Raw genomic sequence first — 262,925 nt, forward strand, 5'->3', positions numbered from 1 at the left:
CCATCCAGAATCTTCCTCATCCACACCTGGATGCATCTAAAATCTGATTTCAGCTGTTTGTTGGTTAAAAAAAACTTTATTTTCTGTCTGCTGGTCAGGAACATCTGCAGCTCCTGAGATCTTCAGCGACTCCATCGACACATTTCACCGGTTTGTCCTTCATCTCCAGACCAGAGTTATACCTACAGCTGTGCCCCCTACCCATAATGCAATGTGCCAGAAATACTATATATTACACAAAACCATTCATTAAAGCTGAATCTGTAAAAAAATAAAAAATATACATCTTTCAACTTTTTTTGTTAAATTCAAACACTCAACAGAACACCTCCCACCATTTTACTACAGCAGCCTAGAAGGGACAATCCAAACCAGGGATGGGGATCTTCCGGTTCATCTCGATTAGATGTGCTGCATCTTTTTCCCTGTGGAACGACGACTGCTTTCCCAGTGGAAACGTGTAACATGGATCCTCATATCTGGTTCGTCTATTGGTCGATGCAGGATCAGAGTAAAACACGGAACCGCATCAGATCCCAGCGGTCCTGGGTTGATCAGATTTCTACCAGAACTTTTATCCAGTTCTTCATCCCGCCCTCCCGCCTATCATCCCACACACGTGTTTGTTTTGGTTGTGTTTACCCACAATGCCCTTCGCTGTAGTCCACTTCCTGTATTTGGTTCACTTGAAGCAGACCAAAATCCTGTTTCTAGGCAGACCAGAGTCCACTTCTCTGATCCACATCAGAGTTAATTCATTCCCATCAGCACTAGTTACCACGGTAACTCAGCCGGACAGTTAGCCTGGTCCAGATCAGACAGGTTTGTCAGCAATAGTTACCATGGTAACTCGGTGGGACTCACTTAAGTCGCAATGACAGACCAGAACTCTCACTTTGATGTTCCAGAGTTCTAGAAATAAGCGAGACGTTCTCTTCATCCTGCTTCATGGACAACCCGTCTGGAACCTATAATAAATCATAATATATAACAACTGATACTCTAAAAATATATATTACATATATTAAACTCAGAATATGTTTCACAGAGGTCATTTCTCCTCCTCCAGGTTTGTTTCCTGTTAGAACTACTTCTTCTACTGAATCATAACCAGTAACACAAACAGCTTATACTGCCCCCTCTGGTGAACTGAGGTTATTCATGGAAAGGAACTGACGTGAATATTCATTTAACCTAAATTATTTTGTTTTAGCTCCAGTTATAAAAATTAATGATTTATTTGAGATAAATGGAGAAACTATTGAATTCGGATTAAATTTGAACTTTCTGCTAGCTTTCAGGATCTCTGCATTTGATGTTATGTTCAGAAACTCGCTGAGAAACTCGGAAGAAAGTTGGATTTTCTACAACTGCGTGTCTCCTGGTGAATTATGGACGGGATTAAAGTTGGACTCGGCTCCGGTGTGAAAAGGTGGCTCGTGCGACTGAGGTGACAGCCGTCGTTTGTGTAAAAATGTAAGCGTTTTGAATCCAGCTGCTGATGCCGATCCTGGATCTCTGCGTCTCTGAATCAAGTTCGGCGCGCAGTGACAGCCACTAAAGTGAAAGCGCGTGCAGTGATCCAAACCAGGGTGATTACGTTTAAAATGGATGAGCCGAATTAAAGTCTGTCCAACAATAAACAAAATGTATGGTTGTTTTTTGTTTCCGTCTCTTTCCGGACCAGATCTAGCACAGTGACGTTAAACGCCCCGTTTTATGAACATAATTCGGCGAGGAGGAGCGCAGCCTCGTACCTTCGCTGTGACCTGCTTCCAGGACTGAAACGCCTCGTACGCGGCGTCCACCGCCTGCTTGGCCTCCGTGGGGCCGAAGTCCGACACCTGGGCTATCTCCTGCCCGGTGGCCGGGTCCAGGACGGGGAAGACCGAGGCTGCGGAGACCCAGCGGCCGTTCACGTAGCCCTGCGTCCGGAGCAGCGGAGCAGATACATCCAGGTTGTAGTATCTGCGCATGGCGGAGGGAAAGCCGGGTAGCACCAGCCGGAGGAAGCAGCGGGTCCGGTGCAGACAGACCGCGGACATACCGGGACCAGGGTCAACTCAGAGCGGAGCGACAGAAGCTAAGACCCCCCGCAGTTCAGTTTTTACCGGCCTGCAGGACGCTTTGGTCACGTGACGTGACTTAGCACTTCAGCGCGTTGCTTCCGCTCCGGAGCGACGACGAACACAGAAAACCCGAAGATCCGGTTCTGTTTATGTTATTTTTTTTATTAATATTATTTATTTATTATTAAATACAAAAGTTAACAAGAACAAATAAAACAACAAGAGATACATGAAAGAATTTGTAAACATCAATGTGAACTGCACAAAGCCTTCATCACACAAATACAAATCAATAGAATAAATAAAAAATAGAAATAATAATTAACATAATCTGAATTCAGTCCTCAGACTGTAGCAGATTTTTCAGCCTGGGTCTTTCACCCTGTTTACACCTGGCACACACACACACACACACACACACACACACACACACACACACACACACACACACACCTGACAAGTCCTGCAAAGATGTGGCTGCAGAGGGAGGTGGTTCTTCATTTTGGCCAGTGGGAGCTGCTCCAAAATATTTCAGAAGAGCCCTGAATTTACATTTAAGATACAAAATGTACGTTAGATCACACTTAACATGCATCAGTTACCCAATTAAAATAAACCATAATAATACACAAATTTTTATCATTTGTTAACATCCTATTAACTAAGCATAACACACTACAAATTATTTTAAAAACTTTATTACATAAAGCTACAAATTGTCATGTCAGTGTATTTTGACACGAATGTTATATAAGTTATTAAGTTAGCATAGACCCACGTACAGCATTAAAACTTCCAGTCCTGGTGTTTACCAACCTCTCGGACTAACAGGTCCGTGTCAACTTGCACTTGTTGTGTTGCAAACACAAACTAGAATATTGGTGAAATTAACTGCATGACTTCATGCCTCAAGTTTTAATAGTTGCTTAAGTAAAGTTAAAAACCAAATACAGTCTTTTCTGTGGTTAAATAGCAACATAACAGCAAGAGGCTTTTCTTCTAACACACACACAACCTGTATACATGACACACACACACAACCTGTATACATGACACACACACAACCTGTATACATGACACACACACACAACCTGTATACATGACACACACACACAACCTGTATACATGACACACACACAACCTGTATACATGACACACACACAACCTGTATACATGACACACACACAACCTGTATACATGACACACACACACAACCTGTATACATGACACACACACAACCTGTATACATGACACACACACAACCTGTATACATGACACACACACACAACCTGTATACATGATACACACACACAACCTGTATACATGACACACACACACAACCTGTATACATGACACACACACACAACCTGTATACATGACACACACACAACCTGTATACATGACACACACACAACCTGTATACATGACACACACACACAACCTGTATACATGACACACACACAACCTGTATACATGACACACACACAACCTGTATACATGACACACACACAACCTGTATACATGACACACACAACCTGTATACATGATACACACACACAACCTGTATACATGACACACACACAACCTGTATACATGATACACACAACCTGTATACATGACACACACACAACCTGTATACATGACACACACACAACCTGTATACATGACACACACACACAACCTGTATACATGACACACACACAACCTGTATACATGACACACACACACACAACCTGTATACATGATACACACACACAACCTGTATACATGATACACACACACAACCTGTATACATGATACACACACACAACCTGTATACATGATACACACACACAACCTGTATACATGACACACACACACAACCTCTATACATGATACACACACAACCTGTATACATGACACACACACACAACCTGTATACATGACACACACACACAACCTGTATACATGATACACACACAACCTGTATACATGACACACACACACAACCTCTATACATGACACACACACAACCTGTATACATGACACACACACACAACCTGTATACATGACACACACAACCTGTATACATGACACACACACAACCTGTATACATGACACACACACAACCTGTATACATGACACACACACACAACCTCTATACATGACACACACACACAACCTGTATACATGACACACACACACAACCTGTATACATGATACACACACACAACCTGTATACATGACACACACACACACAACCTGTATACATGACACACACACACACAACCTGTATACATGATACACACACAACCTGTATACATGATACACACACACAACCTGTATACATGACACACACAACCTGTATACATGACACACACACACAACCTCTATACATGACACACACACACAACCTGTATACATGACACACACACACAACCTGTATACATGATACACACACACAACCTGTATACATGACACACACACACAACCTGTATACATGACACACACACACACAACCTGTATACATGATACACACACAACCTCTATACATGATACACACACACAACCTGTATACATGACACACACAACCTGTATACATGACACACACACAACCTGTATACATGACACACACAACCTGTATACATGACACACACACAACCTGTATACATGACACACACACACAACCTCTATACATGATACACACACACAACCTGTATACATGACACACACAACCTGTATACATGACACACACAACCTGTATACATGACACACACACAACCTGTATACATGACACACACACACAACCTGTATACATGACACACACACACACAACCTGTATACATGATACACACACACAACCTGTATACATGACACACACACACAACCTCTATACATGATACACACACACAACCTGTATACATGACACACACAACCTGTATACATGACACACACAACCTGTATACATGACACACACACAACCTGTATACATGACACACACACACAACCTGTATACATGATACACACACACAACCTGTATACATGACACACACACACCAACCTGTATACATGATACACACACACAACCTGTATACATGACACACACACACAACCTGTATACATGATACACACACACAACCTCTATACATGACACACACACACAACCTGTATACATGACACACACAACCTGTATACATGATACACACAACCTGTATACATGACACACACACACACAACCTGTATACATGACACACACACACACAACCTGTATACATGATACACACACACAACCTGTATACATGACACACACACAACCTGTATACATGATACACACACACACAACCTGTATACATGATACACACACACAACCTGTATACATGACACACACACAACCTGTATACATGATACACACACACAACCTGTATACATGACACACACACACAACCTCTATACATGATACACACACAACCTGTATACATGACACACACACACAACCTGTATACATGACACACACACACAACCTGTATACATGATACACACACACAACCTGTATACATGACACACACACACAACCTGTATACATGATACACACACAACCTGTATACATGACACACACACACAACCTGTATACATGACACACACACACAACCTGTATACATGATACACACACACAACCTGTATACATGACACACACACACAACCTGTATACATGATACACACACAACCTGTATACATGACACACACACACAACCTGTATACATGATACACACACACAACCTGTATACATGACACACACACAACCTGTATACATGATACACACACACAACCTGTATACATGACACACACACACAACCTCTATACATGATACACACACAACCTGTATACATGACACACACACACAACCTGTATACATGACACACACACACAACCTGTATACATGATACACACACACAACCTGTATACATGACACACACACACAACCTGTATACATGACACACACACACAACCTGTATACATGATACACACACAACCTGTATACATGACACACACACACAACCTCTATACATGACACACACAACCTGTATACATGATACACACACACAACCTGTATACATGACACACACACACACAACCTGTATACATGATACACACACACAACCTGTATACATGATACACACACACAACCTGTATACATGATACACACACACAACCTGTATACATGATACACACACACAACCTGTATACATGACACACACACACAACCTCTATACATGATACACACACAACCTGTATACATGACACACACACACACAACCTGTATACATGACACACACACACAACCTGTATACATGATACACACACAACCTGTATACATGACACACACACACAACCTCTATACATGATACACACACACAACCTCTATACATGACACACACACACAACCTGTATACATGACACACACAACCTGTATACATGACACACACACAACCTGTATACATGACACACACACAACCTGTATACATGACACACACACACAACCTCTATACATGACACACACACACAACCTGTATACATGACACACACACACAACCTGTATACATGATACACACACACAACCTGTATACATGACACACACACACACAACCTGTATACATGACACACACACACACAACCTGTATACATGATACACACACAACCTGTATACATGATACACACACACAACCTGTATACATGACACACACAACCTGTATACATGACACACACACACAACCTCTATACATGACACACACACACAACCTGTATACATGACACACACACACAACCTGTATACATGATACACACACACAACCTGTATACATGACACACACACACACAACCTGTATACATGACACACACACACACAACCTGTATACATGATACACACACAACCTCTATACATGATACACACACACAACCTGTATACATGACACACACAACCTGTATACATGACACACACACAACCTGTATACATGACACACACAACCTGTATACATGACACACACACAACCTGTATACATGACACACACACACAACCTCTATACATGATACACACACACAACCTGTATACATGACACACACAACCTGTATACATGACACACACAACCTGTATACATGACACACACACAACCTGTATACATGACACACACACACAACCTGTATACATGACACACACAACCTGTATACATGATACACACACACAACCTGTATACATGACACACACACACAACCTCTATACATGATACACACACACAACCTGTATACATGACACACACAACCTGTATACATGACACACACAACCTGTATACATGACACACACACAACCTGTATACATGACACACACACACAACCTGTATACATGATACACACACACAACCTGTATACATGACACACACACACACAACCTGTATACATGACACACACACACACAACCTGTATACATGATACACACACACAACCTGTATACATGACACACACACACAACCTGTATACATGATACACACACACAACCTCTATACATGACACACACACACAACCTGTATACATGATACACACAACCTGTATACATGACACACACAACCTGTATACATGATACACACACACAACCTGTATACATGACACACACACACACAACCTGTATACATGACACACACACACACAACCTGTATACATGATACACACACACAACCTGTATACATGACACACACACAACCTGTATACATGATACACACACACAACCTGTATACATGACACACACACAACCTGTATACATGATACACACACACAACCTGTATACATGACACACACACACAACCTCTATACATGATACACACACAACCTGTATACATGACACACACACACAACCTGTATACATGACACACACACACAACCTGTATACATGATACACACACAACCTGTATACATGACACACACACACAACCTCTATACATGACACACACACAACCTGTATACATGACACACACACACAACCTGTATACATGATACACACACACAACCTGTATACATGACACACACACACAACCTCTATACATGATACACACACAACCTGTATACATGACACACACACAACCTGTATACATGACACACACACACAACCTGTATACATGACACACACACAACCTGTATACATGATACACACACAACCTGTATACATGACACACACAACCTGTATACATGATACACACACACAACCTGTATACATGACACACACACAACCTGTATACATGACACACACACAACCTGTATACATGATACACACAACCTGTATACATGACACACACAACCTGTATACATGATACACACACACAACCTGTATACATGACACACACACACACAACCTGTATACATGATACACACACACAAACTGTATACATGACACACACACACAACCTCTATACATGACACACACACACAACCTGTATACATGATACACACACAACCTGTATACATGACACACACACACAACCTCTATACATGACACACACACAACCTGTATACATGACACACACACACAACCTGTATACATGACACACACACAACCTGTATACATGATACACACACACAACCTGTATACATGACACACACACACACAACCTGTATACATGATACACACACAACCTGTATACATGATACACACACACAACCTGTATACATGATACACACACACAACCTGTATACATGACACACACACACAACCTGTATACATGACACACACACAACCTGTATACATGATACACACACACAACCTGTATACATGACACACACACACACAACCTGTATACATGATACACACACACAACCTGTATACATGACACACACACACACAACCTGTATACATGATACACACACACAACCTGTATACATGACACACACACACAACCTGTATACATGACACACACACACAACCTGTATACATGATACACACACACAACCTGTATACATGACACACACACACAACCTGTATACATGACACACACACACAACCTGTATACATGACACACACACACACAACCTGTATACATGATACACACACAACCTGTATACATGACACACACACACAACCTCTATACATGACACACACACAACCTGTATACATGACACACACACACACAACCTGTATACATGATACACACACAACCTGTATACATGACACACACACACAACCTGTATACATGATACACACAACCTGTATACATGATACACACACAACCTGTATACATGACACACACACACAACCTCTATACATGACACACACACAACCTGTATACATGATACACACACACAACCTGTATACATGACACACACAACCTGTATACATGACACACACACACAACCTGTATACATGATACACACACACAACCTGTATACATGATACACACACAACCTGTATACATGACACACACACACAACCTGTATACATGACACACACACAACCTGTATACATGACACACACACACAACCTCTATACATGATACACACACACAACCTGTATACATGACACACACAACCTGTATACATGACACACACAACCTGTATACATGACACACACACAACCTGTATACATGACACACACACACAACCTGTATACATGACACACACAACCTGTATACATGATACACACACACAACCTGTATACATGACACACACACACAACCTCTATACATGATACACACACACAACCTGTATACATGACACACACAACCTGTATACATGACACACACAACCTGTATACATGACACACACACAACCTGTATACATGACACACACACACAACCTGTATACATGATACACACACACAACCTGTATACATGACACACACACACACAACCTGTATACATGATACACACACACAACCTGTATACATGACACACACACACAACCTGTATACATGATACACACACACAACCTCTATACATGACACACACACACAACCTGTATACATGACACACACACACAACCTGTATACATGATACACACAACCTGTATACATGACACACACAACCTGTATACATGACACACACACACACAACCTGTATACATGATACACACACACAACCTGTATACATGATACACACACACAACCTGTATACATGACACACACACACACAACCTGTATACATGACACACACACACACAACCTGTATACATGATACACACACACAACCTGTATACATGACACACACACAACCTGTATACATGATACACACACACACAACCTGTATACATGATACACACACACAACCTGTATACATGACACACACACAACCTGTATACATGATACACACACACAACCTGTATACATGACACACACACACAACCTCTATACATGATACACACACACAACCTGTATACATGACACACACACACAACCTGTATACATGACACACACACACAACCTGTATACATGATACACACACAACCTGTATACATGACACACACACACAACCTCTATACATGACACACACACAACCTGTATACATGACACACACACACAACCTGTATACATGATACACACACACAACCTGTATACATGACACACACACACAACCTCTATACATGATACACACACAACCTGTATACATGACACACACACAACCTGTATACATGACACACACACACAACCTGTATACATGAGACACACACAACCTGTATACATGATACACACAACCTGTATACATGACACACACAACCTGTATACATGATACACACACACAACCTGTATACATGACACACACACACACAACCTGTATACATGATACACACACACAACCTGTATACATGACACACACACAACCTGTATACATGATACACACACACAAACTGTATACATGACACACACACACAACCTCTATACATGACACACACACACAACCTGTATACATGATACACACACAACCTGTATACATGACACACACACACAACCTCTATACATGACACACACACAACCTGTATACATGACACACACACACAACCTGTATACATGACACACACACAACCTGTATACATGATACACACACACAACCTGTATACATGACACACACACACACAACCTGTATACATGATACACACACAACCTGTATACATGATACACACACACAACCTGTATACATGATACACACACACAACCTGTATACATGATACACACACACAACCTGTATACATGACACACACACACAACCTGTATACATGACACACACACAACCTGTATACATGATACACACACACAACCTGTATACATGACACACACACACACAACCTGTATACATGATACACACACACAACCTGTATACATGACACACACACACACAACCTGTATACATGATACACACACACAACCTGTATACATGACACACACACACAACCTGTATACATGACACACACACACAACCTGTATACATGATACACACACACAACCTGTATACATGACACACACACACACAACCTGTATACATGACACACACACACACAACCTGTATACATGATACACACACAACCTGTATACATGACACACACACACAACCTGTATACATGATACACACAACCTGTATACATGATACACACACAACCTGTATACATGACACACACACACAACCTCTATACATGACACACACACAACCTGTATACATGATACACACACACAACCTGTATACATGACACACACAACCTGTATACATGACACACACACACAACCTGTATACATGATACACACACACAACCTGTATACATGATACACACACAACCTGTATACATGACACACACACACAACCTCTATACATGACACACACACAACCTGTATACATGACACACACACACAACCTGTGTAAGTGTATACATTTTTTTTTAAAATTATTATTATTATTATTTTTGTTTTTTTTAGGGCGCCCGTGCGCCCCAAACAGACTGCGCCCTGGGCGGTCGCCCACCTTGCCCATAGCAAAAACCGTCCCTGTGGGGTCCCACATACAGGACATTTACACAACTTAAAGTTGTAAACCAGGAGGGTCAAACTCATTTTAATAAAGTCTGGTCTCCAGTACAATAACAACATGATAACCTACAAATAATGTTTCACCACAAATGTGCATCATCCAGATGTTTCTATTAATTATACTTTCAGAAAACATGATTAACCTGAAATTTCTGGAGAAAATCATGTTTTTATGGCTATTTTGCTTCATTTACATCATTTATTTTACAGCATTTGTATGAATTTAGTATATATATATCTCTCTCTCTATATATACATGTTCTCCAGGATCTCGTGTTCCTTCTTCCTGATATTTCCATGGTTGGGGATGCTACATCCATCACTACGGCTTTCCTTTGCTGCTTATCCATCATCACAATGTCCGCTTGGTTGGCCACCACCATGTAGTCGGTCTGCGTCTGGAAGTCCCACAGGATCTTCATCCTCTCATTCTCCACCATCTTGGGAGGTGTTTCCCATTGTGACCGAGGGGTCTCCAGTCCATATTCTGTCAGATGTTTCTGGACACTATACGGCTACCTGGTTATGGCGTTCCATGTATTCTTTGCCTGCCAGTATCTGGTCCCCTGCTGTGAGGTGCTGGATTGTTTCAGGGGCCTCTTTGCACAGCCTGCACCTGGAGTCCTGGCTGGTGTGGTAGACCTGGGGTCCTGGCTGGTGTGGTAGACCTGGAGTCCTGTCTGGTGTGGTAGACCTGGGGTCCTGTCTGGTGTGGTAGACCTGGGGTCCTGTCTGGTGTGGTAGACCTGGAGTCCTGGCTGGTGTGGTAGACCTGGGGTCCTGTCTGGTGTGGTAGACCTGGAGTCCTGGCTGATGTGGTAGACCTGGAGTCCTGTCTGGAGTCCTGGCTGGTGTGGTAGACCTGGAGTCCTGGCTGATGTGGTAGACCTGGAGTCCTGGCTGGTGTGGTAGACCTGGAGTCCTGTCTGATGTGGTAGACCTGGAGTCCTGTCTGGTGTGGTAGACCTGGAGTCCTGTCTGGAGTCCTGGCTGGTATGGTAGACCTGGAGTCCTGGCTGATGTGGTAGACCTGGAGTCCTGTCTGGAGTCCTGGCTGGTGTGGTAGACCTGGGGTCCTGTCTGGTGTGGTAGACCTGGAGTCCTGGCTGGTGTGGTAGACCTGGAGTCCTGGCTGATGTGGTAGACCTGGAGTCCTGGCTGGTGTGGTAGACCTGGAGTCCTGTCTGATGTGGTAGACCTGGAGTCCTGTCTGGTGTGGTAGACCTGGAGTCCTGTCTGGAGTCCTGGCTGGTGTGGTAGACCTGGAGTCCTGGCTGATGTGGTAGACCTGGAGTCCTGTCTGGAGTCCTGGCTGGTGTTGTAGACCTGGAGTCCTGTCTGATGTGGTAGACCTGGAGTCATGGCTGATGTGGTAGACCTGGAGTCCTGTCTGGAGTCCTGGCTGGTGTGGTAGACCTGGAGTCCTGGCTGATGTGGTAGACCTGGAGTCCTGTCTGGAGTCCTGGCTGGTGTGGTAGACCTGGAGTCCTGTCTGATGTGGTAGACCTGGAGTCCTGGCTGATGTGGTAGACCTGGAGTCCTGTCTGGAGTCCTGTCTGTTGTGGTAGACCTGGAGTCCTGGCTGATGTGGTAGACCAGGAGTCCTGGCTGGTGTGGTAGACCTGGAGTCCTGGCTGATGTGGTAGACCCGGAGTCCTGGCTGGTGTAGTAGACCTGGAGTCCTGTCTGGTGTGGTAGACCTGGAGTCCTGTCTGGTGTGGTAGACCTGGATTCTTGCCTGGTGTGGTAGACCTGGAGTCCTGTCTGGTGTGGTAGACCTGGAGTCCTGTCTGGTGTGGTAGACCTGGATTCTTGCCTGGTGTGGTAGACCTGGATTCTTGCCTGGTGTGGTAGACCTGGAGTCCTGTCTGGTGTGGTAGACCTGGAGTCCTGTCTGGAGTCCTGTCTGTTGTGGTAGACCTGGAGTCCTGGCTGATGTGGTAGACCAGGAGTCCTGGCTGGTGTGGTAGACCTGGAGTCCTGGCTGATGTGGTAGACCCGGAGTCCTGGCTGGTGTAGTAGACCTGGAGTCCTGTCTGGTGTGGTAGACCTGGAGTCCTGTCTGGTGTGGTAGACCTGGATTCTTGCCTGGTGTGGTAGACCTGGGGTCCTGTCTGGTGTGGTAGACCTGGGGTCCTGTCTGGTGTGGTAGACCTGGAGTCCTGGCTGGTGTGGTAGACCTGGGGTCCTGTCTGGTGTGGTAGACCTGGAGTCCTGGCTGATGTGGTAGACCTGGAGTCCTGTCTGGAGTCCTGGCTGGTGTGGTAGACCTGGAGTCCTGGCTGATGTGGTAGACCTGGAGTCCTGGCTGGTGTGGTAGACCTGGAGTCCTGTCTGATGTGGTAGACCTGGAGTCCTGTCTGGTGTGGTAGACCTGGAGTCCTGTCTGGAGTCCTGGCTGGTATGGTAGACCTGGAGTCCTGGCTGATGTGGTAGACCTGGAGTCCTGTCTGGAGTCCTGGCTGGTGTGGTAGACCTGGGGTCCTGTCTGGTGTGGTAGACCTGGAGTCCTGGCTGGTGTGGTAGACCTGGAGTCCTGGCTGATGTGGTAGACCTGGAGTCCTGGCTGGTGTGGTAGACCTGGAGTCCTGTCTGATGTGGTAGACCTGGAGTCCTGTCTGGTGTGGTAGACCTGGAGTCCTGTCTGGAGTCCTGGCTGGTGTGGTAGACCTGGAGTCCTGGCTGATGTGGTAGACCTGGAGTCCTGTCTGGAGTCCTGGCTGGTGTTGTAGACCTGGAGTCCTGTCTGATGTGGTAGACCTGGAGTCATGGCTGATGTGGTAGACCTGGAGTCCTGTCTGGAGTCCTGGCTGGTGTGGTAGACCTGGAGTCCTGGCTGATGTGGTAGACCTGGAGTCCTGTCTGGAGTCCTGGCTGGTGTGGTAGACCTGGAGTCCTGTCTGATGTGGTAGACCTGGAGTCCTGGCTGATGTGGTAGACCTGGAGTCCTGTCTGGAGTCCTGTCTGTTGTGGTAGACCTGGAGTCCTGGCTGATGTGGTAGACCAGGAGTCCTGGCTGGTGTGGTAGACCTGGAGTCCTGGCTGATGTGGTAGACCCGGAGTCCTGGCTGGTGTGGTAGACCTGGAGTCCTGTCTGGTGTGGTAGACCTGGAGTCCTGTCTGGTGTGGTAGACCTGGATTCTTGCCTGGTGTGGTAGACCTGGAGTCCTGTCTGGTGTGGTAGACCTGGAGTCCTGTCTGGTGTGGTCCTTCAGTCCAGCCCTCTCTAGCATCGGTAGAACTTGTTCATATCCACCACTTCATGAGTGCAGGAAGGCAGCAGCGTTAAGGACCTTGTCTATGGACTCAACTGGAAGGTGTTAATATTTGTCTCATTGTAAAAGTCTGTCAGATGGAAAATGGACAGAGCTTCACCAATCTGAGACAAACTGGATCTAAAACTGTGGAACAAATTCAGAAAAATGTTCCTCAGACTTTAAAGATCCTCCATCTACAGTGTAGAATATCAGAAGATTCAGAGAATCAGGAGGAATCTCTGTGTGCTTGGGACAAGGCTGGATGCTGGTGATCTTCTGCATTAAAAGCAGACATGATTCTCTACTGGAAACCACTGCATGGACTCAGGAAGACTTCCAGAAACCACTGTCTGTGAACACAGTTCACCCTGAAATCCACACATGCAGGTTAAAGCTCCGTCATGCAGAGAAGAAGCCAGATGTGAACAGGATCCAGAACCAGCTTCTTCCGTCTTCTCTGGACCAAAGCTCATTTAAAATGGTCTGAGACAAAGTGGAAACCAGGATGAAGATGTGAACTAGTTTGTGGAAAGCATGGACGGCGTGTCCCGCAGACTAAAGAGGACAGGGAGCATCCAGCTTGTTATCAGTGGACAGGTGAAAAGCTGCATCTCTGATGGGATGGGGCTGCATTAGTGCCTATGGCGTGGGCAGCTTCCACATCTGTGAAGCTCCATCAATGCTGAAAAGTACATGGAGGTTTTAGAGCAACATCTGCTCCCATCCAGACAACGTCTCTTTCAGGGAAGGCCTTGCAACAACCCATCAGAACCATCAGCGTCTGGCTCGGTGACGTCACGTGACGTCAGGAAAGTGAAACTTAAGGAAACAGAAACGGAGCAGCCGAAGGAGCCGCGAGATGCGCGTGACACCAGAGCGAAGATGGGAGTTCAAGGGCTCGCTTCCTTCATGGAGACCCACGGGAGGATTTACCTGGACGTCCAGTTCCGGAAGAGCCGGCTGGTGATTGATGGGTCCAACCTGGTCCACCAGCTGTACTTCAGCTCAGGTGAGTCGTCACACCTGCAGCTCTGCTCCCGGTTATTGATCATCAATAACTCCTCACTCAGGCTGCAGGTTCATCACAGATTCATCAAGTTTTAAGTGGATTAGAACCAGACTTTAATCAGTTCGATTGAACTGGACTGTTTATAAAGTTTACTGATAAGTTTCTGTAAATAAAGCTGAACTGAAGAGAAGATGAAAATCACGTTTAAATAATATGAGAAGGGAAATTCTTCTGTTTGTCTTTATCAGCATTTTAATCGGTTCTTAATAAATAAAGTTGCTTGGCTGCGTTTCTGGAAGTGAAACAGCTGTTTGATAAACCTGAACGTCACGAGCGTCTGATCAGGTCTAAACATGGGACATCTGTGATGGGTCCTCCAGGACAACTTAATAAAATAATAAAAAAAAGCTCTTTCGGCCTTTGATAGGAACCAGTACAGAAACATGGCGCCTGTTTCCAGCCACAACTTTTAATTCTATTTGTTCATTTATTATTTCTTGCTGTATTTTCTACATTTTTCTTCCAGTGATGTTTGTGGTGTAATTTTGTTTTGCTGGTGTTCTCCTGTTCCTGTTGGCCAGGTCAGCATTGTAAATGAGAACAGGTTCTCAGCTGACTCACCTGGTTATATAAACAGAAACATCAGTTTATGACTCACATCTGGGTGTGGAACTCATCTTAGTCCAGGTTCTGGCCTCCAGCTGGACTGGACTATAGAATAACAGCATAATAACATAGACATCGTGTTTTAGTACTAAGAAGTAAATTATCCACATGTTTTCATCTTCTATCCTTTCAGAAAACGTGATGAACAACCTGAAATATCTGCAGAAAAATAAACAGTATTTAGCCCCAGTAATTTATTTCTCTTTGTCTTATTTATTTAATTATTATTTTTATTATATATTAATGTAAATATTTTAAATATTTTTTATTTTCAAATGTCGTTATTTTTATTTATACAATATTATGTGATTTAGTTATTTTTAAAAAATACTTCCCATATAAAAGTATTTTTATAACTTTATTTGCATTTATTTACTGCTGGAATGCAATTATTAAAAACAACAACAACAACAACAATAATAATAATAATAATAACAAAAATAATAATAATAATAATAATAATAATAATAATAATAACAAAAATAATAATAATAATAATAATAATAATAATAATAATAATAACAAAAAAAAAAAAAAATAATAATAATAATAATAATAATAATAACAAAAATAATAATAATAATAATAACAATAATAATAATAATAATATTAAATAAATTGCCTTTTTAGCTGCTCAGGCATGTTTGGGAGAAATTGGCTCAACATCGCCATCTATCGTAGCAGGCCTGTAACTGCACCTAATCAGTTCAACATATTCTACATGCCAGATGGACAAACTGTCCTCTTGGACCCATGGCCGACACCTGACAGGAAGTCGGCCATGTTGCCCGGCTGGAATGTAGAAACTTCACCTTTCATGAATACGGATGAGGTGCAGTGATGGAGCCGGCACAGTAGGTGGTGCTGTCGAGTCAGCTGTGTTTCCACAGAGAGGGGTATTAAAAATACCGCATAAGTCAGAGAGGAAGTTCTGGTCCCGGTCGGCCCAGTTACAGTCCACGTGACAGCCTGTGTGTTTGTCAGGTCTGGACCAGAACCATGGCGGGGAGTATGCTGCCTTTGAGGAGCTGACGGAGAGCTTCATCACAGCCCTCAGAACCTGCGGTATCGCTCCGTACGTGGTTCTGGACGGTGGTTCAGACAGCTCAGACAAGAAACTGGAAACGGTGACGAAGCGGGCCCAGGATCGGATCCAGAGAGCCCACCGAGCTGCGGTGAGCGGCAGTCAGGAGGGAATCTTACCGCTGCTGGCCCGGAGGGTCTTCAAACAGACGTTGGCCCGGCTGGAGGTTCCAGTGGCCCAGTGCTTCATGGAGGCCGACCAGGAGATCGCCGCACTGGCCAGTGAATGGCAGTGCCCCGTTCTTTCCAACGACAGCGACTTCTACATCTTCGACCTGCCGGCTGGGTTCCTGCCCATCTCTCACTTCCGGTGGAGGGATGTGAACCGGGCCGGGTCCCAGAGCTACATCCCCTGTAAGAGATACTACTCCTCCAGCTTCTGCGTCTTCTTCGGGATCCAGCAGCGGCTCCTGCCCACCTTCGCCGCCTTGGCTGGGAACGACTACGTGAAGCTGGGGGGGATCAGCTGGACCCAGTTTGTCCCAGTGGACATCAAAGCACCGAACCGCCTGGACGGGCTGCTGCGCTGGATCAAGAAGTTCCAGCTGCGCGAGGAGGCGGTGGAGGCGGCGCTGCAGCTGATTGGTCCACTCGGCAAGACGAGCCAGAAGAAGATTCTGCAGAAGCTGCTACTGGGGGAGGAAGAGTATCATCTTCATCCCAGCTGTCTGAAGAGGTTCTTCATTCACGGGGCGGCACCGCCATTCCCAGCAGCCCAGGAGGTGAGGACATCTTTCCAGGAAGCTGTTCTGGTTCTGGTTCTGAGTGGGTGATTTTCTCCTGCAGGGTCTTGTCCCGGACTGGACTCTGCTGCCTCTGACCCAGGCCTGTCTCAGCGGAAACATCCTGGATGTGCTGCAGCTGCAGAGGATGAACCTCAGGACTGCGGTGGAGCACGAAGACCTGCTCAGCTTCAACCTGACCTCCCGGCCGGTCCGCCAGGTGATGTACGGGCTGCTGCTGGGTGGGGGGACGTCGCTCCAGGTGCAGGAGCGAGACAGAGAGGGTCTCCAGGTGAAATTCATCCACGTCAGACCCTCCTTCACCAGGCTCACCAGGAGGCTCAAAATCAGCTCGCTGTATGAGGTGAAGGTCTCATCCTGAACCATCACAGATCCGCTTCGTAGACCCGGTGGAGTAAATAAAGATTTAACCTGTTTCCTCCGGCTGCATGCTGGTCCAGGTGGAGGTCGCAGAGCGTCTGCAGGTTTTACTGGAAGCTCTGGGGGTGAAGGAGGACTCTCTGAGCCTCCTTCCTCCTGAGCTAAAACTCCCAGTGGCCGTCACCTGCTACTGGATGCAGAGAGCTCAGCCTCCTCCAGACCTGAAGCTGCTGAAGGCCCTGCTGCTGGGGATGAGCACCGGAGACCTGCCGAGACCCACAACAGGTAAACACAGCACCCAGGTGAAATATAGGGCCGGATCCGGTCATAAACCGGATCAAATCAGGGTGTAAACCAGGATCAGGTGGTAAACCGGACAGGATCACCTTATAATGAAGGAGACTGAGGAGGTAATGACCAGAAACCGGACCGGATCAGATAATAAACAGAACCGATCAGCGAACTCATCCAAGAACTTTTTACTGGCAGTCGTTTCTCTACTAAAAGTTCTAAAAGCAAACTCGTTACCAGGTGGTGTCCACTCGTTTATCTTTATTTAATCCTTCCAGTTTGGCTCAAAACTGGAACAAAGATGCACCAGCAGCAGGAGACGGGAGGGGATGATGCTACTACCAGGTAATAGACAGGACTACATCATCTACGCCGTCAGAAGCAGCTCTGACCTCTGAAGCTCATGGTGGTTTCTGGATCTCATGTTTCAGCTTTTCCTGTGAGCTCATTAACACGACAACACGTATGTCTGTGTGCAGAGAATCAGCCCTGCAGTCAGAAGCCGGATGTGGGCGTGACTCATGCGATCAACCAATGGCAGGGCTGCCTGGGTGACAGCATCCACCTCAACCAGCTGCTGAGCTTCCCTCTTCCTGAGCCCGACGTCGCCCGGTGAGACGTCAGGAGCTGCTTGTCAACATGTCTGAGGTTGTATATCATGAACCAATCAGGACCTGTGGTTCTTCAGTTTGTATCAGGGGACGCTGGTCCACCAGCTGGTCCACCGGATGGGGGCGGATCAAAAACCGAAGGCCTTTCTGAAGAGCAACAGGACCAACCCGAAGCAGTACAACACCATGCTGTCCATCGTCCGTCAGTTCTTGGCTCACAAGGCACCGCCGGTGGTCTCCGAGAAGCAGCAGAGAGCCCTCCAACCTTCGGATGACCTGTCCGCCAACTTGCAGCAGCTCTTCCTGCTTCACCATGACAACGAGATGGAGATGGAGGTCCGGAGCGCGCTCCGAGCGCAGGAGGAGCAGCAGCTGGAGGAGCAGCTGATGCTGAGAACCCGATACCGAACCAAAGAGAGGAGCAACAGATGTAAGAATCCCCAACTGGCTCGGAAGGAGGAGAGTCGGGGGTGGGGCCTCCTCTGATGGAGGATGTACCTAACCACCTGGTGAGCCAGGGGAGCCGGCTTCTGCTCAGGGATGACCTCTGGTTTGAACCCGTTTTAAATGGTTTTAAATCTGTTTTAGTTTCACTCTTCTCTCTGTTTTATGTCATTTCTGTCGTCATTTGTAAATGAATCGAGTTAAACACAGTTTCCAGAAAAGTGCAGCAACAATGTAAATGTGTAATAAATGTTCGTTGTTCAGGAAGATGTGAGACGTCAGAGTATTTCCTCATTTAGATGTGAGTTCAGCTCTGGATTCCTTAAAACCTGATCTATGTGATGTCATAGATCCTTCTCTGTCATCCAGGTAAGGACCGGACCAGGTCACAGACAGGACGGGAGACCATAATAAACCGGGTCAGGTCTTTCTCTGGCTTCAAGTCAAATGTCATTTATAGAGCCCTTTTCATGCACAGAGCAAACAAAGTGCTTTACATAAAAACCAATTCTGCATGTTAAAAACTAAATTTAAAGCCTTCACACACCTTCTGAATCTGGCTGCCCATTTATTACAGGGTGCATTTTAAAATTCTGGTTTTTACCTATCAAGCCCTACATGACCAGGCACCTGAATACATCAGGGATCTCCTACAGCTCTACGGGCCCAGCAGGTCCCTGAGATCGAGTCATCAAGATCTGCTGGTTGTTAAACCGACATGGCTGAAAACTAAGGGTGACAGAGTCTTTGCAGCAGTGGCCCCTGTCCTCTGGAACTCCTTCCTCTAAGCCTGAGATCTGTGGACTCCATGATCTCTTTTAAAAAGCAGCTAAAAACACATCTTTTTAAACTTGCTTTTACTTAGTTTTATTTTTATTTTTTTTTTACTTAGTTTTATTTATTTTTATTATCTCTGTATTACTGTTATTCAGTGTTTTATCTTATTGTGAAGCACTTTGTGATTTTATCTTGAAAGGTGCTATATAAATAAACATTTACTTACTTACTTACAAAGTTCTGGCTTTTGGATCTCCAGAAAATTCATCCAAAGCTGTGAAAGCTTTGACATCTGAGTGCTCTGCTGCATTCCAGCAACTTCTCAACAACAGCCAAGTGCTTGTGTCCAGGTCTGCTCGATTATGGCAAAAATGATAATCATGAATATTTAGACTGAAATTGAAATCATTTAACACAATTATTCACTTTAATAATGTGAATTTTTATCCATCCATCCATCCATCCATCCATCCATCCACCCATCCACCCATCCATGGGAAAAAAGAGTCTGGATACATTTTGTTTTCATGTTGAAATCCGTGTCAGTGAGACTTAGTGTGAGATCTATATGTGGCTTTATGGAGCAGCTTGACTACAGGTCCGTAGCGGTGGTGAAACATTGGATGTAGCCACCCTCATCATTCAGGGTAGGAGAGACTCTCCACTGACATGGAGACGACAAGTCTCGATGAGTTTATTAAATCCCAGGTTGTTCACTGTGTTAACTAAGCACTGGTCTTTGAATGATAATGGAAATGACGGAATGATGATGGAATGATGGAATGATGATGGAATGATGGAATGATGATGGAATGATGATGGAAATGATGGAATGATGATGGAATGATGGAATGATGATGGAATGATGGAATGATGATGGAATGATGATGGAAATGATGGAATGATGATGGAATGATGGAATGATGATGGAATGATGGAATGATGATGGAATGATGATGGAAATGACGGAATGATGATGGAATGATGGAATGATGATGGAATGATGATGGAAATGACGGAATGATGATGGAATGATGGAATGATGATGGAATGATGGAATGATGATGGAATGATGATGGAAATGATGGAATAATGATGGAATGATAGAATGATGATGGAATGATGGAATGATGATGGAATGATGATGGAATGATGATGGAAATGATGGAATGATGATGGAATGATGATGGAATGATGATGGAAATGATGGAATGATGATGGAATGATGATGGAAATGACGGAATGATGATGGAATGATGGAATGATGATGGAATGATGATGGAAATGATGGAATAATGATGGAATGATGGAATGATGATGGAATGATGGAATGATGATGGAAATGATGGAATGATGATGGAAATGACGGAATGATGATGGAATGATGATGGAAATGACGGAATGATGATGGAATGATGATGGAAATGATGGAATGATGATGGAAATGACGGAATGATGATGGAAATGATGGAATAATGATGGAATGATGGAATGATGATGGAATGATGGAATGATGATGGAATGATGGAATGATGATGGAAATGACGGAATGATGATGGAATGATGATGGAAATGATGATGGAAATGATGGAATGATGATGGAATGATGATGGAAATGATGGAATGATGATGGAATGATGGAATGATGATGGAATGATGGAATGATGATGGAATGATGATGGAAATGATGGAATGATGATGGAATGATGGAATGATGATGGAATGATGATGGAAATGACGGAATGATGATGGAATGATGGAATGATGATGGAATGATAATGGAAATGACGGAATGATGATGGAATGATGGAATGATGATGGAATGATGATGGAAATGACGGAATGATGATGGAATGATGGAATGATGATGGAATGATGGAATGATGATGGAATGATGATGGAAATGATGGAATAATGATGGAATGATAGAATGATGATGGAATGATGGAATGATGATGGAATGATGATGGAATGATGATGGAAATGATGGAATGATGATGGAATGATGATGGAATGATGATGGAAATGATGGAATGATGATGGAATGATGATGGAAATGACGGAATGATGATGGAATGATGGAATGATGATGGAATGATGATGGAAATGATGGAATAATGATGGAATGATGGAATGATGATGGAATGATGGAATGATGATGGAAATGATGGAATGATGATGGAAATGACGGAATGATGATGGAATGATGATGGAAATGATGGAATGATGATGGAAATGACGGAATGATGATGGAAATGATGGAATAATGATGGAATGATGGAATGATGATGGAATGATGGAATGATGATGGAAATGACGGAATGATGATGGAATGATGATGGAAATGATGATGGAAATGATGGAATGATGATGGAATGATGATGGAAATGATGATGGAAATGACGGAATGATGATGGAATGATGATGGAAATGATGGAATGATGATGGAATGATGATGGAAATGATGGAATGATGATGGAATGATGATGGAAATGATGATGGAAATGACGGAATGATGATGGAATGATGATGGAAATGATGATGGAAATGACGGAATGATGATGGAATGATGATGGAAATGATGATGGAAATGATGGAATGATGATGGAATGATGCTGGAATGATGATGGAATGATGCTGGAATGATGATGGAATGATGGAATGATGATGGAATGATAATGGAAATGACGGAATGATGATGGAATGATGGAATGATGATGGAATGATGATGGAAATGACGGAATGATGATGGAATGATGGAATGATGATGGAATGATGGAATGATGATGGAATGATGATGGAAATGATGGAATGATGATGGAATGATGGAATGATGATGGAATGATGGAATGATGATGGAATGATGATGGAAATGACGGAATGATGATGGAATGATGGAATGATGATGGAATGATGGAATGATGATGGAATGATGGAATGATGATGGAATGATGATGGAATGATGATGGAATGATGGAATGATGATGGAATGATGGAATGATGATGGAATGATGATGGAAATGACGGAATGATGATGGAATGATGATGGAAATGACGGAATGATGATGGAAATGATGGAATGATGATGGAATGATGGAATGATGATGGAATGATGATGGAAATGACGGAATGATGATGGAATGATGGAATGATGATGGAATGATGATGGAATGATGGAATGATGATGGAATGATGGAATGATGATGGAATGATGATGGAATGATGGAATGATGATGGAATGATGGAATGATGATGGAATGATGATGGAAATGACGGAATGATGATGGAATGATGATGGAAATGACGGAATGATGATGGAATGATGGAATGATGATGGAATGATGATGGAAATGATGGAATGATGATGGAATGATGGAATGATGATGGAATGATGGAATGATGATGGAATGATGATGGAAATGACGGAATGATGATGGAATGATGGAATGATGATGGAATGATGGAATGATGATGGAATGATGATGGAAATGACGGAATGATGATGGAATGATGGAATGATGATGGAATGATGGAATGATGATGGAAATGACGGAATGATGATGGAATGATGGAATGATGATGGAATGATGGAATGATGATGGAATGATGGAATGATGATGGAATGATGATGGAATGATGATGGAAATGACGGAATGATGATGGAATGATGGAATGATGATGGAATGATGGAATGATGATGGAATGATGATGGAATGATGCTGGAAATGATGGAATGATGATGGAAATGATGGAATGATGATGGAATGATGGAATGATGATGGAATGATGATGGAAATGACGGAATGATGATGGAATGATGGAATGATGATGGAAATGACGGAATGATGATGGAATGATGATGGAATGATGCTGGAAATGACGGAATGATGATGGAAATGATGGAATGATGATGGAATGATGGAATGATGATGGAATGATGATGGAAATGACGGAATGATGATGGAAATGATGGAATAATGATGGAATGATAGAATGATGATGGAATGATGGAATGATGATGGAATGATGATGGAATGATGATGGAAATGATGGAATGATGATGGAATGATGGAATGATGATGGAATGATGATGGAAATGACGGAATGATGATGGAATGATGGAATGATGATGGAATGATGGAATGATGATGGAATGATGGAATGATGATGGAAATGATGGAATAATGATGGAATGATAGAATGATGATGGAATGATGGAATGATGATGGAATGATGATGGAATGATGATGGAAATGATGGAATGATGATGGAATGATGATGGAATGATGATGGAAATGATGGAATGATGATGGAATGATGATGGAAATGACGGAATGATGATGGAATGATGGAATGATGATGGAATGATGATGGAATGATGGAATGATGATGGAATGATGGAATGATGATGGAAATGATGGAATGATGATGGAAATGACGGAATGATGATGGAATGATGATGGAAATGACGGAATGATGATGGAATGATGATGGAAATGATGGAATGATGATGGAAATGACGGAATGATGATGGAAATGATGGAATAATGATGGAATGATGGAATGATGATGGAATGATGGAATGATGATGGAATGATGGAATGATGATGGAAATGACGGAATGATGATGGAATGATGATGGAAATGATGATGGAAATGATGGAATGATGATGGAATGATGATGGAATGATGATGGAAATGATGGAATGATGATGGAATGATGATGGAAATGATGATGGAAATGACGGAATGATGATGGAATGATGATGGAAATGATGATGGAAATGATGGAATGATGATGGAATGATGATGGAAATGATGGAATGATGATGGAATGATGATGGAAATGATGATGGAATGATGATGGAAATGATGATGGAATGATGATGGAATGATGATGGAAATGATGATGGAAATGATGGAATGATGATGGAATGATGATGGAAATGATGATGGAAATGATGGAATGATGATGGAATGATGATGGAAATGATGGAATGATGATGGAATGATGATGGAAATGATGATGGAAATGACGGAATGATGATGGAATGATGATGGAAATGATGATGGAAATGACGGAATGATGATGGAATGATGATGGAATGATGCTGGAATGATGATGGAAATGATGATGGAAATGACGGAATGATGATGGAATGATGATGGAAATGATGATGGAAATGACGGAATGATGATGGAATGATGATGGAAATGATGATGGAAATGACGGAATGATGATGGAATGATGATGGAAATGATGATGGAAATGATGGAATGATGATGGAATGATGCTGGAATGATGATGGAATGATGCTGGAATGATGATGGAATGATGATGGAAATGACGGAATGATGATGGAATGATGATGGAAATGATGATGGAAATGACGGAATGATGATGGAATGATGATGGAAATGATGATGGAAATGACGGAATGATGATGGAATGATGATGGAAATGATGATGGAAATGATGGAATGATGATGGAATGATGATGGAAATGATGGAATGATGATGGAATGATGCTGGAATGATGGAATGATGATGGAAATGATGGAATGATGGAGTGATGATGGAATGATGATGAAATGATGGAATGATGATGGAATGATGGAATGATGATGGAATGATGATGGAATGATGATGGAAATGATGGAATGATGGAATGATGATGGAATGATGATGGAATGATGGAATGATGATGGAAATGATGGAATGATAATGGAATGATGATGGAAATGATGGAATGATGATGGAAATGACGGAATGATGATGGAATGATGATGGAAATGACGGAATGATGATGGAATGATGATGGAATGATGATGGAAATGATGGAATGATGATGGAAATGATGGAATGATGATGGAATGATGGAATGATGATGGAATGATGGAATGATGATGGAATGATGATGGAAATGACGGAATGATGATGGAATGATGATGGAATGATGATGGAAATGACGGAATGATGATGGAATGATGGAATGATGATGGAATGATGGAATGATGATGGAATGATGATGGAAATGATGGAATGATGATGGAATGATGGAATGATGATGGAATGATGATGGAAATGACGGAATGATGATGGAATGATGATGGAAATGATGGAATGATGATGGAATGATGGAATGATGCTGGAATGATGGAATGATGATGGAATGATGGAATGATGGAATGATGATGGAATGATGGAATGATGATGTAATGATGATGGAATGATGCTGGAATGATGGAATGATGATGGAAATGAGTGAATGATGGAATGATGATGGAATGATGATGGAATGATGATGGAATGATGGAATGATGATGGAAATGATGGAATGATGATGGAATGATGATGGAAATGATGGAATGATGATGGAAATGACGGAATGATGATGGAATGATGATGGAAATGACGGAATGATGATGGAATGATGATGGAAATGACGGAATGATGATGGAATGATGGAATGATTATGGAAATGATGGAATGATGATGGAATGATGGAATGATTATGGAAATGATGGAATGATGATGGAATGATGATGAATGATGATGGAAATGATGGAATGATGATGGAATGATGATGGAATGATGATGGAAATGATGGAATGATGATGGAATGATGATGGAATGATGCTGGAATGATGGAATGATGGAATGATGGAATGATGATGGAATGATGGAATGATGGAGTGATGCTGGGAATGATGGAATGATGGAATGATTATGGAAATGATGGAATGATGATGGAATGATGGAATGATTATGGAAATGATGGAATGATGATGGAATGATGATGAATGATGATGGAAATGATGGAATGATGATGGAATGATGATGGGAATGATGGAATGATGATGGAATGATGATGGAATGATGATGGAATGATGATGGAAATGATGGAATGATGATGGAAATGATGGAATGATGATGGAATGATGGAATGATGATGGAATGATGGAATGATGATGGAATGATGATGGAAATGACGGAATGATGATGGAATGATGATGGAAATGACGGAATGATGATGGAATGATGATGGAAATGATGGAATGATGATGGAATGATGGAATGATGATGGAATGATGGAATGATGATGGAATGATGATGGAATGATGATGGAATGATGGAATGATGATGGAAATGATGGAATGATGATGGAATGATGATGGAAATGATGGAATGATGATGGAAATGACGGAATGATGATGGAATGATGATGGAAATGACGGAATGATGATGGAATGATGGAATGATTATGGAAATGATGGAATGATGATGGAATGATGATGAATGATGATGGAAATGATGGAATGATGATGGAATGATGATGGAATGATGATGAATGATGATGGAAATGATGGAATGATGATGGAATGATGATGGAATGATGCTGGAATGATGGAATGATGGAGTGATGCTGGGAATGATGGAATGATGGAATGATGATGGAATGATGGAATGATTATGGAAATGATGGAATGATGATGGAATGATGATGAATGATGATGGAAATGATGGAATGATGATGGAATGATGGAATGATTATGGAAATGATGGAATGATGATGGAATGATGATGAATGATGATGGAAATGATGGAATGATGATGGAATGATGATGGAATGATGATGGGAATGATGGAATGATGATGGAATGATGATGGAATGATGATGGAAATGATGATGGAATGATGATGGAATGATGATGGAAATGATGGAATGATGATGGAATGATGCTGGATTGATGGAATGATGCTGGAATGATGGAATGATGGAGTGATGCTGGGAATGATGGAATGATGCTGGGAATGATGGAATGATGCTGGGAATGATGTTGGGAATTATGGCTCCAACAGTTTTCGCATGATAAAATTCCAGCATCCATGTGGACGTTCTGCTGGCTTCCGTCCTCCAGCTTCTTCTCGTCTGTTTTCTGTGAGCATTTTTCTTGAATTTTTTTTAATAGTCTGACATCAGACTGAAAATTTCTTCCTTTTTTAAAAAGGGGACAGAGATCTTTTCCTTGAAGCTGAATTATCATAACTCAATAATCCTGAAGCCTTGAACACATCATAGTGAGATGGCTGGTGGGTGGGGCGTTTCCTGTAATCAGAGTTAAAGAGTTCCAGCTGGTCTGGAGGGGCTGCGGAGGAAGGACTGGTGAATGCCACCAGAGTTTGGGAAAGAGTTTGAATGAGCCACCTGGTGTGAAACCAGTTCAGTTTGTTTTCAGAATCCCACCTTTTTAAACAAAAACCTGAACTACAACAACACTGACTGGAGTCGCTGCTGGAGGCCCAGAACTGGACTGTAGAGCCCTGCCGGACTGCCGGAGCACCAACAAGCAGGTCAGACACATCATTGACTCCTTTAGTGATGGGCGGGTGAAGCCTTGATGCTTTTTTATCAGCTTGGTTCAGTCAGGACAAAGCTTCCCAAAGCTCCTTTTCTCCTTCGGCGCCATCTACTGGACAGAAGAGTTATGATGGTATGAGGTGGTTTGTGCAGATCTTTAAACTGTACTGAATAAATCTTCTTTCCATGATGTCAGTAAATATTTGTAGTGCTTATTTAAATCTTTATTTTCTAAAATGACAACAGTTACCAGAAACCGAAACAATAAAATAAGCGATGAGAGCCATGAAACTAGAACAATGATGTGAAGAACAGGTGAGGTTAAGTCACTTTCTCCTGTGAACTGAGGGAACAGCGTCTCCGGCCTTACAAATCACTCTTTCATGTGGCAGATGATGGTGGCGAGCTCTGAGCCGCTTTCCGAACCAGTTTAAGTCACCCTGGTGGGCTCTGCTGCATCGCAACACCGTGGACCTACAAAACTTTTTCATGTTGTAGAAAAAACAAACACTGAACACTCTATTACACATTTCATCTTTATTATCTGTTTCCTGATGAAACATCTAACTTTGAGGAGCTCAGTGAAGTTTGGGTTCACTGGTTCATCATCCTGCGGGACCCCAGGTGGCAGTTATCCAGGAGGACGTTGTAGTTGGGGCCGCCGGCCTTCACAAAGTCTGAAACGGTTTTGGTACCCTGGAAGTCTCTGGTGCTGATCGGCTGCAGACAGAAACAGGCTGGATCTGACTCTCAGGAACTTTAATGGTTAATAGAAAAACGTTTCTGAGCTCATCACAAACTAAATCTTCTATCGATGGAAAATCAGTTTGTATTTCCTTGAATTCACAGCAGAAAAAGAACCACAATCAGTCTCATCGTCTTAAATGTTTAAAATGTTGTGATTATTGAGAGGTTTATTATACATAATGAAGCACGGGCCCGGCGAGCCCGGGTGTGTTCATGAATCAGCTGTATGGCACTGAAGACTGGTGCAACCCACACTAGAGCTCTAATCGGGCTTTAAAACTTAGGCCCGACAAGGCCCGAGCCCGACAGATTTCACCCGAGCCCGAGCCCGACATTTTGATAGAGAGTTTTTTAAAAGCCCGAACCTGTTTACAGCCCGACATTATTCAAATGTGCACTGCATGCATGCACACAACTTTTTTGCCTTTTGTCAATAATGAGTCAGTCATACATTTTAACATAATTTATTCATGACTAACATAAAGCTGAAAAACAAAAGTCCTCCGTTAACATCGTTATATCAACCAGGCGTCCAGCAGCACCGAACACCCTTTCACTGCTGCTGCTACTGGCCGGGATGCATAGTACTAATCTGGCTAATTTTGCAAGTTTCGGGTAGGACAGTTTGTTGATCTTCCACCAGTCAAGAACACCCATTTCATTTTCCATGACAGCCGTTTCAGTGTAGCGAGTGCCCTCGTCATCTTCCCAGTCAGCTTGCTGTACATTTTCCCACTCTGCAAAATTCGCTCTTTTTGCGGGAGGAGTGAGTTCAACTCTGGAGGTGGAGGGCTCTGGGTCTCGACTCTCCACATCTGGTGCACATGCAGCCATGGCTTGCAGAAGAGTGCGGGCCTGAACATGTACGGCATTTCTGTCTGAGTGTGACAACATTCTTAGCTGGTTAAATTTTGGCCAGAGGAATGTTGTGATCTTGTGGATGTCGTGTATTATCACTTTACGCGTGAGCCACTCTTCGTGCCGTTTACGCACGACGGCTTGTTGGGGGGAGTCCAGGGCATTGGGCTGACAGTGGCGTTTCAGTTTCTCCCACCAGAGACACACACGATTAAGTGTTGGATACTTGTCTCCCTCAAGTTCCCTCTGTACTTCATAGAAAGGCTTCAAAAAGTCTATCAAAAAGCCCAGTGTGTCCGGTGCTATTTTTTCAATGCGCGCGCTCTCCCCTCGCGCCTCCAGTTTTTCGAGGAGCTCGTGATAAATGGCCTGTATAGAACTCAGCGTGAGGTACACTGTACTGAACCGAGTGTCGCTCATTTGCAGCAATGTTGTTGACAACTGCACAGCCAGTCCAGACTGTTTAACGTACCTCACTAACGATTTAGCTCCAGAAATGGTTTCTCCTATGTCTGGAGCACCGTCGGCTTTGGATAACTCGGCAATGTCGAGTCCATGGCGCAGTACTGTATTAATGACATGGTCAATGCAGTCCAATCGCTGGTATGGCCGCAGAGCTAATTTAATATTTGCCCCCTCATCGGTCACCCATAGAATTTTGCTGAGAGAGGAGGCATCAAGGCCAAACTTTGTCACCAGTAGTTTCAATATTTCCCGTCTGATATTTTCTCCAGTCTTTGCTTCTTCCAAAGGGAACATAGTTGTCAGGGTTTTATTCACCAGCTTCATATCCTCAGTTATGAAATGGCACGTGATTGTCAAATAACTAATTTTCCGATAATCCTCTGTCCACATGTCTGTGGTCATTGCTACTGTGCCATCCTTCAACAAAGACTTAAGATTCTGTACTAAAGCTTCTCTCTTTTCCTCTGCCATGTCAGTGCACATCTTTGCAATTGTCACGTCACAGGGAATAAGAGTTTACTGGTACTCTCCCATATGCAGCCCCGACATTTATTAGCTCTTGCGTCAGCTCTTCAAACCCCTGTCCATTTACGATATTAAAAGGCCTAATGTCTTTACAGCAAAAGCCGACACACTTCTCTGTCAGCGTTTGTTTCACCTTTGCAGGGAAGGGTTTTGATGCTGTAACAAACGATGTGCTTTTATGTTGATCCTGGACACTGGCAGGTGTTGAACAGCTTCGGTCAATGTGCCTTTTCAGCGATGAATTCCCTGTCGTTTTGCTGTCGTATTTCGACAGAATGTCGCATCTTTTGCATTTCACATAACCCACTGGCTCATTACTGTCGTTATACACATGGTCAAAACTTTTCCACACCTCAGACTTTGCTTTCGCTGCAGGTGGAATCAAAACATAATTGCCAGAGGCTAAATTCCGTTTCACCTCCTCAGCATCCATTTCCGCATCTCCCTCACGCTAATCGAAACTCATCACCTGACCACTCATTTACCGCGCAAGCCCGAGTCCGACCTGAGCCCATTGAAAATGAGAGAAATTAAGCCCGAACCCGACACAACCCGTCGGGTCCCGTCGGGTCCCCACGGGTTCGGGCAAAGATCTTGAGCTCTAACCCACACACTCAACCCTGCTGCTCATGCTACACATACATTTTTCTTCCAGATGTTCCAGCAGCATCAGATTTATTGTTACAACAAAGAAATAATCCAGCAAACATGCATTTACTGACTTTTTCTGCTAAATTTAGATCGCATGGACTGAGAACGAGCCACCAGGGGGCAGTGTTTCTCTGGGTTCGTGGTTTGAGGATGAAAACGTGTTTGACATGAAATAAGCTCATTTTAATGTGATGGTTCTTGTTAAAGCTTTTCTGAACTCTACTGTTTAAAGGTGAATTTTTTTTATCTTTTTCTGTGATTATAAATCTATTTTCGTGGAATTTAGTGCAACAAGCCTGTTTTTCCTCTGTTGAGGATAATCTGAGTGTGCTGCAGGTCTGAAATGTAAAAAGGTGCATGAAATGAAACTGTCTGCAGCTCACCTCCCAGGCCGAGCTCATGTGTTGAGCATCCGTCACCACCGTCTGGGAGGAAATTCCGTATCCATCTCCTTTATGGATGAGCCACTGGGATCCATCACCCAGCGTCACTCTACAGAACATCAGGATTAACTTCCAGGTTAGACGCTAGCTGAGCAGGTGAAATACAACAGGTCAATCCATTTTATTTAAAATCAGTCCTCAAAATAACACCTGCTGCTTCTAGAAAATGGCTCTAGATTCTTGATCACCCGAGCCCCCGTGGGCTTGTTAAGAAAAAAAAAAAAACTTCCAGTGTTTAGGAAAGCCGCTTGGAAAAGCTAAATGAAAGAAAAAGGCAGAATTTGTGTTGATCCACACAATCTGTTGTTTTCAGCTGGATCAACGTCATCCAGCATCACTCAGAAAGAAGCAGCTGCAATGAATCATGGGACAGAACGGTGACCTTCCTTTCATCAAGGATGCTCCCATGTCTCCTAAAGGAGATGATGAAGGAAGCTTTGCTGCTCCCATCGCAGTAACTTTGTTCAGTTTAATATGATTTTTGATTAAACTGATCTTTAAATATTTAACTGCATCAGAAACTCATAATTGTTGTCGGTCTTGAGGTAACTTATGTGGTAAAAAAGTCTTGATGAACAATGAAAGATTAATTACAAAATTTCTGGCGTCAAAAATGGATCTGCAGAATCGGTGAGGTCGCTAAGCCATGACGAGAGTCCCACTGACCATTCGTACCAGTGGCCTTAAAGGTTCACAGATGAAAACATTGCTTACATTACGCCTGGCGCCATCCCTGAAGCCTCTGGTGCTGTTCCCTGTGGTGATGATAGCTTTACAAGGTTCATGTGATGGGTCTGCTGCAGCTGAGTACGTCTATGTGATCATACATGATGCTAATAATTACATGCAGCCTCAGCAAAAAGTCTATATTGGCACAACACAAGGTTTTCATAAGATGTGAGTGTAGCACAGTGGAGGTCCACCAGGAGGTCCACCAAGAGGTCCACCAGAGGCGGGCTCCACCAGGAGGTCCACCAGAGGCGGGCTCCACCAGGAGATCCACAGGAGGTCCACCAGAGGCGGGCTCCACCAGGAAGTCCACCAGAGGCGGGCTCCACCAGGAGGTCCACCAGGAGGTCCACCAGAGGCAGGCTCCACCAGGAGGTCCACCAGGAGGTCCACCAGAGGCGGGCTCCACCAGGAGGTCCACCAGAGGCGGGCTCCACCAGGAAGTCCGCCAGAGGCGGGCTCCACCAGAGGCGGGCTCCACCAGGAAGTCCGCCAGAGGCGGGCTCCACCAGAGGCGGGCTCCACCAGGAGGTCCACCAGAGGCGGGCTCCACCAGGAGGTCCACCAGGAAGTCCACCAGAGGCGGGCTCCACAGGAGGTCCACCAGAGGCATTTTCACCTTTACTATTGCTGTTCTTAAGGTGAGTACTTTTCTAATTAATTCATAGGAAGATCTGTTAAAACTGGGTTATAAATTTTAATTTATGGGATGATCTGCTCACTTCGTTTCATGTCATGATGACATGAGGAACACGGGTTGTTGGGAAACTCGGCTGAGACTTACTGACCGAACTCCAGAGTGACTGAACGGTCCAACAGCAGATGGATTACTTCCTTTTGGCCTCCTCATCCTCTCAGCGTTGTACACCTGAGAGTTGTAGAGATCTGTCAGCCTCTGACCTGACAGGTCGAAGCTGTGGCTGCGTTGGCCTCCTATCAAAGGAAAAATACTCCAGCACTCATTCAACACCCTAGTTTGGTGGTTTTAAACAGACCTTACCACTAGATGAGGTCTCCATGGAAACAGCCATCAGAGTCAGAACTGCTGCACAGAGGAAGCATCTGGAAAACACCATGATGGGTTCAGTTTGCTTTCTTCTCAGTCTCAGGATGTTTAGGTGAGGTTTTATAGTCCTGAAACTCCCACGCATGACGTTTACCCAGAGCGCTGCAGAGTTCCACACAGCCCAAAGTAAACAGAAGATTTCCAAACATCAGCAGGTGACAGCAGGACGCTGAACCCAGAATGAGAGCAAAAACATGCTGAATAGACATTTCTGACTTAGTTTTATTGACCAGCATGTGTCAGTTGTAGTTCCTCTCATGTCCACTAGGTGCTGCTCCTGCTCAGAAATATAACATCAGAAAAAATAATCTGCTTATGATGTGCAGCTGATGTGGACACTGGTGGTGTCAGATCAGGAAAAAAAAGAAAAAAAAAAATCATCAGCCTTTGAGTTTTCTTTTCCAGGCTGTTTGTAGATGATGAAAGGAGGCACCAGCTTCAACTCCAGCCTCCTGGCTCACCTTCCTTTCACTTACAGCAAACCCAGTTATGCAATCATGCATCTCTGACCTGCATGAAGAAAGGTTTTCTAGGTTCACCTCTGATTAGGAAAACCTGGAGCGTTCTGCAGTGTGACCAGATTACAGAGCAGCTTAAAGCTCATGTTCGACTGGATGATGTAAAAAGATGTTTGCTGCCAAAGCAAAGAAACATCTGTTCACTGTCAGGGACCAGATTCACTCTACAAACACTAGGAGGACAAAGATCATTATTATTGTCACATGATCTGAGTAAACCCACCGTCCTCTTCATCAGCTCCACATGTTCTACTTCCTGTTGGTACCAGTATCCAACCAACTAATCACATGGCAGCATGGAGACGTAGTGAAGACGACCTGCTGAAGTTCAAGCTGAGCATCAGAATGAGGAAGAAAGAGGATTTAAGAGACTCTGAACGTGGTTGTTGGTCTGAGTATTTACTGGGATTTGCACCCACAACCATCTCCAGGGTTTCCAGAGATGGTCTGAAGAAGAGAAAATATCCAGAGCAGCAGTTTTCTGGACCAGGAAGCAGCAGAAGACACACCGGGTTCCTCCTGCCAGCTAAGAACAGGAAACTGAGGCTACAATTCACACACACTCACCAACACTGGACAATAGAAGATGGAGAAACGTTGCTGGTCTGATGAGTCTCCATTTCAGCTCCACATTCAGATGCTCGGCTCAGAATCTGCTGGAAACATCCCTTTTATTAAATATTAGATATTAGTCCTGTTACATATAAACCAGTTAAATGAGTTCAGTCCTTGGGCAAGACACCTCACCCTCCTTCCCTCCAGTGTCTGCATCGCTGGTGAATGAATGTGGATGAATGTTTGGTGGTGGTCGGAGAGGCCGTAGGCGTGGATCGGTGGCGGTCGGAGAGGCCGTAGGCGTGGATTGGTGGCGGTCGGAGAGGCCGTAGGCGTGGATCGGCCGTAGGCGTGGATCGGTGGTGGTCGGAGAGGCCGTAGGCGGTCGGAGAGGCCGTAGGCGTGGATCGGTGGTGGTCGGAGAGGCCGTAGGCGTGGATCGGTGGTGGTCGGAGAGGCCGTAGGCGTGGATCGGTGGTGGTCGGAGAGGCTGTAGGCGTGGATCGGTGGTGTTCGGAGAGGCAGTAGGCGTGGATCGGTGGCGGTCGGAGAGGCCGTAGGCGTGGATTGGTGGCGGTCGGAGAGGCCGTAGGCGGTCGGAGAGGCCGTAGGCGTGGATCGGTGGTGGTTGGAGAGGCCGTAGGCGTGGATCGGTGGTGGTCGGAGAGGCCGTAGGCGTGGATCGGTGGTGTTCGGAGAGGCAGTAGGCGTGGATCGGTGGTGGTCGGAGAGGCCGTAGGCTTGGATCGGTGGTGTTCGGAGAGGCAGTAGGCGTGGATCGGTGGTGGTCGGAGAGGCCGTAGGCGTGGATCGGTGGTGTTCGGAGAGGCAGTAGGCGTGGATCGGTGGTGGTCGGAGAGGCCGTAGGCGTGGATCGGTGGTGTTCGGAGAGGCAGTAGGCGTGGATCGGTGGCGGTCGGAGAGGCCGTAGGCGTGGATCGGTGGCGGTCGGAGAGGCCGTAGGCGTGGATCGGTGGTGGTCGGAGAGGCCGTAGGCGGTCGGAGAGGCCGTAGGCGTGGATCGGTGGTGGTTGGAGAGGCCGTAGGCGTGGATCGATGGTGTTCGGAGAGGCAGTAGGCGTGGATCGGTGGTGGTCGGAGAGGCCGTAGGCGTGGATCGGTGGCGGTCGGAGAGGCAGTAGGAGTGGATCGGTGGCGGTCGGAGAGGCCGTAGGCGTGGATCGGTGGCGGTCGGAGAGGCCGTAGGAGTGGATCTGCGGCGGTCGGAGAGGCCGTGGGCGTGGATCTGCGGTGGTCGGAGAGGCCGTGGGCGTGGATCGGCTGCCACGTTTCCGTCATTCTGCCCCGGTGCAGCTGTGGCTACACAAGCAGCTTAGCGTCACCAGGTATGAGTGCGGAGTGGATGAATGATGGATACGATGTAAAGAGCTATATAAATCTAATCCATTATCATTATACAGTAGTAGATAAATGCGTCCGAGTCATTTTCATGGAAGAAATAGACCTAATGTGTGAGACCTGGCTGGGAAAAGTCAGTGAGACCTTTGTAAACATGACACTGGAGAAGTCTGGAATTTCCACTGGGAATGTGAGAACTCCTGCTGGACCTGGCTGATCAGGGTTTGATATGAACATCTGTAAATGCATGCTTACTGGCTCACTGTTCCAGGATGCTGGCGCTGGACATGTGCTTTCTCCAGAATTTCTTAGGAACTGCTGGCATTCCATCCTCCTCTGAGCTCCAGCTGAAACCAGTGCCAGGCCCAATCACATTCCTCCATAGAAAGTCCTTCCTCCATGCTGGCACAGGCTTAGCGTTTCCTCCAAAATTCTGCCGAAGTGGAGCAGAAACATCTGTTTTCATTTGCCACAGCTCGGTATGTTGGATGAAAGAGAATGGTTTTGTTTCTGGGTTTATAGCTTGTTGGAAACCGTCTATCAGACCGGAGTGTGGTCTGCGTTCCCAGGAAGTTATTTATTCCTCGTCCTGTCCAGCGTCCTGACATGCAGAACGGTGGTCAGGGAGGAATCTTGATGACTTACCTGCTCTTGATACTTTAAATCCTTTTTATTGTTTGTGTTTTAATTGTTGCTCTGCTGTAAACTGAGGCATCATGGAGCAGGGTGAGAGAGGGCTGGAGCGAAGTCACACGTCTTCTCTACAATGACATCATATCCTGTCCATCTGTTGTAACAGGAGGTCAACCAGCCAATGTAGACCAGAATGTGTGGTGAACCAGTTCTTGGTCTCATGTTTGTTTCTGATTGATCAGGTCCTGAAAGAGAGATTCCCTCCCAGTTTTCCAGTCTAACAGGATGTTCTGGTCGAAGGTCTGGTCTGGAGCGGCGGATGGTTCCAGACATCGGGAACCGGACCAGTTCCTGATATCCACTGTTATTGGCTGTTTTTTTTTTTCTTTTCATGTTCTGATTTGTAGATGTGAACTTTTATTTAGTTTTATTTTAGGAGGTGTCTGATCGTGGGGTGCTAGAGGACTGGCTGTGGAACAAACCACCTACAGGCACAGATCTGTAACCTGAACATTTCCTGATTAGTTAAAATGAATCATGAGCGTTAAACTGCCTCAGCTGCAGGATTTCTACTGCAGGACTCTGGGGATGAAGCCAGGGGAGGGTTCGATGGCTGGGTCCTCCCCCTTCTCACCCTGGTCTCCCTTCAAATTGTCTGGAAGTTAATCCTGCAGCTCTGAGCATGAAGGACTTGTGTTTCGGTGCAGACGCCGTTGATGGAGCAGCAGAACTGTGAGTGACAGAACTTTTCTTCCCTCTTGTGCAGAGAATGAAGAGAAATGTGGGTGTTAATGATGAAACACCTTCAGGTTCAGGTATTTCTTTAGCCAAAGCAAATGCTCCTTTCTGTTTATTCAGGAGCCATAAAACCAGCTGAGTGTACAGTAGGGACGGAAAGTATTCACTACTCTTAATTTAGAGCCATTTGCTTGAATCACTAAAGTAGATTTTTCCTCAGTAATTCACACAGTTTGACAGAAAAACTGATTTGTAGACATTTTTGTAATAAATCTACTGGTTATAAGGTAAACCTAACCTAGTTGTTAGTAATACTAATCATAAATAAGCTGAATGAACGTTGGGGAGCAGATTTCCTACATGCTGTTAACACATTAGAATATTCACTGAATGAAACCTGGAACCTTTACCTTTAGTAAGAGAAGAAAATACACAATACTTTTTAAAAGTACTTTTGTTTTGATTTGTATTTGCTTGATCAAAAATGTAAGTTTAAATTGAGTTTGAGAAATATGTAAAAATATCTAAAATGTTAATTTTCCAGTAATTGAAGGTAGAATGTCACATTTTCTCTACTCACTAATAAAGACTTTAGTTTTAGTCCTTCAGGAAGCTTCTTTCCTGCGTTTGCTGCTCCATAATAAGCCAGTTAACACCGGCCACTTTCAGCTGAGGAGAAATGTCTGAGCTTTCTCTGTTTTCTTGCAGAGAGAAGGAACAGCAAGTTTAGCCATGTTGGCAGCATCAGCATGTCTCCTCAGCCTCGTCTCAGCAGCCTGCTTCTTTGGCATCGCTGCTCAGAAAACAGGTGAGTTTGAATACAACAGGTAACAATCAGAGTTATTATCATTATGCTTTGTACAACGAGTTTGGGAAGGATCTGCTTTTTCAGTGCAGTCAATTTAAAAAAGAAGATAAAGTGTAAAAAAGATCAAATTTTACAGTTAAAAAAAGAAGTGAAATTAAAAAAATGTTTTGCTCCAGTAAAAATGTACAGAATGTAAATTTTAACAATAGGAAAAATAAAAGATGCATTACACCAGAAGAGAATATAAAAAAATGGTAGTAATACCAGTAAGGCTCCAATAAGGCAGCGTCGAGGAGGAAGAGGAGTAGTAGTAGTAGTAGTAGTAGTAGTATTTTTTATTCAGTCATCACACACAATACAATAAATATAAACATTCTAGACAATATAAACTAGTTAACAGTCCTAACATTAGGTAGTAACTGAAGCATAATACTTATATATGTCTGTCCTACTGTCTTTTCAATTTAAGCTTCCCTCCAAGAATAACATAATAAAATAAAAAGCATTCACCATTGTAACCCTCAGAAACAGCTTTATAAACCATTCTTTTAAAAACCAAAAGCGATTTACACTCTCTAACATTTTTATTAGCATTGTTCCATAATTTAACCCCAACAATAGAAATACATCTTCTTTCTTTTAATCCCTTTTTGTACAATAAATTTACAAACATCTCTGAAATCATATTTGTACTCCTGTATTAAAAAAAAACAACCTTTGTACGCCGTCGGGGAGTGACTTTGTTTTAGCTCTAAACATGATTTGCATTATTTTATAATTTACCAAATCCTTAAATTTTATAAACATCAGATTAGTGTGATCATAGTAACTATTAATAATACTTATAGCTCGTTTTTCTAGTATGACTATTGAATTTATAGTCATTTAAAAGTCGACCCCCACAATTCCACACAATAAGATATATAAGGAAGTATAAGTGAACAATATATTATATGCAAGGCCTTATAGTTTAATATATCAGTAGATTTATAGAGGATTGCTTCTGACTTTGAAATCTTTCCTTTAATATAATCAATATGTTTTTTCCATGTTAATTTATCATCAATCACAAACCCTAAAACTTTTATCTCAAAAACTCTTTCAATTTCAACATCACAGATTTTTAATTTAATTTCCCATCAATTCCTTTTTGATTATCAAAAACCATGAATTTAGTTTTCTTAATATTGAGAGACAATTTATTAACATCAAACCAAGTTTTGAGTATTTCTAGCTTCCTCTCAATAGCATACAAAAGTTCCTTTAAATTTTTCCCAGAGCAAAATAAGTTTGTATCATCTGCGAACATAACAAATTTGAACCTTTCAGTAACATTGCAGACATCATTAATATATAATAAGAAAAGTTTTGGACCAATCACCGATCCCTGGGTTACCCCACAGGTAACCTTCCTAAATCCTGACACAGTCTCATTAATTTGCACACATTGCTGTCTATTATCCAAGTAACTTTCCAGCCAAGAGTAAGCTATACCTCTTATTCCATACTTCTCCAATTTTCTCAATAATTGGCTGTGATCTATAGTATCAAAAGCCTTCTGTAGGTCAATAAAAACACCAATAGAACGCTCATCATTTTCTACTGCCTTTGTTTCTTCTGCCATCTCCATTACTGCATATGTAGTAGTTCTATTTTCCCTAAATCCATACCAGTGTTCACTCAATAATTCATATTTACCAATGTTAAGATCCAATTGTTTTACAAATAATTTCTCTAATATTTTTGAAAATTGAGGAAGAAGGGACACCGGTCTATAATTATCCATTTTTAAATATTGGTATTATCTTTGCTAATTTCATATTATTTGGAAAAACACCTCTTTGAAAAGACAGATTACATATATAAGTCAAAGGTCTTACAATTTAATCAATTACTTCTTTAATAATTACCATGTCAATGGAAATTATATCAGTTGATGTTTTGTTTTGAAATTTTCTTACATTTTCAATTATATCAGTTTCATGTACTCCATAAAGGAACATAGAACTGATATTACCATTAGTCATATTTTCAAACAAATCTTTTTTATCATCAGGCACATCAATTTTGTTCACCAAAGTAGTTCCAATACCCACAAAACAGTCATTGAACTCATCCACAATACTTTTTATGTTGTCCACTGTAGCATCAGAGCTGTTTAAAAAATAACTTAGAAATTCTGACTTACAAGATCTATTCCGAATTATGATTAATTACTTTCCACGTCCTTTGTATGTTATTGCAATATTGCTTCTTCTGTAATCTCATAATGGAAATCAATTTATTCTTATATATCTTATATTTTCCTTCACTTTCACTGGTTCTCAATTGTAAATATTTCTTATAGAGTAAATTTTTCTTTTTGCAAACTTTTTGTCATCCATGGCTTTCCTTTGTATTTATCCTTCATCCAGCACTTTCTAATAGGACAATGTTTGTTATATAGCTCTAAGAATGTAAACAAAAATTCATCATCAACAAACACCTTGTCACAATTGTCTTGGTTGACACGCCTCTGCAGCATTGCGTGGACATCGGGGACAGTTCCCCTGGACTGGCAGACTGGGGTGGTGGTCCCCCTCTTCAAAAAGGGGGACCGGAGGGTGTGCGCCAACTACAGGGGGATCACACTCCTCAGCCTCCCTGGTAAGGTCTATTCAGGGGTGCTGGAGAGGAGGGTCCGTCGGATAGCCGCACGTCAAATTGAGGAGTAGTGGTGTGGTTTTTGTCCCGGTCTTGGAACAGTGGACCAGCTCTACACTCTCTTCAGGGTCTTGGAGGGGGCATGGGAGTTTGCCCAACCAATCTGCATGTGCTTTGTGGACTTGGAGAAGGCATTCTACCATGCCCCCAGGGACTCCTGTGGGGGGTAGTCCGGGAGTATGGAGGGCCGGACCCCCTTGTACGAGCTGTCCGGTGCCAGAGCTTGGTCCACATCAGAGTAATTTCTGGTGCGGGTTGGACTCCTCCAAGGCTGCTCTTTGTCACCGATTCTGTTCATAACTTTTATGGACAGAATTTCTAAGCGCAGCTGAGCTGTTTAGGGTATCCGGTTCGGTGGCCTCAGGATTGGGTCTCTGCTCTTTGCGGATGATGTGGTTCTGTTGGCTTCATTAGGCCGTGATTGTCAGCTCTCACTGGAGCGATTCGCAGCTGAGTGTGAAGCGGCTGGGATGAGAATCAGCACCTCCAAGTCTGAGACCATGGTCCTCAGCCAGAAAAGGGTGGAGTGCTTTCTCTGGGTCCTGCCCCAAGTGGAGGAGTTCACGTATCTTAGGTCCCTCAAGTGAGGGAAGGATGGACAGGCAGATTGGTGCAGCGTCTGCAGTGATGCAGACTCTGCATCAGGCTGTCGTGATGAAGAGGGAGGTGAGCCAAAAGGGAAAGCTATCAATTTACTGGTTAGTCTACGTTCTTACCCTCACCTATGATCACGAGCTGTGTATAGTGAGCGAAAGAACAAGATCGCGAATACAAGCGGCCGAAATGAGTTTTCTTCGCAGGGTGGCCGGGCTCTCCCTCAGAGATAGGGTGAGAAGCTCTGTGACCTGGGATGGGCTCAGCATAGAAGAGCCAGATGAGGTGGCTCGAGCAGCTGATCAGGATGCCTCCTGGACGCCTCCCTGGTGATGTGTTCTGGGTACGTCCCACCAGAAAGAGGCCCTGGGGAAGACCCAGGACATTCTGGACGGACTACATCTCTCGGCTGGCCTGGCAACGCCTCGGTATCCCCCTGGATGAGCTGGTGAATGTGGCCGGGGAGAGGGAAGTCTGGGTTTCCCTGCTTAGGCAGCTGCCCCCGCGACCCGACTCCGGATAAGCGGCAGATAATGGATGGATGGATGGATGGATGGATGGGTTATGAACTCATTTAAATGCTGCTCTGAAGACCATTTTATGTGTTCTGCATCTTCTTTATTGTATTCTGTGTGTTCCATGTCTTAACTCCTTGAAGAAGTCTCAGTAGTCCAGGGGATGTCCTGGTGAAATAAAGGTTAAATAACTGTTTCTTTTTCCCCATTCAGTTTCCCCCGAGTGTGAAAATGCCACTCTGGGTGACATTGTCTTCCTTATCGATGACTCCACCAACATCAGCCCAGAGAACTTTCAGGAAGTGCGCACATTTCTCCTAAACATCATTAAGAGTCTCGATATTGGTCCACAAAAAGTCCGGGTTGGCTTGGCACAGCACAGTGATGATGTCCGGAGGGAGTTCCTGCTGAAGGAACATATGGACCACAAGTCCTTGTTGGCTGCAGTGGAACAAATTCCATACCTTGAAGGTGGGAATGCCAAACCATTAACAGGCAATGCCATTGATCGGATCCGGGAAGAGTTCTTCAGGGAAGAGGCTGGGAGCAGAGCCAACCAGAAGGTGCCCCAGATTGCTGTGGTCATAACTGGTGGAGAATCCGGGGATGAAGTGGAAACCCCTGCCCAGCGTCTGCGGCAGCATGGAGTCGTGGTGTTTGGTGTTGGGGTGGGAAGATACAGCCAGACACAGCTGGAAACCATCGCTAACCGGCCCCCTGAGCATTTCCTCAACACCACGGAGAACTTCCAGGATTTGAGTGATCTGACCAACAGCCTGCTGATGTCAGTGTGCATCTCCATGGAGGAGAAGAGGGAAGGTAAAAGGAGTCATTCAATCTGCCAGATACAACCAATTAATACATTTCTACCAGAGTTTAAAATGCACAACCTGTGGTTTCTGAAGGGTACACAGATTCTCCTTATTTCCCTTCAAAGTTACATAAATTATATTTCCTGTCAGGATTTGACAAAAAGTGTTTGGTCAATAGAAATAATCTGAGTTTTCTTCAGATGGTTTGCCTCTTTCTCCCATATCTACTTATGAATCACCTTAGATTTGTTATGAAGTTCTCAATAAGTTTTTAATGGAAGCGCTCCATTGGATTCACAAATTATTTTTTAGATTGGTGAATGCTAATCTCTGGTAAATTAAAAGGATGGACCATTTCTCTAATTTAGTGGTGGAATTCAACCAGTGAGCAGAAAGTTCTGTGTGTGTCTGAAAAGACTGGTTTATACTGGGATTAAAAGCTCCAGCTGCTACAGACTGGGTTAAATATTAATTGTTGAGTTTTCGCTTTTGTAAGTCGCTTTGGATAAAAGCGTCTGCTAAATGACTCTAGAATAAGAAGAGAATAAGAATGAGTTTTAATGGTCAAACTCTTTGTCTGGAAAATTGTGCCTCCTTTATGCTAATTTTACGTACAGAAATGGGTATGTTCTTTTTAAATGTCACCGTCTACTTGCTCCAATGCATCCTTTACTTATTTAGATAAATATCCACTAGAGGGCAGTGCAGAGTTCAGAGTTTACCACTAAGGAATCTCTGTGTTGCAATTTCGCTCTTGGATTATTAAAATATTTTTTATTTATTCATTGATTTAATGTAATTTGTGCATATTTAGCATAGAGCATGTATGAGGCTTTGGAAGGATATGACTAATTGTAAGAAAGTTGTACTGTAAGTCGCTTTGGAGAAAAGCGTCTCCTAAAAATTGACTAATATAAAATGAATTAACTTTTTTTTCTGTCCTCTTTCAGCTTTGGCCAACAAGTTTGCAGATATTTTCTTCCTGGTGGATAATGGATTAACTCCCCCACAATTTAAACTGTTTAAGAATGAGCTTAGAAGGCTGGTAAATCAGACAGAAGCTGGAATGTCAGGATACCGTTTTGGTTTAGCTCAGTATGGTCAAGACATCAAGGTTGAATTTGATCTGAATTCTCACCAAACCAAGAAGCAGATTCTGAAAGCCGTTGAGAATGTAAAACAACAGCTACAGACTAACCGACCACGAAACCTGGGCAACGCTCTGAAGCATGCTGCTCGCAACTTTTTCACCATTGAGAAGGGGGGGCGTGCACAGCAAGGCGCCGAGCAGTTCCTGGTCATTGTTATAGGAAAAACATCAGACGATCGTGTTGTTCAGCCAGCTAAAGCGGTTAAATCCACAGGAGTAACTGTTGTAGGGGTGAGTCAAAGTGTGTCACAAAAAGACCTGCAGCGCTTTGCCAGTTGGGGATTTACACACAACACTCTGAAAGTAACCGAGCTCAAGGATATGCTCACCACCAAGAAAGAGGAAACGGTGACTGAAGGTGAGAATGTTTGACTTTTACCATCATGATGACATTAGACAACAGAAGAAACTATAGCTTAGCATCCTTAATAAAGCCAATCCAAGAAAAAATGGGAAGAACTGGAAAAAAAAAAAAAAATCTGAAGTCTTTATTTCAATCTAACAAAATAAAAAACTAAACTAATTTTACAGTTATACAGTTTATTATTGTGTGATATGTCAAAATTATTGTTAAAAGGGTAAAATTTCCAGGTAATCACCTTTTCATCATCATGTCATGATGCATCATCTGCCTACCCAACTTCTGCAACGCCCATGGTTGTCACAGTTCTGCTAAAGATCATAGATTTAGTTTAGCTTGTTTTTGGGGTTAAAAACAAAATCAGAAACACATGTTGAATTATAATGAAACTAATTTGCAGTGCAGATGGAGCAAAGCTGAGAGAGGAAGTGTAGATGATAATATCAACTTACAGGTGGATATGAACGATACCTGTGGTTTGGGTTGTATGTAGCATCATGTGACCAATTTATACAAGCAAACACTCCAAAGTGCTTTACACAAACCAATAAAATATAAAAACACAGGGACCTCACACACAGGTACAACATAAATGCTCCAATATGGAAACTGTACTCGGCCAAAGGCCAAGGCAAACAAAAGTGTCTTAAGCATAAATTTAAAAGCAGACTGTTTCCCTGTAAGTGTGCATTCTGCAAAGTGTTTCACAGAGTAGAAGCCACAACTGTAAATACTCGGCATCCTCTAGTTTTTAAGTCAGATGGAGCAACCTCCATCTGAAGGCGGTCCTTCTGACTGGCTGAACGAAGTTTCTGGAGGGCTGATGCAGTACAATGAGATCAGACGGGGACTCTGGGGCCCATCTAGACACTTAAAAACAAATAAAAAAATCTTAAAATCAATCCCGTACTTGACTGAAAGCTAGTGGAGTAAAAAAAAAGCACCAGTTATGTCCTCACATCTCTTCCTAGTGAGGAGACAGGTGGCTGCATATTGAACACACTGCAGGCGGTGAAACTCCGACTGTTCAATTCCCACGTACAGGAAGTTACAATAGTCAAAGGAAGAAGAAATAAAAAGCATGAATGACTTTTTCAAGGTGTCTAGATGAGGCTTGATTTTGGTAATAAGTTTTAGCTGGAAGACGCTAGACTTAACCACCGAGCTGACCTGTTGGTCCAGCTTAAAAGCACCATCTATAATCACACCAACATTCCTGGCATGGGATCCTCTGTGAGGTGCTAGTGGCCCAGGCCCAAAGGAATTAGCAAGGACGTAATCCAGCTCAAGGCAACCAAACAAGATAACTTCCATTTTGTTCTCATTTAATTTTAAGAAATTTAAGTCCATGTTTTAATGTCAGTCATGCAATTTAGCACAGCCTGAAAGGAGTCTTTGGAAGGCCCCTTTAGTGGCAGACCTGGACGTCATCAGCAAAGCAATGTAAGGCAATACCATGCTTCCTAATTATCAACCCCAGGGGCAGCACATAAAGAGAGAACAAAAGCGGACCCAAAACTGACCCCTAGGGGACCCTGCAGGTCAGAGGGGCCACTGAGGAACAAAACTGCCCCGTTTGAACAGAGATGGATCGGTCTGTGTGGTAGGACTCAAGCCACTTTAAGGCAGTGCCTTTTAAGCCAGGACAGTGGTCTCTGGTTACTAGCCCACCAAAGCTGCTGATTTGGTTCATTCCTGTTTCCTGGTGGATTGTATGGTATGCCCCTGCCTCTAACTGTTCACCATGATCTTTGACTGTTGTTTTCAGTGTCTCTATGCTAGTTGTTAGTCTTGCCGTGTTAATGGCCAGCCCATTTCATTACACATAACTTAATTTCTGAACTTGTGTTTTTTGTATGAATGGAATACTCAGTCTGTTACCAACATCTGGTAAACAAATATGTATTTTACATGCTGTATTTATGGGGAAATTACTATCTAATGAACTGCAAATACCTAATCTTGTCTGTATCCAATGCAATTCCTCTTTTAGACTCTCATGAATTTAAGTGTGCTGGTCTGATTGCTAAACTGAATTCTTAATAACTGATTACACTCTCTCTCTGCAGATTGCAAAGGGGCCAACATTGCAGACATTGTGTTTGTTGTAGATGAGTCAAAAAGCATTGGAAAGGAGAACTTCCGGCTGATACGATTTTTCCTGCACTCAGTTGTCAGCAGTCTTAATGTCAGTCATGCTACAGTCAGAGTGGGCATAGTTACCTACAGCAACACCCCTATAGTACAGGCCTACCTCAAAGATTATAAGGACAAGGCGGGAATCCTGCAGTTCATCAACGATCTCTCTTACCGTGGAGGTCGCAGAACCAACGCTGGAGCTGCCTTAAACGACACTCGGAATAAAATCTTCCAAGAGGAACAGGGCAGCAGGAAGGGTGTCCAGAAGGTTGCCATAGTGATTACTGATGGAAAATCCCATGATGATGTGAAGGAAGCAGCAATCGCTCTCCGTCGGATGGGTGTAACTATTTACGCTGTAGGAATAAAAAATGACAACAGAAACAAGCTGGAGATGATGGCCTCTCACCCACCCAGGCATCATGTTTTTAATGTGAGCAGTTTTGACTTGTTGAAACCCCTGAAGGAAAACCTGCAGAAGAGCCTGTGTAACAACATCATTAAGAAGTCAATCCCCAAGAAAGACGTCAAGGAAGGTTTGAACTTTTCTGATAAATGTCTTTGGATGCATAATTATCGACTGTGTAATGCAGGGTTTTCAAATTCTGAGACTGTTAGCTTTCTCTCTGAGGGCACCTTTACACTGGCGCAGACCGATACATGCACCAAATCCACTTCCATGGTTAGTTCGGTTTGTTTGGAACTATGGTCTGCTAGAAAACTGGGGGTCTCGGTTCAATTACCAGTGAGCTCTGGTGTGGTTCACTGGCAGTGTGAAAGCAAACAGAGAAGCCAGTGGAGCAGAGACAGGATGATTTAGGTGACATAGAGCAACATGGTTGATATGGCCGGATCAGGTTTGAACACCAAAGTAAAGGCAAGGCAAGTTTATTTGTGAAGCACATTTCATTTAGAAGACAATTCAAAGTGCTTTACATTAAACATTAAAAGCATCACAGCGGGGTGCAGGTAGCAGTAAAAACAAACTTTAAAAGAAATTAAATCAAAACAGAAAGAAAAAAGCTCAAATAAAACAGATAAAAGCAAGAAATAAAGTTCCAGTGTGGGAAATTAACAGCTGTTTTGATGAAAGGTAGGAAATAGAAAAGTTTTAACTCTGGTGTAAAACTGCTGAGTCAGCAGACCTGCAGGTTTCTGGGAGTTTGTTCCACATGTGAGGAGCATAAAAGCTGAACGCTGCCTCTCCACGTTTAGTTCTGACTCTGGGAACAGAAAGTAGACCTGACCCTGATGGCCTGAGGGATCTGGTTGCTTCATAACCAACCAGAAGATCCTGAATGGATTCTGGTCCTAAACCATTCAGGTCTTTGTAAACTGACAGCAGGAAGCCAGTGTAAAGATCTGAGGACTGGAGGTCTAGGATCTACATTCCTGGTCTTAGTGAGGACTGGAGTTCTAGGATCTACTTTCCTGGTCTTAGTGAGGACTGGAGTTCTAGGATCTACTTTACTGGTCTTAGTGAGGACTGGAGTTCTAGGATCTACTTTACTGGTCTTAGTGAGGACTGGAGTTCTAGGATCTACTTTCCTGGTCTTAGTGAGGACTGGAGTTCTAGGATCTACTTTACTGGTCTTAGTGAGGACTGGAGTTCTAGGATCTACTTTCCTGGTCTTAGTGAGGACTGGAGTTCTAGGATCTACTTTACTGGTCTTAGTGAGGACTGGAGTTCTAGGATCTACTTTCCTGGTCTTAGTGAGGACTGGAGTTCTAGGATCTACTTTCTTGGTCTTAGTGAGGACTGGAGTTCTAGGATCTACTTTCCTGGTCTTAGTGAGGACTGGAGTTCTAGGATCTACTTTTCTGGTCTTAGTGAGGACTGGAGTTCTAGGATCTACTTTTCTGGTCTTAGTGAGGACTGGAGTTCTAGGATCTACTTTCCTGATCTTAGTGAGGACTGGAGTTCTAGGATCTACTTTCCTGGTCCTAGTGAGGACTGGAGTTCTAGGATCTGCTTCCCCGGTCTTAGTGAGGACTAGAGTTCTAGGATCTACTTTTCTGGTCTTAGTGAGGACTGGAGTTCTAGGATCTACTTTCCTGGTCTTAGTGAGGACTGGAGGTCTAGGATCTACTTTCCTGGTCTTAGTGAGGACTGGAGGTCTAGGATCTACTTTCCTGGTCCTAGTGAGGACTGGAGTTCTACGATCTACTTTCCTGGTCCTAGTGAGGACTGGAGTTGTAGGATCTGCTTCCCCGGTCTTAGTGAGGACTAGAGTTCTAGGATCTACTTTCCTGGTCCTAGTGAGGACTGGAGTTCTAGGATCTGCTTCCCCGGTCTTAGTGAGGACTAGAGTTCTAGGATCTACTTTTCTGGTCTTAGTGAGGACTGGAGGTCTAGGATCTACTTTCCTGGTCTTAGTGAGGACTGGAGTTCTACGATCTACTTTCCTGGTCCTAGTGAGGACTGGAGTTCTACGATCTACTTTCCTGGTCCTAGTGAGGACTGGAGTTGTAGGATCTGCTTCCCCGGTCTTAGTGAGGACTAGAGTTCTAGGATCTACTTTTCTGGTCTTAGTGAGGACTGGAGTTCTAGGATCTACTTTCCTGGTCTTAGTGAGGACTGGAGGTCTAGGATCTACTTTCCTGGTCCTAGTGAGGACTGGAGTTCTAGGATTTATGTTTCTGGTCTTAGTGAGGACTGGAGCAGCAGCGTTCTGGACTAACTGCAGGTGTCTGATGGACTTTTTATCAGTCATTTAATCCTCCAGATGTTCTTTAAGTGATAACAGGCTGACTTCACAGCTGTCTTAATATAACTGCTAAAATCCAGGTCTGAGTCCAGGACCACTCCCAGGTCTGAGTCCAGGACCACTCCCAGGTCTGAGTCCAGGACTAATCCCAGGTTTCTGGCTTGGTTGGTAGTTTTGAATTTTGCTGTTTGAAGCTGAGAACTGACTTTTAATTTTTCTTCTTTGGCTCCAAAAACTATTATTTCAGTTTAGGCTTCATGTAACTGAAGGAAGGTCTGACCCATCCGATCTTTAATCTGATCCATGCAGGTGATCAGAGTCTGGATCGGACTGTAGTCTCCTGGTGAGATGGTTATGTAGACCTGAACTAGAGCATCTCAGTGCTGTGGTGTGGCTGAAAACCTGACTGGTCGACATCAGAACAGGTATTTAGTGTCCGGACGATGTGTAGCTGTTGAAAGAGGTTTTTCTAGAACCTGACTAAGAAAGGGGACGTTTGATATCGGCCTGGAGCTGCTCATGAGGGACGAGTCCAGGTTTTTCTTTTTCAGTAGAGGCTAGATGACGGCTGTTTTTAGGGTCTGAGGGAAGACGTCTGAAAGAAGGGGACGTGTTTACAACCTGGAAAATATCTAAGGCCATGCATCCTGAAACATTCTTAAAAACCCGGTTGGCAGGACGTCAAGACAGCAAGTGGTGGTTTTCAGATGGACAAGGATCTCATCCAGGTCTTTAGGACTGACTGGAGAAAAGTGTGTCCTGGTGTTCATGTCTCTGAGTGGACACAGGGACATATGTCCTCCCCTGGCATGGAAGCACTGACTGACTGCCTGGTTTTCTGGATGTAGTCGGTAAAAAAAAAGAAGCAAACTCATTCCAGGCCCGGTTGGATAGAAGTTCTGGGTTACTGACCCGGGAGGATCAGTTAGCCTGTTAACAGTAACGAACAAGGCAAAAAGTGTGTCTCAATCCGTGCAGGTACGTGAGTGAACTGACTGCAGAGCGTCGTGCGTACTAAGCTCTACCTTCGGTAGTGATGCTGTCGTGGGTCAGTGCGACCCAGACGCACCACTGACGCTCTGAACTTACCGGTAGGGACGTTCCAGCGTTTGACGGCGATTCTTCTGCTGCTTTAATTTACAGAATGAACTTTCAACTCTTGATTTTACTTTTTGTTTACTCCTTAACCCCACCTGTAAACTTTACCGCATCCAACTCTGACACAGGACCCTCCTCCTATTGGCTGTACATGAGTTAGAACGTATACTTATTTATTATAAGTTAAATCTACTCCTACATACTGCCTGATTGCAGCGTCGCTCTGTTAATATCCGTCCAACTAAGTTCTTCCAAAATCCAAAATAATGTTCACGTGTGTTTGCATGTCATCATACTTTATACTATTAAACGCCTTTAAAGGCCTCATTAGTGAAACAAAGGACCGTGGCCTCCACTGTTTTAATCCACCTCAGTAGATGACAATAGAAACCATCAGCACACGTTCACGTGTCTGCACGTCTCCTCCATACCTGTTAGTATAAAGTGTAATTTAAAACACAAGTAAAACCGCTTTTAAACATGCAAAGACTGACTGGATGAAAGTACTTTACATCATGTACATGTGTTCTCACTGGTGTTTCCACTGATACCGTTCACGTCTGTAACAGGAAACGGTTCTACTACAAATCATGGTTTCAAATATGAAACGCAGTAATGAAGAGGCTGAAACTTTTTATTAAAACATTTCTCTCTTGCCGCCTCCTCGTCTCCACAGCAGCGTCCTAGCTCCAGGCGGTAAATGCCTCAGTGCCACTGCTGGCTCGGTGGTTTGATGCCACAGTGACCTACGGTGAACACACACTGGCAGTTTATATAAAAACAAACATGTTTATATGAACTTTACGGGTACTTTGCAGACTCTTATCTAAAGTGATGTACAATCAGCTGCGGCTTAGTCAGCGGTGCCATGGAAACGAACCTGTTCTCTAACCAGCCGTGTATGAACGTTTACGTTTTGTTTACGTCACAGACCCCGCAGTGCAGAATCTGGAGGTCCAGCAACGATGAATGAACATACAGAACCTATAGCATCATCATTTCTAACACTTATAGCCCATCTACGTCCAGGAAACCGGCTAAAAAACTGCTAACATTTACGCTGCTAACTGTACTGCAGCCGTTGATCCATAACTGGTCAGGGACAGAAGATCTGCAGCATGCTGCCACTTATATTAGAATTATGATGGAATAACTTCATACTTACATCTGTACTAAACAGCCTCCACCTGCATCGGTACTGCTGAGTCGTTGGCCGCCATTATTCAGCTCTGGAAAACTGGTCCCTCCCCTTCCGCTACGTCAGCAAGATGGTGTCCGTTTAGTGGGCGTAGTGTTCGCTTTGTGACATGCTGGTAGTGGTAAGGCAACAAAAGATATTTAGAGAAAAGAGGGTGACAACGCCAGCTGGGGAGTTAAATCCCCAGTTAACCCAAAACTAAAAGGTCCAAAATAAAATGCACCAGGGCAGATGGATAACGGCGCCCCGCAGTCCCCCCAATATGCGCTACACCTTCCGCCCATCAGGGAGAGAGGCGCTAAGGGAAAACCCACTCCAGTTTCACACTAGATTTTTGGCCGAGTTTAGGGCAGCTTCCGGGTACTTTCAGTGCACCAAGTTCATGCTGAAATTTCAGTGCGCCTAAATATAGTGCTGAAAGTATAGAAGTGCACGGACTAAGACACACCCACGAGCATTGTTGTTCTTAGCAATGATGTCAGAAAGATGTGTCATGGAACAGCAAACTGGACCACAGTAAGTCGGAACTGAGGATTTGGTAAAACGGTTTTTATTGCAACGGTGAGAATATTTCCAGGGGAGTCGAGTCTGGTTCCACAGTCAGCTAGCCTGTGAGGGTAGGAGAACCAAGATGAGAATCCAGCGAGATCAGACGGGAATGTGCAAGATAATTTGCTCATGTACCAGCAGAGGGGATTGGAGCCGGCCGGGTGGTTTTCAGGAACCGAGATGGCAGCAATGGGGCTCCGCCGGGGCTGTGGAAACTGCTGGACCAAAAACAGTGAGTTGGTTTTGATAGTTACAAGAGCTGAATATCCAGACTGAATTAATTCTCCAGAAAGATCCAGGTAATCCTCCAGATTTTCCAGATGGGGGAGAGGCAGGTTCCGTAATCCAAATTCAAATCCAGGAGACAGTCAAAGGGTTAGAGTATCAGCAGAATCAAAAGACAGACGGAGTTACCAGACGGGGCAGGCAGAGTCAGGATATCCAGGTCCAAAACAGATTACTGACAGCAGTTCACAACGTCATCAGAAACGCTGCTCAGTGTTTAGGTGGCCTGTATATGTCAAGGACCACCACACGAGAGGGGAGGGCATCTGGAGAGAGACAAAGTTTTTCTAAGATATCTGCTGCGTTGGAGGGAGTCATTAAAGCAAACAGCCCCTCCTCCATCTTTCTGATGTGATCTAGCTCCACCCACAGAGCTGAAGTCTGGAGGGGTCGCTTCTACAAGAACAAGCATCATTTTCTCTGTCTGACCCACTTTCTGGTAAAAACTAGACATTAACTTTGTGCTTTGTAATAAAATCATTGATTAAAATGTTTTTCCAGCCAAAGATCTGACATTTAGCAAAGCTAGCTTCAGAGTGCTAAAAACATTACCTGTCCAGGTGTTGTTCTGGGCAGGCTGAGGCTGATGAGGAAAGAACACAAGTTAAGTGTTGATAAATGTATAGAACGTACTGGGTGAATCTGTCTTTTCTGAACCTTTATCAGTCTTTTTGTTGCCTATTAAAACAGGGATAAAGGAAACTACTTGCACGTCAGCCTTGGCTCATCCTGGAGAGTCATGAGTACCCACATAGCTGCAGCCTGGACCAGCACAGATCCATCAGATGCTGGTTGTTATCAGGCTGGAGACAGATGAGGAGTTTGGTTCTGTCCTGGAGGGAGGGGAGGTGGGCGCTGGGGCTGGGACGACTGGGTCAGAGCTCGCTGGGGAACTGGTGGGGGAGGATAAAGTAGGATGTTTTGGGGCTGGGGCATGGGGTCGGTTTGGTTGCCATAGTGACCAACTCCTTCATCCGGGAGGTGAAGTCCAGGAGGGGTGGGGAGGATGGGGAGAGGGGGGGTGACCTGGATGGGGGGTGGTGAGATGAATGGAGAAACCAGAAATCAGACTACAGAAATGTAATGTTGCGCAGTTGTTTACTTGTGGTGAAGAAGATTTGGTTTTTCTTCCTGGTTAATCATCTAGCCAAATTCTCTGCTTTCTTCTTGGTCAGTTGTCATTTTGGAAGATATCTTCCTCTAGTGAGTAGATGTTGTAACTGCATAATGTCTAGATGGTTTGGGCCACTTCAGTAAAGTTCAGTGTGAAAGAAAAACAAATAAAAAAAAAAGACGGGACATTTTTCAGAATTCTGTAGCAACTGAACCGAGTCCCCCCGACTATCCTGGTGTGAATGAGCCTTCAGGTAGAGATTAGGAAAAAAGACACCACAGCAGATGCATATACTGTAGAATCATGCCTTAAACCTTAAATTTCCTTAGAACCAAACTCTTGATTTACATCCCAACCCTTTAAGTCATTCTTGTGGTGAGATATGCCACATTTCCTTACCTCCCCTGAAACTGTTTGGAGTCTCCCTGGAGAGGCCGTCGCTACACTGAAAACCTCTCATCAGATATTTTATGAAGCGGCAATGCTAAATGAACATCAAGTTAAGAAAGCAGCATTTAAATAGCTTTAGTCTTGGTTCTAGAGAGATAGTTTCTCCATATAACTAACATTTCAGTGTTTAAATGTTAATTTTTAACCTTTCTTTGAAATGTCTAAAATGTGTTTTTTCCCCCTTCTCCAGCATGTAAACAAAAAGATGAAGCAGACATCTACTTTCTCATGGATGACTCAGGAAGCATTAGTACCTTGGACTTCAATGACATGAAGAAATTCGTTATTGAGTTCCTTAACATCTTCCATATTGGGCCGCATCATGTTCGTGTTGGGGTTGTGAAATACTCCGATTCACCTACTCTGGTATTCGACCTGATGGCACACTCAAACGCTAAGGACATGGAAAAAGCTGTGGAGAGAATCACACATGCAGGAGGAGGGACAAACACTGGGAGGGCACTGCTATTCATGGAATTTTTATTGAAGAAGGCAGCAGAAACTCGTCAAGTCCCAAAGTACCTGGTCGTCATCACAGATGGAGAGTCATACGATCAAGTCAAAGGTCCAGCAGAAACATTGAGGCTGCAGGGCGTCACCATCTTAGCCATTGGAGTAGAGAATTACAATGAAGCCCAGTTACATGAGATTGCTGGTGATTCCAAGAGGACATTCCACGTCAGTAACTTTGATGCCTTGAAATCCATCAATAATGACATCTTCACCGAAATCTGTGCTGCAGCAGGTGAGAAAACTGGAGGCTCAAAGTTTCATATCAGCATCATGGCAGCCAAAGTAAAACTGGAATTTATTTATTATTACACTGACATGTTTCATTACCATGTTTCTCTGTTTATTAAACCGTTTTTTGGCCTTGCTGGTCGGTTGGCATACTTCTAAGATTACATCAAGCGACCAAAAAGTCAGAAGTATTTTTTTATTTAATAAATCGGAGACGATGCCTCATAATGTCACAACACTGCAGATTAACATCACTAGCTTGATAGAAGACGCCGTTAACATTTACTAACGACCAATCCCATATCGCTCATTCCACCACCTGACTCCACCTCTTCATTTTGCATTGGTATGATGCTCCCTGGTTTTAATGATCAGTGAGCAAGGGCCATTAACCAATCATATACTCCCAAAGGTCCCTAGCAAAGGGCTGGATTACAATTACTCCTAGATCCTTATTTGAAAACAAGCAACAAACGTCTGGAAAACAGAATTGTATTGGGCCAAGGAGAGGGATTGGGAGTTATGAACTTTAACCACCTTCTGTTTAGTTAAAAACAAATGCCCTAACTTTTTTCCTTTATATATACCTGGTATAGCTCAGACATCTGTGTTCAGCGAGTGATGATGTATTGCCCCAGCCCAAACTATGATACGACCACCACCGTGTTTCACAGGAAGGAGAAGGTTCCTGTGCCTCCAGTCCTTCATACCTCCTAAAATATTTTCTCCAGCAGGGGCTGGTCCTTGTGACGTTTAGGAAACTGTTGAAATGCAGCACTGTTTTTCTTGGGAGTAGTTTTTACTAATTGCAAGCCAGTGAACCACAACAAGTTCATATGTATTATAAATTGTGCGTATTTATTCTGTGTTATTCTCCCGTTTCAATCAGCTTCGATTCAAATTCCTACAAAAGTAGGGAAATTAATCGAAAATAAGTCTGTGTAAAAAAAAAAATGCAATAGGGTCCTTTTATGTCGGTGACTTTGGAAGCTGCAGTTTCACTTTGGTTCTTGAAGTTATATGTTTGGTCAGAAATGGGACCAATCATCTTGTAATTGATTATCCTGACCCCAATACACGAGGAACACAGGACTAACATTGTTTTTTTTTCTGTCTCCACAGTTTGTAAAGATGTACGCAGCGACATTTTCTTCTTAACTGACAGCTCTGAGAGCATCTCAGAGGAAGACTTCATAAAAATGAAATCATTCATGAAATTGGTTATTAGCAAGTCCCCGATTGGGCGAAATGCAGTTCAAGTTGGCGTCATGCAGTTCAGCACCAATCAGAAACTGGAGTTTGACCTCAACAAATACCGCAGCAAAGAAGATATTATGAAAGCCATCGATGACATGGAGCAGATGAATGAGGACAGCCAACCTGAGAAAGCCATCACTCAAGTCTCAAAGTATTTTAAGCAAATCCCATGGAGGGCGTTCTGATCTGAGGCAGGTGCTGGTGCTAATAACAGACAATCGGGTAAATGATGTGGTCTGGGGCCCAGCTAAAGCACTGAGGGCCAGTGGAGTGGTGATCTACACAGTTGGAGTGATGGAGGCCATCATCCACCAGCTGGTGCAGATCAGTGGTACATTTGAGCAAACGTTTATTCAGGTAGACTTTGATGCACTGCAAGAAGAAGCTAGCCCGCTGGCCTTGGCGCTCTGTGATCCACAAAGAGGTAAGACTAGCAACAAACCTTCAGTAATAAACAGTAATGCATTCCTCTAAAACTTTATTTTAAGCCAAAGAGCTTTTTGTTACCAGTCTTTCTCTCATGTATTCACCAGAATGTAAGAAGACAAAAAAAGCTGATATTATCTTCCTGGTGGACAGCTCTGGAAGCATATTGCCAGACCAGTTTATAAGCATGCAAGTATTTATGGACTCGATTGTGAACCTGACCACAGTGGGCCGGGAGCAGACTCGCTTCGGGATCATTCTCTACTCAGATGAACCAGAATCCAAATTTAAACTAAAGGACTCTGAATCCAGGCAGCAAGTTCATCAAGTAATATCCGATTTGGTGAAAAAGGATGGAAACACCTACACAGACAAGGCTTTGAACTACTCCTTACAGTTCTTCAATGATGAACACGGCGGCCGAAGGAAACACAGAGTACCTCAGGTCCTCATGGTGATCACAGACGGAGCTGCTACTGACCGTCACAACCTGAAGAAGCTGTCTGATGCACTGCGGAGTAACCAGATTAGTGTCTTCAGCATCGGGGTGAAGAATGCTTCCAGTGACGAGCTAAAGGTCATAGCTGGTGAAGACGAATTGAAAGTTTTCTTCGTGGATGACTTTAAGAAACTAGAGACTCTGTCCGAGAAGATTTCTCCCATCTTCTGCAACTATACTAAACCAAGTAAGAGTGAATCAATAGTTCTGGCATAAACAAGTCTTAGTTTTAGAAAAAAATCTCAGAGAATTCTAACACCAAACTGATATTTGTAGACCAATAAATCAGCAAAAATTAACGTTGCATGTCGGCAGGAAAACCTGGTCACACAAATGTCTCTAGCAAAATGATATGTACCTGTAAATATACAAATCTAAAGTCATGTAAAGAGAGTACAGTTAATCTTAACATTTTGACTATTGGGAAATGATGAAAATCATCCTCATCTGGTCTTAAATTTCAGTAACTCCAACTTCAGATAATCAGCATCATCATGACAGACTGCACTGCCTCATAATTTACTGAACAGAAACTAAAAGTCAGAATCAGAGTGATGGTTCAGCAGCTTGTAGAAGCTCCTCCAGCAGGAGGTTTTCTGCATGTTATCAGTCTCTATCATGGCGGTGGAGAAATTCTCTTGTTAATTCATCATAATTTGCCTTTTGGTACTTTCACAAATTTGTCCATATTTTTGCTAGCAGTGCAAAGTTTGAATAATGCAAAGTTTTATTTAGCCTAAACCAAATGACAACTATGACTGTGTCTGTTTCTGAGCGACTCGGCAGGCAGAAAATATCTCTGTCATAGCAAAGCCAGCAAGCAGGCTCTGTTGTCGTAGCAACAGCAACAAACAGGTTCTATTGTGTGTGTAACATTATCTGACAGCCCCTCCGTCACACTCATTAGCTCATGTTTGGTCACCACAATTACACAAGTGCTCTGTCTTTGTATGATGCATGATACATGTAGGCTATGTATATCTCGGCGGGCAGTGGCTGCATTGGCATCCATCAAAACGTCTCAAGAAATTGTCCAATTTTAAATATTTTTAAAAACTAATTATTATCCAAGGATTCATTAATACATCATCTCCCAATCTGCAGTCAAATAACTCTTCAATATGCAATATAACTGTCCTTTAGGGCTTTTATTTGTTAGCCACTCATTGGTTTCTTTATAAACCTGGGTTTCATTTTCATCAGTAAGTACTCGTTGGCTATTAGTTAATTCCTCATTTCTTCGTTCCTTTAGAAACTAAACCATATTTTGTGTATCTTGTTGCTGGGAGAGCTGCTTTGATCAGGCTGCATCTTTCACCTCTAAGATGATTCAGTATTTATCTAATTTAGACACACTGGATTCAGTCTGATACAGTTTGTAATAACATCCACAGATCTACCACGATGTCTCACCAGCTGGATGTTCACATGCTTAATGTCTTCCAATACTGTGCAGACTTTTGTCCAATGCACCTTCTATCCCACAACAATCAGATAATTTCCCGATGGAATCACATCTCCAACCCAAATATCAGATTCCAGTTTGGATCAGCTAGTCTTTTCACTCCAAGTTAAGACGCATATCCAAGCTCCAAGCTGTTTACGTGTCAGGAAACGGAGAAATTAATAGTTAATCCTGCTTTATGTTGCACATAAAAACTGTTCTGCTGGAACTTTACAGCATTATACATCTCTGAGCACAGTTTTTCATTACTAACGTGGTTTTTGTCTTTTTCTTCAGCTCATTGTGAAAAGTCAGACATAGTCTTTCTGCTGGATCATTCCAGCAGCATCAACGCAGAAAATATAACAAACTATGACACCATATTGAACTTCGTGGCTGAAGTGGTGGGAAAATTTGAGATCAGTCCGGAGTGGGTGCGTATCGGACTCGCGCAGTTCAGTAATAACCCTACACATGAGTTTTATCTCAACGACTACAAAAGCACGAAGGAGGTAGTTGAACGCATCCGCAAACTGAAATACAAAGGTGGAGACACTCACCTCGGGAAGGCCTTGGAGCACATGAAGAATTACTTTACGGAATCAAGAGGAAGTCGCAGCGGCATCCCCAAGACACTGCTGGTAATCTCAGATGGCGATTCACACGATGATGTGGAAGATGTAGCTGATGAGCTAAGGAAAATGGGTATAGATATTTTTGCCATTGGTATTGGAGGTATCAACATCTTAAGGCTTCTGCAGACCACTGGCACCCCAGAGAGAATCTTTCATGTTGAAAACTTTAACGGCCTTAAAAGTATCGCAAAAAAGACTTATGATGAGCTCTGCAAAAAAGACGATGATGAGTCTGCTGATGATCCCTCTGGTAGGTGGTAAAGCTGAACTTTTCCCACATTCCTCTGTGACTGCCTGAAGTAAAGAAAATCTCCTTTTCCATTAGACTGCAACATTGACATCGCTGTGGGATTTGATATTTCTACAACCAAAACTCCCAGTGTACCATTAATGAAGTACGTGCCTCGGCTGGAGGAGGTGGTTCGTTATGTTTCTGGGATTCAGGACGCCTGCTGCACCTCTCCCATTCAGACCAAAATCGCCTTCCACGTTGGACCCGTCCATAGTCGGTCCTCATATGAGACAAACTTTGAGGCGTACGATGAGGAAGTGATGAAAAAAGTCTTAACCACATCGTGGTCGCAGCCGTCTTTCTTCGACTCTGCTCTGATTAACTTCTTCAAGGAAAAATTCAAAAACAAGTCAACAGCTAGAGTCAAGGTGAGAATGAGTCCTTGTTTTCACTGATTTATCTCAGGATGCTTACTCACGCTACAGCTGCTGCGTTGGACACATGCTAACAAACCACAGCGTTGTTTTGCAGCTACTTCATCATGAAGCGCAGGAGATCATGAAAGTTCAACCTGCTGGTCCTTGATTTAAGAGTCTCAATAAAGGATGTCACAATTATCCGATTATTATTAGAGAAATCATCACGATTATTCTGCCTGGATTAATTTCCCTTCCCTATAAATGTGTAAAGTCCCATGAACACTCCTAATAGGTCTTTAGGTTTTATCTATTTATATCTTCAGATGTCAAGTAACAAGATAACAGAACAAAAACGTAAATTGCATCTCAGTCCCCTCTGCTGTGTAAAGAATAAATAAATCCTACATGGTAACTCTGGGTTTCTCAGAGAAAACAGGTTAAAAGGCTACAGGACCTCGGCCTGGACCTGGGAGGCTTCTTCCTGGAAACTACATCATAAAAATTAGGGGTGGGAATCTTTTCAGGCACAAAAGCTTTTGTTCACGGTTCAGATGCCCCGATTCGATAAATATAAAACTCCATAATTAAATTATTATTGATTAAATATTATTATCTCTTTTGTGACTAAAACTACATTCTGAATGGAAACATGTAATGTGGTCAGGGTACTGTTCTTGAAGTGAACTGAGATCTTTGCAGGTGGACCAGAGTTTGCTTCATTGATCTGGATCAGTTTGATCACACCTCCCCAACAAAGCAAACTTTCTGAACAAAGAAAACTAGGATTAGAGTCAGAAGGAACGTTCACACCAGCCTTTCTGATTTGAATCCTCTTCCGTTTGCTCGGAAAGTCCGCTTGGTTTGGGTAATGGTGAATGTGGTCTACATAAAAACCGGGGATCTCCTGGTTAGAATCAGGGAGGCAAACTCTGGTCTGGCTGATAACCGGGGATCCCCTGGTTCAGACCAAAGAAGCGAATTCTGGTCCGGTTTCAAACCAATGAGCCCCTGGTTCAGACCAAAGAAGCGAATTCTGGTCCGGTTTCAAACCGATGAGCTCCTGGTTCGGACCAAAGAAAGCAAACCGAAGGAGGTGGCGGCATTTTCATGATCCCACACAGAAAGTCTGAATATTGAGGATCTTTAGGACTAATTAATGGCGGCGTTTTATACTGTTTTTGTGAGATCAAGTCACCGTGACGACCCGGGTCTCATGCAGCTTGTCTTTTTTATTAGGTGCTGCTGATCTTCTCAGACGGACTCGACGAGGAGGTGATGAAGCTGGAGCAGGAGTCCGAGCTGCTGCGACGCTCTGGTAAAACTGACGTCTCTTCTACTTTACCTCCTTCATGCCTCTGGCTGCTGTCAGAAGCTGCGTTTCCATTAAAGTATTTCGCAAAATAAAAGTGATATTTCTAACATTTCAATAAAGTGCAGTTCTGTTTGGCAGGTGTTTCCATTGAACGGTGTTCAGCTTATTAGCCGTTTTCTCCTGAAATCTCGTCCCACGAGTCCCCGCTTTGAGAATGACAGAGATTTCTAAATCTTTGTAAAACTGCATTTCACCGGTTTTGCTGTCAAGGATTATGGTTATATTTTTTCTTTAATTATTTGTAAAAAGATTTCCGTCTCCTCCTGCGTCTACTCAGGCTGCGCCATGTCTATTTGAAGCGAACTGGTCACGTGACCCGCTACGTCACGTCCGGTGAAGCATAAATGCAAGAAAAGTGTTTCCATGACACTTTTACGATAAACTTCTATATCGACACGTCTGAAAAAACCACCTCATGAGAGCGTAAAAACTTTAGTGATATTTGAGAGTTTTTATTAAATATCGTTTGTTATATAATTATATATTTCTGGGGTTAATGGAAACGCACCTACCTTCACTCTTCCTCTGTTCTTCACCCTAAAACAAGACCTCAGCTGTGCACACACACAAATTACAGTATGTTTTTGTGTAAAAGCCTCTCTGTAGACCAGAAAGCTCTCTGAATGAAGACCAGAAAAAGAGCAGACTTCTCTGTAAATATTTAAAACCACAATTAACTTGCTTTTAATTGACTTTTTTTTATTGTTGTAGGCCTTCAGCTAAATGCTTCCACATTTTCTGTGTTTATTTGTTTCTGTGGGTTTTGTAAGTGGGTGTGATTCATTGATCTACAAGAAGCTCAGCTTGTAATTATAACCAATATACACCAGTTTAGAGAGTGTAAGTCATACTGATGTTATTACAGACATAATGAAATGTTAAAATCATGCATGTGAACAACCAGCATACCAAACCCTAACATCCTAAAACGTATTTTCTCACAACGTGTTGCAACAGGACTCGTTCACACTTCATACAATGCAGAACCAAACCAGTCCATCACTCCTGAATGTGGAACTGGTTTCTGGTCTGGAACACATCATTTATGTGGCATCTCATGGTGGAAACTGATTGTTCTGTAAATATTTGTTCCAAAACCACCTGGGACGTTGCTGCATTTTGATGTAAATAGTTGTTAAAAAGTTTGCGCTTTGGTAAATTTGTACATTAATTTTTATTAATTCTAAGTTATAGAAATGGTTAAACATGTTCGTGGTTTAAAAAAAAAAATTGATGTATTGGTGTGATTTTAGGTCCAGTAACTTAATACAGAGATATCTGTAAAATCACATGTGAAGCTAATAATTAAACACAATTCTGCTAATTTTAGTCTTGAAACTGGACAATTTCAGACCTCATTTTTAAAAAACATCTTTTTAAATGGCTGATCAGCAGAAAATGAAAGATGGCAGCAGATCACCTTCTTCTGAACAGATTCAGTAGAATCAGTGTCTTTAATAACGTCTAACAGACACAATAAACGTTTCAGTATCTTTCCTGAGTCGATTTCTCCACCAGTTAAAATGTTCACTTTGAGCCTTCATCCAGTTAGTCTGGTTAGTGAACCCCGACTTCAACATTTGAATTTCTTTGTGTTTCTACTCTGCAGGGGTCGACACTCTGCTGACCGTGGCTCTGCAAGGTGCCAACCCCTCTCAGCTGCAGATGGTGGAGTTTGGTCGAGGTTTCAGCCACCATCTTCACATCCGCATCGGGATGCCGAGCCTCGATGGCGTCGTCCGCCAACAGATCGTGAGTCATTCATGTTGCTGACTGCAGATGAAAAGCAACGTCCAGACATAAAATGTGACAGCTTGTATGGCTATGTGATGCTGCATATATTTTGGGATCAATCCAATACCAAATAAATTCATGGCAAGTATCGTCAGTACTGATACCGACACGATGCAATCAACTTATATAATAATAATAATATAATTAAATTATAAAAAACAAAACTAATAAACCAGGACAATCAAGTTTATTATTGTTTCTCAAAGTCAATGAAGCTTTTCCACAAATCATTCTTAACAATACTTTAGTTCTTAAGTCCTACTTAGGATTTTTTCGGAAGGTTGTGTTATTCATGAAAATGTTTGTATCTTGGATTTGTTTTTAGCTGAGAACAAATTATACAAGAACTCTTACGAACGTCTGAGTGCTGACAGTTTAAACGTTTGTGTGGTTGTTGTCGATCAGTTCATTTAAATATGAGAATAAAACTACAGTTGTGTCTTTGTCCGATTTTTTTTGGTAAATTACAAAACATTTAGTTATTTTAAGATAAATAAGGAGCTATCGCAGATTGTGTCCTAACATTATGATTCCCTTTACCATGACATTTATAGACATATAAAAACATTGAGGGACATCTAGAGATATATATAGACATCTAGATACGTTTATAGACATCTAGGGACATGTAGAGACATACAAAGACATCTAGGGATATCTAGAGATGTATAAAGACATTTATGGCCATCTAGAGACTTTTAGGGACACATCTAGAGAAATATAAAGATGTCTAGGGACATCTAGAGACATATAAAGACATCTAGGGACATCTAGAGACATCTAGGGACATCTAGGACCATCTAGAGACATCTATAGACTTCTAGGGTCATCTATAGACCTCTAGGAACATTCAGAGACATGTATAGACATCTAGGGACATCTAGGACCATCTAGAGACATCTATAGACCTCTAGGACCATCTAGAGACATCTATAGACATCTAGGAACATCTATAGACCTCTAGGAACATTCAGAGACATGTATAGACATCTAGGGACATCTAGGACCATCTAGAGACATCTATAGACATCTAGGACCATCTAGAGACATCTATAGACTTCTAGGGACATCTAGGGACATCTAGAGACATCTATAGACATCTAGGGACACCTATAGACATCTAGAGACCTCAGAGAGTGGATCCCCATGGTCATAAATGTTGTTTTATTATGTCTGAATAAACTACAATAAAAGAGAGAAGAAATGTTTTTCTTATCAAAATAATTTCTAAGCGTTAATGTTGGACCTAAAATACACCTTCAGTCTGGGTTTATGAACCTGGGCCTAATTCTTTAATATCTTCTTACAAATCTTCTTAAATTTGTTCTTAAGTTGTACTTAAAGCAGTTTTGTTTATATAAAAACCATCAGATTAACATGTTTACAGACTGTAAAACTGCATCTGTATACTCCCGCTTCCTCCCTCCACCCAAAGACATGCATGTTGGTCTCTCTAAATTCTCCTTAGAAGTAAGAGTGAATGGTTGTTTCTCTGCGTGGTCCTGCAATGGACTGGTGACCTGTGCAGGTGTTCCTGCCTCTCACCTGCTAATTGCTGGGATAGACTCCAGTTTTCCTGCAAACGAATAATATAATATAATATAAAATAATATAATATAATATAATTTAATATAATTTAATATAATATAATATAATTTAATATAATTTAATATAATATAATTTAATATAATATAATATAATATAATATAATATATTTTAAAATAATATAATATAATATAATTTAATATAATTTAATATAATATAATACAATACAATACAATACAATATAATTTAATATAATTTAATATAATATAATACAATACAATACAATTTAATATAATTTAATATAATTTAATATAATATATTTTAAAATAATTTAATATAATTTAATATAACTTAATATAATATAATACAATACAATACAATATAATTTAATATAATTTAATATAATATAATATAATATAATATAATACAATACAATTTAATATAATTTAATATAATTTAATATAATATATTTTAAAATAATATAATATAATTTAATATAATTTAATATAATTTAATATAATATAATATAATATTTCCAGTCAATGTTGAAGGTTCTGAGCTGGATATAAAAATCATTGAAGCAAAGCAAAGGAAATGTTCAGCATGATGAAGAGGTGTGGGCTGAATTGTTATGAGGCTGGAAAGTCCTGGAAAACTCAGGAAATTTAAAATGTTTTGTGTGTATTTCATATGATACCTTGTTTTATCTAAAACTGGACTGACAGTTTCCTCCTTCCTGCAGAGAGCTGTGGCAAACAGAGTTTGCTGCAACGTTACGTGTGAATGCACAGGACCTGAAGGCAACCGTGGTCTTCATGGACTACCTGGGACAAAGGTGACACTTTTAAAGTGATGTTTTAAGTCAGGAAGGACGTGGTTGGAGCTTCAGACATCAGCCTTTCAGCTGCTTTGTGTTTCATTAACAGGGTCCATCTGGAATGAAGGGTCAGCAGGGCTTTGCAGGAGATGAAGGAGTCCCTGTAAGTCACTCTCCAGTCAGTTTATCAGCACATGATGTTTCAGAGCAGATTCGGTATGGAGAGGATGGAAGTAGGTGGAGGAGTGGAAGTAATGAGATTACTACCGTGTCATGCTGATGGACATTTTTACAACAAATGGATGTTTGAAATGCTGTTAGCCAAACCTGTGGGACCTTCTGTCTTCCTGCAGGGGAGACGTGGGAATCCTGGACCCAGCGGACTTCAGGGCCTCCAGGGCTGTCCTGGAAACAGAGGACAGAAGGTACCATGTCATCCCTCCTACACCAGCTACAGACTTGTTGTAGAAGGAACAAAAACAGATTCTGGTCCAGAGATTAGATTAGATTAGATTAGATTGGCCTTTATTCATCCCTCACTGGGGAATTGTGTATATATTATACACATTATACACAGTACAGTATACACCAAGGTTCCTCACTGTAGTACTGGAAGCCAAGGTAAAACCATTTAGAGTAATTCCATAGTTGGGTAGTCTTCCTGAGGTTCTCAGGTCCACAGACAACAACCTCAGTCTGAGTTTAGGAGGAGAAAATCCATCCAGTTCTTTATGTCTTGAAGACGTCTTTATTATCTGATAATCTGATTGGTTCAGTCAGACTTCAGCTTATCTGAGTTTCGCCTGCTGCCTCTCAGGTTCAGTGAATGCAGCACGATGTGAGATGAGGTGGAGATAAAAATGGAGACTGGATGAATCTGCTCTCACACATAAATATGCTCACATTTAAATATTTCTATATAAAAATATCCATTTTACTCTTTCATTTTTCCTTATTTTTGTTTTAAAACCCTTTTTTTTTGTCTCCACCTCCTCCTTCAGGAGGAAGGAGCCCCTGAAATCATGTGACCACACTGAGCTGGATCAGATAAAGCATGTCAGAAGCAGATGTTGATGCTTTTAGATTTCATTTACAGACTCAGGATGATGGGTTCAGTTCCGGTCCAGACCCAACGGGTTTTCTCATGTGAAATCTGGACTGCAGCAGTTATACTTTCCTCCAGATTCTGCTCTCAGCCCAGCATGTATCAGTCATCACAGATACCTGATCCAGCCTGGTGGATGCTGTTAAATCCTTTTGTTTTCATCTGCAGGGCTCCAGAAGCTTCTCGGGCAGAAGGGTGAGTGACTCAGGTCTGCTGGAAAGCCTCCTTAGTGAAAAGACCTTTACTGGCAGACGGAGAAATCTTTTGGTTTATTTAGACATTCTTTAATTGGCTGAGAGAAGCAGAGAGACGTGACAGCTGATTCTCCTCCAACGTTGCAGGGTGAAGATGGAGAAGACGGAGGTGACGCAGTCAACGGAGAGCAGGTACGAACATCTGCATCTAAAGTGGCCCAGATTAACCAAGGTCATCCAGACTCTTCAAACATTAACACAAACGGCCACAGTTCCAAATAAAGATTAAAAAGCTTCATGCAGGAACTTTAGTCTCCATATGGAGCTTGTGCTGGAGCTCAAACTAGATAAGACTTTAGTTAAAATCAGAAGTGGAACAATCCAGGTAGGTGACGCTGCGGGGCAGGTAAGTGAGACGGTAGATTCAAACCAGGCAGCTCAAACAAAAATAATGATAATAAAGGATTTGATTTGATATAGCGCTTTTCAAGGCAGCCAAAGTGCTTTACATAGTGTATCTATTATTCATCCACTCCTCACTCATACCTGGTGATGGTAACCACTTGTGTAGCCACAGTTGCCCTGGGGCAAACTGACAGAGACGGGGCTGCCAGTCCGCGCCTACGGCCTCTCCGACCATCACCGAACATTCATTCACATTCATCATTCATCATAATGTCTTTTAAGGTCCACTCTGGAGCCAAACCACATATCTACCCCCTCTACCTCATCCAAGGCCAAGAGACGGGGAAACAAGGATTCGTCGGGAGCTATTTCACCACCGGGAAATGACTCAACTGACATTCTTATCTCTATAGATAAGAAACTTAGTAGTTTGAAAGCATGTTTGAGTCTGGTGGAGATTCTCCACAAAGAATTCCAGACACTATGTGAGTTGCTGAAATACAGCCAGAAGCAGGTGGAAACTCTGGCTGTAGAAAATGCTGGTCTCAGAGAGTCGGTAAAATCCCTCACCGAGGGCTTGACCCGTCTCTCGGAGGAAAATAAGAAGATGAAGGAAACGGTGATCGATCTGCAGGCGCGGAGCATGAGAGAGAACCTGGTGTTTGCAGGGATTATTTCTTAACTAGCAGCTCGCTGATGAATGACATGTCAGAAATCAGAATCCATCCTATTAGCATTAGTGATCACGCACCAGTATCATTCACTCTAAGAAGTAAGAGCAATAAGCAGCTAGAAACTGGAGATTTAATACATCATTACTCAAAGATCCTGAGTTTATCAGCTACTTTAAAAGAGAATGGTCCTTATATCTAGAAAATAACGACTTGCCAGAAACTAGAAATCAACCATCTCCTCTGTCAGAGATCCAGAAGGAAACATCAGCCACGACCCTGACAAGATAAATAACACTTTCAAAGAATTCTATAAAACTTTATTTTTTAAATCACAATTAAACAAAACTGATGAGAAAACTGATTCATTTCTTTAGTAACATCAATCTTCCAGAATTAAAACATGAAAATAAAATGGTCTTGGATTCACTTTTTTTTTAGTCAATGAACTCCATGAAGCTCTCCAGCATATGCCCAACAATAAAGCTCCAGGTCCAGATCAGAATTCTACAAAGAATTCTGGACAATGCTGGCACCCACTTTCTACAATATGATATTAGAAATAAGGGAAAAACAAAAAATACCTTCAAATATGAACCTAGCCAATATTACTCTACTATTAAAACCAGGTAAAGTCCAAACACTTCCATCCAGTTACCGTCCAATTTCATTAATAAATGTAGATCTCAAAATAATTAGCAAAGCTTTGGCCAGAAGGATAGAAAAAATAACCCCTCTAATAATACATCCTGACCAAACAGGCTTTATTAAAGGTAGACATTCCTCTACTAACATGCGTAGATTAATTAACATCATACATTATTCTACTCTACATAACCTGGAATCCACAGTAATTTTTTTAGACGCAGAAAAAGCATGTTTCATAGATTGGATAAAAATATTATATAACAACCCAAATGCATGTGTGAAGACCAATGATCAAACCTCTCCAAGCTTCTGTTTGCAGAGAGGAACCAGGCAGGGCTGCCCGCTTTCTCCATCACTCTTTGCTATTTTTATTGAACCCCTAGCTGCTGCCATAAGACAAAATAAAGAGATTAAAGGAATCCATGCCAAGAATAAAGAACCCATATCACTCATGGGGAGGGTTGCCACAGTTAAAATGATGGTTCTATCTAAAGTAAACTACCTGTTTTCAATGATACCCACTAAACCATCCTCCAGCTGGTTTAAGTCACTGGACTCACATATATCTACATTTTTATGGAAAAATAAGCCATCACGTATCAGTCTAAAAACTTTACAACAGACTAAAGACATTATACAGGACAAAGGATGTTCAGGATGGGTCTGTCACAATCAAACATCTGCACACACTGCAATGACCTGACAACTACCTCCATGCCTTGTGGTCCTGCACACCTGTCCACAGGTTCTGGCTTCAGGTATGTGTGGACATGTCAACATGGTTTAAATGTAATATTCCTACAATCCCCGCACTATGTCTACTAGGTGACTTGGGTGACATTAACATGGAAATTAACTCTGCACACATGATACGCACAGCATTATGCATCGCAAAGAAAACTATCCTTGTGAACTGGAAAACCAAAAATAATCTGTGTATTCAGCAGTTTAGGAATCTCTTAGTTGACCACATCAGTAATGAGACAATGTCTGCCTCCTTAAAGAACTATTTAGCTGAATCTCATTCCCTCTGGTCCCCTGTGATTGGCTCCAAAAAGTAGTTCCAGGGTGATGTTTGGCATGGTGTAAAAAGTAGTTCCAGGGTGATGTTCAGCGTGGTGTTAAAAAGTAGTTCCAGGGTGATGTTCAGCACGGTGTGAAAAGTAGTTCCAGGGTGGTGTTCAGCACGGTGTAAAAAGTAGTTCCAGGGTGGTGTTCAGCATGGTGTAAAAAGTAGTTCCAGGGTGGTGTTCAGCATGGTGTGAAAAGTAGTTCCAGGGTGATGTTTGGCACGGTGTAAAAAGTAGTTCCAGGGTGGTGTTCAGCATGGTGTAAAAAGTAGTTCCAGGGTGGTGTTCAGCATGGTGTGAAAAGTAGTTCCAGGGTGATGTTTGGCACGGTGTAAAAAGTAGTTCCAGGGTGATGTTCAGCACAGTGTAAAAAGTAGTTCCAGGGTGATGTTCAGCATGGTGTGAAAAGTAGTTCCAGGGTGATGTTTGGCACGGTGTAAAAAGTAGTTCCAGGGTGATGTTCAGCACGGTGTTAAAAAGTAGTTCCAGGGTGATGTTCAGCGTGGTGTAAAAAGTAGTTCCAGGGTGGTGTTCAGCACGGTGTGAAAAGTAGTTCCAGGGTGATGTTCAGCACCGTGTTAAAAAGTAGTTCCAGGGTGATGTTCAGCGTGGTGTAAAAAGTAGTTCCAGGGTGGTGTTCAGCACGGTGTAAAAAGTAGTTCCAGGGTGGTGTTCAGCACGGTGTAAAAAGTAGTTCCAGGGTGGTGTTCAGCACGGTGTAAAAAGTAGTTCCAGGGTGGTGTTCAGCACGGTGTAAAAAGTAGTTCCAGGGTGGTGTTCAGCACGGTGTAAAAAGTAGTTCCAGGGTGGTGTTAAGCATGGTGTAAAAAGTAGTTCCAGGGTGGTGTTCAGCACGGTGTAAAAAGTAGTTCCAGGGTGGTGTTCAGCATGGTGTAAAAAGTAGTTCCAGGGTGGTGTTCAGCACGGTGTTAAAAGTAGTTCCAGGGTGGTGTTCAGCGTGGTGTAAAAAGTAGTTCCAGGGTGATGTTCAGCGTGGTGTGAAAAGTAGTTCCAGGGTGGTGTTCAGCACGGTGTAAAAAGTAGTTCCAGGGTGATGTTCAGCGTGGTGTTAAAAAGTAGTTCGAGGGTGATGTTCAGCGTGGTGTAAAAAGGAGTTCCAGGGTGGTGTTCAGCATGGTGTAAAAAGTAGTTCCAGGGTGATGTTCAGCATGGTGTGAAAAGTAGTTCCAGGGTGATGTTTGGCACGGTGTAAAAAGTAGTTCCAGGGTGATGTTCGGCACGGTCTTAAAAAGTAGTTCCAGGGTGATGTTCAGCGTGGTGTAAAAAGGAGTTCCAGGGTGGTGTTCAGCATGGTGTAAAAAGTAGTTCCAGGGTGATGTTCAGCGTGGTGTAAAAAGTAGTTCCAGGGTGGTGTTCAGCACGGTGTGAAAAGTAGTTCCAGGGTGGTGTTCAGCGTGGTGTAAAAAGTAGTTCCAGGGTGATGTTTAGCACGGTGTGAAAAGTAGTTCCAGGGTGGTGTTCAGTACGGTGTTAAAAAGTAGTTCCAGGGTGATGTTCAGCACGGTGTTAAAAAGTAGTTCCAGGGTGATGTTCAGCATGGTGTGAAAAGTAGTTCCAGGGTGGTGTTCAGCACGGTGTTAAAAAGTAGTTCCAGGGTGATGTTCAGCACGGTGTAAAAAGTAGTTCCAGGGTGGTGTTCAGCATGTTGTGAAAAGTAGTTCCAGGGTGATGTTCAGCATGGTGTAAAAAGTAGTTCCAGGGTGGTGTTCAGCATGTTGTGAAAAGTAGTTCCAGGGTGATGTTCAGCATGGTGTAAAAAGTAGTTCCAGGGTGATGTTCAGCACGGTGTAAAAAGTAGTTCCAGGGTGATGTTCAGCACGGTGTAAAAAGTAGTTCCAGGGTGATGTTCAGCATGGTGTAAAAAGTAGTTCCAGGGTGATGTTCAGCACGGTGTAAAAAGTAGTTCCAGGGTGATGTTCAGCATGGTGTAAAAAGTAGTTCCAGGGTGATGTTCAGCATAGTGTAAAACGTAGTTCCAGGGTGATGTTCAGCACGGTGTAAAAAGAAGTTCCAGGGTGGTGTTCAGCATGGTGTAAAAAGTAGTTCCAGGGTGGTGTTCAGCACGGTGTAAAAAGTAGTTCCAGGGTGGTGTTCAGCATGGTGTAGCATCTCTTCTTCTATCATGTCTGGAAACGTCTGGGAAGTGAGGAGACCAGTTGCTGGAGTTTTAGGAGAGGAATGTTGTCCCATTCTGGTCTGATGCAGGATTCTAGCTGCTCTACAGTCCTGGACCTTGGTTGCTGGATTTCTGCTTCCATGATGGTCCAGATGTTGTGTACTGGTGAAAGGTCTGGACTGCAGGCAGGCCAGTTCAGCAGCTGGACTCTTCTCCTGTGAAGCCATGCTGCTGTGATGGATGCAGGATGTGGTTCAGCATCGTCTTGCTGAAATCTGCAAGACCTTCCCTGAAAGAGACGTTGTCTGGATGGGAGCAGATGTTGCTCTAAAACCTCCATGTACTTTTCAGCATTGATGGAGCTTCACAGATGTGGAAGCTGCCCACGCCATAGGCACTAATGCAGCCCCATCCCATCAGAGATGCAGCTTTTCACCTGTCCACTGATAACAAGCTGGATGCTCCCTCTCCTCTTTAGTCTGCAGGACACGCCGTCCATGCTTTCCACAAACTAGTTCATCTTCATCCAGGTTTCCACTTTGCCTCAGACCGTTTTAAATGAGCTTTGGTCCAGAGAAGATGGAAGAAGCTGGTTCTGGATCCTGTTCCCATCTGGCTTCTTCTCTGCATGATGGAGCTTTAACCTGCATTTGTGGGTTTCAGGGTGAACTGTGTTCACAGACAGTGGTTTCTGGAAGTCTTCCTGAGTCCATGCAGTGGTTTCCAGTAGAGAATCATGTCTGCTTTGAGTACACACTTAAGTCTTTACCATATAAATGCTATGCTTAGATACCTCAGCTTTTAAAGTGGCACTATTATGCTAATTTTAGACTAATTTATATTTGAATCCAGAAGGACAGAAATCAATCCAGCATTTTTCACAAACGCCTTTATTTTATATCAATGCTCTCTGTATGCCGTCAGATCAGCCTCTGCCAGAAACAAGCAAAAAGAGACTCTGAGCCTAAACAAAAATAAAAGGAATAAACATTTTTAACAGAAATGCAGATTATAAATGAAGAAGCTGCTTGAAGGATTAAATGTGTGGCATACCTGGACAAAGTGTATGTCCAGAAATGTGTTGCTGTCAAAGTGTATCAGGGTGTAGGAACCAAATTTAGCCAAAAACCCTTAAGACAGGAAAACATTTTATCACTTCTGAATTCATAACAATAAATATTTAATTCTGAATTTTCTTTAAAAGAAAATTCACCTGGTGAATTAGCCCTCATGCCAAATGAATGTTTATACTTAAATTAAGGTTTTAATATACTATCACGAGTGTTTTTGTTTCTATTCTATTCTATTCTACAGTCATTTAGCAGATGCTTTTATCCAAAGCGACTTACATTTGAAAGTAAGAACAACACAAGCAAGAATTCAAACAAGATGGACGTCATCATTAAGTTGTAGTCAGGCTACTGGAGTCCAGTTGGACCAGGTGCTGTCATGTAGTGCTAGAGGCAGTGCTTATAATATATTTTTTTTTTTTTAAAGTAATTTTGTTTAAATACAAGACCACGATTTCATCACACATCATCTCGGGTGTAAGTGCAGCAGCTTCTTCAGTACCTGGTTGAACCAAAGAGCTGGACAAATCTTTCTACCTCATTCTGAGTAGAAGAGTTAAGCTAAGTGTGGAAATGCTCCTTAAACAACTGAGTCTTTAGCTTGCTTTTAAAAGTGGATAAGGACTCTGTGGATCGGACGGAGTTTGGTAGATGGTTCCACCACCGGGGAACAACAGAGGAGAAGAGTCTAGCTACTGATGTGGCGCCACCTTGTGGTGGGAGCACTAGGCGTCTTTCACTGGCAGAGCGTAACTGTGGAGAGGGAGTGTAGCTCTGGATTAAGGAGTGAAGGTAGACCGGAGCCGTTTGGGTTATTGTTTTGTAAGCCAGAAGCAGAGCTTTGAATCTGATGCGCTGCAACTGGAAGCCAGTGGAGAGCGATTAGCAGCGGAGTGACATGAGCTCTTTTGGGCTTTTGTCTTGTAATTACATTTAAGTATTCCACACGCTGCTCGGTTTTGTAGTATTTGACATTTCTTGGGTATTTCATTTAATGCACTGGACCAGAGAAGTGAACAGTAATTCAAGACAAGGCAGATTTATTTGTACAGCACATTTCATGTACAAGACAATTCAAAGTGCTTTACATAAAACATTTCAGCAGGGTGCAGAAAACAAAACAAGTGCATAAAAAAGAGAGATTAAAAAGATTAAAAGAAATGAAATTAATGAAATAAAAACAGAACAAAGATGCTAAAATAAAATAGATAAAATGAAAGAAATATAATTCAAGTGTGGGGAAAGGCAATATTAAAACATGATTCCAGCTTAAAAGAACCAGATGTAGATTTTGACTTCTAAATAAAAACTAGTGGAATTCAGCAGAGAACATTCAGGTTAGAAAAGATTAATGACTGAATTATTTCCTTTGTTAGTCACGTTGCTTTTCCTCTCAGTGCTGTGATCACACCTCCCACCATAGCTGTAATTCTTTCATTGTGCTTGTTCCAAGTTCATTTATTATCTATCATAATACCAAGAAGTTTGGTTTTACTGCTACTTGTTTGATGGCTGTGTTGTTTATTTTCAGGTTCAGCTTTGGGTTTAAGATTGAATGATTTGGGCCAGTTATCATACAGCTGGTTTGATTTTCTTCCACCCACTGAATCACAACTTTCAGTTGATTATTTAATACTTTGTTCAGTAGTTGTAGGTGCAGAGAAATATATGGTGGAATCATCAGTGTACATCAAAGTTTTTTGTAGCGGTTGACCCTAGAAGACCTGGCAAATCAGCCACACACATTAGAATAAAGGTAAGAACAAAAATAGGGTTTGTTGAGCAACAGATCCAGTCTTGTAGTGGTTAAGCAGGAAGAGGGGCAGTAGAGTCCTGTCAGTACTGGAGGGCAAGGAATCCAGAATCAGGGGGATCCCAGGAGGAAACAGTGGTGGTCCACAATCCACAGAAAGGCGAGGGTCAGGCAGGCAATGGTCATAATAGTGAGGCGAGAGGCAGATGCTTATTGGGGCAGGCAGGGTTCAGTAGTCAGTCCGAAACAGAGGTCGTATCCAACAGGGGAACAGGCAGCAGGAGGTCCAATGTACATATCAGGGTCGGCAACAGGAATCTAGAACAAGACGAGGAAAGCTGGATATCAACAGTAGAAGAGTAGCTGACCATCTGGCACGGAAGCCTGAACAGGAGAGGGTTGCAGGCAGCAATCATGACAGTTTTGGCCATTTTCAAGGCCAATGGTAAATCATCAGTAAAGACAGTGAACAATAACGGGCCTAAGCAACTTCCCTGGGGCACGCCATGTGACATTCCTGACATCAGAAAAGCATCCATTGAAAGAAACAGTTTGTGACATGTTGGTCAGATAGCTTCTAAAGAGAGATAAGGCTGATGCTTCCACCCCATTCAAGTTTTCTAAACAATAATTCATGGCTGATAATATCAAACACTGCAGAAGTTGAGCATCGCTGCTCCAATTTCTGCTAAGCAGCTGTCGACCACCGATGTCAGAGCGGTGGCTGTGGAGAGCTTTTTCCTATAGGCATGTTGGAAGTCTGTCCATAAACAATGCTCTCAAAAATCTTACCTAAAATGGGAAGGCATGGCAAGCAGTGTATTTGTACAGCAGATTTCATGTACAGGACAGTTCAAAGTACTTTACATAAAACATTAAAAACATTACAGATGGAGGAAAGAAAACATTCAGAAAGAGGCAGCAACAGATAGCAAACATCAGAATCCAACCATAAACTACATTAAAATGATTAAAAGCAGATCAGTTAAAGTCAGCAGCAGATTCCTGCAGAGACAACGAGAACAGAAACGTTTCACCTGGATTTGAAAAACGTTTAATTTCCACTGCAGCAGAGCCGCTACCTGCTGCTCCAGGTTTACTCTGGACTCTGGCCTGGACTCTGATCTGGACTCTGGTCTGGACCCTGGTCTGGACTTTGATCTGGACTCTGGTCTGAACTTTGATATGGACCCTAATCTAGATTATGGCCTGGACTTTGATCTGGACTCTGGTCTGTACTCTGTTCTGGACTAGTGGACCAGAGTCTTTGGATCTAAGAGCTCTGCTAGGTTTATATTCTCTGAACATATAACAGATGTATTCTGGGCCTAAACCATTCTGGGATGTAAACAATCAGAAGGGTTTAAAATCTATTATGGGACTGGAAACCAGTGTAAAGATGTTAAAACTGGTGAGATGTGTTAAGACCTCTTAGTTCTGGTTAAAACTCCAGCAGCAGCATCTGGATGAGCTGCAGATGTTTACTGGTTTTACTGGGAAGTCCTGTTAAAGACCAGTACAGTAATCCAGCCTACTTATTTTAGCCAGGCATAAGGACTGAGTAATGTTCAGACTGATCATGTGACGTATGGCAGGACAACGTGCACCAGCAGTTTCAGACGTTTGCTGTCGAGGCCGTCAACACCAGGTGGTTTGTTGGATTTATTTCCTCTACTTTCAATCTATTTTTATTTTTGTATTTAAAGGTACATGTTTTATCTTTCATTATTTACTTTTCTATGACTTCCTGTGATTAATGATCAGCATAGTATTAATTTATTAGTTCTACCTATAAAATAATTATTGAAATAATTTGCTATCTTTTGAGTTCTAGTTAAACGTTGACCTTCTATTTCCAAATAAGGTGGAGTAAACTTTGAATTTCTTCCTATAATCTTATCAATAGTTTTCCATCATTTACTTTGGTTCTTTTGTATCATATTGATTATCGTCTAATATAATTTCTTTTTGTCTCTAGTTTTGTTCCGAAGTTTCCTAATTTCCGGTTTTCACTCCATTCATCTTGGCTGCCTGAAGTGACAGCTTTTCTTTTTGCTTTCTCTGTTTTCTTTGTCTAACCATGGTGTACTGGTTGATGTACAACAAACGTCCTGACTGGGGTGTGCTTATTCAATAAAACTAAAAAAACATCCTCAAAGGCCTGCAGAGCATTATCAGAATCTTCTGTCGCTAAAACTTGGGACCAATGAAAATTGTTTACTTCCTCTATGAATTTTCCTTCATCAAATAGCTTGTATGATCGTTGCAGTGTTGTTTTTGGTCCTGGCTTCTTAATGTTGACACTCCTACTTATTCAAATTAGGTTGTGGTCGGTACAGCTTAGAGGAACCGAGGATTTTGTTGTACGCAGTTCTGGTGTATTAGTGAAAATGTGGGCGATGCAGGTTGAAGTAATTGTGCCATCACTTTTTTAGCATGTCCTTGTTGAATAGGTAAACTGACAAAACCTGCTAAAGCGATCAGATAAAGCAAGTGTGGGTTAATTCCTTTAGTTTGACTGTTGTTCACACACTATCAAAACAACACAGACAACTTATTTGGTTTTACTTCCAGCTTGTGGCTCGTTATAGGGGTATGAGTGGGACATAACACAAGAGACGGTCATGGACAGTTGCAAAGTTGGAACATATCATTTTATTGTGGTGAGAATAAAATGAAAGTAGTAAAACAGGGAATTAACGTAACGGGTTAGCGGAACTGCTGAAAGAAACAAAAGTTAAATCAGAAACCATACACGAAACCCGCCAAGTAAACCATATCAAATTTAACAAACAAAAGGGTGCCCTTAACTTGGCGCGATAACTCAATACCAAAAGGCAGCAGTCCCATTAAACTAAGTGTGAAACACAATCAAACACATGGCCTAACTAGCCCAACACAACACACCCGAACCTTAACACAAACGTGAACGAAATGGCAGATCACACACCAAAAGGAAGCGCTGCTTAAAATCTAACCTGTGCCCAGAATGTTCCCCACTGGGAACACAAAGGTAAGCCCAACCTAAAAGGACTATCATACCGACCCCCACTGGGAACCCAAACAGCCAGGACTCGTCCTGCTGCACACACAAGAATAGCCCAACACACAAAAGGCTACCAACCAAGGCCGGCTTTACGCAGGGGCAAGAGGGGGCAGTGCCCCCTCAAACAAACATTCTGCCCCCTCAATCAAATGCGCCGAAATGGGCAAATCTCTCCAAACGCTCTCTCCCCTCTGTACTGAACTCTGTGTGTCGGAGCTTCACAGGATCCATTGTACTGTCTTCAACAAGTCCTTCCCACCACCACAGAAAACAACCAATCAGTGTTTAGTATGCAAATGAGTTGACATACAGCCTGATCTTGCGGTGTCATATTTCTCCCCCTCGTAGAGAGAGCGGCTGCTGAGCTCCAGCGATAAAACTTATAGAGTAAAGCTCTGTTAAATGTGTTGTAGCGATACTGAATAAATACTTATAATAACAGACGTATTTATTGCATCTATTCTGTCAACTGGGGTTTGTTTCTGTTCTATTTAAACGTGTCTACGCCTGTTAGTAGGAGCAGTGATCAATCACGCACGGGCCATAGATGTGACTGCCTCCTCGGTACTAGACTGAGGGAAAACGAGCTGCGCATATGAGACCCCTCAAGCTCCGCCCAGCCTTTAGTTCAGCATGCTAGTTTGAAGAAAAAAATAACAGAAAGTTTCACTCTACATTCCCGCTGCTTTCAGCAGTTCAGCTCAGAGCTTCATGTATGCCTTGTTGGTTCTTAAAATTTTGATGAAGGATCATTTAGTTTTTACTCATTTTCATTTATTATCATTATTTCCCCCTGAAGGTTCACTGCCTTATTTTGGTAGGGGGTTTAATTTTTTGCTCTGTTATTGTTGTGCTTGATAGTTATGATTCTTTAATCATTATGGTCTATATACAGACAGAAACAAACACACAGATAGTTGAGTTTATTGTTATTAGTTTCAAATTTATTCAAAATGCTTAGACATCTAATGGCTGTCCAATAGGGCAATTGTTATTTTGTTGGTTGTTAAAGCTTTGATAATGGATCATTCTTTTCTTTTTTCTTACTTCATTTTGTTATTGATATTTTCTGTTCCCCCCCTGAGGGATTGCCACCTTATTGTGGTCAGGGGGTTTGCGTGCCTCAGTGACTCTAAGAGCTATACCAGCAGGAGCTTTGGTTTCAGGTGGGACACCCAAGCTGGACAGGTCTTAGAGTAGAGGCCTGACAAAGTGCAATCCATTTCTTTGAAGTTGGACTCCACTAACAGCACAGTTCCGTTAAAGAAACACTTAAAAAACAACAACAAGAAAATGCTGAAGTATGTACTCATAATGCCCCCTTCAAATTTATGCCTGCCCCCTCATGTATGCATTCCTAGAACCGGCCCTGCTACCAACTAGCACAGCTAGTACCCAAAACAGCACGCCACCATAAGTCTGCCCAGATGTGAGGGGAGGCAGCCCACACGGCCCAGCCTCTCCCTCCGAATGATCCCTGCAGCTGTCCTTTATCTCCTGGACTCTACTGAGCTGCAAGGTGATTGGCTGGTTGTAGAGCCAATCAGCGGGAAGGAGATTGATGGGCATATGATCCAGCCAGTCCAAAGAGACATCAGGGCCCGCCCTTTTCCTGCTGAATGAACCGCAGCTGTCGGCAAGGATCACCAACAGTCTCACGTCCCTAGGGACGTAACACTCAGGATCAGAAACGTGGTCCTGATTGCGGGAACAGACCCTCCTTTCAGTTAAAGTCCGGCCTCAGATCCCTCGTTGTACCAGCCCTTATTCATCCAGCAGTCTTCGGTGAAGTGCGGGCCATCGCTGAAATATCAAACTGGAAAAATATTGCTTTTAGCACCATGGAAACTGTGAAAAATGTGAAACTGGAAAACTCAAACAAGCATTATGTAATTATAAGTGGTTCCGCTCACTTGTCTGATGAGTATTCAACACTATAACTCTGTAGAAAGCTCAGAAAAGTCCAAATAGTATAATGGGCCCTGTTAATATAGAAGATCACCAGCATCCAGCCTTGTCCCATGCACACAGATATTCCTCCTGAATCTAGTGATGATATTCTACACTGTAGATGGAGGATCTTCAAAGTCTGAGGAACAATTTTCTGAAATTGTTCCAGTTTTAGATCCAGTTTGTCTCAGACTGGTGAACCTCTTTCCATCTGAGAGACTTTGCCTCTCTGAAATGTTTTTTTTTATTCCCAGTCATGTTACTGACCTGTTGCCAGCTTAACTAAGCCAACTTTATTTATACAGCACTTCAGAAACAGCAGGTACCGAGCACAATGTGAAGTGAAGCATCTTTATTTGAACAAGTGAATATAAAACAAAACAAGAAACATTATTGTGACACAAAGTCCTGATATAAAGGGTGGCATGTCTGAATGGGAGCAGATAAGGACTAGGACTTATCTAGACCTCCCCTTGTGCCATATCCTAACAAAAATGTAAAATAAACTACAAAAAGCAACTAACATTCATAATTATCTCATAGAGTCTAAGTTTTATCAGGTGCATATGTTAACATATGAAAACATAGCAGACAACATGTCCCTGGAATTTACATATACGATTACAACAAAACAAAAAAACATGTCGAACAGCAGATTAATTCTCATATTCCAGAAATATGGTGTTTTATACATTTGTGTAAAGCTGGAGAAAGACTGACTGTTCCTCTCTGGGCAAGTGCTGGCCATCCAGAATGGAAACAAAAGTTATAAGCTTTAAAAATAAAATTAATTAAATCCAAATTTATTTATGAAGCATGTTTAAAAACGACAACATTTGGGAGTCAGAGAACCAGGGCGGGGGGAGGTTGTGAACAGGTGAGTTATGTTTTCACCTGTCAGACTGGGTCAGGAGACGTATAGAAGCGGGTTACAACCATCTAGCCCAGAAGTGATGAAGGCCTGTAGAGTTTCCTGTCTCGATAAAATACGTTTTATCCTGGAAATTTGTTGCTGTTGTAAAATGCTGGATTTTACTCTGGAGCTGAGCTGAGGGTCAAATTTAAAGCCACCATCTATTTTCATCCCAAATTTCTATTTCTATTTCTATTTCAGATAGATGATCAGGGTCCACATGGTGGGTGTCACAGGAGCCACTTAGTTGGAAAAATATGACCTCTGATTTTTCTTTTATCATTAAAACTCAAAGTTCAGGGCCATCCACGCTCTGAAGTAATTTAAGCTAGCCAAGGATGGCTGAAGGAAGTGGTAGCCATGTAATTTCTGCTGAATATAGACATGGCAATCATCAGCATAATGATGAATTAAAATATATAAAAGCACAATGGATGCAAAAACAACAGAAGAATAAAAACAAAGGCCAAAAAGAAGATGTGAGTTTTAAGGAGAGATTTAACAAACAGGCTGTGAAGAAGTTGGTCTAAGGTGGACCGGAGTGACCAGAGGCCTCATTTATCAACTGTGCTAGAAAAAGTTCCAAATTTTACATAGGACTGAAATTTAAAATGTAAGTACAAGAAAAATCCTGATTCATCAAACGTGTGTGCCCACACCAGTAAAAAAAATCCCATCTGTTCTAAACAACCATGCTTGCAAATGTACATTTGCATTCAGAAATGCCTCCAATTGACCAAATATGGTAGCAGCGTTCCCTTGAACAATGCGCAAATGCACTTTTTTCTCTCCGTCATCATAGCAAAGAGGGTGAAGAAGAGGAATTTCTCAGACACTGAAACTAAGGTACTTTTCGGAGAATTAGGAGGAACCAGAAAATACTGTTTGGAACACAGACGTGAACAACAAAAGAAAAACTATGGCTTGGGTGAAGGTAACACCAGCATTAACTGATGGATCAGAGGAAAGGGTCTCAGAAATAAAAAAAAAAACTGGTTTGACATCAAAGTCAAGCTGCTCCTGCTGGGTCCTCTGGTTGGCTACGGGGCCCTCTGGTTGGCTGCGGGGTCGTCTGGTTGGCTATGTGGTCCTCTTGTTGGCTATGGGGTCATCTGGTTGGCTATGGGATCCTCTAGTCTGACTACAGTGTCTGGCTGTGCGGTCCTTTGGTTAGCTGCGGGGTCCTCTGGTTGGTTGTGGGGTCCTCTGTTGGCTACGGGGTCATCTGGTTGGCTATGGGATCCTCTGGTCGGCTACGGGATCCTCTGGTCTGACTACAGTGTCTGGCTGTGGAGCCCTTTGGTTGGCCGCAGGGTCCTCTGGTTGGCTACGGGGTCCTCTGGTTGGCTACGGGGTCCTCTGGTCTGGCTACGGGGTCTGGCTACAGGGTCCTCTGGTTGGCTACTGGGCCCCTTGGTTGGCTATGGGGTCCTCTCCATCATTGGTTTCTTTTTATTTACAAGTCAGTCTTGTACAAGACACTTTTCTATCTGTCATCTCTTCTCCACTTCGCTCACAGCACTCATCACACCAGGTCATCCGAATTTATTAAGCTCATTACTTCCAAAACTTCCACTGTTTTCGGCCGTAACACCTTCCACTTTTCTGCTGCAAATGACTGGAACACACTGCAGAACACTCTCAAACTTCCATCTCTGATATCTGTTTCTTTGTTTAGACAGAGACTTCAACAGATTATTGTCAACACTTGTTCCTGCTGACGATGCTGACTCTCACTCAGATACAAACATTTGTCCACTACTTTTTCTTTCATATAGATCTGTCCCATATACTGAGACCTACTCCCTTCCCCCTTTCATTTTTATATATTTGTACTTGCTCTGCATTGTTAGGTGTATTTTTTGTATTGTTGTATTGTGGTTCTTGTGTATGCACAGTTGTATGTTTGTATGTATGTACGTTATTTGTTCCTGCTGGGACCTCTTGGCCAGGTCATGTTTGCAAATGAGAACTGGTTCTCAAACATTTTTTACCTGGTTAAATTAAGGTTAAATAAATAAATAAAAATGGTAGGCTGCAGGGTCCACTGGTTGGCTACGGGGTCCTCTGGTCTGGCTGCGGGGTCCTTTGGATGGCTACGGGGTCTGGTTACGGGGTCCTCTGGTTAGCTACAGGGTCCTCTGGTCTGGCAATTGGGTCTGTTAACCAGGCCCTCTGGTTCGCTGCAGGGTCCCCGGGTTGGCTACGGGGTCCTATGGTAGGCTGCAGGGTCCTCTGGTTGGCTATGGGGTCCACTGGTCTGGCTGCGGTGTCCTTTGGTTGGCTACAGGGTCTGGTTACGGGGTCCTCTGGTCTGGCAGTGTTGATTTTCCACTCTGAAAGTGCAACAAATGCAGCAAACAAGAGAAAAGTTGAAAATTTTACTGCTTTGTTTACAGCCACAATGAGTTTAATTTTTACTTTGTTTTAATCCTGGAGTCTGTAAAATGAAGAAGCTGGAGCTTTGTTTCTAATACTGCTTTTCATTCGGATTGAGAAGATGGGAAGACTAAAAAACATTATAGATAGATAGATAGATAGATAGATAGATAGAAACAAGTTATAATATAGAACTTTAGCATTTTTAACTCCAGTGTTTTTTCTCATGGGGACCCTCCACGCTGGGACCATTGCCTGCTTGGTCTGCAGGATCGTTGCCATGGAGATGGCTGTGGTCTGGGTGGCTAGGTTCTTGTATTGCAGCCCAAATGGCCGTGGTGTGGCCCTGGCATGCCTGAACCTGGGCTGTCCCTGTGGTGGCAAACATTGTTTTTTGTGTGCATTTTATCATGTAAAGCACTTAGTGCTACTTATGAATGTAAAGCGCTTTATAAATAAAATTAGATTTTTTTTTAACATTTGAAACTAGTCGGATTCATAGAAAAAAGTTGTTGTTTTTATTTTGTTTAGCTGTTGAACGGAAACCCAACTTCACCTCCATGTTTCTGCTGAGATAGGATGTACCGGCGGATATGATGATGCAGCAACCAGCAGGAAGTTTGTCATCTGGCTGAAAAAAGCTGTGGTTTGTTTCTTGTTTACAGGGAGAGACGGGACGAGACGGGATTCGAGGAGAGAGGGGACACCCTGGAAACCCGGTAAAATGTTTAAAAACATTCTGCCTCTTGATGTGTCGACATCAGTAGAAAGCTCATCTTCAGGTGATTGACAGGTTGAACTGTTGTTTCCAGGGTAACCCAGGTATCAGAGGGGAGCCTGGGCTGGAAGGACAACGGGGACTGAGAGGAGATCCGGTGAGTTTCCTCTCTATTTCTTCAGTTCTGTCTCATCATAGCTGATGATGAAGAGGAAGGCTTGACCAGCGAGTAAGGCCTCCCGGTTCTCATCATTCCTGTAAGATTTCCAAACCAAATGACCAGACAATTGTTGTATTTCAAGCTGAACATTCAAACCAGACTTGGATGTCACTGGAATCAATGCAAAGTCCTTCAGACTGATATTTAAACACATTTAAGGGTCTCAGCTTTCCTTTAGCGAAATAACAGAGAGAACTCTGCAGGATAATTCTCTGCTGGAAACATTTGGGAAAACGTGTTTCTCTGGCAGCCATGTGTTGTTTTAAATTGGTTCTGTTTACAAGCCTGGACGGTGGGGAGCTGTAGGAAGGAGTTAGACGATGAGGAAAATTTCCACAGAAAATTCCAGTTCAGCCTCTTCTTCATGAGGCCTATTGTTTCTGCCTCATGTCTGAAAGGGTACACAGAAAATAAAAGAAGCTTATCTTCACAGCTACAAGGACTGTGTATAAAATGTTGGCGTCTACAGAAAGATGAAACATGTGAGCAGGGTTGGAAATGACATTCAGCTGGGGGAGCCCTTAAACTAGTCCATTTTCAGGTTTCATCTTTCCATATTTATTGGGAGAAATAGTATTAATTTGTTAGCGTTGTGTGTTTGTTCATTTATTTGACTGAATGAATAAAATCTTCTGCTGGTCTGTTCTGGTTCCAGCAGCATTGTTGTGTTGTGAGCGTCCATTAAACGCCCACATGATCTGCTTTTTTTTGTGGTTTTTAACAGAACCCTCCGGCCCTGCTTCTCATTAAACTAGCTGCATACAGTAGAAGCAGGTTTTTTGGCAGTGACCATATTTTTGACTGCTCTATGTGCACTAATATGTAAGCGCGTGCACGTGGCTTGCGAAGTCACGGTTCATCCCCGAAAATAAGGCTCCCCTGTGAACCCTGGTGTGGTTTGAGCCCCGCATGTGAAAGGATCATGTGGAGGAACATAAACATGAAGCTTATTTTCCTAAGGCCATGTTTACACAACAATGTTTCTATGCAAAGCCCCCAAAATCTTTCCTTTGCATATTTGAGTGAAGTTGCATTAATACAACAGCGGGGTGAAAACTACAGACAGGACTGGAAACGATCCAGTGTGCATGCCAGGCCTGTAGAGGGCGCTGAAGCTTTGCTACGACACGCCCTGCGTGCCGTATGCTGTACATGCTCCTCAGACCTGAAGACATAACAACCGCCTGTTTACAGGTGTGTAAACACGAGTCGAGATTCACCTCGCATTTCAAGAAAGTTCTTCAAACCATTACGTTTTTATTCACCCAAAACTCTGTTTCCATGGAAACAAGAGGCCAAAACTTTGTTTCTGCGTCTTCATGTGAACAGGGCCTCTTTCAGAGGTTCAGGGGTATAACCAGATCAGGTAGAACCAGACCAGGACTAAGGCCACCAGGAGTCTTTCTGAACGTTGATGTTCCTCCTGATGCTGAGGTCAGAGGTCTGTTTGGACGATAACAGAGCTCTTTAAGTGGTTTTTACATCAACAAACCCTGAAAACTAAGAACAGGTTGAAGTTGTCTGATAAAGAGAAGAGGATGGAAACTAAACCAGTTTCCAGTTAAATGTGTGTGAGAGGGATGGATAAGGAAAACCCGGCTGTCTGGATAACAGCTGGAAACTAAAACAACACGTGGATTTCATCTTTGCTTTCTGTCTGACAGGGCGAACCGGGTACTAACAACACCAGTCCAGGAATGAAAGGAGAGCCTGGAAACCCAGGATCACCGGTAAGAGATGTCAGGCATGGACGCCCAGCTCAGAGGCTCAGTCTGAAGTTGTGTTCGTGAGTCCTGTCTGCAGCAGCAAGATCTGGTTGAGTCCTCATTCTGATAACAAAGGTCCAAACCAGGATTAACTAGGACCAGCTTAGCTTAGCATTAGTTCAGACTGAGCGACGTTAGGCTGATGGACCTGCTGCACCTCTGTCCTTTCTGCAGAACTGGTTCTGGCCCATTCTCTTTGTTTTTTTTAACCTGTCCTGTCCAGCATCATAACAGCAAAATGATAATCTGGTTGTTGTATTGTACTGAACAAATTTGCTTTGCCAAGTGGAGCAGAAGCAGATACCGTTACCGTGATGTAAAGATTAGGGACGTCCCGGTGAGATATTTAGGAGGTAACGTTACTAACGACGACTGGGAGGAAACATCGTTGTTTAAAGACTGTTTGCTTTACTGAGACCACAAAGAAAATCCATGTCCAGCTTTTCATTATCACGGAAACCTATATAGTTATAGTATACAGTTATTTCTGTATAAAAGTCACTTATTTTTTCCAGAAATTTCATGTTGTTTATAATATTTAAAGGATTGCTCTTTCGATGTAAACATCTTGATAATGTACTTCTTTTATTATTTATTATTTATATGTTATTGTGCTGTTGTTGTACTGGTCCAGTCTAGCTAGAGCTGGATGTGGAACCTGAACTGAGATGACTTTGATCCTCTGGGACTGGAGAGTTTTAGTCCTGTTAGTGGTGTAGTATTCAGAGCTGGTTCCTTACAGGATGGGTCACATGAGGAGCCATAATACTCCAGAAATCTGCTCAGACTTTTTGTAAATCTTCAACCAGCAGCAACGTGCGTTTCCCTCCACAGGGACCAGCTGGACTGAACGGAAGGCCCGGTGCGAAAGGAGGCAGTGGAAACCAGGTGAGACTTCTGACCTTACGTCTCAGATATGATCACTCGGACTCGATGAAGAAAGTACTGATCCGTATCTGGGGTTATAAAAACTGTTCATTTAGCAGAAATAAAGTGAAGTATTTTTTTCTGGATGATGTCATCAACTAAACATGGTTAGCGTCAACTAGCCTGACTAATACAAACGGCACGCTGGCCTTTCAACCCCTGCAGAGACCGTCAGGATGGGTCTAGACGCGTATTTTCTCCTGATCGTGGACAGATTTACACCCCCTCTGGATCGGATCAGCTGAGGTGTTTACATGATGCAGTTTTATTCTGACGGACGTTGGACTGGATCAAAGTGCTCCATGTAAACGGTGGTGATCACTTAATCAGGTCATTGATCAGCAGCTCCTGGCTGCAGGAAGGATGGTTCAACATAAGCTCCACATTCATTCTGATGTGATGACCCAGTCATCCCGGTCCTGGTCCTGGTTGTGGATAGACGGGCTGTTGCGACAGAATTATTCTCTCTGCTTGTAGCTCTTCCCTGGCTGCTGGATCAGGGATGAGGATGAAAACTGTGGAGTTGTTTATTTAAACATGTGTAATGGTCCAGCCGAATGTTTTGTGCTGCACAGGGTCCAGATGGAAGACGGGGGCCCAGCGGTGAGACGGTAGGAGAAGAAATCAAACTCTCGGTGCTGCTGTCTTTGTGTATGTGATGGTTATTTAACTGTTTTTACCCGCCTGTGTTCAGGGCAGCCCTGGTAACAGCGGAATACCAGGACCCCCGGGGATCCCAGGTGCTTCTGGGCCACAGGTGAGGATAAAGAACGTTTCAGTCAATCGCTGGTAAAAATTATTTCCATAATTTTTTTTCTAACTAAAATTTAAAACAAAAAAGTGAAGATTTAATACATAAAATAGAAACTTTCAGTTTGAAAGGTGTTTAGGATGAAGTTAAATACTCAAGTAACTCAAATATTGACACATTTACTGCATTTCATCAGGATGTTAAAGTACATCACAAACCAGACCTCTGACAAAAAACCTGCATAATTAATCAATTTACATTGTTTTCAATAAGCCTCATTAATCGCTTTGTATCTTGTGATTATCAAACGTTTTTATTTATCTTGCGGTTGACTGATATGATTTCATGTCCTCTCGTAGACACGGTGAAGTTTAGAGTTTGTTCTCACGGCTGGTTAAAAGTTAAAAGGAGCTGCGTATTCACAGCTCATCATTGGGTCTTTACATTTTTCTACTTCTGTTTTTACAGTGACACTTTCCATAATTTATTTTTTTAACTTTTGTAATTTTATCAGTACATAAAGCAACTCCGCCTCCTGGTCGGAGTCTCTGTGTGTAGAGCACATCTCATCTACATCATGAGAAGCAGCAAACTAGTGGAACAAACTCAGTGGAGATCAAACTTTCACCAAATGTGAAAACTTTTCTCTTCTCATGAGCCTATACATGAAGCCTGCACACTAACTGTTACCGTATCTGGCTTTTTATCATTTCAATTTAATTCATGATTTTATTGTGATTTATGCTGTTTGTTGCTGCCTTTTACTACTTTTTAATGCTTTCTTTGCACCATCTGTAATGCTTTTAATGATTTATAGGAAGCACTGGATTGTCTTGTACAAGAAATGTGTTGTAAAAATAAATGTTGCCTTGGTCAACTGAAGATATTTGCTCCTGGTTTAGCCAGGTCTCAGAAAAGACTTTTTCATCCTGAGACCTGATAATTTCCTCCTTTTCTTTGTCCAAGAAAAAAGTTATGTTAGAATCTTCTGTTTGTATTCCAACACCTCCTCCTCCTCCTCCTCCTCCTCCTCCTCCTCCTCCTCCTCCTCCTGTTGGTGGCTTCTGGCTGCTAGTCAGACTTCCAGGGAACTCCACTGGATGTTTCTCTATAACAGAAAGCATGTGTGTCTGGCGAATAATGAGCCAAAAATTGAAACCAGATAAAAAATAGAAGCACTCAGAGAGAGCAGACCTCCACCAAAGATATTTTAGTTAGAAGCTGTAACAGCAAAATTATTGTTGTCTCTCCATAGTAAGAAATCCTTCAAAAATTCCTACATCCAGGCGATGATCCGGATCACCCCCAAAATCTAGTCACTGGTTCCTTTATTCCATTTCTGAAATTTTCATCACAATCTGTTCATTACTTTTTGAATGTTGCTAACAGATGGACGGACGGACACTTTCTCTGAACAAACAGGTCCAAAGTTCTGCTGGACGTCCCTGATGTGAAGGGACGATGCAGCAGCCTGAAACCAGCATGTGGACCGGCAGTGATGCTGTCCTTCATGTGTCTCTGCAGGGACGCAGAGGAGACGTCGGTGAAAAGGGACCAGACGGGCCGCCTGGACTTCCTGGACGTCAGGTCAGTCTGCATCATCCTAGGGACTTAGATATGGTTCAGAGTCCTGATCCAGAGTCCTGGTCCAGTCCTCATGTTGTCATCTTTAACTTTGTTGTATTTTTCTAAACTGGTCTTCATCAACAGTTCTCCAGCTTTCTGAAGGTCTCTCAGAATTTTTCTGCACTCCTGGTAGTGGACCAGTTCCAGTCCAGTCCTGGTACCGGACCAGGTCCAGAGGAACTTAACTCAGACTCTGAGTCCTTCAGGGTAAAAGGCTCCTGACTCGCAGGACGAACCAGAGATGTGTCGACACATAACAGACGACTCAGCAAAGAACCAGTTTAAACTGGATCTTTAGGCTCTTTGTTACAAAGACGCTTCATTTGTTCCCATTTCTTTGGTTTCACCTGTAAAACCAGCAAAGACCTGAACCAGGACCTGAGAGATGCATCTGGACCTTCAGCTGATCCGAAGCCTCATCAGAAATGGTCTCCATGGAAACGTGGCTGTTAGGAAGCCAGAAAAGGCTGAGGTCACATGACCCAAGAACTGGACTGAAGAACAGTGGAAACAGGTCTGACGGAGGGACGGATCCTCCCCAGAACCCGGACCTCAACGGGTCAGATGGAGGGACGGATCCTCCGAGAACCCGGACCTCAACGGGTCAGATGGAGGGACGGATCCTCCCCAGAACCCGGACCTCAACAGTACCAAAGCAGTGTGGGATCATCTGCTAAGGAGAACAGAACAAAAGTCAAACATCCAAAGAAGAGTTTTGGAAAGTCCTTCAAGGATCCTGGAGAACTATTTCTGAAGACTGTGTAGAGGATTGATGGAAGTATAGATATTAGTCATTAATCCCATGAACGAGGACGGTTATTCATGTCTACAGATTTATTAGTAAAACATTAATTATGAGACACCACTGGGTGTCTGGAAAAGATGCGACTTTCCAAAGAAGAGTTTTGGAAAATCCTTCAAGAAATCTGGAGAACTCTTTCTGAAGACCAGATACTCATTTTTGATTAAACTTTATTTCTGAACAAATAGCAGCTGAAGGCCAGGACACTGTTTTAGACTAACTTACATCCAGAGAAGCTAAAGTATACCCAAAACACTGTTTTCCCAGAATTCCTTTTCGTTCTTTTTGAAATGAAATTCCTCCATGTTGTAAACTGAGCTTCAGGTTTGGGGGATGGAGCTGGGTTTTGTTTGCAGGCATGTTTATCTTGAGTAAGTCTACACCTCTTTGTCGGACGGCAGCTTTCCACACGCAGATTAAGGAAAATGTCTAAAGTTTCAGAGATTAGCTGTTTGATTTCTTTCCAGAAGTTCCCCGCCCCCACATTCCTTTCAGTAAGACAGCCGGGAACCATTTCGTCTTCATTACTGTAAATACATACTTACACAGCTGCAGCTAAAAATCTACTTGGTTCAACTTGTATGTCCAGTACAAATCATCTACATGTATTAAGTCCCCATTTTTTATTGTCCTTATCCCACTGATGGAGATGATTCCCACTTTCTTTTGTGTGCTGATGGTCTTGCTGTGGCAGAAGGGAGTGTGGTGGACAGACATCTGTGTGCTTCAGTTAGCCTGCTGAGTCAACAAACCATTATGTATCCGCTGTAACCACAGCTCCATCTAACGAACTCTGGACCAGTTCTGGAGCAGGACCACCAGAGCACAGAAAACAGTTTCAGCTCTGACTGTCTGTTTTCCTGCAGGGAGAACCAGGACAGGCCGGAGACCCGGGACAAGCTGGGAGACGTGGTGCTATGGGACAGAAGGTGTGCAACATCACTTCCTGCTTCTGACCTCTGATAAACTTCAGCGAGATGTTTAATGACCCACTTTAACCCTTAAACCTCCAGCAGGTCTCCCCGAGGTCTATCTCTTCTATTATTAGATTTTTAGATTATTCTATTATTATTAGAGTGTAGCTCTGTGGGGTAAAGTGATCGATATTTTACCCTTTAGCTGATCTACAGACGTTTTCCAGCATTTCTATCCCGTCCAGGAGGTTTACAATCCAGCCACTAAATGTAGTTTTATTCAGAGACTCTATCTGGTAAATCCACAATGATCCATGATAACAGCATTATTTATCACATTTCACCATAAAAACATCACCATCACTACTATGTTACTAAGAGACCTCTATTTAGACCTGGACATGATGATGAAGCCACTTCCTGTCAGACTTACCGTCAATCTAAGCTCTCTGATTGGTGGAAACGTCCAGTCAGGAGCAGCGAAAGATCAACAGCATCGACTGGTATCAAATGAATTTACTAAAACAACTGTTATGTTTTTATTCTCTTGGAATGAAGCAGTTCTGTCTGCTCACTATTCACCATTTTTACTACGGTGTCTCTGAATGGACAAACAAGCTTTAAAACTGCAGCAACAGCTTTGTTTGATAGGAGCTAGAGCTCCGTTTGGATCAGTAATGCCTTAAAGCACCATAGAAGAAGACAGAACACATGTAGTTACCTGCAGTGCAGTCATCGCTGCACCTGAGGCCACTGGATCCACTCACACATGAAACATCTCTATGTCGAGAAGAAGTTTAGCTGCTGATGGCCACCGTATATTCACAGCTGTGCTACACACATTTTACCACTAGATGGCACTAAATCTACACACTAGACCAGAGGTGTGGTCCTCAAGATCTACTATACTGCAACCTTTAGATGAAACCCTTCTTCAACACACCTGAATCAGATTAATGGCTCGTTACCAGCCTCTGCAGACCTGAATGACATGGATGAGGGAATTCAGCCGTTTGATTCAGGTATGTTAGAGAAAGGTTGCATCCAAAAGTTGCAGGATTGTAGATCTCGAGAACCAGACTTAGGCAGCCCTGCAACAGACCTTTGAAGACCTACTATCCAATCCATTAACTGTAAGTTGTGGCTTTTCAGTAAAGGTCAAAATGAAAGCAGGATGAATCAAGTCCAGGCCTGAGCAACCAGAGCGAACGTGGCAGAAAGAAAACAAATTAGTCATTTCAGGAAGAGTGGACCACAGTTTGTACAAAGTTTAAAAAGAAGTTTGAACTGTGAGGTCACTGCCTGATGTTCTGAAGAAGGTTGAACCTGTTTGTTGTTGCTGAAGGGCCAACCAGGAGAGCCAGGCATGAAGGGAGCACCAGGAATTCAGGGACCCAGAGGAATGCCGGTAAGAATCTGACACATTGAGGTTGAAAACTACAAACTTTTCCCACAGCTGCTGTGTAATGTTCTGGAAAGGGTCTGGAAAGAAGCATGTGAGAGCACGGAAACTTTCCAGCCCAGATCAAATCTCTGCAAGGACACACTGAGGCAGTTTCTAAATGTAAGGTAAATAAGACAGTAGGGGGCCCAATATGGAGTCTTGCAGTCCAAATCCTGACTGACAGACATCAAATCTAATAAAGTCAGATACAGAGGGATAATCCAGCTCCGTCTTCATCCTGTCTCTTCTCTGAGACCTGCCCTGTTTGCAGCTAATCGTCTTCATCCTACCTGTACTCCTGTTCTCTTTTCTTATCTCTTGCTCTGCTCCTTTCTTTCTTTTCCTCTCTTCCTCTGATAATGTTCCCTTGCGTTTCTTGAATCAATCAGCCATAAATGGTAAATGGTCTGTACTTATACAACGCTTTTGCCCAAAGCGCTTTACATTCTACATCACATTCACACACACATTCACACACTGATGGCGGAAGTTGCCATGCAAGGCGCTAACCACGACCCATCAGGAGCAATTTGGGGTTCGATGTCTTGCTCAGGGACACCTCATAATGAGCTTGACAGGCCGAGGATCAAATCGGCAACCCTCAGGCTACAAGACGACCACTCTACCCACTGTGTGTTGATATCCATTTGCTAGCGTGCGGCGAGGTGCTGTAAAGTGATGGTCCAGGATGGGAAAGTTGCAGTGAAGTGGTTTCTCAGCCCCAGGATGCTGCAGGGAAGCAATGGCTCCAGGAATGATCATAAACAGGAAGCTCAGAACGTTGAAATGTTGATTTAAGTGCTGTTGATGGACAGCTTTAACACATTTACTGTCAGCATGCAAGCTGGTTTCTGTTCTTCTGGCCTGCATGTTGATTTCCACATGGCTGCTGGCGATGCTGATGTGCTGATGTCAACAGAAACAGTCGTCATGGAGACTTATCCACCACTCTTGATGTGAAGCTGACAAAGTCTGGACCAAATCTTCTCTGGTGTTGATGTGTGAGCATTTTTTCTAGACAGTAACTCTGACTGTGTTCTCAGGGCTCAGATGGCAGAGATGGGTTTGGATCTGCAGGACCCAACGGTGCAAAGGTACAGCTGAATGACTTCCTGTTTCCAGTCTGTACGGATGTCAGCTGGTGGATGGAGATGAGGTCACTGAGGAAACTCCAGCTGAAACTTTTTATTCAATCATTAAATTACCTCAAAATCTGAAAGCATCCAGATGTGTGAAATGACTCCTCCTTCCCGTCTCTGTACAGGGAGATCCCGGTTTTCCCGGTTATCCTGGTCTGCCGGTGAGTCTGGAGTTTTACATCGGAGGAATGGGAAGTATGACTGTTGGATGATGGCTTGCTGTTGTTTTCTTTGTTCAGGGAAATCCCGGTCTGCCGGGATCCAGAGGAGATCCAGGACGCAAAGGGAACCAAGGTCGAGGGGTGAGTGTGTGCACACACACTCATGTCAGGTTTAATTATATTGCTGCATCATTCATATTCTGCTTCATCAAGGATGTTTTTGGTCTTGATCATGCAGGGAAACTCAGGCAGGTTGGGAGACAAGGGAGCGTCAGGAAATCCAGGATATCCAGGACGAAGGGTCAGTTTAAACATGTTTTAAAAAGCTGCCTTCAGTCTGAGGAGACGTCACTCAGAGGTAAAAACTCCATCACGACTTAGTCCGGAAAGAGTTCCAAATGGGTCAAAACATTCATGCAGGTTAGTTCATACAACATGATCCAGACCCACATCAGAACTGAGCTGACTCTGGACCTGGACATGTAGCAGGGAAACAGGTTCCTGCAGCAGGATGCAAAACTGGACCTGACTGGAAATAATAAGGAAACACCAACTAATAAACAATAATCACACATTTAATCAGGAAAAGACGTGACACAGACAAGGCTCGGTGTGGTCCAATCACGGTTCTGTGTGGTCCAATCGTGGCGCGGATTGATCCAATCACAGCTCTGTGTGGATATTGTTCTTTAGTCACTTGTTTTACTCATGTTGAAAAATAACGAATAAACTTACTCATGAATCCCAAATTAGGACCCCAGTTCTTGGTCTGGAGTTCAGTTGGACTGGCTGAGGAGATGCCTGGGTCCCCCCATCCCCCATCTCATGGCTCTGATTGCATGATAAAGGCCACCAGAGAAATTTACTTAAGAGTCAAAATGTTGCCTTTCAGTCATTTTGTGAGGCTCACTTTAGTTTTTCAGTGGAAAAAACTTTTTTCTGATTTTAAGATATTTTCTAACAAACGTCTGTGACCAAATCAGCTGATTTATTTATCCAATAAAAGATTTGATTCAATTAACTTAACTTTCTTGTTGGAGTATTTCTGTGTGGAAGAAGGTGCTTGAGCTTCTGCTACTCCTCTTCTGCTTTCCAGGGTCTCAGGGGTCCTCCAGGAAGCAGAGACCAGACGGTAAATCCACCTTAAATCCACCTTAAATCCACCTCAACAATCAGGAAAATTTGATCTGTAGAGATAAAAACCATCCCGTGTGTTGGCAGGACTGTGAACTGATCACCTTCATCAGGGACAACTGTGGTGAGTGTTGATGTGCAGGAATCATCTTCACTTCTCCTCCATCTGAAACTAAACCACGTCTTCCTCCACAGTCTGCTCCCACGGTACGTATGTCTGCGTTTAGCCTGGAGGAAAACGGTGAGTCCAAAAGTCTTTTACTTCCTTCTGGGAGTTGAAACGTGAAGTCGTTATTTGGTCCTTTTAGTGCAACCTGCGTGACATCATTTTTCAAATCTGAAGAAATTTGTTGGTTTTGGGCTCGTGTGGTCTGATCCATTATTCTACGTTTAGTGAGAGAAGTGTTGATAAATCTTTGTGGTGGTTTTAAAATGTCTCCATGATGTCTCTGTAACGTCCAGGGTATCGGAGTGGAGTTTGATGATTGAAGACGGGGGTTAGATAAAAGTTAGAGAAGCTGCCGATTAAATTCTGTCTTCAGTTGACAAATTATTCACAGACTGAATTAAACCAGTTTAACGTTAACCACCTTCATGAGGTTGTCTCCTGGTTTCCAGGCAGACGTGCAGGTTGTTTTTATCTGCAGGTTTAAAAGCTCATTCTAACAGATGTGCTTGGTGTTGTATGTAAAAAGCTGCCTGTGCTCCTTTATAAGATGCTCTAAAAACCATTTAAAGCTGCAGCTCAGCCGTCCGTCCTCCGGGGTGTTCATCCCAGCTGTACCTGACATTCCCCAAAGTTCAAGTACAGAAAATCAGAACTTTAACATCGACCTTCAGGATGTCTGAAAAAGTAAACAAACGTCCAGATAGTAGAAGCGATGGTGAAGTAAAAGTGATGATTCCTGAGTCACTACAAACCTGTCTGGAAAGATGCTGCAATTCCTGCTTCTTAATTTCAGATAAAACGTTTGGATTTTTTTCGACCAGGGCTACACAATTTGGTCCTACAAGGACCGCAGTCCAGCATGTTATCAGTGTTTTACTGCTCCAACGCGCTTAACTCAAATTTAGAGTTAAAAATAGAACTAAAACCTTTAGATGGAAGAGAGAGGTCCTCGGAAACACTTACATTGGGGTCAGCAACTCACTCATGTGCACGAGCACATGAACACAGCCGGACGATCATCCTGCTGGACAGGACAAGTAAACACAGATTTTTTTAAATTTATTCTCTACTAAAAACCACCTCACGTGGATTTACATGAACTATGAGTCTGCTGTCATTAACATTTTAAGCTCTATGAAGGAATTTTTTTCTGGATGGAGGAGAAATGATCTGCACGTCCAACCGAACTGCACCACCGCCCTCAGCTGGACAGAAACAGCAACTACGAGACTGAGCCATGAAAAGTGGTTGAGATTAAGCCTAGACATGTCTGCTACCTGGGACATTTTGTAGTTTTTAATCTGGTCTAATGTGGTCCGGATCCCTAAAAGCAGTGGAATCAGCTGTTGATTATATAATGAATCAGAAGCTAACCTCAGCGTGGTTCTCTTTCTTGATATCTGGTTCAGGTGTGTCCGGGTGCCCGGCCTATCCCACCGAGCTGGTCTTTGCTTTGGACCAGTCCAGTGACGTGGCCTTGGCCCTCTTTGAGAGGCAGCGCAAGGCCCTGCTGACCCTGCTGGAGGACATCACCATAGCAGAGAGCAGCTGTCCGACCGGCGCCCGGGTGGCGGTGGTGGGCTACGGAGGCCAGACCAGGTCCCTAATCCGCTTTCAGGAGCACCGCAGCAAGAAGCAGCTGGTGGCTGCGGTGCAGGACATTCCCTGGCAACGCACCAGGGACCAGCGCCACCTTGGAGACGCCATGCTGTTCGTGGGTCAGAACATCTTCAAACGGGTCAGATCAGGGCTGAGGATGAGGAAGGTGGCCATCTTCTTCACCAACGGGCCGGACCAGGACACCAGTGACATTGTGGTTGCCATGATGGTGTACCGGGCTCTGAACATCATCCCAGTGGTCATCTCCCTGAAGAACAACGTCAACATCGCTGAAGCCATGAAGGTGATGTAGCACTATCACTCCTCCACCCCAACTTTCTGAAGGAGGACCAGTCTCCACATCTACAAAGCACTAAACAAACAAAAACAAATAAACAGAGTTGTAGTGATGTGTTTGTGATGGTGAAGCATCTGTCAGAGGAAACATGTCTTTCATCATGGCGAAAAGCAGTGACAGAAACAAAGCTCCAGCATCTTCATTTTACAGATCTATCCGTCCGTCTGTCCGTCTATCCATTCATAGATATTCTTTACTTCATTTCCTCCTCACTGCTGACCTGTAGAAAGAGATCAGAGCAAAACTCAGATGTCCTGGTTTTCCAGCAGCGCTTAAACACACCATGCATGTGTGAAACTGGGAGGAGTCTCTAAGCATGAACACGTGAACTGATCCGTGCATAAATGTTATCTGGTCTGTGAGCGATTCACACACCCACGTAACTGTGTGGACCTGAAAACCACCTCATCTGCAAGGTGCTAGAAAAAAACCGAGTCATTAATAACATGTTTTATAGACACGAATAATAATAAATTTTCTCTCCACGTCTGTACATATTTGATTTAATAAACTGTGTAGACCCTGCTGAACTTCAAACACATGGACTCGCTCCTTCATGCAACCAAACCACCTCCATGGAAGACCTGCTGCACGTTTAAAGCTGCAGGTGGATTTCTGAGCTGTGATCTGGTTCTGTTTCCTCCCAGGTGGACGATTCGGGTAACTCCATCTTCACGGTGCTGGGGGGGGCCGCAGACCATGGCTGCTGACCTGAGGAAGATCAGGAAATGTGCCATCTGTTACGGTAAGCAGCGAGCCTCCAGCTGGACCAGCAGGTATTGATCTTTAGTAAAGTGGTCTCATGTGTTTCTTCAGACCCCTGCAGACCCTCAGAGGAGTGCTCCTTCATCCTGGACCAGCAGCAGCCTCAGCAGGTGGAGGTGGACCTGGCCATGGTACTGGACGGATCCAGGGAGATGCAGGCAGAAGAATACGCTGGAGCTCAGCAGCTGCTGAGTTCTGTAGTGGAGCAGCTTGCCGTGAGTTCTCAGCCACAACGGGCCTCAAACCGGGCCCGGGTGGCCCTGGTCCAGCAGGGCGCCGTCCGGGCCCCAAAGCTGGAGTTCGGCCTGCAGACCTATCAGAACCAGAAGCTGATGAGGAGGCACCTGGTCCAGAACATGCAGCAGCAGGGCGGCTCGTCTGTGCTGGGACAGACGCTGGACTACACCCTGAAGGAGGTTCTGCTAAAGGCCGGCCAGCCGGGCCGGAGGAAGGTTCTGCTGGCAGTGGTGGCCACCCAGACGGCCTCCAGACGGGACCAGGCCAGGCTAAGCTACGTCTCCCAGAAGGCCAAGTGTGACGGGGTGGCACTATTTGTGGTGACGGTGGGCGACCGCTACAACCGGACTCAGGTGGAGGAGCTGGCAGGTCTGCCGGTCCAGCAGCACCTGATCCACATCAGCAGGCTGGTGGCCGACGAGCAGGGCTACGTCCAACGCTTCTTCAGGGTCTTCCTCTCTGCCCTCAGCAGTAAGAACACACAGAGATCTGGTTTGGTCAACCCTGGTCCGGTCTGATCTGATCTGATCTTGACCGGTCCACTCTGGTCCGATCTGGTCTGGTCTGGTCTGGTCTGTTACAGGGTGGTCTGGTCAGACCTGGGCCGGTCTGTGCTGATCTGATCTGGTCTGGTCCGGTCCAGGGTGGCCTGGCATAGTCTGGTCTGGTTTGGTCCTGTTCGATCTGGTCTAGGGTGGACTGGCCTGGTCTGGTCTACTCTTGTTCAGCCTGGTCTGGTCAATGCTGATCCAGTCCAGTCTGGTCTGTTTGGTCTGGTCTGATCTAGTCCAGTCCAGTCTTTCCTCTCATAAACATGAGCCCTGTCTGTTCCAGTCCGGTATGGTATTTACACGGGTAAAAATTGGGAAGGTTCCAGAATATCCAATCCGTCCTATGTTTCTGGGACTTTCTGTTTGGTTCCCAGTCTTACTGACCCTAAAGAGTGGCGCTTGACACGCTGTAATACTCTCATTGGTGGAGAATCATCACTTCATGTAGCTGGCATATCTATCTCTATCTAGCTGATACCCTGCCTATCAGGTGAGGGTATGGTTGCTATGGAAACAAAACAGAGATCAGAGATCACTGAACCAAACTGTCCCCTACAGACCTTGACATGCTGGCGGAAACAGGAATTTAGTTAACTTGGATAAATGAGCCAGAAGAAGAATTTTTGAGCAGCAGCCATGAGAGCTGCTCATGTTCTCCACTTGGAGTCCTTGGGGGGGTGTTGGAGAGCATTCCTTCCCAGGTCTCCCTCGTTCAATGCTCACATGGCCAACGACAGTGAGACCTAGAGGGGCGTGATTGGGAGGAACGGTCCCCTGATCTGAATCCAAGTGGTGTTTTGTTGTTGGACTACTGTGCTCGTCACAGACTGTCCATAACGAACACCTTGTTCAGACATAAGAGTGTCCACGTGTGCACTTGGCACCAGGACACTCTAGGCTGCAGTTCGATCATCGACTTTTCAGTTGTATCGTTGGACTTGCGGCCACATGTCTTGGACACTCGGGTGAAGAGAGGGGTGGAGCTGTCAACTGATCCCCACCTGGGGGTGAGTTGGCTCAGATGGTGGGGGAGGATGCCGGTCAGGCCTGGCAGGCCCATGCGTGTTGTGAGGGTCTGCTGGAAACATCTGGCGGAGCTCCCTGTCAGAAAAAGTTTAAACTACAATCTTTAGTAGAGCTTTAACCATATCCTGGGTGAGGCGGGGGACATTTAGTCCAAGTGGGCTGTTTTCCAGGCCTCTATTGTTGAGGCAACCAGCTGGAGCTGTGGCAGGAATCCCCAGAATTGTTGGTGGACACCAGCAGTGAGGGTTGTCGTCAAGCTGAAGGAGGAGTCCCATTGAGACTTTATGGCCTGTGGGACTCAGGAGGCAGCTGATGGGTATTGGCAGGTTAAGCACAACACGGCTTTGGTGGTCGCTTAGGCAAAAACTCGGGCACTTGGTCACTGAGGTGGTTAAAAAGTTCCTCAGTGGCAGGGCCCAGGGGTGGATGAGGGTCGCCCAGAGTTCCTTAAGACTCTGGATGCTGTAGGGCTGCCTTGGTTTACACGCCTCTGCAGCATCGTGTGGACCTTGGGGGACAGTTCCTCTGGACTGGCAGACTGGGATGGTAGTCTTTGTGAAGGAGGGACTGGAGGGTGTGCACCAACTACAGGGGAGACCACACTCCTCAGCCTTCTTTGTAAGGTGTTTTCAGGTGTCTTGGAAAGGAGGGTCCGTCGGCTAGTCAAACCTCAGATAGAGGAGGAGTAGTATGGTTTTAATCCCAGTCGTGGAACAGCGGACCAGCTCTACACCCTCTACAGGATTTTGGAGGGGGCATGGACATTCACTCAACCAGTCTACATGTGCTTTGTGGACTAGGAGGTCCCAGGGAGACTCCTATGGAGGAGACTCCGGAAGTACGGAGTGCCAGGCCCCCTTTTATGAGCTGTCCAGTCCCTGTTTGACTGGTGCCAGAGCTTGGTCTGCATTGTCTGCAGTAAATCTTCTGTTCATAACATTTTTAATTTTGAGGTGTTGCCGAGGTGTTGAAGGGATCTGGTTTGGGTCTCTGCTCCTTGGGGATGACGTGTTTCTGTTGGCTTCATCGGGCCATGATCTTCAGCTCTTGCTGGAGTGATTTGCAGCCATGTGTGAAGCGGCTGGGATGAGAATCAGCACCTCCAAATCTGAGACCATGGTCCTCAGCCAGAAAAGGGTGGAGTGTTCATTGTTTTTAAAACAATGAACAATTATTTTATCATATTTTATGATATTATTTATTTCCTGGTTGATTTTTGTACTTTGTGTTGCTTTGTCCATTTATGTACAGCACTTTGTTTCAGCCGTGGTTGTTTTAAAGGGCTATATAAATAAAGTTGAGTTGAGTTGAGTTGCCTTCTCCAGGTGGGGAATGAGGTCCTGCCCCAAGTGAAGGAGTTCAAGTATCTCTGGGTTTAGTTCAGGAGTGAGGGAAGGATGGAGCAGGAGATCGACAGGCGGATCGGTGCGTCGTCTGCAGTGATGTGGACTCTGCATCGGTCTGTCGTGGTGAAGAAGGAGCTGAGCCAAAAGGCAAAGCTCTCGATTTACCGGTCGATCTACGTTCCTACCCTCACCTATGGTCATGAGTTGTGGGCAGTGACAGAAAGAACAACATTGTTGAGTTTTCTCCGCAGGATGTCCGGGCTCTCCCACCATGAGGAGACCCCAAAGAAAACCCAGGACACGCTGGAGGGACTACATCTCTCAGATATGCTGGGAATGTCTTGGCTTCCCTGATTAGGCAACTGCCCTTGTGACCCAACCCCGGATAAGCATGAGAAAATGGAATGATTGATGGACATCTGTTTCTGATCAACCACCAACATGAATCTTTCTTTCTGGGTTGTTTCAGTGGGTCTGAACACGTATCCTCCACCATCTATGAAGCAAAGCTGCCTGCAGCTGAGAGAGTCCGGCCTCACGGACAGGTAGCTCACGCTGATGACAACGCAAATCTTTCATGATCTTGATTTGATTTATTCATGTTGACATCATTGTACCAAACATAATACATACCAACACAGTAAGAAAACTATCTTTAATACTGAATTAAAACTATGTGAACATATATACATATGCATGAAATAAATCTATACAATCAATAAATAATTCTCTACCCACCATACATACACCCATTTTTATGTACACACACACACACACACACACACATATATATGTATGTGTATATATATATATATATATATATATATATATATATATATATATATATATATATATATATATATATATATACATACAGTCATGGACAAAATTGTTGGTACCCTTCGGTTAATGAAAGAAAATATCACAATGGTCACAGAAATAACTTGAATCTGACAAAAGTAATAATAAATAAAAATTCTATGAAATTTAACCAATGAAAATCAGGCACTGCTTTTCAACCATGTTTCAACAGAATTATTTAAAAAAATAAACTCATGAAACAGGCCTGGACAAAAATGATGGTTCCCTTAACTTAATATTTTGTTGCACAACCTTTTGAGGCAATCACTGCAATCAAACAATTCCTGTAACTGTCAGTGAGACTTCTGCACCTCTCAGCAGGTATTTTGGTCCACTCCTCATAAGCAAACTGCTCCAGTTGTCTCAGGTTTGAAGGAAGCCTTTTCCAGACGGCATGTTTCAGCTCCTCCCAAAGATGCTCAATACGATTTAGGTCAGGGCTCATAGAAGGCCACTTTAGAATAGTCCAATGTTTCGTTCTTAGCCATTCTTGGTGTTTTTAGCTGTGTTTTGGGTCATTGTCCTGTTTCAAGACCCATAACCTGCGACTGAGACCAAGCTTTCCGACACTGGCAGCACATTTCTCTCTAGAATCTCTTGATAGTCTTGAGATTTCATTGTACCGGCACAGATTCAAGACACCCTGTACCAGATGCAGCAAAGCAGCCCCAGAACATAACAGAGCCTCCTCCATGTTTCAAAGTAGGGACGGTGTTCTTTTCTTCATATGCTTCATTTTTCCATCTGTAAACATAGAGCTGATGAGCCTTGGCAAAAAGTTCCATTTTTGTCTCATCTGTCCATAGGACATTCTCCCAGAAGCTTTGTGGCTTGTCAACATGTAGTTTGGCTTTTTTATGATTTGTTTTCAACAATGGTTCCTCCTTGGTCGTCTCCCATTAAGTCCACTTTGGCTCAAACGACGACGGATGGTGCGATCTGACACTGATGTTCCTTGAGCTTGAAGTTGACCTTTATTCTCTTTAAAAGTTTTTCTGGGCTCTTTTGTTACCGTTCGTATTATCCGTCTGTTTGATTTGTCATCAGTTTTCCTCCTGCGGCCACGTCCAGGGAGGTTGGCTACAGTCCCATGGATCTTAAATTTCTGAATAATATGTGCAACTGTAGTCACAGGAACATCAAGCTGCTTGGAGATGGTCTTATGGCCTTTACCTTTAACATGCTTATCTATAATTTTCTTTCTAATCTCCTGAGACAAGTCTTTTCTTTGCTTCCTCTGGTCCATGTTGAGTGTGGTACACACCATGTCACCAAACAGCACAGTGACTACCTGTAGCTTATATATAGGCCCATTGACTGGTTACAAGATCGTAGACACCTGTAATGCTAATTAGTGGACACACCTTGGATTAACACGTCTCTTTGGTCACATTATTTTCAGTCTTTTGTAGGGGTACCATCATTTTTGTCCAGGCCTGTTTCATGAGTTTATTTTTTTAAATAATTCTGTTGAAACATGGTTGAAAAGCAACGTCTGACTTTCATTGGTTAAATTTCATAGAATTTTTATTTATTATTACTTTTGTGAGATTCAAGTTATTTCTGTGACCATTGTGATATTTTCTTTCATTAACCGAAGGGTACCAACAATTTTGTCCATGACTGTATATGTATGTATATGTACACCCACTCATACTCACAACGCACATAACACACGTGCAAATATATCCATTTAACATGTCTGAAAGGGAGAAGCAAAACTCATTTAATCAAACCCAAACTTCAATAATTACCTTTTACAATCATCCTGTTACCGGAATCCCACAAATCCATGGAAGAAAAACAAAAATACATACACTGTATAGCAAAGGGAAAAGCAATCTAATATTATTTCCATCATAAATTTTAGCAGTAATTTCACATCCTCATTCCCATTGAGCCATACATCCACCCACCAACACACACTATGCACCCTGAGAGCACTGATAACCCTATTTACAGTGTTAAAGCCTCCTATTTGAACACACCACATGTTTACAGCACTGCACTGACCCTTTTTTAACACAGTTATACTGGAACATTGCTTCAGTTCTTGGCTGAATTTACGCAAACCTTCACACCTCAATGGAGATGCACGTTTTCTCCATTGATGTTCCAATGCTCCTGGTTCTAAAGTTCAGGTCACTGTGGAGCTTTTTAAGCACCTCACTGACTTCGAACTGCTGCTTGGTGCAAAAGCACAAACAACAGTCAGGACCCGTCCCCCCACCTGAACCCTCTCGTCCACCGGGGTAAACCCCAACGTACAGGCGCCAAGTTGGGGGAGCAATGAGCATGCCCACACCTGCTCAGCGTCTCTCACCGGGAGCAACTCCAGAATGGAAGATGGTCCAGCCCCTCTCAAGGACAGTGGTTCCACATCCCTAGAGCTAGCTTCTGCAGCCGAGGATCAGACCGCCAGGGTCCCTGCCTCTGGCAGCCGCCCAGCTCACACTGCACCCGACCCCTATGGCTCCTCCAGGTGGTGAGCCCACGGGAGGGGGCCCATGTCACCCTTTCGAGCTGAGCCCGACTGAGCCCCATAGGCAAAGGACAACATAGCTCCTAGGATTATCATTTTTGGCTCTAAGTATTATTGCAATTGATTTGGATATCTTTGACTTGATGTAGCTTATATGTGATTTCCAATTTAATTTATCATCAATTATTACTCCAAGAAACTTGGTAGCTGTTACTCTTTCTATTTCTATTTTGTTTATTCTTAGTTTCTTGTTTGAGTTAATTTTGTTTGGAAATGACGATTTCCAAGAATGACATATTTTGTTTTATTTAAATTGAATGTCAATTTATTGTTGTCAAACCATCTCTTCAATATTGAGACTTCTCTTTCCACTGTATCCAGGAGCAGTTGCAGATTCTCCCGCTACAAAATAAATTTGTGTCGTCTGCAAATAATATTGGTTTCAGGTTTATACAGGATTCTTTTAAATTATTTATATACAAAATAAACACATATATATATATATATATATATATATATATATATATATATAATGTTTCTCCACCAGCCTTCCAGACTGAAAACAGTCATTTATTAGATGACATCAGTGCAGATCGGTTCTGTAAACTCAGGTATAGGAAACAGATTTTTATTTTTATTTAATCCCTTACTCTTGTATTTACAATTACAGTATATAAAAAGAAAATATGGTTAAATAAATATGGGAATATGTAAGAAAAAAGACTGGAATTAAATGGTAAATGGCCTGTACTTATATAGCACTTTTATCCAAAGCGCTTTACATGTATGTCACATTCACCCATTCACACACACTCACACACACATTCACACACTGATGGCGGAAACTGCCATGCAAGGCGCTCAAGGCTGCAGGACGACCGCTCTACCCACTGAGCCAAGCTGCCCCATATAAATATAATACATTAAAATATTAAATAATACTTACTAGAGATAAATATTAAATTGATATAAGGTAAATACATAAGTCAGAGTGAATCAAAGCAAATAAATGAATTGGATGTAAGGAAATAAAATGAAGGCCAGAAACAAGGAAACTCTGACATCTTGTGTGTGTCCAGGCAGGGCTCTGAAGATGAGGAATTTTCAGCATACGGAGTTCAGGCTGACGAACTGATGGAGACCGAGCAGATGGACGTCATCTACACTTTGAGAGGAGGAGGGGACGGATGGAGTTCAGCCCCAGGAGACCACCGAGAAGGCAAGGCTCTGGGTGTGATGATAAAGGGATGAAGTGGAGTCAGTTCCAGATGTTTTTATTTGGTTTCATCTCCACCTCTGATCTTCTGCTGCAGTTAGATTCATGACCAGGTCGGAGAAGTGATGTTCTTCACTGTTTCCTCTTTGCCTCCAGCAGGAAGGTCGGTGGCTGCAGGAGATACGGCCTGATGTGGTTCTACTGCGGCAGTAGATCCAGATGTTTCCGCTACAGCTACGGCGGTTGTGGAGGAAACGAGAACTGCTTCAGGGAGAGTGGAATGAAGAGCTGAGGAGGAGGAAGAGACTTTAACCTGAGTCAGCATCAGGGCATCTTTTATTTACGACAGCAGTTAAACACATCAGAGCAGGTTTCAGGATTACGGTGCACTAAAAGGGACAAAATTCAGCAGAACTTTCATCTCAGCTGATGTCAGTGATCCAGCCAATGAAGTGCCACGATGGATGAAGACAACTAATCATGTGATCAAAGCATCTCTGATTAGTCTGAATGTTTCCTGTTCTCTACATTAACATGTCTACACTGCTAACCTACTAAACCAACTATAACAATAACCAGCAGTAACCAGTACTAACCAGTATCAGAGTCTGGTAGACTTTCTGACATGGACGTTACTGTTACTGCAGCCGCCTGCTCATCATTCAATTTAAACTCTGTTTTTCTTCTTGTATCTCAGAATAAAGTGGAGATGCATCGTGAGGAGAAAGAACGTCCGTCTGTCCTTTTTAACATTTTCATAGAAACTAATTACAAACTCGTGGCTGCAGCCAGACTGCAGGTTCGAGCTCGAACACAGACTCAAAACACCTTTTTATGAATAAATCTGCAGTTTCTCCTGATTCCAGCACAAGGCGCCATTTTCCTTCAGGACTCAAACCGGCCTCTAGTTTGTTTAGAGAGACCAGAATCTGGTCTGGTAGAACTGGGCTGAATGTCAACGACTGCAGCTCATAAACACAGGAAATACTTAACCAGCTGTTCTGATCATGACATCAGCTCAGTTCCAGCTGTATACGCTGGATCCAGAACCGGATCCAGAACCAGTGCTCGGGTCCAGCTGCCATGTTGTGGAGGTTCATGCTTCTCTTTATTGTTCAGGTCATGTCCGTGTTTCTAGGGTTGGACGTGACGATGTTCCTTCAGACTGACGTTTACTGACAGAAAACATCTGAGAATTACAAAGTTTCCTTTATTAGCAGCATGGGCTCGGGTTGGGGCCGGGGTTAGGGTTGGGGTTGGGGCCGGGGTTGGGGCCGGGGTTAGGGGGTTAGGGCTTCACACGTCGGCCAGCACGAAGTACAGTGCTCCAGGTTTAGGGTTCGTGGTGACATGGCTTTTCCCAGTTTTCCAGGAACGCCTGAGATTTTTCCCACCATGCCATCACCTGCAGAGTCTTCATGTTCCTGTACAGCAGAGACGAAGATGTTTGAGCTGGAACAGGAAGTGTGTGTGTGGTGTGGACTTTCAGCCTCGCGGCATAAAACATGTAAGAGGACGAGGTCGGAGGACAGCTGTGGTCAAGGGACAAACACACAAGAATTTTCTCTAGAATTTGGTTTGGCTGCTGCAGTGAGGAAGAGGAGGAGATGCTGAGGAAGAATACAAAGACTGTGTTTTAGCACATCTGTGTGTGTGTGTGTGTGTGGGGGGGGGGGGGGTGACAGTAGTTAAAAATATTCTTTCCCATTAGTCTGAATCACTTCTGTTGCAGTCATAAAGATCCAAATAATACAGGAGGAAGAACAGCCCTCCTCATCCTCCCTGATCCAGCTGGATTTTCGTGTCTTTTTCTCTTCAGATGAGAGATTTTAGAACTGAAGGTCATTTGAGGAGATGTGGACAGTGGCTGAGATGAAGAAGAGCAGTCAAACAACGAGGAAGAGGTGTTTCTCCACCTCACACTGCAGCCTCCAAACCTACACAAGCAAGAAAAAACAGCATTTAAATCTTTCGACACCAACTCCAGAAATCTGGTACGCTGTGTGAAATAGAAATAAAAGCAGAATCTCATCAACCCAGACTTGATCCCAGCAGAACAGATGTGGAAGCTGCCCATGCCAGAAGCACTAATGCAGCCCCAAACCATCAGAGAAGCAGCTTGTCCCCTGATGACAAGCTGGATGCTCCTTTGGAGGGGATGGGTGTATCAGTACTGATTTCTTTTTATTAACCCTCCATGGCTTTCAGGAGAATAGACACACAACAGAAACTATTTCCATGTTTCCACTTTTTCCTCATTTCCAGTTATTCCTGCTACTATTTACCTGCTATCCTCACTAAACCAACTCCAGCTCAGCTGCTTTGTGGCGCCACCGTGCATCAGAAACGTCTTCTTGACTTTATTCCAGCCATAGAGGAGCATTATTTTTCTTCTTTTCACACACACACAGAACTTTCTGCTCACTGGTTGATCTTTGGCTGCTCCTGATTGGACGTTACCGTCAATCTAAGCTCTCTGATTGGTGGAAAGTCTGACAGGAAGTGGCTTCATCATCATGTCCAGGTCTAAATAGAGGTCTCTTAGCAACATAGTAGTGATGGTGATGTTTTTATGATGGAATGTGATAAATAATGCTGTTATCAGCCAGGTAACTTCAAGTTCGGCTTCACAACATCATCAAGTCAGGTCACTTCTGGTTGCATCACCATGGCAACTGTTAAACTGTTAACCTGCATCTGTTGTTCTAGCGTAGCAGCTAACGATAACTCTGATTAAATCTTTACTCCTGGAGGATGTGTTGTGTTTATGGAGGAGGTTTTTTCAGCTGGTGGGTTCACGCCTGCTTTTTTTCTGTCACATTTGCATAATTTTTTTTTTTTTTTTTTTTTTAACCTGTCTTGTCCAGCATCGTTGCAAACAGAATGATTGTCTGGCTGCTGTCTGGTGCTGGGCAATTTTACTCTATCAAGCAGGGATTTATACTACATGTATAAAGTCCCTCTTGATGACATGAAAAACTTTATTAAATCAGACTCTTAATGCTGGACTCGACCGGAGGGGACAGAGAGAGAGAGAGAGAAAAGAAAGTAGAGAGAAGAGGGAGGGGAGAGAGAGGGACAGAAAGGGTGTGGGGAGTGCGGGTGGGGACTTGATACATCATACAGAAGACCATGTAATCCATACTACTTACAACATATATAGCTAAGATCATCCTAGCCAGTAGGTCATTACACAACTAGTTGATAATAGTAACAATAATAATAATAAGAGTAAGAGTAATAATAATAATAAGAACAGAAATAATTAAAAAAAGAAACAAAATATGATAATAGATATAAGTGAAACTGCTGTATTCAAGAACACGCGCAGAGAAACCTGTGTGGATGTGTTGGAGAACTCGGCCACACGGCGACGCAAAGACTGTGTGGAGACGTTCAGGAAGGAGTGACCATGCAGAGTGATCATGCAGATGCCACCTCACTTGAACAGAGGCCAGAGTCAGGCCAGCGGTCCCGAGACCCAGGCCACCAGCCCCCCCGCAGGCAACAGATCCCGACCGGTCCACAGAGACGACCACTCGCCCGCCCAGGAAGGCAGCAGCAGGAGACCCCAGCAGGAGCCGCCCCGCGGACCCAGGGCACCGGCCCCGGCGGGCCGAGGCCAGCAGTCCCCGACCCCCCCGGGCACCGGCCGCCCGGGACAGACGGGGCAGAGGGCCCGGGCCCAGGAGCGCAGAGACACCCCCCTCCCCCACAGGCCGAGGGCCAGCACGCCACCCGGGGGGACCCGGCCCGCCCAGACGGCCACCACCAGAGGCCAGCCCCACACCCCAGCGCCCAGCCGCACACCCCGAGAACCAGTCCTGCCCCCCCCAGACCAACACACACACACACAAACACACACACTCTCCTTCCACTCCTCCATTTATCTTCCCACGCATACACCATTCAACCCTCACATACTCTGTCCTCCCACACACACACACCATCCTTCCACCATCCATCCTTCTACACACACACCATCCTTCCACCATCCACTCTCCCACACCTATCCCATCCTCCCACACACACATCATCCCTCCACCACTCATCCTCCCACACATACACCATCCTCCCTCTCACACACCATTCATCCACCTTCACACCTCCCATACACACACACACACACACCTTCCTTCCACTACCCATCCTCCCACACATACATCATTCTCCTACACCAAACATCCACCTTCACGTACCCCATCCTCCCACACACACACACCACCCCTCCATCACCCACTCTCCCAAACATACATTTGCATAATTTTTTAAAAAGCTTTAAAGCACATTGAGGTAACGTGGAATAAAATTAGCTGTCTAAACTAAACTGAATGAACTCCCTGTTTTGGAGGATGAAATTAATCTGCTATCCAAAAATGGGTTGAAAGTATTTCCCAGTGAGGTCTGTCCAGTTCCACAGAACAATTGCGGAACATTTCCCACATGGATTCTACCCTCCCACATGCAGCCTGATGTACAAAGACAGTCTGGACTCACCAAGCAACACATGGAAGCATTAAATTTAATGGACCAAAGAAATGCACCGAGTCTGGACCTGTTCACAGGTTGAACGTTACCATCCAGGTAATGCCAGGTCTGCTGGCAGGGCACTACGGTCCTGCTACAACATGCAAACCTTCACACGTTTAGAGGAAGAGGGATGGACAGTGACGCCAACGCTGACACCCTGCTGCTCCCCTGAAACCAGACGGGAAAAACTAAAGTCCAAAACCACGTTTTCATTTTCCAGCCACTTACTGAAACATCTACTAACAGGAATGAAATGATGGAGTTTGCTTAATTTTTATTTTATCTTAGAGATGGAGATACGGTCAAAGATGCAAACCTCATCAGGATCAGTTAATCTTTATCACATGGAAAGCATCAAGCTCAGACCACACAGCAACACTTTCTCCCAGAGTTAAAACCCACAAGAACAAGTTTACAGATGAGTGATCAGGAAAATGTTATGAAGTGAGTTCTTGAATAGAAAGAGGGATGAAGGAGCTCATTTCTTTGTTTCAGATCACTGGGAGTTACCAGGTAAAAAGTCATCACACTGTCACTCACTAACCCAGTGGTCCCCAGCCCTGGTCCTCCAGGCCCACCATCCTGTAGCTACTAGATGTTTCCCTGCTGCAACACACCTGATTCAAATTAAATGGATCCATGATCAGCTCTGCACAAGTCTGCCAATGAGCCATTTATTTGAGTCAGGTGTGTAGCAGCAGGGAAACATTCTGCAGGTACAGTGGGCCTTGAGGCCTGGACTTAGGGGTCCCTGCCCTATCATGTTGTTCAGTCACCGTGTGGTCCTGCAGGTTTAATCACCAACAGCTGCAGGAATAAACCACATTTACTCCTGCACCTGCTGGAGGCAGGCTCTTAAGGGGGTGCCAGAGATATGACAGGAGGGGCCCAGCAAGGCTAAATAAAATGTATAGTTCTTGCACTGCTAGCAATGCCTGGACTAATTTGTGAAAGCACCAATGTGCAAACGATGATGAATCAATAACAAAGATTTCAACTACTAAAAATGAAAGGACAATAAAATATATTGAGGCACATCTTGCCCCAGGCTTGGCCAGGCGATGGTCAGGTCATGGCAATGGTGGGTAAAGAAGAGAGACCCCCGTGGGTTGTATGTCTCAAAATATCAGTCAGTGTGAAGCCACATGGGGCCGGCTCATCCTGAACACAAAGAAAAACCTGTTGGTTACTTCAGAAATAAACTACTCAGCTGTTGTATAGCAGAGTTGTTTTACTAGCAGCATCTGCCTCAATGAAAGATCAACTCACTTGAAGTAGTTTGCAGTTTCCTGGTTTAAACATCGGTTTAACTTTATTGTTGTTGATCCAAAGGGGGCCTACAGAAAAGGTCTAGGGGGACCAGTGAACATGCCCTCTGTTTCTGAGATGTTGACATGTACTGCTGATACAGACTGATTTATACTGATCTACAAACTGGTTTATACTGTGATTAAAAGTCCAGCTTCTACAAACTAGTTTATGCTGGGAAAGAAAATCTCCAGCTGGTACAGACTGGTTTATGTTGGAATTAAATGCTGCAGCTGGTACATACTGGTTTATACTGGGATTAAAAGCAACAGGCTGGTTTTTAGTGGTATTAAAAGCTCCAGCTGCTACAGACTGGTTTATTCTGGAATTAAATGCTCCAGCTGCTACGGACTGGTTTATAGTGGGATTAAAAGCTCCAGCTGGTACAGACTGGTTTATACTGGGAATAAAATCCCCAGCTGCTACAGACTGGTTTATATTTGGAATAAAACTTCAGCTATTACAGACTGGTTTATACTGGGAATTAATCTCCAGCTGCTACAGACTGGTTCATACTGGGAATTAATCTCCAGCTGCTACAGCCTGGTTTATACTGGGATTAAATGCTCCAGCTGCTACAGACTGGTTTATATTTGGAATAAAACTTCAGCTATTACAGACTGGTTTATACTGGAATTAAATGCTCCAGCTGCTACTTACTGGTTTATAATTGGAATAAAAGCTCCAGCTGCTACAGACTGGTTTATACTTGAATTAAATGGTCCAACTGCTACAGACTGGTTTATACTGGGATTAACAACTCCAGCTGGTACAGACTGGTTTATAGTGGGAATTAAGCTCCAGCTGCTACAGACTGGTTTATACTGCGATTAAATGCTACAGACTGGTTTTCACTGGTATTAAATGCTCCAGCTGCTACAGACTGGTTTTTACGGGAATTAAATGCCCCAGCTGCTACAGACTACTTTATAATTGGAATAAGAGCTCCAGCTACTACAGACTGGTTTATACTGGGATTAAAAGCTCCAGCTCCTACAGCATGGTTTATACTGGGATTAAAAGCTACAGACTGGTTTTCACTGGTATTAAATGCTCCAGCTGGTACACACTGGTTTTTACTGGAATTAAATGCCCCGGCTGCTACAGACTACTTTATAATTGGAATAAAAGCTTCAGCTCCTACAGACTGGTTCAAACTAGGATTAAAAGCTTTCGCTGCTACAGACTAGTTTATACTACAATTAAATGCTCCAGCTGCTACAGACTGGTTTATACTGGAATTAAATGCTCCAGCTGCTACAGACTGGTTTATACTGGAATTAAATGCTCCAGCTGCTACAGACTGGTTTATATTTGGAATAAAACTTCAGCTATTACAAACTGGTTTATACTGGGATTAACAGCTCCAGCTGATACAGATTGGTTTATACTGGGAATTAATCTCCAGCTGCTACAGCCTGGTTTATACTGGGATTAAATGCTCCAGCTGCTACAGACTGGTTTATATTTGGAATAAAACTTCAGCTATTACAGACTGGTTTATACTGGAATTAAATGCTCCAGCTGCTACTTACTGGTTTATAATTGGAATAAAAGCTCCAGCTGCTACAGACTGGTTTATACTTGAATTAAATGGTCCAACTGCTACAGACTGGTTTATACTGGGATTAACAACTCCAGCTGGTACAGACTGGTTTATAGTGGGAATTAAGCTCCAGCTGCTACAGACTGGTTTATACTGCGATTAAATGCTACAGACTGGTTTTCACTGGTATTAAATGCTCCAGCTGCTACAGACTGGTTTTTACGGGAATTAAATGCCCCAGCTGCTACAGACTACTTTATAATTGGAATAAGAGCTCCAGCTACTACAGACTGGTTTATACTGGGATTAAAAGCTCCAGCTCCTACAGCATGGTTTATACTGGGATTAAAAGCTACAGACTGGTTTTCACTGGTATTAAATGCTCCAGCTGGTACACACTGGTTTTTACTGGAATTAAATGCCCCGGCTGCTACAGACTACTTTATAATTGGAATAAAAGCTTCAGCTCCTACAGACTGGTTCAAACTGGGATTAAAAGCTTTCGCTGCTACAGACTAGTTTATACTACAATTAAATGCTCCAGCTGCTACAGACTGGTTTATACTGGAATTAAATGCTCCAGCTGCTACAGACTGGTTTATACTGGAATTAAATGCTCCAGCTGCTACAGACTGGTTTATATTTGGAATAAAACTTCAGCTATTACAAACTGGTTTATACTGGGATTAACAGCTCCAGCTGATACAGACTGGTTTACACTGGGATTAAAAGCTACAGACTGGTTTTCACTGGTATTAAATGCTCCAGCTGCTATAGACTGGTTTATTTTTGGAATAACACTTCAGCTATTACAAACTGGTTTATACTGGGATTAACAGCTCCAGCTGCTACAGACTGGTTTATACTAGGATTAAAAGCTACAGACTGGTTTTCACTGGTATTAAATGCTCCAGAAGCTACAGACTGGTTTATATTTGGAATAAAACTTCAGCTATTACAAACTGGTTTATACTGGGATTAAAAGCTCCAGCTGCTACAGACTGGTTTATATTTGGAATAAAACTTCAGCTATTACAAACTGGTTTATACTGGGATTAAAAGCTTTCGCTGCTACAGACTAGTGTATACTGGAATTAAATGCTCCAGCTGCTAAAGCCTGATTTATACTGGGATTAAAAGCTACAGACTGGTTTTTAGTTGTATTAAATGCTCCAGCTGCTACAGACTGGTTTATTCTGGAATTAAATGTTCCAGCTGCTACGGACTGGTTTATACTGGGATCAAAAGCTCCAGCTGGTACAGACTGGTTTATAATGGGAATAAAATCCCAAGCTGCTACAGACTGGTTTATATTTGGAATAAAACTTCAGCTATTACAGACTGGTTTATACTGGGAATTAATCTCCAGCTGCTACAGACTGGTTCATACTGGGAATTAATCTCCAGCTGCTACAGACTGGTCTATACTGGGATTAAAAGCTCTAGCTGCTACAGACTGGTCTATACTGGGATTAAAAGCTCCAGCTGCTAAAGACTGGGTTTTACTGGAATCAAATGCCCCAGCTGCTACAGACTACTTTATAATTGGAATAAAAGCTTCAGCTACTACAGACTGGTTTATACTGGAAATAAATGCTCCAGCTGCTACAGAGTGGTTTATACTGGGATTAAAAGCTCCAGCTGCTACAGACTGGTTTATACTGGGAATAACATCTCCAGCTGCTACAGACTGGTTTTTACTGGAATAAATTTTCCTGCTCCTACAGGTTGGTTTATAATTGGAATAAAAGCTTCAGCTGCTACAGACTGGTTTATACTGGGAATTAATCTCCAGCTGCTACAGACTGGTTCATACTAGGAATTAATCTCCAGCTGCTACAGACTGGTTCATACTGGGATTTAAACCTTTTGCTGCTACACACTGATTTATACTGGAATTAAAAGCTCCAGCTGCTACAGACTGGTTTATAATTGGAATAAAAGCTTCAGCTACTACAGACTGGTTTATACTGGGATTAAAAGCTCCAGCTGCTACAGACTGGTTTATACTGGGATTAAAAGCTCCAGCTGCTACATACTGGTTTATACTGGGATTAAAAGCTCCAGCTGCTACAAACTGGTTTATAATTGGAATTAAAGCTTCAGCTGCTACAGACTGGTTTATATTTGGAATAAAACTTCAGCTATTACAAACTGGTTTATACTGGGATTAAAAGCTTTCGCTGCTACAGACTAGTGTATACTGGAATTAAATGCTCCAGCTGCTAAAGCCTGATTTATACTGGGATTAAAAGCTACAGACTGGTTTTTAGTGGTATTAAATGCTCCAGCTGCTACAGACTGGTTTATTCTGGAATTAAATGTTCCAGCTGCTACGGACTGGTTTATACTGGGATTAAAAGCTCCAGCTGGTACAGACTGGTTTATACTGGGAATAAAATCCCAAGCTGCTACAGACTGGTTTATATTTGGAATAAAACTTCAGCTATTACAGACTGGTTTATACTGGGAATTAATCTCCAGCTGCTACAGACTGGTTCATACTGGGAATTAATCTCCAGCTGCTACAGCCTGGTTTATACTGGGATTAAAAGCTCCAGCTGCTACAGATTGGTCTATACTGGGATTAAAAGCTCCAGCTGCTACAGACTGGTCTATACTGGGATTAAAAGCTCCAGCTGCTACAGACTGGTTTATACTGGGATTAACATCTCCAGCTGGTACAGACTGGTTTTTACTGGAATAAATTTTCCTGCTCCTACAGATTGGTTTATAATTGGAATAAAAGCTTCAGCTGCTACAGACTGGTTTATACTGGGAATTAATCTCCAGCTGCTACAGACTGGTTCATACTGGGAATTAATCTCCAGCTGCTACAGACTGGTTCATACTGGGAATTAATCTCCAGCTGCTACAGACTGGTCTATACTGGGATTAAAAGCTCTAGCTGCTACAGACTGGTCTATACTGGGATTAAAAGCTCCAGCTGCTAAAGACTGGGTTTTACTGGAATCAAATGCCCCAGCTGCTACAGACTACTTTATAATTGGAATAAAAGCTTCAGCTACTACAGACTGGTTTATACTGGAAATAAATGCTCCAGCTGCTACAGAGTGGTTTATACTGGGATTAAAAGCTCCAGCTGCTACAGACTGGTTTATAATTGGAATAAAAGCTTCAGCTACTACAGACTGGTTTATACTGGGATTAAAAGCTCCAGCTGCTACAGACTGGTTTATACTGGGATTAAAAGCTCCAGCTGCTACAGACTGGTTTATAATTGGAATAAAAGCTTCAGCTACTACAGACTGGTTTATACTGGGATTAAAAGCTCCAGCTGCTACAGACTGGTTTATACTGGGATTAAAAGCTCCAGCTGCTACAGACTGGTTTATACTGGGATTAAAAGCTGCTACAGACTGGTTTATACTGGGATTAAAAGCTCCAGCTGCTTTTGACTGGTTTATACTGGGATTAAAAGCTCCAGCTGCTACAGACTGGTTTATACTGGGATTAAAAGCTCCAGCTGCTTTTGACTGGTTTATACTGGGATTAAAAGCTCCAGCTGCTACAGACTGGTTTATAATTGGAATAAAAGCTTCAGCTGCTACAGACTGATTGATACTGGGATTAAAAGCTCCAGCTGCTACAGACTGGTTGATACTGGGATTAAAATCTCCAGCTGTTACAGACTGGTTGATACTGGGATTAAAAGCTCCAGCTGTTACAGACTGGTGTAGATGAAAGAAATGCATCTTGGCTTTCAGGGTTTCCCCGTCTTCCTTCGCCTTCACTGTGTCTGTGTGACTGAAGGCCGTCATATGATTTCCTGATGAAATGACTAGGTGAGCAGGTGTAGATGATGAGGTGGACAATTTGTGTTTATCCGGGAAAACAGAGCCATATATCTGTTAACTTGTAAATATTCAACATGATAATTCTGTAGGTTTGGTTCTTTAGAAATTCTTAATGTAAACTGGATGAATTTCTGTCTCCTGCTGAAACGTCACCACCAGTTATTGAGTTTTAAACTGTGTGAGGTGAACAATCTGGTTTTGAGTTGCATTTGTGACTGGTTTCATGCAGCAGAGGGTGGAGATGTGGGTGGAGAGAACAGCCTGGGGGGAGTTTCCTGCAGAAACAAGGCAGCGTCTACATGGTCGTGGGACTTGTGTTTGGAGGACTGGGACGCAGAGCAGCTGATCTGTAAGTGTCTTCCTTCTGATGCATGACTGAAAAGCTGATCAGCAAACCTTAGATACTGAGATGCATGAAGACTGCAGCTAGTTCTGTCTGGAGTCAGGCCAACTGGATCCGTTAATCAGCTTCAGGGTTGTTCAGTGTATGTAGGGTTGTTAAAACATGCCATTTAACACATTGTTCCCCTTTTTTTGGTAGAAAGGGGGGTAAAATGTTGATGGAGCTTGAAACACAGCCAGTAAATGATGCATATTGGTGCATGTTTTAAAGGTGCAGGTCTGTTATCTTTGTGTCACATATGTTGGTTGCAACTAAAACTCTTTGAAACTTTCACAGAATCTTATTCAAATGCTGAGAATTTGCAAGTTAAATCAAACAGACCTGTATCAGACAGACTGATGGAGTTATTTTAAGGGATCATTTTCATCTGGATGATCCGAGAGGAACCAGCCCTACATCATCTAGAGCTCAGCATGATCCCAAGCTTTGGTTTGGCTTGTTTTTTTACATTTCTTCTGGCTGTTTGGGGTGAAGATGAACCAGTAAATATCATTTTAGTGTAAATTTATAAATGAATAGCACTGTCCCGCAGTGGCGGCTGCCTGGACTGGCCCTGCCTTCCCGGGTGTCAGGCCGGGCCTTTCCAGGGTGGTGTGTGGGCCTCAGGCTTGTGGGGTCCTGGGTTCTGTTCCTGCCTCATGCACCAGGGCCGGTGACTGGTGGGGTTGGTGGACTGCTGCTCCGGGTCCCCTGGGGCACTCCCTGGTGGGGGAGCTCTGGCTGCGGCAGTGGGCTGACTCGGTTCTGGTCTCTGCAGTGGGCTGTCTCGGTTCTGGTCTCTGTGGTTGCCTGGGGCTTGGGGCCGTCTCGGTCTGCCTCTAATCCTTGGATGGGGCACGGTTGCATTTGCATGACTCACCCCTACTGCTGAGAACATTGTTGATGTTTTTTTCAGGTTTTCCTCTAACAGAGGCCCCTATAGATAGTTTGCAGGTCTTTAAAATAAGAAGAAAAAATCATATTTTGGATTCAAGGGGAGCCCCAGATCCAGAGGTTCCTCTCGGCAGAGTAAATGTGTTCAGAACAACTCGGCAGCCAGACCATCTGCTGTCATCATGCCGGACAGGTTCATATATATATATATATATATATATATATATATATATATATATATATATATATATACATATATAAAATGTTCTTTACTTTTGCTTTTATATAATTGTAAATAAGTCCTGGTATTAAGGGGTTAACAAACAGAATTCAGTCACTCATCTTGTGACTTATAAAAATATTATGAACTAATCAGCTGATTTTAGTTTCACATTGAAACAATATAGAAAATATTTGATGTATTTTTCCTCCACAGAAAATATTTTACTTGCACAGACGTGTTCCACAATGTTGTTGTTTCTAACAATGTGTGTGTGTATATATATCAGAATATATAAAATATTTATTGAAGTGGATGATTTGCAAAAATACCACCCCTATCACCCATGATTGTACTAGAAAGTAGCTTTAAAAGTAAATTTATGAAAATTAAATAAATTAATTGTGGGCAAAGGCTGATCCTCGGCTGCAGAAGCTAGCTGTGGGGACGTGGAACGTCACCTCTCTGGTGGGGAAGGAGCCTGAGCTGGTGCTCGAGGTTGAGCGGTTCTGGCTAGATATAGTTGGACTCACCTCGACGCATGGCTTGGGCTCTAGAACCTCTGTCCTTGAGAGGGGCTGGACCCTCTTCCATTCTGGAGTTGCTCCCGGTGAGAGGCGCCGAGCAGGTGTGGGCATGTTCATTGCCCCCCGACTTAGCGCCTGTACGTTGGGGTTTACCCCGGTCTACAAAAGGGTAGCCTCCCTCCGCCTTCAGGTGGGGGGATGGGTCCTGACTGTTGTTTGTGCATTCACAACAAATAACTGTTTAGAGCATCCACCCTTTCTGGGGCCCTTAAATGGGGTGTTGGAGAGCACTGCTTCCAGGGACTCCCACACTCTGCTGGTGGACAATGACAGTGAGACCTGGAGGGGCGTGATTGGGAGGAACGGCCCCCCTGATCTGAATCCGAGGGGTGTTTTGTTGTTGGACTTCTGTGCTCGTCATGGATTGTCCATAACGAACACCGCAGCTTTGGTGGTCACTGAGGTCTTCCAGGAGAGGAAGAGCTAATTTCATTTTCTTAACTTTGTAATGAGAATAAAAAAAACTTTATTAGTCCCTCAGTAGAAAAGTTATAGTTTTTGTTCTCTATCATTTATAGGATAAGGATATTAAAATCAGGGTGAGGTAACAAGTGGTAATTCAGAATGAGTTAACCAGGAGTTAACCAGGATGAGGTAACCTGGAGTAAATCTGTGAACCGAGCTTCTCTGTAGCTGTTGGGTTTTCTCCAGCAGACCCTGCAGGTCCAGACAGTTTGCTCTATTTACCAGAACGGACAGAATAATGGAGGAAGAGCAGCGCTTAGCTCTGTTCAGGTTTTCTCATGAAGTGTTTACATTTTTAATCTCCTGTGTGTACATCACAGATCTGCTGCAAGTCCTGTGCATGTTGTAGATGTGAGAGCAGAAGGCCTTGTTTGGTCAGAGTTTACATTTCTATGCACCATCATTAGCAGGGAGTCAGGAACCAATCAGACGTCCCCGTTAGGATCTGGAGTGTTTCAGGATGTAGCAGGTCACGGATTAAATTAAATATCTTAAATGGACATCCTGTAAAGTGCATAAGAGATTATGCACTTTATCTTCATAACAGCTTTAACTTCCAGGAAAGGAAGAGCTGATTCCAGGAGATGAACAGCTGATTTCAGGAGAGGAGGAACTAATTCTATGAGAGGAAGAGTTAATACTGCATACTGAGAACTGGGTGAAATATTAAATGATCAGAGTTAAAGTGGAGACTTTCCAAAGAAAGATGATGGGGATCGCTCTGCTTTCTGTCAAACACTGATGGAGGGAGTAAAGAATTTACATGAAAAGAAATTGGAGACTGAATATTTAAATAACAGAGGAAGAATGTGAGACATGAACTCTCAAACACGAAGGGAATTTTGAATGAAAAATGTCACTCGTCTATTTTGTTATAGCCCATGTACTGACCATAAGGATGACTGACCACAGTACGTCCCACAGGATGCGCCTGTGTTCATCTGGGAAATTTACCATGAGCTAAGAGAAAACTTCAATCTGATTTAGATTTGCCGAAAAATAGAATGTTGTCATCAGAAATGAAAGGAAAGCAAATATTCCCAGTCCAGAACAGTAGTTGGGAGTACTGGTTGGGTAGAACTACTGTTCTTTAAACAAAAGAAACTCATAGGGCTGAAAATTAAAGACATTTTTAAAGACGTTTTTTCCCACTTATAGCTACAAAAGTTATATTTTTCTAAATATTTGGGTTCAGAGACAAAGTGAAGTCATGTGACCTGTGACGCTGCAGTGGGCAGACTGGATGAGTCCAGACTGGATGAGTCCAGACTGGATGAGTCCAGCTCCAGGAGCTCACCTCCATGTAAACATGTCACTGTTCATTTTTGCCTGTTAGTCACAGTCTTCAATCTGCTGGCTTCGTGCTCGGAGTTCCCAGCTGTGAATCATCTGATCTTTGAGCAGATGATGAACTGAGTTCCTCTCCTGCTATCAGCTGTGGAGGTCATGCAGCTAGCTTTGTTTAATGTGTGTGTGCTGGATGGTTTACACCTGGCTGTAATCGTATGTAGATGTAAAGCACAGACCACACAGACACTCAGCTGACTGGACGGCATGATGGGTGTTTCCTGTTTATTCTGCTCTCAGGCTGGATGTTTGTCTCAGAGCAGGAAGTCGTGTTGTGTACACTGTTGCTGATGGATTAGTACAAACACACTCAGACGGCTTCCACCCAGAGATGGACACAATCTGTCCTGAAAGGAGAGTTTCTTCACGTTTCTGATAAACACTTCCCCCAGTTCACGTCAGATTGTTTATCTTTGTTTTGTTGGTTCTTCTTCAGGATCCTCTGAGTCTCCGCTGAAGTGCTCCTGAGCCAGACGTGGTCGTACCTGTGTCAGGTAGGATCAGCTCTTCTCTCACTCAGACTCTCAGTGGTTTGGTTTCTCTTCCCAACTCCTGGATTTTACTGCCAGTTTTTCACTGCTTCATAAAATCTGGATGAAGTGGTCAGTGCAGACGCTTTAATCTCCTCTGAGGCCCATCTCGTCTCCTTATGACCACAGCGAGCTTCAGAGGACATGACTCGGAAACATTATCAGCTGTAAAGGAAGTGCCTCCTTGTTAGTGTACATTATTAAAAAAATAAACAAATGATCATTTCTGATGTGTTTGTTTAGTTGGAGTTTATGATGTAGAGTTTATTGTGCCTTAAGGACATAATTCATGTGATATTAATAAGATTTCTGAAGAAAACTTTGTCCACTGCTTGTCATTTGTTTCACTAGGTTCATGTTCGTGGCATTTAGTCTCATACTAGTCTGTTAGGTTAGTGTCTATTATACAAGATAAAGCTAGTAAAACAAGTATTAGTGATAAAAACTGATTATTTCTATCTAAATATTATTATTATCTAATCTATATAATCTAATACTGAACATTTGGTCTTGAACTCAACCAGCCTGGGTTTTCATTTAAACGTGTTAAAGGAGGTTTTAGATTAGTGTAATCAGCATAAATCCACAGTTTTACTGATGCTGCTAAAAGCATTTGATCATGTAAATCGGCGATCTCTTACCTCAGCACGGGTGACCCATGGATGTATTATAGAACTGGATAACGGACTGAAAATGGCGGCCCATTCATTTCTATGGAAGTTGCTCACCCAGCGCATACGCCGAAAAAGTTCTCAGGCTTCCGGGTTACTTCCGCATATTGGGCCCATAGAGCATGCGCAGTAGTGTCACCTCCCATCATGCTTCACGTCACTGTGAACGAGCAATGCGCAGCCCAGTGACCTGATCCAGCGACGCGCGGTCACGACATTAATCTGCAGTATGAGAGCTGTACAAACTCAGATGATGATTTTCTACGGCACACGATCGGACCTCGATGTAAAGTAATGATATAATATACGTGGAAAAAGTTGTGTAGTAATTGTTAAAATGATGGTTTGTTTTAATCTGATGAATTTCTATATGGGATTCGTAATAGCCCAATATAAGTCAGTCTATATTGTATATTTGTATAATCCCGTGTCAAATTTTCACGATGACTTACAATTCCTACCTTTATTCATGAATAATTTCAGGCACGTCTTTTGTAATAAATGTTAGAAGTCCTTGTTAATGCATTATTTCATTGTGCTACCCATGCATATTCTCTTTATTTTTCTGCTATTCCCTGGATGACACCAAGATTATCAATTGCGTCTCTTCAAATGTTCCTTTCTTGTGTTTTGCCGGATTCCACTTTGTTAAATGCTGCAGTTTTTTAATTGACAAAGAAAAAAAAACTTTGTTTAAACTGAGGACTATGTTAAGGAAAACTAGGCCACTTGGGTTATCACCATTCTATATTTATTATGTAGTTATGTATTTTATGTATCGTGATTTCCGTTAGGGATTGAAAATGGTTTTGTAGGCTATTTTACCTAACTTGGCGACATTGTGTCGCTGTCATGAAATGGCTCAACACTCCCAAAATATTTAACTGTATATGTATAACAAAATATCACTGACAGCGATGCGTCAAGACTGTTATTCATATTTTATTTGAACTAACGAAAATAGAATAGCAGCTCATAAGACAAAATATTTTAATTAAAAAAAATCCTATTGCCCTCTGGGTGAACAGTGTGATTAAACTACTTAACAAAAAGTGAACTAATGTGAACCAAAATATAAGAAATTAACAAATAAAAAAAAAAGCCACCCTCACTTTCCCCGATCTATTCATGGGCTGAATCTCTCTTTACATAAAATAAACCAGTAAAACGCACTATCAGGTGGTTTAAACAGGTGGTCGTAACTACAACCTAGAGCTAATTAGGATTTAGGTCACAATACGTTTAAAAACAGGAACTATCATGCATGTAATATCAAACATTAAGAATACAAATGTATTAAGTTACTCGATATCAGAAAAAAGAAACTTAACTTTAACTTAACTTTTACGAACAGCTTTCCCATCATATTGAAGTCAACAGCCGTCCTCCTCGCTCCCGACACAGCATGACCGCGCTTCGGCAGTGCATGTGCACAGCCGTGACGTCACCGGAGAAATACAGACTTTTCTGTGGCTTTTATGGCCTTTTGAAAAATAATTGACGGATTAAATGTCCATGAATTAAAAATATTGAATAGAAAGATTAGTAATTAGCTGTGTTTAAAGCTGAAGACGTCCTGTCAACAGTTTTACAGCCGTGTCTTTTACCATTGTGGCCTATGGGAAAAATGCTTTTTGGGCCCCATGGGATTTTTTGTTGCAGTACCACGAGTGGCCACTGGGAAAAATCGGCGTGCCGCCATTGTTCAGTCCGTTATCCAGTTCTATAATACATCCATGGGGTGACCCTACTGAAGTGAGTGAAAGACTGGCCACATCATGCTCACAGGTTGAGGCTTTTTATTCAGGCTAATTGTAATTATCAAGCATCAAACACTTCGGTCCAGCTTTCAAACAGATGTGAACAACAACTGGAACACCATTATAGGGAGGCTATCACTGTTTGGTCAATAATATCACATCATTAATTATATTCCTAAACTTTTCTTATCATTGTAACAAAAACACAGAAACATGTGACCTGCTTCCCATCTGAGGAAATTATTAATAAAGAAAACACTGATCATAAAAACTACCCATTTAATGTTGTGTGTAGCAAATGAACTGTGAGGTGAGAGCAGTTCGGTGTTTGATGCATCGTTACTGATCTATCACAAGGCGAAACCGATTCAGTCTTCGTCCTATAATCCACATGATGCTGTGACTGAACACTGTCAGTTCCACACGGCAAAGAAAATACCTGCTGGAATCTGGACGTTACCTCCTCTATATTAACGCACCTGCTGGAATCTGGACGCTACCTCCTCTATACTAACACACCTGCTGGAATCTGGACGTTACCTCCTCTATACTAACACACCTGCTGGAATCTGGACGCTACCTCCTCTATACTAACACACCTGCTGGAATCTGGACGCTACCTCCTCTATACTAACACACCTGCTGGAATCTGGACGCTACCTCCTCTACACTAACATACCTGCGGGAATCTGGACGCTACCTCCTCTACACTAACATACCTGCTGGAATCTGGACGTTACCTCCGCTATATCAACGCACCTGCTGGAATCTGGACGCTACCTCCTCTATACTAACACACCTGCTGGAATCTGGACGTTACCTCCTCTATACTAACACACCTGCTGGAATCTGGACGTTACCTCCTCTATACTAACACCTGCTGGAATCTGGACGCTACCTCCTCTATACTAACACACCTGCTGGAATCTGGACGCTACCTCCTCTATACTAACATACCTGCTGGAATCTGGACGCTACCTCCTCTATACTAACATACCTGCTGGAATCTGGACGTTACCTCCTCTATACTAACACACCTGCTGGAATCTGGACGCTACCTCCTCTATACTAACATACCTGCTGGAATCTGGACGCTACCTCCTCTATACTAACACACCTGCTGGAATCTGGACGTTACCTCCTCTATACTAACACCTGCTGGAATCTGGACGCTACCTCCTCTATACTAACACACCTGCTGGAATCTGGACGCTACCTCCTCTATACTAACATACCTGCTGGAATCTGGACGCTACCTCCTCTATACTAACATACCTGCTGGAATCTGGACGTTACCTCCTCTATACTAACATACCTGCTGGAATCTGGACGTTACCTCCTCTATACTAACACACCTGCTGGAATCTGGACGTTACCTCCTCTATACTAACACCTGCTGGAATCTGGACGTTACCTCCTCTATACTAACATACCTGCTGGAATCTGGACGTTACCTCCTCTATACTAACACACCTGCTGGAATCTGGACGCTACCTCCTCTATACTAACACACCTGCTGGAATCTGGACGCTACCTCCTCTATACTAACATACCTGCTGGAATCTGGACGCTACCTCCTCTATACTAACATACCTGCTGGAATCTGGACGTTACCTCCTCTATACTAACATACCTGCTGGAATCTGGACGTTACCTCCTCTATACTAACGCACCTGCTGGAATCTGGACGCTACCTCCTCTATACTAACGCACCTGCTGGAATCTGGACGCTACCTCCTCTATACTAACGCACCTGCTGGAATCTGGACGCTACCTCCTCTATACTAACGCACCTGCTGGAATCTGGACGCTACCTCCTCTATAATAACACACCTGCTGGAATCTGGACGCTACCTCCTCTATACTAACACACCTGCTGGAATCTGGACGTTACCTCCTCTATACTAACACACCTGCTGGAATCTGGACGTTACCTCCTCTATACTAACATACCTGCTGGAATCTGGGCGCTACCTCCTCTATACTAACACACCTGCTGGAATCTGGACGTTACCTCCTCTATACTAACACACCTGCTGGAATCTGGACGCTACCTCCTCTATACTAACACACCTGCTGGAATCTGGACGTTACCTCTTCTATACTAACATACCTGCTGGAATCTGGATGCTACCTCCTCTATACTAACGCACCTGCTGGAATCCGGACGCTACCTCCTCTATACTAACATACCTGCTGGGTTAGTACAGGGTTTGAGACAAATGCAGCAACATCTTCCATCTAATTCACTCAAACATCGACTGAACTCTGCTCACAGTTTATCCAGGTACACACCGCACTGCTCATGGTGAGAATCATCATTACGACAGTGTTATAAAACCAGTGCAGACCGCACCTTGCAGGTGCCCCATCTGTAGCAGTTGCCACCAGTTTATGAATGAGGATGCTATTGTCACAGAGATGGTTTTAAAGACCTCTTGTTCTCAGCTTCAAATGAAGTGTGAGGAAGTTAGAGCTATTAGATGATATTAGAGCTGTTAGTGGATGTTAGAGTTGTTATTGGATGTTAGAGCTGTTCGCTGTGTTAGTGCTGTTAGTGGATGTTAGAGCTGTTAGAGGATGTTAGCGCTGTTAGATGGTTTTGGAGCCATTGGTGCATGTTAGAGCTGTTAGCGGATGTTAGAGCTGTTAGGGGATGTTAGAGCTGTTAGAGGATGTTCAAGCTGTTAGCGGATGTTAGAGCTGTTAGCGGATGTTAGAGCTGTTAGCCATGTTAGAGCTGTTAGTGGATGTTCGAGCTGTTAGCGGATGTTCGAGCTGTTAGCGGATGTTCGAGCTGTTAGAGGATGTTAGAGCTGTTAGAGGATGTTAGAGCTGTTAGAAGATGTTAGAGCTCTTAGCGGATGTTAGAGTTGTTAGCAGATGTTAGAGCTGTTAGAGGATGTTAGAGCTGTTAGCGGATGTTAGAGCTGTTAGCCATGTTAGAGCTGTTAGAAGATGTTAGAGCTGTTAGAAGATGTTAGAGCTGTTAGAGGATGTTAGAGCTGTTAGCCATGTTAGAGCTGTTAGTAGATGTTAGAGCTGTTAGAGGATGTTAGAGCTGTTAGAGGATGTTAGAGCTGTTAGTGGATGTTAGAACTGTTAGTGGATGTTAGAGCTGTTAGTAGATGTTAGAGCTGTTAGCCATGTTAGAGCTGTTAGAGGATGTTAGAGCTGTTAGAGGATGTTAGAGCTGTTAGCGGATGTTAGAGCTGTTAGCGCATGTTAGAGCTATTAGCGGATGTTCGAGCTGTTAGCGGATGTTAGAACTGTTAGTAGATGTTAGAGCTGTTAGTAGATGTTAGAGCTGTTAGAGGATGTTAGAGCTGTTAGCCATGTTAGAGCTGTTAGAGGATGTTAGAGCTGTTAGAGGATGTTAGAGCTGTTAGCGGATGTTAGAGCTGTTAGCGCATGTTAGAGCTATTAGCGGATGTTCGAGCTGTTAGCGGATGTTAGAACTGTTAGTGGATGTTAGAGCTGTTAGAGGATGTTAGAGCTATTAGAGGATGTTAGAGCTGTTAGCGGATGTTCGAGCTATTAGCGGATGTTCGAGCTGTTAGCGGATGTTAGAACTGTTAGCGGATGTTAGAGCTGTTAGTAGATGTTAGAGCTGTTAGAGGATGTTAGAGCTGTTAGCGGATGTTAGAGCTGTTAGCAGATGTTAGAACTGTTAGCGGATGTTAGAGCTGTTAGCGGATGTTAGAGCTATTAGCGGATGTTCGAGCTGTTAGCGGATGTTAGAACTGTTAGTGGATGTTAGAACTGTTAGTGGATGTTAGAGCTGTTAGTAGATGTTAGAGCTGTTAGCCGTTTTAGAGCTGTTAGAGGATGTTAGAGCTGTTAGCGGATGTTCGAGCTGTTAGCGGATGTTAGAACTGTTAGCGGATGTTAGAACTGTTAGAGGATGTTAGAGCTGTTAGCGGATGTTAGAACTGTTAGCGGATGTTAGAACTGTTAGAGGATGTTAGAGCTGTTAGCGGATGTTAGAACTGTTAGCGGATGTTAGAGCTGTTAGCGGATGTTAGAACTGTTAGCGGATGTTAGAACTGTTAGAGGATGTTAGAGCTATTAGCGGATGTTCGAGCTGTTAGCGGATGTTAGAGCTGTTAGCGGATGTTAGAACTGTTAGAGGATGTTAGAGCTGTTAGCGGATGTTAGAACTGTTAGCGGATGTTAGAACTGTTAGCGGATGTTAGAACTGTGAGAGGATGTTAGAGCTATTAGCGGATGTTCGAGCTGTTAGCGGATGTTAGAGCTGTTAGCGGATGTTAGAACTGTTAGAGGATGTTAGAGCTGTTAGCGGATGTTAGAACTGTTAGCGGATGTTAGAACTGTTAGCGGATGTTAGAGCTGTTAGCGGATGTTCGAGCTGTTAGCGGATGTTAGAGCTGTTAGCGGATGTTAGAACTGTTAGAGGATGTTAGAGCTGTTAGCGGATGTTAGAGCTGTTAGCGGATGTTAGAACTGTTAGAGGATGTTAGAGCTGTTAGCGGATGTTAGAACTGTTAGCGGATGTTAGAACTGTTAGCGGATGTTAGAACTGTTAGAGGATGTTAGAGCTGTTAGATGGTTTTAGAGCTGTTGGCGGTGTTTTTTTTTTTTTGTTTTTTTTTCAATTATGGACAAACTGATACACAAGGGTAGTATGTCTTATGCACTAGTGAAAATTGCATCTGTTAATATTTTTGTGAGTGGTTTTTCTTGTTGGGATGATAGAATGGGCATTTCGCGCTTTGGTTGGTGGACTTTTATTGTAATCAACAGTGTGATGATGTCCAATCCATCAGTGCAAAAATACATATGTACAAAAACATCATTATCGATCCTGATGATGGAAATAAATAGTGATATCAAATTGAAGTTTACGTAAAAGTGTTGGCATGGCGTTGGTAACTGGGTAGGCTTTTGGGCCTTTTGAGGTTTTTCTCAGGTGAGTGACCCCATGGCTTGGTTAAGGTCTGAGTGCTTTATCTGTTCCTGCCCTTTCTTCTGCTGGAGAAATATTTTAGTTTCTGGGTCCTTTTGGCTTTTTTAAGGTTCCTTATTTCCTGTTGCTAAGAAATTCTTTTTACTTTTATGTTTCCTCCACCTAGTCAGGATTTAATGATGAGGATAGACCAACAAACAAGCTTTAGAGGGAAGAAGAGAATGAAAATGTGGACATTTTAGATCATAAAGGCATTTCAAAGCCTGAATTCCTCAGGGTTACGCAGTCCAGACTAAACAAATCCAAACACAGTTACTCCCTTCTTATCACATTAAAAACATAGAGCTTTCTCCCGCCTCCTCACTTTTTATCTGCCGTCTACAGAACAAATTAGTTTGTGGGATCCAGACTTCTGAACTCTTAACAAGTTGGGAAAAATCAGCAGCAGGAAAATGAAAAATATGTCATTAATCTTGGAGGATATTTTCAATAAATTAAGTTTGTTATCCTTATAAATTTATGATTTAATTATTAAAAGCGATCATTTGTATAATTTAATAAAAAAGAGTTGAACTGACCCTCAAAAAAACAGAAAACATTCATGTTGTGAATTCCTGCTATGTTTCCATCTTTTCTCACCTTCCCTGTGGAGGTGAAATAAAACAAGCTGAAGCTGAAGAAGAGACAAACATATTCAAAGCCTGATGGTGTTTCTGACGTGGAGGAAGACCAAGTCATCCCTGAGCTTCAGCCCGGATCTGCTGCAGCAGCAGAAATGGGCTGATTTATCTTGACATTTCAGATCTGGTCAAACCCAGAGGTCCTGCAGCCAATTCTCAAGCATTTCCAGTCAGCAGAGTTTTGGCTTGTTTTTCCTCCCCTGAAAGGTCGAGAGAGGTCACTACGAAAAGGGAACTTAAAGCAAGTAGAAATATATATTAGTCTTATATTGTACAAAAACAATATAAATCCAATTAAACTTGATTTGCTTTAGAATATAATCTTTGCTTATCTTTATATTAATCAGATATCCCAGCTCACTCTGAGCCAGAACAACCAGTGAGATCTTGCGTAAGAAATCCCAGTGGTGCCTATCTGCCTCATTTTTTAAAGATGACTTGTACACCCTCTACATTTATTTTCAGGCTGCAGCATAGCACTTTAGGAATCACAATTTTACAGTTATCACAAATATTTGTGTTAATTTTCAAACATTAGAAATGTGTAAAAAATAGAGTGGGGACTTAGCTACCATAGTAGCTAAGTAACGCTGTTAGCCGAGCCCTGATGTGTGCATTACTGTAATAGGTGAACCAGGAAACCATGCACTGAAAAATGTTCCACTTCGTTTGGAACGCAAACTGCAATTAAATGCATTAATTTTATTTGTAATTAATTAATCATCATTAATGCTTAAAAGTCCCACCACTAGTAAAATCACATGAACACTCCTCATGTTCATCATAGATGTTGATCTGGTTGGTCCGTGGGATCATTGATAAATATTCCATAAAGCTGGTTAAAAACTAAAACACAGGATGTTTCAGAGTCTTTGTTTCAGACAGAATCACTTTCAGTTCTATTTCAATTAGGACTTTTTTAAATTTCTTTCTTTTCTGATTTATTAATGTCAGATTAAGGTGTCAATCCTTAAAATTAACTTATGTAAGAGACCAAATTCTAATTTTTAGTCATTTTATCTATAAAAAAAATGGATTTTCTTTGATTGTCATATAAGATGCAGGGTTTTAGGATTTTGTGTCGAGTTTTTAGGGATATTTTTGTTTCCCAGAGGAAACAACTTTGTTCAAATTTTAAGGTTTCTTGTTGAATTAACTTTTTCTATCAACTAATTTTTTTGCCACAAAATTATTTGATTTTGAGGAAAATTTAAGGACCTGGCTGATGCAGTGTGAGTGGTGGAGACCATGCAGATGGGTTTACCGAGCAGAAATGATGTGTTGCACATCTGTAACTGAGTCTAATGTTTCTACGTAGATTTGGTCTAAAACAGGTTTTGGACTTATGGTGTTTCCTGGTTGTGGTGGACCATTGAAGGTCTGGGAGAAGCCTCTCAGAGAGCTCCTAACTTAGCCTAAAAATTCCCAGCAAGGAGTCAAAGCTTAAGAGTGATTCTAGAAGATTTTCAGAGAACTCTGAGCAAGGAATGGACAGAAACTCCTGTCTTGTTGAGGAGGTGTTGTCGACCTCGTTGCTAGGTAAGAATCATCATTTCAAAAGTTGTGATTGGTTGATCCTAAAAGCTAGGTAAACCTTTGGTGATAACAGGCATAGAATGCACATCAAATCATTAACTTAACCATAGAGTCTATATTAAAACTGTGTAGTTATAAATAATATTTTACATAAAAAGAAAATCTGTTAAATGAATAGTAAGCTATACTTTACAATTATTCTACAGAAAATGTAGAAACTCAGACCCACTTGCACAGTATCCACATGCTGATAGTTCTATTTATTAGCTTACATTTATTTGCCATGCTGGTAATTGTTCAGCTTTCAACTCTGAACATTTCATCTCATTTTGTATTAACGAGGATAAAATGGCTCAGCTTCCATCGCTGTCTGTGACGGTAACCGGCCTATAAGAAGCAGTGTAGACCAGAGAACAGCGGTGGAGGAGCAAAGAAGGAAACCAGCTGGACAGAGGAACAGTGTTTGCTCCTGGATCAGTTGGTCAATGAACATAAAAGTGGTTTGTGAGGTTTATTTCATGAAAAACCACAAATATGATTCCTGTCCTATCCAGACTGTAACGTTTAATTAATTCACTGTCATCCAGTGTTTGGAGAATCTCTCTCCTGCCTCTTCTGTCTGCTGTTCTGTTCTAAGGGAACTCTTAAAAATCCTCTTCCCTGCTCCTAACGGATCTCATCTTAGGAGCTCTCTGAAGAACTAGGATTCCTTAGGAATCATCCACCCTTCACTTTTAGGGGAATTTCTAAGAAAACATCACGATTTTTTGCTGCTAAGAGCCACTCTCTGCACTAAGAATCTTTAGGGATTCAGGCCCAGATGTTTTTAGCTCGTCTACATTCGTCAGAAACACCAGCTTTGTTCTGGTCCTGCTGCTCACTGATGACTCACATCTGTTTCAACACATTCAACAAGAAGATGATGTTCACTTCTCCTGGTTACAGCTCCAACCTCCACCATGCGGCAGAACCAGGCGGGGCTGTACTATGCCAGGCTGGGCCAGACCAGGCCGTTGGCAGCAGGTTCTGAGAGCAGAGCCGGCTGATTCCTATCACACATTCAGCTCTACACATACAGCCCATGTTTAGCTGAGCTGAGACTAAACATCTGCCCTTCAAACACTGTGTGTCCCTGTGGAGGGAACTAGAGCCACATCACCAGGGGCCCGGCGAGGGGTGTCCTTGGTGTTTGACAGGGACGTTACAGAAAGCAGCTGAGGTTGAAGGAGTTCAGAGTGTGTGGTGTTTAGTTTGCAGCTCAGTGTGGACTCCCAGCAGACTGATCCTGGATCTGGTTCTGGTCTCTGAAGATATCTCGGGGCACATCAGCTGTGTGAAAAGTTTATTGTCCCACTAATGGGAGATTTGTTTTAAAGCCAGTAAACGAATGGGAGACAGTGATTACTGCATTCATCGTTTCTTGTGTTTGTTTACTTTCATTCCTCACACGATGGGAAATTTGACAGGACTCAGTTCATGTCAGATTTCTGCTTGTTGTTTCCCTGGTTTGTTCTCAGATTTTCAGGTTCAGTTTTTTGCTGTTTTCTCCTCACACAGGAGTGGGACTAAAATCAGTCAAATCAGAAGTTTTATAAAATCCAGCTCCAGTTAGTCCCAGTTAGCTTCAATTAGCTCTGATCTTTTTATTAACAATAATGTTCCAGAGACCCTGTTCACCTTTTTAAAACATTACAGAATGGTTTAATCCAGTGATCCCCAGCCCGGGTCCTCAAGGCCCAACATCCTGCAGCTATTTGATGTTTCCCTGCTGCAACACACCTGATTCAGATTAAATGACAAGCCCTGCATAAATCTGCTATTAAACCATTAATAGAGTTAGGTGTGTTGCAGCAGGAAAACATCCACCCCCTGCCTGAACTTCCCCTCCCGCCCACCATTTATACCCCCCCACTACTGCAGGGTCATCAGAGAACTTCTGCAGGTATGGTAGGGGGAAGGGAGCCAGCCCAGTCCCGCTGTGGAGCTCCCACACCACTCACCACTGGCCTTGTCACCCAGATGCAGAGGCTGGATGGTGTTGAATGCACTGGAGAAACCATAAAAAGTGATTCTCACCATCCCGCCAACACCGGTAGGTGAACTGTAGAGGGCTGAGCGATGGGCTCATCTGCGGCCTCAGTTGGGTTTTTTTTACCACTGTTATTTACCTAAGAATTTTTTGCCAATTACCCAGGGTCTGTCAGGGATTAGGGGAGACAGTGACACTAAAGTATCGATACCACTACCGATCAGCTAGCAGGAGGAGGCAGGAAGAAAAGAAAACCCAGCTACCAAAAAAAAGAAAAGAAATAAATGAGGACAGAAAATGAAGAAGCTGCTTCCTGATTTCTTAGAGAAGAGAAACATCTGAGCTGATACCAGGATTCGTTTAAAGACCACACAGATCCTTTTTATCAGAAATTCATCGGAATCATCCACAGACTCAGCCGAGCTCTCGATTTAATAACAGTTCAGAATCAATGGAGTCCATCAGTCCAAATTCAGGTGAGATGAAAATTACATCACACCTGCATTTACCTGAATATGTTGTGATGTGATGTCATAACTTTCATCCAGATGCAGTTACAATCTGATTATGAATCCTCTGGTTTATGCTGACAGCAGGCAGACGGAGAGCATGAGGATGGACGGAAACGGAGGAAAAAAGAAGGTGGACAGAAAGATGGATGAAATGCATCCGATCATACTATTTTTACATTTTTTAAGATTCAGCTTCAGTCTGTTGTTTCTCCTGCAGATTTGTTGTTTTAGACCTAAAAAGGTTTGTTCATGCTCACGTTGTTTCCATAGAGTCTGTTTGTGTAAGCTTTCTATCAGCTGCAGGTTCAGCAGCAGTAGATTAGCACATCTGGATGCAGCTGTTTGCTCCTGAATTCTCTCGCTCAAGACCAGATCCCAGTTTATCACCTCTGTTTACGTCTGTTGTGTCTTCTCACCTGAGTTTCGGCTCTTTGTTAGTTTTCTAGTTTAAGTCCCACCATTTCTGCACTTCTGGTTTATTTTAAGAATAAACATCTGTCCAGTTGCTGCCTCGTCTTCCTCGGTCTGGGTCCTTCCTCCTTGTGGGAAAATACCTGTGACCTCAGCTAATTTTCCCATTTTTACCTCCCATCAGGCTTTAATCAAGGGTTTGAGGTGAGGCAAGTTGATGGCTTCATCACATTTCATGTAAAAACACATTTCAAAGTTAACAGCATCCCAGCGGGACGCAGGAAGCAATAACAAGTGTATTAAACACAAACTTTACAAGAAAAGAAAGAAATAAAAACATTTTAAAAAACGTATTTGGTGCCTTTGCCCTGTTTTGCTCGGGTCCTCTATCATCCCGTTCTGACCTGGATCATCTTCAGATACAGCTTCTTAATGTCCCCTTTTCTTGGGTGGAGAAAGGTGGTGTCGCTCTTCACAGCGATGTAAAAAGCTGCGTCCATCTGCGATGGATTATCTTAGTGGTTCCCAACCTGGGGTCTGGGACCCCCCCAAGGGGGCTCCCCAAAGAGCACAGGGCGTCCCTAAGGCTTTGAACATTAGAGCCATTGTGACTAATCTGCACACATTGTCCTTATTTTAAGGAGAACGAAGTTCGGCTCTATGTAGTCAACTTAACTTTGGCTTTGTGGAAGGATAGGACTCTGTCACAATACAGTATTTATGGTGAGAATCTCACTTTTGAAAGCTTAAAACCAGCATAGTTCCAGCACGGGGTAGGGCAGGGGGTCCATGGCTTGGGAACCACGGAGCAGGAGAAGGTCGGGCGACCGTCTGGAGGAACATGTGCTGTCAAGATGTGGGCTTGACTGTGGAGGTCGCCGTCATTCCTGCCTCTTCCAGTGTCGGCCCTAATCACGGAGCCGCAGGGCCTCCGGGCACATTTTCCTCCTGGTGGGTCTGAAGTGTTTCACTTCCAGCTCAGCTCAGCCGTTTTTATGTTTTATATAAATAAATGAGGGGGTCTGAGGATTTTTAATGAAAGCTTTGTCATGACAACCAGAAGTGGAGTGAACCGTCAGACGTGTTCCAGCCGATGACTGAGCTTCTCTTAGATAACAGAAATATTTCTATGAATAATTTCTGCAGCCCCGCGGGCCTCAGGTACAATCTTGAAAGCTTTTTGTGGCCCTCTAAGTGGTGCTGGAATATTTCCTGATCTTGGTCGGCGTTGTTTTCTCGGAGCAGAACCAGATCAAACTGGTTTGTTTTGTTTTAGTTTATATTCCTCAGCAGTGACTGAGATCGTATCAGAGACCAGGATGAAACGTTTGGGATACCCTGCAGCAGCTGGTCCTTCAGATGGACCAGATCTCTGCATGTGGTCTGGGTCTGACCTCCAGAGGAGCATCTGAACTGAAATGTGATCAGGTCATCAGAGGGAGGAAATGCTTCAGATTCTCCAGCTCTCTCTGCTCCATCCTGCTTGGTTCCAACTTGGACCTGACCTCTAAACAAAGAGGCCCCTCATTCTTAAACATGTTCTTTAACATCATAGACCTGAAGCAGAACCAGAACTCACTAAATAAATGCACTTGGAGCAGCCAGGAGGCCCCAGCTGCTCTGACAGCATAAATGGAGATGATGGTTACACCATGCAGTGACCCTCATTTTAATCACTGTTGAGATCAACTTCACATTCTCCACATTAGAGGCCCCCTCCGTCCACACGGGCCCCAGCCTTCTGGAGGCTAATTAAACGCAGGCTAGAAACATCTTTGTGGGCACATCCACTCATGTTGACTAATGTATACACACATGGACCCATGCCCATAAAAGAAAACCAAGTGAAAGCCTCCTCCTCCATGTTTCATCAGGAGGAAAACCAGTTCAGAAATGAGGAAGAGGAGAAGACCCACAAAGTTAAATTTAAGATAAACACTGAAACAGGAAAAAGAAATCTGGAAAATTATTAACCCTTAAACCTCCAGCAGGTCTCTCTCTTCTATTATTAGTGTGTAGCTCTGTGGGTTAAACTGATGGATATTTTACCTTTTAGCTGATCTACGGAAGTTTTCCAGGCAGGACTTTTACAATCCAGCCCTTAAATGTAGTTTTATTCAGAGACTCTATCTGGTAAATCCACCATGATCCATGATAACAGCATTATTTATCACATTTCACCATAAAAACATCACCATCACTACTATGTTGCTAAGAGACCTCTATTTAGACCTGGACATGATGATGAAGCCACTTCCTGTCAGCCTTTCCACCAATCAGAGAGCTTAGATTGACGGTAACGTCCAATCAGGAGCAGCCAAAGATCAACCAGTGAGCAGAAAGTTCTATGTGTGTGTGAAAAGAAGAACAATAATGCTCCTCTATGGCTGGAATAAAGCCAAGAAGACGTTTCTGATGCACGGTGGCGCCACAAAGCAGCTGAGCTGGAGTTGGTTTAGTGAGGATAGCAGGTAAATAGTAGCAGGAATAACTGGAAATGAGGAAAAAGTGGAAACATGGAAATAGTTTCTGTTGTGTGTTTGTTTCAATAACAATATTTTTTCTCCTGAAAGCCAAAACTTGAGAGAACGATGAGATGAGAAAAGGTTTGGTCACTGTTGGTCTGTGTGTTATTTCTACAAAGTTCTGTTATAAATTCTGCTTTCTTCTTCTGGTCGACCTTTATGCTGCTACATCTATTCATACATTCATTTTACATCATTTTACCTCCCAGTCTGACAGCTGCTACACACTGGTTCATACTGGGATTAAAAGCTGGTACAGACTGGTTTATACTGGGATTAAAAGCTGGTACAGACTGGTTTATACTGGGATTAAAAGCTGCTACACACTGGTTTATACTGGGATTAAAAGCTGCTACACACTGGTTTATACTGGGATTAAAAGCTGCTACACACTGGTTTATACTGGGATTAAAAGCTGCTACAGACTGGTTTATACTGGGATTAAAAGCTGTTACACACTGGTTTATACTGGGATTAAAAGATGCTACACACTGGTTTATACTGGGATTAAAAGCTGTTACAGACTGGTTTATACTGGGATTAAAAGCTGCTACACACTGGTTTATACTGGGATTAAAAGCTGTTACAGACTGGTTTATACTGGGATTAAAAGCTGCTACAGACTGGTTTATACTGGGATTAAAAACTGTTACAGACTGGTTTATACTGGGATTAAAAGATGTTACAGTCTGGTTTATACTGGGATTAAAAGCTGTTACAGACCGGTTTATACTGGGATTAAAAGCTGCTACACACTGGTTTATACTGGGATTAAAAACTGCTACAGACTGGTTTATACTGGGATTAAAAGCTGCTACAGACTGGTTTATACTGGGATTAAAAACTGCTGCAGACTGGTTTATACTGGGATTAAAGGCTGCTACACACTGGTTTATACTGGGATTAAAAGCTGCTACAGACTGGTTTATACTGGGATTAAAAGTTGCTACAGACTGTTTTATACTGGGATTAAAAGCTGCTACAGACTGGTTTATACTGGGATTAAAAACTGTTACACACTGGTTTATACTGGGATTAAAAGCTGTTACAGACTGGTTTATACTGGGATTAAAAGCTGTTACAGACTGGTTTATACTGGGATTAAAAGCTGCTACACACTGGTTTATACTGGGATTAAAAACTGCTACAGACTGGTTTATACTGGGATTAAAGGCTGCTACACACTGGTTTATACTGGGATTAAAAGCTGTTACAGACTGGTTTATACTGGGATTAAAAGCTGCTACACACTGGTTTATACTGGGATTAAAAGCTGCTACACACTGGTTTATACTGGGATTAAAAGCTGCTACACACTGGTTTATACTGGGATTAAAAGCTGCTACAGACTGGTTTATACTGGGATTAAAAGCTGTTACACACTGGTTTATACTGGGATTAAAAGATGCTACACACTGGTTTATACTGGGATTAAAAGCTGTTACAGACTGGTTTATACTGGGATTAAAAGCTGCTACACACTGGTTTATACTGGGATTAAAAGCTGTTACAGACTGGTTTATACTGGGATTAAAAGCTGCTACAGACTGGTTTATACTGGGATTAAAAACTGTTACAGACTGGTTTATACTGGGATTAAAAGATGTTACAGTCTGGTTTATACTGGGATTAAAAGCTGTTACAGACTGGTTTATACTGGGATTAAAAGCTGCTACACACTGGTTTATACTGGGATTAAAAACTGCTACAGACTGGTTTATACTGGGATTAAAAGCTGCTACAGACTGGTTTATACTGGGATTAAAAACTGCTGCAGACTGGTTTATACTGGGATTAAAGGCTGCTACACACTGGTTTATACTGGGATTAAAAGCTGCTACAGACTGGTTTATACTGGGATTAAAAGTTGCTACAGACTGTTTTATACTGGGATTAAAAGCTGCTACAGACTGGTTTATACTGGGATTAAAAACTGTTACACACTGGTTTATACTGGGATTAAAAGCTGTTACAGACTGGTTTATACTGGGATTAAAAGCTGTTACAGACTGGTTTATACTGGGATTAAAAGCTGCTACACACTGGTTTATACTGGGATTAAAAACTGCTACAGACTGGTTTATACTGGGATTAAAGGCTGCTACACACTGGTTTATACTGGGATTAAAAGCTGTTACAGACTGGTTTATACTGGGATTAAAAGCTGCTACAGACTGGTTTATACTGGGATTAAAAACTGTTACAGACTGGTTTATACTGGGATTAAAAGCTGTTACAGACTGGTTTATACTGGGATTAAAAGCTGTTACAGACTGGTTTATACTGGGATTAAAAGCTGCTACACACTGGTTTATACTGGGATTAAAAACTGCTACAGACTGGTTTATACTGGGATTAAAGGCTGCTACACACTGGTTTATACTGGGATTAAAAGCTGTTACACACTGGTTTATACTGGGATTAAAAACTGCTACAGACTGGTTTATACTGGGATTAAAAGCTGCTACAGACTGGTTTATACTGGGATTAAAAGCTGTTACACACTGGTTTATACTGGGATTAAAAACTGCTACAGACTGGTTTATACTGGGATTAAAGGCTGCTACACACTGGTTTATACTGGGATTAAAAGCTGCTACAGACTGGTTTATACTGGGATTAAAGTTGCTACAGACTGTTTTATACTGGGATTAAAAGCTGTTACAGACTGGTTTATACTGGGATTAAAAGCTGTTACAGACTGGTTTATACTGGGATTAAAAGCTGCTACAGACTGGTTTATACTGGGATTAAAAACTGTTACAGACTGGTTTATACTGGGATTAAAAGCTGTTACAGACTGGTTTATACTGGGATTAAAAGCTGTTACAGACTGGTTTATACTGGGATTAAAAGCTGCTACACACTGGTTTATGCTGGGATTAAAAACTGCTACAGACTGGTTTATACTGGGATTAAAGGCTGCTACACACTGGTTTATACTGGGATTAAAAGCTGTTACACACTGGTTTATACTGGGATTAAAAACTGCTACAGACTGGTTTATACTGGGATTAAAAGCTGCTACAGACTGGTTTATACTGGGATTAAAAGCTGTTACAGACTGGTATATACTGGGATTAAAAACTGCTACAGACTGGTTTATACTGGGATTAAAGGCTGCTACACACTGGTTTATACTGGGATTAAAAGCTGCTACAGACTGGTTTATACTGGGATTAAAGTTGCTACAGACTGTTTTATACTGGGATTAAAAAGCTGTTACAGACTGGTTTATACTGGGATTAAAAGCTGTTACACACTGGTTTATACTGGGATTAAAAGCTGCTACAGACTGGTTTATACTGGGATTAAAAGTTGCTACAGACTGTTTTATAATGGGATTAAAAGCTGTTACAGACTGGTTTATACTGGGATTAAAAGCTGCTACAGACTGGTTTATACTGGGATTAAAAGCTGTTACAGACTGGTTTATACTGGGATTAAAAGCTGCTACAGACTGGTTTATACTGGGATTAAAGGCTGCTACACACTGGTTTATACTGGGATTAAAAGCTGCTACACACTGGTTTATACTGGGATTAAAAGCTGTTACACACTGGTTTATACTGGGATTAAAATCTGCTACACACTGGTTTATACTGGGATTAAAAGCTGCTACAGACTGGTTTATACTGGGATTAAAAGCTGTTACAGACTGGTTTATACTGGGATTAAAAGCTGTTACAGACTGGTTTATACTGGCATTAAAAGCTGTTACACACTGGTTTATACTGGGATTAAAAGCTGTTACAGACTGGTTTATACTGGGATTAAAGGCTGCTACACACTGGTTTATAATGGCATTAAAAACTGTTACAGACTGGTTTATACTGGGATTAAAAGCTGTTACAGACTGGTTTATACTGGGATTAAAAGCTGTTACAGACTGGTTTATACTGGGATTAAAAGCTGCTACACACTGGTTTATGCTGGGATTAAAAACTGCTACAGACTGGTTTATACTGGGATTAAAGGCTGCTACACACTGGTTTATACTGGGATTAAAAGCTGTTACACACTGGTTTATACTGGGATTAAAAACTGCTACAGACTGGTTTATACTGGGATTAAAAGCTGCTACAGACTGGTTTATACTGGGATTAAAAGCTGTTACAGACTGGTATATACTGGGATTAAAAACTGCTACAGACTGGTTTATACTGGGATTAAAGGCTGCTACACACTGGTTTATACTGGGATTAAAAGCTGCTACAGACTGGTTTATACTGGGATTAAAGTTGCTACAGACTGTTTTATACTGGGATTAAAAGCTGTTACAGACTGGTTTATACTGGGATTAAAAGCTGTTACACACTGGTTTATACTGGGATTAAAAGCTGCTACAGACTGGTTTATACTGGGATTAAAAGTTGCTACAGACTGTTTTATAATGGGATTAAAAGCTGTTACAGACTGGTTTATACTGGGATTAAAAGCTGCTACAGACTGGTTTATACTGGGATTAAAAGCTGTTACAGACTGGTTTATACTGGGATTAAAAGCTGCTACAGACTGGTTTATACTGGGATTAAAGGCTGCTACACACTGGTTTATACTGGGATTAAAAGCTGCTACACACTGGTTTATACTGGGATTAAAAGCTGTTACACACTGGTTTATACTGGGATTAAAATCTGCTACACACTGGTTTATACTGGGATTAAAAGCTGCTACAGACTGGTTTATACTGGGATTAAAAGCTGTTACAGACTGGTTTATACTGGGATTAAAAGCTGTTACAGACTGGTTTATACTGGCATTAAAAGCTGTTACACACTGGTTTATACTGGGATTAAAAGCTGCTACAGACTGGTTTATACTGGGATTAAAAGCTGTTACAGACTGGTTTATACTGGGATTAAAAGCTGCTACAGACTGGTTTATACTGGGATTAAAAGCTGCTACAGACTGGTTTATACTGGGATTAAAAGTTGCTACAGACTGTTTTATACTGGGATTAAAAGCTGTTACAGACTGGTTTATACTGGGATTAAAAGCTGTTACAGACTGGTTTATTCTGTTATTAAAAGCTGCCACAGACTGGTTTATACTGGGATTAAAAGCTGCTACACACTGGTTTATACTGGGATTAAAAGCTGCTACACACTGGTTTATACCGGGATTAAAAGCTGCTACAGACTAGTTTATACTGGGATTAAAAGCTGCTACAGACTGGTTTATACTGGGATTAAAAGCTGCTACAGACTGGTTTATACTGGGATTAAAAGCTGTTACAGACTGGTTTATACTGGGATTAAAAGCTGTTACAGACTGGTTTATACTGGGATTAAAAGATGTTACAGACTGGTTTATACTGGGATTAAAAGCTGTTACAGACTGATTTATACTGGGATTAAAAGCTGTTACACACTGGTTTATACTGGGATTAAAAGCTGCTACAGACTGGTTTATACTGGGATTAAAAGCTGTTACAGACTGGTTTATACTGGGATTAAAAGCTGCTACAGACTGGTTTATACTGGGATTAAAAGCTGCTACAGACTGGTTTATACTGGGATTAAAAGCTGTTACACACTGGTTTATACTGGGATTAAAAGCTGCTACAGACTGGTTTATACTGGGATTAAAAGCTGCTACAGACTGGTTTATACTGGGATTAAAAGCTGCTACAGACTGGTTTATACTGGGATTAAAAGCTGCTACAGACTGGTTTATACTGGGATTAAAAGCTGCTACAGACTGTTTTATACTGGGATTAAAAGCTGTTACAGACTGGTTTATACTGGGATTAAAAGCTGATACAGACTGGTTTATACTGGGATTAAAAGCTGTTACAGACTGGTTTATACTGGGATTAAAAGCTGTTACAGACTGGTTTATACTGGGATTAAAAGCTGTTACAGACTGGTTTATACTGGGATTAAAAGCTGTTACAGACTGGTTTATACTGGGATTAAAAGCTGTTACACACTGGTTTATACTGGGATTAAAAGCTGCTACAGACTGGTTTATACTGGGATTAAAAGCTGTTACAGACTGGTTTATACTGGGATTAAAAGCTGTTACACACTGGTTTATACTGGGATTAAAAGCTGCTACAGACTGTTTTATACTGGGATTAAAAGCTGTTACAGACTGGTTTATACTGGGATTAAAAGCTGATACAGACTGGTTTATACTGGGATTAAAAGCTGTTACAGACTGGTTTATACTGGGATTAAAAGCTGTTACAGACTGGTTTATACTGGGATTAAAAGCTGTTACAGACTGGTTTATACTGGGATTAAAAGCTGTTACAGACTGGTTTATACTGGGATTAAAAGCTGTTACACACTGGTTTATACTGGGATTAAAAGCTGCTACAGACTGGTTTATACTGGGATTAAAAGCTGCTACAGACTGGTTTATACTGGGATTAAAAGCTGTTACAGACTGGTTTATACTGGGATTAAAAGCTGTTACACACTGGTTTATACTGGGATTAAAATCTGCTACACACTGGTTTATACTGGGATTAAAAGCTGCTACAGACTGGTTTATACTGGGATTAAAAGCTGTTACAGACTGGTTTATACTGGGATTAAAAGCTGTTACAGACTGGTTTATACTGGCATTAAAAGCTGTTACACACTGGTTTATACTGGGATTAAAAGCTGCTACAGACTGGTTCATACTGGGATTAAAAGCTGTTACAGACTGGTTTATACTGGGATTAAAAGCTGCTACAGACTGGTTTATACTGGGATTAAAAGCTGCTACAGACTGGTTTATACTGGGATTAAAAGTTGCTACAGACTGTTTTATACTGGGATTAAAAGCTGTTACAGACTGGTTTATACTGGGATTAAAAGCTGTTACAGACTGGTTTATTCTGTTATTAAAAGCTGCCACAGACTGGTTTATACTGGGATTAAAAGCTGCTACAGACTAGTTTATACTGGGATTAAAAGTTGCTACAGACTGGTTTATACTGGGATTAAAAGCTGCTACAGACTGGTTTATACTGGGATTAAAAGCTGTTACAGACTGGTTTATACTGGGATTAAAAGCTGTTACAGACTGGTTTATACTGGGATTAAAAGATGTTACAGACTGGTTTATACTGGGATTAAAAGCTGTTACAGACTGATTTATACTGGGATTAAAAGCTGTTACACACTGGTTTATACTGGGATTAAAAGCTGCTACAGACTGGTTTATACTGGGATTAAAAGCTGTTACAGACTGCTTTATACTGGGATTAAAAGCTGCTACAGACTGGTTTATACTGGGATTAAAAGCTGCTACAGACTGGTTTATACTGGGATTAAAAGCTGTTACACACTGGTTTATACTGGGATTAAAAGCTGCTACAGACTGGTTTATACTGGGATTAAAAGCTGCTACAGACTGGTTTATACTGGGATTAAAAGCTGTTACAGACTGGTTTATACTGGGATTAAAAGCTGCTACAGACTGGTTTATACTGGGATTAAAAGCTGTTACAGACTGGTTTATACTGGATTAAAAGCTGTTACAGACTGGTTTATACTGGGATTAAAAGCTCCAACTGCGGCTGGATGAATGGATGAATGGATGGATGGTTGGTTGGTTGGACGGACGGATGGATGGATGGACGGACGGACGGACGGATTGATGGATGGATGAATGTATGGATGGATGGATGGATGGATGGATGGATGGATGGATGGATGGATGGATGATTGGTTGGTCGGACGGACGGACGGATGGATGGACGGACGGACGGACGGATTGATGGATGGATGTATGTATGGATGGATGGATGGATGGATGGATGGTTGGTTGGTTGGACGGACGGATGGATGGATGGACGGACGGACGGATTGATGGATGGATGAATGTATGGACGGACGGATTGATGGATGGATGGATGGATGGCAGCTCAGTTTTAGAAAAACTTACTTTTCATGTTTAATTTTTCTGTAATGTCTTACAGACTTCCTCTAACTCAGCGCTGGTTTCATCTGGTGTAAAGGAAAAAGACTCTAAGTGATCTTTAATTATAACAATGAAAATACTTTCTGTAAACCAACATAATTAAACTCAGATGGGAGGGATGTGACGCAGGAAGACTTGAAGCTTTAGACAGGTTCACATCTGGCTTTTAAGTCCTCATGCAGATTAAACAATATGTCTCAAATATTTCAGACTAACTTCTGTTCCTGGTTTTCCTGCATTTCAGTCCCACAATACTCAGACCGTCCTCTATGGATCTGATCTAAGCATGGAGCAAACCAGCCAACCAGAAACTGAAATGAAGCCTGTTCTGGCGTGTCTGGATTAGTTTGTCTCACATATGAGGCTGTTGCATGTGCACACATGCAGGGATGATGTTCTTCCTGGTTTCAGGTTGAAGGGTTCGACCTCTGTGTGGTGCAGAAACAGAAGAAACTTCATCAGAAAACAGGAATCATTCTAGGATTTTAGCTCGAAACGATGAGATGGGTTGGCTTATCGTGGCGTTGATGCTCAGAGGATCAAGTGTGAAAAACAAACACCAGGAAAACCTCCTGAGCCAGAGTCTCAGTCACAAGTTATGAATGAAACTGTATCTCAGTCTGGATGGAGAAGACGGCTCCAGCAGAACCTTCCAAAAGAGTTTAATAGTCAGAAAATGTAGAAATGGGTAATAAAGCAGGCAGCAGGACTGACATTTGACCTCAAACACTTTCAGTCTGTGAAAGTATAAAATTTGGAAATATTGAAATTTTTGAGTAATTTGGCTTGTTTTTGTGAAGCCATAAAGTTTTAGGCTTACAGAAGGTTGTTTAGTGAAATTGTATTGCTCAAATTTGACCCTAACAGGATATCAAGGTTAAACATGAAGTAATTAAAGGGATTTTTGAAGAAAACCGAGTTTTGATGGAAGCGGTTCTGAGGATGCTCCAACGTTCAGATAGATTTCCCAGCTCATCCCGACCCTCGTAGTGAGAAGAAGGCAGTGGAGGCTCAGCTGTGAGATGAAGGTGGAGAGGATGCAGCAGGAAGCTCCTGCTCTGGGCAGATGGCACCATGAGCTGCAAGTCACATGACATGTAAACTAGTTGTGGTTGGTCAGAGCTGTGATGTGGTCAGACAGTGTCTGCTGCCCTCAGTGGCAGGAAACGGCAACATTTGGCAGTAAGCAGATCCAGATGCCGTGGATGGCGTGGCGGCACTCTGAAGAAGAAATGCTTTGAATTCATTTGGCTCCGGAGCCGCAGGCGTCCCTGGAACTGCTCATGAAAAGAAGATTCATCAGCTCATTAAAGGAGCTGTTTCTGAATAATCAGTTTGTTTCCCATCAGATTCTCTGGAAACCATCGAAGTCCAAATGGGAGGTTTCTGTCTAGTAAAATTAGTTTCACACAAACAACAAATCACATGTTGAGAGTTGAGGTTCAGTGTGAAACCACTCAGCTGGTCAGAGATGCATCAAAACATCCTGAGTTACATCTAGTGGCCACGTAAGAGATGGCAGTCGTGTCTGAGCTGCTTCGTCCTGACCGAGTTTCCATAAAAAAACTGGTGGAGATCAGCTGTTTGTGTGGAGTTTCATCAGGTGGTTGTACGAGGACGGCTTCACATTTCACATTCCACAGAATCTCACCAAATCATCTCGGTTATGTCCCTATTCACTCCAGTAGCTTTTCCTCTGGAGGAATGTGGATGCTAATAGAAAGTTGTGATCTGGTCATTCTGTCTTCATCCTCCAACAGTGAGGGTTAAACTGCCGCTCTATCCTTTCAGACAGGACTAAAATAAAGCTTCTTCTTCTGTTCCATTTAAAAATTTCTAATTAATTAATGTGATATTCAAAGTCAGTTTACCTAAAAGAAGGTGCAAAGAGTAGAGAATAAATTTTACACTAACAGAAATGATGGATGTTGTTTGGGGCCCTATCACTATCACCCTTTAGAATAATTTAGATTGTCCCAGTCTGTTAAACCGAGCTACACAGAGTGCTGCCAGAGGACAATGTCATGTATTTCCCAAAGAAAGCCTGGACACCAGAAAAGGGAGAGAAAAAGAAAAAGAAGAGAGGTGAGACCATTCATTCATTCATTATCTGTACCACTTTGTACATTACGGGTCGCGGCAAAGCTAGAGGCTAACTCGATGAAAGGCAGGTACACCTGGACAGGTCACAGTCCATCACAGATTTATTACCATCACAAATTCATCAGAGTTATTTCCGCAAATCATTTGACTTTTACGTTCCCAGGCCAGCCGAGAGATGTAGTCTGTCCAGCGTGTCCTGGGTCTTCCCCGGGGCCTCTTTCCGGTGGGACGTGCCCGGAACACCTCACCAGGGAGGCGTCCAGGAGGCATCCTAACCAGATGCCTGAGCCACCTCATCTGGCTCCTCTCGATGTGGAGGAGCAGCGACTCTACTCTGAGCCCCTCCCGGATCACCGAGCTTCTCACCCTATCTCTAAGGGAGAGCCCGGCCACCCTGCGGAGAAAACTCATTTCGGCCACTTGTACTCGCGATCTTGTTCTTCGGTCACTACCCACAGCTCGTGACCATAGGTGAGGGTAGGAACGTAGATCGACTGGTAAATCAATAGCTTTGCCTTTTGGCTCAGCTCCTTCTTCACCACGACAGACTGATGCAGAGTCCGCATTACTGCAGACGCCGGACCGATCCACCTGTCCATCTCCCTCCATCCTTCCCTCACTCCTGAACAAGACCCCGAGATACGTGAACTCCTCCACTTGGGGCAGGACCCTATTGCAGACCCGGAGAGAGCTCTCCACCCTTTTCCAGCTGAGGACCATGGTCTTGGATTTGGAGGTGCTGATTCTCATCCCAGCCGCTTCACACTCGGCTGCGAATCGCTCCAGTGAGAGCTGAAGATCACGTCCCGATGAAGCCAACAGAACCACATCATCCGCAAAGAGCAGAGACCCAATCCTGAGACCACCGTGTATATATATATACATATATGTATACACACACCTCTGTTTAGTCCTTACTGATACACAGATGTGCTCATGCCAAGTCGGCTACACTGTATACTTATCTACATACATGCATATGTACATACCTACTGTGCACATGCATATAAAAATGATGTACGCTTACGTATGTACATGTGCATTTGCATTAATGTACTCATACACACATACATGTTTACATAAACACACATATACACCTATATGTATGGGTTTACATATGTTCTAGTTTTTATACTTTATGATTACCATTTATTTGAATTATTTTCTTAAACTGGATGTTCTTTGAGCATTGTTTGAGTTTATTAGATAATTTTGCACCACATACTGTAAGGTACATGCTCTAATAGATGTTCTTTCTTTATATTATTATTCAGATTATTTCCCCTTCACATTGGAATCATTATTTTTTTAATGCTTCATTTTCCAGCGACTGTATTTCAACGTCACTTCAGGTGTTTTTGTTCCTGAGGGGAAAAAAAGGCTGTAACCACTTTTCATGTCAAGGGTTAAAGTTTCATCATCTTGTGCTGAATGAGCTCCTTTCCCAGGCTGATAACTTTGCTCTTAAATCATCTTTGTTTTTTAGGAGGACAGAAACCCCAGAGCCAGTACAGTATGGAGGGGAGGCGGGGCGTCCTTCTCTGCCTCATCATAGCAGCGTGTTTCTACGGCAACGCTGCTCAGAGGACAGGTCGGTATGATTATACAGCATACCAGCACAGAAATGTGATCACACTTCAACATTACATCATCTGTAAAACATGCATGTGCACACACACATACTAGCACACCCACACAGACTGGGCCATGCAGGTCCATGTTTGGGAATCATTTGTTCTGGAGTTCATTTATACTCTTTTTGCAGGGCCTACTAACCGTCCTGTTTCCTGCTGGCACAACACAAATAGCTTCCACCATCAGTTGCACATGTTCCTGCAGTATTCCTCCAATCTGAAGGCACCTTCAGGTCATTCTTAGTCTGCGGTGATCACATCACCATGTGGCCATTTCATCTGGCTTCACAAGAAAGTTGGTCTCTGACATCTTGATAATTCAGCACCTCACAAAAGAGCCAGTTTTAACAGCCCCCTAGTCACATACAGCCTAAGTCTGGAGAAATCCGGAGGTGCAGATGTTTTCCTTCAGAACAAAAGTCTAAGCTGCAAGGTAGTCTGAAAGAGGTCAGATTTTCGTCATTTACAGGATCTACTCAAACCAGTCAGAACATAATCCCATTCTAGTCTTCCCGGTGAATGCATGGATGATCATTGTTTCTATGTGGAGCTAATAAATCTCCCCTTGGCCTGAATAAGGTTATGCTGCAGGAACAGCTGCAACTGTGTGGATCTTTCTCAGGTCAGGCGAAGCTACAACTCAGTACTCAAAAGGTACATTTTGGGTGAAACGTTCCTTTTCATTTGTTTTGAGACTTTTGGTACATGCAGTAATGTAAGACTGGATCATCACTTTGTGTTCATGCTTCATCCATGTTCTCTACAGCAGGGATCCCACCTCCAGTCCTCAAGGCCCACTGTCCTGCAGATTTTCCATGTTATCCTGCTGCAACACACCTGGACTCAAATGGCTTAGTAGGAGACTTGTGCAGAATTTATCAGAGATCCATTTAATTTGAATCAGGTGTGTTGCAGCAGGGAAACATCTATACCTGCTGGATGGTGGGCTTTGAGGACCAGGGTTGGCGATCACTGATCTAAAGGACCAGCTGTAAGCTTCAGTTTCCTCACACTTTTCCACCAAGACATCTTTCTGTGTAGATCCTGCACACGAGCAGACCACCTCCTCTATCTGTACATCACGCAGACACTTCCTCAGCTTGCATGTTCTTTCTGAGAACCACGATCTGCTCGGACATTGGCAGTGTTCCTCATAGATACAGTATGTGAAAGACCTCTCCATAACCTGAAACTCTCTCTCAGTTTGCACCCAAGAGGCTGTAGCGGACATCATCTTCCTAGTGGACGGCTCGTGGAGCATCGGCACTGCCAACTTTGAGCAGATCCGTCAGTTTCTGTTCACGCTGGTCAACAACTTCGACATCAGTCCCAATCATGTGCGCATCGGCCTGGTCCAGTACAGCAACCACCCACGCACTGAGTTCCAGCTCAACACCTACCAGAGCAAGGAGGAGATCCTCCAGTACATCAGTAGATTGCCATACATGGGGGGTGGAACCAACACGGGTCAAGGCTTGAAGTTCATGCTGAATGAGCATTTTGTGACAGGAGCTGGAAGCCGGGCCGATCAAAGAGTGCCTCAGATTGCTGTGGTGATCACTGACGGCAAATCACAGGATGAAGTGAAGGTTTACGCTGACAATATGAAAAAAAATGGAATTGTCGTGTACGCCATCGGCATCAAAGATGCAGATGAAGCCCAGTTGATGGACATCGCAAACATGCCGCACAGTCAATACGTCCACAGTGTTTCAGATTTTAATGCCCTGCAGGGAATTTCTCAAAGCATCATCCAGACGTTGTGCACAACTGTAGAGGAAGCCAAGCGGCAGCTTCAGCAACTGTCTCAAGGTAACACAAGGCAGATATCTGGTGGTCTGATTTAATCATCATTAATTCAACTTTGATGCTTTCAAGTATGTCAGGGTTTTTATATTCCTGATAAAAAAATAAATAAATCTGCGTTTGTATCACAGACAAATGTGCTGCTTGGCCAAACATGAATCAAACATGACCGACAAATAAGTTGAAGTAGGTCTCAGTCGCAGTGATGTGAGGTGCAGGAGGCTGCCTTTACATCCTGACTCTCAGATCTCAGATCAGTTCAAAAAGGAAAACAGGTCAGAGATCATTTCTACCAAAGCTGAATGGTCCTGCTGCGAGATGCGGGGGTTGTATCTGCACAGCACCCTAACTGAGAGGTCTCAGATCAGTTTGAAATGAAACACACAGAACAAAGAGATCAGAGTTAAATGTAATCTGAGGGAAGAAGAACAGTTTAAAGTTAATACTAGCTGTATATGGTTCAGTTTTTTATCTGTTTCTGGTATTTCACATGTTCAAGAGCTGAGCACAGTTCTCCGATGGCAGGTAAGTGGCATCGTGCCTGAACTGAAGCAGCAGTCTAAACATCAACGTTTCACCTTCTCATAGGTTTACTTTCAGATCCACATCTTCTAGATAATCAAACACACATGATCATGACATGTTCCCCAGCTCGCTGGCCCAGCTGCTGACTTTCTTCTGCCTCCCCTGCAGAGTGTGCCAGAGCCACCGTGGCCGATATCGTCTTCCTGGTTGATGGCTCCTCCAGCATCGGTGTTTCTAACTTTGAGGAAATGAAGCGGTTTCTCCGTAATTTCATCTCAGGCCTCGACATTGGCCCTGACAGAGTTCGCATTGGCTTGGCTCAGTACAGTGATGAACCTCATGAGGAGTTCCTCCTGAAGGATCACATGGACTCCAAGTCCCTGCTGGAGCAAGTGGACAAACTAACCTACCGAAAGGGAGGCACAGAGACGGGCAGGGCCATTGAATTTGTGAGGGTGAAGTACTTCACACAGGAGGCAGGGAGCCGAGCCCAGCAGCGAGTGCCGCAGATCGTCGTGGTCATCACAGATGGTGAATCCACAGATGCTGTGGAGATACCCGCCCAGCAGCTGAGGCAGCAGGGCATCATTGTATTCGGCATTGGGGTGGGACAGTTTAACTTGGTGCAGCTCAAGTCCATCGCTAATCGGCCTTCACAGCGGTTCATGTTCACCATCAATAACTACCAAGCTCTGAAGGACCTGACGGACGGTTTGCTGCAAACAGTCTGCGTTTCCATGGAGGACCAGAGGCAAGGTAAGCCAAGCAGCTGCACATGTCAACACATGTCAACCTGCACAGTCAGAGGTTTGGACTCACTCAGAACCAGTCTTCAAACCTCTGAGTGATTCTGTCTGTATGAATGTACAAAACCAATGATAACCAGCCTAAAGAGAAAGTAAACTCCAGCTGACAGCTTATACTGTGTAGAATGTAAATAAAAACAGAGATGGCTCATTGCACCTTTCAAAGTGTAACTCCACCCCTACTTTCTGCGTAACTCCACCCACTGCCGAATTTGAAATATGCCTGAAACTGCAAGGGCTGGGGTGATTGGAGGGCATAGAGTGGGCGGGTCGGGACACACAGGCAGAAATGATTGACAGCTCCAGCAGCTCTGGAAAGCTATGGAGACTCACGGCAGGTTGTAGCAGCTGCAGGAAGTTGCTGCTGCTACGATTTGAGCTGCTGTCTGTCGCCAGATGAGGTTCAGCAGGTAAAGAATAAAGTCCGGTTTTACTTTTACACCCTCAGAAGCCCTTTGAGGCTCCGCCTACCTGCATCTGGAGGGAGGGGCTGTGGGATTTTTTTTAATTTTCTCATGACGTAGATAACCTCTCTATGTCATGAAAAACATAACCTGGTTCTACCCTGTAGGGGGTGTTATGAGTTGTTTTTACCTGCAAAATCCTGCTTTAAAAAAAATATTAATTTTATCAACGCATATGTGATTTTCATCACAACTAAGTAATTCTGTGTTGTTTACAGCTCAAAAAAACACATTTTTGGGTGCACTACATCTTTAAAGGTTCATCTATGTAAAGCTTGTTTTCTAGGTACTTGTAATTGTCCAACTGTCCAACATTATATTAACTGCATAGTTTTATACAAATATCTTGTAATTCTGACGGAAGAACAGTGGGTTGGTGTCATAATGATTGGGCCTACAGTCGGGTCGGAGTAAGCTGCATTGCACCATATTGTGATGGAAATGTTGGTTGTTTCTAGTTGTGTATGTGAGTTAGTCGATGCTAACAGCTATTTTTTTGTGTGTCTCTCAGCTCTGGCAGAAAAGTTTGCAGACATTTTCTTCCTTGTGGATGGCGGCATGTCTCTAGCAGATTTCCAGCAGGTCCGAAGCATCCTTACCCGACTGATCAATCAGCTCAACTTCGGAGCCTCCGCCTACCGTCTGGGTTTGGCCCAGTATGCCCAAAATGTCAAAGTAGAATTCCTTCTGAAAGATCACCAAACTAAAGATGAGATCCAAGCTGCCATGAGGCTTTTCCGCCACCTCCGACTTCCATCCACGGAGAAACGCAACCTGGGCAATGCGTTGCAGTACGCCAGCACTGAATTTTTCACCAAAGAGGCTGGAAGCCGAGCAGACAAAGGCTATCGACAGTACTTAGTGGTTCTGAGTGGAAAAGACTCAGATGATCCAATCTATAAACAATCACGTCTGATTAAATCAACAGGCGTAACTGTGGTGGGAATGAGCCTGGGTGTTTCTCTGCAAGAGCTGCTCGTCATATCCTCAAGAGGGAATGCATTTGATAGCATCACCAATGCAGTTCCTATACTGAAAGAGATTTTTCTGAAAGAGGAAGTGGAGGCTGTTTTGACTTCAGGTAAGGACTACAGAGATTTTTTTGTTCCTACAAACTTTTCAGAAATCATTTCCCAACATTTGATTCAGCCTTGGATTGTAAGTGTCCTGCAGGTGGAAGACAAAAAGGTGCTAACTCAGAATCAGAATCAGAATCAGAATCAGAATCAGAAAGCCTTTATTGTCATTCTAAACCAGAGGATACAACGAGATTAGACGTTGCTACTCCTTATGGTGTTTGCATCAGAATAAAAAGAATATCAAAAATATTAAGAATAAGGGCAAAAGGAGGAAATAAACAGAAATAAAATACTTAAAGTAGAATAAAAATATGTTAAGTACTAAAAACAGATATATATATATATATTTACAATTTGAATGTATTGCACTTAGAAGTATTGTATTGCACAACAAGGTTCAAGCTTCACAGTGGTACAATACTTGTTGCAGTCTATTGCACATGTGTGTGATGTTTCGTCTTGTTGGGTGTGTTCTCCTTATTGTTTGGTTTGTTCAGGGCACTGATGGCTCTGGGGAAAAACTGTCCCTGAGTCTGTTTGTACGGGCTTTGTGGGCTCTGTAGCGCCTACCAGAGGGCAGCAGGTTGAACAAGTGGTTGTTAGGGTGGGATGGGTCCTTGACGATGTTTGAGGCTCTGCTGTGGTATCAAGAGCTGGCTATTTGGGTTAGGGTTAGGGTTAGGGGTAGGGTGTGGTGATCTTCTGGGTGGTGTTAATCACTCTCTGCAGTGCTCTCCTGTCTGCTGCTGTGCACCCAGCATACCACGCTGTGATGCAGAACGCCAGGATGCTCTCTACGGTGGCTCGGTAGAAGGACACTAGCAGCTTCTCATCCAGGTTGTTTCTCCTGAGTACTCCCAGGAAGTGGAGTCGCTGCTGGGCCTTCTTCACCACTGCTGTAGTGTTTACAGTCCAGGAGAGATCATCTGAGATGTGGACGCCCAGAAGCTTGAATGAGTGGACTCTTTCCACACACTCTCCATCAATGAGGAGGGGGGTCAGGTCTGATCTGTTCTTGCGGAAGTCCATAATGAGTTCTTTTGTTTTTGTGATGTTCAGTGTAAGGTTGTTTACTAAACACCACGCTTCCAGTTTCACCACCTCATCTCTGTAGGCTGACTCATCTCCTCCTGAGATGAGCCCGACCACGGTGGTATCATCAGCAAATTTGATGATGGAGTTGGAGAGATGAGCTGGTGTGCAGTTGTGTGTGTACAGTGAGTACAAGAGAGGGCTCAGTACACAACCTTGTGGGGATCCAGTGCTGAGGGTTATGGTGGGGGAGAGAAGGGGGCCAAGTTTGACAGATTGTGGGCGGTCTGTGAGGAAGTCTCTGATCCATCTGCAGATGTGTGAGGAGAGCCTGAGATGGGAGAGTTTTCCAGCCAGAATGTCCGGGATAATTGTATTGAAGGCTGAGCTATAGTCTATGAATAGCATCCTCACATAGTTCCCCCTGTGCTCTAGGTGGCTCAGAGCTGTGTGGAGAACTGTGGTGATGGCGTCCTCTGTTGATCTGTTTGCACGGTATGCAAACTGGTGAGGGTCAAGTGTGGGAGGTAGTTGGTCCTTGATATGTCTTGCAACCAGTCTCTCAAAGCATTTCATGATTACAGGCGTGAGGGCTATAGGCCTGTAATCATTGAGGCTGTTGATTGTCTGCTTTTTTTGGGACTGGGATGATGGTGGCTGATTTCAGGCAGGAGGGAATGATGGCTTGTGACAGAGAGTGGTTGAAGATTTTGGTGAAGATGCCCGACAGCTGGTCGGCGCATGCTCTAAGTACCTTCCCGGGTATACCGTCTGGGCCGGCAGCTTTCCTGGGGTTTACAGTCTTCAGCACCCGTCTCACTTCATGTTCCTGAAGTGTTAGTGTGTTGCTGCTGGAGTTTAGTAGGTGTAGAGTGGTTGCTGTGGGGTTTACTGCTTCGAAGTGGGCAAAGAAGTGGCTAAGTTCCTCTGCCAGTGAAGCATCAGCACTCACAGTGATGGAACTATTGTTTCTGTAATTGGTGATGTGTTGGATTCCCTGCCACATCTTGCTGGGGTTATTTTCAGTGAAGTACTCCTCTATCTTATTTTTGTTGGCCACCTCGGCTGCTTTAATGCCCCTCTTCAGGTCAGCTCTGGCCTCGCTATACAGGGTCCTATCACCAGACCTGAAGGATGTGTTGCGGCATTTGAGGAGTTCCTGAACTTCACTGGTCATCCAGGGTTTTTGATTAGGGTAGATCCGTATCCGTTTATTGACTGTAACAGTGTCCACGCAGGTTCTGATGTAGAAAAGCACAGTCTCTGTGTATTCCTGTAAGTCCTGCTGGTCGAATAAATCCCAAGTGGTGAGTTCAAAGCAGTTCTGTAGCTGAGAGAGAGCTCCCTCAGGCCAGGTTTGTATTGTCTTTGTTTGTGGCTTTGTTTGTCTTCGCAGGGGGGTGTAAGTGGGGGTGAGGGACAGGCAGAGATGGTGGGATGCGGAGAGATGGGGGAAGGGGGAGGCTCTGTAAGCATGTTTGATATTGGAGTAAACATGGTCCAGCATAGCGAGCAGGAGGCTAAGGGCTGTGCTAACGTTAGCATCCGGGGGTATGTAAACAGCCGTCACAATACCTACCGTGAGCTCCCTCGTTAGATAAAAAGGCCTACATGAGACTGCTAGGACCTCTAAATCAGGAGAGCAATGCGTGTCAGTGATCCTGCTGTTGTTACACCATTTAGTATGAACGTAAACACAGAGTCCCCCTCCTCTGCTCTTACCCGAGTCCCTGTTTCAATCTAGCCGGTGTAGCGTGCTGTCCGTTAGCTGAACTGCAGCATCAGGGATCAGCGGATGGAGCCACGTCTCCGTGATGGAGATAATGCTGCAGTTCCTCACAAAGTAGTTTGTAGCCAACTGTAACTCCAACTCGTCCATTTTATGGATGACGGGTCTGGCGTTTGTGAGGAAGACACTTGGTAGCGATGGTCTGTGAGGATGCTTCCTCAGTCTAGCATCATGGCCCGACCAGCATCCTCTTTTCTGCTTCCTTTTTCTACTCCGTCTTCGTCGCTTCGTAGGTAGGCTGACCATCCACGGAGAACCTGGTGGTCTCATTATGTCCGTTGGTATGCTGTGAGCCCGCTGATACTCGCTTGTTATGTCTAAGTTGATACTTAAACCGATTTCAATCAGGTACTGGCAGTTGTAGGATTGTGTTGCCTTGCTAACTGAGCATAACAGTGAAAGAACAAATAGCAAAAAAAGCAAGAATAGCAAACACCAACTTGGAGAGCTACAAGCCACAGCAGTCCTGCGTGCTGCCATTTCGAATTCTGGTACTGGTACCTTGTCCAGACAACATTTCAGGTGTGGGGCACCTGGAAGACTCTCCATCACAGTTTGTTGTCCAGTAGTCTAACTAGGCCCAAAGTGTCACTCGGTACACCTGAGACAGGTGACGTCTTGCTTTTCTTTCTTATAAGACCAAAGCCACAGATTCCGTTTGGGTTTTCTTCCCAAAACTTTCATTTCTAGATAACGACTATTAATGCAAATTCAGCCAATTCTTACAAATCCTTGCAAATTCTGCACCTTCTTGCAATTTTGTCTAATCACCTTCATTTTAATGCAGCTTTGACCAATCACAGCACTCCTCTACGTCATTAATTTTCCTTTTGTGTCTGATTATTACTAATGCTCCAACATGAGTGGGATAACTGTGTAGCATCTGCAGTCTAAAATGGCTGTGAGGCTTTGTGCAGGACACGTTCCCGGTGTTCATGGAGGGGTTTAGTTAACTAGTTGAGTGGCTGCATCTAATACAGAAGCTACAGCTTGTAGGAGCTTCTTGCTGATCGGATTTCTGAAACAATCCTGAAATTATGTCTTGAAAACATAATGTGACTGAATGGCCAGGTGAGGTAATGAGAGGCTACAAAACCACCTGATATGCAATCATCCGTCAGCATTTCTGAAGGTGTGATGTACTTTATTATTTCATGTACTGTGGCTTGAAGTGGCTTGAAGTTGATTATTGTAATTTTTCAACTCCTCTCACAGATTGCAAAGTTGCCAAACTGGCCGACATTGTGTTCATCGTTGATGAATCTGGGAGCATCGGGGCGGGCAACTTCAAGCTGGTCCGAGCCTTCCTGCACTCGATTGTCAGCGGCCTGGAGATCAGCCCAAAAAAAGTCCGCGTAGGTATCGTAATGTACAACGTCAGGCCCACAGCGCAGGTCTATCTCAACACATTCAGTGACAAGAAAGAATTGCTGAAGTTCATCAAAATCCTGCCTTACACCGGTGGTGGTACCAGGACAGGAGATGCCCTTAAATTTGCTCGGGAGAAGGTCTTCATCAAGGAGAAAGGAAGCAGGAAAGATAAGGGTGTCCAGCAGGTGGCAGTGGTGATTACAGATAGAGAATCTCAGGACAACGTGAGCCAACCAGCAGCTGATCTCCGTCGTGCCGGGGTCACCGTTTACTCCATCGGGGTCCAAGACGCCAACGAGGTGGAGCTGAAACAGATAGCCTCTCATCCTCCCAATAAGCATGTGTTTGTTGTGGACAGCTTTACTAAGCTGAAATCTTTAAAGAAGAGCATGCAAAAAGTCATCTGCAATAACATCATTCACCAGAGCTTCACGGTCATTAATCGAAGAACTGGCATCAAAGAAGGTCCAAACTCATGTTATATATGCAAATGGAAGTATTTACAGAACATTTAGTAAATTAATGGGAAATATTTCACGTGTTTGTGGGTTTTTTTTTTCCAGGCTGTGTTCAAACAGATGAAGCAGACATTTTCTTCCTCATCGACCACTCAGGAAGCATTCACCCCAGTGACTTCCAAGACATGAAGAAGTTCATCATCGAGTTTCTTCAAACCTTCCGTATTGGGCCAGAACATGTCCGCTTGGGTGTTGCAAAGTACGCAGATTCTCCAAACTTGGAGTTTGACCTGACAACATACGCGGATGTCCAAGCGCTGGAGAACGCTGTACAGAAAATTCAGCAAGTCGGAGGTGGAACAGAGACAGGGAAAGCACTGGCCTTCATGGGGCAATACTTTGACAGTGCAGTGATCTCTCGTGGCCACAAAGTCCCTGAATATCTGGTGGTCATCACTGATGGGAAGTCTTCCGACGAGGTCAAGATTCCCGCAGAGGGTCTGAGGGCACAGGGTGTTACCGTCTATGCCATCGGGGTGAAAAACGCTGACATGGATGAGTTGTTGGAGATTTCCGGCGACCCGAAGAAGATGTTTTTTGTCAACAATTTTGATGCCTTAAAGCCCATCAAGGATGACATCATCACAGACATCTGCTCGTCAGATGGTGAGAAATCTATCTATCTATCTATCTATCTATCTATCTATCTATCTATCTATCTATCTATCTATATAAACATTACGTGACGCGGACGTGATTTTTTTAGCTAGCTAGCTAGATAGATACAAAAGTTCACAGAAGTGAATACACCCCTCGCATTTTTGCAAATATTTCATTGTATCTTCTCATGGGATGACACTATAGAAATTAAACTTTGATATAAAGGACACCAAACTATAAAAACTAAACTTTGATATTCTGTATGACAAAGGTTAATTTCTATAGTGTTGTCCCATGAAAAGATATAATGAAATATTAGCAAAAATGTGAAGGGTGTGCTCACTTCTGTGAATTTCTGTATCTTGCCTGCCTGCCTGCCTTTTCATTACTTTTGATGCAGACATGATTTTTTTGTAAATAATGATCTCGGTTGTATTGTAAATGGTGTCATACCAACATGATTTTTTGTAATCGGTGCAATGTGAACGTGATTTATGGTAAACGGTGCCACGCGGATGTGATTTTTTTTTTGTTTGTTTGTTTTTTTTTTTTTTTTGTAAATGTTTTCATATGGAAATGGTGACATGTAATTGTGATTTATAGTAAATGGTGCCATGTGATCATGATTATTTTTGTTTTTTAAACAGTCCTGAAATGATATTTTGTAATTGATGCCATGCAGATGTGATTTTTTTTTTTTTTTTTTTGTAAATGTTTCCATGCAATCGTGATTTTTGTAAAGGGTGCCATGCCGAAGTTATCTTTTTCAAATGGTGCCATGGGAATGTGATTTTTTTCGTGAATGGGGTCGTGCGAACATGACTTCCTATTTTTTGTTTATGTAAGTGTTACATCAGATCATGATTTCTTTTGTAATTGGTGACATGTGGACATGATGTATGGTAAATGGTGCCAAGCAGAAAAAGCCTTATATAAATACAAATGTAAATTAAGCATTATTGTAATTTCTACAGTTTGTTTTACTAATTATTTCCCACTGAAATCTTTCTGGTACATTAGTTTCACTAAGTTGTTAGCACTGTGGTTCTGAAAGCATGTAAAGTAAGATCATGTATAAATGCTAACGTGTCTGTGCTGCTTTGTCTACAGTTTGCAAAGACATACCAGGTGACCTCGTCTTCTTGATTGACAGTTCTGGGAGCATTTATTCAGCAGATTATGTAAAAATGAAAGACTTCATGAAATCTGTTATTGAAAAGTCCTTCATTGGAAAGGATGACGTGCATGTTGGTATCATGCAGTTCAGTACTATCCAGAAACTGGAATTCCCCCTCAACCGTTACTTTAGCAAAGAGGAAATGTTGAGATCCATAGACAACATGAAGCAACTGGGTGGAGGAACGCTTACAGGCCAAGCCATCACAGATGTGTCCCAGTACTTTATTTCGACCTATGGAGGACGTCCAGGTCTGCAGCAGAGGCTGGTAGTAATAACTGATGGCGAGGCCCAAGATGAAGTCAAAAGACCGGCTGAGGCGCTGAGGGCCATGGGAGTTATGGTTTATGCCATTGGAGTGGTTGATGCCAACACCACCCAGCTGCTGGAGATCAGCGGGTCACCAGACAGGATGTATGTTGAGAGGGACTTCGATGCTCTAAAGGATCTGGAAAGTCAGGTATCCCTGGACCTGTGTGATCCAGAGAGAGGTGAGAGCACACTATAATAGAGCTTTTAACATTGACAATATCCCACTAATCTGTTCCAGGGACAATTCATTGAACCGTTGACCTCAAACTACTTGTTCATGGTCACCTTATGACCCTTAGAGTACCCACATAGCACAGCTTGACACTACCCCTCCTGAATTGTAGGTGTTTCCATCAGGATTTTTCCTGGACAAGCACATACATTTTTAGCACCTACTCTGTCGGGGTGTAGGCTCTCCTATCTCTGGGGCTGAGGTCACTGAGGTGGTTAAAAAGCTCCTAAGTGGCAGGGCCCCAGGGTTGGATGAGGTCCCCCGGGAGTTCCTTGAGGCTCTGGATGCTGTAGGGCTGTTTTGGTTGACACGCCTCTACAGCATCACATTGACATGGGGGACAGTTCCCCTGGACTGGCAGACTGGGGTAGTGGTCCCCCTCTTCAAAAAGGGGGACCAGAGGGTGTGCAGGAGTGTGAACTACAGGGGGATCACACTCCTCAGTAAGGTCTATTCGGGGTCCTGGAGAGGAGGGCCCATTAGATAGTCGAACCTCGGATTGAGGAGGTGTATAGTGTAGCTTTCGTCCCGGTTGTGGAACAGTGGACCAGCTCTACACCCTCTTCACGGTCTTGGAGGGAGCATGGGAGTTCACTCAATCAGTCTACATGTGCTTTGTGGACTAGGAGAAGACATTTAATGGTGTTCCCCAAGTACTCCTGTGGAGGGTGCTTCAGAAGTATGGACCCCCTTGTACAAGCTGTCCGATCCCTGTACAACTGGTGCCAGAGCTTGGTCCGCATTGCCGGCAGTAAACCAGATTTGTTTCCAGTGAGGGTTGGACTCCACCAAGGCTGCCCTTTGTCACCAAATCTGTTCATAACTTTTATGAACAGAATTTGTAGGTGCAGCCGAGACGCTGAGGGGATCCGGTTTGGTGGCTTCAGGATTGGGTCTCTTCTCTTTACAGATGATGTGGTTCTGTTGGCTTCATTGTGGTCTGGGGCAAGACCGGCTCTAGGAATACAGGGGCAAGCAGAAATGTTAAGGGGGCATCATGCATACACGTTATGCTTCAGCCCATTTTTTGTTGTTGTTGTTTATAATATAATTTCTTAATGGGATTGGTAATAAAAATCAAGAACAAACAACAAAAATTGACAGAACATTACATATTTTTCTTTCTTAATTTTCTTGGACTTTTTGTTTTGATTTTTTTTATTATTATTATTTTGTTTAGAAACTCTAAACAGTCTCCTGTTTCTCTGCCCAAAAACTCACAAAGTTGTCCATGTCTATGTTAGCTTACTCGAGAATAATCTTCTCGGGGGGCATTATCACCAAATTCTCAGTCTGTTGTGTGGGCGCTCACATCCAGCGCTCGTGTGTGATTGATCACACACATTCAGAGGCTCACAGACTTAGAACAGCAACAATCCCCCATTGACAAAACAAACAGATGCTATATATACTTTTTTTTATTTATTGTTAATCATTTATTAAGTATCTCATGACATAAATCGCTACAAGGCATTTAACAGAGCTTCACTCTCTCACTTCCTTAAAGTTTTACCACTGCAGCTCAGCCAGCCGGCCATGGCAAGGGGAGAAATCTGACACCCAATGATCAGGCTACTTGTCAACTTATTTGCATACTAACGCTGATTAGGTGTTTATTGAGAGGAGAGAGAGGTGGTTCCCACAATGCAAACAGTAGTTGCTGTACAGACGGTGTTCTGACAGTTTAGCATACATTGTCAGATCAGCATAGTGGAAACTGACAACTGCACCTAACCCTAACCCACATGCGCATTAACGAAATGTATGCTGCTCTGATGCGTATGCTAAACTGACAGAACGCTGGCACACAGCTTGGTGCAGAAGGGAGAGAGAGTTTAAGTAGTTTGTGCCTTTTTTGGTGGATTTGATTTGAGGATGCAAGGTGTTTCTTTGAGGGGGCATTGCCCCCTCTTACCCCTGCCTAAAGCCGGCCTCACACTGGGACGATTTGCAGCCAAGCGTAAAGCGTCTGAGATGAGAATCAGTACCTACTTATCCGAGACCATGATCCTCAACCGGAAGAGGGTGGAGTGTTTTCTCCAAGTGGAGGAATTCAAGTATCTCGGGGTCTTGTTCATGACTGAGCAGGACATCGACAGGTGGATCGGTGCGGCGTTTGCAGTGATGCGGAATCTGCATTGGTCTGTCATGGTGTAGAAGGAGCTAAGCAAAAAGTCTATGCTCTCGATACGATCTATGTTCCTATCCTCATCTATGGCCACGAGCTGTGGGTAGTGACCGAAAGAACGAGATCCTGAATACAAGTGGCCGAAATGAGTGTTCTCCGCAGGGTGGCCGGGCTCTCACTTAGAGATAGGGTGAGAAGCTCAGTGATCCGGGAGGAGCTCAGAGTAGAGCCACTGCTCCTCCACATTGAGAGGAGCCAGATGAGGTGGCTTGAGCATCTGGTTAGGATGCCTCCTGAGGTGTTCCGGGCACATCCCACCAGGAGCAGAGCCCAGGGAAGACCCAGGACACGCTGAAGGTACTACGTATCTCGGCTGTGCTGGGAACGCCTATGGATCCCCCCGGATGAGCTGGTAAATGTGGCCCGACAGAGGGAAGTCTGGGCTTCCCTGCTTAGGCAGCTGCCCCCGCGATCTGACCCGGGAAAAGCGGTAGAAAATGGATGGCACTCCATGAATACGAGGGAGCTAAACCATTTAAGGCTCAAAAATCAAGTGATAAAATCTTGTACTGGGTCCTAAAACTAACAGGAAGCCAATGCAAGGAGGCAAGCACAGGGGTGATTTTGTCACATCATCTTGTCCCTGTAAGCAATCGAGCAGCAGCGCTCTGAGTTGCAGTCGGTGCAGAGATAAATGGTCAATCCCATAATACAGAGTTGTAATCATCTATGCGGGACATGATGAGCAGGTGGATAACTTTTTCTAGGTCATGCTTGGGCAAATAGGGCTTTAACTTGCCAAGCAGCTTCAAATGGAAAACAAACCCTTTTGACTACAGAATTAACCTGCCGGTGGAAGTTAAAGGAGTTGTCAATGATCACACCAAAATTTTTAAAATGGTTTCGACAATGCGAAGTAAGCAGACCGAGAACACTTACTGTACCATTTAGAAGCTCAGAACTTCCAAAAACTACGATTTCAGTTTTTTTCCTTATTTAATTGGAGAAAGTTTAGATCCATCCATACTTTCAGATCACACAAGCAGCTGAAAAGATTGGTCAGAAAATCCCCCTGTGCGACGCATTGGTAGGCAATATTGTGCTTCTGAAAAATAGACTCCAAGGGCAGCATATACAGGGAAAAAAGCAGTGGACCCAAAATGGACCCTTGTGGGACCCCATAACTGAGAGGGGTTGCAGCTGAGGAAAACTTCTCAATATGAACACAAAAAGACCAGAACCAGTGCAGGACACTTCCTCTGATAATGACACACTGCTGCAAGCGAGTCAGGAGGATTTGGTGGTCCACCATGTCAACGGCTGCAGTCAGATCTAAAAAAACCAGGACAGCAGGACTTCCAGAGTTAGTAGCTAAAAAAGGTCATTAAAAACTCTTAAAAGTGCAGTTTCAGTACTTTGGAAGGACTTAAAACCAGACCGAAAGTTTTCTAAAACTTTACTAAAGTCTAAGTGAGCCTGTAATTGTATGTGCACAAATTTTGATATTTAATAAAAATGGTTATTTAGAAATTGGCCTGTAATTGGCAGCTAATGCTAAATTCATAGGCTAAGATTATTACAGCAATCTGATTACTCCCCAATGTCTAATTCTGATGGTCATGTAAGTGTCTTCAGTGTTTTATAAACATGGTTATCTGAGAATGCCTTTATCATATCAAAAAAGTTCTGGTGATACTTAGACCTAGTGATGACCACTACACTGATGCCTCAAAGAAAAGGGACAAAAATTGGTCTGCAGCCAGTGAATGTTGCAAACATTAAAAACGCGTTTGGCTACTGGGGATACTGCTCAGCAGACTTCAGAGCTGCAAGATATTAACTTACTGATTAGGATATAAATAGACGTCTAACTGTTTTTTCTTCCCCCACTTACTCCCAACCAGACTGTAAGAAGACAGAAAGAGCAGATATAATTTTCCTGGTGGACGGCTCCACAAGTATAACCCTGGAGAAGTTTAAAAGCATGCAGAAGTTCATGCTATCCATGGTCAACCAAACCACTGTCGGCACAAACTTTACCCGCTTCGGTGTCATTCTGTACTCCACCAACGCCAACTCCATCTTCACTCTGAAACAGTACAGCACCAAACGGGAGGTGGCCAAAGCCATTAGGAACCTGAGGTCTCCAAATGGAGACACCTACACCGGCAGGGCTTTGGAGTACTCGTTACAGTTCTTTGGTGCTCAGCATGGAGGTCGGGCTGAGATGCAGGTGCCTCAGATTCTCATGGTGATCACAGACGGAGATGCCACTGATTGGAACAACCTGGTTAGACCATCAGAGGCTCTGAGAGGCAAAGGAGTCACCGTCATCAGTATCGGAGTGGAGGGAGCCAACGTGACACAGCTGGAGACCATTGCTGGTCAGGACAAGTCCAAAGTATTCTACGTGGCTGACTTCAGCGCCCTAGAGGGTCTGTACAAGAACATTACTCAGGTCCTCTGCGAATCCACCAAGCCAGGTAAGATACTGTCATATTTCATGAGAATGAGCCAATGTGATGAAATGTGAAGAAAATATTTCCACACATGAATCTGAGCATCATCTCAGGATCCAGTAATTAGTCGGTATCTCTGAAGTTGGAAAAAAGTAAACTCATGATGCCCTTCGAAGTTTTTAACCCTGATTTCCTATTTAGGAGATTTTCCTCTAATACTCAGACTTCTGGGATTTTCAAGTTATTGTGGACTCAGATTCTGCTGAAGGTCTACAGCATTAGGTGTCCTGTGTTGGAGACATGAGTAAAACCAGTCCAGCACAGAGACAGACATGTCATCATTCAGTTATGATGGAATTATTTTTTAACTAAGATGACATGCAGGTGTGCTCTGTAGTAACACTTGTACCTGCTCTGTGTTTCTTCTGCAGTTTGTGAGAAACAGCAGGCTGACCTGGTCTTCCTCCTGGATCAGTCCGGCAGCATCCAACCCGACGACCACAAAATCATGAAGACGTTCACCACCAATCTGGTGAAAAGCTTCAAAGTCAGCGAGGACTTGGTTCGGATTGGAGTCGCTCAGTTCAGCGACACTTTCAAGCACGAGTTTTACCTGAACCAGTTCTACACTGAGGACGCTGTGTCGAAGCACATCCTGAACATCGAGCAGAGAGGTGGAGGCACCAGAATCGGAAATGCTCTGGACTCCATCAGGGAGTATTTCAAAGCTTCACGCGGCAGCCGCATTTCTGCCGGGATATCCCAGAATCTGGTGCTGATCACAGATGGAGATTCCCAGGACGAGGTGGAGGAGCAAGCCGACCGTCTCCGAGCTCTGGGAATCGAGATGTTTGCCATCGGCATCGGAAACGTCCACGATTTCCAGCTGCTGCAAATCGCCGGCAGCCAGGACAGGCTGTTCACCGTGGAGAACTTCGGCAGCCTGGAGAAAATCAAGGAAAAGGTGGTCAGCACCATCTGCAAATCCAAACCTTCGCAAGAACAGACTGGTGAGTCTCAGTCTGCCATGTTCCTCTGAGTCTGTACCACCAGAACTAAAGCTAGACGTCTCTTCTCTGCAGACTGCACCATCGACATCGCCATGGGGTTTGATATCTCTCAGAGGACCGGCGCTCCTGGTCAGATGCTGATCAGCGGCCACAGCAAGCTTCAGACCTTCCTGCCGGAAATCGCCCACTACGTGTCCTCGGTACCGGGCCTGTGCTGCGTCGGACCCGTCAAGACCAACCTGGCCTACCGAGTGGTGGGCCGTGGCGGTCGCATCCTGTATGACTTCAACTTTGAGGGCTACAGCGAGGATGTGGTGAGGAAGGTCATGACATCCAGTTTGACTGAAGCCACTTACTTCAACTCCTTCATGCTGAGATCCTTCAAGGAGAAGTTCAGCACTCAGTCCAGGGCGGGGGTGAAGGTGAGTCCGACACGCCGCCATCGCAGGTTTAACTACGTCACCACAGACCTGCGTCCACATCAAACGTGATCCGGGAGTTTTCTTGCTGCTGTCACAGTTTTACTAACAGAGAGATTTATTTATTCATTTATTTATTTAAATTAATTCAATTACTTATTTTCAGCAATTTAATTATTTTTATTATTTATTTATCATTTTTATTATTTCTTTACATGTTTATTCATTAATTGTTTTATTTATTTATTTATTATTTGATTGAGTTGTTATTTAATTTAATTCATTTATTAATTTAATTTATTTATTTATATTTATTTATTTTATCTTTATTTATTCTTTTTTATTGATTTATTTATACTTATTCTTTCATTTATTTTATTTGTTTAAGCTTTAATGCATTATGAGGTCCTTCTGGAATCATGGGTGGCAGGAAAGAGAACTCAGGAGTTTTTCTTTTATTTATTTAGTTATTTGTTTCATGTCATGCAGGATTTATTTTCCTGTTTAATTTACCTCTCAATCTTTCTACTTTGTGCAAACACAATTGCGGTTTAGCTAGGAATTACATGTTTTCTTATAAATGTTTTGATCATTTATTTCGTCAACAGTTGAATTAAACTAAATTCATCTAAGAACAATCAGGTTTAAGATTCAGTTACTTTTTCTGATTTTACTGTAATAGGTGTCTTCATGCTGGTAATGAAGGAGGAAAGCCATCTGGAGTGTAAGGAAAGAAATAAGAAATAAAACCAGCATTAAGATTAAGACATTTAAGCTTTTTACTGAAGTTTGTTCAACAAACTGTCCTCCCTGCAGGTTTCTGTTCATTTGGCATCGTCTCTGTAACTGATGAGTCACAGTTGTTTGTTTTGGATCATTTTCAGGAAGAAATTTGCTCTAATTGAGTCTTAAATGTTTTTACATGTTGGTCTGAATGTTTCTGGATCTCATTGTGCTGTTTAAAAACCCAAAGCCCAGACCTGGTTCCAGTGTCAGACTGAATAACCTGTAAAAAGAGTCGTGGTTGGTGGGCATCAATTATCCTCACCTTTTGAAAGGCCGAAGTTTGGATGGATCCAAAGATTTCTGAAAGATCAAAGCATCTTCTTCTACTACTGTTATGTTTTTCTGTTTTTCTTTTCTTTTCTATTCTATTCTATTCTATTTGATTCTACACTCTTTTAGCAGACACTTTTATTCAAAGCAACTTACATTTGACAGGAAGAACAACACAAGCAAGAATTCAAACAAGATGGACGTCATAATTAAGTTGTAGTCAGACTGCTGGAATCCAGGTGAACCAGGTGCTGTCATGTAGTGCTAGAGGCAGTGCATATAATTTTTTTTTTTTTTTTTTTTTTTGTAAGTGCTTTTGTTTAAATACAAGACCACGATTTCATCGAACATCATCATCTTGGGCATAAGTGCAGCAGCTTCTTCAGTACCTGGTTGAACCAAAGAGCTGGACAAATCTTTCTAACTCATTCTGAGTAGAAGAGTTAAGCTAAGTGTGGAAATGCTCCTTAAACAACTGAGTCTTTAGCTTGCTTTTAAAAGTGGATAAGGACTCTGCGGATCGGATGGAGTTTGGTAGATGGTTCCACCACCGGGGAACAACAGAGGAGAAGAGTCTAGCTACTGATGTGGCGCCACCTTGTGGTGGGAGCACTAGGCGTCTTTCACTGGCAGAGCGTAACTGTGGAGAGGGAGTGTAGCTCTGGATTAAGGAGTGAAGGTAGACCGGAGCCGTTTGGGTTATTGTTTTGTAAGCCAGAAGCAGAGCTTTGAATCTGATGTGCTGCAACTGGAAGCCAGTGGAGAGCGATTAGCAGCGGAGTGACATGAGCTCTTTTGGGCTGGTTGAAGACCAGACGTGCTGCTGCGTTCTGGATCATCTGCAGAGGTTTAACTGAGCATGCAGGCAGGCCAGCCAGTAAGGAGTTGCAGTAGTCAATGCGTGAAATGACCAGAGCCTGGACCAGGAGCTGGGCCGTGTGTTCAGTCAGGTAGGGTCTGATCCTCCTGATGTTGTAGAGAGCAAATCGACAAGATCGAGTAACCGAGACAACATGGTCCTTAAAGGTCAGCTGGTTGTCTACCATGACACCAAGATTCCTGCTAGAAGACGTAGGTACAAGCGTGATGGAGTCAAGCTGCACGCTTATCTGTGGCGGTAAGGAAGGATTGGCTGGAAGGACAATAAGCTCGGTCTTGGACAGATTTAGCTGAAGGTGGCGATCCTTCATCCATGCGGAGATATCAGCAACATGCTGATATTCACATTGAGACGTTGTGTCGTCAGGTGGGAAAGAAAGGAAAAGCTGAGTGTCATCTGCATAGCAGTGGTAGGAGAAACCATGAGAGCTAATGATGCACCGAGTGAGGAGGTGTCTAGTGAAAAGAGAAAAGGGCCAAGCACCGAGCCCTGAGGCACCCCTGTTGTCAGGTCATGTGATCTGGACACGCCCCCTCACCAAGATACTCTGAATGATCTCCCTGTGAGGTAGGACATAAACCACGAGAGGACAGATTCTGAGATGCCAAGCTCCGAGAGTGTGGAGAACAGTATATGATGGTTGACCGTGTCAAAGGCAGCAGACAGGTCCAGCAGTATAAGGACTGAGGATTGACCAGTGGATCTGGCAACCCGTAGGGAATCAGTAACTGGCAGGAGAGCAGGTTCAGTAGAGCGGCCTTGCCTATAGCCAGATTGATATGGATCTAACAGGTTGTTGTCTTGGAGGAACTGTGAGACCTGACTGAAGACGGCATGCTCTAGTAGTTTAGACATGAATGGAAGCAGTGGGACCGGCCGGAAGTTTCCAACACCTCCTCGTCCAGCTGAGCGAGGTGTTTGGGTAAATTCTGCATTGACAGAACGGGCAGCTGGTGTAGCTGTGTTTTCTGGACGGATCCAGGTATCAGTCAGGTAAAAAGTCCACTTTTTTATTTGTAAAAGCAATCTAGCATGTAAGCATCCCTGTCTTGCAGGTGCTGGTGATCTTCTCGGACGGACTCGATGAAGATGTGATGAAGCTGGAGCAGGAGTCGGAGCTCCTGCGAAAGTCTGGTAAACATCGTTTAGCGCTACACCAGCAGACACAGCCGCTCAGAGATAGGAGATGATGTGAATGTTTCCTGTGCAGGGATCAGCGCTCTGCTGATCGTGGCCCTGGAGGGGGCGCGCGACACCGCCCAGCTGCAGATGGTGGAGTTTGGTCGAGGGTTCGGCTACAATCTTCCTTTGAGCATCGGCATGCAGAGTGTCGGCAGCACCATCCTCAAACAGATCGTAAGTCCTTCCTGCTGCAGGAAAAGCAGCCTCACTGTTCACACCATCTCATGGAGAAATAAGGAACATCTGTTGCTACGAAGACTCAGTTTTCCAGGTCACACATCATTCCTAATCAGGAAATCTGATAAATTATAGGCTGATTTAATTTGGATTCAAGTTAAGAGTTTTTCTTTGTTTTTTCTATCTTTAGCATTAAAACCATCTATGACCTCCTTAAATGTTGCCTGAAGCTAAAAAAAAGAAATACTCATGTTTTAGTATGTCTATGCAGAAGGGATGAGCTACCATCACATCATGTTTCCTGGATTTCTATGTATGATTCTCCAGGCAGAGCATGAACATCATCCACCAGAACTATTTTAAAAGCAGGGCTGGGTCCTGCTGGATGAGCAGGTACCTGCCACCTTCCACCTGGACACAACCAAAGTGAGGCAGCATTCAGGCCAGTTTCCTGATCAGCTGCTCACCCTCCTGACCTCCTCTTTAAAGGTAGATAGCAGCTGTAAACCGGCTAGCAATGGCTAATACTAATACCTGAGCGCCACCACCTGCCCACCCCAGCCAGCTTCTCCCCCCAGCTTCACGCTGAGCTGCTAGCTAACAGAAAACAGAAAAACCATCAGCAGCTCATCCTCAAGTAAAAATGGGACGTGTGTGTTATCTCTCTAGATGTTTTCTGCCTCAACTGGTGTTTTACTTCCCACATCTCCACCTGTTATCGGGCGTTCATGTCTTTCCAGGAACCAATGAAAATACACCTCTCCCTAGCACAAAGCTCTTCATCAATCTGAGTTATGATGGATTAAAGCTAAACTAGAAGAATGAATAAAAATGATTATGAGGTTCTCTTTAAATAGGACTTTCAGTTAATGTTCTCATTTTAATTTTAATGAAGAACAGTTTAACAGGAGCCAAGAGAACGAGGATGAAATTATCCTGCAGATCATCATGTTTAGTTTTCACTGAAAACATTTAGCTAACAATTTCACATCTGGGCCAAACACACAAAGTCCAACATCAACAGTGAAGGACCACATCGCTCCGTGGGAACCAGAGCAGAACCGGTCCAGGAGCCTGTAATCTGAACAGAAACTGCAGCACCATGTTTTCTCTGAAACCTCGCAGGTCAGATTAGACTTCTCTGCTGCAGAGATCTGGTTTTAATTCTGTTCCTTCTTTAGGTCAGATAAGTCAGCAGCTCGGTGATGTTTTCCTCCATCTTTCTGCCAATGATGTTCAGCTGTTCTGACCATTTAAGTTAATTATCTTCCTGTGGCTGAACAGCAATTACCTTCAGCTAAACTCGGAACAAACCCCACCCGGGACTAATCTCTGAGACCACATGGCAACGCAGTGATTCAGTATCCTCCCAGAAGTCCAGTCTCAGAGATGTAGGTCATCTCTGGAACATCACACAAAGCTACCAATAAGAAACTGAAATTTTATTTAAAGAAGATCAGAAAACTCTGAGCAGTGGTGTCCCGACCTCTGAATTGAGGACAGTTTTAAAGTCCAATCGATCCTCATAAGGACTGAAATAATGTCACAATCAGCTGCTATAAAAACTGATAAATCAGAACAATGGTGCTTATGTTCCCCAAATGGTCCAAATGATCCTCAAATCAGACTGAAAGTATGTTTTAGGTCAAACATGAAATATGTTCAGTTATTTAGGAATGATTTAACAGCTGAAGGTGATCACTGTTAGTATAGTTTAAGCACAATGTTAGCACAATGTTAGCATGCTGTTAGCATGCTGTTATCCTCTAAAAAACAGAAAAAGAAAAGGGTTAGGATTAAAGGTGCATTGTGTTATTATGTCCTCTCGTCTCTCTGCAGGACACGGTGTCGGACAGAGAGTGCTGCAAAGTCGCGTGCAAATGTTCAGGACACGAAGGTTTACGAGGTTCGCGAGGCCAACCGGGACCAAAGGTGAGGGGAACCCAGACATGGTTAACGTTATCAATAACAAGAAAATATGGGATTTAATATCTAAAAGTGTGGTGATACATGAATAAAGAAATAAAAGTAAGAAGCAGAGTTACCCAGTAGTGGGTCTGCAGTTTCTGTCTGACAGAGAAGAGCTGCTACACAGAGCTTTGGCCTGTGGGAGGAAAGATCTCAGCTAGCGGAGCTGGTTGAGTCTCCTGCAGAAGGAGCTCCGCTGGTCTGGGTTGCATGATAGATAACGGTCTGCAGTCCTCCTCTCCACCACGGCCTCAAATGTTTCCTGCCTTCAGCCAATCAGCCAATGGAATAAAAACAAAATAAGAGCAGGACAAATAATAAAAAGAAAACGAGTAGAATCAAATACAATCTTCAATCCACCAGACACCAGGAAGCTAATATGTTCTCATAGTACATTATGAGCTGCGTTCACTTGCAGTTGGACATCTGAGTTTATCCCAGTAAAGGTCAGTTCATCATGGATATTAGGATCCAGTTGTCCATACATGGGAGTCCAGTCAGATTTTTGGCCAGAACCTAAAGGAAGCAGGTTGAGGTGATTTTTCTGCCACTGAATCTGTGTCTGCTTTTATTATCAGGGTGTCCTCGGACAGAAGGGTCATCCTGGTTTCCCTGGAGAGCAAGGCATTTCTGTAAGTTACCCTTAACCCGTTCAAATGTGATGATAGTCAACTTTTCCACCAAGATTTTTATTTTCATAAACCCACCGTCCTCTTCATCGGGTCCACCTTCCAGTACCGGGTCGTCCTCTTCATCGGGTCCACCTTCTAGTACCGGGTCGTCCTCTTCATCGGGTCCACCTTCTAGTACCGGGTCGGCCCTTTTTAATCCTGGTGTGATAGATGAAGCAGGTGGTGGAAACCTTCCTCAGAGGTTTTCTCCATATTAACATGACAGCATCACACAGTTGCTGCAGGTTTGTCGGCTGCATCCATGATGAGAATCTCCCGTTCCACCACATCCCAAAGCTGCTCTACTGGACTGAGATCTGGTGGCTGTGGAGGCCGTTGGAGTCCAGTGAACTCATCGTCATGTTCTAGAAAGCAGGTGGAGATGATCTGAGCTTTGTGACATGGTGCATTATCCTGCTGGAAGTAGCATCAGAAGATGCTCCACTGTGGTCATAAAGGGATGGACATGGTCAGCAACAATCCATCAGGTCTATCTCTTCCACCAGCAGGAGCGGTAGTGTGTAGCTCTGTGGAGTAAACTGTGATAGGAAGCTTCCCGTTGAGGTGATCTACGGCTTTTCGGGCATTTCTATCCCATCCAGGCAGGAGGTTTACAATCCAAAAAATAAATTTATTTATTTATTTAATATAATACTTTATTAATCCCAGCTGGGAAACTCTTTCTCTATATTTAACCCATCCTAGTTGCTAAGAGCAGTGGGCTGCCAGATTCCAGCTCCCAGGGAGCAGTCGGGGGATTAAGGGGCCTTGCTCATCTTCAGCTGCTACAGACTGGTTTATACTGGGATTAAAAGCTGCTACAGACTGGTTTATACTGGGATTAAAAGCTGCTACAGACTGGTTTATACTGGGATTAAAAGCTGCTACAGACTGGTTTATACTGGGATTAAAAGCTGCTACACACTGGTTTATACTGGGATTAAAAGCTGCTACACACTGGTTTATACTGGGATTAAAAGCTGCTACAGACTGGTTTATACTGGGATTAAAAGCTGCTACAGACTGGTTTATACTGGGATTAAAAGCTGCTACAGACTGGTTTATACTGGGATTAAAAGCTGCTACACACTGGTTTATACTGGGATTAAAAGCTGCTACACACTGGTTTATACTGGGATTAAAAGCTGTTTCAGACTGGTTTATACTGGGATTAAAAGCTGCTACACACTGGTTTATACTGGGATTAAAAGCTGCTACAGACTGGTTTATACTGGGATTAAAAGCTGCTACAGACTGGTTTATACTGGGATTAAAAGCTGCTACACACTGGTTTATACTGGGATTAAAAGCTGCTACAGACTGGTTTATACTGGGATTAAAAGATGCTACACACTGGTTTATACTGGGATTAAAAGCTGTTACAGACTGGTTTATACTGGGATTAAAAGCTGCTACAGACTGGTTTATACTGTGATTAAAATATGCTACAGACTGGTTTGTACTGGGATAAAAAGATGCTACACACTGGTTTATACTGGGATTAAAAGCTGCTACAGACTGGTTTATACTGGGATTTAAAGCTGCTACAGACTGGTTTATACTGGGATTAAAAGATGCTACACACTGGTTTATACTGGGATTAAAAGATGCTACACACTGGTTTATGCTGGGATTAAAAGCTGTTACAGACTGGTTTATACTGGGATTAAAAACTGCTACAGACTGGTTTATACTGGGATTAAAAGCTGCTACACACTGGTTTATACTGGGATTAAAAGATGCTACACACTGGTTTATACTGGGATTAAAAGATACTACACACTGGTTTATACTGGGATTAAAAGCTGTTACAGACTGGTTTATACTGGGATTAAAAGATGCTACACACTGGTTTATACTGGGATTAAAAGATGCTACACACTGGTTTATACTGGGATTAAACGATGCTACAGACTGGTTTATACTGGGATTAAAAGCTGTTACAGACTGGTTTATACTGGGATTAAAAGCTGTTACAGACTGGTTTATACTGGGATTAAAAGATGCTACACACTGGTTTATACTGGGATTAAAAGCTGTTACAGACTGGTTTATACTGGGATTAAAAGCTGCTACAGACTGGTTTATACTGGGATTAAAAGATGCTACAGACTGGTTTATACTGGGATTAAAAGATGCTACACACTGGTTTATGCTGGGATTAAAAGCTGTTACAGACTGGTTTATACTGGGATTAAAAGCTGCTACACACTGGTTTATACTGGGATTAAAAGATGCTACACACTGGTTTATACTGGGATTAAAAGATGCTACACACTGGTTTATACTGGGATTAAAAGCTGTTACAGACTGGTTTATACTGGGATTAAAAGATGCTACACACTGGTTTATACTGGGATTAAAAGATGCTACACACTGGTTTATACTGGGATTAAAAGATGCTACAGACTGGTTTATACTGGGATTAAAAGCTGTTACAGACTGGTTTATACTGGGATTAAAAGATGCTACACACTGGTTTATACTGGGATTAAAAGCTGTTACAGACTGGTTTATACTGGGATTAAAAGATGCTACACACTGGTTTATACTGGGATTAAAAGCTGTTACAGACTGGTTTATACTGGGATTAAAAGCTGCTACAGACTGGTTTATACTGGGATTAAAAGATGCTACAGACTGGTTTATATTGGGATTAAAAGCTGCAACAGACTGGTTTATACTGGGATTAAAAGCTGCTACAGACTGGTTTATAGTGGGATTAAAAGATGCTACACACTGGTTTATACTGGGATTAAAAGCTGTTACAGACTGGTTTATACTGGGATTAAAAGCTGCTACACACTGGTTTATACTGGGATTAAAAGATGCTACAGACTGGTTTATACTGGGATTAAAAGATGCTACAGACTGGTTTATACTGGGATTAAAAGATGCTACAGACTGGTTTATATTGGGATTAAAAGCTGCAACAGACTGGTTTATACTGGGATTAAAAGCTGCTACAGACTGGTTTATACTGGGATTAAAAGATGCTACACACTGGTTTATACTGGGATTAAAAGCTGTTACAGACTGGTTTATACTGGGATTAAAAGCTGCTACACACTGGTTTATACTGGGATTAAAAGCTGCTACAGACTGGTTTATGCTGGGATCAAAAGCTGCTACAGACTGGTTCATGCTGGGATCAAAAGCTTCTACAGACTGGTTCATGCTGGGATCAAAAGCTTCTACAGACTGGTTTATACTGGGATCAAAAGCTTCTACAGACTGGTTTATGCTGGGATCAAAAGCTTCTACAGACTGGTTTATGCTGGGATCAAAAGCTTCTACAGACTGGTTCATGCTGGGATCAAAAGCTGCTACAGACTGGTTTATACTGGGATTAAAAGATGCTACAGACTGGTTTATACTGGGATTAAAAGATGCTACACACTGGTTTATGCTGGGATCAAAAGCTGCTACAGACTGGTTTATACTGGGAATAAAAGCTGCTACAGACTGGTTCATGCTGGGATCAAAAGCTTCTACAGACTGGTTCATGCTGGGATCAAAAGCTTCTACAGACTGGTTTATGCTGGGATCAAAAGCTTCTACAGACTGGTTCATGCTGGGATCAAAAGCTTCTACAGACTGGTTCATGCTGGGATCAAAAGCTTCTACAGACTGGTTTATGCTGGGATCAAAAGCTTCTACAGAGTGGTTCATGCTGGGATCAAAAGCTGCTACAGACTGGTTCATGCTGGGATCAAAAGCTTCTACAGACTGGTTTATGCTGGGATCAAAAGCTTCTACAGACTGGTTCATGCTGGGATCAAAAGCTGCTACAGACTGGTTCATGCTGGGATCAAAAGCTTCTACAGACTGGTTCATGCTGGGATCAAAAGCTTCTACAGACTGGTTTATACTGGGATCAAAAGCTTCTACAGACTGGTTCATGCTGGGATCAAAAGCTTCTACAGACTGGTTTATGCTGGGATCAAAAGCTGCTACAGACTGGTTTATACTGGGATCAAAAGCTTCTACAGACTGGTTCATGCTGGGATCAAAAGCTTCTACAGACTGGTTCATGCTGGGATCAAAAGCTTCTACAGACTGGTTTATACTGGGATCAAAAGCTTCTACAGACTGGTTCATGCTGGGATCAAAAGCTGCTACAGACTGGTTTATACTGGGATCAAAAGCTTCTACAGACTGGTTCATGCTGGGATCAAAAGCTTCTACAGACTGGTTCATGCTGGGATCAAAAGCTTCTACAGACTGGTGTATACTGGGATCAAAAGCTTCTACAGACTGGTTTATACTGGGATCAAAAGCTTCTACAGACTGGTTCATGCTGGGATCAAAAGCTGCTACAGACTGGTTCATGCTGGGATCAAAAGCTTGTAGAGACTGGTTTATACTGGGATCAAAAGCTTCTACAGACTGGTTCATGCTGGGATCAAAAGCTTCTACAGACTGGTTTATAGTGGGAGTAAAACGCTCGGCTTATACAGACTGGTTAAGATCAAGAGTTAACAGGAAGTTGAGCAGGTGGACCTGATAAAGTGGACGGTGGGTAGGTACTAAAGTCAAAATGGAGTCAAATTGTCGGACAGAAGGAGGGACCTGAAGTACTTCCTGTGTTGCAGGGCGAGAGGGGCCAACCTGGACCAAGTGGACCTCCCGGCATCCAGGGTTGTTCCGGACTCCGAGGACAGAAGGTAGCACAGCACTCACACTGATATCTGTCACACGTTGATGATGTGAAGATAACTCGGCTGCTTGTGTCCACAGGGATATCGCGGTCTCCGTGGAGACAGGGTGAGTGGCGGCAGCTGGCTGGGATGTGATGGGTCACGTGATGTAGTTAGAGTCTCATTAGAGGAATTTTCCAATGTTTCAGGGTGAAGACGGAGAGGACGGGCTGGACGGGATCGATGGAGAACAGGTACCAGCATAATCTTCATCGTCATCTTCATCACCAGGTATCTGTAGTCTGAAGCTGTGTCCCACTTCAGTGTCTGCACACTGATTGGTCGGCTACATACGTCATCGTGTTTAGTACATTAAAAAACACGTTTGTTAGACGGTGGCATTAAAATTCTGAAATCTTTGATATTCGTGGATTTTTAAGGGGTTAATGAAGAGTCCACCGGCTGGAAAACAGCAGAGCCTCAGGCTGTTCTTTTTTTAATGGTTATGTGGTTGGCGTTAACGTTCACTAACGTGTCCATAAGCAAATGTAGTCATTTCAGAGGTTCATGTGATTGAATGTCCTACGTTGTTGCTGCGAGACGCTAGGTAGACTGTCCCATTTCACCAACGTTAAGCGGAATTCAGAGGGTGCAGCCTACATAGGACCCTCCGTAGCCTACATAGTCCTAACACTCCAAAGTGTGCAGATCCTGCATTGGGACACAGCTTGAAGGTTCATATTACGAATCTTATAAACAATCCAAGATGGCTGCTGTCATACTGGGAATGAAAACAGGAAGATTTCCCAAAGATCCGTTGGAACGTTACAGAGCCGGAAAAAGATGGCCATCCCGTTGCTATAGTAACTGGAGTCACTGCTCCACTCCCAACATGTGGAGGAAGTGCCCTCCTTCCTGATGACAGGATGAGACGCGCCGCTCGCTGATGTTCAGATAAAGTCGAGGGAGGAAATGAGCGGGTGTGTTCAGGAAACGAGCTGATTGGACGGATTCTTCAGGCGCTGACATGTTTCTCTGGCTCTGCGTTCGCAGGGAGTAACGGGACAAGATGGAGCTCGAGGAGAACGAGGAAACCCAGGAAACCCAGTAAATATCTTCACTTTTCTCTCAGTCTGTTCAACAGGTTCAGAAAATAAGTAAAAAAAAAACACATTTGGTCTGTTTTCATCATGAATTTATGACTGATTATCCTTTCATTTAATCAATGGTTAAATGGGAAAAAATACATGTAAAAAATTCTGAAAATCTGTCAAATTATAAAATTATTCAATTAAAAATAAATAAATCTAAAAAAATGTATGAAATCTAAAGAAAATAAAGTTAAAAATGAAGTAAATCATGATAGTAACATTCTAAATATCTATGAAATTATAGTTTTTATTTAGACTATTTAGATGACAACTCTAAACTATTATAAAGATGTAAATAAGAATTTAAATAAGCAATAAAATAACTAAATAAAATAAAATTACTAAATAAAATAAAATAACTACAAATTGTAATAACAGGATTCTAAAAATGATGATGATGAAAAAGGTCAGATCTGTACGTATATAAAGCTTTTACATGTACGTCACATTCACACACATTCACCCATTCACACACATTCACACACACATTCACCCATTCACACACACACAGTCACCCATTAACACACATTCACCCATTCACACACACATTCACCCATTCACACACACACTCACCCATTCACACACACACTCACCCATTCACACACACACTCACCCATTCACACACACACAGTCACCCATTCACACATTCACACACACTCACACACTGATTCAACCACGACCCATCAGGAGCAGTTAGGGGTTCGGTGTCTTGCTCAGGGACACCTCGACATGAGCTCTCTTGGCCGGGATCAAACCAGCAACCTTTGGGCTACAGGATGACCGCTCTACCCCCTGAGCCAAGCCGCCCAGATGTCAGCAGGTGAACCGGATTATCCCAGACTTTCTTTCCTCAGACCAGCATAGATACACGGTCCCTCCAGTTTGTCCTGGTTCTGGTTCTGGTCCTGGTTCTGGTCCTGGTCCTGGTTCCTTCTCCTGGACTTTCTGTCTTTTGAATAAATGTTCAGACTAGTTGATAACTTACAAATTTTTAGGTTACACAGCCTTTCAGAAAAATTTGTTTTTACATGTGAAAATGTTCTAGGATGATTATGTTTTGAAATATTAAAACTAATTAATAATTAATTTTCTCTCCTCTTACCCGAAGCATCCATCTTTATAACAAAGTTCAAAGTTTTTATTGTCATTATATGAGTAAAATGAGACCCGGGCGGGGACTCCTGACTACAGACAGAACCCACTAAAAAAAGTGGATTCGCAGTATAAAATATGTAGGAAATAAAATCACAGCATCAAAGAGGACAATGTTCACGGTTTACCACAAATATAAAGAAACAAAAAAGTCATTTAATGATCATTTATTCCAAGTAATCCCGGCTGGTGTTTACAACCAGGTAGAACTGGGAAGGATGGAGCTGCACAGCGAAACATGCAAGAAAAATGAATAAAACAGGTTTAAACAGGATGAAATGTTCCCTCAGGACATCACACCACGTTGACCTCTGACCTCTGGCTGCTTGATTGACAGCTCGATCTTTCCCCCACAGGGTATCCCAGGTATCAGAGGGGAGGTGGGGCTGCCAGGACAGCGAGGACTGAGAGGAGATCCGGTGAGTTTCTGAACTAAGTGGTGAAATCTGGAGGCGTTCATGTTGGTGTTGTTGGGCTGAAACCTGCAGCAGGAGGAGAAATATGACCTCTGTGTTGCATCATGAGTGGAGCATCATGGGATTAGTGGTTGACAGAACTATGAGATGTTTCCTGATTTACTGTCCAGTAAAAAGGAGGGAGGCGACTGGGCGTATCTGTCAGAGCAGATCTCCGAAAATCCTGAAAGGAAACAGAATATTTCTCTTTGTTCATGTTATTCCTGCTCTGAAGCTGCTTTGCTTGTTTCTGAGGAAGAAAACAAGAAAAGAAATCTCTCATTTTGGTTGTATACGGAGTGAAATTAGTCTCCAGATTCATCAGTCTGCACTTACATAAATACATGTTGCATTTAGGTGCAGGTGGAAAGCTGGGACATCTGAGATTTTTCCCTTCATTTTCCACATTTGTTTAATCGGGTGACCTGTCCAGAAAAAAAATCATTTATTACCCTATGATGGCTAGAAAGAGAAGAAAGATCATGCTGGTATAAATAAACAGTGATGGTGATGATGCCATATTAGTGATGAAGCTCAGAGCCCCGTGATGAAGAACATCCAGACGGAGACACTTAGGCAAAGCAGGGACACAGAAAACATCCAAAACCAGCAGAAAGCAGAAAGACGGGATTTAATCCTGGAAGGAAAAACAGCCTCAGTTCCAACGTGATGCTGGAGGGAGAGAGAGAAAGAAAGAAGGAAAGAAATAGAAAGAATTTAAGGTTAGAAGGAAGGAAGGAAAAAAATAGAGTGAAAGAGAAAGACAGAAGGGTAGAAATGAATGATAGACAGAAAGAAAGAAGGAAAAAAAGAAAGGAGACTCATACCCATAAAGCTCCTCTTGGCAAAGTAAATTCACGACACAGCAGCCAGACCATCATTCTGCCGCCACCGTGCTGGACAGGACGACGAAGAGAAAAAAGAAAGAGGCTGTTAGGATCTTCCTGTCTTCGCTTTTAACTGCATCTTAATTTATTTTATATCATTTTATTTTATTACATTTTATCACTTTTAGCACATTATTTTATGAAGTCCATCCATCTATCCATTCATCCATCCATCATCCATCATCCATCCATCCATCCATCCATCATCCATCATTCATCCATCATTCATCCATCCATCCATCCATCCATCATTATTGTTGCTGCTCTTATTTGTTCTCTGACTGACTTTAAGTTTAGACTTAGAAATAACAAATCTCAGATGACCCAGCTTCCTACCTGCACCTAAATGCACCAAGCGTTTGTTGAGCTGGGATGAGGCTGAAAGTCTCCGAAGTCCACATGAACATGTATAATCTGATTCGTGCTCGTCAGGTGATGCATGTTGACACATTTAACAAGCTGTTAGCTCCGGAGTCTTTTTAACCTGAAATGATCTCATCTGTGAAGCTGGAGGTTCAAATCTGGGGAAAATGTTCCTGTTTGATGCGTTCATGTGGACAGTTATTTTCTTACTATTTAGATGTTTGAAAGTTCCTGATAAAACGTTTTACACACCTGTAAACCATGTAATGAGACTAATTTCACTCCATATAAAACCAACCAAGATGAGTCTTCTGTTATTCTTCATCATCCAGCCCTCATCTTCACTGCTTCTGTCGTCTGTAAGGTGAACTTGTTTCTGGCATCTGATGATACTGTAGTAGATCTGATGGAAGCGATTCTCCTCGTCCAGGCGTAGAAATGATGCTCTGTGAAACACGTGTCTGCAGGATTTGAGGATCCAGATCTCCATTTTGCAGGATTCTCAGCTCACATCTCTGTAGTCGAGTCTGTAAAATGTTAGAAATCAGCTGTTTTCAGCGTTGACGTGCCTGGAGCTGGATTCTTTTACTTCAGGACAGGTTTAATACAGGCTTTGTCTTCGTGTTTCGTCTCTCAGGGTGAACCAGGCATTGAAAACACCTCACCTGGAGCCAAAGGAGAAGCCGGAAACCAAGGTTTACCGGTAAGAGACCTTTTCTAGCTCTACAGAGACATCTTCATCCTGTATCCAACCAGGAATCTGTGCTGGTACAAGATCAGAGTTAAAAAACACATCCACAGTGGAAAACAGGCAGTAAGCCCAGAAAGGGGACAGAGAGACGTTTCTGTCCTATTTTCACACCTCCATCCTCTCTGATGCTCAGATCCAGCTGGATTAAAGCTGTTTGCATCAACAGGGTGCAGCAGGACCGGACGGACGTCTCGGTGAGAGCGGCGTCGTCGGAAACCCGGTGAGAATTTATCTTTTTTGCCAGTCTGTAAAAAAAGGTTCAGTTTCAGGATTAGAAAGAAATCAGCTGGAAACTGAAGATGCAGATGCTGGTTTTCTGCTTTGTTTGCTTCTGGCTGGACTAGTTGTTGGAGTGCAGGATGGTGACACCAAAATGACATACCAAGTTCATTTTCCCGTCCACGACTGGGTGTTAACCACGTTTTCCCCTCAGAACTTATCAGAACCAGGTCTGGTGGTGCTTCTTACTGCAGTCGGCTCCTCTAGCAAACATCTCTTTTTTTTATTGAGGAAGCTGTTAAATTGTTAAACTGATGAAAAGAAAACATCTGGATTAGGCCTATACAGAATTACTCACAGGTGTTTATCGGCATCAGTGGGAACACAACGCTCAGGTGGACATGCCGATTTCCTCCAAAGATGCTGCATTCAGGGCCCAGTAGGGAACACGGAAACCAGCTGGACAGCCTCACATGGAGACTCAGACAAGAAAAGACTGCGTTTATGGGTTTTACAGTTACAGCAGCTCCCTCAGTCCTGCTGATGGTCCAGAAAGATCAGAAACTGGTCCAGCTGATCCAGTTCTGTCCGTTTGTGTTGTTATGGTTACAGACTTCCCTTTCTGCCTCTGTTAGAGGGGAAAACTGAAAAATTAAGACAAAAAATTCATATTTACTTTTTAAATTGTTCAGATTTCCTGGACAAGGTAGAATAATTGTAAAACCTTAAGCTGAGCTGAAACCCGGATCCTGTGTTGGTACCAGAGTTCATGTTTGTGTTGTGTTCAGGGTCCGGATGGAAGAAGAGGCACGGCTGGTGTGAAGGTAGGAAATCCAACAGCAACACACTCAGAGCTGCTTCCCAGACCAGGAAACACATCCTGAACTCAGTGTTTCTGCAGGGCTCGCCCGGAGAGCCCGGTGCTCCAGGACTGCAAGGCATCCCCGGAGCTTCAGGTCCACAGGTGAGTCACCAGGCAGGGCGGTGACAGCTTTTCACTACTTCCTGTTTGGGGTTGGCATCCTTTACATGTAAAATAAAGTGAAACATTTTAGATGAAATTTGTTCTAACGCTCCATGTCTGCAGGGTCCCAGAGGGGTCAGAGGTCAACCAGGGCCCATAGGAATTCCAGGCCTTCCTGGAGCTCAGGTCAGTTTGTCTTCTCTCATTTCATTTAAAAAGAAAGGTTTTATTTTCCCTTTCAGCAGCTGCGTGTAGTCAGAGTGAAGCGCAGTGGACCCAGCAGACCGCATTCAGGAAAACTACATGTGGATCTGAACTTGGGCATAAATGTGGATCCACATGGACTTCTCATGTTGGTAACGTGGTGTTGGAACATTTTCAGGTGGATCAAGTCTGGGTTTTTACATGTGGACCCACATATGAAACACATGTGACGCACATGTGTAAACATGGTTTTGGAACAGATGTGCTTCACATGTGATGGATCACGTAAAAATGTTCTAAAACCACAAGAAAAAACATTAGCTCCGGTTAAAACCGGTTCATCTCATCTTTTGTTGCTTAGCAACCACAATCTGAACCAGTAAAACCAGAAACCAGCTCCAGCTTTTCTCTTCACATGATCTTTAATTCGTCTGGCCAGCTGGCAGAGACCAGCTGATGGAGACAGATTTTCATAACTAGTTGATCTTTTAAGACTCAGCTCCTTCTGATCCAACAAGACGCTTTTCTCTTCACATTATCTTCCGCGTGGTTTCACATCGGTTGTCATGACAGCAGTGTGTATGTTCCACCACACGCTGAAACCAACGAGGCCATGAAGAATTGAAGTTATCGACAGGGCAGAGACTTCATGGCCAGAGGCGGCGTTTATTGTAGCAGCACCAACCTGAGGAAAGTCCTGCCGAGATACCACCAACACATCAGCTGTTCTACGCTGGCAAGAACACACTCGGTCATGTTTACACCCCTCACACAAACACGTATAAGGTCCTTCCTCGCTCTCCTTTATTCCATTCAGCAGTGCTCCGTCCAATCAGACTCAGCTCTGCTTCAGCGCGACGGAGTGGGTGTGTTTAAGGATACTTACATGAACACATACACGGACGCGGTCATTGGTTACATCAGGAAATGCATCGATGACATCATACCGAGGATTACTGTGTGGACATTTCCAAATCAGAAGCCCTGGGTTAACCAGGAAGTCCGTGCTAAACTTAAAGCACAGACAGACGCCTATAACTCAGGTGACTTGGAGAAGTACAGGAAGTCCAGGTACGCGCTCCAGTTCAGGGACAAAGTAGTCTTATTACAAGGGCTCCAACACCAGGAGCATGTGGGCCGGATTAAAAACTCTACAAAAAGAAGACCAGCAGTACTGAGGTGATGTCTGTATTTCTGTCTGAAGCTCTGAACACCTTTTCTGTCGCTATGAGAGCACCTCTACAGATACAGAGGTACAAAAGGCTCAGGAGGACCACTGCCCACCTGATATCCAGGACAGACGTGTGCAGAACTTTAAAAAGGATAGACACACATAAGGCTACTGGACCTGACAGCGTCCCCGGCAGACCAGCTGGCAGACATCTTTTCATCTTTTCAGACATTTTCAATATGTCACTGCTTCAGTCTGTAGTCCCCACATGCTTCAAGAAGATCATCACTGTCTCTGTCCCCAAGAAAACCAAAATCCTTGTCTGAATGACTACCACCCAGAAGCCCTCACTTCCACCATCATGAAGTGCTTTGAGCGGTTAGTTAAATCATTCATTACTTCCTCCATCCCGGACTCATTAGACCCACTTCAGTTTGCCTACAGGCCCAACAGGTCAATGAAGATGCCCTCCACACTGCCCTTTCCCATCTGGACCAGAGGGACACACATGTGAGATGCTGTTTATTGTCTACAGCTCAGCGTTTAACACCATTGTGTCCTCCAAACTTCTCACCAAGCTCAGAGACCTCGGGCTCAACAGTGTCCTCTGGGACTGGATCCTGAACTTCTTGACAGGCAGACCACAGGCGGTGTGGATGGTTGGCACCACCTCCTCCACCCTGACTCTGAACACCGGCCCCCCCAGGGTTGTGTGCTCAGTCCTCTGCTGTATTCCTTGTTCACGCATGATTGCGTAGCCACCCACATCTCCAATACCATCGTTAAATTTGCTGACGATACGACGTCATTGGCCTGATCAACGGTAATGACGAGACGGCCTACAGAGAGGAGGTCAGAGGCCTGACATCTTGGTGCCAGGACAACAACCTCCATCTTAACGTCAACAAAACTAAGGAACTGATTGTGGACTTCAGGAGGAGGCAGAGGGAGGAACACGCCCCCCTTTCCATCAACGGGGCTACAGTGGAAAGAGTCAAAGCTTCAGATTCTTGGGGTTCACATCAGTGAGGACTTCACCTGGACTCATCACACTGACCTTATTATAAAGTCAGCCAGACAGAGCTCTTCTTCCTCCGCAGGCTACGGAGGCTCAACATGGACAAAAGGATCCTCTGCAGCTTTTATAGCTGCACCATAGAGAGCATCCTGACTGGCTGCATCACCGCCTGGTACAGCAGCTGCTCCGTCCTCCACCACAAGGCTCTACAGAGGGTGGTGAAAGCTGCTCAGCACATCACCAGGACGGTCCTGTTGTCCATGGAGGACCTCTACACCCAGCGGTGGAGGAGGAAGGCCACCAAAATCATGACGGACCCCAGCCACCCCAGTTACAAACTGTTTTATCTGCTACTGTCTGGCCAAATGTTTGGCAGCATTCAAGCCCGTCCCACCGGCTCAGGGACAGCTTCATACCGCAGAACATAAGACTTCTAAATGCTGTCAGCAGCAACGATTAAATAACAACATCTTTTTATTGCTTGTAAGATATTTTACTGTATAACTTGTTTTATTATTCTTGCTTTTTGTGTTCAACTATTTTAATTGTGGTTTATATTCTTTTTAGTATTGTTAGGAGAGCCTGGATCTAAGAATTTCCCTGCCAGTGGTTATTGATGTAACTGTTAATAAATCCATTCATTCGTTCACCTCTTCGTTAAATCCTTGGCTCGCTCTCCCTTGCTACGACTTCATGAGGAACCCTGAAGGAACCGAACAGAACCATGGAGGCGTGAGGCTGCTGTGGGGCCTCCTGCTGGTTCAGAGCTGCAGAAGGTTTTATTTTAGTTAGTGATGCAACAGAAAATCCTTCTTTCCACACACAGTCCTCCTCTGGGCTCTGGAGACCTGTAGGTCATCACATCTTCATCATCCTGAAGACGCCGTCTGATGTTGTGGTTTCACATTTGGCGCCTGTAATTATTGTGTCATAAATCTGCCGACATCTGGGACCCATCAGCTCCGAGTCCAGACTCTGGATGTGGGAGGAAAGATGATCCGTCTTTATCTTCTTCTTTAACTTTTTTAACCAGAAAATCCCAGTTAGGTGAGGCAGCTTTTCTGAAGGAAGCCTGACAAAGATAGACAGCAGCCGTAGACGTACAGGTAAAAAATAAAAGATAAATAAAAAGATTAGAGATTATATTTCCAACCACATCATGAAATATGCTTTGCTACAAACAATTTTAATTTACTTAATTTTTATTTAATGTTTATTTTATCGAATTTCATTTTGTTTTTACTCATTTAGTTTTATTCATTTTTTTAATTAAAATTTAAAATGCATTTTTTTATTTTATAAAATTGATTTATTATTTATTTTCATCTATTAATTTTAATTTAATTCTTTTAAACAAATGTTTAACCTTTAAAACTGGACAGAGAACAATAAGATGAGAAAAGGTTTGGTCACTGTTGGTCTGTGTGTTATTTCTACAAAGTTCTGTTAGTAATAAATTCTGTTTTCTTCTTCTGGTCGACCTTTATGCTGCTACATCTATTCATACATTCATTTTACATCATTTACCTCCCAATCTGACAGCTGCTACACACTGGTTTATACTGGGATTAAAAGCTGGTACAGACTGGTTTATACTGGGATTAAAAGCTGCTACACACTGGTTTATACTGGGATTAAAAGCTGCTACACACTGGTTTATACTGGGATTAAAAGATGCTACAGACTGGTTTATACTGGGATTAAAAGCTGCTACAGACTGGTTTACACTGGGATTAAAAGCTGTTACAGACTGGTTTACACTGGGATTAAAAGATGCTACAGACTGGTTTACACTGGGATTAAAAGCTGTTACAGACTGGTTTACACTGGGATTAAAAGATGCTACAGACTGGTTTATACTGGGATTAAAAGCTGCTACAGACTGGTTTACACTGGGATTAAAAGCTGCTACACACTGGTTTATACTGGGATTAAAAGATGCTACAGACTGGTTTACACTGGGATTAAAAGCTGTTACAGACTGGTTCATACTGGGATTAAAAGATGCTACAGACTGGTTTACACTGGGATTAAAAGCTGCTACACACTGGTTTATACTGGGATTAAAAGCTGTTACACACTGGTTTACACTGGGATTAAAAGATGCTACAGACTGGTTTACACTGGGATTAAAAGCTGCTACACACTGGTTTATACTGGGATTAAAAGCTGCTACACACTGGTTTATACTGGGATTAAAAGCTGCTACAGACTGGTTTACACTGGGATTAAAAGCTGCTACACACTGGTTTATACTGGGATTAAAAGCTGCTACAGACTGGTTTATACTGGGATTAAAAGCTGCTACAGACTGGTTTATACTGGGATTAAAAGCTGCTACACACTGGTTTATACTGGGATTAAAAGCTGCTACAGACTGGTTTATACTGGGATTAAAAGCTGTTACACACTGGTTTATACTGGGATTAAAAGCTGTTACAGACTGGTTCATACTGGGATTAAAAGCTGCTACAGACTGGTTTATACTGGGATTAAAAGCTGCTACAGACTGGTTTATACTGGGATTAAAAGCTGCTACAGACTGGTTTACACTGGGATTAAAAGCTGCTACACACTGGTTTACACTGGGAATAAAAGCTGCTACAGACTGGTTTATACTGGGATTAAAAGCTGCTACAGACTGGTTTACACTGGGATTAAAAGCTGCTACACACTGGTTTATACTGGGATTAAAAGCTACTACACACTGGTTTATACTGGGATTAAAAGCTGCTACAGACTGGTTTATACTGGGATTAAAAGCTGCTACAGACTGGTTTATACTGGGATTAAAAGCTGCTACAGACTGGTTTACACTGGGATTAAAAGCTGCTACACACTGGTTTATACTGGGATTAAAAGCTGCTACAGACTGGTTTATACTGGGATTAAAAGCTGCTACAGACTGGTTTACACTGGGATTAAAAGCTGCTACACACTGGTTTATACTGGGATTAAAAGCTGCTACAGACTGGTTTATACTGGGATTAAAAGCTGCTACAGACTGGTTTATACTGGGATTAAAAGCTGCTACAGACTGGTTTACACTGGGATTAAAAGCTGCTACACACTGGTTTATACTGGGATTAAAAGCTGCTACAGACTGGTTTATACTGGGATTAAAAGCTGTTACACACTGGTTTATACTGGGATTAAAAGCTGCTACAGACTGGTTTATACTGGGATTAAAAGCTGCTACAGACTGGTTTATACTGCGATTAAAAGCTGCTAAAGACTGGTTTATACTGGGATTAAAAGCTGTTACAGACTGGTTCATACTGGGATTAAAAGCTGCTTCACACTGGTTTATAGTGGGATTAAAAGCTGCTACAGACTGATTTATACTGGGATTAAACGCTGCTACAGACTGGTTTATACTGGGATTAAAAGCTGCTACAGACTGGTTTATACTGGAATTAAAAGCTGTTACAGACTGGTTCATACTGGGATTAAAAGCTGCTTCACACTGGTTTATAATGGGATTAAAAGCTGCTACAGACTGATTTATACTGGGATTAAACGCTGCGGCAGACTGGTTTATACTGGGATTAAAAGCTGTTACAGACTGGTTCATACTGGGATTAAAAGCTGCTAAAGACTGGTTTATACTGGGATTAAAACTGTTACAGACTGGTTTATACTGGGATTAAAAGCTGTTACAGACTGGTTTATACTGGGATTAAACGCTGCTGCAGACTGGTTTATACTGGGATTAAAAGCTGCTACAGACTGGTTTATACTGCGATTAAAAGCTGCTAAAGACTGGTTTATACTGGGATTAAAAGCTGTTACAGACTGGTTCATACTGGGATTAAAACTGTTACAGACTGGTTTATACTGGGATTAAAAGCTGTTACAGACTGGTTTATACTGGGATTAAAAGCTGCTACAGACTGATTTATACTGGGATTAAACGCTGCTGCAGACTGGTTTATACTGGGATTAAAAGCTACTACAGACTGGTTTATACTGGGATTAAAAGCTGCTGCACACTGGTTTATACTGGGATTAAAAGCTGCTACAGACTGGTTTATACTGGGATTAAAAGCTGCTACAGACTGGTTTATACTGGGATTAAAAGCTGCTACAGACTGGTTTATACTGGGATTAAAAGCTGCTACAGACTGGTTTATACTGGGATTAAAAGCTGCTACAGACTGGTTTATACTGGGATTAAGAGCTGTTACAGACTGGTTTATACAGGGATTAAAAGCTGTTACAGACTGGTTTATACAGGGATTAAAAGATGCTACAGACTGGTTTATACTGGGATTAAAAGCTGCTACACACTGGTTTATACTGGGATTAAAAGCTGCTACAGACTGGTTTATACTGGGATTAAAAGCTGCTACAGACTGGTTTACACTGGGATTAAAAGCTGCTACACACTGGTTTACACTGGGATTAAAAGCTACTACACACTGGTTTATACTGGGATTAAAAGCTGCTACAGACTGGTTTATACTGGGATTAAAAGCTGTTACAGACTGGTTTATACTGGGATTAAAAGCTGCTACAGACTGGTTTATACTGGGATTAAAAGCTGTTACAGACTGGTTCATACTGGGATTAAAAGCTGCTTCACACTGGTTTATACTGGGATTAAAAGCTGCTACAGACTGATTTATACTGGGATTAAACGCTGCTACAGACTGGTTTATACTGGGATTAAAAGCTGCTACAGACTGGTTTATACTGGGATTAAAAGCTGTTACAGACTGGTTCATACTGGGATTAAAAGCTGCTTCACACTGGTTTATACTGGGATTAAAAGCTGCTACAGACTGATTTATACTGGGATTAAATGCTGCTGCAGACTGGTTTATACTGGGATTAAAAGCTGTTACAGACTGGTTCATACTGGGATTAAAAGCTGTTACAGACTGGTTTATACTGGGATTAAACGCTGCTTCACACTGGTTTATACTGGGATTAAAAGCTGCTTCACACTGGTTTATACTGGGATTAAAAGCTGCTACAGACTGATTTATACTGGGATTAAACGCTGCTACAGACTGGTTTATACTGGGATTAAAAGCTGCTACAGACTGGTTTATACTGGAATTAAAAGCTGTTACAGACTGGTTTTATACTGGGATTAAAAGCTGCTTCACACTGGTTTATACTGGGATTAAAAGCTGCTACAGACTGATTTATACTGGGATTAAACGCTGCTGCAGACTGGTTTATACGGGGATTAAAAGCTGTTACAGACTGGTTCATACTGGGATTAAAAGCTGCTAAAGACTGGTTTATACTGGGATTAAAACTGTTACAGACTGGTTTATACTGGGATTAAAAGCTGTTACAGACTGGTTTATACTGGGATTAAACGCTGCTGCAGACTGGTTTATACTGGGATTAAAAGCTGCTACAGACTGGTTTATACTGCGATTAAAAGCTGCTAAAGACTGGTTTATACTGGGATTAAAAGCTGTTACAGACTGGTTCATACTGGGATTAAAACTGTTACAGACTGGTTTATACTGGGATTAAAAGCTGTTACAGACTGGTTTATACTGGGATTAAAAGCTGCTACAGACTGGTTTATACTGGGATTAAAAGCTGCTACAGACTGGTTTATACTGGGATTAAAAGCTGCTACAGACTGATTTATACTGGGATTAAACGCTGCAAAAGACTGGTTTATACTGGGATTAAAAGCTGCTACAGACTGGTTTATACTGGGATTAAAAGCTGCTACACACTGGTTTATACTGGGATTAAAAGCTGCTACAGACTGGTTTATACTGGGATTAAAAGCTGCTACAGACTGGTTTATACTGGGATTAAAAGCTGTTACAGACTGGTTTATACAGGGATTAAAAGCTGTTACAGACTGGTTTATACTGGGATTAAAAGATGCTACAGACTGGTTTATACTGGGATTAAAAGCTGCTACAGACTGGTTTATACTGGGATTAAAAGCTGCTACAGACTGGTTTATACTGGGATTAAAAGCTGTTACGGACTGGTTTATACTGGGATTAAAAGCTGTTACAGACTGGTTTATACTGGGATTAAAAGCTGCTACAGACTGGTTTATACTGGGATTAAAAGCTGTTACAGACTGGTTCATACTGGGATTAAAAGCTGCTTCACACTGGTTTATACTGGGATTAAAAGCTGTTACAGACTGGTTCATACTGGGATTAAAAGCTGCTTCACACTGGTTTATACTGGGATTAAAAGCTGCTACAGACTGATTTATACTGGGATTAAACGCTGCTGCAGACTGGTTTATACTGGGATTAAAAGCTGTTACAGACTGGTTCATACTGGGATTAAAAGCTGTTACAGACTGGTTTATACTGGGATTAAAAGCTGCTTCACACTGGTTTATACTGGGATTAAAAGCTGCTACAGACTGATTTATACTGGGATTAAAAGCTGCAAAAGACTGGTTTATACTGGGATTAAAACTGTTACAGACTGGTTTATACTGGGATTAAAAGCTGTTACAGACTGGTTCATACTGGGATTAAAAGCTGCTTCACACTGGTTTATACTGGGATTAAAAGCTGCTACAGACTGGTTTATACTGGGATTAAAAGCTGTTACAGACTGGTTCATACTGGGATTAAAAGCTGCTTCACACTGGTTTATACTGGGATTAAAAGCTGCTACAGACTGGTTTATACTGGGATTAAAAGCTGCTACAGACTGGTTTATACTGGGATTAAAAGCTGTTACAGGCTGGTTTATACTGGGCTTAAAAGCTGTTACAGACTGGTTCATACTGGGATTAAAAGCTGCTTCACACTGGTTTATACTGGGATTAAAAGCTGCTACAGACTGATTTACACTGGGATTAAACGCTGCTGCAGACTGGTTTATACTGGGATTAAAAGCTGTTACAGACTGGTTCATACTGGGATTAAAAGCTGTTACAGACTGGTTTATACTGGGATTAAAAGCTGCTTCACACTGGTTTATACTGGGATTAAAAGCTGTTACAGACTGGTTCATACTGGGATTAAAACCTGCAAAAGACTGGTTTATACTGGGATTAAAACTGTTACAGACTGGTTTATACTGGGATTAAAAGCTGTTACAGACTGGTTTATACTGGGATTAAACGCTGCTGCAGACTGGTTTATACTGGGATTAAAAGCTGCTACAGACTGGTTTATACTGGGATTAAAAGCTGCTAAAGACTGGTTTATACTGGGATTAAAAGCTGTTACAGACTGGTTCATACTGGGATTAAAACTGTTACAGACTGGTTTATACTGCGATTAAAAGCTGCTAAAGACTGGTTTATACTGGGATTAAAAGCTGTTACAGACTGGTTCATACTGGGATTAAAAGCTGTTACAGACTGGTTTATACTGGGATTAAAAGCTGTTACAGACTGGTTTATACTGGGATTAAAAGCTGTTACAGACTGGTTCATACTGGGATTAAAACTGTTACAGACTGGTTTATACTGGGATTAAACGCTGCTGCAGACTGGTTTATACTGGGATTAAAAGCTGCTACAGACTGGTTTATACTGCGATTAAAAGCTGCTAAAGACTGGTTTATACTGGGATTAAAAGCTGCTACAGACTGGTTTATACTGGGATTAAAAGCTGTTACAGACTGGTTTATACTGGGATTAAAAGCTGCTACAGACTGATTTATACTGGGATTAAACGCTGCTGCAGACTGGTTTATACTGGGATTAAAAGCTGCTACAGACTGGTTTATACTGGGATTAAAAGCTGCTACACACTGGTTTATACTGGGATTAAAAGCTGCTACAGACTGGTTTATACTGGGATTAAAAGCTGTTACAGACTGGTTTATACTGGGATTAAAAGCTGTTACAGACTGGTTTATACTGGGATTAAAAGCTGTTACAGACTGGTTTATACTGGGATTAAAAGCTGCTACAGACTGGTTTATACTGGGATTAAAAGCTGCTACAGACTGGTTTATACTGGGATTAAAAGCTGCTACAGACTGGTTTATACTGGGATTAAAAGCTGCTACAGACTGGTTTATACTGGGATTAAAAGCTGCTACAGACTGGTTTATACTGGGATTAAAAGCTGCTACAGACTGGTTTATACTGGGATTAAAAGCTGCTACAGACTGGTTTATACTGGGATTAAAAGCTGTTACAGACTGGTTTATACAGGGATTAAAAGCTGTTACAGACTGGTTTATACTGGGATTAAAAGCTGCTACAGACTGGTTTATACTGGGATTAAAAGCTTCAAACCGGTGTAGGCGACAGAAAGAAACATGTTGAGCATAAATAGTAAAATTGGCTCGGAGCGTGAAATAAACTGCTGATCAAACAGGTCGTCATGAGGTCTGCCGAGAAGTTAAAGGAACATTTATATCAGCAGGAACTCTGTTATCTCCGTCCATCCCTTACTTTCATCTCCAGCCAACTTTTCCTCTCTGTAGTTTTCTTTCTTCGGTTCATTATCACCACACGTCTGACTCAGACTTCCAGTCAGCTGTTGCATGTTTTTTTTTCTGGGTTCTGCAGCTGCATCTCAGTAGAAATGTCATGTTCAGTCTTTCATGAGTAGCTGGACCTTTAAAGCTAATGCTACTGCTAAACCTATTTAACTCCTTATTTATACTCACGTACACATTATATTATCAACATGTTAACTGTCTATACATAAATATACCAGCCTCATAAATTCACCTCTTAAATACACGACCAGGAAAACATCTGGACACACTGACCCATTAAATCTACTGGAAACCAGGCTCCACACGTATGACTGGTACTGGTACCGAGTATACAGTTCCCCAGTCTCATTTATAGAAGGGTTAGACCCAGAACCAGGAAGGAAAACCTCCATCAGAACCAGAACCAGGAAGGAAAACCTCCATCAGGACCAGAACCAGAAAGGAAAACCTCCATCAGGACCAGAACCAGGAAGGAAAACCTCCATCAGAACCAGGACCAGGAAGGAAAACCTCTATCAGAACCAGGACCAGGAAGGAAAACCTCCGTCAGAACCAGGACCAAGAAGGAAAACCTCTGTCAGAACCAGGACCAGGAAGGAAAACCTCCATCAGAACCAGAACCAGGAAGGAAAACATCCATCAGAACCAGAATCAGGAAGGAAAACCTCCATCAGAACCAGAACCAGGATGGAAAACCTCCATCAGAAACAGAACCAGAAAGGAAAACCTCCATCAGAACCAGAACCAGGAAGGAAAACCTTATTCAGAACCAGAACGGAAAACCTCCATCAGAACCAGGACCAGGAAGGAAAACCTCCATCAGGACCAGAACCAGGAAGGAAAACCTCCATCAGAACCAGGACCAGGAAGGAAAACCTCTATCAGAACCAGGACCAGGAAGGAAAACCTCCATCAGAACCAGAACCAGGAAGGAAAACCTCCATCAGAACCAGGACCAGGAAGGAAAACCTCCATCAGAACCAGAATCAGGAAGGAAAACCTCCATCAGAACCAGAACCAGGATGGAAAACCTCCATCAGAAACAGAACCAGAAAGGAAAACCTCCATCAGAACCAGGACCAGGAAGGAAAACCTCCATCAGAACCAGAACCAGGATGGAAAACCTCCATCAGAACCAGGACCAGGAAGGAAAACCTCCATCAGAACCAGAACCAGGATGGAAAACCTCCATCAGAACCAGGACCAGGAAGGAAAACCTTTATCAGAAGCAGAACCAGGAAGAACAGCCATCCTCCTGGACTTGTTGTGGGTTTCAAAGACACCTGCTTGAATAAATCTTTATAACTGGCTTAAATTTTCAGCTTCTTCTCCTGAGCCACAGATTCCCTCCACAGTAAAGAAAAGAGTAAAATGTTAGATTAAATTTCCGCCTCGGGTCCTCTAACAGATCATTTCTTGCTCTGTAGATGATGCAGATCCTTAAATTCCAACAGATTTCACCTGAACCTGTTGAGTTTGGTAAGATGTTAAAGCGAGTGATGCATTGTTTTCCCTGCAGGGTGCACCAGGACAGCCTGGAAACCTGGGACTAACCGGACAGCGAGGTGCTACCGGACAGAAGGTGTGTTGTTTCATCTCATCCCTTCATCTGTAATCCAAACACATGACTTGGTCTGATCTGATCTAGACACTGCTGGTGTAAAAATGTTGATGTGACAATCACAGACTAATATGTCAAGAGTACATTTTTATATTATTTAAACTTTATTTATCCAGGTGATCCCACTGAGACTCAGTATCTCATATTCAACCTCACACATTAGCAGCTAACGCTAAAGGCCCATTTATGCTTGACACAGAAGACGGTAGACAGAGATGGACGGTTTCGTCCGTCTCTGCGTCAGTTACGTGCTTAATCTGGTCCGTTTTCAGGGAGCTTATCTATCTGTACCTAATGCAGAAGACGGTGCAATAGCACCGGAAATAGTGGGGACAGTGTTGAGCTAACACACAACCAGTGAAAGGAACAAACCAGAGAAGAAGAGGAACAGAACCACCAAATAAAAAGCACCTGAAGAAGACATTGACAAAGAAGAAGAAAAGGTTTTCTTCTTCTTTTGGTGTTTTTGGGGCGGTTCTAAACAACTTCATAGCAGTGCAAAACCGCCACCAACCGAGATCAAGATGTGGAAGTGAACTTTGAACTCAGCACTGCCCTCTTGTGGATGAACTGACTTATTACCCACGGAAACGTAAAAGACGCGTGGAAGTATTAGGGCTCGACGTATGACGAAATTGTCCCTCTTCTGCATCAAGAATAAAATAGGCCTGAAGACCACCAGCTCGCACAACAGGAGCTGTTTTACAGGTTCCACCTAAAACATCAGTCAGACACCTGCAGCTGATCCAGAACTCTGCTGCTCCAGTCCTCACTAAGACCAAGAAAGTGGACCACATCAGTCCAGCTCTGAGGTCTTTACACTGGCTGCTGGTCCGTCAGAGGATAGACTTTAATGTTCCGCTGCTGGTCTAGAAAGATCTGAATGGTTTAGGACCAACATACATCAGAGACCTCTTGACCCAGTATGAACCTACCAGAACCCTCAGGTCATCTGGATCCAGGTTCTTACCAGTTCCAGAGTCAGAACCAGAAGTAAAAGGTGTTGTTGTGTTTGCTGTTGAAGGGCCAACCAGGTGACCCCGGCATTAATGGTGCTCCAGGACCAGCAGGGCCCAGAGGAATGCCGGTAGGCAGCTGAAACATCTGCATTGTGTTTTTTCTGTGTGTCTCCCTGTTTGTGACGTCCGAGCTGTGTTTCAGGGCCAGGACGGCCGAGACGGTTACGGACCTCAAGGACTTAAAGGAGCGAAGGTACAACCGGAAGTCAGAGAAGCAGAAGTTCTGAGCGATCACGTTCTAATCAAACACCTCCACTGTCTCCATACAGGGAGATCCTGGTTTTCCTGGTTATCCTGGTCTGATGGTGAGTCTGTTGCAGATGAAACTGATCCAGTCTGGAACAGTTTGCTTTCAGACTGGATCAGTTCAGCATTACTCTGAGAACAAGCTGGAAAACAGCTCAGAATTACTTTAAGTTCCAGAAAAGCTTAAATTTATCCACAAAGTTCCTGCAGCATCTGCAGGAGGAGCAGTTATATACAGTATAACGGCTAAGTTTCCTTCAGTCATCAACAGGAAAAATCCTTATTCTTATATATTTTCTTAGAATATAATATAAAAATATGACATTATTTTATAAATATTTTTGTAGAATTGCTAAAAAATAAATAAATAAAAATAAGGATATTATTAAAATGAAAAATTGTACGTCTGTAGAAGTAAAATATTGTTTGTGGAAAACTGCTGTTCTTAGCAAATTAATGCATAAAAGGGTTTAGTTTGCTCTCAACCATTGTGCTTGGTGCTGTTTTACCTTATTTATCCAATGTTCAAAAGTTGTGAGTCAACCCAGTGAAACTTTAAATAAATAAATATTTCCAGAGTGAATTGAGAAAATGAATCAAATCTCATGATTCTCAAACACCTCCCACAGAGGAAAAGTTCTAAGGTGAAGCAGAACTTCTCTGAACACAAGACGAAGCTTTTTAAGTGTGAAAACATCCTGCTTTTAAAGTGAAGACATAGAAACACAGATGTGAGCTGCATCTTTTCCTCTGCAGGGTGAGAGCGGGCTGCAGGGACCTAAAGGACTACCCGGTCGCAAAGGGAACCGAGGCCGAGGGGTGGGTGTCCAGCACTGCAGACCTTTTTAATAAGAATAATGAAACAACTGTTTTTGTTTCTGTGGTAAAGTTTGATGTGCTTATCTGTTCTGATCGGCCCAGGGGATCTCAGGCCTGCCGGGAGAATCAGGAATTCCTGGAAATCCAGGATATCCAGGACACAGAGTGAGTGCCACTTCAGAGGTGTTAGCGGGTTGGAAAAGAGTGAACACCAGAAGCTTCCTGAACTTTCCGTTTTCTGCTGCTTTTCCTGCTAATTCTTCCTCCAACACAGTGGATGGTCTGTTGCTGATGTTCCGGTCTTAGAGGTGGCTCAGTTCAACTATTTTACATTTAACGTGCATTTGCCGTCTTTCTGTAATCGTATTAATGTTGCCCTGTAGTTAAAAAATACAGGAAAATAAACTTTAATTTTTCAGTTTTTTAGCAGCGTATGAAAATCTCTAACCTGATCCTAAAACCTGGAAAATCTAAAACAACGTTGACATATGACAGGAACATTTTCACTTTTTTTCAAAGCTTATGACGAGAAAAATAAAATGTTTTTTCTTTACAGGGTTCCCGAGGGTCTCCTGGAGGAAAAGGCATGACTGTAAGTCCCCCTGAGACTTGGCTTCACCTGTAGATCTCCAGACCTGTGGGCTGGAGTAACACCTGTTCTGTTGTTTCAGGACTGTCAGCTGATCACCTACATCAGAGACAACTGTGGTGAGAGTTTCTTTACGTCAGGAGGTAAAAAACCTGCAGCTCCTCTCTGAATCCTGTTCTGTCTCCTCACAGCTTGTTCCTTTGGTACGTACCTCCGCTCTGACATCACAATGTGGCATCATCATCGTCGCTGGCCATGAGACCGGACTTTTCATCATCACTGGTACAACACACCACAACCTCCTCTTCTCTCTGCTCACGCTGTCTTCTGGTCTTTCAGGCCGCTCAGAGTGCCCGGCCTTCCCCACCGAGCTGGTCTTCGCTCTGGACATGTCTGATGACATGACGCCGGTTATCTTTGAGAGACAGCGCGCTGCCCTCCTGTCCCTGCTGGAGGACATCAGCATCGTCGAGAGCAACTGTCCGACGGGCGCTCGCGTGGCCGTGGTGGGTTTCAACACCTACACCAAGTACCTGATCCGCTTCCAGGACTACCGCCGCAAGTCGCAGCTGATAGAAGCCGTGAAGAACATTGCCCTGGAGAGGACGTCCAACAAGCGGCAGCTGGACGCCACCATGCGCTTCGTGGGCCAGAACGTCTTCAAACGTGTGCGAGCGGGAACGTTGATGAGAAAAGTGGCGGTGTTCTTCACAAATGGGCCTCCAGAGAAGGTGGATGACATCGTAACGTTCGTCATGGAGTACCGAGCTCTCAACATCGTCCCCGCGATCATCTCACTGAAGAACGCTCCCATCATCAGCAGAGCCATGGAGGTAGGTGGGACCAATGCCGGCTCTGATCCAATCAGCTGCCCTCAGGTCTGATCAAACATGTTCTCATTGGTGGATCTGTTGCTCTGCTCACCACCTGGCCATGACCCAAAAACAAGATAACCACATCTTTCCAAAATTGATCTATTAGATATGATAAGCCCCATTTCCAGCACCGTCGTGATGAGGCCTGTTCCACCAGCCCTGTTCCTGTTGAGCAGGTTCATAATTTCATCATGTTTTTTATCTGAACGTTGAATACTGGGGTCTGTTTCCTCCCAGGTGGACGATTCGGGTAACTCCATCTTCACGGTGCTGGGGAGGCCGCAGACCATGGCTGCTGACCTGAGGAAGATCAGGAAATGTGCCATCTGTTACGGTAAGCAGCGAGCCTCCAGCTGGACCAGCAGGTATTGAGCTTTAGTAAAGTGGTCTCATGTGTTTCTTCAGACCCCTGCAGACCCTCAGAGGAGTGCTCCTTCATCCAGGACCAGCAGCAGCCTCAGCAGGTGGAGGTGGACCTGGCCATGGTGCTGGACGGATCCAGGGAGATGCAGGCGGACGAATATGCTGGAGCTCAACAGCTGCTGAGTTCTGTAGTGGAGCACCTTGCCTTGAGTCCTCAGCCACAACGGGCCTCAAACCGGGCCCGGGTGGCCCTGGTTCAGCAGGGCGCCGTCCAGGCCCCCAAGCTGGAGTTCGGCCTGCAGACCTATCAGAACCAGAAGCTGATGAGGAGGCACCTGGTCCAGAACATGCAGCAGCAGGGCGGCTCGTCTGTGCTGGGACAGACGCTGGACTACACCCTGAAGGAGGTTCTGCTAAAGGCCGGCCAGCCGGGCCGGAGGAAGGTTCTGCTGGCAGTGGTGGCCACCCAGACGGCCTCCAGACGGGACCAGGCCAGGCTAAGCTACGTCTCCCAGAAGGCCAAGTGTGACGGGGTGGCGCTATTTGTGGTGACGGTGGGCGACCGCTACAACCGGACTCAGGTGGAGGAGCTGGCAGGTCTGCCGGTCCAGCAGCACCTGATCCACGTCAGCAGGCTGGTGGCCGACGAGCAGGGCTACGTCCAACGCTTCTTCAGGGTCTTCCTCTCTGCCCTCAGCAGTAAGAACACACAGAGATCTGGTTTGGTCGACCCTGGTCCGGTCCGGTCTGGTCTGGACTGGTTTGGTCTGGTCTGGACTGGTCTGGTCCTTTCTGGTCTGGTCTGGTCTGGTTTAGCCTGGTTTGGTCTGGTCGACCCCAGTCTGGTCTGGTCCAGTTCAGTCCAGTCCAGTCCAGTCCAGTCCAGTCCAATCGGCTTCAGTCTGGTGTGGCTTGCTCTGGTTTGGTCCGTACTGGTCTACTCTGGACCAATGTGGTCTGTTCCATCTATCATCACTCCCTTATTCCATTCATTCCGTCTTTCCCCACTCATCTTTCTGCCCTTGCTTTCCATTCATCCTCTCTTCCTCTCTATCCTTTATTTATCCACCCCTCCATTCTCCTCTTCATCTCTCTTCCTTCATCCCATCTGGATATTTACTCATCCTCCTTCAAATGATTCTTTTTTTTCCCTCAGGTAGACAGGACCGGAACAGCCAGATAGATAGATAGATAGATGGATGGATGGATGGATGGATGGATGGATGGATGGATGGATGGATGGATGGAGGGATGGATGGATAGATGGAAGGATGGATGGAGGGATGGATAGATGGATGGAGAGATGGATGGATGGATGGATGGATGAGGGAATATCAAAGAGGATGGGAATAAGGAGGGCTGGGTAGAGAGAGCGAGACAAATATAACTTGGTGTGAATCAGAAGATAGGTTATGATAGGGGTGTGGCCTCTGAGAAGAGGCTTGGTCTTGTTGTGGAGGTGTGGCCTCCTGGACCAAGTTAGCTCAGAGATGTCCACTGTCCTGCAGGTTTAGATGTTTTCTGCTTCAACACGCCTGATTCAGATTAATGGGTCATTGTCCAGAAGATGCTGTAGGACTGTCTTGGCTGACACGTCTCTCGATTTACCGGTCAACCTACATTCATACCCTCACCTATGGCTACGAGCTGTGGGTAGTGACCAAAAGAACCAGATCGCGAATACAAGCGTCCGAAATGAGTTTTCTCCACAGGATGGCCGGGCCCTCCCTTAGAGATAGGGTGAGAAGCCCGGTGATCCGGGAGGGGCTCAGAGTAGAGTCGCTGCTCCTCCACATCGAAAGGAGCCTGGTGAGGTGTTCCGGGCATGTCCTACTGGGAGGAGGTCCCGGGGAAGACCCAGGACACACTGGATGGACTACATCTCTCTGCTGGGAACGCCTCAAGATCCCCCTGGATGAGCTGGTGAATGTGGCCGGGGAGAGGGAAGTTTGGGTTTCCCTGCTTAAGCAGCTGGCCCCGCAACAGATGTATGTACGTACATCCATCCAGAAGGTGACACCAAGCCATTGTCTCAAGGTGTGTCAGGTCTTCCTCAGGTGTACCGTAGCAGGAAACATGTAAAACCTGCAGGACTGCGGCCCTCAGGGCCCGGAGTTCTCATCCCTGGGTTAGCTTCATTTATAAAGAGCTTAAACCTGCAGCAGCTCTGCTACGACCTCTCAATCCTGCAGCACTCCTTCAGCTCAGTGGAGAAAAACTCATTAAATGAAAGTGATGATGTAAAATTAAGCTGTTCTTCAAGAGGGTCATGATGGCAGCATGATGCATTTATTAAACTGTTACAAAACACAGCAAACAAATGAAGTGAGTTAACCTGGGTGAAATGGATCTTTTTTACTCACGACTTCATGTTTGTGTCGTTTCAGAGGGAATGAACACTTATCCTCCTGTTTCCTTAAGACGGACCTGTGACCAGCTGAGTGGACAGGAAGGACAAATCTTCCACACACAGTAATTTCCACTGCAGCATAACATCACATAAACAACAACAGATAAACATCCCCACCTTCATAAGAGTTGGTTCTCTGTAAAATGTGAAAAAAAGCAGAATCAAATCAACAAATGTTATTCCCAGTAGAACATAAACAACACATCAGATGCTGAAACTGAGACATTTTACCATTTCATAGAAAATATGAGCTTATGTTGAATTTTAACCTTTAGCCTTGTCCCATGCACACAGAGATTCCTCCTGATTCTCTAAATCATCTGATGATATTCTGCACTGTAGATGGTGGATCTTCAGAGTCTGAGGAACATTTTTCTGAAATTGTTCCCGAGATCCAGTTAGTCTCAGATTGGTGAAGCAAGATCTTGATGTCATCACACAACATCATCTTGGGCGTAAGTCCACGCAGCTTCTTCAGTACCTGTTGAGCCAAAGAGCTGGACAAATCTTTCTACCTCATTCTGAGTAGAAGAGTTAAGCTAAGTGTGGAAATGCTGCTTAAACAACTGAGTCTTTAGCTTGCATTTAAAGTGGATAAGGACTCTGCGAATCGTTGTCTACCATGACACCAAGATTCCTGCTAGAAGACGTAGGTACAAGCGTGATGGAGTCAAGCTGCACGCTTATCTGTTGCGGTAAGGAAGGATTGGCTGGAAAGACAATAAGTTCGGTCTTGGACAGATTTAGCTGAAGGTGGCGATCCTTCATCCATGCGGAGATATCAGCAACATGCTGATATTCACATTGAGACGGTTGTGTGTCGTCAGGTGGGAAAGAAAGGAAAAGCTGAGTGTCATCTGCATAGCAGTGGTAGGAGAAACCATGAGAGCTAATGATGCACCGAGTGAGGAGGTGTATAGTGAAAAGAGAAGAGGGCCAAGGACTGAGCCCTGAGGCACCCCTGTTGTCAGCCCATGTGATCTGGACACGCCCCCTCACCAAGATACTTGTAAGGATCTTTCTGCGAGGTAGAACATAAACCACGAGAGGACAGATCCTGAGATGCCAAGCTCCGAGAGTGTGGAGAACAGTATATGATGGTTGACCGTGTCAAAGGCAGCAGACAGGTCCAGCAGTATAAGGACTGAGGATTGACCAGTGGATCTGGCAACCCGTAGGGAATCAGTAACTGACAGGAGAGCAGGTTCAGTAGAGCGGCCTTGTCTATAGCCAGACTGATATGGATCTAACAGGTTGTTGTCTTGGAGGAACTGTGAGACCTGACTGAAGACGGCACGCTCTAGTAATTTAGACATGAATGGAAGCAGTGAGACCGGCCGGTAGTTTCCAACCTGGGCTGGGTTGAGTGTGGGTTTCTTCAGCAGCGGGGAACCCGAGCTTGCTTGAAGGCAGAAGGAAAGACACCGGATTTAAGAGAGGAGGTGATAATATGGGTTACTGCAGGTTTGATTGTAGGTAAAATGCTCTGCAGGATGTCAGAGGGAACAGGATCAAGAGGACAGGTTGTGGGTTTTGAGTTGACTAGAAGTTTAGAGACTTGGTCCTCATTTAGAGAGTGGAAGGAGCAGAGTGAGGCACCAGTAGCTGGTTTGGTAAGGCTGAGTTGGTCAGGCTCAGTGAATTGGTTACTGATGGTAGCAACCTTTTTAGTTAAGTAGGAAGTAAACATTTCTGCAGTCAGCACAGTGGGAGGCTGAGCAGGTGGTGGAGATAGAAGAGTTAAACACCATGAACATGTCGTGTGTTGGGAGCATTGCGGATCTTGTTCTGATAAAAGGTTTTCTTGGCCGCCTTTAGGCTGGATGTGAAAGTTTCAGGTTTTTGCTGCTACTCAGACAAGTCAGTGTGTTCTTTTGATTTGCGCCACTTTCTTTCTGCAGCCCTGAGTCCGGCTCTGTGATCCCTCAGAACTGTTTCTGTTTGTTCTGTCTTTCAATGACTACAAACAGGACGGTTGAGCCTTACCCCTGCTCACGGGGAACGTTTATTAACAACAACCTTTTCTAGCAGCCCGTGTTACATACAAACATGTCCGGGTGGGAACAATAACACTCAAAGCAATTCCTATTGCTACATCCCCTTTCTTTTCAAGAACAAACAAGCAATTTTTTTTTTTTTTTTTTCCAAATCTTGTCTCCTTACTTATAGCCCTGTTAACAATAGTTTCTTAACATAGCAATCTCACAATCTGAAACAGTTTGTCTTATATTCTGCTTAAACTTTGGTCCATACTCTTTCTTCTTTCCTTTTCAGAGTTAAGTGCACACAAAGTCCTTCAGGTGTGTGGGACGTTTCACCACACGTCCTGACCTTGTAACAGTCCTTGGGCTCCCAGTGTTTAGGGATGCCGGGTTGAGCTCAGTCTCAGGTTGTGGGATTTCTGACACACTCGGTTGTTTCTCCGCAGCTCTCCTCAGATGGCGGCGATTCCGTCTGAGAACAGTGCCTGTGTCCAACGCAACCGAATAGGATCTGTTGCCAAGTGGGGTGCCCACTGTGGCCCGTTTCCATAAGGTGTTTGGTTCTAGAGGCTGCACTCGTACCACATCACCCGGTTTCAACGAATCCATGTCCTTGGCTGTCCTGTCATAATACTGTGACTGCCTCTCCTGGTTTCTTTTGAGTCCTGACTTGTTGTAGGTGACCTTTGGCTCGAGTAGTTTGTCACTGATTGGCAGTAAGGTTCTTGTTCTCCTGCTTAAGAGCCTTTGTGCAGGGCTTGTGTCCAAACCTTGGGTCGGGGTGTTGCGATGATCCAAAATGGCCAGATATGGGTCTTGTCCTGCTAGTTTTGCCTTCCTCATTAGACGTTTGGCCGTTTTCACCGCTGATTCCGCCTTCCCATTACTCTGGGGATATCCAGGTGATGAAGTTTTGTGTGTGAATTCCCATTTGCGACTGAAGTCTGCAAACTCTGCCGAGCTGAATTGGGGTCCATTGTCAGAAAAGACGGTATCAGGAATGCCCTGGCGTGCAAAGTGAGCTTTCAGCTTCCGAATGACAGTGTTTGACTTTGTATCAGGCAAATAGTCCACCTCCCAGAAATTGGAGTAGTAATCCACTGTCACTAGGTAGTCCTTATTGTCGAATGTAAACAAATCTGTTCCCACTTTAGCCCATGGTCTTGTAACTATCTCATGTGGCTGTAGTGTCTCTTTTTGCTGTCTAGTGTCCACAGATCGACAGGTGTGGCATTTGGCGACATGCTTTTTAATGTGGTCATTCATACCCTGCCAATAAACACAGTCTCTTGCCCTCCTGAGGCATCCCTCTGTTCCCAGGTGAGAAGAGTGAATCCTCTGAGTGATGTCCTTTTGTAGCGAATCTGGGATCACAACCCTTTCGCCCCTGAACACCAGTCCATTTTGGGTGCTCAGCTCCTCCTGTAATGAGTAAAAGTTGGTTATCTCAACAGGCAAGTCTTTTTTATCCTTAGGCCACCCTTTTTGTATTGTTTTGATCAGAGTCTGCAAACTGGGGTCTGACTGCATAGCTGTGCGTATGTTGTCCATTCTCTCTGCTGAGATCGGCACATAGTCCACCATATTGACACATTCGGTCTCCAACTCTGTCTGGCTTTTGCTTGAGTTTTTCATATATGCTCTACTTAATGTGTCAGCTAGGTGCATGTCACGACCGGGAACATATGTGATGGTCAGATCATATTTTTGTAATCTCAAGAGCATGCGTTGCAGTCTTTTAGGAGCATTTATCAGTGCTTTTTTGAAGATTGTCTCTAGAGGCTTGTGGTCCGACTGGACTCTGACTGGACGGCCGTAGGTGTACTGATGAAACTTCTCCATGCCAAAGACAATGGCCAAGCACTCTTTCTCTATCTGTGCATAGCCTCTTTCAGTCACCGTCAACGCTCGACTTGCATATGCTATTGGTTTGCCTTCTTGTGTTAAAGCAGCTCCTAGCCCTGTTTCACTTGCATCACATTGTAACGTCAGCTCTTGTGCTGGGCTGTAGTATTTCAACACTGGCACTTTTGTCATCTTGTCTTTGATTCTTTTGAAAGCTTCGTCTTGCACATCTGTCCAGTCCCAGAGACTGTCTTTGTGTGTAAGCTGTCGTAATATCTCACAATCGTCTGACAGATGTTCATAAAACTTTGAAAGATAGTTTACCAGTCCTACTAGTCTTTGAACACCCTTCACATTTGTTGGTGCTGGCATTTCAGTAATGGCACTCACCTTCTCTGGGTCAACTTTGAGTCCCTCTGCTGTGAGCAGGTGACCAATGTACGGCACTTCCTGTTTCCTGAGCTGGAGTTTGTCCACATTCAACCTGATGTTCCGGTCTCTGCATCTTTCTAGAAAAAGTCTCAAGTTCTTGTCATGGTCTTTGACTGCGTCCTGTTTCGTCTCACCTTCACCTACGATCAGGATGTCATCTGCTATAATATATGTACCAGGCAGGTTCTCGAGGGCCTGTGTTAGTTTCCGTTGGAACACCTCAGGTGCTGGGCTGATGCCCATTGGCATTCTCAGCCAGCGAAATCGGCCAAAAGGAGTTGCAAATGTTGTCAGGTAGGTCGACTCATCATCTAACCTCACATGCCAGAAGCCATGTTTTACATCACACACCGTGAAAATTCTTGCCTTTTCTAAGTCTGGTAGTATGTCGTCTATTGTTGGAAGTGGAAAATGGCTTCTCTTTAAAGCTTTGTTGAGTGGTCTTGGGTCAATACAAATCCTGGGTTTACCATTGGGCTTCTGTACTGACACCATGCCACTGATCCATTCTGTGCTCTTCTCCACAGGTGCTATAATCTGTCTGTTCACAAGACTTGTCAGTTCCTCTTTAAGTGATTTCATCATTGATACTGGAACTCTGCGTTTTGGGAGTTTAACAGGCTGCACGGCTGGGTCTATTTCCAGTTTGTATTCTCCCTGCAGGCAGCCGTCACCTGTAAACACGTCATGAAACTCGGTTTTTATCTCCTCTAACTGCCAAGTGTCTCTGACCACTGGCTCTCCCGTCACAATACTATCCAGTGCATATATGTTGTCGTATTGGACTTGGATGAGTTTCATTGCTTCACTCGCTCTGCGGCCTAGTAGAGCTGTTTTACAGTCTTCTCCAACAACTTCAAACTCGACCCTGTACTTTTTCTTGTTTCTTGGATTAGTCATCTTGACTCTGCACTTGCCTAATGGACACAGTTTTGTCTTATTGTACATCACCAGTACCTTGTCTGTGTGTTCTACTTTCACATCTGGGTTCAGCAAGTTGACAGGAATGACGTTGCACGTTGCCCCACAGTCAATCTGAAAGTTCACAATCTTTCCGTTAATCATCATCCCAGCAAACAGTTGCTCCGTTTTCTCATTTCGTTTCTCTCCGATCTGGTTCACTTGTGTTGCTGCTGTCGTGACTGCTGTGACTGTCATTATGTCTTCACACGAATCTGAGTCCGTCTCTGCTATTATGTGAACTGTTTTCTTGTGTTCCCTTTCTCCTGTCTTGTTTCTGCATGTAACTGCGAAATGATTTTCTTTGCCACATTTCCTGCATTTTTTCCCAAAAGCTGGGCACTTATGCTTAAGTCTTTCATGTGTTTTTCCACAAAATTTGCAGCATATTTCACTGCTCCTCACTTTTCTTTCTGCATGTTTTATCGCGTGAACATCTTCCGCACCATGTCCTTCTATTGTCCTGCTGTACTCACGTGAGATCTCCATTGATCTACAAATCTGCAGGCACTTGTTTAGATCCAGCTTCTCTTCTCTGAGTAGTCTCTCTCTCCAACTGGAGCTATAAGTGCCGCAAACAATCCTGTCTCTTATCAGTGAATCCTTCAGTTGTTCAAAATTGCAGGTGCTTGCCAGCGTTCTCAAGTCAGTCACGTATTTGTCAATCGGTTCTCCTGGAGTTTGGTTACGTGCAAAAAATCTATATCTTTCCACTGTTTCATTTACTTTTGGGTTACAGTGTCCATCCAGTTTATCCATCAAACTGGCAACAGTCAGCCTTGCCTCTGACCCTATTAGCGTCCCACAGAGCTCTCTGCCTTGTTCTCCTATGAGGTAATAGAAAAGTTTTACCCGCGCCTTCTCCTCAGCGTCTGGCATGGCCAACTCGATGTACAGTGTAAATTCCTCCTTCCAGGTCTTCCATGACTTGGCGAGATTGGAGGAGTCCATACGCCACTGTTGAGGCGGTTTTAATCCTTCCATCCTTCTTAATGTATGGAGCACGACTTTTTTCCTCTCTCGGGCTGAAGACGCACTGTTAGCTGCTAGCTCCGTTTAGCGTCAATCAGCTTCGTCCAAACTCTCCGCTTCGCGGTGCCTTCACAGTCCAAACCTCTCAAAAATGAACCGCTACCGCTGCCACCATGTTTCTGTTTGTTCTGTCTTTCAATGACTACAAACAGGACGGTTGAGCCTTACCCCTGCTCACGGGGAACGTTTATTAACAACAACCTTTTCTAGCAGCCCGTGTTACATACAAACATGTCCGGGTGGGAACAATAACACTCAAAGCAATTCCTATTGCTACAAGAACCTCTGTGAGCCATGGACTGGGAGGGTTTTGTCTGGCTGGTTTGACACCAGAGGACAGAGTTTGTCCAGAGAGGAGGCGAGAGAGGAGCAGAGTGTTTCTGTAGCCTCATTAACAGACAGTAAGGGAAGGGAGGGTAGAGTAAACCTCATCAGACAGCTGTGTAGGTCTGAGGGATCTCAGGTTTCTGCGGCAGGACGCCATTTTTAGAGGCTCTTGAGTGACATGAGGAAGGAAGACAGAGAATTTAACCAGGAAGTGGTCTGAGAGGTGCAGCGGGGTGACGGACAGGTCGGCTGTGGAGCAGTTTCTGGTCAGCACCAAGCCAAGAGTATTACCAGCTTTGTGTGTTGGAGGAGTCTGTACCAGTTTGAGACTGAAAGAGTAGATGAGAGCCAGAAAGTCAGTCGCTGTGGTTGTCAATGTGAATGTTCATGTCTCCCATGACAATTAGTGGTGTGCCATCATCAGGAATGTCAGAGAGAATCGTGTCCATTTCAGAGACAAACTCATCTATACTGCCACCCGGAGACGGTAAATGACCAGAATGTATGCAGTGATGGGTGTAGAGACCTTTACTCAGGTGATGAGCAGGTAGCCATAGGATGGAGAGGTAAAGCTCCACTTTGTAGAAATAAGAAAGCCCGTTCCACCTCCTCGTCCAGCTGAGCGAGGTGTTTGGGTAAATTCTGCATCGACAGAAAGGGCAGCTGGTGTAGCTGTGTTTTCTGGACGGATCCAGGTTTCAGTCAGGGCTAGGACCTGAATGTCTGAGACATTTATCAATGAACTGATAAATTCTGTTTTGTTCACTGCAGACTGACAGTTCCAGAGACCAAAGGTAACAGAGGATGTGGCCGACATGCATGCCATTGCTATGTCTACGGGTGACACGTCATGGTCTGAATCCATGTCTGATGGGGATGGGTATGAAGCACATTGTGCGTTGATTTGTTTGTGGGGAGGTTTAAGCTCGTGCCTTTGCCCGGGTACTCTGGCTTCTGTCTAAAGAGATGATGTTAGGTTAATTGGTTACTCTAAATTCTCCCTTGGAGTCGGTGTGAGTGGTTGTTTGTCTCTCTGTGCTGGCCCTGTGATGGACTGTTGGCCTGTCCAGGTGAACCTGCCTCTTGCCTGCTAGTTGCTGGGATAGACTCCAGCTTCTCCGTGACCCTTCACTGGATTAAGTGGTCCAGAAAATGGATGAATCATTTTTTATGATTCTGTTACACAGAAAATAAACCCTGATGTGTGTCCAGGCAGGGCGTTGCTGATCTGGAAGAAGTCTACAGAGAGGAGAGGTATCAGGAGCAGACGGGAGGACAGACTCAGACCGGCCGGCTGGACATGGTGGAGTCAGTGATCCGAGGAGACCACCAGGGATTCGTGTCAGGAGTTAACACCAACGGTAGACCACACATTCCACAACACGGTGCTGGTGGGGAGAACTGCTACAGATCTGATCAGGATCACAGCCCAGTTTCACAAAAACACCTTCAGTCCTCCCCTTCAGCAACTCACTGGAGTTACAGTCATTTATGTTTCTTTGGCTCCCCCTACAGGTGTAGAGTATAACCGCTGTGGCAAAAAGAACATGAGTTGGTCTCGTCTTCTGAACGTCATAAATCAACATTCCCATTAGAATCTCAGTCCAACTTTACTGTCATTCATCCTGTTACCACATGCTAGCACCGACAGGGAGGCAGAGTTTCTCTGCGGGAGGTTCAGGTCCAGATTCAGGTCTAGAGCTCAACAACCTGAGAGGATGCTGTATAAAGCTGCTGATCTTCCTCCTGCTTGAAAAGCTCCTCAGTCTTTTGCCTGATGGTAGAAATAAGAAGTCTGGAGAGGATGTGGAGGGTCTCTTCCAGTGTTTTGTGTCCTCTGGAAGAGATCATGGACAGAAGTTGGGGAGACCATGACTGCAGCTGGAGAGCCAGGTTTTCACCCCTTCATAGAATACTGTAGGATGCCGATGGAGAGCAATAACTTTCAGTTTTCCCAGGAGGAGCAGCCCCTGCTGGGTCCTTTTCACTGCCTCTGTGATGGTCTTCCACCATGTCAGGTCACCAGAGATCTGCAGTCCAGCGGGGTGCATGCTCAGGTCATTAGATTAGATTAGATTAGATTAGATTAGATTAGATTAGATTAGATTAGACTTTATTATCTCACAGTGGAGAAATTCACTTGTTACAGCAGCTCTTGTTATAGAATAAAGTGCAGAAAGACAGAATAAGGTGAACATGCATCACAGCAAGAAGGTGCAATATAAATTATTTACAAAAAAATATAAATATAAAAGATATATATATATATATATATATATATATATATATATATATATATATCTATATAAAAAATATAACAACAACCTCACAGACTATATACATATTTACATGGTGATGGTGGGATATGAAGAATATGATGACATTGATAATGGGGGGTATTGCACAGTAAAATATAAATAAATATTACACAGTATTATGACTATACAGACAAGTTGTACAGTCTGACAGCAGTGGGGATGAAGGACCTGCGGTAGCTCCTTCCTACACTGAGGGTGTCTCAGTCTGCTGCTGAAGGAGCTGCTCAGCCCCTCCACAGTCTGGTGCAGCGGGTGAGAGGTGTTGTCCATGATGGATGTGAGCTTGGCCAACATCCTCCTCTCACCCACCTCCTCCACAGAGTCCAGCGGGCAGCCCAGGACAGAGCTGGCCCTCCTGACCAGCTTGTTCAGTCTCTTCCTGTCCCGGTCGGTGCTGCTCGCTCCCCAGCAGACAACGGCGTAGAGGACAACAGAGGCTACCACAGAGTCATAAAATGTCCTTAGCAGAGGCCTGCATACTCCAAAGGACCTCAGTCTCCTCAGGAGGTGGAGGCGACTCTGGCCCTTCTTGTACAGGACGTCTGTGTGGTGTGACCAGTCCAGTTTACTGTTGAGGTGAACACCCAGGTACTTGAAACTGTCCACCCGGTCAATCTCCTTCCCCTGGATGTTCACCGGTGTGTGGGGTAGTGTCCTTCTCCGGAAGTCAATCACCATCTCCATGGTCTTACTGGTGTTTAAGCACAGGTGGTTGCGCTCACACCAGTCCACAAAGTCCCTGATGACTGACCGGTACTCCAGCTCGTTCCCCTCAGACACACAGCCCACAATGGCTGAGTCGTCAGAGAACTTCTGGAGATGACAGCTGCTGGTGTTGTAGGTGAAGTCTGAGGTGTAGAGGGTGAAGAGGAACGGTGAGAGCACTGTTCCCTGAGGGGCCCCCGTGCTGCAGACTACCACCTCAGACACACAGTTCTGCAGACGCACGTACTGTGGCCGGTTGGTGAGGTAGTCGATGGTCCACGCAGCTAACTTTCCATCCACTCCAGCTCCATCCAGCTTCCCCCGCAGCAGCACCGGCTGGATGGTGTTAAACGCACTGGAGAAGTCAAAAAACATGACTCTCACGACGCTCCCAGCGGTCTCCAGGTGAGCCAGCGCCCTGTGCAGTAGGTAGATGACAGCATCATCCACCCCGATGTTTGGCCTGTAGGCAAACTGCAGCGGGTCCATCGCGGTGCACACCACGGAGCGGAGGTGACCGAGGATGAGCCTCTCCATGGTCTTCATCAGGTGGGAGGTCAAGGCGTAGGGTCTGTAATGGTTTGGTTCCTTAGCGTGTGATATCTTAGGAACCGGAACCACACAGGAGGTCTTCCACAGGACAGGGACCTTCTCCAGGCTGAGGCTCAGGTTAAAGATGTACCTGAGCACCTCACAGAGCTGGTCTGCACAGGTCCTGAGCAGCCTGGGGCTGATGCCGTCTGGTCCTGCAGCTTTCCTGTTCTTCAGCCGCCTCAGTTCTCTCCTCACCTGGGCCGATGTAAAGGAGAGGGGGGAGGTGGAGGGCAGTGGGGGGCTGGTGGTGGAGTCCATTGGTGTGGAGTGGAGATGGGGGGTAGGTGAAAGTGGAGGTGAAGATGAAGGTGGTCGGGGGAAGGGGATGGTAGACGCTGGACTGGGGATGTGTGAAGAGGAGGGAGGGGGGGCAGGGAGAGTGGGGTTAGAATCAAATCTGTTAAAAAACAGATTTAAATCATTGGCCCAGCGCTGGTCTCCATCAGCTGTCCCTCTGGCACCACTCTGTCCAAATCCAGAGATCTCCTTCAGCCCTCTCCACACGTCCCGTGTGTTCTTCTGCTCCAGTCGCTCCCCCAGCTTCTTCCTGTAGCTGTCCTTGGCCCGCCTGATCTTGTACTGGAGTTCATGCTGAACTCTCCTCTGCTCCTCTCTGTCCCCTGAAATGAAAGCCCTCTTCTTCTGGTTCAGCAGGACTTTAAGCTCAGGGGTCACCCAGGGTTTGTTGTTGGAGAAACACCGCACCCTCCGGGTTGGCACAGTGTTCTCCACACAGAAGCTGATGTAGTCCGTGATGCAGTGGGTCAGGCCATCAATGTCCTCTCCATGAGAGCTGCAGAGTGTCTCCCAGTCTGTGGTTTGGAAACAGTCTCTCAGTCTCTCATTGGCCTCATCGGTCCACACTTTCACAGACTTCTTCTGTGCCAGCTGTCTTCTCACCCTGGGTGTGTATTCAGGGAGCAGATGTACGAGGTTGTGATCAGAGCGTCCAAGCGGGGGGAGGGGGGTGGAGGTGTATGCGTCCTTCACATTAGCATACAGTAGGTCCAGCGTCTTGTTCTCCCTGGTGTGGCACTTCACGTACTGGACGAAAGTAGGGAGAGTGGCAGAGAGCGAGGTGTGATTGAAATCCCCGCTGATCAGCAGGAGGGACTGCGGGTGGCGAGTCTGCATCCGAGTCACTGCGCTGTGGAGCAGCTCACAAGCAGCTGCTGCATCAGCCGAGGGAGGGATGTACACATTAAACAGTATAACGTGTGAAAACTCCCTCGGGAGGTAATACGGCCGCATGCCCACAGCGAGTAACTCAATGTCCCTGGTGCAGAGCTGTTCCTTTACACAGACGTGCGCCGGGTTGCACCATCTCTCGTTGACATACACCGCGAGTCCCCCGCCTTTCCTCTTACCACTCTCCGCCGCACTCCTGTCCGCGCGCGAAAGTTTAAATCCATCCAGGGAAACCACAGAGTCCGGAATAAGTCTATTCAGCCACGTCTCCGTTAAACACATGAGGCTACATTCCCTGAACTCCCGCTGTAGCCGGGTCAGCGCCGTGAGCTCCTCGGTCTTGTTAGAGAGGGAACGAACGTTTCCCATAATCACGGAGGGTAAATATGGCCTGTACCTCCGTTTCCTCTCCTGGAGCTTTCTTCCTGCTCTGCAGCCTCTTCTTTTTCTCCGTATCTCCGCGGGAATCTCCGGCTTCTCCGCGTAGAGAAGAGCAGTGCTGCTCAGAGCTAACAGCTGGTCCCTGGTGTAAACAATGGCGCCGTGGCTGAAACCAAAGGTGTCCCCCGCCGAAGTTTGGAAAAGTGCCAAAAGAAGCAGAAATCCAAATAGAAAATCAATAAAAGTAGGTTTCCCATGTGCAGAATTGCACCTGGTACTGACTACTGTAAAGGAAAAAAGAAAACCACGTCTAAGAACCATATAAAACACTAAAAAAAGGAATAGAGAAGGCAGAGCCGCCGTAGCACGCAGCTGCTCGCACAGCGCCATGTTGTATGGTGATGATGATCGTCTTTGTTTTGTTCATGAGGAGCACCAGATCGTTGACCCTGCACAGCTCTGACCAGGAAGTAGGTGTGAGTGAAGACAAATCTGCAGGTCTGATCCATCAGTTCCAGGTCAGGAGGAGGATTGAAACTTGAATCTGGAACTTCAGGAATCCTGAACTCAGACTGGAGGTTTCTTTGTGAAACTGGGCCCAGATCATGAGCATCATAGCCATAAGAACTGGATCCCGATGTTTAGATTGTGTAGTTTTGCTTCCTGACTGTTTCTGCATGTTTCCTGTTCCTGTGTGAGGACCAGCTGTTCCTGCATGTGTTCTGTCTGAGCGGCGCTCTGCAGCACCTCCGCAGTCCCAAACAAACCAAACCAGGGAAAGTCCAGAACTGATCCTCCTGAGCGCAGATGGAGCGGTTCCATCCTCCGAACACCGGGGGGCGCTGCAGAGCCGCTGCTGGCAGAGTGTGTGTGTGTGATAGTTTGTTGTAAATGTGTGTTCTGCTTTCAGCCCGCTGTCAGCTGGATGCTGATGCTGGTGTCCCGTGTGCCGACTATGTCCAAGCCTGGTTCTTTGACACATACATGGGTGCATGCGCTGCGTTCTGGTACGGCGGCTGCGGTGGAAATGCTAACCGCTTTAACACGGAACATGAATGTTTCCAGACATGTGGCGTCCCTCGTAAGTCCAGACCCGGCCTGGGATGTGTCTTTACGCAGCTTTCACCTCACCTGTCTCTGTCTCTTCCTGCAGACATTCCTACTGTCTTCACTTCTTCATCATTGTTGTGTTTAATCTGCAGAATTCTCCTTTAAACCCAAACTGAAGCAGGGGCACGGAGCTCAGATACAGATTATAATCCCAGATTATCTCATCACTCAGGCAGTCAGTGCATTTAAGTAAATATCAGTAAAATCTGTAATAAAAACTACTGGAGACAAAGGAAAGTCAAACAGACCACAGAGAGTTTTAACCCGACTCTCTTCACGCCCAGACCTGCAGCTGCTTCCAGAAAACTAAAGTTCTGCCTCCTGTTTTGGTTCTGGAAGTTTCAGGAAACTCAGAGCGCCTGCAGTTTGTGAGAGAACGGTTCTGGTTGGGTTGTAGGAACTATGAGATCTTTAAACAGGAGCCATGAAACCAGACCCGAGGAGACCTGGAAACTGGTCCAGACTGGCCCAAAGACAGCACACCACCCATCTTTGAGCTTGCTTAAATGTTGGGCATGAAATGAAAGTCAGATTTTCCACAAAGTGCTTCAGAATAAAAGTTTTTGCTCCTGAAGTTTTGGTTTTAACCAGTAGTGTCACATCATGTGGGCTGATGGTGGTGCTTTGATTCTCGAGCCGGTGGCAAACAGATGGAAATTAAAAAGGCAAATAAGCTGTCAGCTGATGAGCTTAACGGAAATCAGATCAATCCTCATCTTGATGAGGAGCCCGTGTAAAGAAGCAGGGGTCGGGGGTGCGCTCGCACCTACGTGTTGGGCAGCTGAACTTTGGACCAACTGGAGGCGGTTTAAGTAAAACTGGTTTAGACTGGTCTATACCTTTAAAAAGACAGTTACAATAATCTAAGGGAGAATGAATGAATGCATTCATAATATATTTATACAGCCCTCAACAACTCACTGATAAAACATCACTAAAACAGACCACAACAAGCAAATACAGAAATATAAACGAGTAAAAGAAGGAAAACAGTAAAAAATAATAAAACACAAAAGAAGAAAAAAAATACAGAGTAAGATAAAAGTGTCACCACACTACAAACCATACAGTGAAAGCTTTAACGTTTGGGCTTAAAAAGCAGCAGGTTGGAGGAAATTCCTCCGCTACATGTTGGTCTGCATGAACATCTCGTTTACAATGATCTTTATTTCGGATCGTTTTGGTACCTGAAGGTACCAGTCAGAACTCTGGATCAGCTGTGGATCAGCTGATGCTCAGGCAGGGATCTGGAGTCCCAGAGTAAAAACCTGTTTTCTGGCTTTGTCTCCAACTCAGTAAATGATCAACTCTGCTTCTCCTTTCTGTTCCTCTGAGCTCAGATCATCAGCTTGACTGAGTTTCTGTGTTTGCTGCATGAGCTCCGCTGCTTTCTGTCCACCTCGTGCACACCTCATCACAAGCCTGAGACGTGGCGGACTCTTAGTTTTGCTCCTGAAGCTGTGTGAAACATTTCCTCCTGAAACGCTGACTCTGTCGTCTCTCACAGATCCCAGCGTGGTGCTGCAGACGGAGCTGACCAGCTTTCCTTCTAAAGGTAAACATGCAGCAACCTCAGCCTGATTACTCAAGCTTCCAGACCTGAACCTGGCTGCAGACACATGCACCTGAGCTCAGAGCTGAAGAACCACCAGTCAGAAGCTTCTGAGCCTCTTCAGATCAGATCATTGTCATCAGTGAGATTGTTTCCTCTGCTGAAAATTATTTAACAGTTCCAACAGTTTGTTCTCTGTGTGAAATGTCAATAAAAATCAGAATATCATGAAGCCACATTTCTGTTAAATGTTTGTCAGGTTTTTGTATCTTCACATGTTGGTTGTGTTTTCTGTCCCCGTCTCCGTGCAGACGCCTGTCTCCAGCGCCAGGACCCGGGCAGCTGCCAGAACTACACCATGATGTGGTTCTTTGACACCGAGCAGAGCGAGTGCAGCCGCTTCTGGTACGGCGGCTGCGGTGGCAACCAGAACCGCTTCAAGACGCAGGATGAGTGCGAGAACCTGTGTCTGACCACGAGCCGATGAGGTGTTCCCGCCTGAACCCCAGACACATCCTAGAAAACATCACCTTCAAGGCCTCCTCCTGGTCCCACCCTGGTGTCTGTTTTCATCTTCAACATGCATGTTTGCTTTCTACGGAGCCTCTGAAGGGTCACAGCGAGGAATATATATTTTTTCACCTTTAACTTTTGTCACTAATGTTTTCCGTGTGAAGAGCTACGAGTTCGGTCTGCAGACGCTGAAGAGGGGACTCATCTACAGCTGCGTCTCCATGGTTACGTCATCATTAAAGGGAGTTGTAGCTTCTGGAAGCAGGGATGTGTGGAGCCTTTCTGAGCAGCAGAAAGTCAGTTTGGAAAACGGAGAAGGAATTTTGACGGGAAGCTAAGCTAACAGCTAAATAATTAAAAATAACTCCAGTTTCACAGCAGTTTGAGTGAAATCTAAAACGATGAGATTGTAGGAATGAGTGCTAACGAACAGGACGACGTGTCTTCCACCGCGGAGCAGCAGCTGGGGTGTTTACATCCGAACCTACTGAGGTCGATTTGGACAGAACACAGACGTTAGTTTGTAAAAATAATCAGATGATCAGCTTCAGGATGAGCAGCTGTTAGCTTAACGTCAGATTCCTCCGACCCTCCGACGCATGAGCTGGCTGAGCATGGCTGCTCAGAAGTTCCTCACACGTCTCCACGTTAGAAATACAATAGATTCCATTAGAAAAAACATGTTTTTGGTTGTGTCATCACTATAACCACCTTCCTACAAGTAAATGATATGAGTCATTTATCATCTGAACTTTGGTCTAATCTGTTTTTTTTAAATACCAGATATTTTCGGTGGCTTTTCTTGTTATTAAGCAACTTTTCTATGCAGAAAAAAATTCTTCCAGGAGTCCAGCTCACATAATGACCTTCTGAGCGGTCCATCAGGAACTTTCCTCAGGAACTCTGTTAGTTCCCACTGCAGAAACACCACCAGATCTCCAGGGAAACCATTTTACCTCTCCGTACATTAACCTGCAAGCTGATGAGTAGAATCAGTTTTCATCCGCCAGCAGGCTGATGGGACAGACCGTCTCCATGGAAACCGTCGATGGGAACCTTGTAGTTCCTTGTTTAAAGTTCCGGGAACTGTGGATGAAAACACAGCTGTGGTTTGAAACCCAACACCGAAACATATTTCAGCTCAGCCGGGCTTCGTGGGGTCAGAAGAAGGCCCCCCACCCCCCATCAGAGACTTGTTTCAGGTTTTCTGTCTGTCCTCAGGTCAGGTGCTATTTTCTGAAGCGTGTGGAGGCTGATGTGATCGTTTCTGTGGAAACATGAATGTTTGAAGGGTTCTCAGCAGAAATAAAAAGTTTCTATAAACCACTTCTGAATCCATGAATGTTGTGACGCTGATGAGGTCTGATGAAGTCTGGTGAGGTCTGGATTCCAGCATCACCTGCTGGACGCTGAGGAAAACCCTCTGACCACCTCTGGGCTTCATCGGGTCTCAAAGAGAGAAGAAGAATCTTAAATGTTTATTTGCTGAAGGCATGAATGGGGATTTCCAACACAGTTACTTCAGTTTTGATCATGTTTCATGTAAAGATGTCCAAGAAGACGAGGAACACATCAGAAGTACTTCAAGTATTCTACAAAAATATTTTCTTACATTTCTAGAAAGTAGTGGTGTGCAGATCAATCCTGAAATCCTGGACCAATAAGCTCTGATACCCGGGGCCTCATTTCTAAAGCTGGTGTAGGAACAAAACCCAGCATACGCTAAATATAGTCAACTTCTGGGATTTACAAAAACCACACTTGGTGAGAGAATGTTCCTACCTCCATGGCATACGCACAAAATCTGGGAAAACAGGAAACGGCAACACCAACGGTCCAGAATAAAACCAAGGAGATGATGAGGTGGAGAGTCTGCTTCCAACATTTACCAGTCAGTAAAAGAAGATGTGAAAAGGAAGCTTTGGTCATTTATTCTGAGATCCAGCAGAGTGGGACAAACTGGAGGTCTAGAAGTGATGCAACGCTTATGAAACACACTAGAGGTGGATTTCCTTTATTTATTTATTTATTCTTACACAATCCTTTTGTATTTGTTGTCCCAATTTCCATAAAGACAGTCTCCATTTCCTGCAGCTCCTTGTCCACCTGGTTAATAGCGGTGATGGTTCCCTCTTTACCTGCAGGACTTCTCCTGAGGACACGGTGCTGGGTGGAGTCTCTGGTCTCACCCTCTCCAACCACAGCTGCAGCCCTGCCCACCCGGCTGGAGCACCCAGCAACTAGAAAGAATTATTATTTGCCACTAAATAAACTGCTACCAGTCTCAGATGTATCTGTACATATTTATTTTATACATTAAAACAAAATACTACATTACCGGCATCATTACTGTCATTTAGCAGCGTTTCTCCAGAACGATTTACTTTGAGCTGCAGTATCTTGCCAAAGCCTAAGCAGCAAGTGCAAAAAAATTGCAGTTCCCCCCACATCCAGTAGGGGCTCCAAAACAGAGCAAATCCCCATAGATTCCCATGTTAAAAAGACCAACTTCACATCAGAAATAAACATGTTTAAAGCCTGGTACAAAAATCCATTTTAGGATTAAAAGGTCAAGTTTACCTTCATGACAACTGTGAGGGGGGTGAATTTTTTTTCTAACTCATCCGGGGTAAATGTGTAGTTTATCATGACCAGGAAGACAGTGGAAAGTTACTGTACTATCAGGAGCTGGGGCTTGATCTCAAAACAGCTGTCAGTAGTAGCAAACCTACAGCAGGACCCTGAACGCATCATGGCATGTTATCTTTGTTGTGAATTCTGCTGCTGCTCTATGAGCCTCCTGTACATCCTCCCGTGCCCTGCTCTGCCAGGACCGATGATCTAAGAGGAGGATGAGGAGGGGCAGCCCCGTTTTTCTTGGTAGATGGTGGTCGCTGGGGTCTGGGGTCTGATAGAGACCTTTTAAGACCTTGGGTGATGTGGAGAAGAGGGTCTGGTGAGGGGGGAGAGCTGGGAGTTGGTCGCCTCTGCTGTGTCCTTCGCTCTTATCTGTACATCATGTTTGGGTTTTTCGTCCCAACAGCATGACGCAAGTGTGCACCAAGTAATCTGCATCCAGTTAGATTTGGATGAACACCATCAGGTCTGAATCGCTCCTTACAGTTCCACAAGATATTGAAGTTATCAATGAACTTTATCCCATGGGTGATACATGCGTTTGATAACCACGTGTTCAGGACAAGAAGTCTACTGAAAAGCTCAGTTCCTTTCCTTTGGTAAAATAAAGTTTTGTATCAGAGCCTGCTTTAAAACAGCCTCTCACTCCACCATCTTGGAACCTCTGCCGTCATTCTGAAGTCATTCAGCGAGAAGATCCACAAATCTGGAAACATGTAATCACAAAACTGACCAATAACAATGTAATGCTGCGTTCACACGTGTTGGGTTGGTCGAGCCTCTGCGGACCTACGCAGAGCCTGCGGCGGTGACGGCGTAACCAACCTGACGCAGTATAAGTCCAGCTTTAAGTCAACCCAGGTAACGGAGAGATGCCCAGGTATGTTAATCATGCCTCATCGTACAGACCTTGGGTGTCAGTAAGATTTTCAGTACTTGAAATACAGCCGTCATTGTTGGCTTTTGTTCTGGTTTCTGGGTCGACTCTCCTCTGGATCTCACTCATGTTGTTAAGGTCAATCACAAACGGCTTCAGATTATTTCACTCAGGAAGTTTTGGTTTTATTCCTGTAGTGCCACAAACATGTTATCATCACTACTGTAGGTGGTGTGAAATTGTAAAAAATAAGTTATTAAACAGGATTCTGCCCATCAGGTGAACTGGTTTAGGTAAGTCATCTTGACGCTGAGTTGTCGGTAATATAAAAGGTCAAAGAACCCAACTGGGATGTTCCAGATGAGAATGGTATCCTGGTGCCGGTTGTTCAAACGTAATCCGATTGGATTTTATCGGATAGGATAAAATCTTGAAAATGAGTTGTTCAAAGGGAAAATCCCCCTGGAGCACATAATCCAATCCTGGTTGTCATCCGGATAAAACCCTGAGTTTGGGTTGCTCAAAACTTTTGAGAAGAGTCCAGATAACTTTAATCCAAAAAAAGAGGATTATCCTGATCCCAACACAGGGCAGGATTACAAGGCGGATTTCAGGAAGAAACTGCTGCCACTATTCGGCGCACATGCTTATATTTGTATTTTACACCGACTTGTTTAACCGTTACAGTGATAAAGTGGTTAACATAGAGACAGGCTCCTATTAAGCCTTTCAGCGTAGTAAAGTAAAAAAAAAAAAAGTAAAACTAAAACCATGACATTATCACGTCCCCACGAAATAAACCCCCAAACAATCCAATAACAAACACAAATAAAATATTAAATTGTCCTGTTATTCATTGCTGCATAATCAGTAAAGAACCTGTCAAAAAAAGAAAAACGATGCATCCCTCTACACGCCCCGTTCATCCGTCATTCAGACAGAAAGCCAGAGGTTGGGCCTCCACATGGGGCTCATCATCAGAGAGAGGGACGGTCCGCCTGGTCGCAATGTTACCAGGACAATACATGCTCATATGTTACATGTGGTTCCACTCGCAAAGCATGCAAACCGTCTCTTCTACCTGCTGTTCTTCACATGGCCAGCAGCGCACATGTATCTACATGCTGGAAATCCAGATGTTGTGATCCTGAAAAACGGAATTTTTCGATCAATCCTACTTTGCTTTGAACAACAGGAGTAAAAGTACACCGGATTACATGATTCGCCAGAAAAATGGATTACCAAATCCGGATAGCTTTAATCCGGATTAAATTTTTTTAACAACCGGCCTCTGGAGTTGAGGGAAACTGAGTTAACCGCTCCAGGAAGATAAGCAAGTTAAACCCTGACTCTGTTACCATGGAAACTGACTCCTTGAAGTTAACTGGCTCACTAGAAGGTTTTCTAGAAGAAAAGCTGAGTTTCTAGCCGTCTCCTCCCAGCTGAAGCAGCTGTTAGGATTGGCTTAGCAAGTGATCCCAGACATTTAGGAGATTTACGTAAATCTAAATTACTTCTAAATTAATTACTCTCAAATGTAAGTCGCTTTGGATAAAAGTGTCTGCTAAATGGCTGTAGAGTAGAATAGAGTAGGATTTTCAGACCTCCAATAGATAATCCATCATTAACTGACTAATATCTCATTGAACACATTGTTTTATAATCACTCAATTATGCCAGTAACATTCTCCGGCTGTAATCATCCAACATCATATTTATTTATTTATTTAGACATAAATGTTCAGAAATGTCATCTGGTTGCTTTTTACCTTCTTAATTCCTGTAGGAACAGTCAGGGTGGACTTGGTTTGTATATTACCCATTTATCTGAAACTTAAAAATAAAAGTAAAACTGCATAAAAATATTTAAAAGTTTTATCTACTCTTTAAATGTTCATCTGTTGTCTTAAAATTTAGACATTGTGTTTCCTCTACATTTCAGTAGTTCTTTTATCCCCTCATATTACTTCCCTAATATTTCGTGTATCAGTCGATTTGTTTTAAATCGTTTTTCACGCTGTATAATTACGTTTATACGACACTATTTAGAAGGACTACCTCATCTTTCTATTAGACAATCTGTGCAGTAACTAAAATTGACCACTAGGAGGCGCGAATCAAACGCTCTCTTCCGGTTTCCTCTGTGACCCGGATACATAACAACGGCTGGAAAGCTAGTCGGTTAGCTCCCCGGCTACGTGAGTCAGGCTGCTCATTGTAAACATTATAAACGGTTTGGCTTATTTATCTGCAGCGGGGCGTTTCGGTGGCGCTACAAGACGAAGCAAACTGAACCAACTCACCGAGAAACGGCATGGAGACGTTAAATCAGGCTAAAGTCTGACGCCGTTAGCAGCTGTTAGCAGTGTCACGAGAACTCAAGGGACGTCAACTACTGTCCCGTTATCATCAACAGACGGTAAATATCACATTTGCTATGTTTTTATTATAGTTGTTTTAATGGTTTGGATTACTGGTTTAAACTTTGTTGTCGCGGGGGAACAGTTAGCTTGTGTGTTAGCTCAACGGTGTCAAAATATTAAATCACGTGACAGCTCCTTCAGTAAGGACTGTCTGCTTCATCTTTTTGTGTCTCGAAGGCTCACGCGCTGTGACATCGAGACAAATTAATGATAAATTTACAGGTGATAGTCGCGTGTTGTAGGCGTGGCTTGACAGGAGCAGTTAATTAGCAGCACTGAGTCTCGTGAGGTACACATCTGGCCACATGGGAAAACACGTTTCTGGCTGGAGACACTGAAGTTCCGAGGAGGAGAGGCGCATTCTGGGGTCATTCTATCATTAATATGTGTCATGATGCCCTGCGATGGACCGGCCACCTGTCCAGGTGTACCTGCCTCTGCTAATTGCTGGGATAGGCTCCAGCTTCCTCTGGATGGGGCTATAAGTGGTATAGAAAATGGATGGATGGATATTTCATGATATACAATCATATAAAATAGTTAATTTAATCAATATTACAATAAAATATTTAATGTTTTATATAACATATAAAAATATAAAATATCTATGGCGGTGTATAAATCAATTATTTCTTCTAGTTTGAAATCTTAAATGTTTCATTTTTAGCACCAAACATGTTTAAAATTCATTTACACTGAAATACACTTTTGTTCTTCCTCTGTGAACTTTAGGTTATAAAACTTTGAGCTTGAGCTTTGAGCTGTTGTTTTATTAGTATTCTTATTCTAAGTATTAAGGATTTTAGCCGACTCGGCTGCGGTTTTAATGATTCGTTCTGTAAACCGTTTCCCAGATTTGTGGAGATGCGATGGGGAACCAGCTAGCCGGCATCGCCCCCTCCCAGATCCTCTCTGTGGACAGCTACTTCTCAGACATCCACGACCATGAGTACGATAAAAGTCTGGGCAGCACTCGCTTCTTCAAGGTGGCCCGGGCCAAACATCGGGAGGGCCTGGTGGTGGTGAAAGTCTTCGCCATCCAGGACCCCTCCCTGCCGCTGACCAGCTACAAACAGGAGCTGGAGGAGCTTAAAATTCGGCTGCACTCCTGCCAGAACTGCCTGCCCTTCCAGAAGACCTCCCTGACGGAGAAGGCGGCCATCTTGTTCCGTCAGTACGTGCGGGACAACCTGTACGACCGCATCAGCACGCGGCCGTTCCTCAACAACGTGGAGAAGCGCTGGCTCGCCTTCCAGATCCTCAACGCCGTCGACCAGGCGCACAAAGCCGGCGTTCGACACGGAGACATCAAGACGGAGAACGTGATGGTGACCAGCTGGAACTGGGTGCTGCTCACCGACTTCGCCAGCTTCAAGCCCACCTACCTGCCGGAGGACAACCCCGCTGACTTCAACTACTTCTTCGACACGTCCAGACGGAGGACATGCTACATCGCCCCTGAGAGGTTCGTGGATGGAAGCATGTTCACCACCGAGAGCGACCAGAACACGCCGCTGGTGGACCTGACCAACAACAACCAGAGGAGCCGGGGGGAGCTCCGGCAGGCCATGGACATCTTCTCTGCAGGTAAAGACACACCTGGAGGCAGCACAGGCCGGTCCAGTCCGACCAATCAGGACTGCCTCCAGCTTCAGAGGTCATGGATGTTCTCCTGTGTAAAGATGGAACTCGGTGTGATGCAGGCTGTGTGTGTTCTCAGGGTGTGTGATAGCCGAGTTGTTCACGGAGGGCGTTCCTCTCTTCGATCTGTCCCAGCTGCTGGCGTATCGGAAAGGCCACTTCCAGACGGAGCAGGTCCTCATGAAGATCGAGGATGGGAGCATCCGAGAGCTGGTAAGCTTCCCAGGTTTCTGCTTTTTCCTGCACATATTTCTTCTCACCAGTTAACGTGGTTGATATGATTCCTGCTTTACTTTATTACCAGAAAGGAGCAGATGATTATTACTTAATGTTTCAGCATCTTTGGTTCAAAAAGACGGTTGTTTGTTTTTCCATGAAAAATCTGTTCCTGAATCTCCAGTCTGCTATCACGGTGGTGTGTCCAGGAGATCTCTGTTTTCAGCATCAGTGGACCCGATGCTGCAGAGATTCTGCTGTCACGAATTCCTGGTGTCTCCTCTCCCTCAGGTGGCTCAGATGGTCCAGCGGGAGCCGGAGAAGCGTCTGACTGCAGAGGAGTATCTGAAGCAGCAGAGAGGGAAGGCTTTCCCCGACATCTTCTACACCTTCCTGCAGCCGTACATGGCTCAGTTCGCCAAGGAGACCTTCCAGTCTGCAGATGAACGAGTCCTTGTCATCCGCAAAGACCTGGACAACATCCTGCACAACCTGCGAGGAGGTGAGATGATTGGAGACAAAAGCTTTCTCAGAAAACGACATGGAGGAGTGTTTGATTGCTGACTGAGCATCTCCCTTCCAGGCTCCTCCTCCTCATCCCAGGATGGCAGAGATGCGGTGCTGAGCTCCAGGGAGGAGCAGGGCCTCATGGTGCTGGTGTCCGTCATCACTTCCTGCCTGCAGACGCTGCACTCCTGCGACTCGAAGCTGGCAGCGTTGGAGCTCATCCTCCACCTGGCCCCCCGGCTCGGCGTGGACATCCTCCTGGACCGCATCACGCCCTACCTGCTGCACTTCTGCAACGACCCCATGCCCCGCGTGCGTGCTCAGGCCGTCCGAACGCTGACCAAGGTGCTGGCGCTGGTGAAGGAGGTGCCCAGGAACGACGTCAACATTTACCCCGAGTACATCCTGCCAGGCATCGCCCACCTCGCTCAGGATGATGCCACCATCGTCAGGCTGGCGTACGCAGGTCAGACATCCAGAATATTCCCATAAAATCTCCTTGGCTAAACATTCCTCTCAGTAAACATGATGTAGCTTTAAGAGTGGAGCTGATCCTGAGCCAGCTGTTCAGAGCCGACCTCGCTGATGTTCCCACCACCAGCCCAGCAGGTTCCTGGATGTGTGGTTCAGTCCGCCTCCTCAGGAGCTCCAGACACAACAGAGCAGAGTTCTCTCTGATTCTGATCCCACCTCGGCTCCTCCGTCACAGAAAATGGAGGAGGTTATTCACCCATTCAGTTTCCATCGGCGCATCGTCAAAACTTGGCGGGATTTCTGCCGTTTTGTGGGTTCAAGATCTCAGCTTCCTGCTCTGTAGTCAGCTGATCAGCAACAGGAAGTCGGCTGTACAGTGACAGAAGAAAAGAATTAATCTGGAAAGAATTAAGGAAATAAATGAGGAAATATTTAGACAAAAGTATTTTATTTCTTTTCACATCGTTTTTCCTTTATTTTTATTCATTTATTGTCCCAGATTCTTTTCTCTGTTCTTCTTCTTTTGTGGCAGTCCTGTTATTGCAGTCAGCTGATGTTCCTGATTCATTCTTTGAATCAGTTTTCATGTTTCAGATGCACCAGTCACTTTGTTTACTGACAGGTGGATTCAGGAAGCAGAGTAAATGATAAAAAAGCATTTTAGGTCCTAATTATCACAGGCAGCTGAACTGTTAATCCTCCAGATAATCTACTGATAGTTTTCTCACCTTATGTCCTGATGATCTGGTTCAGTAGAACTACTGGTCTCAAGATTCTACTTTTCTTTAGCTGAGCCAGCTTTTAAATACACATTACGTGACTTTCAACGCGTGACGTTGCAGCTGAGTCACATGCTAGCAAGCAGATATAAACACACCGGCCGGTTTGAATGTCACCATGGCTGATTCAGCAAAGAAGACGTTATCAGAAAAGAAAGAGGGAAAGAAACAGAACAAGAGATGAGATAAAACGGTCTTTTACTGGAGAGATCTGTGAAAAGCAATTCCCAGAACCAGCAGGACAGACGTGGAGGTTTTATGTGGTTAATAATTCATCCTGAGAGTTTGACGCCAGAATCGGGTTCAGTTTTCATCCCTTTGTAAGGAAAATTAAAAGAGGCCTGAAAGCTGACATCTTTGTTTTTAAGTCAGAATCTTAAAGACATAAAAATCCACCAACACTGACCCATAAGACACGTCTGGTACTAACGTGTCGCAGCTCATTGGTTCATGTGTCCGTCTTCTCATACAACATGTAAAAACAGCGTCACATTTTCTTTTAGGGATTTTTCGTTCCCTCTGGTTTTCCCTTGGGAATCAGGGACTAAACGGAGTTCTGGGGGAGAAATTTTACCCTCGACCTGGCCCAGTAGAGAGGAAGTCCATTCCAGTCTGTTATCCCAGCCTTTCAGCATATGTGATGAAACGTGGCGACTTCAGTTGTTTCAGTCTGACATTCAGATCCAGAGAATGAGGTGTGAAAAGTTCTGTGTGGTTTCGATTTAAAGCAACAATAAAAACTGCCACCAGCTGTGGATCCGGCTGAAGAGTTCCTGGTCTATGCTCGGCCCTGTTGGCTCAAACGAGCCGTGAAACTCGGACTCAGGGATCAGGTCTTTCCTTCTTCTTTTCCTCAGAGAACATCGCCCACCTGGCAGAGAGCGCTCTGCGTTTCCTGGAGTTGGTTCAGGAAAACAACGTGAACACGGAGCAGGACCTGAGCGGCGAGGACGCCGAGGAATCGAACCACCCCAACGAAAACTACGACTCAGGTAGAGAAAGCGAGCCGAGCCTCGTGCTGCAGGCTGTGGTGTGTGTGTGACGGGTCGCTGTGTGTTTGACGCTCAGAGCTGCAGGCGCTCCACGAGATGGTGCAGCAGAAGGTGGTGACGCTGCTGAGCGACTCGGAGAACATCGTCAAGCAGTCGCTGATGGAGAACGGCATCACGCGGCTCTGCGTCTTCTTCGGCCGCCAGAAAGCCAACGACGTCCTGCTGTCCCACATGATCACCTTCCTGAACGACAAGAACGACTGGCACCTGCGGGGCGCGTTCTTCGACAGCATCGTGGGTAAGATGGCGTTCTGGTTTCCACCCGTCTGCAGGCTGCTTCCTGTCTCACCGGCGTGGTGGTTGTGTTGAAGGTGTGGCCGCGTACGTGGGCTGGCAGAGCTCCTCCATCCTGAAGCCGCTGCTGCAGCAGGGTCTGAGCGACACCGAGGAGTTCGTCATCTACAAAGCTCTGAACGCCCTCACCTGCATGTGTCAGCTGGGTCTGCTGCAGAAGCCTCACATCTACGAGTTCGTCAGCGACATCGGTGAGATCGCGCTGCAGATTTAATATTAAAAGTATTTTTATTGACTAGATAAAACTAATACACAGTTAAATAAGATTAAAAATAAAACAGCATCACTGTACATCTTTGTAGGCTCTACATCCTTCAATTTATCCTAAACAACTTCAGACCGGCTCAAAACTGCCAAACATTTGGTCATTTTTAGCATTTTAACTCTTTAAATTCCAGTTTGATTATTTAAACAAGTAGTTATTCATCAAACATTAATAGTTTCTACATAATAAATATCAGGGGATGAATATGTCAAATCATTAGTGTATTTTATGTAGAATCAGATTCTCCCTCTCGGGACCTTATTGGCCAGAAATGTCCCATTGACCTCCATTAAAACTACATATTTTAATCTCACAGTGATTCCAGTTTAAACTTATTCATTCTTTAATTTAAATTTTTAATCTTGAAGAAAATTCTACTGGTTTCTCATCGTAGGCAGATGGAGGAAATTATGGTATTTTGACCAGTTATATTATGGATCTGTGTGACCACCAGGGGGCGCTGAGAGCTTTGTTTGTGTGTGAAATAATTTTCTAATCAACATTTTATTAATCAGGAATTATTTTCTAATATTTTGTCACAGAAAATAATGAGTTGTGGGTTTTTTATTAATATGTAATAAAAGGAGCATTTAAATCGTTAAAATCCTAAAAATGATTGTTTTGTAGTTTTGTGCAAATCTGAAATTGTTCAAGTGAAAAATACTGATGTTGTGTTTTTTGCAGTTGTTTGTGCATGTTTGTTATTTTACATGAAGATCACCAGAGGGTTAAATACAGCAACATGGTGTAAAAGACGTGTAGAAAAACACACTAGATTTCAAAAGAAATTCAACCAAAAAGAAGAGTTATTGTAAAAATTCATCCCACCAGCTGAAACTCGGACAAAATGATCACGGAAAAAAGAAAAATGTACCAAAATGCTGGAAGAGAGCAGAACGGTTTTTATGTTAAAGAAATCTGCACCAAACAGCCCAAATTGGAGAAGTTTAAAGAACAAAAACAAATATATGTGTGTGTGTGTGTGTATATATATAAAAAATATTGTTGTCCCCTCGCCCTCTTTGGGCGGTCTCTCATCCATCCAAGCTCGGGTCCTCTACCAGAGGCCTGGGAGCTTGAGGGTTGAGGGTACCATTGAGCTGGCTCTATAGGACTTGCCTTACTCGTTGGAGGTATTTGGCTGTAGCTGCTTTTCTTGTGGCCTGTTCGAAGTTGCCATTTGCTTGTGGGATTCCAAGGTACTTGTAGCTGTCCTCAATGTCTGCTATTCTGCCGTCTGGGAGTAAGACCCCTTCTGTATGGACTACCTTCCTTCTCTTTGTCACCATCTGCCCACACTTCTCAAGTTCAAATGACATTACTGTGTCATTGCTGTAGATCCTGGTTGTGTGGATCAGTGAGTCAGTGTCTCGCTCACTCTTGGCGTACAGCTTGATGTCATCCATGTAGAGGACGTGACTGATGGTGGACCCATTCCTGAGTCGGTATCCATAGCTAGTCTTGGTGATTATTTGGCTGAGGGGGTTCAGACTTATGCAGAACAGCACAGGGGACAGGACATCTCCTTGGTATATGCCACTTTTGATGGACACTTGTGCAATTGGCTTGCAGTTGGCCTCAAGGGTGGTCTTCCACTGCTGCACTGAGTTTGCAATGAAGGCTCTTAGAGTCCTGTTGATGTTATACATCTCCAAGCATTCCATGATCTATGTGTGTGGCATTGAATCATAGGCTTTCTTGTAATCAATCCAGGCAGTGCACAGATTGGTATTCCTGGTTCTGCAGTCCCGAGCGACTGTTCTATCTACCAGCAGCTGGTGTTTTGCTCCTCTGGTATTTTTACCAATGCCTTTCTTTGCTGTGCTCATGTATTGATCCATGTGCCCACTTGTCTTAGCCGCTATGATGCCTGACATGAGCTTACATGTGGTGGGGAGACAGGTTATTGGCCGATAGTTGGATGGAACTGTTCCCTTCAGGGGATCCTTCTGGATCAGGATTGTCCGGCTTTCAGTTAGCCATTCAGGGTGGCTTCCATCCTTTAGCAGCTGGGTCATTCGTGCTACCAGGTGCTCATGGAGTGCAGTTAGCTTCTTCAGCCAGTAGGCGTGAACCATGTCAGGCCCTGGTGCTGTCCAGTTCTTCATACCTGAGACTCTTTGTTGAATGTCTGCCACTGTGATGGTCACTGGTTCTTTAGATGGGTGGCCAAGGCTTGGAGTTGTTGTTTGGCAGTTTCTAGTGCTTCAGGTATGGGCATCTGACTTTTCATTGCACCTTTCTGGAGCTCTGATAGTTGGCTCACTTCTCTCCGAGCTGCCTTGATTTTAGCCTCCAACCCTTCCATGGTGGAAATGTATCTTTATGGTTGCTCTTTGGTTGATAGCCAAGCACCTGAAGGATCACTGCTGCTGAGGTGTAGATCGCTCATTGGTTTCAGTGATGGTCATTGTAGGAATTGTTCTCAAGGCTGCATTCACATCTTCCAGGAGACTTTCCAATGGCACTTCACTCAGCCTCTGTAATTGGCGTCGGGGTTGCCTGATGTTCATTTTTGCCATGATTTTTGCAGTGATTGGGTATGAAGCCCCAATAAGCACAATCTCTGGATGGGGAGTTGTTGTTAACTCCCCCCTGACCTGGCACCCTGGCTCCCCCTTGCCGTAGCATTTGTGTTGTTGTTGTTGATTGTGGGTTTCAAAGATTCCATATTTCCCACATTCCCACCTGTAACCCCTCTGACTAGGGTTACTGAAGTAGTAGCATTCCAACAGAGTCTTGTTCTCGCCTCTCGTCCATTTCCGTCTCGTTCCAGTAGCCCACTTCTCGCTAGGGTGCTCTGGTTCCCCAGTACGTGACGCAGACGTTGTTTGACCGGGCGACGTCTGAGCCGGTATGTCTCGTGTTCCCTTATGGTAAATGGACTTGTACTTATACAGCACTTTTCTAGTCAGTTTGACCACTCAAAGCACTTTACACTACTTATCACATTCACTCATTCACACACACATTCACACCGCGATAGGCACATCGGGAGGCAACGTGGGGTTAAGTGTCCTTGGGCAAGACACTTCGGCATGTAGTCAGTGGAAGCCTGAAATTGATCCACCTACCTTCCGGTCGAAAGACGACTGCTCTTCCTCCTGAGCTACAGCCGTCCATCTCTCAGCATATGAGGTGGCAGTAGCGCAGAGGGTCTTGCCTAAGGACCCACACTAGGTGTTGGTAATTGCCCCGGCTGGAATGTGAATCTCCTGCCCCATCCTGTTGTTCCTGGTCAAACTCCACCTCCCTTAGGTTCTGGACAGGACTTATTTTTAAGTCCTGTCTCAGATTCCCAGGTGGACTTCGGCCTTTCCACCTCATCTAACCCAGTCAGAGCTTCTTCATCAGGATGACGAGGGTCATCGTCCTGCTGGAAGGTGGATCTCCGTCCTAGTCTCTAATCTCTGGAAGACTCGTTCCCTCAGTTCTGACCAGTTGCCCTGCCGATGGAAAACATCCCACATCATGATGCTGGCACCACCGTGCTGCACTGTGGTGATGAGAGGTGTTTGTTTGTTCCTCTGACCAGAAGAGACGAGGTGCTTTATTGTCAGCGTGAAAAGATGCGAAGAAACGGAATTTCCTTTGGCATCTCTCCATCAACCTGCAGGAAGAGAGAAAAACATAAATCATAAAACTGTGGCAGTACAAAAAGAAAAAAACATAATAAAAACAGAAAAACTTTCAAAGATTTACTTTTGTACAAAAGTTTAGCGTTTCATCCATGTTTTATATCAGGCCTCATCAGTTCTGTACCTACGTGGGGTTGACGGGGACTTATGGAGGCTACATCTCTGGGGATGAAGTTGCTCCAGGACGTTCGGGACAGGGATACTTCAGATGTTTCGGGCGGCTCCTTCATGTCTTGTGGTGAACTCATCCGTCAGCAGTGACTTGGGTGGTCCTTTGAACGGATCCAGCAGTTGCCAGTCTTTCAGGGTTTCCTTTGGTCTCTTATGATCCTCCATCAGGACTTTTCCATCTGGAACTTGTTTTGTGTCCGAACTTGTTGGATGTTCACGTTCCAGCTGAGTTTGAGGCCGCCTCGGCAGCTGCTGCATGACATCAGTTTTTTCCTCTCTTTCTCTGACCTGGTGGGTGTAATTTGTCCTCTGCTGCTTGCCGTAGCTCCATTCCTGTGCCATCCCAACCTGTGGATCCGTTATGGGGCGGTGGGCTTCATCACCGTGGTCGCACAGCATCTCAACGTGGCCGACGTCTACTGCAAACTGATGCCCCACCTCAACCCCTTCGTCACCCAGCCCATCATCCAGGTGAGTCCCTGTCATCATCATCATCCTCATCGTCGCACCTCCTCATCCCCGCAGTCTCTCCTCAGATCGATAAGGAGCTGGTTCTGCTGAGCGTACTGAAGGAGCCGGTGAGCCGCTCCATCTTCGACTACGCCCTGCGCTCCAAAGACATCGCCAGCCTCTTCAGACACCTGCTGCTGCGGCAGAAGAAGCGCGCCGGGTCGATTCCCGAGTGTCCAACTCCTGAGGACCCGGCCATCGCTCAGCTGCTCAAGAAGCTGCTGTCACAGGTCAGAAACACCACGCATCACTGAGGGGGTTGAAGCAGGATGCAGTCTGTCAGGTCTGAGGAAGTTAAGGCAATAATCTGAAAAATGTTTTTAAAGCGTGTCGACCGCTGATTTCTCCTCAACATCAACAGATCAAAAGCAAACTGTTCCAGTTAGATAAAATTACACTAAAGATATTTACAGAAGGCAAGAATGTGTGCATCACTGCAGAAAGACAGAATGTAAATATAATAAGATGTATTCACAGTAAAATGAAGAACAGAGAAATGGACTCAACTTTTTCATGGACAAGAGGTTGAGGTGAACCACCGTGAGTAGAGGATCCAGGATCATCAGGAGGTCAAGGGACAGTGAGGAGGAGAGCAGATCCGGTCCAGATGATCCCCCCTTAGTGATGAAGAAGAAGACAGGACTGTTGGTGTCAGTTTCCCCTCCTGCTGTCGGGCCTGAAATGAATCTGAAGTCTGGATCTGGTTAAAAGGAGATCTGTTGTTGCTTCAGGGAAACAGAAACAAACATGTCAGACTCACCGATCCCAGCCTGCTTTAAGCTGTGTGGTTAAAGCAGGTTGTTGACCACGTGTCCTTGAAATGAAGCTGCTGGACAGAAAAATTCCCTCAGAGTCTCGGAGAAGTTTTATTGATTTTGAAAACAAGATGGGATGGACATGTGTTGAAAGAGATCTTTGTGGAGGTCAGGAGAAGGTAGAATGAATTTGACATTTCATCTTCAGATTTAGCGCCAGGATTTTGTCCCGGTGGAGAATCTAAACAGGAAGTCAGAGGTGGCAAACAGACCGCTGCTGCCGATGTCTTCATCCTCAGCTTCATCATGTCTGTTTTCTAAATGTTCAGGTTAATTCATTCTGTATCATTCAGCATCCCGACATTACTAATGAGACAAAAGTTTTGCTGTGATGTGTTCAGCATCAGTTACCACGGTGATGTGTTCAGCATCAGTTACCACGGTGATGTGTTCAGCATCACGGTGATGTGTTCAGCATCAGTTACCACGGTGATGTGTTCAGCATCAGTTACCATAGTGATGTGTTCAGCATCAGTTACCATAGTGATGTGTTCAGCATCAGTTACCACGGTGATGTGTTCAGCATCAGTTACCATAGTGATGTGTTCAGCATCAGTTACCATAGTGATGTGTTCAGCATCAGTTACCACGGTGATGTGTTCAGCATCAGTTACCACGGTGATGTGTTCAGCATCAGTTACCATAGTGATGTGTTCAGCATCAGTTGCTAATCTTACAGGTCAAAGGATCGTCCTTTGTGACCTGGTTTTCAGGTGTTTGCTGATGTTTTAAGATGGAAACAGTCAGATGACGTGTGAACAACTTGTTTCACTCCTCAGATTTCCTCCAGCATCTTTACTGATCTAGGAACACGGTGACATAGTCTAAAAATCTGGTTCAGTACAGGTTTGAACAGACCTCCATCTTTTTTCCATCTCAGGGGATGACAGAGGCGGAGGAAGACAAGCTGCTTGCGCTCAAAGACTTCATGCTGAAATCCAACAAGGCCAAAGCCAACATGGGCGAGCAGAGCCACCTGGGGGAGGCGGTCCAGACCGGTGTTATCGATCTGGCCATGCTCGGCATCACCGGCCGCCAGGTGGACCTGGTCAAACCCAAGACCGAGGCTGAGGACAAGAGAGGTAAAGGTACACACCGTGGTCTTCATCAGCCCTCAGAGTGTCTTTGATCTGCTGATCACAGCATGTTTATCAGGATTAAACTGCTGGGTCGTGTGTTGACATCGTCTTAGTCTAAAGATCCTCATGATGTTTTTATCCCAACTCCTGGGTACTGCAGTCTGATCTCAGATCCATGAAGTAAACTCTGAGTGTTTGGGTTCCTCCTCTGTAATGACCGGGTTTCTGCTGCTGTAACGACTTCAGACTGCAGCAGAAAGTCTGCAGGAAGCTCTGCTCCAATCTTCCTCATTAATCATTTTCCTTCTGGCTCTGAACGCTCGACAGAAGTCAGATCCTCCTCAGCATCAGGCTCTCACAGTTTGACACGGTGTGAAAATCTGTCTGAGTTCAGGTTCTGATTTATTTTATCATTCATGAAGCTTCCAGAAAGCACCTGCTGCGTCCGTTGGACGTCTAACTTCCTGTTTGTCCTGCAGCCAGGAAGCACACCAAGCAGGACTCGGCCATGAACGAGGAGTGGAAGAGCATGTTCGGATCCCAGGAGCCGCCGGCCACGCAGCCCGTCACGGTAAACACACACACACACATGCGCAATGAGTGTGTTTACAGGCAGGTTTGTGTGTCTGTGAAAGGTCACGCCCACACAGGTGAACTCCTGCAGGTTGGAAACAAGGTGGCTTGTCGTCATCATGGAGCCCATAAACACATCTAGTGATTACCTTCAGTAATAATACAACTACAAATCCAAAAAGTTGAATCCCATGAAGTCATATTTTCTTCCCAGTAGAAGATAAACATCACATCAGAGGATGAAACTGAGACGTTTCACCATGTGATGAAAATATGAGCTGATAGTGAATCTGATGGAAAAAGTTGGAACAGGAGCAACAAAAGGCTGGAAAAAGTACCTGCTACAAACCAGAAACACCTGGAGGAGCTTTGGACAACTAACCAGGTTACCTGAGTCTCTCAGATGGAAAGATGGACAAAGGTAACTAACCAGACAAACCTTAGACTTCAGGAGATGATGTAATCCTAGGTGGATGCTGATGAGTCCTATCAGCATCTGAAACATGGTTCCTGGCGGTCTTCACGTCTAAACTGACCAGGCTGCGTCAGTCTGTTCTGATCGGTCTGCTCCACTGTGCGTGGTGGTGTGATAGATGAAGCAGGTGGTGGAAACCTTCCTCAGAGGTTTTCTCCATATTAACATGACAGCATCACACAGCTGCTGCAGGTTTGTCGGCTGCATCCATGATGAGAATCTCCCGTTCCTCCACATCCCAAAGCTGGATTCTGAGCCGAGCATCTGAATGTGGAGCTGAAATGGAGACTCATCAGACCAGCAACGTTTCTCCATCTTCTATTGTCCAGTGTTGGTGAGTGTGTGTGAATTGTAGCCTCAGTTTCCTGTTCTTAGCTGGCAGGAGGCACCTGGTGTGTCTTCTGCTGCATCCTGGTCCAGACAACTGCTGCTCTGGATGTTTTCTCTTCTTCAGACCATCTCTGGAAACCCTGGAGATGGTTGGCTCGTTAGATATTAGTGGTAACAGGAGGTTGAACTTTGTTGTGAATCTTTGCTCTTAATCTTTCAGATTTTTATCAATAGTCATACAGAGACCAGAACCTGGACTTGGATGAGTCCACCTACCAGATTAAACACTGAAATGTGACGTCTGCATGAGTGAAGAAGCAGAACAGAAATGAGTCTTTTTAAACATCAAACTGACTTTTTAAGTTTACGAGCTGAACCTGGATTTGATCTGGAGGCTTTGACAGATTAAGGAGTTCAGATTTTAGAATTTTGACTGAAACTTGAACAGTTTTCAGTTTTTAAAGTGCTGCAGATTCACAGTGAGGTTCTAACAGGGTGTTTCCATGTTCAGCTCAGAGCCAGAACGACTGATCACATGGTCCATCAGCTGTTTCTACTGACAACAAACAGTCCAACATGGCGACTGAATCCTGAACAAATCGTCAGTCTTTATTCCCTGAGTTAAGGTTCATGTGTTTGTAGGCTGCAGAGGGGCCAGTGGGTCAGATGAGGAAGACCACTGTGGCCCCGGCGATGCCCGTGCTGCAGTCGGTGGCGAGTGGCCCCGCCTACCAAAGACGCATCAACACCTGCAAGGCGGAGCTGCAGCAGCTGGTGCAGCAGAAGAGGGAGCAGTGCAGCGCCGAGCGCATGGCCAAGCAGATGATGGAGAGCGCCGAGTGGGAGAGCCGGCCTCCTCCTCCAGGGTGGCATCCCAAGGGTCTGCTGGTCGCCCACCTGCACGAGCACAAAGCTGCCGTCAACCGGATCAGAGTCTCGGACGAACACTCCATCTTCGCCACGGCGTCCAACGATGGCTCCGTGAAAGTCTGGGACAGTCAGAAGATGGAGGGCAAGACCACAACCACCAGGTGGGTCCGTCTGGCTGCTCGCCGACCCGGCCTGCTCAGGTTGTCAGAAAGGATCCTGAACCCATCTCTCTGTGTTCTGGTTCTGGTCTTGCAGGTCCGTGCTAACTTACTCTCGTATCGGCGGTCATGTGAAGACGCTGACCTTCTGTCAGGGGTCCCATTATTTAGCCGTGGCTTCGGACAACGGATCCATCCAACTGCTCGCCATCGAAGCAAACAAACCACCAAAGTCCCCCAAAGTGCAGCCATTTCAGACCAGGTACTGGAAACCCGACCGGATCCAGTTCAGACCTACGTTGGTTCTGGAAGTTGATATGTTTGCTCATCTCCTCGTGGTCTTGTTTTAGGTCTCTGGACCTGCAGGAGGACGGTTGTGTGGTGGACATTCAGCACTTTAACTCGGGCGCCCAGTCGGTTCTGGCGTACGCCACCGTCAACGGCTCGCTGGTGGGCTGGGACTTGCGGTCCAACTCCAACGCGTGGACGCTGCGCCACGACCTGCGACTCGGACTCATCACCTCCTTCAGCATCGACATGCACCAGTGCTGGCTCTGCTTGGGTCCGTCTTAGATCAGCAGAACAAGTGTGTGTGTTTTTATCCTGCTGATGTTTGCTCTTCCTCGACACCTGCAGGTACGAGCAGCGGCACCATGGCCTGCTGGGATATGCGCTTCCAGCTCCCCATCTCAAACCACTCGCACCCGGCCCGGGCGCGAGTCAGACGGCTGCTCATGCACCCGCTCTACCAGTCATCTGTGATCGCAGGTCAGAGACGCCACCAGTACGGTTCAGACCAGAGTCTGAACACACACTCATCCGCTTGTGTTTGTGTGTGTGCAGCCGTCCAAGGGAACAACGAGGTGTCGATGTGGGACATGGAGACCGGAGATCGGAAGTTCACCCTGTGGGCCAGTTCTGCTCCTCCACTGTCTGAGATGCAGGTAGGGCTGGGGTGTGATGACAGAAAACACACACACAATGAGCGGCTGCAGCGTCACCATGGAGACAGAAACAAAGGACGACGCTTTGACAGGGATATTTAAGTGTACACACACACAGCTGGTTTGTTTGTTGTCATTAAAGTCTCTTTTGTTCTAAACAAATATGTTATGATTTGTTTTATTTACTGTGGTGTTTGGTGTGTGTGCTGCAGCCGTCTCCTCACAGTGTTCATGGGATCTACTGCAGTCCAGCTGATGGGAACCCTCTGCTGCTGACAGCCGGGTCAGACATGAGGATCAGGTGAGCCCAGACCGGTACTCCAGGAAGTAGGATGAAAAAAAGTCTGGCTTAAATCTTGTTTAAGTTCTGGTACATCATCGTGGCTTAATGAGTCCCAGCTGAGTTCCCACGGTAACTGGTGCTGGTGAACCCAGCCTTATCCGGACCAGGATAACTGTCCAGCTCAGGGGTACCCAGATCCAGTCCTGGAGAGCTAGTAACCTCTTAGGTGCATCCCTTCTCCAACACACCTGAATCAAACGAATGTCTTGTCACCAGGCCTCTGCAGAACTGAATGACTTGCGATTGAGGGAATTTTGTTCAGCGTTCGCTGATGAAATCCAAATAAAGACAGAAAACAGGTTTCTGGTTTTTAATTAAAAATTTCAGAGGAAACAAAGTAAAACCAACTGCAGATCCTCCTCACGAGTGAAAACAGATAACGGTTAAACAGACTTACTGAAAACCTCCAAATCTTTAAAAAAACTGGTCCATCCCAGCAGTGATGCCAACATTTGGTTCTGTTCTGGTCACCAGGTTCTGGGACCTGGCCTATCCTGAAAGGTCCTACATCGTGGCAGGGGGAGCCAACGATTCGCTGCACTGTCCGTCCGTCCTCTACAGCCGCAAGATCATCGAAGGGACGGAGGTCGTTCAGGTACACACACACACACATTCCTGTCTAAGCACAAGTGGAGGACTGAGTAAATTAACCCACAGAGCAGGGACCTCTTAATGAAGTGTCTTTGTTATACCTTTAACACGTCGCTGTTTATATATGTAGATGTACACATTTGACATGTCGCTGCAGACTTCTTCTTCTTTTTCTACCACCTTTCTGAGGACCTGTCTGAAACCTTGAAAGGTCCATAAATAACTTCTGGAGGCCATTAACAAAGAAAAAATATTTTTGCAAAAATGTCCTTACTGCGGGTCTTCATGATGATAGCGAAACACACAGACACACACTCCTCTGTTTTTCAATGGTCACATGACACCATTGTGTCTCTTCAGGAGATCCACAGCAAACAGAAGAGCGGCGCCGCCGAGGATTCGCCTCGCCGTGGTCCAGAGTCCCTCCCTGTTGGACACCATGACATCATCACTGACATTGCCACCTTCCAGACCACGCAGGGCTTCATCGTCACCTCGTCCAGAGACGGCATCGTCAAAGTGTGGAAGTGAGGATGAGCGACACCAAAACCCTTTTACGTCAGAAACAAACGTCTGGCTTTTTCATTGGCTGCTCTCCTTCTTCCTCATCTTCCTCTTCCTCAAGTCTGCGTCTGGAAAAGTCAAAACTTTAACCTCAAGACGACACTCAGTAAATTATTCCCACTCAGCTCATTTCTGCATTGAATCTGATAGACGTGGAGTTCTGAGCTGACAGAAACCGGTCGGAGTGAAGCATCACCAGAGGATCTACGGTCCTGAAACCATGAAACTTCCTGGTCCGGATTCTCCCCTGATGCGTCGTCCACCTCCCCCCTCTTCCACCTGAAACATCTGCTTTGTTTGGTTTGTCCCTTTTGGGCCACCATAGCTGCATGGTGGAGGAAAAGGAGGCGATCTGCCTCCTGTCTGGATAAAATGGTGAATTTCTCACGAGTGAATAACTTAAACAAAAACAACAGAATATTTAAATATAATTCAAATATTTAAATATAGTGACGATATTTAAACAAAGTAGTTAAATTTAAATATAGTCTCTATTGAGTATGTTTATTTAAATAAATTTAAATATACTCACTATATTTTAATATATTAGTTATATTTAAATAGATTTAGATATAATCTGCTTGTTTGGTGCAGAAACGATGTTCGTGTTGAGCGTAGAAAAGTCCAGAAAATGTTTCTCTGACCTCCAGACCAGCAGCTGTCCAGTTCTGGAAGCTCTGTTTGGGAAGGTTCGGACTCATCTGGACATTTTGAGTGTGAACTGACGGAGATGATGTTTGTGGATGATGATGAGCAAATATTCAGATAAACGCATTAATCGTATCTTTGGACTCATTAGCTTGGTGTTTGATCAGAATCAATAAAGCGAGAATCGTTTGTATTTAAACATTTTCAGAAAGTTGGATGAGAAGTGACTGAACGCTGCAGAATCATGTGACCTTCGTTTTTCTGTTCAATAAACCCAACCAGCAGAAAAGAAATGAGCCCTGATGTTTTATGTCCATACCTGATAGGAAATCTGCTGACCTCATTGTTTACAGCGATCAGCTGATAGAGGATTGTTTGAAGGACAAGGTAAACTATTCCACTAAGGGTCATTCCACATCTCTCACCACAATGTACAAAGACTAAGAAAACACAAAACGCCTTTTAAATAAACACAGAGAAGAAAGAATTAAAAGCAAGTAGAGCTAAAAGACGATGGGAAAACATGGTGAATAGAATAAAGTCATTACCTTACAAACCCTCGCAGAACCTGACATCCTCTGGCACTGGTCTTCTAATCCTTCCTAAACCAGGACACGTACCCACGGGGAGGCATCTTTTCAACATTATGGCCCCGGCTCTGGACCAGCCTGCCGGAGGACCTCTGGACCAGCCTGCCGGAGGACCTCAGTTCATGTTCATGTTTTTAAGAATAGGCTCAAAACTCACCTTTTAATTTGGCTTTTACTTAGTTTTTATTGTTTAAGTGTGGATATTTTTAGTATTTTTATTTATTTTTATTTTATTCTATTATTTATTCTTTCTAGTTTTTACTGATTATTTTTTCCCTGTGTTCCTAAGAGGGAGCCCTCTGCACTGGGGGCTGGGCCGGAGTGCCTTCCTTGGTATTGGTCTCTTTTCTGGTGCCCGTGTTGGTGCCCTGGTCGCTGTGGTTCGGCCGAATCCTTGTGCAGACGGCTCCTGGGATAGTGTTTTGGCTCCTCTGTGCTCGGCTACATATTAATCTGACTGTGTGTGTGTGTGAATATGTATATGTGGAGATGGGGGCAGGGAGCATGGTGGGAAGAGGGTTGGTGGGTTATTCTTTTTAATTCTTTTAAAACCTGTAAAGCACTTTGTGTTACATTTCATTGTATGAAAAGGGCTTTATAAATAAAGTTTGATTTGATTGATGTCATTTTTTTCTGAACACAGAATGTAAAATGAACAAAAACCCGGACTGATTTACGAGCTGAATGTCTCCCAAGCATACTGAGATGATACTGAGAACGCGGCAGGACGACGGGCGGACCCGTCCTGCTCCGGACCCGTCCTGCTCCGAACCCGTCCTGCTCCGAACCCGTCCTGCTCCGGACCCGTCCTGCTCCGAACCCGTCCTGCTCCGGACCCGTCCTGCTCCGGACCACTCTGAGGTCTCCAGATCCGCCTTCAGCACCGCATACGAGCCGTTTTCAGCACGTCAGCTTCACATTTGTCTCATCTGGGTTTTCATCAATAAATATGGTTAGAAAAATGCTTCTAAACATTTTTCAAACATTCATGTGTGGACTTGTTTCTTCTGGTCTCTCCTGTAATCAATAACCCATCAAATACAGAGAAGTGTGTATGAAATGTGAGCGGTTCAGTAGAAACCTGGATGTTCGGACTTTTTAGGCTTCATACTCAGTTTTTGTGGATATTTAGTTTTTGTTGAATTAGTTTCATGTTTGCTTTTATTCTTAAAAGGAAAGTTCCTTTCCTACATTTGAACTTTTATGTTCTCATTTTGTCAGGAACATTAGACAAAATATTGATCATTTATCATGAATTTTCGGCAGGATTTTGATGAGGAGTCAAACCGAGTCGTCCAGGTGAAACTGACGCCATGTTTCTCGTCTTCATCTGTTTTTTTAACGGATTTTATTTGTAGTTGTTTTTTCTCTCCGACAGAAACCGGTCTGACTTCTTCCTGCTTCTGAGAACTCAGGAAGATGAGTGAATCATCTTCTGTGGGCGGGGGAACCTGACAGGAAGTTCATCGACCTTCCTTCAACAATAAAAGACTTCAGTTACTGTAGAAATGTTTCGGTTCAGCTCCCGTTATTATTTGTATTTAACCATCAAAGAGACGGTGGTAGAATTCATTTCAATAGATTTTCACCTTCTGGCAGCCTGATTTTTTTTTTTAAAAATCTGATTTATTGATACTTTTCACAATTCATTCATTCTCTGTACCGCTTAGTCCAGGGGTCAGTCCTCCAGGGGTCAGTCCTCCAGGGGTCAGTCCTCCAGGGCCGCTGTCCTGCAGGTTTTCAGTGTTTCCTGTTGACTCGAATGAAATAGATCCAGCAGCCTATTAAGTTTTGCACAATGACTCATTGATTTCAGTCAGGTGGTTTTGGAGGACACATCGAAAACCTGCAGGTTTGTGGCCCTCGAGGCCCGGAGCAGGGCACCCCTGGCTTGGTCCGTAACAGGTTGCAGGGAAGCTGGAGCCTATCCCAGCATTTTATCACCAAAACAAAGAGCAACTGAATTCCTGCTGTCATTTAATTTATCCATAAAATCTCATAGTACCAGTCCAGACTTTTAGAACCAGTTTTTCCAGGTTTTTACTGGAATTCTAGCAGCTCAACGTCTCATTGTTCTCTAAACATATATAAACGTATGACTGTATATTGCCGTACTTGAATTATTGTGTGGAAGTCTGAGGCAACACTTACAAATCCTCACTCCGTCAGTTGTGTGCTCTTCAGAAAAGAGCCATTAGGATGGTTCATAAAGTGGGGTTTAGGTTTAGGGCCACGTTAATGAGCTATTTATAAACTCCTGTTTATTAAATTAATGTATAAAGGTAGGAATAAACAATCATTTCAGAGCCAGTGGAGAACGAACAACACTGAAGAGAAGGTGCACATCCGTCAGTGGGGTGAGGGTTTGGAATGAGCGCAGCCAGAAACTAAAAATGAGCGCAGCCAGGAACTAAAAATGAGCGCAGCCAGGAACTAAAAATGAGCGCAGCCAGGAACTAAAAATGAGCGCAGCCAGGAACTAAAAATGAGCGCAGCCAGGAACTAAAAATGAGAGCAGCTAGAAACTAAAAATGAGCGCAGCTAGGAACTAAAGCAACATTCAAGTATAAGTCTGTTTAAAAAAACCCAGACTGTTGATCTGCACCAAGTATAACTTGGTATACTTGAGGTGAATTGAAGTAATTTAGATGGTATAAACTGACAGATATACAGGAGTAATTAGGGATATGACTGTAGAAATTTGGATGGGTGTGTATGTAAGCACGCCACAGCAACATGGGTGTATTGGCGTTATTAGGTTCGGGTCTTAATGTGGTATTCTGGGTAATTGGTTTGAGCTGAAAATGACTACAATAAGACTTTAATTTTCTTAATATGATGCAGTGTGGATGTACTTGTGTGTATGTTTATGTATGGATATATATTTATAAATATGGCTGATGTAACTGTGTAGGCATTAAATGCATGTAGGTGTGTGTATGTATGTTAAGGGATGTTTGGGGTGTGTATGGGGGCATGTGTGAATGTATGTGCATATATGTGGATAGAGGAATGACTGTATATATGGTGGGGAGTGATTTCTGTATGTGAACTTATGAATATGTACATGTATGCATGGGTTTGAGGTATGTATATGTATGTATGTAGGTGTGGGTACATATATAGATATATGGGTGTATGGGTATGTATTTATATATATATCTTTACACATGCATAATTTCTCCTTCTAAAAACATAAGTAGGGATGCAGGATAATTGTATAAGGTAACTATTCATCTTTTGGGTGAGGGGTAGGAGGAAATAAGCTTTACTTCTTCCTACCCCTTTTCGGACATGTCGATTGGTATAAATATTCTGCCAGATGGCTACGTATGTTATTGGTAAAGAAGTGACCGTCTGAAATAAACTGAACTGAACTGAAAATAAAACCACAGTTTTAGATCCAGTTTGTCTCAGATTGGTGAAGCTCTGTCCATCTTTCCATCTGAGAGACTCTGCCTCTCTGAAATGCTCCTTTTATACCAGTCATGTTACTGACCTGCTGCCAGGTAACCTGGTTAGTTGTCCAATGCTCCTCCAGGTGTTTCTGGTTTGTACCAGGTACTTTTCCAGCCTTTTGTTGCTCCTGGTTCTACTTTTTCCAGACATGTTGCTGCATCAGATTCACTATCAGCTCATATTTTCATCACATGGTGAAACGTCTCCGTTTCATCACCTGACATGTTTTTATCTTCTACTGGGAGTAAAATATGACCTGATGAAATCTGGAAATTATTGCTCTGTTTTTCTAACATTTTACTAAGCATCCCAACTTCTCACATTAGCAGTGAACGCTAAGACCGCGGGCAAGCCAAGTTTATTCATACAGTACATTTCATGTACAAGACAATTCAAAATGCTTTTCATAAAATGGCAAATGGTATGTATTTATATAGCGCTTTTCTGTACCTAGAATGATACCCAAGGCGCTTTACATCATATTCACCAATTCACACACACACACATATCCACGCACTGATGGCGGAAGCTGCCATGCAAGGCACTCACGACCCATCAGGAGCAATTAGGGGTTTGATGTCTTGCTGAACTTGAACGAGGATCAAATCGGCAACCCTTGGGTTACAAGACGACCACTCTACCTTGCAGAGCCACACCGCCCTAAATACTGAAAGCATCAAGTCTCAACATCTGATATGTCTTAAGTCTTCTACTGGGAATAAAATATGAGTTGATGAAATCTGGAAATTATTGCAGTCTGTTTTTATAACATCTTGCAAAGCAGCCCAACTTTTTTTTCTAGTTGTAAATTTCATATTAACAAATACTCACGAGAATATTGTTACATTCAGTTAATTTATTTGTTGAAATGTTATTAAGAATAATTATGTTACAATATATAATTATTGTAGGCTAACATTTAAATGACATGGTAAAATGTGCCCACTTCCGGTCCTCCCTCGCGGTAGTTTTATTTTGACACGATGAGCGGAAGTGCTCGGTTTATGGGCCACACTTGACGTTAGCGGAGATAATATGGTGGACTCTGTTCCTCCAGAGCCAAAAGCCGCTCCGTTGTGGAATTTCACGGAAGATGCTGAAGAAACGGGAGCTGTTGGTAAGTTTGATAAATCTGAACTTTGTGTCTAGAATGAAGGCAGATTCCAACACGGAACCGATCTCTCTGCGCGTGGACAAATGGTGAAAGCTGTGGCGGCAGACGAGCGGCCGCACGCGGCGGGTTGTTTGGCTAGTTTCTCCGGAGCGGAGCGCTGGTGTCATGGTGGTGGGAGGGTGTAGCTGAGTGAGCTCCTGAGGCTGACAGTGCTGGTTGTTGACATGTTGGGGGAGGCTGAGAGGCGAACAAAAGGATGAGCTGATGTTGAAGTAATTTAAATATTATTATTGTGTCTCTTCCATTGGCTGTATTTGTTCGGTCTCGTTGAAACTGTTAGCAAAGCTCGCTGTTAGCTAGCCGCCGGTGGATGTAGCTAACAAGCTAACCGAGGCTAAGGTGAATTAACGAGCATAGATGCTGCAGGTGGCGGGGTCAGTTTCAGCCCCACATGATGTTGATAAAGGACAGTTAATTACATCATGGGGGCAGTGTTGTCTTATCTGACCTCCTTTATTTATTTTTTAGCTTAAGGCTAGATAAAGTTATCTCACTGTTTTACTTGTTTTAATGATAAAGTACTTCCCAAAAACTACCGACCAGCCTCATTTCTTTCCATAATTCCGTGAAAACAGGAAGCACTTTTCGTGATTTACTGAAACATGTTTTAACTTTATATTTATAAAGTTGGTATCTGAGTCAGAAACAGTCTGTCCACTTCTCAGGAGCTTAAAGCGAATATTTTTTATACTTCAACACAGTCTGAACCCTCTTCGAGAAACTTGGTAATTTCTTTCAGTAGTCTTCAGGAATAGTTCTCCAGGAGCCTTGAAGGACTTTCCAGGAATAGTTCTCCAGGATTCCATGTTTTTTATTTTAGCAATCTGTGTGTGGGTGTGAAATTTAGTTCACACACACACACACACACACATTGGGATGTCTTGATTACAGAGTTTCTTTGTACGATGATTGTCAAAGAAATAATGACAGTTTTACAATTATCACGATTATTATGCTGAAATCAGTTTCCCAGCACTGTAATGTGTCACACAAACACTCCTTATTAGTTTTATTTCTACCTTAAGTATGAAGTCTGATTCCAGCTGAATCTCTACCTGGACGAGGGAGGCTTCGTTCTGTAAACCACGTTATAAAAATGCTTTTGGACTTCTCTTTCCAGCCTGAGCAGCGAGTCTAAATGGTAAATGGTCTGTATTTATATATCGCTTTTCAGTACCTGGAACGAACCCAAAGCGGTTTACATGTACGTCACATTCACACACACACATTCACACACTGATGGCGGAAGCTGCCATGCAAGGCGCTAACATGACCCATCAGGAGCAATTTGGGGTTTGGTGTCGTGCTCAGGGACACCTTGACATGAGCTCGACAGGCCGAGGATCGAACCGGCAACCCTCAGGCTACAAGGGGGGCCCGTCCCCCCGTCTCGGAACCAGGAAAGCATCCAGCTAGATGTGACTTCCAGCTTCCTGCAGCAGAACTGCTGCTGTTTGTTTGGGACATGAATAAAACTACAGCAGTGAAAATAAATAAAACCGTGAAATCTCTAACACACACACACACACACACACCTCAGACGAGCTCGGTGCATCTTGAGGTGTACAGTTGCCGGTCAGAGCGGCTGAAAGCTGAGCGAGCTCTGTGGATCCATCGCAGCGTGAAAGAAGCCGACGGTTCAGATATCAGACTAACGAATGAGCTCAGAGCTGCTGATGACTGGAAGTGTGTAAGCTGATCTCTGCTGGTTGTAATGGGCCAACACACACACACTGGGACCAGTTTTAACCTCTGAACCGTCTTTCTGCTTTGGAAAACATTAGCCGTCTACGAAGATGATCCAGTTCTCAAGAGTCCCTGTTATCTTTTTTTTCTTTTCTTTTTTTTAGTTTTAAGTTTTTTTTATTTTTATTAATTTCATTAACATTTTTTTTTCTTTTCTTTTTTTTAGTTTTTTAAGTTTTTTTTATTTTTATTAATTTCAATTTCATTTTTTATATTTAATTTAATTTTATTTTTAATTCCTGTTTTTATGTATTTTATTTCTTTGTTTTCTTTTTTAATTTTATATATAATTTTTATTTGTCTTTTAAGGTAATTTTATTTTTGCTTTTTTCATGTATATTTTTATTCTAATTTTATATTATTTGAACTAGTTTTGTATTTTCTTTATTCATTTGGATTTTATTGATTTGTTGTATTGTTTTTAGTTTTTTCATTTAATTCCTGATTTAATTTATTTTAATGTCATTTAATTTGTCTTTATCATTTTTCATCAAATCATTTTTAATTCAGATTTTATATTAAAATTTAAAGAAAAATTAAAAATTTATTTTCATATAATATTTTAATTTGTACTTATTTAAATTTCTGTTTCTTTTATTTTAAAATGTTTTTTTTTTCTCTTTTTCTTTTATAATTTTTTATACAGACACACAGACACACAGACACATGTGTGTGTGTGTGTCTGTGTGCAGAATTATTAGGTAAATGAGTATTTTGACCACATCATCCTCTTTATGCATGTTGTTCTACTCCAACCGGTACAGGCTTGAAAGCCTACTACCAATTAAGCATATCAGGTGATGTGCATCTCTGTAATGAGAAGGGGTGTGGTCTAATGACATCAACACCCTATATCAGGTGTGCCTAATTATTAGGCAACTTCCATTCCTTTGGCAAAATGGGTCAGAAGAGAGATTTGACGGACTCTGAAAAGTGAAAAATAGTGAGATGTGTTGCAGAGGGATGCAGCACTCTTAAAATTGCCAAGCTTTTGAGGCGTGATCATCGAACAATCAAGCGTTTCATTCAAAATAGTCAACATGGTCGCAAGAAGCGTGTTAAAAAAACAAGGTGCAAAATAACTGCCCATGAACTGAGGAAAATCAAGCGTGAAGCTGCCAACATGCCATTGGCCACCAGTTTTGCCATATTTCAGAGCTGCAACATCACTGGAGTGCCAAGAAGCACAAGGTGTGCAATATTCAGGGACATGGCCAAGGTAAGGAAGGCTGAAAAACGACCACCACTGAACAAGACACACAAGATAAAACAAGAACAAGAGTTGTTGTTCAATAATAAAATGAATCCTCAAAAATACGACTTGCCTAATAATTCTGCACACCCTGTATATTAATATATTAACTTTTTTAATTGGCGTTAAGTGTTTGTTTTTTTGGCCGCTGGCTTTGATGACAGAAACATGGCGTCCGTGTCACTCTTCCCTGCTGCAGCGGTGATGATGTAATCAGGAGAGAGCGGGTTTATTAACATGAAGAGACGTTTTCTGTCTGGAACTTAAGAAAGAAGAACCGACGTTTGTCTTTGTCTAAACCTGCAGATGGCAGAACATCATGGTTTTTGGATGAGAAACGTTTTATTTATTATTCATTTTTAATAAATGCGGTTTTAATTTAGGCCAGACAGCAAAGATAAGACATGTTTTCTGACTTTTACAAACGTGCAGCATAAATCGGGTCTTCTTCTGCCTCTGGTTCGGTGAATCTTGGTCATATTAAGATGAAACTTCCAGCTGTGGAATCTGTGAGATGTCAGCTTTCAGTAGAGGAGCCGTTTGTTCGTGTTCATGCCGTGGGGTGGACACGGGGAGATGACATCTGTGTTTACATGTGTTTTTGTGTTAACTATTGTTGTCTTAACTGTGTTTGTTGGTGATAGAAATGGTTTTACTGAGCTGGTAGCTGAGATTCTGGACTTTCTGTGGATACCACACATGTTTATAGTTACATCTACAGACCTGATGCTACACCCGGAAACCAGATGTTAACCCTTAACTCCCGGTAGCGGAGGCTGCAGGTGCAGAGGTGAAGCTAAACAGTCAAGCTAAGAATGAAAGTTTAGAGAATTTATATCCAGAAATGTGGATAATGAAGCAGTGAAGGTGCATGGATGGAAGTTATTGTGCATATTGTGAATATTTCTCTCTCCTCACCATCTAGAAGCTGTGAGATTCTCATCCTGCTTTCTGTCTGTTCACCTGATGCTGATATTCATCACATATTGTTCCTTCTGTGTTTAGAAGGAAGCAGCTTCACAGCTTTAAATCCATCCTGCTGACTTTTTACCTTTTAGTTAGACAGCGTCCGTTTCAAACGTCATGCGTTGCCATCCTCACACTTCCATGCGTGTTTTGTGTTGCCGTGATTGTTAAGTCAGTTCCTCCACTAGGGGGCAGTGCTGAGTTCAGAGTTCACTCCCACGAGCCGACGTGAGATTCAGAGGCTGTTCAGCTGCGGTGATACACCCGTACGAAGTAGTTTCCAGCTGCCCAACACGCCCTAAACACTCGCATAGAGTCCGTCTTCAAAGGCTCGCACAATTTCTACTGTTGTGCTTGTCTTTGTTCTTCTGCTTTTGTTCCCCTCCTGATCCTCTTCTTCTTCTCTGGTTTGTTTCTTTCTCTGGTCGCATGTCAGCTCCTATGCCCAGTGCTGCCTCCACCATTTCTGGTGGTGTACCTCCGTCTTCTGCGTCCAGCATAAACGGGAAAGTAGCCGTCGTCACACTGGGAGGAAGATGCAGCACTCATGGTGTCTGGGATGGACATGAAGATTCCCACCGCTGATCTTCTGCTGCTCTGACGATTCCTTGTTTCCACAGCTGATATTGAGCAATATTATGTTTATATTCAATGTTCTGCAGGACCGCATCAATCTGAAAATAAGACTAAAGGTCAGCTCTGCAGCATCACCCTGCTGATGTTTAACTGGAAATATGGCTTTTACTCCGTGGCGGGTGAAGCTCAGACTGTTGGCTGAAGGTGTGTGTGAGAGTGTGGGTCAGTGTGTGTGTGTTGAAGGCTAACATGTTAGTTCTCAGCAGGATGTGAGGCTGCGTTCAGGATGTGAATCATCAGTCTTTTTATGAAATGCCATCTTTAACGGTGACACGCTGGGCTCTGCTGAGTGTGTGTTTGTGGGTGGTGGATGCAGCCTCCACCCCCTCCATCATGGTAACCCAGCATCCTTCGTCCTCCTTCACACTCTGCTGCTTCCTCCTTTAATTCTCCTCATGTCACACTGATGATGATGATGATGAAGAACAGCCTCCACTATGGATGTTATAACCGATGTTCCATCACTATAAATGTGTAAAATCACAATAATCAGAATACTTTATTACTCCCGAAGGAAATTGGACTTCCAGTACAACCTATCCAAGAGTAGACAAACGTCAGCAGAGCTGGCCGACTGAGGCAGCAGCCGCCACGGTGGCAGCGCACCATCCACAGGTGTAGGAGATAACACCTGGGAGAACGGGAGAAGGTGGGGAAAAAGTGGCATTAACACTCCTTACAAAAGAAAACAGTAACTTCCATCTAAATCTCTGCTGTGTGCAGAATAAATAAATCCTACATATGAACTGTGGATTTCAGTAAGAGACCAGATGAAAGGTTCCTGGACCTCTACCTGGACCTCTACCTGGACCTCTACCTGCAACTTTTACAACAGCCAATAGCAGCTGTTCTTACTGAGGAGTGGGAACAGCGGCTGGAGGAGCATCAGTCCCTGAAGCTGTTTATTACCAGGAACTACATGGACCAGTCGGACCATGTCCTGTGGGGGACGATGGGACAACGATGTCGTTCTGCTTCGACTACAAAGTAAAAATAAAATCATCAAATCTGATTTGATTTGATAAGTTTTCTACTTGTTTTGTGTTGGTGCGGCCAGTAAGATGAGTTGTAAACATTGTAATTTCTGAATTTATTGTTCGTGTTTATCACTCAGAGGAAATATGAATATTTGCCATGGAAAACAATTTAAGTGTTCGGCCCTAAATTTTCTGTTTGTGCTCCTAAAAATTGAAGTTAGGGGCCGCCGTGCTCCTCGTAAAAAAAGTTAGTCTGGAGCCCTGCGTGCATGTGTGTGTGCGGCATCGAGGCAGAACTCGGCGTGTGCAGTAAAGAAATGAGTGTGATGGAAGTAGAAACTGTTGTGGAGGAAACTTCAGCGTTCTGGCCGCAGGCTGCATGTGAAGCCGCTCATGTAACCCTCCATCTCATGTAGAAAACTTCCTGATTAACTCTGAGCCAAAGCTGGAATTTAAAGAGGAAATGAGAATACTGGTCAGAAACACTGGTTTCTGTAGAATTCCTTTTGTTCCCAGTAAGGACAGAGTAAATACAGCTGCTTCTTTCTGACTGTCTGCTTTGATGTTGTTGAACATCTTTCCTCGCTGACAGCCGTCAGATGCTCCTTCTTCTCTGACCTACTTTGTCCTGCTGTCTTTTATCTGTGGATAATAAAGTTAGAGGAGGAATTTTCCTGATAGTTGGTGTCTGAGCTGAAGATAAACGACGTGTTGTTTCGGAGAGGTCATCAGTGGATAATAAAGCTCTCCGTCAACCGTCTTTTAGGCAGAAATAAGCAGAACATCAGTTTCATCAGCAACCCTTAAAACTCTGTCACTTTCTGCTCTTCGTGGTGCTCCTGTTCCCTGCGTTTCCTACATTTCATCCTACCTGCACAAACATAGGCTACGGTGTAAGGCAGCACCTTTTTATCTGGTCATTTACACAGTTGGATCATCCGTCCGTCCGTCTGCTTATCCAGAGTCGGGTCGTGGGGGCAGCTGCCTAAGCAGGGAAACCCAGACTTCCCTCTCCCCGGCCACATTCACCAGCTCATCCGGAGGGATCCTGAGGCGTTCCCAGGCCAGCCGAGAGATGTAGTCCTTCCAGCGTGTCCTGGTTCTTCCCCGGGGCCTCTTTCCGGTGGGACGTGTCCGGAACACCTCACCAGGGAGGCGTCCAGGAGGCATCCTAACCAGATGCCCGAGCCTCCTCATCTGGCTCCTCTCGATGTGGAGGAGAAGCGGTTCTACTCTGAGCCCCTCCCGGATCACAGAGCTTCTCACCCTATCTCTAAGGGAGAGCCCGGCCACCCTGCGGAGGAAACTCATTTCAGCCGTTTGTTTTCGTGATCTTGTTCTTTTGGTCACTACCCACAGCTCGTGACCATAGGTGAGGGTAGGAACGTAGATCAACCGATAAATGAAGAGCTTTGCCTTTCGGCTCAGCTCCTTCTTCACCACGACAAACCGATGCAGAGTCCGCATCACTGCAGACGCCGCACTGATCCGCCTGTCCATCAAAACTTTTTATTTATATATTTATATGCATGTCCATAGAAATGATGGATTCTTCAAACTGTTATGATATATATATTTATCATATAATATGTAAATGTCTACATTAACAAATCTGTATGGTGGAATCATCCTACCTGCATAAATAAGGAAGCATTCTTTTATAGGATAGTAAAATGTAAATTATGTTGTATAAATGGATCCATATAAACACAGTTTACATTTGCACACATTTATGGACCATAATAAGACCAGAATAACTGCTAAGCCCTCCGCCACAGTTTTAAAAATCCTGGAGGAAACCTGGACCTGGACATTAAAACTGAGGTTCCCAACTTCAGGCTTCGCATGTGATTTTAAACATTTCAGCTCTGTAGAACAGAAGAGCTTTTTATTTAAGACACTTATCTGAGGTAAAGCCCATTTTGCTCCTGAAGGATTTGGAGAAATTAGTTTATGTTTATGTCATAGCCCGTCTGGACTATTGTAGCTCTCTTTGTCGGAGTAAGTCGGTTTGCTGTTTCCAGCCTGCGGCTGCCTACCTTTTACCTGGAACACAGACATGATCACGTCCCCTATTTTGTCTCCCTTCACTGGCTTCCTGTGTGTTATAGAATTGATTTTAAAATCCTTTTCTTAGCTTGTCGTTGTCGAAGTGCCCCTGCTCCTCCCTCCCTGTTAGAACTGCCACCACCTCGTGTCCTTCCTCGGCCACTAAGGCCTGCTGGGCAGCTCGCCTGCTCAGAGAGGATCCGGCCTTTCCAGTCGTAGAACCGAGACTCTGGAACGAGTTAGCTCTAAATGCTATGCAGGCCTCTTTTCTTCCTGTTTTTAAAACCCACTTGTTTACACTGTTTTTTTTCTAATATCCGAATGTTGATGTTGTATGGGTGCGTTGACATAAGCTCGTTGCTAACATTACCTTCATGTCACAGTGACTAAAGTCCCGGTGTGTTTTAAGGTGGATGTGGTGGATCCAGCGTCCGAGCTTTTCATACCGCAGTTTGATGCTTTTATATTTCTCCTTTTTTCATTCAGTTTTTAATACCCGAACGTTACCGTGGAAATGCAGCAACAGCTGTGTTCAGAGGTGCTCACAATGTTTTCATCGACGGCTCGTGCACTGCGTGTGTGTCTGTGTGACGAATCAGTGTTACATCTGGAGAAGAGACCGCCAACAGGAGGTCAGACAGAAAATCATCAAAAAAAATAAAATCGTGAGTCCCAAGTCACTGGAAATGCGACTTAAGTGCGACTTGAGTCCCATCTCTGCCCGTTAAACAGACATTTCCAAACCAGGAGGGGAACTGGTTCCATCTTTTCTCTTTCTGACTTCGTAGACGGGGCTTCAGTTTGCAGGATGAGGTGAGTCAGTTCAGGTGTCAGGATTACTGCACACATGTAGAAATGCACACGGATGTACATTTAAAATAACTTCTAGACCTGGAAAAGTTCCTCTGATCATCATGTGGAATCCTGGATTTTTCCCCTCCAGACACCTTGAATGTAAGGTTTGCTGGTTTTATAGATTCATGCTGGAAGCTGGAAATGAGTCACTAAATAGAATAAAGATAAAATAGATAAATTCACATGAAATAGAAAATAAAATATAATGTAGATCATTTTAGGGTTGCAGGATATCAGAAAAACGTGTGATAACACTGTGATGATGATGTGATCTGCAGTAAATAAAACCGGATGCTGTTCCCGTGTTTTCTCCACCACGGCTCTGATGTTTGAGTAAATGTGTAAATGTATGTCTGGTCTGGAGCTTCAGGGACAGACTGGTCCATTCTCGCTTTCCTCCTGCTGCTGCCACACTTTACAATGAACTAATTCTGGGCACGTTAACGTGTTAACGCAATGCTTAATTAAGGCCGTTAATTTTTTTAATCGCGCGTTATTTTTTTTTTTTTTATCTGGCCGCTGGCTTTGATGACAGAAACATGGCGTCCATGTCGCTCTTCCCTGCTGGAGCGGTGCTTCTGATGTAATCAGGAGAGAGCGGCTTTATTAAAATGAAGAGACGTTTTCTGTCTGGACCTTAAGAAAGAAGAAGAAGAACCGACGTTTCTAATAAATACGTTTTTAATAAATACGATTTTAATAAATACGGTTTTAATTTAGGCCAGACAGCAAAGGTAAAACATGTTTTCTGACTTTTACAAGCGTGCAGCATAAATCGGGTCTTCTTCTGCCTCTGGTTCGGTGAATCTTGGTCATATTAAGATGAAACTTCCAGCTGTGGAATCTGTGAGATGTGAGCTTTCAGTAGAGGAGCCGTTTGTTCATGTTCATGCCATACATAAACATAAAACCTTTATAAAAAAAAAGAGGATAGACAGACTTTCTCTGGAATGTAGATATTTGTGGAAAATGATGTAAAAGAAAGAGAAAAAAAAAAAAGTCCCTGGTTTCCAACCTAATGACAAGAAAGATAGATTTAAAAAAATATTTTATCCACGTATTTAGAGGCATTGTGGAAGTCCAGAGAGACACTTGCAGCCCCAGAGTTGCAGGTTGGAGACGCCTGATGTCGTGTTTGTAAACCAAAATTTACTGTATTTTCTTTTTATAGCTGTAGGCCTTTTTTTTTTTTTTTTTTTTAAAGGAAAGAGACATTTTGCGCGTAACGATGCGATTAATGGCAGGATGTCATGCGATTAATCGCGATTAAAAATTTTAATCGTTGCCCAGCACTATATATATATATATATATATATATATATATATATATATATATATATATATATATATATATATATATATATATATTCTGGACATGTTTTCTTTCAGCTAAATCAAAATCCCAATGAACACAAAATAAACAAGTGTGTGTTCTTATTAAACTTTAAGTAAGAAAAAACTTTTTGAACACTTAGAAAATACTATATTCATTCAGTAACGGCAGCAAACAACACACACGAGTGCAAAATGAACGTCACAGTCAGCCGGAAAGATTCTTCTGTGTAGTTCTAAGTAGCTCGAGGATTTTTAGTGAGGAAAACCAGCTTGTCAACTTTTGCTGGTTTCAAAGATGAGCGAGTTATTATTTTCCCCTCAGCACTAAAAAGACGCTCTGAGGGAGCACTCGTGGCAGAGACACAGAGATACTTGCGGTATCTCTGTTAATCAGTTAGATTATGAATAAATAAATATAAGGTGCATTTGTAAAATAATAGAGACACAGTTTTACTAACCTGGTTAGAAACCTTGCTGATTCCAGCATTTCAGTCTTGAGTCGGGTCTTAATGGCAGGAATGTTGTCTGTGGTGATGTACTGGGTTTTAAAGCTGGGTCCAGGAAGGATGCAACATCCAAAAGCTCCTGGGCTCGTTGTACTTGCCGTTAAGGTATGCTAGGACCTTGGTTTTGATTGACCTAGTCAGGTCAGTGTCCTCTTGATCTTCAGCCAGAACTGATGTGGCCAGAAGGTGAAGAACTGGTTTGAGGTAGGAGATGCTCACATTTGTCGGATCCAGAGACAGCATCTGTAAAGTCCTGGAGAGGATGCAGGGCCTTGTGAACACCTCAATAACCTGCCATGTAGGGATGAAGGAGCGGCATATCGGTCACCTGACAACACGTGAGATATGGCTTTGAGCTGCTCTAGCACCCTGGCGATCATCTTCGCCTTGGATCTCCATCTTGTTGGGCATTCAGCCATGAGGCTGTGCTCCTTCAGGCATTGCTGCCTTCTTCTTCCAGCCGTGGGAGACGTGTCCCACCAGCAGAGCCTGAAATAAAAAATAATACAAGACCAGTATAATTTATAAAGTTGTGTGATACAGTTATCAATTTAAACACACTCACATTCCTCCCTCCAACTTTTCTATTCATTATTCAATTCTCTGCTATTTTTTTTTATTTTTTTTTAATTTCTTGTACACTGTACTGGTCTAATTACCATAATTTATTTATTAAATAATCTGTCTGTCTGGCACTCACACACAGACGCACCGCCTCTCTCTGCTCACACACAATCACACACATGCGCGGATTCAGTATATAAGTCGCATTACTAATTTACGTACCGATGGCAGGATGTAATCGGTACGTAAAACACCGGAGTCTTGTCAATCCATCCATCACCGTATTCTATGTGTTGTCCGTCGTTATGGATACATGGTTTTCTTCCTGTAGATCCCAGCTAGTAAGCCCATCTCTCAGGCCGGCTGCAGTGTTTTCCCCCGTGTGGTCGTCTGGGGAATAAGATGCTTGAAGGCATCGAGCTCTGAGCTTTAAGTCTTCGTCAGTGTAAGGCACTGTTAGACTCTGGTTTGGCTTCGCTGTGCGGCTTGACCACAGATCAGTGTTTTCAGTTCCGCTGCGACTTTCTGTCTGCATTTCTTCTATAGCTCAGGTATAGCAACCAGGCTAAAATGTGTGTGTGACGGTGTGTACCTCTCATCCACTGTGTTGATCAAAGCCGTAAACCCAGGCTTGGTCACCGTGCTGATGGCCATCATGTCTTTAGCTATGAACTCCGTTATTGTCAGTTATTTCTGCGTGCCGCTTTGAATTATGTTCGTAAGGAGTAACACTTTCAAACAATTCGGTCAGTAATCCCTCTCGGCTTGTACTTTGCTTACTTGAAGTAGAAGCACTGGTCGATGGCGTTTTAGTCATGTGACTATCGTACACGGCTATGTGATGGTTTGTTTAAGTGTTGCTAAAGGTTTGTAGTGTTACGTCTTGAGGTAGCAACAGTAGCAAGACAGGTTCTGCACAACACCTGACGCTGCGCAGCAGCTTCTTTTTTAAACCCAAAATAATTCCACACAACCGACGTACTTTCCTCTTTGGTACGAGTAATGTTCGTCCTCCTCGGGTTATTCTGAATGTTCAGATAAACCAGTCTGAACATTTTATGTGCAGTAAGGCAGGTGTGTTTGCTAGAAATGGATCTATCTGTAGAGGAGACGGACTGAAGGTCTGATTATGCTCCGGGTCTTAGAACTATCCTGCTGTCATTTATTAACTTCAGTAATGTGGGACAGTTAGTTTTACTGCAACTGCTGGGAAGGATGAAGGTAGTCAAGATGGAGGTATGAAGGCAGTTTGGCCATTTGTTTGTCTCTCTGCTCCTTTGTTTGCCTGATGGAAAATCAGGAAAATCAAGCGAGAAGGGAGTGCTGACACCAAACAGCAGCTGTTGATGCTGTTTCTCTTCTTAGGAAAAATACAACCCAGAAAAGACTACATGTAAAATGTAAATTCAACCCATATTTTACTCCCAGTAGAAAATAAAAACATCTCAGATGATGAAACTGAGACGTTTCACCATGAAATGAAAATATGAGCTGATAGTGAATCTGATGCAGCAACACGTCTGGAAAACGTTGGAGCAACAAAAGGCTGGAAAAGTACCTGGTACAAACCAGAAACACCTGGAGGAGCATTGGACAATTAATCGGGTTACCTGGCAACAGGTCAGTAACATGACTGGGTATAAAAGGAGCATTTCAGAGAGGCAGAGTCTCTCAGATGGAAAGATGGACAGAGCTTCACCAATCTGAGACAAACTGGATCTAAAACTGTGGAACAATTTCAGAAAAATGTTCCTCAAACTTCAAAGATTCACCATCTACAGTGTAGAATAGATTCAGAGAATCGAGAGGAATCTCTGTGTGCATGGGACAAGGCTGAAGGTTAAAATTCAAAATCAGCTCATATTTTCCATGAAATGGTAAAATGTCTGTTTCAGCATCTGATATGTTTGTTCTACTGGGAATCTTTGAATTCTATTTTTTTTTTTACTTTATGCACAGAGACCGGATGTTTAGGGAGTTATGTAAATGAAGGGCCGGTCTTTTAAGGTGTGTCAAAATGGCAAAGTAAATTAATATAAAATTCAGTTAAAACAGTCGAGAGTGACAGTAGAAATATAAACTTGTGCAATGTTTTGTAAATAACTTGATAAATGTTTGAAATTGTAGTGTAATTTGTCAGCATCTGTTAGTTTATTGAACCTTTTTTTCTATTTCTGTATTTTATTTTCTGCAGTTTTTTGACCACATCTACCAAAACAACCTCATCACTTTATATTTCCATTTTATTCATATTTACATATATAATTACTTAAATGAATAAATTTTCCATCAAATAAATACAAATAAATTAATAAAATGTTTGTTTTTGAACAGTTCTTTTTTATGACACATTTTTCATGATATTATTTTTATTTGACTCATTCATTTCATTCATATTCTTTATTTATGCATACATTTATTTATATATAAAGAAATAACTGAAGAAATAGAAATACAACTATGAAATAAAAGTGAATGAATAAATGAATAACCCATTGAAAAATGTTTATTTTATTTTATTGTAGATTTATTTCCTCAGAAAATGTATTTATTTCATGGAATATTTATTGATTTCAGTCATTTATTTATCTAATGATGAATGAAACATCTCTCCATTTGTCCCTTGTTAAGAACTGAACTATTGGTTTGCTGGACAGAGTGTAGTTCCTCCTCTCGTCCTGCAGGGGGCAGCCTGAGGAAACAGCAGCAGGGTGCTCCTTTAAGCTCCTCAGCTGATAATCAGGAGCAATCCTCTCAGCTGCTCCTCACGTCTCGCATGGGACACTGTAAAAAGCTCAGAAAGGACATTTCTGAAAGAGTTTTCTGAAGCGGACGCATGTCTGTCCTGCGCTGGACGGAGGAAGAGACCAGATGATGAAGCCAAGCTCCTGAACACAGGACGAACAGCAGCTCCTGAGTAGTCAGCAGGTTAGCAGTTTGCTGTCCAGATATTAGTTGATGATTACTGGACGATGGATTGTTGATGTGGTTCTATATTAAGAAGGTTTGTGGGGTTGTTCCTTCTCTGAGGTAGCTTGAAATGAATCCTGAAGGTGCAGGTTGTTTACATGAAGAAGAATAGACTGTGTCCTCCTCCTACATTATACTATCATTGGTCAAATCTCCTCTGGATCCTTCGATGAAGACTCCATGCCACACCTGCTTTTTATCTTAAAGATCTCAGTTGGTTTTTATTTATTTTTATTCTTTTTATTCTTTCAGGAAGTGTGTGGATAAACGGGAAGTGTGAGCATGAACGGGATAAACGGGAAGTGTGAGCATGAACAGGAAGTGTGTGGATAAACAGGAAGTGTGTGGATGAACGGGAAGTGTGTGGATGAATGGGAAGTGTGTGGATGAACAGGAAGTGTGAGCATGAACAGGAAGTGTGTGGATGAACAGGAAGTGTGACTATGAATGGGAAGTGTGTGGATAACCAGGAAGTGTGTGGATAAACGGGAAATGTGTGGATGAAAGGGAAGTGTGTGGATAAGCGGGAATTGTGTGGATGAACGGGAAGTGTGTGGATAACCAGGAATTGTGTGGAAAATGGGAAGTGTGTGGATAACCAGGAATTGTGTGGAAAACGGGAAGTGTGTGGATGAACGGGAAGTGTGAGCATGAACGGGATAAACAGGAAGTGTGTGGATAAACGGGAAGTGTGAGCATGAACGGGAAGTGTGTGGATGAACGGGAAGTGTGTGGATGAATGGGAAGTGTGTGGATAACCAGGAAGTGTGTGGATAAACGGGAAATGTGTGGATGAAAGGGAAGTGTGTGGATAAGCGGGAATTGTGTGGATGAACAGGAAGTGTGTGGATAACCAGGAATTGTGTGGAAAACGGGAAATGTGTGGATGAACGGGAAGTGTGTGGATAAGCGGGAAGTGTGTGGATAAACGGGAAGTGTGAGCATGAACGGGAGGTGTGTGGATGAACAGGAAGTGTGACTATGAACGGGAAGTGTGTGGATAACCAGGAAGTGTGTGGATAAACGGGAAATGTGTGGATGAAAGGGAAGTGTGTGGATAAACGGGAAGTGTGTGGATAACCAGGAATTGTGTGGAAAACGGTAAGTGTGTGGATGAACGGGAAGTGTGTGGATAAGCGGGAAGGGTGTGGATAAACGGGAAGTGTGAGCATGAACGGGAGGTGTGTGGATGAACAGGAAGTGTGACTATGAACGGGAAGTGTGTGGATAACCAGGAAGTGTGTGGATAAACGGGAAATGTGTGGATGAAAGGGAAGTGTGTGGATAAACGGGAAATGTGTGGATAAACGGGAAATGTGTGGATGAACGGGATAAACGGGAAGTGTGTGGATAAACAGGAAGTGTGAGCATGAACAGGAAGTGTGTGGATGAACGGGAAGTGTGAGCATGAACCGGATGAACAGGAAGTGTGTGGATGAACGGGAAGTGTGTGGATAACCAGGAAGTGTGTGGATAAACGGGAAGTGTGTGGATGAACGGGAAGTGTGTGGATAAACGGGAATTGTGTGGATGAACAGGAAGTGTGTGGATAACCAGGAATTGTGTGGATGAATGGGAAGTGTGTGGATAAGCGGGAAGTGTGTGGATGAACGGGAAGTGTGAGCATGAACGGGAAGTGTGTGGATAACCAGGAAGTGTGTGGATAAACAGGAAATGTGTGGATGAACGGGATAAACGGGAAGTGTGTGGATAAACAGGAAGTGTGAGCATGAACAGGAAGTGTGTGGATGAACGGGAAGTGTGAGCATGAACCGGATGAACGGGAAGTGTGAGCATGAACGGGAAGTGTGTGGATGAACGGGAAGTGTGTGGATAAACGGGAATTGTGTGGATGAACAGGAAGTGTGTGGATAACCAGGAATTGTGTGGAAAACGGGAAATGTGTGGATGAATGGGAAGTGTGTGGATAAGCGGGAAGTGTGTGGATAAACGGGAAGTGTGAGCATGAACAGGAAGTGTGTGGATAACCAGGAAGTGTGAGCATGAACAGGAAGTGTGTGGATGAACGGGAAATGTGTGGATGAAAGGGAAGTGTGTGGATGAACGGGAAATGTGTGGATGAACGGGATAAACGGGAAGTGTGTGGATAAACAGGAAGTGTGAGCATGAACAGGAAGTGTGTGGATGAACGGGAAGTGTGAGCATGAACCGGATGAACGGCAAGTGTGAGCATGAACGGGAAGTGTGTGGATAACCAGGAAGTGTGTGGATAAACGGGAAATGTGTGGATGAAAGGGAAGTGTGTGGATAAACGGGAAATGTGTGGATGAACGGGATAAACGGGAAGTGTGTGGATAAACAGGAAGTGTGAGCATGAACAGGAAGTGTGTGGATGAGCGGGAAGTGTGAGCATGAACCGGATGAACGGGAAGTGTGTGGATAACCAGGAATTGTGTGGAAAACGGGAAGTGTGTGGATAAACGGGAAGTGTGTGGATAAGCGGGAAGTGTGTGGATGAACGGGAATAAACGGGAAGTGTGTGGATAAACAGGAAGTGTGAGCATGAACAGGAAGTGTGTGGATGAGCGGGAAGTGTGAGCATGAACCGGATGAACGGGAAGTGTGAGCATAAGCGGGAAGTGTGTGGATAACCAGGAATTGTGTGGAAAACGGGAAGTGTGTGGATGAACGGGAAGTGTGTGGATAAGCGGGAAGTGTGTGGATGAACGGGAAGTGTGAGCATGAACGGGATAAACGGGAAGTGTGTGGATAAACAGGAAGTGTGTGCATGAACGGGAAGTGTGTGGATAACCAGGAAGTGTGTGGATAAACGGGAAGTGTGAGCATGAACTGGAAGTGTGTGGATAACCAGGAAGTGTGTGGATAAACGGGAAGTGTGAGCATGAACTGGAAGTGTGTGGATAACCAGGAAGTGTGTGGATAAACGGGAAGTGCGAGCATGAACCGGATGAACGGGAAGTGTGAGCATAAATGGGAAGTGTGTGGATGAGCAGGAAGTGTGAGCATGAACGGGAAGTGTGAGCATAAACGGGAAGTGTGTGGATAAGCGAGAAGTGTGTGGATAACCAGGAAGTGTGTGGATAAACGGGAAGTGTGAGCATGAACTGGAAGTGTGTGGATAACCAGGAAGTGTGTGGATAAACGGGAAGTGTGAGCATGAACTGGAAGTGTGTGGATAACCAGGAAGTGTGTGGATAAACGGGAAGTGTGACCATGAACTGGAAGTGTGTGGATAACCAGGAAGTGTGTGGATAAACGGGAAGTGTGAGCATGAACTGGAAGTGTGTGGATAACCAGGAAGTGTGTGGATAAACTTGAAGTGTGTGGATAACCAGGAAGTGTGAGCATGAACAGGAAGTGTGTGGATAAACGGGAAGTGTGTGGATAACCAGGAAGTGTGAGCATGAGCAGGAAGTGTGTGGATAAACAGGAAGTGTGTGGATAACCAGGAAGTGTGAGCATGAACAGGAAGTGTGTGGATAACCAGGAAGTGTGAGCATGAACAGGAAGTGTGTGGATAAACGGGAAGTGTGAGCATGAACGGGAAGTGTGAACATGAACAGGAAGTGTGTGGATAACCAGGAAGTGTGTGGATGAACAGGAAGTGTGTGGATAACCAGGAAGTGTGAGCATGAACAGGAAGTGTGTGGATAAACAGGAAGTGTGTGGATAAACAGGAAGTGTGTGGATAAACAGGAAGTGTGTGGATAACCAGGAAGTGTGAGCATGAACAGGAAGTGTGTGGATCAACGGGAAGTGTGTGGATAAACGGGAAGTGTGAACATGAACAGGAAGTGTGTGGATAAACGGGAAGTGTGAACATGAACAGGAAGTGTGTGGATAAACGGAAGTGTGAACATGAACGGGAAGTGTGTAGATAAACAGGAAGTGTGTGGATAAACGGGAAGTGTGTGGATAACCAGGAAGTGTGAGCATGAACAGGAAGTGTGTGGATAACCAGGAAGTGTGAGCATGAACAGGAAGTGTGTGGATAAACGGGAAGTGTGTGGATAAACGGGAAGTGTGAACATGAACAGGAAGTGTGTGGATAAACGGGAAGTGTGAACATGAACAGGAAGTGTGTAGATAAACGGGAAGTGTGTGGATAACCAGGAAGTGTGAGTATGAACAGGAAGTGTGTGGATAAACAGGGAAGTTGTTGGATTGTTTGTTTCATCAGGTTTTTGTTGACTTGTCAGTGTGTGTTTGAGCAGCAGCATATGACCCTCGCCTGTTTTCCTCCTCATCTTCAGCTCATTAACTGGGTCACTGTCGGTCCCAGTGACCCGCTCTTCCTCCTCCTCCTCCTCGCTGCTGGTTCAGTGTGTTTATTCATCACATTCAGCTGCGGGATGGGAAATGAGAAAACTGTGTGTGTCAGGTGAACTGTTTTCTCTTCAGACTTGGAGAGTAAATATTGGGAGTAGATGAGAAATATCAGAATGGAAACCTTCTCACACTGTTCGGCTGAATTTTACTGAACCTTTCTGAGCAGCCGGTTTTCACACGTGCAGT

The 262,925-nt window shown here is 43.6% G+C and overlaps 6 protein-coding genes and 1 pseudogene across 10 annotated transcripts in view; 5 read left to right on the forward strand and 2 right to left on the reverse strand.

The window, feature by feature from the left end:
- aldh5a1 (aldehyde dehydrogenase 5 family, member A1 (succinate-semialdehyde dehydrogenase)) overlaps positions 1 to 2,154 on the reverse strand; it is a 12,379-nt gene extending 10,225 nt beyond the window's left edge. For both annotated transcript variants that reach the window (XM_041987746.1, XM_041987745.1), the window contains exon 1: positions 1,758 to 2,154. In XM_041987746.1, coding sequence (XP_041843680.1) covers positions 1,758 to 2,045 — 288 coding nt within the window. In that variant the 5' untranslated portion in view covers positions 2,046 to 2,154. The remainder of the gene's footprint in view (positions 1 to 1,757) is intronic.
- Positions 2,155 to 16,217: 14,063 nt separating this feature from the next.
- aste1a (asteroid homolog 1a) lies at positions 16,218 to 21,420 on the forward strand. The gene is made up of 6 exons (XM_041987735.1): positions 16,218 to 16,359; positions 18,010 to 18,830; positions 18,895 to 19,194; positions 19,292 to 19,496; positions 19,982 to 20,114; positions 20,191 to 21,420. The coding sequence occupies exons 1-6, from the start codon at positions 16,233 to 16,235 to the stop codon at positions 20,597 to 20,599; spliced, it is 1,995 nt and encodes a 664-aa protein (XP_041843669.1). The 5' UTR covers positions 16,218 to 16,232; the 3' UTR covers positions 20,600 to 21,420.
- An 8,871-nt stretch (positions 21,421 to 30,291) lies between these two features.
- LOC121641292 lies at positions 30,292 to 35,252 on the reverse strand. Its single transcript, XM_041987358.1, has 4 exons — positions 35,116 to 35,252; positions 34,904 to 35,048; positions 33,327 to 33,435; positions 30,292 to 30,417 (listed from the first exon to the last, which is right to left on the reverse strand). The coding sequence occupies exons 1-4, from the start codon at positions 35,189 to 35,191 to the stop codon at positions 30,292 to 30,294; spliced, it is 456 nt and encodes a 151-aa protein (XP_041843292.1). The 5' UTR covers positions 35,192 to 35,252.
- Positions 35,253 to 37,661: 2,409 nt separating this feature from the next.
- Positions 37,662 to 107,425, forward strand: LOC121641523 (annotated as a pseudogene).
- A 10,300-nt stretch (positions 107,426 to 117,725) lies between these two features.
- Positions 117,726 to 217,801, forward strand: LOC121641522 (collagen alpha-6(VI) chain-like). Of its 3 annotated transcripts, XM_041987704.1 has the most exons (43): positions 117,726 to 117,753; positions 121,736 to 121,793; positions 148,393 to 148,497; positions 149,744 to 150,352; positions 151,040 to 151,627; positions 152,653 to 153,222; positions 157,257 to 157,877; positions 157,976 to 158,536; positions 159,641 to 160,198; positions 164,284 to 164,862; positions 165,270 to 165,848; positions 165,921 to 166,270; positions 169,259 to 169,337; positions 169,414 to 169,559; positions 171,402 to 171,494; positions 172,109 to 172,162; positions 176,797 to 176,868; positions 176,942 to 176,968; positions 177,051 to 177,095; positions 177,895 to 177,948; positions 179,501 to 179,563; positions 181,487 to 181,552; positions 181,767 to 181,820; positions 182,608 to 182,643; positions 182,721 to 182,783; positions 182,907 to 182,969; positions 195,114 to 195,176; positions 196,240 to 196,302; positions 196,377 to 196,427; positions 196,504 to 196,539; positions 197,237 to 197,299; positions 197,402 to 197,464; positions 197,856 to 197,891; positions 197,971 to 198,007; positions 198,080 to 198,091; positions 198,228 to 198,721; positions 199,001 to 199,097; positions 199,169 to 199,825; positions 201,514 to 201,598; positions 209,327 to 209,475; positions 214,211 to 214,381; positions 215,918 to 215,965; positions 216,274 to 217,801. In XM_041987704.1, exons 3-43 carry the CDS (start codon positions 148,422 to 148,424, stop codon positions 216,447 to 216,449), a joined length of 8,307 nt encoding a protein of 2,768 aa, XP_041843638.1. In that variant the 5' UTR covers positions 117,726 to 117,753; positions 121,736 to 121,793; positions 148,393 to 148,421; the 3' UTR covers positions 216,450 to 217,801. The 3 variants fall into 3 exon arrangements, with proteins under 3 accessions (XP_041843638.1, XP_041843639.1, XP_041843640.1); XM_041987705.1 differs by lacking the exon at positions 214,211 to 214,381 and having other exon boundaries at positions 117,731 to 117,753; XM_041987706.1 differs by lacking the exon at positions 149,744 to 150,352 and having other exon boundaries at positions 117,731 to 117,753.
- A 4,337-nt stretch (positions 217,802 to 222,138) lies between these two features.
- On the forward strand, positions 222,139 to 239,638 carry pik3r4 (phosphoinositide-3-kinase, regulatory subunit 4). The gene is made up of 20 exons (XM_041989100.1): positions 222,139 to 222,408; positions 223,267 to 223,999; positions 224,133 to 224,266; positions 224,561 to 224,771; positions 224,853 to 225,242; positions 226,887 to 227,021; positions 227,098 to 227,319; positions 227,393 to 227,566; positions 231,775 to 231,920; positions 231,986 to 232,189; positions 233,655 to 233,856; positions 234,333 to 234,424; positions 235,874 to 236,262; positions 236,357 to 236,521; positions 236,610 to 236,821; positions 236,896 to 237,027; positions 237,103 to 237,203; positions 237,416 to 237,504; positions 238,021 to 238,141; positions 238,498 to 239,638. The coding sequence occupies exons 2-20, from the start codon at positions 223,282 to 223,284 to the stop codon at positions 238,666 to 238,668; spliced, it is 4,008 nt and encodes a 1,335-aa protein (XP_041845034.1). The 5' UTR covers positions 222,139 to 222,408; positions 223,267 to 223,281; the 3' UTR covers positions 238,669 to 239,638.
- Positions 239,639 to 244,405: 4,767 nt separating this feature from the next.
- Positions 244,406 to 262,925, forward strand: part of atp2c1 (ATPase secretory pathway Ca2+ transporting 1) — a 51,359-nt gene continuing 32,839 nt past the window's right edge. The window contains exon 1 of one of the 2 annotated variants that reach the window (XM_041989101.1): positions 244,406 to 244,515. In XM_041989101.1, coding sequence (XP_041845035.1) covers positions 244,492 to 244,515 — 24 coding nt within the window. In that variant the 5' untranslated portion in view covers positions 244,406 to 244,491. Of the gene's footprint in view, positions 244,516 to 259,380; positions 259,387 to 262,925 lie in introns of those variants that run through there. The other variant, XM_041989102.1, reaches the window with a different exon arrangement.

The sequence above is a fragment of the Melanotaenia boesemani genome, chromosome 6 (genome assembly GCF_017639745.1).
Source record: "Melanotaenia boesemani isolate fMelBoe1 chromosome 6, fMelBoe1.pri, whole genome shotgun sequence".
Classification (NCBI taxonomy): Eukaryota; Metazoa; Chordata; class Actinopteri; order Atheriniformes; family Melanotaeniidae; genus Melanotaenia; species Melanotaenia boesemani.

Coding starts and splice junctions, on each gene's coding strand:
- LOC121641292 (XM_041987358.1), bottom strand. CDS start 35,191: ATGGTGTTTTCCAGATGCTTCCTCTGTGCAGCAGTTCTGACTCTGATG. Junction 35,049..35,115: donor CATGGAGACCTCATCTAGTG/GTAAGGTCTGTT, acceptor TTCCTTTGATAG/GAGGCCAACGCAGCCACAGC. Junction 30,418..33,326: donor ACATGAGCTCGGCCTGGGAG/GTGAGCTGCAGA, acceptor TTCTGTCTGCAG/CCGATCAGCACCAGAGACTT.
- aste1a (XM_041987735.1), top strand. CDS start 16,233: ATGGGAGTTCAAGGGCTCGCTTCCTTCATGGAGACCCACGGGAGGATT. Junction 19,497..19,981: donor CCTGCCGAGACCCACAACAG/GTAAACACAGCA, acceptor GTCTGTGTGCAG/AGAATCAGCCCTGCAGTCAG. Junction 20,115..20,190: donor CCTGAGCCCGACGTCGCCCG/GTGAGACGTCAG, acceptor GTGGTTCTTCAG/TTTGTATCAGGGGACGCTGG.
- LOC121641522 (XM_041987704.1), top strand. CDS start 148,422: ATGGAGGGGAGGCGGGGCGTCCTTCTCTGCCTCATCATAGCAGCGTGT. Junction 150,353..151,039: donor GCTTCAGCAACTGTCTCAAG/GTAACACAAGGC, acceptor CCTCCCCTGCAG/AGTGTGCCAGAGCCACCGTG. Junction 171,495..172,108: donor GAGGCCAACCGGGACCAAAG/GTGAGGGGAACC, acceptor TTTTATTATCAG/GGTGTCCTCGGACAGAAGGG.
- pik3r4 (XM_041989100.1), top strand. CDS start 223,282: ATGGGGAACCAGCTAGCCGGCATCGCCCCCTCCCAGATCCTCTCTGTG. Junction 227,320..227,392: donor GTTCTTCGACAGCATCGTGG/GTAAGATGGCGT, acceptor GTTGTGTTGAAG/GTGTGGCCGCGTACGTGGGC. Junction 237,505..238,020: donor GGGTCAGACATGAGGATCAG/GTGAGCCCAGAC, acceptor TCTGGTCACCAG/GTTCTGGGACCTGGCCTATC.